Raw genomic sequence first — 271,371 nt, forward strand, 5'->3', positions numbered from 1 at the left:
TGTTTTAAAGTATAAGTAGATCTGGCTTTAATTTTTGGGAAAACTTTTGCTCAACAAGGCCTTTCTTCAATTTAAAGTCTAAACCACAATTTTTGGTTGCTTTTAGATTCAAGCTATTGTGCTCGCACTGTGTAATGAGACAGTTTTTAAAAAAATCCAGGGCATTCTTTAGATTAAAAACAAATTATGACTGCCAGACTAGACAATCTCTCCAGGTCTCTGCCAGCCTTATGGCTCTTTCATTTGTCACCACTCTGGAAAAGTCTCTGCTCTCATTCCTATCCATGCAGTTGCATTGTCTTCATTTTATACAAAGAATCAAAAAAGGGATCTTCAGCATTCCTTCGCCCTCCTTCCCGCTTCCCATCTCCCTCTTACTTCCATCTCTTCACATTCCCATTCACCTGCACGCCTTCCCAGGCCCTGTCACTGCTCCATTCTCCAGGCCAGTGTTCCCATCACTTCCTTCCTTGGTTTTTGGGGTCACAGAAGGAGTGAACATGTGCAGAGGTGGGGAGAAGAACTGGAGACAGCTCTGACTTGTGGGAAGAGAGAACAGCCTGAAGAGGGGGACCCAGGCTGTGCTGGCCTTACCATAAAGCAGAGCCTAAACTGAAGTTTGTGAAAAGTCTCATGGGAGTAATTTAACACAGGATTACTGGGGAATGCCAAGAACGTTTCACACTCCCTCCTCCCTGCCATCAACAGGTACAACATGCCAGTACATGACACACTCACAGCCACGAGACTGCAGAGTTCTCCTCCTTATTTTAATCAAACCTGCAATAACCCTTCGGTATTTGGTTTCCGAAGAAAATGAGGATCATGCAGTCATGCTGTCTGCCTGTTCCTTGTCCCGGTAATGTTTGAACTGGATGGCCAGTTTCAAGAAAAGTTCTTTCCAAGATATTAAGTTTCCACTTTTTTCATGAAAGTGAATGTCTGGACAGAACATGAAAGCTTTTACCGTAAGAAGTCCCTATGCCTTGTAGCAAAGAGGACCTGTGGTTGCCCATCCTGCTCTGAGTTAGACTCAAATGCATCTACATTTTCCTTGGTGAACGATTTTTGAACCTGAATCTGTTCTTGCAAATCTCTAGCACCCCCTGGCAAACCCAGGGCTGTCACCTGAGCCTTTGCCTTCCTCCACACAGAGCGGTGTGGACAGTTTTAGAGAAAGGTAAATCAAGAAGCTTAAAAGGAAAGAGAAAAAGGACATTACTTCTGAGTAAAACCACCAGATATCAGCTCCGTATCCTGAGATAACTGCTTCAAAACACAGCAGCTGTTTACAGAGGCAGCCCCTTTTAAAATCTAAAAGACTATTTGGAGAAACCGGTCCCAATAGTCCCATAAGCACTGATCAAAACACAGTGATGCTGGATGTTGCCAATTTGTTGGTGACAATGCTTTGTGTCACTGCCCTCATCTAGGAACATGAGACGGAGAACACAGTCCTAATACCTACTTATCTCCAGTAGCCTCTGCTCCTTATGGCATTTCATTTTTGGTATAAATCTACTTTACATGCCATATTCTTTTGTGAGAGGCAGGGACCTGGGGCTAAATGTGTATAAATTTCACCAAGATGCATCCTGTAGCCTTGAATCTAAGCGAGGAAGTATTGCTCCATTTTGAAGTGCATCGAGATGAGAGCACACAGCCAAATGCCATCTCCATTAACAGCCCTGCAAAAAGCGTAAGGGTGCACGGAGCACAAAGGCACTCGAGCCTGCAGCGCAGCAACCTCGTGAGCACTTCCAGCTCCGCGGCAGCTCAGCGTGTTGCTAACCTGCACCGTGGCTGCCAGCCCCGGGCTCATCTTGGGAACCCAGCACAGGACAGTCCTCAACAAGCACCAGGGGAATGTGTCCTGGGCAGCTGGGATGAAGCGCGCCAGCTCACAATAAACCTTCCTGCTGCTTGCCAAGGAGCCAACCGCCTCCTCACATGCAAACATTGCGACAACGATGTAAGAAAGACTTTGTTAAACATTTTGGGAAATGGGCTGCCATTTAGAAGTTAATCCCAAAGGTGCGGGGATGCACGTACCATCTGTTCCACCTTGATGATTTTATGCCTGCAAAAAGAGCTGAGAAACTTCCCTTCCCCTCATCCATAGGAGAGAAGTGACAGGTACGAAACAAACCACAGCTGACATTGGGGAAATAAAGACACTGGAAACCAGCTCTACATACGCTTCTTTGGATTCAGATTTTTGTTAAAATCACCTCTTTCTGTCAATAGGTTGGGTTCTTGTTTAAGTGACAGCGATGTCTATTGGGCCAGCAGCTCAGACTGTGGCTCAGCCTCGCTGCGCAAAGCCTTGTCCATCTATTACTGGGTGTTTAAGTGCTCAGGTTTTGAATTCTTGCAGGTCACTCAAGGAAATAAATCTGATTTTGTGTTAAAAAAGTTTTGCTTGTAAGAGACAGACAGATTGCAAACAAAGGGCTGGTTCCTGCTCCTGTTGAAGGCACGGAGTTGAGGCACCACAGTTCATTCCTGACTGCTTTCGGTTTTCATGGACAAAGAATGAAGTAAGAGCCAGCTGTAAGGCTGAAAGCGAGCACTGACTTGCTGTCAGACCCTCGTGATTACCTCTGAGGGGAGAAACGCAGCTTGTAAAAAAAACTGTATGAGGATAACTGCACCTTCTCCTTCATGAAAATGAGCAAATTCCAGAGTGTTTCTTCTGCCTGCTATGCGATTTGTTTCAGCTTCATTTCACATGCTGTCTCACACAATAGCCTCCGGGGATTCTCCGGGAAAAAAATCTAGCTGCCTCACCTTCTATGCCCAGCTTCTGCCTCCCCGCAAGAAAATTATTTGCTGCTTTCCGAAGAAACCAGCTTCAGTTGTCACTGTAGTTAAGGTTATGTCAACACTTCTATTATAAACTCCTCTTGTCAGGAATTTACAAGTCGACTGTAAAAATTCCCTTTGCACTTAATTCTGGCATAGATGAAAAAGCCCCAGGAGCACATTAGAAAAAATCAACATTTACGTATTAGATTTTAACACTTTCCAAGAAATGAAAACTTCAATGTTAATGCAGACACTGTATTGTCAGACAAAGACCTAAAGCAATGGCTCCAGTCAGTGAGTGAATCCTCTACTGAAATAAGTCACCTTGGAGTGCCCGGCACTCCAGTGTTGCAAATAGGGAAATGTCACTGAGCGCTGCCACCAGAATGAGAACAAAAGTCCCCTGAAAAGACCTCATCGACTTCTATTGCAATAATTAAAATGCAAGCCATCCTGTTTATTGAGGGATACATCCTGTTTCTCGGACCAAGGAGTTGAGTTTAATCTACGAAGGTTTCACAGAAGTTGAGGAAGGATTATTTTTATCTGTCTAAAATATTTATCTCACCTTCATCCTCATCTGAGCCCCTCATAATCACCAGCCCATTTAGCTTTTCTGGTGCATTACTGTCGTTTATTTTCATTTCAGAAACAGAACAGTGATATGGAGAGAGGTTAAATGATTTGCCCAAGGTCGCAGAGGACAAGCCTGTGCTGCAGGAAGGGACTCAGGCCCGTGCCTGGGATCCATTCGGCAGATTCTCCATCCCCTCCCGGCTTGCTAAGGAGTAACAGCCATTTATCATCCTTAATGCAGCCCTGAGACTGCAGGTTCTTCTGTCTTCCCTGGCTACTACTTGGCAGGATTTAACAGTTATGAGCTTCAGCCTCCCTCTACACTTCCACCCTTGAGTTTTACGGGTTTAAAAGGAGCTTGAAAAGGTCTGGGTTTGGTCTGGGGAAGTCCAGAGAGCCCATGTACGGGCTTCCCAAGTCCTCTGTGTATCGGAAATTTTGGTGCTCATATATTGAAACAGAGACAGGCCAGGATTTGCTGTGTTAGGCAGACACGTGTGCTTGTATATTTTGCCCGGTCCCATACTGAAACTCGAGGAGTACATGGCACTAAGCTAAACTCTCTGTGTCTTGAGGGAAAAAAAAGGAGAAGGCCAAGAGAAGGAAAAATGAGATACAAAACATGCGTAGGTGTTGTCAAGACAGTCTTAATTCATTTTCAAATTCTACAGGAAACGAACAACTGAAAGAAATTATAACTAATCCAGTCAGAACTAGTGCAGCTTCAATAAGACCACATTTTTTAAAGTATGATTCCAGCTCTGTAAACTCTTCCACATATTTAAAGCATGCAAATATCTATACCCATGTGCATTACCTACCTTTGCAAAGTTATGCTCGTGTTTGCAGCACTGAAAGCCACATTTTAAACAAAGACTCAGATCTCTGTCTTTTGCCTTCCTTTCACTGTACCAGCGGGCACACAAGGAGCTCGGTTTACTCCAGTGACCACTAAGGAGGGCAAGGAGTGACCCTGTGACAGCCCAGGTCCAGTTTGGAGCAAACCATCCTGTAAGTCTGGAAAGAAAAGCACTGAATTCTCTGTAACAGAATCGGACCCAAGAAGCGAAAAAAGGAATTTACAAAGCAAGATTTTCTGTAATATGGTCCATTGGCTTTCGATAATAAAAACCACATTGTAAATGGCCGAGAAATTAATCTTTAAAAGGCAGCTGTAGCCCATGTGTATTAACTATTTTTTCAAAGACATTTCCTCTGGATTTTTTTAACCTTCTTTAATACATGTTTTCCAGCAAGCAGAGATGTTATGCTCTGTGGGCAAAATATAATGTGCATTTTAAAAACATTTATAAATATGTATACACCCTATGGATTCACATGGCACTTTAGGAGCTGTGTTCTGCTCTGCCTTGAAATGAAAGCAGTCTTTAAAAAATAATTACAAATATACTAAGGTGTACGTCCAACACAATGCATGGGGATTTAGCCACACAAATTTCATTAGTGTTAATGAGAGGTGTGCAGCTAAAGCCCTGCATATCAAGACATCATGCATAAAGAAAAGGCTGTCTAATTATGTATTTACTTATTAAACTAGAGCAGCTCTGAAGGGCATGCATGTGTATCTATTTTTATTTATTCCGTTTTGAAAGAAATTAAATGCACGCATGCGTGCATGCACACAGATGTATATTCTGTAGAACACAGAATTTCTAAATTTTGATAAATTAATATATTGAAAAATCAATTAAAATTACTCTTCAGCTATTATTACGTTTTGCAACAGGCAAGATTAAAATGTCCCTTGAGATCACAAACCAGAAACATGCAAATAATGTGACTATGTGGCATGGCACGTTTGTGCTAGAATAAACAGATGTGATAATAAAGGCGTTGGTGGTGTATTTTAGTACAGTTGAGACTGTGACAGGCCGTACTCAGAGCTGGGAAATTCTCAGTTCACCTACCTCATTTTCTCAGCTCTCACTTTCGTCTTTATAAAACTTCCTTCCTTTTCTCAACATTGGGGCACGCAGAGGGCACACAGGCTGTGTTAGGGAAAGCTTTGTGCTTAGTGCATGTATGTGTGGCAGAAACAAGGTATTTTTCATCAGTTTTGTAAATTTCTGGAGATTAATGAATTCATTTTATGCAATTGTTTATTTTCTTCTTTAGATTTCAAGTGGGTTCCTCTGCTGAATAGCTACCACATGCGTTTGCTGCCAAGTTCAGGGTCTGAAGATGTTTCTCCCATGTATCATTTGAACACTTCGATGCCATCTACTAGATCATTGTGTTATGGGGCCAAGTCAGGGCCAGCAGGGTAAAGGCAATTTATAACCCACATAGTGACATCAATCTAACCTAGCAACCTCCCTAGCAACACGGCCAAAGCATCACAATGTGGCCCCTATAGCTCAGATGATATGAAGATAGTGGCATTGTTAGGGTGGGAGGTTGCCACTTTGGCCTAGCAACAAATAACAGCCTGACCTTGGGATCTATTGAAAGCTGAGAAGCCAAGCAGAACAGAGGGAGAACCACCAAATGAAAACCCGCGGGTTCCTGCCTGTTTCTTTTATGTAACCTAAACAGAGAAAAATATGGCAATACTTCCAGACACACTGCATGCATGTATATTCAACATTGCTTTTCCACATGGCTGGTTAAGAGCTGTTTAGCTCTTACACTGTGGTTTGGAAATCATAAAATTTGAGTGCAGAAAATGGACAAATAGAGAAATCACTACAGCCAGCTCAGAGCGGTGACAAACAGGTTGTATGTTCCTACTAAAATGCACGGATACATGAGGGTCCACACTTGCAGGTATCACACATGGTGATCAGGGAGCTGCATGCACACCAGGGCCTGGGTTCACTTGAGAAGTCCAGCTGTAGTCAGCTTAAATCCAGCATTGTGTCGATGAAAATAATGAAATGGACATAAATCACATTCCCCTCTCCCTTCTCTTTCTTCTTGTTACCCATTCAAACAAGGCCCCTATCCGTGCCATTGTGCCAGTTCTCCACGTGCAGCTGCCAAGCAAGGTAGGATTCCTCTCTCCTGTATATACATCAGTGTAGGGCATCCTCTAAAGACACTGGAGCTGTAAGGAGTTGGACCTGACCTGCTTCCTGTTTCCAGTTTATAACGATGATGCCATACTCCTGGTGTTTGCAATTGAATACCACTTACAGCATCTTGACAGCTATAGTGATTCAAAGACAACTGAGAGAAACAAATGGGAAGTATGGAAAAAATTATGCATTTGTTTCTGTACAGGTGGCCCTGAGTCAGTGTGTGGTGCCAGAGGTTACCTGATGCCGAGCTTCCAGTCACCATCCGGTCTTAAAATAACATTTAACAGTATTAGCCCAGCAGTTCCTATGTGAATCATAACACTTGTAATGTCAAAGCTACCCTGTACAGTGACCACTTCTAAAACCAACTGGTGGGGATAATTCACCTCCTGCTCCCTGTTTGCTGGCTTTAAGCTTCCAGCTGGCCAGTGCACAGCAGCTCAACTTGCAGCTGCCTTTGCCCTCTTTAGCATTCAAGATAAACAGCTGACTCTGGTCTGCAGCAACAAAATATTGCATATATATTGTCAAAAATATTTTTTCTTTTGTTAAATGAAGCATGTTTGCACATATGTGTGGTTCTGCATGTGGGCGTGCGTATACACACAAGTATACATAATTACACATTTGAAAGGGGATTTTTAATGTTTTTAATGCCTTCCATTTTGTGCCTTGTTTCCCCCTTGTATAACACTTGGTATCACTTTCCGTTTACAACTTCTCTTGAGAGAGTAGCCACAAGGCACAAGCAGTCAATTGTCTACGTGCAGCAGACTTTAACAAAGGGACCGATAGAGCTGAACTGGAAATGGCATGTCTGTACTGCAGTCACTGCTGCACGAACCACAACCGTCATTTTGGCAACGCAAAGTCGGGGCAGTATCTGTCCATTAGAGCCATTTCTGTTTTCAGCTAAGACCATGACAAATCCAAAGACATTGCGTGAAGTGTGTGAGAGTTCACTCTTTTGCATGTTTCTTAAATTACAAGCTTTAAGTGCACTGAAAAATAGTGAGGATTGGGAGAAACCTCTCAGGTGTTAGTGCCATTTCATCCATTCCATACTTTGTCAAACTGAAACTGGCCAGCTGGATTTTTCTAATGTCTTGAATTTCCCACACAGCCCTTGCTGAAGATGTGTATCCAAATGGCAGAGCAGAAGGGCGCAGCGGTAACCAGAGCAGTATACCTACGTGTCTACGATGCAGATCTGCTGGGATTTCCACAGACATGAAGCAAAATGAAGTTTCAGCTCCCTGAAGGGTTTTGCAGCCACTCTGCTCTGTCTCCTCCTGCTATCCATGCAGCAAGGTCTCCTCAGAGGGTAATTTTCAGATTGTGAAAAAAAGGGAAGAGAATGGGAACATGGATGAATTCTTACAAACTAACCATACGACATTCTCCATTATTTCCTGCTAAGTATCTCGGTAAATGGTGATAATCTTTCTCTAACCCTAATGCTGGCCACAGCTTTCCCCTTGGATCAGTAAGCTGCTCCAGATTGGATCAGATCAGATCAGATCACCCCCTTTTCCATCTCCTTTCCTTCCCCCTTTGAACCACATTTCCTGAAGAAGGGACTGGAGGGGTGTGGAAGTTTCTCCTCCCGGCAGGGCTGCTGGAGAATGAATGGTCACTACTGGCTGTGTTGTCTTTTCCTCGGCACCATATTTAGCCAATCTGTGGCACATAATGTGTGAGATACACTTGTGAAAAATAAGTGAGAAGCAGCTCATTTCCTCCACCTTCCTCATCACTCAGCACCTCAAAACTTCAGCCTGAGCCCTCACCAGTCCCAGCCACAGTGTTTGAAAGTTCCAGCTCCAGCTCTGACTGCCCTCTGCACTCCCACTGCAAATCCAGCCCAGAGTAAGAGCCGGGTGTAATGAGTAACCCGAGGGAGAGGCAACATCAGGAAAACGACTTGATTTCTATGCTTACAAAATTCAGCGTAGTTCATAACTTTCCTAGTTCTGAAACTGAGTAACTGAGACAAATACCAGAGTCGCTCTCAGCTACTTAGAAACAAAACACTTCCATGAATACTTCAAGAACCAGGCAATACTTTTAGATGACAGAGGTTAGGACTTGGAATGTTTGGTTTGTTCCACCTGTTAAAGGGAGGATGACAGATGCAGATTGTGGGATCCAGTTTGTGTAGAGTTCATCTGTATCCAATGTAATTTTGGTGCCACTTTGGTGTAAATCAGAGTAAGCCTCATACACAAGGCTTGGGGAAAACCCAGGCTGACTCAAAATCATTCATTCTTGCACAGGAGAGAAAAAGAAGTGGCCCTGCATTTCTGAGGGGAATGCAGCTATATATAAGGATCTCCAGTGCCTGTGGTTAACGGCAAGGTCAGCTCCAGCTGACACCCGTGCCTGAAGCTGTGAGGGGAGGGAGTGCTGTACTCTGCAGCGAAGCCACAAGATGTCAGGAGTCTGCTGTACTCCTGTGCTGCTGCTGTACTCACTCCTGTGCTGCTGCCCTGCTGCTGTGCTGCTGCGCTGCTGTGCTGCTGCTGCGCTGCTGTGCTGCTGCTGTGCTGCTGCTGCTGTGCTGCTGCGCTGCTGCTGCGCTGCTGCTGCGCCGCTGTGCTGCTGCCGTGCTGCTGTGCTGCTGCCGTGCTGCTGCCGTGCTGCTGTGCTGCTGCTGTGCTGCTGCTGTGCTGCTGCGCTGCTGCTGCGCTGCTGCTGCGCCGCTGTGCTGCTGCCATGCTGCTGCGCTGCTGCCGTGCTGCTGCCGTGCTGCTGTGCTACTGCTGTGCTGCTGCTGCGCTGCCGTGCTGCTGCTGTGCTACTGCTGTGCTGCTGCTGTGCTGCTGTGCTGCTGCTGTGCTGCTGTGCTGCTGCTGCTGTGCTGCTGTGCTGCTGCTGCTGTGCTGCTGCTGTGCTGCTGTGCTGCTGTGCTGCTGTGCTGCTGTGCTGCTGTGCTGCTGCTGTGCTGCTGTGCTGCTGTGCTGCTGTGCTGCTGCCGTGCTGCTGCTGTGCTGCTGCTGTGCTGCTGTGCTGCTGCTGTGCTGCTGTGCTGCTGTGCTGCTGTGCTGCTGCCGTGCTGCTGCTGTGCTGCTGCTGTGCTGCTGTGCTGCTGTGCTGCTGTGCTGCTGTGCTGCTGCTGTGCTGCTGTGCTGCTGTGCTGCTGTGCTGCTGCCGTGCTGCTGCCGTGCTGCTGCTGTGCTGCTGTGCTGCTGCTGCTGTGCTGCTGCTGCTGTGCTGCTGTGCTGCTGCTGCTGTGCTGCTGCCGTGCTGCCGTGCTGCTGCCGTGCTACTGTGCTGCTGCTGCTGTGCTGCTGCCGTGCTGCTGCGCTGCTGCTGTGCTGCTGTGCTGCTGCTGCTGTGCTGCTGCTTTTCTGCTGCGCTGCTGTGCTGCTGCTATGCTGCTGCTGTGTGCTTTGCTGCTGCTGCACAGGGCACTCAGCACCAGGGCCTGGGAGCAGCCTGGAAGCTCCTGCCATCATTTTCCAGCCCAGCTCACTTCCCCCCTGCGCTAACCTATCTCCTTCCCATGCCCCTCTGTTTCTTGGTGAAAAGATGTGAGCAAGAAAAGGAAGCATTCTCTGCCTTTTGATAGCTTTTCCCAAGTCCCTGTTCTACGGCTTGCTAACTCCCTCATCATATACCTACATGCAGCTTCCTCTATTTATATCTCATTTTTTCTGGTTAATTGTGTTCCTATTCTCCACAGGGTTCTTGGCAGTTTCAGCATACTACGAGGTCACTGATTCACCTCCATGCTTTCAGAAACCAGTCTTACAGTCCCCCCATGTAAAACTGAAAACCAGTCATATATGAGAGAACAGCAATTTGCAAGACACTCTTGATAAGAGACTAAACAAGATCCTACACCGAACTGTGCCTGGGTTTGCATCCAAACACACTGTGTTACACCTTTACCAAAAGGGATGTTCATAAGATGCATTTCATTCTCTCTGCATGCACTTGCTAGTGAATGCTCTCATCAGCAGACAGTGTGCTATGCCTGAATCCTGCAGGAACCTGCTGGTGGAATAAATACTCTTCCCATACTTAAAGTACACCCCTGTGCTAGTTTTTGCGTGTCAAGCACAGCTGTGCATAGTTCTAAAGCAGCGATGGCTGTTCCATGTGGTTCAGTTCCAGCAGGTGGTATTTGGGGTGTACATGGTTGCTGGGAAAATTGCACCTGATTACAATTTTTTAAAATATCCCTTCAGATCCAGTTTGGTCCGTAGCCAACATCTATTTGATGGATTGATGGAGTACTGAACAAGTGACTCCCATTTAGTCGCTGCTGTCATATCAAAACCAGGATGGTGTTCCAAGGAAACCTACTGTATCCCTCTCCCACCGACACACTGCCACTTACGTGCTTCTACTTGCAGAATGAAACTATTTTACGAAGAAGTAATTTTTTCCAAGTGCAAAACTGGCATAAGCACAAGTACAAACGAACCCGTGAATTTTGGGGCCCAGTTCTTTACTCTGTTGTTATTTTCATACCCTTGCTTTGGCTGTAAGCCATCACCGGTCTGAACCAGTAAATCTGTGATCCCTCTCTGCTTGCAGGTGTAAATGGAAACACAAGCCACTTACCTGCAGGGAAGAGTCAGTCCCTTATTTTTCCACACTAGAAATTGTAACCCCCATATGGAAAGTGCTGCAAAACCTTAATTGCTTTAAACAACTTCCATCTTAAGATACTTTTCCAGTTTTTGGGTCCTTATGTGAAATGACATGAAAACTACCGAGTTTATGTTCACATAAAAAACCAAAACCCAAACCCAAGCACAGATGGTAGCCCGTCTTTCTGGCAGCATCAACAGGCTGAACAAGGATTAATCAGTAAGAAGGGTGAAACTCAGGCTCTGTGGACGCCACTTGTAGAGTTTTACTGCTAGAACTGATTTCAGCATTATAATGATTCTTCCTGAACACAGAAACTGCCCCGTCCTGTCCCCTACACGCTCTCTCTGTCAGGCTTGAAGCTGCTCAGTGCAGCAGCCCGGGACACTTGCCTTGTCACTCTGCATGTGGCACCTTGTTACTAGAAAATGTCTCTGTTAACGTAGTGACCAGCTGGCAAGTCAGTTATGAAAACGAGTTCTTTTGGAAATACCGTGTGGTGATGAGAGAGAGCAGGGAATTAATGAGTGATGAACACTGAATTCAAGTGAGGAAGGAGGATGTTTACAGGTATGATCGCACAATCCTGTAAATCAAGTTCTCTGTTCAACTTGCTACCGCAACTGTGAATTTTGGGTTGAGCACTGATGTGTGAGAAGGAGCACAAGCTCTGCTGGACAAGGCTGCAAATTCTGAGCTTCTGTGCAATGGCTCTTACCCTGCGTTTGATATCATAATCAAATAATCGTATTTCAATGAAGGAACAGAGCATGCAGATTATTTTTCTTGTGTTATTCTATACTGCTGCAAATTAAAGGAACATTGGGGAAGCAAGAATTACAGCCCTCTGTCTGGTTTAGGAATGGTGCACACTTGCTTAACGTACAGCCTGACTGTTTTGCCACAGCCACTTCATTTGTATGATTTGCTACATAGCCCATGGCTCATAACAAAAAACTGGATGGCATTGGTTTCATCATAGTGACAGCAGACTGGTGAGGAAAACAGTAATGCATCTGGCATTTCAGAGTGAGTGTACATCAGGAAATTATAGGACTCCCATCTTATCTTAACAGTGCATTTCCCAGAACTACATGGAGAGAAGCTGCTAGATACCAACTGACAGTCTCTTGTATTTTAAAAAGATTTCGCAGAAAGTAAAAATAACGCTAACAAGAGTTGCTAGGTACAGTTCTGGAGCACAATCTAATGTGAATTTGTTTTCCATTATAAATTAAGTACTTGATTCTGTAAATACTGAGCCCCATTTCATCATGTCTACTGTCTATATTCTGGGATACATTTTAGCTTCTTCCAACAAAAACTGCTTGCAGCTTGGTAAATGAATGGTTTTTTACAGAGTCAAGGAAGAAAGGTTAAGTCTTAATAATCCTGACAATTAACTAAATCCTTGTATTTTAACTAAGACCTTCCTTCCGCTGGCACATCTCAGGCACCGCAGTCCCTTGTCGTCAGGACTGTCTTCTGCTCACAGAGCTCTTAAAAATGGATTTCAGCTTGAAGCGACATTTCTGGTGAGTAGTAACTACATGGAGATGGTATCTTGTCTGAGCTGAAAACTGAGGGCTGACTACTTGCAGGGCTTCAAGAAGGTAAAAAATTACGATTACTTCAGTGAAGTTTATTTCTCTGTTCAGGATAAGACAAGGGAGAGAGACAACAGATCTGAACACAACTTCCATACAAATATTTGCAATTATTTTCAAGAAAAATATTCCTATCCAGTAATAGCTTGCTGTCATATATGACACTAAACATTTGAATAGGTGAATTTTTGCATGGGGTAGAATGATGTAGCACTTTCTTAATTTCTGGGAAGGTTTTTTAGCCAAACCAGCAGACTCAGGCTGAGTATTGGCATGATGGATCTTTTTGGAAAGAAATGTTAAAGGAACCTGTGTTCCGCAAGTCCAGCCCTTGCACGGGGGAACAAGGCCAGCAATGTGTGAGGAATGCTGCCTGCTGTCGTGTGGTTTTGTGCCTCATGTTGGCGGAAGAAACAAGTCGGGGAATTGATAGTCTCACGGTGCCAGCGGGGGATGGAGGGAATCAGGTGTTGGGCTGCAGCAGCGCCCAGACAAGGACAGCCGGCAAACTTAAGGGCTGTCCTGAACAGCACAGAAAATACTTCATTTCTTGCTCTAAATTAGCAACACTGAAGTTTGGATTTAGACTTCAAAGGCTTACATAGATACCAAAGCAGTATGTTGCTCCGTGGTCCGTTTACATTAAAAAACAAAACAAAACAAAAAGCAACGATGTTAGATTGAAAAGGAAACACAAAGGCAGAGAATTTGCTCTTGCATGGAAAAGAGCACAAGCTCTGGGAGCATTTGCCATGTGACCGACCTTCCCTGCCCGTGGATGTGGATTAGCGCCAGAACTATTTGCACACACGCACGTGACCTCGCAAAAATGTGCACTAGCAAAACTACACTTTTTCTCAAGCCAGAAAGGGAACAACATTTTTCATAAGAGAGACCTAAGCCCTGCTCTTGTGCTTCTGATTGGATTAGGTAATGACTAATTAGATGAGGTCATCACTTTCTATGTCATATATATATATACAGTATTTATGGAGAATTTGCTCATTCTAATTAACAGAGTAGAAATAGCTTTTTGACAAACTTCATTTTCCTGAAACTAAGAGCCTTGAATTTGTTCCACTTTTGATCTGTCTTCGGTGGCTATGTTTGCTTTACATTAAAATAACTTCTAACATTCCCATTAAGGATAATCCCTCCAGCAGCCACAGTATGACATTTCTATATTAATCTTTTAAGCATTTTAGAAAAGCAAGGTTTCATGTTTTAATAATCACAGTGTTTTCCTCCAAGGAGTTGTAAAAATTTATGGGGCCTTTCTATCCTATTTGACTTCTGCATCTTTAGAGTTTGGTGCTAATGGCCCATTCAGCCTGCTTACTCTTTGACTCCTTTTTTATTTCTTTTTCATCTTCTTACAAAAGAAAAATTGCTTCCATGCCTTATGTCGTTGCAAACGCTATTCAAGTAGGAAGTAATTTCAACCCAACCAGCTGAAAAAACCCATGGTTTACTCTCATCGCCGAATCACTTGGGATCTGCACTGCACACGTGCTTACAAACCCTTTAATTCTTAATTAAGAACAAAATAGCCACTTGTTTAAAGCAGGAAAAGCAGCAACAATAACATACATACATGCATTTTTAACAGGTTATCAGTCCATTTAAAAAAATGCTTCTATTTTAATATTTTACCCATTCTTGCTTTTTTACCAGGAATAGATTAACTACTTATCGTTAGTATAATTTTAAGATGGCCCTAAAAGTGGCTCTTCAGTGCTCTGAAGACATTCTTGTCCTGTACTACTCACACTTCGCTCTATGCAGAGCCAGGAAAGCCATTGCAACTAATACCAATCCAGCCAAGCAATCACAGTAACAAAATAAGCAAGTTCCTCCTCTGTTACTGAGACCACTCTCACTGCTCCCGGTTTCACTCTCTGAGAGCCAACAAATCGCAGCCCTTTTGGACAAAGTAATTTCCGAAGGTGGGAGAAAACAATAAGGCCACTTTAGGTCAAGATTGCCTCTGTTGATTTCTGTTGCTGAAATCCCTGCAGAAAGGGAGACACGGCGTCTCAATTAGGCAAGGCTCAAAGCATTTGTGGTTACAGAGTAAAAACCCAATATTCTCAGTTCCAATGCAAGTGGAAGACACTTGGTGGGATCAATTTCTTGTGAGATGCTTCACTCCAGAAATAGATTGACATGATTCACACAAACAGAATTACTGTTAGAAATTGGGTCTTATCCCCTACCGAAGCCACCACAAGTGAAGTCTCACCTGACTGCCCTGTAGAGAACCAAGGGAATCAAAAAGTTTGTCCTATATAGCAACAATAAGCTGTTTCTTGATACAATCTGCTACTGTGGGCCTGCAAAGAGACTGCGACAGAGAAGGTAAAGAACAGACCAGTCAGCAGCACTCCGGAATAACTTTGGTAATGAAGGAGATGGGAGTTTCAGGGCCTGGGAACACTCACCAAGGAAACTGCAGTAACTATAAAGGAGTGGGAAAATGTAGTTTCTGTTGCATATTCAGGACTGTAATCAAAGAGATAAGTGCCAAGAAGATCTGCAGTATCCAGAAATTGTCACGGTTGTCTTGCCACAGCTCACTGATCTTATCCTAAGACAAGTGTTTTATAACAGATTGAATGATAGCTAGAATGCATGCTTAAAAACAGACAAGGAAGAAACAACCCTATTTTGCACCAGAGGGCTCCATGCCCTACTTGAAAATAAAGCAAGAGCATGGTGGCAGCTCAGTCACCACCACCAGAGTCAGCGCTGCCCCCGTGCCCCCAGCAGGGAGATGGGTCTGCCCTCACTACAGCCTCTGATTTACCGCATGCACGTAAAGCCTGAGTAGCGTGAGTGCCTCCTGCATGATGTACAGAGGCGTGGGCTGCTCATCTAAGCAGAGGAGTGGGATGCAGAAATGCCTGTACTCTAACCAGTTTCTGACACGGACTCCTGCGGCCAAAGGCACGTCATGTTGTTTCTCAGCCTCTGGGCAAGTTTCAATTCTTAAAGCAAATCCTGAGCCTTTTTTGATGTGCTGTTAAAGATTCCAGGAGAATGGGAAGAGCTTGCAGAGGTGTCTGGCTGTTCCACTCCAGTCCCCTTCATCCCGTGTATCGAGCTCTCATCTCTTTCAGCAAGTACTGATGAGCCACTTGATATGCAAGAAGGTGCAATGATTTTCTTCAGGAGCCATCCCTTGTCTTCTCTCTCTGAGAGAGCAAGTGCAGAGTATCTGTTGTGCTGGATGAAAAGGGCAGTGGTGTTCATCTGTTTCACAACCGCAAACTTCTGGTCCTTCACTCCAGAATTTTCCTCTGGCCCTTGTTTGCCTGAGCACTTGGAAGGAAGATTTGTCTGTTTCTCTGTTTGTGCAATTATGATCACAAATTTTATTGCTCTGTATCCTTCTCCAGTGTTTGTAAAGCAACTGAAAAATGCAATGTCCTAAATGCTGCTTTTTTATTGACAAGCTACTTTTCAGCAAATATTGTTGATGATATATATTGTCTTGCTCTCTGCACCAAGCTCGATCTGTAGTGCACATTTCGGATAAGCAGACCATTACCTTATTACCTGGTAACTTGTCACACAGTCTGCAAACACTACACCAAGGAGTGGGGCCAGTATCACAACTTATGGCATGGAATTTGTCACCAGAAGTTAAGCAAAAGTTGCACATTTTTTGCTCTGATTCAGCCCAGAGTTCTGCTGGGGACCTCCTCACCTTATGAACACCACGTGGGTGATGCCAGGTGGCCACCAAGGTGTCTTTGGTGTTCCAAGTCAATGATACCTGTAGTTCCCTGTCCCTGCACCATCCTGTCACCACTGTTGGCTAGAGCAGGCTAAAAGCTGCTGTAAATGACGCTTGGCCCAGAGGCAATAGAAGAGCACCAGGAATCTTGTTTTTTTCCAAGTCATGTTGCTTTTTGCATACATTGTCCTTAGGCTAAGACAGTGTGAGAACATTGCCAGAGATTTTCTGCCTCCAGAGAAACAGCAGGAGAAAAACACAACGCCAAGTATTAAAAAGAGGAAGGAGAAGCAAAGGGTCTGTGTTCCCGTGCATAAGCCCTAAACTGGCACTGCTTGTGGACATCTGCAAGCAAGCACCACTCAGCCCTCGCTGCCCGTGTCGAGAACAATGAAACTAAATCGCCCCAAACATTCGTAACCAGTCTTCTGTCTGCTACTGAAAAAAACCCATCTTTTGTTCTTTGTCCGCTGAACTATAGTCACCTTGCATTACACGGTGTGAAATGACTAGCCATTGTCATCAGCGCTAATCACAGAAGATGAATATGAACTGACCAATGGTGCTTATAAACTTGTTTAACAATGTCATGCACTGGGTTGGAGTCTCCTCTCCCATTCACCCATACCCTTTCAGTGGCTGCAGTGCAGTTATTTTGGGTTTACACCAGCGCCAATGAAGTCAGACTCAAATAGAAAAGCACGTTTAGGTAGAAAAAAACAACACTTTTGAAAAATAAGAAGAATGAAAAGTATCAGAACCCAGTGAATTTCTCTGCGTCGCAGCTCAGGTGCACACAAAAGCCACTTTCCATGAAAACAGCAAAGCGTATGCTAGACAAGGAGGCTGGCCTCTGCAGCAGATCCCCTGCCAGCGTAAAGCAAAACATGTTTCACGCTCATATATTTCCACTAGCACATGAAAAATTCCAGTAAATACAGTCCATGTTGGTACCAAACAAATATCTCTCTGCTGGTAGAGAAACTTTTATCTTGGATCACCAGTGCCTTGCTGGCACTGGAACATATTTATTTTTTAGCATTCATTGACCTTTGATACCAGTAAGTACAGAGGGCTGCCCATGGGCTCTTCCATGCCAGTCTTTATCTTTGTACACTGGGCAGCTTGAAAATGAACTCTGCTTGTTTGTGAAGAGGTAGGTAGGACAGGTAGCAAAGCACACAGGAGCTGTGCCCTGCGTGTGTGAGCGTGTGTATGTGCCTGTGTGTGTGACACGGATTCTGAGGCCGTGGATACCCAGTTAACACACACCTACGTATGTGTGCATGTAATCAAGGGACCTGTAGTTTCTTTCTCTTATACAATATAAAAAGTGGTATTTGCAGGGCCATTGGCTTTAAAGGGCAGTTTTCAGCTGGGCTACAACATACCTAATATTCTGGTGTCCACTTTGTATGGAAATGAGCCTTTTTGTTCCCTTTGTATCTTGTGATTATCTTCTCTGCCCCATTAACTAAAAGCACTGCTGTGACCTGACCAAAGCTGGAGCACTCCCTGGGTTTGTCCTTCACCCTGGGCAGTGCCAGCTTTGGGGAGTTTGCACCGTCCGGTTGCCACACAACATACAACAGTCCTGTTTTTTTAGCTAGGTTCCCAGCTGGAGGGGCACATGTTGCCCTGAGCCAGCTGCCCCAGCAACGACAGCACATGGCTCGTGTTCACCTAGATGTAACTAACGCCAAAATGCCAAGTTAGGGAGGGAGGGAAAGGTGGCTTTTAGTTAGACCTCCACCAACTAAATCAAGCTAAAATTACCTATGCCCTTTGCTTAACTGCCACTGCTTGAGAACCAATCTCATTACGTGTGGTAAACACGTCAGCCTGAAAGCATTCAGCTAAAACCAATCCTTCTGCTGTCCCTGGTCACCAACTGGCAACAAAGCTCCACATCGACACCAATCTGGCAACCTGTAGAGTTTGCCCTCTATTGCATTTTGCTTCTATAAGCACAGCTATTATTGGAACTGCTTACTTGACCATATTGTATGCTTTACCTCCATCTGACAATAATTCATTCTTCCAGCTTGCCACATTAATTACTTTTGCACACTGTACATACTGCCACTCAAAGTACCTATACACAAAGAAAGCAAAAAGATTTTATGTACAGCTGAATTTGGTGGGTTTTTTTTCTCATTATTTTTATCTAATGTAAGGACAGGAAGATATTTTTAGGTTACTTATAACTTCAAAAGTCAACACCAGGAATACTCAGAAATGTAGTACATTAACAAATACTGGGTGGCTCTATGGGTTATTACAGACAATACAAAATACAGCTTAGTATCTCTATGCCACCCAATAAGCAACAGAAGCAAAACTTCACTTAAATATATATTTATGGATGGATGTGTGTGTGTACACACATATATATGTACTTATAAGTAAACATTAAAAAATAAAACCAGGATCAAACAAAGCTAATCAAAGTATACACACGCTTTTGATGACCAACACTTTCCTATCTGTAACATTAGAAACACAAGATTGGAAGAGATCCTGGCACCTCAGACATTCCCAGCCTCCACCAGCAACACACCGCACATCTCTCATACCCATGGCAGCATTTGTCTGGAAAGCAGGTGCATTTTTCACCTCTCTGCTCTTGTTGGAAAGCTCGTGGCTGTTACAATGGCCATGGACATCCTGATAGACCAACACCTGTCCCAATACCTGTGATGAGATCCTACACAACAGCAGACATGATGGTCCAGCGGTGCCTTGTGTAATGTCAGCAGTGCCTTCCTATTGCTACTGGAAGAACCTTGTCTAGGATCACATTTGTCATTCCTAGTACCGGTTCACAATCATCCACTGACAAACTAATGCATCCATTTTTTTCCTTTTTTTTTTTAAAGTCAGTTTTCTTCCTTCGAGACAACCTATTTTTCTTCATCCTTCTGCACAGGGTTCTATATAGTCAATAGAGAGATAGACACATCGACAGAGCAGTTCCTTTTATCCTAAATTAAGAAGCCAAGAGGCAGGATAGACCTCCACTCCTGAGGTGTCGTCCTTCACTGCCTGCAGACAAAGCCCTGATGACCAGCTTGAAGATGCTGCCTAATTTTTGCTGGCTAAAGGTGCACATCCCAAATGTACACTGGTTTTGTACAGAACTGCATCCAATTTCCACTGCTCACTGTTTTCGCTGCCTTCCAGCTCACCAGCACTGACCCCCTGCTCCTGTCGGTCACGGTGCCTCTTGGCTGTTTCATCACAAAAGCTCTTCAGCATACTCCAGCTTAAATGGCAATAGATCATTATAGTGAATATTAAACAAGTTCAGTCTTGAATCACTGGTAATCTCTCTATCCCAATGGTAATCTATTGGCATCTCTCCTTCAGACAATTCCTTATGCATTTTACTGTGCTTGTACTAATCCCCATCTTCTCCATCTTAATTAATAACTTCCCATGTGGCATTATATCAAATGCTTGACTAAAATCCATATAGATTAGATCTACTACGTTTCCCCTTGCTTAGAAGATCAGTTATCTCAGCAAAGAAATAGTTCAGGATACTCGACAAAATCAGCATTGGGGTATCATTTTATCCTCTTTATCTTCTCTTTAGCTATTTTTCTTTTTCTTGTTAATTATATTTTTCTTCAAAACTCCTCTGAAAGCCTGAAATAGTCATGAAGTCAATGACTTCAGTGGCTACTTAGATCACTTTCTAATAATTTTAAAAATAAAAATATTTCTAATCCTTGCTACCCATCTGATACTTGTTCCTTTGGAATTCTAGAGTGGAAAATACCTGGTTTCCCTCACTTGAAAATGTTGAGCTCTTTTAGATTTGCTTTCACCTTTACTGTGATAACTTCCATTTTCATGCTCTCACTCCAACCAATCATGCTGGTTTTGCTCCCTTCTTGAACTTCACTGTTTCTCTTCAAAACTATGGCAAAGCTTCCACTCAGATTTTGGGTACAAAAGCATTTTTCTTTTCCTTGTCCACACACTTCACAGTAGCACAAGTTCTTTACCTTTTTGTTTTAATTTCCTTCTGACATCTATTTCAGAGTTCTTTTCAGCAAATCTCACTTTATTCTCAACACACACAGGTAGTAGTTTTGTTCATCAGTTGTTTTCCTTACTTTTTATTGCTCTACCGTAGTCTAGTGAAATTATGCATCACACAGGCTATATTAACTAACAGGGTAGACATAGTTAAATACAGATGTTTTGTAGATAGGTACCAGAGTGAACATATTAGCAACGAAATTCACAGGCCAACAGAAATCAAAGATCTTGTTATAATGGAAGCAATGTTTTTATCTGATTAGAGCCGCAAAAGCCCTTGCATCAGCCCTGCGTATGCCAGAACGCCTAGCAAGAGGCTTCAGCTTGTAGCAATAAAAATACTGTATGTTTCTTCTCTTCCAAGGAAATTAAAACTTTCTATCACTGAGAATGCAACAGAAGCAGAAGTGTACAAAACAGCACCTTGTACAAACACTAAATGACTAGCCTAATTTTTCAAACTGTTACCTCCTGTTTATTTTTTTAAACTGGGTTTCTAACCCCATGATTTTGAACACAACCCTTAAAATGCAAACCAGTGCAGAGCCAAGTGGATCCGTGAGCCACTGCAGCAGAAAACTAGCTCCCAATTGGGGACCTTTGTGGCTATTTCTGATACTAACAATTCAGATCACATTTACGGTTTATGATCTTCCTTGGTTACATATGGTTTTCCTAAATGACTGTATTTTGATTTTCAGTAAAAAGAGGGACAGATATAAGAAATTAAGATAAAGTATCACAAATGAGATGTTCTTTGTGTCCATCCACCAACTGCAGTCAAAAGACCATAGGTAGCAGAGGGGGAACCAACTAATCCAGCTAATTATAAAGAGGCTTTACCAAAGACAGTGTATTCATTAAGGGCATTTGCAGCTAGGAGACAAAAGATCTTCAAAACCCATCTTAGCATAAAATTGGAGTCTCCTCCATGGACACTTTGGCAACTGTTGGAAAAGACTTTCCAGACACACGTCTGACTGTGGAGGTGGACTTCTACTGAGAGGACACAACAAAATAACTTCATTTCATGAGCTATCACTTGCTGTCGTGTTACTATTCCACACAGTTTTCCTGGGTCACTGTGATGCCTCAGAAGATGCTTGTTTCAGCTCCTATCTGATGTTCTGGTCCTCAGCATTTTTAGTGGCACTGTCAGGACTATGCCACTGGAGAGACAACAACTGCAAGCCTCTGCTAAGAAACTATTTTTATAGCTAAATAATTTTTTTATTCCTGATGAGCAGCCCTCGCCTTCACTTTGATACACCGGAATTCTCTGCCCTGTATGTTTCGCTTTGTTCTTTGAATTATAGTTTCTCCCTTTTTGCTTCAACTTTTCCCTCCCAGCTTCACCCATCAGTTCAGCACTGTAAGCAACTGTTCTGCCTGCTAGATGGCACTGGCCATCCACCGGCGCTGGGACCGAAGGCAGGTGGCACTGAAGAGCTGTAAGGGCACATGGCCACCCTTTGGTCATTATTCTATTTACTTTCTGCAATGGCATTTTCTTTGCTCAGATTACTTCATTCCTCACCCACAGCACTCGTTCGCCACTGTAACAATTCTACCCATGTCCTCTTCCATTTTTATGATGAGTTGAAACTTGCCGTTAGCAGAGCTACAAAGGACTGGAGCTGCTTCTGAACCCATCAGTTGGTTGAAAATGACTGAAAACAAACTAAAGCTCTGAAATGCTTCTGTTTTTCAGCCACTGACTTGATTTGAGTCTAAGTATTTTGTAAACACTAAGTTATTTGGGGGGGGGGGTACAGTTAATTAATGTTATCTGTCTGAAAGTAGCATTACAGAGCAATTGTGACTAGATAGATACTGAGGGCTAATATATAAGGATGGAGTGAAATTCTGGATTCTGTTCTGAATTCTTTGTATACTGTCCAGGCAAAAATCTGTTCATCACAGCTGCCTTGGATGCCTTGTATTCAAAATATTCATTAACACACTGAGGAGGAAGTTGCAGCTTTTTGTGTCTGCAGAGCACCCGGCACAACCCGCTGCTGCCATCCTGACTGTGCTCTTTTCAAAATAAATGTTAAAAAGCCCAGAGTCAGACAAAATTTGAAAACAAAGTTAATCACAAGTATCTGGCTGGAAATAGAAGAGCCTCTTCCTTCAAAGCATCCACTAGCCCAAACCATCCTTCAGAACACACTCGTTGCGCCACAGTATTTGTAACCAGAGTGCCACCGCTTCCCTTCCAGTCCGGCCTTTCCCCCCACGCTGTTCTCTGCACCTCAGTAACGCGTTTGCTTTTCACGTACACGGGCACATGTTTCACCCTGTGCCAGATGTGCCCACAGTGGGTGTGATTTCTTGGAACTTGAGGGTGTACCCTCTGTTTGGACGGCAAGTTCTCTGGCTGTGGTTGCTTGGAGACATTACAGGTATCATGGTATCTGCCTTGCATGCCTGTAGATGTTTGCCAGGTAGGTGCGGTCACACTTCTACTCAGCTCATCAGATTCTCCACAGATGTCCGTGGTCCTAGTGACAGCGCCAGGTCTGGCTTTCTCATTAATTCTTTTTCAACCTTATAATTATCATGTAAATATGAAGCTGGATGCAGTGCTGCATCCTACCATATCATTTCTAGGTGCCAGACACGTAATTTCTGTCTTTTTTTTTGTCTCCTCTCCACTGAGAATGTGTCTATCTTTTCATTTCCCTAGGGATGCTCAGACCCGATTGTCCCCAAACCTAGAGAAGATTCAAACACAACTAAAGCTTTCTGCAGACTAAATCTTGCGGTGGCATTTTAGGATGTTTCTCCCCTTCTTTCCAACTTTCGCTCCCAAAAGTTATCACCTGCCTAACAAAGCTGGCAGACAGACTGAAATGCTTGTGCCTCAAGCCATTCATGTGCAAAGCCTTGGCACCTTTGTTCAAAGGTCTGATGAAAGCGGGTTTGAACTCAGATGTTGGTCTGTGAACTGGCAGGGGCACACGGACTGTTCCGCTGTTTCTGGGGTGGTAAGATTCAGCGGAAGGAAGGAAGGAAGAAAGGAAGGTTGAGGGCAGACGGTGGCATTGTTGAGGTCTTGAGATGCCACACAGATTGACGAAGCATGCCTTTCTAAACCCAGATGTCTAAACCCACCTGAAATAACTCCAGGATGCATTTTTCCCCTGTTTAGAGAACATAGCACAAGGACTTCTGTGTATTTGCCTACCAATTCCTCTGGCACAGCATGAAGCAAATGGCTACCTACACCTCCCTGGCTATTTGCAAGGCCACTTAGCTTTAAAATACAGCTAAGAGCAGCATCACCAATCTTAAATTAACTTTCCCGGTGGGGGAAGAGTCTTGAATTGATTCTTATCTACTTCACTGGGTCTTGTGCTGACAGTCAGGTTTGCTGTTCTCACCACTGTTAAAGTGTTCTGCTCTTTACTGAGTGTACTGTGAACAAACCATCAGTCCAGACCTTTCTGATACGGCTGTTGTGATTTGCCTTATCTTTATTTGCTCCTCAAGCCACTTTGGTAGGGCTGAAGAAACCATCTCCTGAAAAAACTTTGAACTCTGGATGAGCAACTAGAAAATATCTTTATTACTAGGGAAAGAGAGCTCAGGCTGCAGCTGGGACCCAGCTGAGGTGCAGGAGAACTGCAGGGACCTGCACAGGAAGTGCCAGAGAGAGTTGCTGGCATTGAGGCTATTAGGGAATTCTTAGAGATGTGTTAAATGGTAGGCTCAGCTTTGCTAATGAATCACTTTGCTCAGGCTACAGAAAGTTTTGGTTATGGGTGGCTCCGAGGGCACAGAAGAAATCTCACATCATCTCACATTTGCAGCTCATGCAGTGATTCCCACATGGGAAAGTGGAAGAACTCCTGTCCATGATCACAATGAAAATGTTTATATGCATTGCTCCTGTTATTACAGATTAATTAGCTACTGAAGGAAGAAAGTGCTACAAAGGTATAATTTAGATTTCTGCAGAGTTGTACTTTGTGGCAATGGTCAGTAAAATGAAGGTAATATCAGTTCACTTAACATTTTACAAAATAATAGTTTGAGCTTGCAGGCTGTGTACATGCTTAGTGTAAGCATCTGAATAGCCCCTGCTTGCTCAGTGTGATTACCGATGTGCTTAAAGTTAAGCAGGCATGAAAGTCTTTGCAGGAACAGGGATGCAAAACACAAATAACTTTTCCCCTCGATATAATTCCTATCAGGAAATGTTAAAAAAAAAAAAGCACAAACCAAAACTTCAGATTTCTATGGATTCTATGGGTGTAAAGGCCATGTCTTCATCTATGTCCTGGATGGTGCAAAACGCACAGTCAGTCCTTAACAAATAGACAGGAGTGATAAAAAGCTAATATGCAAATGGTGTTACAGATGAGGATTTTTTTTTTTAATTTGTGTATAAAGCTCATTTCAGATTCCAATACATGAACAAACTATAATCTATATAATTCCCCTTAACACACACTTGAGACCTCATCAGTGATGGGAGAAATAATCTTAATAAATGCCTTTTTCATTGCTCAAAACCTGTGAGGGAGCAGCAGTATTCGGGTTGCCGGGGGGCAGTGGTCGCGCTGGGTTTCGGGGTGTGGGTGGCAGGGAAGGGGGGCGGTTCGGGCTGGGGGAAGCCCTGGTCCCCCGCTGGGAATTACCCAGCTCCTCGTCCCTCTCCCAGCCCCGCCGCGGCAACATTTATTGCAAAAGCAGGAAATTGCTTATTACTAAAGTAGCTGGCAAGGGAGCGGGAGCTGATGCTGTTCCACACTGGCACAGCACTTGCTTAGCTGCAGCTTTCCCTGCCTCTCCTTGTTCCGCTTTCTTCTTCCCCCTCTTTCTCTCCTCTCTCCCTCTCTCTCTCCTCTTCTTTTTTTCATTTTGGCTTCTATTCAAATGTGGGTCAGGGGTGAGCGGCTCCCAACGTCACAAGCTTGCAAGATGGCGCTGGGAGGAAGGCTGTGAGATGAGGAACAGGCTGGTATAAACCGAGAGGACAGGAGAGGGAGAGGAGGAGGAGGAGGAGAGGGGAAGGGGAAGAAAAGCTGCTGCTCCAGATGCAATAAGAAGGTAACGCGGAGCGGGGCGCGGGCGGGGGCGCGGGGCCGCGCGTCCCGCTCGGGCGGCCGGGCGGGCGCTGCCGGGCTCCGGGTGCAGCCCAGCCCCGCTCCCCCGCTCTTTATTTGCAACCCCGGTTATTTGCCCATCTGCATGGGTCCACCCGGGAGAGTGGCCGGGGTGGCGGCGGTGTCCCCTTGTTCCCTGCCCTGAAGCAGCCGTGCCCGGCACCAGCGGTAGTTCCATTGAAAAAAATACAGATAATTTTCTTGTCCCCCTTGCCCCCTGTCTCCATGCCCCGGGCCCCCTCCCCTCGCCCGCCCGGCGCGCTGCCCCGTTGCTTTGGGGGCCGGGGCGAGCATACGGTGTATTCGCCACCGCGTCTGTCTGGGGGTTGCAAATGTTGGCTATTTGGTTAAAGCGGCTGGAAACTTTCCCCCTCTTCCCGTGCCATTTGTGTGTGTGTGTGCGCACGGGTGTGCGCTGCCCCTTCCCCGGCGGCGGTGGGCTCGGGCCGGGGGGCCGCAGCTGCTGCCCGCCGGGGCCGGCGTGGGGGTGACCGGCGGGGCGGGCAGGCAGCCCCGGAGCTGCAGCCTTCTCCCCATCCCCACTCGCCCACTGCAACTGAGCCGTATTTTATTTTTCTTTCCCCGAAAGGAGGGAGCGGAGCCTCGGGGTGCCGGGGGGCGTGTTTGTGCCGGGGATCCGGCCGCATTGTGGAGGAGAGGGCAGGGAAGGGGCTCCCGGGACTCGCATCGCTTCCTTCTCCCCCGCAGTCCATCCGCGGGGCTGCAAGGCGACGAGCCAGGCCGGCATCCCCCAGCCCCAGCGCCGGCCTCTGCCCCACCGGGCACCCCCTGCCCTACCGGGACCGCGGTGAACTTTTGCCCCGGCTCCCCCCTTCCCCGCCGCTCCCCTCGGCCGTTCGGGATCGCGGAGGGAAGGACCCGCGGGCTCCTACCGCTCTGCCCGTCGCTGCGGGTCTCTGGCTTTTGTTACGGCACCGTCTCGGATGCAATGGACGGAGCGCAGGATCGCGCACCCTCCCGCGGCCGGGGGCTCGCAGGACCCTGCCCGCCCGGCTTTGTGCCCCCGGAGGAAACGCGCGCGCCCCCGGCCCCGCCAGCCAGGCGCAGAGCTGTCCGCCCGGTTGAAAAAAAAACCATTAAATTGTACGTCCAGGCTGGCAATATTGTTGCCGAGGGGCGTAACACTGTAATTCCGGGAGCCAGGAGGGCTGATCGCTGCCCGCGGCTGCCCGGTCCCGGGTGAACGGCGCCGCGGAGCCGGGCCGGGCCCTACATCCCCGGGCTCGCCGGTGCCGGTGCCAGCTGGGCGGCGGGGGGCTTTTTTGTTTTTCTGATTGCATTTAAAAGCAAAGCAGAGCCGGCGGGGAAGTGGGAGTGGGGGGAGGCTGTATGCGCGGCCCCCTGCGCGGTGCGCGCCCCGGGGGAGCCCCGCGGGTGCGCAGGGCGGCCGCGGTGCCCGCAGCGCCCAGCCCGTTCCCCACCCGCTCCCGTTCCCGTTTGTACGGGGCGAGAGCCGGCGGGCGAAGTCAATTATTGACTTGTGGCTGGACCGGCCCCAGGTGGCAGTGGGCACCGCGGCGAGCGGGCGGCTCTCGGTGCGGCCCCCGCGCTCCCCGTTATCGCGGCCGCCAGCCGCGCTCCGCCCGGCGCCCCGCGGCCGCTGGACACCGCGCCCGGCCCCGCCGCGCTGCTCCCGCCGCTCGGCTGAGCGCCTATTTACACACGGGGATTTGGTGACTCGAAACTTTCTGCTGCGAAATCCGCAGCCTTTGAAAACTCGGGCCGGCTCGGCGCTTCGAGAGGCGGGTAACTTGGCGTTCAGTCTCTGCGAGAGGGGCGGGTGTATACCTTTACATCAAATAATGAATTATAGATGAAACCAAGGGTTCTAGCAGACGGTTACCGAAATCATCCTAGATGCTACTGAGCTGTTAGAATAAATCTGAGAGAGCAGCCAGAAACCAGTTAGGAGGAGCATCAAAATGACATTCCGCTAATAAACTGTCCTTTGACCAAAACTGGTTTAAATTTATTGCGGAATGCTGTTTATATTTGAATGGCTCCCATGTTTTTCCACAAATTAAAGGGGAAAACAATATGCAATAGTCACTTTCATTGGAAAATGTCAGAACTATGAGCAGATGTTTGCTGTGCTTGATAAATACAGTGTATAAACAACGAGTATTTCAAGATGACTTATTACTCTTTTTTATGACTCAGAACTATTGTATATACTTCAGCAGCTCTGGAGAGAAAGCTGTAAATGACTCCTTAGGATTTCACAGCAAATCTACATGGAGAAAATGACATATGGAAAGAAAATTGACTTATTTCCACAACTGCAAGTGGCCTCCTTTTTGTGCCTTTTCATTAGCAATCTAATCCTAAAAGCATTAGGAGCAATTATTTGCAGTGGTGCCTGACATTCTAGGTCTCATTATTTAAATCAGTTTAACTTTTGATGGTTGACCCATTAGGTCAAATCTGTGTGCCCTTTGTTATATTTATTAAAAAAAAAAAGAGAGAGAGGGGAGGGGGGTCTTCAAACTTGCCACCTGCTACTGACATATCATTTTAGCTCTGGAGGAGATCAGCATTAAGAATAAGCAACCTCTTACATTTGTTACTTTCCATTCTATCACGGGTAAGGGAACCCTGCATACGTGCCTTGTTCTTTTGCGTCTAAAATCCATCGCTTAATCTCAGCAGACTTGCGTGGCCACAAGGGTGTGAGCAGGAGGAATGGGAGAACCCGAGGATATAGCAGGTTTTTCTTATGTCATGCTTCCTGATCTACGTGAAATGCAGACAAGATCCACATATATGGAAGAGATGATTTTTCAGTGTACGGGGGAAAAGCTTCTTCCAAGAATCTGAGAGAGCTCTAAATCTTTAATGCATAAAGAAGTAGCTCACGTTAGTATTCACATACGTTGCTGGGCGGAATGACTTATGGATGTGTAGATAGTAATAAGTATTGCAAGATGCTCGAAGCACTTGGTCTCACGTGATGCGCTGTGGTGTCAGTGTTGAATTGTTTGGCAGAAGCCAGTGTGTGTCAAGGGGTGGGGGGAGAGAGGAGAGAAAGAGAAGGTGAGAGGCCTTATTCCAGAAGGGTATGTGTTCAATTAATTTTGATTAGTTGTTTAAAACAACTAGAGCACGACCTAATGCTTTTCAGTATGGCTGTGTAATGGGTTGAAACTCCCTAAAATAGCCACCGCAGCCCAAAATTGGTGGTCTCAGCATGAAATTTGAAGTTTTGAACAGCAGATCTTGCAATGGGAGTTCTTGTTTCTTAGCATCTTTACAGCCTATAATAACTAAGAACTGTCAAACATAAACTGTACGTTGTGCATTCCTCTGACTTTCTATAGAAAATAGTACATGGCTATTCTTTGAGCTCCTGCTACCCTATTTGATGATAGATGTAGGGAAATAGGATAATGTTTGAAAACTGAGGTGCATTTGCCCTCATATCAGAACTCCTGTTTGTGCTGACTGCAGCTTTTAACGCTCTCATCCAGTCTGATGAACACATCGTAGTTTGACAGGCAGAGGTACTGGCATGGTGAGGTTGTCATGTTTTCTCTACAGAAAACCCAAGTTTTCCATCCTCTAACCAAATCTGACTGCTAAAGTGTACGAACAACACCGCAGTTTCTGACAACATCCAGGGAAGAACGTTGCCACAAAGCGGCATTTCAGTGCAGCAGCGAACGTGGTCTTGGAGTGGGAAAAAGCAGAATCCCATTTGTGACATCGCCATTATATTGGCTGTATTGTGACAGGCAAAGCTCAATGGGAAGGACCATTTCAGCATCAGCAGACCTGCCCACCCTGCTGGGCTTGGAGAAAAATTAACAGGGCTCAGCTGTGGGATTGCGGTAACAGAGTGTTGACCCAACCATAAGCAGGAGAACATATTTTTAAAAGTAAAGATGACTTCTCCTTTGGTTTGGTGTGGATTGAACATCAGAGATTAAACCACCAGGGCTGCTTAAATTGGTTTTTATCTTGAGGTAATATTGGGAGCAAGAACAATGCATTGCAATGGAGATCTCTGCTCTGCAGCAGCTCATTGGCAAAGCAACTGCATTCGTTTGTTTAGGTCTCTCTTAATCAGCAGTGACAGTGTGCTTACTTCTCTCAAAAGCGGCAGAAACAATGTAAAAAAACCCAAGTGTTCCTGAGAGTTGTATTTTCTTGTTCAGTTAGCATCTCCAGGTTCCAACAGGACACCAGTTTTAAGCTGCGTTTCGTTCCTTGAAGTGTACGCGTATTACAAGCTCGCTGTCCAAACTTGTAACTTACTCACGCTTCTTGCTTGTAATTCCTGGAAAGAAAATTCACCCTCCAGTGCTGGCTCCCACAAAACAAGGAAGAAATGAAACAGTGAGGTCAATCCGGAATTTTAAGCTGATATAAAAGGGGTTGTTACAATAGCTGTAAGGGGAAGACTACAACAGTGCAATAGCTGTACCTGCTGGAAGTGACAGGTGGGAGGAATTTTGTTCTTTTTCATCTGTGTTTGGATGACAGCCCAGTGCTGGCCACAAACTGCAATCCAGGATTAATCCTCACACAGTGTTTTCTTTCTATATATCAGATTTCTCATTTTCTTAATAAGCACAGCCTAGCATGCACTTCAAGTCAGCTGTTCTGGAGTGGAAGCAACAGGGTTTTGCATTATTGAAATGACGGCTCTGGAGCTCGTATTGTTTGACCAGGGCAGGGCGGAGGGTGATCCTTGTAATCACAAATCCTAAACAAGGATTCTAGTTACTGATTTTACTTAATGGAAAGGGGTGGGGAATCTAGTTTATCCAGGATTACACATGTACTGTATCACATTTTCTGATGTGCACACTGCAGATTTGAAGGAGCTAAAGAGTGGTCTTTTAAACTGAAACCCTCAAGCAGGCATTTGGAAACGGATCTATTGTGGGGAACTTCCTTCAGCACTGGTTCTCTTACCAATGTAGAAAAGACAAACTGCTCTGGAGTCTCCTGCAGAAAGTGTCAGAAGACACATACACTGACAACAAAGCTGGGAGAGGAAGGGTCCTGGTCTTCAGCCAGCAGTAAGAGGAGTTTAGAGAAGGGCAGGGAGTTCTGTGCTCAAAACTCTCATCAGGGCTGCTCTCCCAACAAAAACGACCCTGAAAACAGGGTGTACTTCTTGCTTCTGCTGCTAAATGTTCTGAAAGATCTATGTAGGAATCAGGAACAACTCCCTCTTGCTCTTTCAGCTTTAGATACTGGATGGAAAAACTTGCCGATGTTGTGGTCGCCCAGGTTCTGGATGGGAGGTTGAGAGCCTTCCGCATCAGTCTGCTGGCCCGAGGCACTCGCTGGGGGTGGCTTTCATTAATATATCAGTTTGCCCTGTCCACTCCTTTCCTCTGCTGAACCAAACACGATGCAAGATGAAATAGTCTTCAAATCAGTCTTTTGCCCTGAGTTTTGACAGAGATACACAATGGACTGACCAGGGAAGAGGCCTCATATGGTGAACAACCTTCCTCTGCTCCTCATGCTGGGCTGGTCCCACGCGTTCCTGGCCTGGCTGGAGGTGACAGAGGTGTAGGGCAGATTCCCTCCCCTAAACATGGGCTCATTTCCCATTGGATAAAGAACCATTCAGTGTGTGGATTCAGTTTTACACGAGTCACATAAAGACACTGCCACGCAGGACTCCACTTACTGCATTTCCATCTGCTGTCGAGATGCCACCAGCCGGTTTGACAGTTTGGAAATCTTTTCTCTTGTCTGATAAAGAGCAGAATAGAGTAATTTGCATTGCCAATTTTAACCGAGAATTGAAATCAGCCGACAAGAAACCTGATTTTAAAGCTTGCTTGTTTGTCTATGGGTAGTTACTCTGCAGTGGAAAGACTGGATCTCACTGGTTCGTACCTAATAAAACATGTTGATGTGCAACTAAAAATAACTTCGAAGTAAATTTGGTCTTGTTTTATGTTAAGCAGGAGGATGGGGTTTAACACATTCAAGCTATGATTTAATATGCAAATCGGAAACAAAATTAATGTACTATGTTATTGTTTCTGACAAATGTATCAAGCAACTTCCTATATAGCATTAAATTCAATGAAATACTAAACCAAAGTATTTTGAAGTGTTAAATAAAAATATTTGGAAAATATTTTCTCATCAAAATACTTCCTGATGACCTCCTGAGGTTCCCTCCTATGTGACTTAATCTCTGATCTTACTCAGCCCCATTTTAAATGCAAAGCAAAGGAAATGTTCTTGGAGCAAAAAGGAATTGATTATTTTCTAGTTATGCTGCTCTTTAATGAGTTTAGAACTAGATACTAGTCTCCAACAGCTAGTTTTGATTTGGAGGGCAGTAAGCTTTCCGGCCCTTCTGCCCCTCCTCAAATCTCAGTTGCTTTCTCCAGCCTGAAAGAACGGGTTATTGAAATAGAACTGAGAAAAAACATCCTCTCTGTCCCTTTACAAAAGGGTCCCGATGCAAAAGGTTAACTGCCCAGGATTGGATGAAACTATTAATAAAGTAGTGGCTTTCTCTCTTTAGGGCTTGACTTTCCTCAAAACTTCACTAGCAAACACATACAATTGAAGACTGACTTCTTTTTTTAAACAAGACCTATTTAAAAGAAGGTTTGAAATTATGCCAATGTATAGTGAGATTTGAACTTGTGTTGTTTGTGCTTAATGTGCTTTGTTATTCCTAGTTTGTTTACCCTTATAAAGTATTCAGAATGGTTCTCATGTGGAGCTTTTTGCATCACACTTCTCCAGTCCTTGAAAAAGGCTCTTTGTTCATTTTCGAGGCAGTTCAAATATTCTTTGATAATGTGATATTAGTGACATGATTATGCCCAGTCTTCAAAAGAAAATGTGGATGTTCCAGGAACTTGTAGGAAAAATATCTACCAAAGTTGTAGATGGCAGGGAACCCACTAAAAAACATAAATGTGCATGCACATCTATGAAGTGTACATACCCAGAAATGTAGCACCAAAATGCATAATAAATAGAGTTGTCTTGTCTTCAGATGTCATCAGACTGATGCTTGGCTGAAGATGTTTTAAAAGCAATGTAACTTACGACTTGAAATGTTTTACCCAGAAAACTTGGTTGTAAGTACTTGAATTGGTGCAGTAGTTGAATGTATGCACAGATTTACTTCTTCTGGGTGAGTATGTGGTGTAGGGAACTCTGGGTTCAGTTTCTATCACTGATTTAAATTTTCCATGCTATGGTCATGAAGGAAGTTAAGCAACTTAAGTTTTCTTCATCTTTAAAGTATGGAGAATACAATGTCCTTGGTTTGTCTTGTATATTTATCTTATAAATGCTCATCATATTTAAAAGTTTGCACAATGGGACCCTGACCTTAGCAAGGGCCTGTAAATGTTGTCATCATGCACTTAATTCTAATAAAGCTTCAAAATGCTGAAGTTGCCAAAGGACTAACACTTCAGTATTACGCAAAACCCACAGTGGGGAAGGAAGAATAGAGACAATTGCCCTCCAGTCCTTCAGAAATGCTACATTTCTCAGTCTCTGCTGCGCTTTCTCAAACACGGCTTTCAGAATGGTAATGAAAATTGAAATATGCCAGCTATAAAAATTACTCACTTTTTGCTACAGCATTGAAAATATGAATGAGACTAAATGCCCCTGCAGTGAACGCTGGGGTTTTTTGGAAGGTCTGTTTTGCACTGCCAGTCTCTTCCCGGGAATAACTAACTGGCTCTAAATAAGGATGCGCAGAGCAGCAGCTTGTGTTTTCTTGTCTTCCCTCCCGGGCTGCGTGGTGCAGTGCCAGCGTGCCGCATGACGCAACAGCCTTGGAGATTCTTGGAAAAGCACTTCCGTTTGCTCCAGGTAAAAATCGTGTTGGCAGCAAACCTGCCTCTGCTGGCAGCATTCTTAAGCGAACTCCAAGAAAAGCAGTTTAATGTATGCGGTTCTGCATATCCATCCAAGATGCAGAGGTGTTTGAGACTGTTGGGCTGTTATTATGGGTGGTGCCTCTGGAGAAGGAATGTCTTGAGTACTCCCCAAGCCTGGACCTCTTTTAGTAGCTGGAGTCAGCTGGCTTATCCCAGTCATGCTGGGTCTCCCAGTTTCTGGTTGCTACTTGTAAGTGATGGGTTTAATTGCCGTAGTGATATTCCTCAGCTCCCGAGTAAGGGAAAAGTGATCTGAGTGTGGAGAGAGGACTATAAGTCATTATCTTCGTTCTGACAATCTCTATTTTTGTGGCTAAAACAGAGAGGTAGTTGAGTATGAGAATTTGTTTGTCGCCGATTTGTTGTTTGACTCTGGAAAAACAATTTAATCTGTCTGTACCTCTCTATGTCTGCGTAAGGGCATGATATTTTGAAGATGGGCGGAATATCCAAGAGCATTTAATGAACAGTAACTACCAGTAGTAGCTGCTACTGTCAAATATTTCACCCTGTTAATTGTGCAAGAGGATTTCAAGTTGAATGCTGTACTAATAATTCATTGTCTTATAAGTGGAACCAAATGCAGAGAAAACTAGTACATTTGATAGTGCTGTAGTACTAGAAATCATGCTGTTATTTAAAAGCTGCATGGAGGTGTAACGAACAACAGAGGACAGTCATGCAAGTAAAAGATATTTTAAGAGTCCTGCTGGAACAGTGATCACTGGAATATGGAATTAAAATATTTGCCTATCCAGCAAAGAGATCCTTTCTACCCAAGGATCTTAAAATGCTTTCATAATTAGTAATCTGTGATTTATAGCTGTGTCTGGCATCTTCATGTAACCTTTTTTGAGATGTTTATATGACTTTCTGAAAGCTGCACAAGGGTTCTTCCCTAACAGAACAGAAGCCATGGTCAGACAAACCAGCTTCCACTCCCAGCAGACACGAATGACTGATGAAGCACCCCAGTTCCTCTCTTTGACTTGTAGTAAATAAAGAAATCTCCCTCTCCCCTCCAAATTTTGAGAGTCCAAATGAAATGGGACCTGGGCTACTTGACAGCAGCTGCACCTTTTTGAAAGACTTATCAGCAGTTTTCTACCTAATACCCAGAGCATCTAATACCTTATGCCAGAGGTTTGGGATGTTCCCCATCCATGAACTGGTTGAACAAGGCAGAGGGAAAGGAGTCCAGGTGAGTCCAAGCAATTTCCCATTTGCATCTACTTGAACATTATTCTGAATATTTGCCTATTTGTGCTCACTTCCTCTGTGGTTACACACGGGCCCATGCTACCTCTGTGTTTGTTTACAACAGCTTGGCTTGTACCCTCACCAAAAAGTAAAAAAAGACAACAAACCCAAAGTACCCCCCCAAACTTTCTTGGAGCAAAAGCAAAGCACATCCCCTTTTGAGATGGAGGGGAAGCTGCTTCATCACAATGGCTTTGACCATCAGAAGTGGTGAGTGGGAGGGTGTCTGACAGCGTTGGCTCTGGATTGACTGGCTGGGGTCACGTTTTTGTAAGTGAGAAGGTAGCAGCTGTCCTTTGTGGCATGCGGGACGCAGCATTTCAGGGGAACTTGCCGATTTTTTTCCATGGGAGCTGCGGCACGCCGTGCCACGCTGCCGCCCAGCCCTCCTGCGCGCCTGGGGAGGGGAGAGGGGCCGGTGCCCATGGGAATGCTGGCAGGGAAAGCCAGGCTGCCTCTGCCGACCTTACACGCTACTGGGCACTAAACAGTCAAGTTTGTCGCTTTAATTTTGGTTTTGGTTCCCGGTTTTTAAAAACTTCACGGGAAAAAAGGATGGCAGCATCTCCAGTCAAGTCACTGTAATGCCAGGGTGTAGGATTTCCGTAATTCGGGGCCTGTCTTACTATTTTTTTGACAAAATGCTTGAAATTAAAGAAGCAGAGAGGTAGTATGAACATGGTAGTTCTGCAAAAAAATAAAGAAATGAACAGTGCCAACTGGTTGTTGGTCAGATCACAGTCTTAAGGGGACACTGTCTCTAATAGATGTCATTGTAAGGGTAATGCTGCACTTGGCACCAAAAATTAGATGTAATGCCATAAATGGAGATAAAGCACGTTGCAGCTGACAATATGCGTCCAGGCCATGTCCCTGGCTAAAAAGCTTGCAATGCAAGGCACAAATAGGTGCAGTATAGATAACTGACTGGGGGGGGGTCAGATTCTGCAAATGCTTACTCAGGCACTTTGCTTGAACTCAGTGTGACTGCTGGAGTAAGAGCTTGCACAATCCAGCCTGAGGAGTGGGGCTGGAGCCCTATAGCTGTTGGGTAAAACAGAACTGCTCGGGGGTTTTATTTATTTTCCAAGTGCCTGGTGAGGAGCGCTGTAAGTAAAAGACCGCTTCCGACCCTGACTTGCATGCCTGTTTATTTGCTGTAATCACCTGTAACCTAGAATTGCAAAACTCCTGCGGATATACTAATGATGCCTTTGTAAAGTTTCCCTAGCAAAAATTCAACTGGATTTTAAAAGCACATGCTTCTTTCAAAACGCTTAGCTATAAAGTTCAGTCCTGCCAACCTGGTGGGCTGAGAACATTGCAGAAAAAGTCAGAGCGCCACATCAAATACTCTGGGTCCAATTTCCCAAGCTGATTTGTTGCCTGGACTCTTTGAAGAGAGCAGAGCACCTGTAAATCCCCTTCTGGGGATTCCCTTAAAATGTGGGGAAGCCTCCAACAGGTGTGTGGAGCTGGCATGGCCCTGGCCCAAGGTGGGGAGAGGTGTGGCTGGGAGACGTCTGAACCTGCACTTGGGCTGGAGCGAGGAATCGCAGAGGCTGGAAGCGGCGGCTGTTCTCAGCTCCTCTCGCTCCCCAGCGCAGGGACAGGATGCTGCCCTTGGCCAGGCAGAGCTCAGTGAGCTGCTCTCCGCTTTCTGCAGCCCGGTGGGAGGCAGCGGGCAGGGGAGCTGCAGCTGCTTGGCCCCCCTCTGAGAGGCAGCGGGTTGGCTGCCGGGGCAGATGCTGACTAATTGTATCAGGAGAGAAGTGGGAGGCGATAGAGCTGATTCAGACCCTGGTTTAAAAATCCTGAGCCTGGCGGAGTGCGCGTCTGATTAATGTATTTTCTTCTCAGATGCATTTGCTTTGAGGTCACAGTTCAGAGGCTCAAGGGAAAACAGGCAGGACATTAGGAGTCTTGCTGGATGTGTCACACACGCAGTGCCCAGGTGCTCTCCCTGTAAAAGGCTTTACCAGAGTGAAGTCCCAGGCAGACTCTGGTTCCAGAGAAGGCTCTGGCTGGGATGTTGGCTTGGGAGGGGGTTTGAATCTTCCTTTTTCTCAGGAGGCAGTTTGTTGTCTGGCATTCAGAAGTTATTCCTTCTGATGGGTCATTGGGTCCTCTTCATAAGACCTTTCTGGCTTATTTGAAAAACTCAAAGTTAAGGGATAAACAAAGCATTTCTTTTGCTTTAATTGCAAAGAGTATAAGCATTCATATTCATGTGAAGTCAGTCTTTACAGTGAATGACTGAACAAAAAAAGTCCAATTGCAAGAAGACATAAATTCTGCTGAGGGCAACAGACTTTTTCATTCTGTTCAGCCCCAGAAGTCTTAGAGAAAAATATGTTTTCTCCCTCCTGCTTCTTGTCAGAGGATTCGGCAGAAAGAAATCTACCTCCTTCCCAATCTAGTTTTTATAATGTATTTGCTCTTTAAGAACAAGTCAGCACAGTCATCCTGTTTCATGTTAACCGCTATGAAATATGGTGTTAACTTTTTAGCCCTATAGTGGCAGGAAATGGGATTTAAGATTTTTTTTGTTGAGTATAGAAGAGTTTGGGAGCAGGATTAAAAAAAAAAAAATCCTTACAATCCCTTCTCTATTTCCATAGGCTAATCTTTCATTTCATCTCATTTGTCTGTTACGCAGTTTGCTGTATGATTTAACCATGATCGTCTTTAAACGCAAGTTGACATTTCGGATCCCTGTGCTGGCTTCAACTCTTAGGCCCCAGCGTCTGCTTATTTCTATTTATGATTTGGTTGTCTAACCTGTTGGGTTCTTTGCTCCAGAATCCTCAGTTGTATACACACTTGCTTTTTCCAACCATTCCTACATATCTGCATATCACTGTAACCTCTTCATTCTCTGGGCTGTGCCTATTCCCCTCTGTTTTCTCTGTCTCCACACAAACTTTGCACCATGTTTTGGGCTGTGTTTCATAAATGTAACAGTAATTTCTTCATTGTGAGCTGCTCCAGAACTTCAGAGTCACCAAATAGTCTAGGGTTACGCCCATGTACGTGTTGACGTAGCATCTGTTTGTGCATGAAGATGCTCTTTAGAATAAGATCTGTGTTTCAAAACTCTCTGCAAACATCCTTCCTATTACAATACCTGAAGGCCACTTGCCACAAATCTTTTTTTTCCTGATTTGTATGAAACTGATATCCCAGTAGATAAGAAAGTATCATTGCAGAAGCTTTTAGGGGCAGGGAAAATGAGGAACATTTCTTGTGACTTGCAGGAAAAACTTCTGGCTGTTCTACCAATGATGTCCTCTGATTTCCCTTCCGCTTGTGACAGCTGGAGGCTGTCATGGGCACAGTGACCATGACATTCTAGAGTTTCTGATTCTTGGAGAAGGAGGGGGCTCAGCAGAACTGCCACCGTGGAGAGCAGACTTTGGCCTGTTCAGGAGATGGGTTGACAGTCCCTGGGAGGCAGCTCTGAAGGGCAGAAGAGTCCAAGCAGGCTGGTTGCTCTTGAAGAAGTAAATCTTCAAGGCACGGGAACAGGCTGTCCCCATGTGCCGAAAGATGAGCTGGTGAGGAAGAAGACCGGCCTGGCTGAACAGAGAGCTTTGGCTGGAACTCAGGAATAAAAGGAGAATTTATGACCTTTGGAAGAAGGGGCAGGCAACTCAGGAAGACTACAAGGATGCTGTGAAATTATGCAGGGAGAAAATTAAAAGGGCCAAACCCCAACTAGAACTTAGTCTGGCTACTGCTTTAGAAGACAATAAAAAATGGAGAAGAGCAGCTGGAAAGCTGCCCAGCGGAAAAGGATCTGGGCATGTTGGTCATGTTGGGTTTATGGTTGTACTTGATGATCTTAGAGGTCTTTTCAACCTAAATGGTTCTATGACTCTATGATTCTAATGTTCAATTGGACTCTTCTGGAGCAGAAGAGTCATATGATAAAGTTCTAAGGAATATTCCAAAAGAGGCAAACTTGAATGTGTTGCTGCTTTGTTTTGCTAGATACCAGTGGTTAGACTGAAGCTTCTGGTTGTACAATTCCTGCTTATTCTTGATCTCAAACCTCCAGCCTAAGTCAAAGTCTTGCTTCCCAGAACTGCATGCTGTTACGTCTAGGGCAAACTTGTGACCGATGCAAGGTTTGATATCAAGTCCTCTCAAGTCCTATTGGAATCAGTAGGCTGAGGGTGCTCATTGCAAAGATTGGGCCCAGCAGCCAAGATGCAATTTGCAGAGCAGATCCCTTGTGCAGTTGGGTCACAGAGTTTTGGAGAGAAGCAGGAGACAGTCTCATTCCCTGCCATGGACAGTCTTGAGCCTTCTAATTAAATTGATCATTATTTATTATACACATACACATATGCACTCTTTCTCTAATTTAAATATATGTGAATAATACCAGATATGAGCATTCCTGGGTGGAATAACTGAACGCAGTTATGCTTGGTGTTCAATTACAACAGGAAAAAATGGGGTTTGGTACTTAGTGCTGAATAGCAGAGGCCAACTCACTGAGTTTTCCCATTGCAAAAATGCTATGTCTGAATTTCTTAAATAGTGTTTGTCTATAATAGGCCCCGAGACATGACAGCACATGTGGAGCACATGAAGGGGAAGACACAGGACACGAATTTTTCTGCAGGTTTTAACAAAGCCAGAATCTTCTGTGCCCTCTCTGCTCTGCCACACAGACCAAAAGCCCCAGGGGGTTTGCTTCTGAAGTCATCTGAGAGCTGCCAGCACAAAATGAAAGCCCCAAGGGTTTCTCCAGTCACTGAAGGGGCATCCACAGCCTATAAATGTGAAAATGCAATTGAGCTGCACTTTGAAAGTGAGAGGACAGTGGCTTGGCACAGTCACTGGGGAGTCACTGAACAGTCAAGACTGACAAAACGTGGAAATAATGAACTTGTTCTTAAACAAGGTTTTGTTTAACCAGTATGTGACTTACTGCACGCTGGTGGCTGCCGGGCCCATATCACGAGTCTTCCTCTACCGCCTTCCCCGTGTCTGTGCGTAAGTCAGCTCCCCTTTGCGAGGGGAAGGACACTCGATGTGGCACAAAGCCTGCTGGAAAATCCCAGAGTCATGCTTCATTTCAGAGCTGGGCATGGGGGACGCCTGGCTCTAACCAGGAACACGGGTTTTCCTCTGCAGCCCTTTCAGAGGGACCGGACGCCGGGGTCTGTGTGGCCTCTGTGAGAGGCAGCATGAGTCTGCTCCCACTTCTGGCTCCATCACACAGATAAGCAAACCATGGAAACGCGTGATGCTGTTGCTTTCCCAGAGGCCTCAGCTTGTGGCTCAGCTGGGCGAGCGGGGCAGAAGCTCTGCAGGGCCAGCCCGAGGGGCAATGGGGGTTCTTGCTCCAGCCCTTGTCTGGCCAAGGCCCCACAGGCAGAGCTGCTGCATGGCCACCGTCACGGACACTTGCCCCTGATGTGTGGGAGTTATTTGGCACCTTGTGGATGCAGTTCCCCATTGATTTTTGGTGGAATTGATTTATAGAGCTATTTAATGGAATTGATTCTTTTTACAACTTTTTTTCCCCTCTTAAAGACCAATTGTTTTTCTTGAGTGATGGCCACAGGTTTGTGTTTATGTATTAATATGCTCATGCACCCGCACCCCCAACTGTTCTTTCTACTCGCACTGCAAAAGAAATTCTCAATCTCAAATGCCATCTTAAATTTTAATATTATATTTGATGTATGACCTGGAATAAATTAAATGTGCCAGAACTTGCAAGATGAAATCCTAGTGGTGGGTATAACCACAAAGCAGTGTTCTATTAAGCCAAGGACTGTCGAGAATGTCTGTTGTGGTTGTGTCTGGGTTATGAGTGGCTCCCTTTGGTTTAGTGTAGGTGGATATTTTTATTCTGCCTGGCTCACGAACAAGGGGATGAAAATTCAGAATTTACCTATGAGAAGTGTAAGACACTGCTGAGTTTTCCTTTACAAGCCCATAGGTAGGAACCACATTTTTATCCTAAACCAAATATTTTTATTGTACTTAATGTCTTTCATTGATTGTCACTCCAAAGTGGCTTGTATTAAGAAAATACGATATTCTGTACCTGGAGGAATAATATGAGAAACTGTGAATATCAGAATTCTCTGTTATTGTTTTGCACTTTGCAGGTCAGTTCTGTCACTAAGTTTAACTTGGAAATTAGTGTTGTAGCTTTGGGCTTCTTTCTTTTCCTTCCTTTCTGTCTTTCTTCTTTCAAGAAGCACCAAAATAAATTTGGGCAGGATCCTAGCTCTGGGTGGGACTAATGAGCAGATATTCTGCCACCAAAATTTCTAGATCAGAGACCTAAACATGTGTGCTGTGGTCTTACTGCCCAGCTAACAACTGCCTCTCAGGAACCAGCAAAATAAATAACGTCTGAAACAGACAGCACCCAAATCACACAACGTATCAGCAATCCAAAGGGACCTCCCTGAACGGCAATGTGCGACCAACAGGACACCACCATCCAAGTGATTCTGAGTGATCCCTGTCTGAAACTCAGCTAAGCAATTTGCAGTTGTATGTAGTGCTAACTGGAGCTTCCAAGCGGTGGGCTGATGTTGCAGCCCTAAGCATGGGACATTTGGGTAATCTAGTTATCACCAGAGCAGTGACACAGATAGAGCCAGCACTAGTCAACATCCTATTTGAATAGAAAAGCTCTCAACTTCATGACTGCTTATCAAAACTTCCACCCTTGGCCAGCTGTAATCTGTAGCCATCTAAAAACTGTTGAGAATCCAGCAGGGCCCCCTACTGTGCATTTAACTTATATTGTGAGTTTAACAGGATGGCCAAGAATAATATCATTAGTATGCTGAATGTGCAACTGCTGAAGAAGTGGGTTGTACATGTGAACAAAGCTTAGCAGGAAAACTGTAGATGGTACGTGCGTGATGCGAAGCAGATAACAGCAGTTTATCCGGTTGTCTTGTATCTACAACTCTAAATCCCACATAGCATTAATTTTGGAAAAGGACTCCAAATGTAAGCAAATTGCCCTGACCCAGATTTTAAACTGGTAAAGGAACTTGGATTCACATGCAAGACAATATGGGCCCTTTTGCAAAACATGGTATTAAAATGTGGCTTGATTAGAGAGGCTTCCAACAACAATCAACCTTTACTATGTGTCCCAGAAGACAGCAAAGACTTTATTCAACAGCTTAGTGATCCTACATGGCAGTCTTTCAGAGGGAAAACTATATCATTACTTTGTAAATTAAACCTGCAGCAGCTGAATTATACTGCAGTTTTACAGAGGTGTTTTATATACCACAGCCACATTGTAAACTAGATTTTGTTTGCTTGGAATTATACTAGTGATTTGTAGCCTGTCTCTGACAGATGTGTATGTGTCTCTCTCTAACCATCACATGCCCTAAGCAATTATGCGGAGTTAACAAAACCTAGAGAAGGCAACTGCTCTTATCTGTCTTGCCCCATGCCAAGTCTTTGCCTTCCAGTCTCTGCTGGGAAATAGTAGAAATTCCAGGCATTCTTTGGAAGGGAGAGGGTTAAGTTTAAAGAGAAGGGTATCTTGTCTTTCACCACTACTGGGGTGGAAAGATTTTAACTGTGCTGGTTCCCTAGAGGTGCTTCATTAGGGGTGTGATGATATGGCCTTGGCATGTCCTTGTGGGATCGGCTGGACATTAAGGATCTGTGCTGCCAAGGCTCTTCCTTGTCATGTGGTCGGATTCTGGCATCGTGAATCTCAGGACATCAGCAAAAGCGTTTACATGAGAATATGAGATTTCATAGTTGGTGTTATGTAAATTGGTCTATAGCAAAGTCTTTATAAAAATCATTGTTTGGCTTAGGGACCGCAGAGCCCTCGGGCTGTCACTGGGTGCTGTACAAGCACAATCTCTTCCCTGAAGAATGTCACAGTCTAAATGGACAGTGCAGGCAAAAGGTGAGAAAGGCAGCAGAGGCATGAAAAGATGCATTATTTAGCCAAGGTGGTGTGACTGATGGAGACGACTAGAAGAACCTAAACTCCTTCAGCTCCACTTTACTTTGTTACCAGAACAGACTGCTGTTATTATAAGGACTCTTTTTTGCATCCTTACTCTTCCAACTAAATTAACTTTCCTTGCCTCAAGGACCGACACAGTCCCTGTACAGTCTTCTGGTGTATTTTAGCTATTCCAGAGAACTGGAACAACAAGCACACAAATGAGTTACTGCACACTGACTGATCATTGCTTACTCTCTGTATGTGAGGCTTTAGCTCATGGCAGTGAAAGGTAACCAGATGAAACGGCTTTGTGCCCATAACAAAGCCAGCCACACAAGTAGAAGTTGCTTCTGGATGTGCACAGCTACACGTAAGTCTTGCCAGTTCTGGAGAAGCCTACCTTCTGTTCCACCTCTGGTTCCCGGTGCTGCGCACAGACGGGTGCAAGGTTCGGCAGGGCTGACGCCACATCACTGCCCTCGCTCCATTTCGAGCGCGCATGTGCATCTTCCCTGGACCGTGTCTGAGCTGCAGCCAGCTCTCCCTTTAAGTCATAAGGGTGTAAGTTGCTCTTGACTGTGTAACTCAAAAAGAGCAATATCTTATTCAGACCAGACTAACTCTGACCTCTGTCCACCTACCCTCAGAACACAGAATGGACATCTTTTTATGAGTCTCGAGACACAGTGGCAGTAAGAGGAAATAAATGCAGCTTCTTACTGCCCTGTGCTCTGCCCTGGCTCCACAGGATGGTTTTATCAGAAAGCTCCTGTGGTTGCCCCCTCTAATATTGCCAGTGTTTTAAATTCCTTGCCAAACTCCTGCCTTACAAAGAGTTCGAGAGACTGCGTTTCTGCAGTGCTTGGACTTGGAAAGCTACGAGATGGAAATAAATATTCCTGCTCCAGAATGGAGACGGTAAACGGGACCAAACAGTTACTTACTCTTTGTGACTTGCCTTGGTAAATTTAAAGACTTCCATGTATTAAATGATGCAATAGCAAATTCCATACGAAAAATAAAATGCCTGTAATCAGATAATGGTTGCTCTGGTGCTAGTGGTAACATGGCATTGAATATCTCTTGGTTTGGCTTCCACAGTTCAGGGGTGAGGGGAACTGGAATGGTGTTTACTGAGCCAATAAACTTCTCACTAAACATAATTCATGAGCTCTAGCTGGCTAATAACCAGGGCCTCAATGCTCTAACAGTTGGCCCCATACATTTTAAAACAAAGGTTTATTTGAAGTGAAAACTTTAAGAAAAATAAACTTTAGGTTTTAGTGGCCTCTAATATTATCCACCTCCACAGGCCATGAGAGATCTCATAACCAGAGAGTGCATTTTAAAATATTTCTATTGCCGTCTCTTTGACCAATGCTAAAAGCCTGTTTGCTCCAGAGGTTGCCTCAGCATCATTTTTTGTTTGTTGTTTTCAGGCTTACAGGAATCCATACGCTTCTTTTAAAACAGGACTGTGCAGGGATTTTTCTCCCTTTTTATGTTTAAAAGGAGTTTCTGCTGACCATGTGAGTCCTCCAGGCAGCCAGCAATTCTTCAGTTATAAGAATAAGGTGAAGAGCTGAAACAAGGTTTACTCGCTTTAACCTTTCCTAGAGTGCTAGTTTTTCTCTGGAGAGGAGAGATCTTCATCTGAACAGGTTTATTTAAACACTTGCTAGATTATGCAGCGGGATTTCCCTTCCTCTCCTCATGAATGAAGACCTGTGCTTCTGCAGGTTCATTCAAGGAGCACTCCTCCTCGGAGCACTGCAGAACGTCACATTTGGATTGCTTTCAGATCATTTCCCTGTGTGTAGAAGAGTATTCTTGTGCTCCGTGTTTGTTTAGTTTCTCATGAATGAAATTTAAATTCTTAAAGAATCCTTAGCAATTCTCAGAGGGGTGTGGGTGAGGCGTGGCTCTGCTCTCTGCTGCATGTGTAATTTGTATTGGGAGCAAAGTGGTTCATTTTTAAGGACTCAGAATCAGTTAATTTAGATTTTTGGTAATCGTTTTACCTTCTCTAGGAGACTTCGTCACTTTGTGCTTCAGCTTTTTCCTTGGACGGATGGAGAAACAATGCCTGCCTGCCTCCTGTCAGATGCTTTGAAGTCTGTAGATGAAAGATACCATATGAATGCAAAGTACTCGCCAGTTAATGTCACCAAGTCATTTTGCTCATACCTTGACGGAAAAAGCTTTATTGTAGGCTTACAATGAATGGATCTGCATATGCACCAGTAGTTCTTTCCCTTTTACTTAAGTCTTTTGGAGAATTATATTGACTACCTCTCAGAAAGATATAGAGGTTAAATAACAAGCAATAAAAGATTATCAGAGGAAATTTCTTGCCATGTGATACCTTAAAGACAGTAATATTTTGAAAAGGAAGGAAAATAACAACTCTGCACCCAGTCACAAGGGGTTCTTGTTAAATACTATCTCAGTCTCTGTCTTTGAGGGATTATTTTCTGATGCAGAGCTAAGTTTAGTTCCATCAATGCATGAAGAAGTTCTATTATTATACACTGATTTGATAACATAATTAGTGTCTTGGGCCATTGATGCAGACCTCTATTGTCCAAAACCAACATTAGGTTATTGAATCAATCCTCGTATTTGTTACAGTAATAAGTTAAAATAGCATCATTTAGATACCACTTGTCTAAACTTAGGTAAGTCATTCAAGTGTAGGTGTTTGCTTATCCACATTCTTCCATTTTTAAAAAGCAGAATGAATTACTAGGTAGGTGTAGGCTTCGGATTTCCTGGCTTTTATTGTTTGGTGTGGCAAGGTCTCCCTTGCCAGTCATTTGTGTCTCGTGTGTGTGGCTCTGCCTCCCCTGCAGCAGATGGGCAGTGGAAACGAGGGCTGCAGTGGATAAATGCAGCAGCAGCCGCAGCAGCTGCTTTCAGGAAGGGGATCCGTGCTGCAGGTCACAAGCGAGATAGTGTCTGGGCAGCTAATCTGGACAGATATCTACTTGCAATTTCTGCTGACACTCAGATTGGGAGACCTGGAATCGAACGCTAAACTGGCAGAGAGCCAAAGTCAACAAAGAGAAGGATTTTTAGGTAGAAAGGTAGGTCTAAGTTTCCCTAGATTACAGTTGTCTTGGGGAGCTTAGGAGCCTTCTGGCTCCAGCCAAGGAAGAAAGAGGCCTTGCTAAATGCCCATTTCAAGAATAAATGCTGCCCCGAGCCCCTAGTTCATAGGCTGGTACAGGTATTTACTATTCTGCTGAAGTGGGTTGACTCAAAGGTTGCAGAGAATTGTTTTTTTAGGTAAACTTTGATATTTTTTTTAGCCCTAGAAGCACAGATCCTATAGGACAATGACTGATTTAGCCTGATGCTGATGGACCACTGTGTCTAGTGAGATCTGGGTTTTTTTTAAATATTGCAGGTCTGCAGACCACAATTCCAGTCTGTCCCCTGGTTTTGTAACACATTTACTGAATGGGAATATCCTGCTTCTTGCATGGGTGAGGACTTCCAGGGCGAGAGCTGAGCCCTGCTCAGCTTTGTTCCCAAATTCTGCAGTGGAACACAGGACTCTGAGAATGCAAAGGGCCAAGCTGTGCTGCCGTGTGCTCCTGGCATGACTGCGCAGGGCCCAATGGACAGGAAAGGCTATTTAGCGGGGCCATGTGTTACTGGAACTTGCCATCTAACATTCCACGCTTTCCCCAGTGTGTTCTCCCCCTTCCAGGGTGGAATGCAGTAATTGCCATACCAGAAAGAAGCCATGATCTGTCTGTCTAGTCTGGCATCCTTTCTCCAGGAGAGGCAAACACCAGACGCTTGAGGGAAAGGTACAAGAACTCCTAAAACAAACAACTATGGAATAACTTGCCCACAGAGGAAGTTAGTGGTTGGCTTATGCCCTAAGGCGAGAGAGTTTCTAGCCTTTACACGGGTGTTCGGTGTAGCTGAGTGTTGTGCACCATATACAACATACTTACACGTAAGCCATTCTTGCTGACTCCCTGACTCTTCGAACTGGGGGCCAAAGAAGCCCACAGGTCAGCTCCACCGCTGTGCACTGGGTTGGAGTGGTCCCCAGTCTCAAACTTCTGGAGAGACAGGGACAGCAAGGTGTGAGATTGCTTCCTGGTGCATTGCTGATATCGTTGCCTGTAGAGCAGCGATCACTCTGGGCAGCTGTCATTCCTGTTCATTTTGTTTGCTAACTTTGATTGTCTGCTGGCTTTTTTTGATTGCCTGTTGTCAGCAGCCCGTCCCTTGTGCTAAAGGCATAAAGTGTGTTTGCCTGTGTGCTTTGTCTGCAGTGCTCAATTTTGCGTGTCTCACTTTCTGCTCTCAGTTCCTTCTACCTCTGCCTGTACAGGATCTGTCTGCACTGTACATGACTTTGTGCTGTGTCTCACGTTTTCCCTGTGTGTTAGGCCTGATGAATATACTCGATGTTTCTGGTCTTTCAGTAGCTCTTCCTGGAGAAGATCCTGAAATACTGTGTTCCGGGCAGTATTACCAAACGGCAGGATTTACTCTGTTCTCTCAAGTGTGATCTGAGCTCTTCCCTACTCCTGCCTTTTAAACACCAGAGCAGGAGGGTTGGCTCCATGGGTATGCAATCAAGGCCACCAGCAAGGAACCACTGAACCTCTATTGCATGTCAAGATAAGAACTACTATCTAGTTCCCTCCCTCCTGATGTTCTCCAGTGGCTGAATCTTTCATCACAAGCTGCACATATGAACAGTGTGTCCTGATGCACAGGAACAGTGCTGGTAACTGGTGTGAAATAGCCTCCAGCAACCAAAAGCAAGAGAGAAAGAGGCCTGCCTAGAAATAAGAAAGACCTCAAGTGATAGCTTTATCCTCTGGTGCTGATGTAGAAGTCAATATTATGCAGGACCTGTGTTCACCTTGGGGATGAGGAAGGGCAGAGTGCTTTTTCAATTATGTATTGTTAATTTTTCCTAACCAGCCAGGCTGGGATTTCCTTGCATTCTGAAGCAATGCTTTCATCTGTCTCCTGTTTAACAATCTTGACTTGCTTGAGAAGTTGGTTTTCCTTCTTGTGGAAGATTGCACTGGAGCCAGAATGATGTTTATATATATATATATATACACATATAATAAAAATCCTTTATTGTTTTTTCCCTTCCTTTCCTACTCAAAAAGGGGTGGCCTGGAAAGCAGTATGTATTCTGGGCGGAAGACCTTTTGGGTTCAGCCAGTTTAGTGACCACAGTCACCAGACAGCTCTCACTTCAAGCAGCTGGCAGGTCCCCCTTGCGCTGACTGGACCTCTACAGTCAGTGGTTCCGATTTGCCACAAACTCTCCCAGCAGCCCTAGGCAAACTGAAATAGAGAGCTTAAGTCTCTTTTCCTAAATGACAGTTAGAAGTTTACCATTACCAAATCATTTTTGATGAGCCTTCTGATGAACAAATGATGTGTCCATGCAACTGGCTGAATTGCAGTGTTGTATGGCCCTTGAAGATGCTGGAAGGGGTCTGTGCTGCTCAGGTGCGCTGGGAATACACCCAGTTGCTTACAAACAGTGCAATAATCTTGATTCTAAAAGCTGAGCACTGTCCTCTCTGGTAGGTGGTCAGATTGGTAGCTCATGGAAATGGTGGAGGCCAAATCTTGATCCAGGTCCACAAGACGACTGTTGTACAGATGTGGCTGGGATCTGGTGTCTGGCTTTTCTGTATGTGAAGTAACACCACAAATGCCTCATGTGCTGTTGGCTTTTCCCATTTTTAATGATATCAATGTCATTTTTCCTTCTGATATTTTCATTCTTAAAGAACACATATGCTCTGATTGAAACAAAACGTGAATGCAGAGACAGAGGTAGGGTTTTTTTAAGGCAGCTTGAGATTTATAGGCATGGATAATTAGAATAATTGAATTTATAATTTTAGTTATTTTTAAGTGGGGGGTAAACAAACATTCTTTAGCATGAAAGTGGGGAGCCTTCCTATGCCACATTGAACTCCAGCATAGCATGTAACTTCATCCTTTGTTCAACCCACTAATCCCTACACGGGCTCTCTTAGAATTAAAATGCTTTTAATTCAGTAAAATGAGATAGACCAAATTAAACTTCCTTTTAATACTGAATGGGTGTGTCTGTACAAAGATACAATATGGTTTAGCTAATTCACTTTAAATTCACTACTTTAGTTCATCTGAATTAAGCTTCCCCAGTCCTGCGTGTAAAGACCTCTTTATTTAGAAAAAGCTGCTCTTGTGGAAAGAGCACAGGACTCAGCCCTGTCCTGGGGCATTCTGGCAGCTGGCTCTTTTGGAGAGAGAGTTTTTGGGCATTAGCAAATTGTCTACCACATCCTTTTCTTCTCCCAGAACGCCTCTGTGCCACCTCCTAATATTGAGGTTTCTGAGCCATTACTGGGAGTCCCTGCTCTGCTTTTATTTGCTGCTCAGTTGAGGAAACAATGTTTCAGCAACTTGCATCATTTCAGAACAAGGAAAGTCAAACTCATCCTAAATCCAGCCCTGAACACACCCTTCGGTTTGAAAGGCCTGTCCAGTGGATATTCACTGCCCTGGCCAGAGATGGACCAGGAGGCACAACGTGGGATCTCTCTACAATAACTAAGTTTTGTGCAATAAACCCTGACTTGTATTGTGTTTAGCTGGGAAAGCCAAACCATTAGCACAACTAGCTTTTGGGGTCAGAACTTGAGCTCAGAGATTTGCTTCTGGAAATGCGTGCTTTTCTGCTTGGAAATGATCTTGTGGTCACGTTACACTTCTCTTATGAAAGGAGAAACTGGTCACATGGGTCAAGTATAACCATTTAGAACAAACATGGCTTGATGGAACTCGCTGCTCTGCAGATGCAAGGAGTGTTGGACTGTGTGAACTTTGACTGCAAGTTTCACCCAGTTCTGTTTATTGGACTGTTTTCCAACTCTTGCCCTAATGGGAAATTGTTCATAGAATCGTTGTGTTGTCTCATGGGCTGTTGGTTTTGCCAAAAGATCAGCTGGGGAGGTTCAGTTGGCATCCTCTGAAATGTTTCAGGTGGAATTTCCACTATGTTGATCATGGATGTGATGAATAACGGGTAGGAGATAAATGAGTAAAAATTATTGTCTTTCACTCCAGTTTGAGTTGGAGTACAGGAGCTGACAAACACAAGGGACGTGGTTTTCTACGGATGAGTTGATGAATTAATGTTTCTTCCACCTGGCAAAGTCATGCCTGACATGCTGAAGTCTCCAGAAGCCCTGAGAGCATCATGCACTGTGCGTGTGTACTATAAATAAACTCTTAAAAACATAATTTAAAAACACCTCTGGCAAAGCACATGCTTAACTGAAACTTGCCTGGTGAAGGTTGACTCAGGGGTGTAGGAAGGTGATGGGGAAAGAGCAAGTGGGAGGAAATAAATGGAACCTGCTGTCAGAGAAAAGCCACTTACATGTAATTTTCAGGCTGCCCAAGCTCTTGGCATGTCAGCTTTGGGAGGTCCCTAGTGACTTTCTGGATATTTGCCCTTGGCATGCATGTGTGTGCGGCAACTGAGAATTCAAGCATTAGCAAAGCTGTACGAGCAGGTTTAGTCAACCTACTAGAAAAGGATCAGTTGTCTTGAAATTACGGTTGATTCTCCAATTCTAGGCACCCGAATGCCTCCTGCTGACAGTCTCCAATCACTTAGAATAATTTCAACAAGTTGTCTTAATGAATTTCCATGTGTTGAACCTGTAGTTTAGATAGCTGCATCCCTTTATTTTAAATGGACAATACTTGTGATCTGCACAGAACCAGAGGCTCTTTGGGGAGATGGAGCTCTCTCAGGGTAAATTCCCCTACCTGTATCTGTGCAGGTATATAATGTGCACTGCTGCTGTCTCTAAGCAGGGCTGCCTTACTTGCTTTCTTGTTTTTTAAAGATGTATGAAAGCATGATGCATCTTCTAGCAGGAAAAATAAGTCTTCTACACCAAGGCCTTTTTTATGGGCTGCTAAAGGGTTAAACACATTGACCAGTTCTGAGGAAGCTGTTCCAAGGAAGACATTGACTGGAATAAGGTTTTGCTGCAGACACACACGCTGATGTGCTTGCAGCGAAGATTGCAGGCTTATCAGTAAAGATAAACATACAAAGGCTTCCAAAACCATGTGTCTCTGGCACTTGTTTGGGCTCCTTTTTCAGAGACCAAGAGAAAATACAAGATCTTCTCCAAGATAGATGCTACTTCGAGGAGGGCAGCCAGCAGACTTTGTAGAAACAGAGCTCATGTATTACTGTGTGGTTTGGAACAGGTACAGGAGATATTAGTTTACCTGATTCAAAATAGTACTCGAGCCCTTGCAGTATCATGTGGGGTTGGCTCTTTCCCCTCAATCATCAGCCTTTTGCTGAGTGTCCAAACGTTGGACAATGCTGGGTTTTGTTGTCCTCGCTTAGTTACTTGCCATAGCTGATTTCTGCATGTGGCTTTCTGCTGCCATGCAATCTCCAGGCTTTACTAGCCATTTGTTTGCCATTTCCCACAAATACTTTGAATGTTATTTTATTTTAATCTTGGTGCTGAGTGGAGAGGAATGGAGATAATGTTTCTTTAAAAGAATGGGATAAAAATGCACAGGATCAGCTACAGAATATCTGGGCACAGAACAGACCTCTTGAGTTGTCTGCAAAAACATGATAACATTAGGTTTAATTTTGATGCAGCCTTATAAATAATACATTTCTCTTTATTTTTCTCTCTTCCTGCTTCTGTCACCAAACACTGAAAAGCAGGAGATACAGAATCAAGCACTTGGCTTCTTAAGGTCAAATTTCAAAAGTCTGCCTTGAAAAATGCAGAAATTATTTCAGATGAGTGAGGACTGGCACTTTCTTTCTGTCCAGGAAAGTCTGTGCCATTCTGAAATCTCAGCCTGGGTCCCTCTGTTTTGCCACCGAGTCTGATTGACACCTACATGTGTGTGGCCCTTTTATACAGGGGTGGACTTAAGTTTGAAAATCCAGACATTTTTGGACTGTGACAACAGTTGGTATGGTGTTCCAATCTGTATTTTAGTTTGTAAAAATTAAATAGATTATTTAAAAAGGGAGTGTAGCAACTTATTGCAAAAATCAGAGAGGAGAAGAGTTTATAAAACCAATTTAAAAGTTTCTCTCAGTGGAGTGAGTCTTTGACTTTGGAAAGAGGGACTCAGACCATTTAAAAAATTCCCTTGAACTTGCAATATGATAGATAAAGCTAGTTCTGAGAATGTGAAAATGTGGGCTCCATGTGCTAAAGCTATTTGAAAAGAGGTGTGAGTGAAGGGGCTGAGGTTGGTGTGAACGTCAGACTTCCTGCCTTCTGCACTCTCTGTGTCGCAGCTGCAGCACGTTCCTAGTGTGGCACTTCTTTCAAAAGGGACGCTGAACGAACCCAGCCTTTCAGGAGGAGACTGGCTGCAGCCAGAAATTCTGGGCCATCGCGGGATGACAAGAGGAAGAGCTTTGTTACCAGCTTGGGTTTGATCTTAGCTGCTTTTTCTTCTGCTCTCAGTAGCATGCTAATGATACCTGTGGGAGGTGAAAAATGAGTGAATTCCTGCTAGGGTGCGGACAAGTTCGCAGTTTAGTTCTTGTCCTCTTCTTCCCCTCTGGTAAAAATTTTGGGGGCTGTCCCAGATACATAAAAAGGAACTTTTTCACAGAATAATTTTCTGTCTTACATCTGCTAAGGACTCTGAATCAGAAAGGCAGTAATCAGTTGACTCAGTTTGTTTTGTCTCCTCTCCCCCTTTCTTATATTTAAAATTATGAGTATTTATGGGAAATGACTGGCTTGAAAGTCTAGGACAAGTCTGAGCTGCCCATAAGCCATTCCTTTGCTACAGCTGAGTTTTGCCTTGCTTGTTTCAAAGTTTAAAGTTGAAATGCCAAGCACATCCTGAATTTCCATCCTCTTTCAAATGCCAGAGTTGCCAGTTTTCCATTTCTTAGATGTGATTCTCTACATATTACCCCACTCTTGGTATCAGCGAGTCCAGCAACGGCGGGTAAGCTGCACCCTGTGTCAGAAGAACAGGGTGATGGTGAAACAGAAGGGTGCCAAACCTGCAGGCAAACGTGCCCTGGCTTCTGCCGCTGCCCAGGGAGAGGGTCTGCAAGCCTGCGATAAGGAATGGGAAGAGACCAAAAGGGATGGGTGGGCCCCCAAAGGCAGCGATCTGGATGCCAAAATATCTTGCTCCGGCTTTGCAAGGAGCAGCATGCAAGTGCTTGAGAGGGAGGGCTAGCTGTGGTTTGTGGTTTAGAGAGCTGACACAAATAGTCTCTGGACCCTTTTGTACAGGCCCTCCTTGGTGTAGTCCTGTCTTGCTTAGCAGGTTTGAGGCTGTGCTCAGAGCACGCAGTCACGGATGTCTGTCAGAAAGTTTCCTAGCTTAAGAAGTAGAGTTTAGCATCCTACATCGTTTACGCTATGCTAGAGTTGGATTAGGATGGACACGTCTGTAATTAAACACTTGGGTTTGGGTTTCTGTTTTTAAACTACTGTTGTAAACCAGCAGTAAGTACCGTGGCAGGCAACACGTGACACTGTTCCTGTGCTCAGGAACTGTATGGGCTAGGGTATTTTTTTCTTCTTTCAGTAAATGAACTGTGTAACTTTTTTGTGGACAGAAAATACAGAACCGTATGTTGACCTTCCTTGCTGATCAAACTTCAGTTTCACCCAGATATAAATGATAGCAGGTCTTACCTGGATTTACTTTCTCCCAATGCATGTAGCTGGTCACATGAAGGGCAAGTGAAATACTTCAGTAATATATGTGGCACAAATGCCTGGATGGAATAAGAAGAGAGAAAGTGTGTTGGAGAGGAAAATGCACTGCAAAGCTCTCAAATTCAATAAGAAAACATTTCCATAGTTCAAATATTTCATTTTGCATGAAAGGCTGATGCTGAACCTGATAAAAGTCATCCTGATGGAGAGAGATTGCTACCTGGTACTAAAAGACCAGCATTTCTGTTCACCAGTACAGTGCTCTGCATACCTAGCCAAGCACTGGTTACGCTAATCTCCCAGTCTGCTTCCTTTCCAATTAAGAGTTCTTCTATAGGGATGACCAGAGGGAATCTTAGTAACACTATAAAGATGCCTGTTTGCTTAAGAGGGCATACGTACATCTTTTAAAGATCTGGTTGTGTACCTCTTTGTGGGAGGATCCCTGACCTTACACAGAGAGGGACAAGTGCTAATTAACTTAACTCTGGGAACAGGTGGTATGACCTTTTCCAAAGTGACTCTTTTGGGCCAGAGTTTAGAGAGAGGTATTTGTTAGGACTGATGCCTGTTTTTGTTATAAAAACATTATTCATAGAAAGATGTAAAATTCCCTGGTGTGGCCAGGGGAAGAAATGAACCTCCCATTCCTCTGTTTTGGGTTCATGCTTCCTTGCCTAAAAACTGTTGGCCAGAATCATGTTATTTAGTATCAAAACACAGTTATGCTTTCTGTCTTTTAGCACAGAACACAGCAAGTAGATCTAAGTTATTAGACCATTGTTTCAGCCACCACTCACCGTATGTTGTGAACATCCTGTCTTTTACTGGCACCCCAGGAGGAAATTAATTTCTGGGGCTTTTTATTTTTTTTTCTAGCTGTCAAGATGTTGTCTGTCCTGAGCATCTTCCAAATTTCTCCCTTTTTTTCCAAAGAAGCGGTAAGGATTCTTAAAGCCATCTATTTGCTGTACTCCCTCTAAGCAGCTCAGGGACACAATTACAACCATCCTGAATGTGCCTATGCCATTTGATTTTTGTTCTTACTACCAGCACTAAGCAATCAATCCCAGTTGCCCCAGTGTAGACAAAACTGGAGGCAGCTGCAGCACTGCCTTAGCAGCAAGTGCAGAAAGCAGAGCTCATGGGATGTGCCCGAGGTGAGCAGGACAGAGGGCCATGGGTCTGAGTCTGCTGAGGAAACAACACAGTCCCGCCAAGGAGCCAGCTCACTGCGGACTCCCCGGCTGGCCACGTGTCAGGCTCACAAAGCATCTAGGAAGCCCTGGATGTTGGCAGAAATCTGGCCACAGGGTCTTACAGATTGTGAGAGGTAAGGTGGCAGCTGATGAGACTGAGTTTTCCTCAGGGAAAGAAAAATCTTCAGGCCCTGCTCTCTCTTGTCTTTTAATGTGAAAAAAAAAAAACCCTAACAAAGCAAACCTTCCTCCTTCCCCACCACCACCCCCAACAACAAAAAAGCTCAGGGTTGCTGGACCCTAAGAGAAACAAATGCAAGCAGCTCTTTGGAAAACACTCCTGAGGCCTGCGGCCATCCCACATTCCTGAGGAGGCTGTGCAGCCTCCTGCCCAGCACATGCCGGGGGCAGCCGGGGCTCCATGGGGAGCTGGGGCTCCATGAGCAGCTGGGGCTCCACGGGCAGGCAGGGCTCCACGGGCAGCCGGGGCTCCATGAGCAGCCAGGGCTCCACGGGCAGGCAGGGCTCCATGGGTAGCTGGGGCTCCACGGACAGCCGGGGCTCCACGGGCAGCCAGGGCTCCATGGGTAGCTGGGGCTCCATGGGCAGCTGGGGCTTCATGGGCAGCCAGGGCTCCATGGGCAGCTGGGGCTCCATGGGGAGCTGGAGCTCCATGGGCAGCCGGGGCTCCATGGGCAGCCGGGGCTCTGCAGCTCTGGGCTGGGACGCTGCACCCTCGCTGCACCAGCACACCCACCCAGAGCCCTGCTGGGAGCCCCGGCCTATTGAGCCTGTCCAGAGCCAGGTTTTGTGCTGCTCATGCTCAGGAGATGACTGTTCAGGAAAACAGAAGCCGCATCGTTACCATGTGGCGTTTTGTGCTGTATTTATTCAAAGGACAGAGGATGGGGCTGTGTCTGAAGCGATGTCAGGCTGATCTGGCCTGTGAATGCTGCAGAGCAAACAGCTGCCACCTCCTCATCCCATGTCTTGCCAACCCATCCCCAGTACAACAGGAAGTTGTTTGGTAACATAATTAGGTAAGGAGTATTTATTTAGATGAGAATGAGGTGAAAATCCCTATTTCCCAGTTGGTTTGACCCCTATTTAGAAAGACAGGACAGCATGTGTGTAGAAGAAAGATCTACATGAGTGAAAATGTGCCTGGCTAATATGAAAAGGTACACTGTGGAATTTCGCCTAAGGATAAAATGTAATTTTAATTGAAAGCTGCTGTAACTTGATAGGGAATATCCACAACAGTCTTGAGGATCTACTTTAAAATATAGTTAAACACAGAGCCAACTCCCACCACTCTGTCTCTTAGAGCTACATGCTCTCTTTGATCCATCCATGGTGCTTATGATTCCTAAGAGACATGCATACTGCCAGTAGTCAGAGCTCATTAATATTTATATGATAATTTCCATCTGAAGATGTGTGCTTTCCAACTATCAGTTAAAACAATTTCACAAAACCCTAAAATTTAGCTCTATTTCATAGCTTACAAAACTGAGACCTAGAAAGTTTGTGGATCCTTGCATGAGACAGGATGGGATTAGGAATGTGGAAGCTTGCAGGCACGGACTCCTGTTACACTGTATTTCTTCATCTTCCCTTCAGCAGTAACTTCTGAAAAGGCAGCACAGGTTTCCTGTGGCAATAGGATGCACTATGAGTCTGTACTACCCAGGCAATACTGAGAAGGTGAGTGAAGGGAACGTGCTCTTTCATTGTGGTTCTCTACACAGCATTTGCTTGCTTTTTCTTCGAAAGCCTCTTTAAAAATACAACCTGGAAAGGGCTTGTCAGCCCTGCAGAAAAGAGTCTGAATGTGCCTTTACCTGGACATGTTAACCCCTTCCCTAGTATGCTGTATTTCTGCTCCCATGTGAGAGCAGAAGGAAGCGATGGTGGGTTATAATCATGCCAGACATGGGCTGTATCCTCTTGGCCCCTCCTGGTGCGTATGGAATGAAGGAGCTTGACTCAGTGCGAGACTGATAGCGGGAGGGAGGGCTTGCCATGCGATTCGACCAGTTCACCGTAAACACCCAAGTTGCACAAGTGGCTCAAACTTTGATCTTTTTGTTGTGGAAAAGAAATGTGAGACTGTGAAACCTGCCCTCAGTCACAAACAAGGAGGTGGACATTACTCAAACCCAACTGTGGAAATGTAAATACAGATAAATGTGATCAAAATGGAAAAAGCACTTCTGCCATCCCCATCCCTTGCTCTCTGGCCCACAGAGGCTGCTTTTACCAGGGGCTGCTATTGGGACTTGCCTGGCTCTGTTTGTGAGCACAGGCCCCAGTCCCACAGCTGAAACGCCCAAATCCAAATGCTCCCAAGTGCTGTCTGGGAGAAGGTTTAAGCCACAGGTGCAATTAAGCTTTTAAGTGGTAAGCCTATTTGGTTAGGGGCACACCTAGAGCCTGCAACAAGCTGAGGGAAAAGTGATCAGTCTTCCAAAGTGACAGGCGGTTCCTGAAATACTGCTGGAAGGGTTAAGAAGAAGCTACAATATTCGTAATTCTCCTGGTATTTATCGTAACAACTCTCTGAATGAGTTCTCTGTGGATGCATCTGGCTGCCCTACTGAGGTGGGACTTGATTTTAATTACAAATCTGCTAATGGATTATCAAAATAATGATGTTGCTAAGGCTCTGGGCACACTTTTCTTAGTCCCCTCTTCTTTTTCACCACCCCCTCTTTCCCAAATCTGCCCAAGCAAATACCGGAGCAAAAGGAGAAGTTTCACAAGAGTGTAGGCTGTCAGCCTGTGGTCTCTTTTCCTATTGGCATCTGGTGCTTTGATTAGATTTTTAGAGGAAAAATGTCACAGCAGGTTGTCCACTAAAATGTTGGTGAATATTTTAAGATGCAAGTGTTCACAGGCATTCAATGAGCACATGAAAAATGCTGGATGTGAAACTTCAGTGGTTCTGTGACATTCTGGTTTCTTTGTACTGTGCTGTAGCTTTGCTTTTTTCATCATTAGGACAACATCAGAGACCTTTGCTTTGCATAGCCTTGAGTTCTTGGGAAAGGATTTAAAAGTGGAACATTAAGACATCTTAGTGAACATGTCCTAATTAGTCTCTACCTTGGCTAACACATGCTCAGAGGCCAAAAGCCTTACCTACACTATGCCTCTCAAATGCTTTCAACAATATTTTATCCTAGTCTAGACAAAGTCTTAAGGGTTACATTGTCTAGTCAACTAGTCACCCCTTTTAGTGGGAAAACTGCTTTCCTTCAGGATTGTTTCTCTGCCTGCTTCTTCCTCCTTGCTGTCTCTTTTCTCCTCCTTCCCTCTGCATACCTTCCCTGCAGCAACTCCTGTTCCATCTGCTGTAATGTAAGCATTAACTATTTAACTGCTGATTAGGAAAATCTTATCATGTGGGCTTTGGAACAATATTGGAGTGGGAATAGAGGAGTGGGAGGCAGAGGAAGGAGATGTGCGAGTTCCCAGCTCCCTATCCCAGGCTGACCTGGGTGAGCATTAGTCATTCTTGACGCCGTAAGGGTGTTTAATGTATCTTCAATCTAATGGGCAGAATGGTTGAATGGGATTTGGATATAACCAAGTCCTAGTCATCTTTTGCTGCTGAACTTGCTATTTGACCTTGAGTGAGCTAGGCCTGGCCTTTCATCCCTTAGGCGTGTAGAGGGCAAGTACTGTAGCTACGTGCTTTGAGATTCTCAGATGCAGAAAACATGCTCATGCAAAGGACTAGTGGCTTTTCCTGTATAATAAAATACTGTGGGGTTTTAGAATATTTTCTTTATGTTTCTGCACCAAGTTGCAGGGCACGAGATGAGAAGCTGGAGGAGATCTGCAGATCTCCAAGCAGTGAAAGCCCTTTTAGGTCTATGTTCCCAAGCAGCCATCTGGGGCTTTTACCCAAGTGACTGACTCCTTGTGTGACGCAACTTCAGCTGGTGGCCCCTTCCCTCTCCCTGGCACCAGCTATTCTGAGCATTCTCGCGTTATCAGCATTTCAGCTCCTCTTTGCACTTGCAGTACCTAGTTGCTACAGTCAGATGTAGTCTGTAGTATAATACTTGTGAAAATTCGGAAGACTTGTGGGGGACTGTGGGCGATGGGGAGAGAAGGAATGCAGGTGGGCGCTGCAACCCATATAATCAATCGGTCTCTGCCCTGAGGACTTTCGTGGTTAGTCACAGTTGCCAGTTTCTCACTTGGTTCTGCAGGACTCTGAAAGTTGAGTTGGAGATGGGAATTGGACCTTTCCCTTTCTGTCATGAAAGAGAAATGACTGAAATATTTTGATAAAACTAATGAAATTGCCACCATAAGACAAGAAAATGGTATTCTTAGCAATTAGCAAGGGAAAGCATTTTAGTCAGACTGAAACTATCTTCTCATTTGTATGAGGAGTTCATTGTTAGCAGATGTTCAATTTCCATAAGCAATTAATATTTGGAAAGCTTAAGAATTATTTATACACATGTAAAAGCCCCTTGTATTCTACTTTAGTCAGGGAGTAAGTGCTCACACAATGTCTCCTCAAAGACCCCACAAAGACCAGAACTGGTGTTCTTGATACTTTCAAAGAACAGATGGGCATACGTGGAGAAGAGCACAGAGGACAGGGTAAGCGTATATGTGGGCAGGGAAAGGAAATAAAGGAAAATATATCTTTGAAGAAAGGGACAAAAGATGTTAATATACTTCTCATGCAGTCTGCCTTCATCACAAACAACCCCTATCTCCTCTCCCCCATCCCCACCTCAGGGATAAAAACCAATTCCGTTTAGAAGACATCTCTGCAGATCATGTGGCAGCTGGCAAAGGCTGCTGGCCCTTCTGCCAAAGACAGCTTAGACTCCTGAAACAAAGCAAACTAGGTTGAAATTCTAGGCATTAAAAAACTGAAGCAGTTGCCTCCCTGACATCCTGGGTTGGACTCTGATTTCGGTTTCACTTCTGCTAGATTTGGGGTAATGTCATTGCCCCGGTGTAACTGAAATGAGACCTGGGTCTGCTAATCTTGACATTGAGTCACCCACTGGTAATCTGTTTGTTATCTCTGTTACATTTGTGGGAGCACACACACCCACTCCTTTTAGACTGCACTAATTTATTTGGCCTATTTTATTTCTAATGGTCACTTGAAACTGTACCTCTTGCCTGTCAGCAGCTGTAGTTGTTTTGCTAAGTGACTATCTAAAGTGAGACTTCCTTGTGCAAATGTGTATTTTAGACACTGTCACCAGCAATCCAGGGGTTCTCCTCTCTCCCTACGCCTCCCGTCCCCCTCAGCTGTTTAAATTTCAGGACACATGGCTTAAATGAACGCATGCTTGGAGCTTGCAAAAATGGCTTGGATGACAGGAGAAATCGGATCACACAATGAGAGTTCAGAACGCAGCCACCAATTGGTACGACAGGAGCCTGCAACTCCCTTACGCTCGTTATTGTCTCGGCATAACGTCCAGCAATGCGCGTTTCTCACATCCCCCTCTCAAAAAGGGTAACGCAATTGAAAGGAGCAGGCAGAGGAATGTCCCCACCTCCCGCTGCGCGGCCGGGCTGTCAGCTCTGCTGCCTGCGGTACCCCAAGGCCTGCGGGTATCGGGGTGGAGAAGGGCCTGCACACCTTATTGTGCCTTCTTGCTTACGCTGGAGAATCTCCAGCTTATCCTGCCAGTGCAGTGACTGCATGTGGAGGAGGGGGAGAGGCTGTGTTGCAACCTCTGAGAAAATTAGTTGTCTCTATTTTATCTTTTGCAGCTGCAGCACTTTTTTTTTCTCCCCCCTCATCACTCCCCCCGCCCCCCCATGTGAGTGGTATGTCTGAACCATATCCTTCAAAACCAGTTTTCTAAGCAGATTAGATGGGTAGCAGAGACAGCTATGCAATCAAGCAAAAATGTGCACTCAAGCCTTCATTTCGTGCAGTGGCCAGAGCAGTAAGTGTCTACCACCTGGATTCTTTTTTTTTCTTCATTCTCTCCCTTTCCTGTTATTCTGCAGTGCTGTGGTCTGTTGCCATTGTAGCCTGAAATGAAATATTCACTCTAGTCCTTAATTATATAAAAAATGGGGAGGGGAAGTTGGGTTCAATGTTAATACTCATCAACATGAAACATAAAGCATGCTTGCTGGCTGCCATGCTTCACCATGCAAAGTGACATTTGCTCCCTGTGAGTGTGCTGAAGGGTAATCCGGGGATTACCCTCAGGTCCTCTAATACCAGGCCTCTCCTGAGCGGTCTGGAAAACCAGTGTCTAAGTGTACTGCTCCTCTGAATTCAGTATGCTCTGTTGGACTGCCAGTGCCATGTGAATTTGGTCTCTTGCTGCCCTGTATCTTTCACTGCTCCCTACCAGTCTCGTTGCATGTTAGGAATCCGACAATAATGGTCTTCACCTGCTTTGAGATATCATGAGAACTCTCAAGCGTTGGTATGGGTTTCATGCCTGGTCTCTTACAGGGCAACAAGCTGAATTTGGGATTAAGCTCTTTAGACAAGTTTGGAAGCCTTACAACTCGTTCAGTGTGGGTGGAAAACGGGGACAGGTCGGTGGGCGGAGCGGCAGACCTGAGGAAGGGTACGCTTTGGATTGCTGCCAAGAGAGGAAACAGAGCAAAGCGTCCCAGGAGCCATTTGTTGCCGCTTTAAAGGAGAGGAAGGAACCCAGAGCAAGGCAATCCAGAAATGCTTTTTACTGTGAGTCTGGAGAAACATGGTGGATAAGAGAAAGAAGAAAAGAACTTGTTTGATAAAACTAGAGAAGTTGGGGAAGAAGAGGGAAAGAGAGAAAATAAAGTCTTTATTTCCCACATAAGGCAAGGAGAAGGAAAGAAAAGAGAAACTAAACTGAAGACTTTTGTGTGCTTTATGGGGTAAGAAAGAAGCTACTAGAAGCCCAGGCATACAAAGTTAATATTTGAAATATTGATAGAAAACTGTGCTTTAACATGTTGGCATGATGCACTTGATCATCTTCTGCTGATACCTCAAAAGTAAAGAATTACTTTGAGAAGAGGTAAAAATTGCAAACAAAAGCAAGACTCAATATTTCTGGCATAAAGGGGGTGAAAAAGTGGGTGGAAAGCTGGTTAGATGTGTCAACCACAAAAGCAGTGAGATATGATCACAGAGAATTCTGGTTTCAAGACACAAGGAAATCATGCAGAGATATTTTTCACACTGACTTGTAAACAGCATCTTTGGGTATGCAGAATTGCCAAATTTACCCATGTTACAGGGGCAACTTACAGCTAAGTTCCTACCGAAGGCATACACCATCTGTTTGAATTACTTAGAGGAAAGGTTCGTCTCCTTGTTCCCTTTCTATTAGATGTGACAGATTAATGTCTTTGAGGGCAGATCACTGTTAAGCTAAATCTTTCTCTGGTTATGATTTCTTATAACTATAAAACAGTCACAAGGTTATGGGGTTTAAAAGGAGAGGTTTATTGCAGTTTCGAACACTGAAACTACAAGCTAAGTGTCTCTCCTTTTTCTTTTTTTCTTAAGTAAATCAAAACCATACATACACTCTACCTTCTCTCAGATATATGGACCTAGGGTAAGAACTCACATTACAAGAGAAGTATCACAGAGTCTGCAGGAAAACTATTAAAACAGTTGTCTGTGAATACATCCTAATCTTCCCACTGAGCCGTCTCCGCTTGTTTTAAGAGCTGTTTGTTGAGGATGAGTCAGTGGCACCCCTAAAATTTGGGGCAGAACTTGGACCCTTCAGCAGCTCCACCAGCACTTGTTTCTACTCAACTGTCACAAAAGCCGCGTCCGTGCCTCGGCTGGAAGCAGCACGGGATCGACCATCCAGACATCTGTTGCAAAACCTCTTCAGTACCCGTCAGACTCTCTAAACTGGTCGTTATACTGAGCTGATGAACTCAGACACACAGTCCTGGGGTCACAGCAGGAGCTGTGTAGGAGGCAGAGCAGTGCTGATATTGCTATCGTTCAAGTTCCCTGCTGGGGGAATTTCTGGAAGAGTGATCCTCATTCACTGTATTATTTTTGAGATAGTTTGTAAGGATGATGCTGTGGTCAGTAAGAGGCTGATCTGAGTTTTTCTTTGGAGCGGCTCTTTCAGGGGAAAATACAGTTTCTTTAAAATAGAAACTTTTTTTTTTTTTTCCTAGAAAAGCCCAATTCTAAATTTCTGATTACCTGTAAAATCAATAAACCAACTCTTTACCAGAAATACTACGTTCACCTGTCTATACCACCTGAATGGGAATACCCCTTTGCTTTGCTTTTCTTTTCTTTAACTGGTCTGGAATTGGTTCAAAACACCGTGTTCATTCAGAATTGGTTCAAACCACTGTACTGGATTCCGGGCAGTCCTGGGCTGCTCAGAGAGCTGCTGTCTGCTGTACCCGTCCTCCTCTGCTGGGCTCCATGTGCCTTGGCTTTACATGTGGCATTACAGCTCTCCTGGAGACCTTCCTGTGCCATGGGACACCTCGGTGTGTGCGATGGGAACTCCATCCAGCCAGGGAGTCTGGCCGAGAAGCGAGGCCGGGGTTATCAGGCTGCCAAACGGCAGCATCTGAGGCAATGCAACCTTGTGGGAATAAAAGCCGTTCAATGGTGAACTGACTCAGAACAGAATTTCTCAGGTCAGGTCACCAAACCAAAATGAACCAACTTTGGTTTCAGTAATGTAAAAATATTCCATTGCAAGTGACACAAAATGCACTGGTGTTCACAAACACTTTTTTTCCCCTAAACTTGTGAACTTCCGTTCTACAAAGAGTCTCTAATTTCAGTTTTTCTCCTGAATTGGGATGAGAGCGAATGTTGAAATACTGGAATTTCTTCCTTTCTGGGAAGGAGGCAGCTCATGAGTATGAGCAACCAGTTTCAGGGTTAGGGCAGCTGACTATGAAGACCTGTCCAGAGGAGCAGAGCAGGTGATGGTGGGGCAGACAGGTGATGGTGGGGAGGGGAACACACAACAGAAGGAGGGAAGTAGGAGATGGGAATGAGAAGCAGCAACAAGCGCTGGACCAGAAGAGCAAGGAGAGGAGCTGCTACATTTCTGTGCTGTTGGCCGTGCCCAGCTCAGCACCGTCTGCTCTGCTGAGTGACGGGCGGACAGAGAAGCTGGTGCTGCACCGGGAGCCGCTGTTGGAGAGACCTCGCAGCGCTTTGGAGAGGGCAGGGGCTGGGGCTCACACCAGCGCACAACCCGGCGCTGCCGCGGGTTTCACTTCTGCTCACTGAGCGGTTGAGTCCTCGCGTGCTAACTGAATGGGGGTGAATGCAGGATCAAAAGTTGAGCATTTCTCAGTTCCCATCCAGGCTCTGAGCAGGATGCTGCTGCCCTCGCAAGTCAGAGAATCTCCCTGCCACTGTCTTTGTCTGCAAAGCAAAAGCAACAGGAATACTCTTTCCTGGTGTGACTGGGAAGGAGCACTAGCAACTATTCCTAACACGCTGCAGAGTGTTCATTATGCTGATGCATTTCTTATTTAACAAGTTTCTTAACTTTTTTAAAATATACCAAATTGATACACTCCATCCATCAGCAATGCCCTCCAGGAATGAGTAGCTAATTAGAGAGCAGGACTTGTGAAAAGACAAACCCGGGTTATGCACAGAACAGGTTTCTCCAGTATTTATTGCCTACGTTACTGGCCAAGCTTCCTTGTAAGTAATAGTCAAATAATCGGCCTGGGTCCTTTTGTGAATGGTTTGAGTCTGTGTGGTCCTCCTTTGTTAGAGCAGCTCATGGTTTCTGAAAGCTTCTGCACCCCCTGTTCTGCACAGCAGAGCCTGGTGGCACCAGCTGCTTCTGCTGGAACGAGCATTTGCATGTGACATTATAAAAAAAGACAATTTCAAAATATATTTGCTTTTCCTTATCCCCTCATTTTTCAGTCCTTCTTAAAACTCTGGAAATATTTAGAAGATGAATATATTTAGCTTTTGCTACAAACATCTTTTAAACAAGTAAAGCCTAAAGAGGAAAGATTTCAGAAATAAACCAGCAGCCAGCGTTTGGAAATATTTTAACAATAGACCATATGGGAGTCCCAAACTATTAAGCTTTATTATTCAGAAGGCGGAAAATGTGGTTTGATATTCAATTGATATACAGCATAAATGAGAGCCGCAAACTCGTCTCCCTTGAGCTGGGATTCAGATGTTCTCTTGAATATAATAACTAACGCTTTGGCCTACTTCCACAGAATGCATCCAGCCTGCTGAGCACCAGCCAAGAAACTGTTGGCTTTTTTTTCCTCTTTCCCCTCTCCTCTCTTCTCCAAAGTACTTTCCTCTCCTGCCAGCGTGAGCTTTTGGCCTGAATATAAATCTCCTGATATTAGATGCGTATAGAAAATGAGGAGGATGCTAATAGTGCACAGCAGTAGAGCTGCGTGTGTGTCCGTGTGTTTGTTTTTCTTCTGCTTTAACGATAAGGTTTTCCCTTCGTGATGCGCCGTCAGGGGATTATGTTGGTCATCCTAGGTGGGAGCTTCTTTGTTCCTGTTTCACCGTTTGTTTCTTAGTGCTGTGGGAGCAGGTGAACATCTTTTGGGGTTACTGTGAAGTTGTGCCAGCAACCATGAGAGTGTAGAATTTATTGGAGAGAGAGACTGGAAGTGGTTTCAGTTTCTTTTTTTTCTGATTTGACTTGCATGTATTTATAATTACCTTTTCCCCTTTCTATCACATCTCTCTCTCTCTCCTTTGGGGAAGAGAACCCATAAAAGTTGCTTGTGAAATATTACACACATGGACTAAGATTGCCTGCATGCAAAGGGAGACTGATGGTTACACAGATATTGCAATCAAGCAATGGCAGGCTGGATCACCTGCTATTTTTTGACACAGGATCCCTGATTCACTGTGTGTACAGGACAGACCAGCTTTGTCGGTGTGAATGTGGGAGGTGTGGTATGAACAAAGAGCAGCAGGGACACAAGAAATGGTCTTGCAGGTTGGGCAGTTGAAATTTGCCCCAAAATACTGAGTTCTGTGCTATCCCAGAGAGCTCCTTTGGGATGCCAGTTCACCTTTGGAAATGCTCACTGAAGCTTCCTGCCCTGTGCCCCTCGCCACAACACAAGTGCCTGGGCAGAGACCTCAGGCATAGAAACCCTGCAGACGGTGATGTTCAACAGTCAGGTGTACCAAACCATATTCTATAACACATGCAACATGAGGTGGCTTTGTACGTATTTTAAGTTGTAGGTGTTGGAGATTTCTCCCAGATTTTTGCGCTGCAGGACTTGACAAGTGTCTAAGTAACTCTCCTCCCCAGTTTTGCGACAGAGATCCTCAGCTATGTTGGGTCCAATCATTTTTCCAGCCTCTTGGAATCTGTAACCAGCTGATGTCCCTGGAGCGCGCTGGGCAGCTCCAGCACCAAGCTCTCTGGCGTTTTTCTCCAGAAGTGTGATGAGCACAAGGAAAAGATTTTGACTTTGCGTGAAAGTCCAGGAATGCCTGTAGTGCAGAACACTGTAGAGAGTATAAATTATGCACTTTGAATGTGAAGTTCAGTTTTGGCTTCTGTCTTTCTTCCATTTCTCTTTTCAGTTGTTCACGATAGCTGAGATTTTCCATGTTTTTGTCTCAACCCACACACAATTTTTTTCCTTTGGGGAAAACTGGAGCAAAATCAATTTTAGTGTAATTTTTCAAGCCTCTTTGACTTGCACCTACATCTGTTTGGTGTGGGGGAATGGAATTTTATCATAAAACGTTTGATTTATTTAATATATTCAATAAGCATCCAAGATGTGCCAGGTACTTTCTCAGCCATTTTTTGGATGAGAAATCTTGCAAACTAAGAACTTGACACACAAAGAAGCTACAGAACTGAAAGTTTCCCTGCTGTTAAGGTCTCCATATATCTAAGGAATAAACCAAGTTCGAACACAGCAGATCCAGAGACTTGCGAAGTACAAAATGTGACATGCAGCACTGATGAGATCCAACACTATAGGAACAACTATCTTTTTACATATTCCTTGACCTCTGCTCAGTTTACAACAAACTCAGCTGAGATGTGTCCACGCACCAGCTCTACTTTCATTGCAACTGTAAGTCTGCTTTTACTGGTGAAGCCGTTGCTATGACTGTATGATGCTGTACTAAGGGCTCATCTAAACAGGGTCATTGATTCAGATCAAGGTAAGTTACAAATCTGAGCGGAAGAGCTATTCCCAGTTAACTTCATCATCCTAATTAAGGGGTGTCTGGGAATGGTTAATAAGGAATACCTGTTCTGGAATAATCCCTTTTTAAGACAAACCCTTACTCTTTCTATATTGCATTCTAGGGAGCTATTCTGTACTGACTCAGCATGGGATAGAGTGCCTAGAAGACGTTCAGACCAAGCACAGCTAGCGGTGAGTGGGCAACATACACCGGGATGCCCTATTGCAACTATTACGAGTGAGCAGAATAGCAGAACTGGTTGCCTCTGCGTCTCCGTAGAAGGCAACTGAAGGTATTATATCAAAATCACAGTACAAAGGCCTCTCTCTCAGTAGTGATGAAGTATGAGCTGCCTGTTACTGTCTGAGCATTAACTCTGTTACGGACAGAATGCGTGTTTCAACTCGTAACTGATTACAATTTGATTAAATGTTGGGGTGTGGAAAGGACTTCCGTGCTTTTTTCCAGTGTGTATATTTACATTATTATGTGGGAGCAATCAATTTATCAAACTCATCTGATTATTCAATAGTGAAGAAAGACAACTGGTTGGAGGAAAACTTGTATTGAGGTTGACAGAAAAATAGTTTAAAAGAAACTTGCGCAATCTTTTTTTCGAGGAGAACCTACACTAACTAACTAATCACATAAAGGAAAAGCTAATAACTTATAATGCCATGAAAATTTTCCTGCAGCACAAAATGTTATGCTTGACCTTGCCAAGGAGGATTGTCTGGAATAGAGATGATGTCCTTGTGCTTTAATGCATTGCAGTGGCATATAGTTGCTGTTAATTCATAGTCCTCCTGACTTCTGGAATTTGTCCCTTTCCTTAGAAGGGAAGGTGGCAGCTTGGAGTGGAGAAGCTCCAACTGTAGCCCTTTGGATGTTAATCCACCCCGAATTTCTTAAGCCTCCTACTTAAACCATTATCTTAATGAATCACCATTGCTGCTATCTTCAGTGCTACACAGGAACATGCAAATTTTAAGCAGCCTGGAGGAAAGACCTTTTTGTCTGTAAAGAGCTCTGATACTTGCATTTAGATGTTGCCATCATAAGTACCTTGGATACCACTTTCTGCCTGATCCTATGGATAGACCATGGGCTATAGTGTCTCCCCAGTGGAGCACATGAGGTGGCAGGTTGAGAGGAGATGGGTGTGATTCTGCTACTGACTGTAAGAAGCAGCTTTAGCTCAACTGGTTGAGGCCAGATCACGGAGCAGGTTTGTCATTCAACTCCCTGCCTGTTGGCTTTGCTTTTTCTTCAGTTGCAAAGGGACAAGAAGTTAAGGGAGTGACAGCAGGGGGTTCCCCTTCAGCTTCGCAGCTGCCATTATGACTTTGGGGCAAGTTTCTTCACCTCTTCCCTTGAGCTTTTTTCCACAGCACAACGAAATAGGCCACGCAAATGTTAATATATCGACTAAATTTTCTCCCAAGTAGGTATCAAGAAAGTTGATACAGCAGGAAAATCACCAGCTTGCAAAAAAATCTTAAAAACGTTTGTTTGAGGAAAAACTGAACATATTGAACCACTGCAAAGCATTTCCAAGAATTTGAGCATTGTGTTGTCCAAATTTTTCCTTGGAGAGTCAACTTGGCTGGGCATGGAGTTCTGCCCACTTCCACTATCCCAGATGATCACTTGGAAAGTATTTACTTGCGGATGTGTATGGGGAGAGAGCCATGTGTAGCTGTTTCAGACGGCAAATCTTTGTGGTTACTTGCAACATGCACTGAAGGATTTGATTCCTTTATTCATTAAACCAGGAGCTGAGGAAGCTGTTTCATGCAAATGTCCTAGATGATAAGAAATACTCCTCTCAAATTGCAGAGTAAATTCACCCATTGTTTTCTTTCTGTGGCTGAGAGGAAGAGTCCATTCCCTTCCTATGGGTAACCTGTCCTCACCAGCCATAGTTCTGCTTCTGGAACAATGGCAGGATAAGAACAGAAGAGACCAGGTGAACACAGATCCTCTGGTCTCAACTGGGAGAGGACCATATTAATAGAACTGAGCTTAAAACGCATTTCTGCAATAACATTATCATTTGGCAAGACCTGCTGGGAGAGTTCTACCCACAAGAGGCCAGAACATCTATCTTGAGGAGGGCATATTCGTTCTTCTCGGCTAAATCTTCTCTGAAACAGTTGAACTGGAACTAGATGTTTTTAGACTCTTATGCTGAAGCTAAGCACCATGTTCTCAGCTGGTTACCAAAGAAAGGGGATGTTATGTGCTGACTTTTTGCAGCTCAAGGCCTGGACAGGAGTCCAGTGTGAGGCAGGAGACACTACCTGCTCCGTATCTGCACACACCTTCCTGGACAGCAGCAAGTAACTGGCCCAGTGACTCCAACTTGTTTTTCTGCCTGGTGTAGCTGTGAATGGACTGTTGCTTTTTTATAACAGTGTTTAAGACACCTTTTGTAAACTGCCTTACAATGACAACTTTTCTGTTCGCTGTGAGCTGACTGCTGTGTTTTCTGTATTCAAGCTCCTAGTGGGTTCTGATCCCTCGTTGGATGGCGGCAGCATTTTATAACATGGGGCGTAAATTATCTGGGGAAGCCATCTGCTAGATCCAGCACTTCAAGAACAGTCAGAGTAGGGGTTTCAGAAGAAATACCAGAAGTGATTTATGTATGTGTGTGTATAAATACCTGTGTGTGTGTATTGTGTGTATATTTCAAAAGAGAAAATTGAGGTGACTAACATTGGAGGCTGAGTGCAAAACTTAAACACAACTTCTCATTCCAGTTTTGGGAAGTAATGGTGCTGGCTGTGGGCAGGTCTCTGGTTGGCTTTCTGACTTGTCTTTGTCAGAGCTCCAGGGTGAGATTTGGTGGAATTTCTCCTCCTATGGAGTAAAAGTGATGTTCTATCCCGCACTGGTTTTTTTAGGAACTTCTCTGTGTTATTTTTGCAGGCATTGCAAGCAAAATGTTCAGAAAATGAGACATCCAGAAGGAAGGTTTAGATTTCAATGTGCTGCACTGGCTTGCATTATTTGCCTAGCGTTTGCATGCTATCTTATGCTTGTGGGTAGTAGTAGAATTTTGTTGATGTACAAAGTTTGTTATTTTTACAGTTTGCTCATTCAAATTCAGAGGTTTGTAACTCTCGAAGTAAAATGTGTGCTATTATTTTGTTAAGCTGTCTTGAGCTACTTTTGTTAACCGCATGTTCACAGGAGTCTGCGTTTGCTCATATTACCTGCTCAGTTTTCCGGTCAGGTATGCTGAGATGCAGTGTTTCAGCTCCTAACTTTGTTTTGTGTTATCTTTCTCATGGTGTGTTACAGCCACCTCCCAGAAATTCTGAAATTGGGGTCAAAGAAACTGATCTGTTTCTCCCAGCATTCGTTCATTTGGCAGTAGCTGAGCTGCTATTTAGAAGCTCAGAGAAGCTGCAACTGAGCATTGACTGACGGTGCTATTATGAACAAGTGATGTGCATAGCTCTACACAGGTAGATGGATTTTAATCTGCAAGCATATCTATCATTAATTTTAAGGGCTTTTGGAACCATGGCAGTTCAGCTAAGAAGAGGGGAGATAAGCCAAGCAATTATATGCAGCAGCTTTATTTGGTGAAGCAGGTCTCTTGGGATAGGCAGGGGAGTGAACTGTGCATCCCAGTGCCAAGTGTGACGGATCCTTCAGGACAGCCACCCACTATATGGAGATGCCTGGGAAATTTCTTAAGACTGGAACGTTCACTGGGCTACGGTTAATTAAGTTTCCTTCCTTGATCAGTACAGATTTTAATGCAACAATACTTCCCCCTGCTCGTTGGGGAGAACCATGTACTTTCTGGTTCTGGGGCTTGTGGGACTTCTCACCTGGGTGTACAGGTGAGAGACAGTAGCTGTGAGCTTTGAGTGGCTGCAAGCTGCCACGCTTTTGGGAAGACGTTAAGAGGGGGAAATGGCAGGGATTTGAAAGCTGGGAGTTTAACTGGCTTGAATTAGTTAAAAAAAAAATTGAGGTATCTGTGGCAGCGGTTGTTGGGAGATGAAAAAATTCACCTGTGGTCTCAGCAGATTACTTAAGGGCACTATCTGAGGTGAGTCCCCAAAAAGTTCTTGCAGGGAGGCTAATGGCCAACTGGGAGGAAATGCTGCACTCCCTGAAGAATCAACAGACTCTCTGGATGTTTACCCAAGCTGGTAAATGAAACAGAAACCATCAGTATGCTGCTATGTGAATCCACGGCGTGCCAGCGTCTTGCATAGTGTGCAGAACTGATTCCCACCTCTCAGAGACAGTGGAGGGCTAAGGAGGGTCCAGAGAAGACCATCAAAGATGGGTCTCAATCAGTCAATGTGATTTCTCTCTTTGCCATAGAGAAGAGATGACTTATTACAGAAATTGCAGATGTTTTATACTGTCATGTATGCGGAGGGGGGGAAGAGGAGCACGGAGTGATTCTTCATGGTTCTTATGTTAACTAAATTGATTCAAAGCAGGCAAAGAGGAGGCGCTCTGTCAAGCTGCAGTTACCACGTGAAACTCATTGCCAAACCGTATTATGGATAGCAGAAGTCTAAACAGATGGAAAAATCGATGAAGGACAGATAAGTTCTTATTAAAAGTGATGGCCTGGATGCAACCTCTGGATCAGGAGATCTTTAACAGTTGCACAGGGTGTAAGAAGGGAGAAGACTGTCTGTACTCTATTCCACTGCTTTTCCTCCCCCACCCTGCCCAGTGTGCGCTTTATTTTTTTTGGCCCTATTCTGCCTGCTTCTGAAGAACAGACAGAGAGCTGGACCTTTGCTCTTATAATATGGCTATTTTTATAGTTCAAAACTACAAAGGAAACCAGCTACACTGCAGTGCAGGGAACTAGTTTTGCCTTGCAGCCCATGAGTAATGAAAAGCACACTGAAATGAAGACATTTAGGAGCCAAATGTCTCCTAATACCTTAAAAATGTGTATGTTATAAAATGCCTCTGTAGCCTGCTTTCTTCGCTAAAATTCTGACAACAAAGAGCTGAGTTTGGTAATGAAGTTGTGAGTCACTACAACGTTTCTAGTTATTTTTCTCACTTTCTGTGTTCAGTGCTACGGTCGGTCAGGTTGCCCGGTAATGCACTAACGAGCTGGCTCAGGCATTTAACTCAAGTAGTAGTGATACCCTGGGCTGGAAGCTGAGGCCGCTGCCATCCGCAGAAAGGGTTGGGGAGCACAACAGGGAGGGGAGAAGCAACAAGCGGGGAAGAAGGCTGAAGAGGAGGCGAGATATTAAAATCTCTGGTATACGCACAAAAGCAGGGAAGTCTACAGAGCAGGGCTTATAGTTGCAACTGCAGTGGCAATAGACAGTTGGCATTTGGCAAATGAAAAAATCAGTTGTACATTTTGCTGGAGGGTTGTACTGTAATACAGCAGTGCCTCCTGGCAGGGAGAGCAATGTAATGTAAAGCAATACAGCGTGGAGGAGCAGTTGGAGAGCTGTCAGAAGCTGAGTAGCTTGGAATGCTTCCATGTGAACCCGGGAGCAAGCGAGCGCTGCAGCGTGGCGTTCCCCTGCCCCGAGGAGGAGTACGGACTGCAGCACGAGCGGCAATAGCGCACCTCGCAAACTGCGCGGCTCGGCTCTCCGAGGAGGGCTACCAGAGCGTTTTCTAGGCAAAACAGTGAGAGTTTCTTCCTTCTCTCGGGAGATTTCTCTTCCAGCTCTCAGAGCCCTTCTGAGTTCGGATGCCAGGTAGCCCTGGGGCAGATGAGTTGGTACCTGTTGGCTGTCGTTGCCTGGCACACCTGAGTGCTCCAGGGCTCGGGCTGCCAAAGGGGCAGTGAAAGGCTGGAGCTCTCTGAAGCGCAGGCTGCGGGAAAGCTGCTGGGTCTGAGCTGATTTGGAAACAAGGAAGTAATGACTCGGGTTTTTTCTTAGTTTGTATTTCCAGAGGGCTTTGGTGCATGGCATTGGCGCTTATTCCAGTTTTTAGATGTTATGTATACTTAGCAATCTTACTTGTAGTTTTTAACTATCGCCCCTCTCCCTGCCCCCAGCATTTTCCTTCCCTTCAAGTCCTCTGTCTCACTCCATGTATTGCTACTATAAATTGCTTGGGATGATGGGTCCTGCTTCTTACTTGGAGCCTCTGGATGCTATTAACAAGCAATTGCTGGAAAAGCTTGTTTAAACATCAAACCCCTACATTATTTTATAAATTGCCCTTTAAGGTGGCTGAAATGCTGCTGAAAGATTACTTTCCTTTAATACTGGACAAGGAACTTCATTAGGTAAGGGAAATAGTGTTCTTACCAGACTATTTCTGACATATCAAGTCATCTTCCCTTTGAAGAAAGGATGTGTAGTTGTACTTTCCCTGCTTGCTTCTCCCTCCACACCAGTAAAACAACTGTTGTTTGCAGCAAGGAGCAAAGAGGTTTTATTTGCTTTATCCCTCCAATGCATCCTTTTGTTGTTTTTTTTTTCCCCAAACCTGCAGTGATTCATTCTGCACATTTGCCATCTAGCCACAACTTGAACTCCAGCAATACTGGTAAATGATCTAAACAGGTTGTCCAGCATGATGCAGGACCTGGTACTGTGTCTAACACGCTGCTACTTTTCCTGGTTTAGTCACATCGGTCAGGTTACTGGATGAACTTGTGCTCATGGATGAGCTTGAACAGGATCCTCCACCATTCAGAAACCAGTAGCTACACGCATGATGCACCTCTCCAGGTTAAGCCAGTTGTTAGATTGGCTGAAGTGCAACAGGTCTTGCTCAAAATGGAACTGAGGTGTGTTCCGTCAGTGGCAATATGAGTCACCATTAGCCTACTAGCGACCATTGGATAATTGGGTGAAATTTGCATTTGTTTTACATACTGAAAACTGTTAGGCAGACCTCCTCACAGGATGAGAGTCTCCTGACTTGAAGAACAAATGTTTCATTTTGCTTTGACGTTCATGCAGCAAATGTATTGACTTTTTATTCCTTTCTAATCTTCCATGTAAGCAAGCAGGCGCACATATTTGCAAGAAGCAGCATGTGAGCTCATAGCTGTGCCTCATCACTTAATGAGAGGCATTTGCTTTAAAGAAATGACACGGACCTTCTGTGGAGACCGTGGCAGCAGCAGCCGGGCTGCCCAGCTCTGAGCCCCCGCAGGCAAACGCAAAGGTTTCATTTCAGACCTCCTAAGCTTGACAGGCAGCCAGGTTTGTGCTAGCAATTAAAGTGTGAATTTTATAAAAGTGAATGCTACCATGGGAAGGAATAAACAAAAAAGAACTAGTGTGGAAATGGTTTGAGAAATGTCATGGATTGTGAAGACAAACGTGATTTGGAAGTAGCACGGGAGGGTTTCATGGATACCTGTTTCTCCTGCACTTCTCACAGAACATTGTGTCTGATCAGGTGAAGGTCTGTCTAATGTTCCTCTGCCATCTTCCCAACTGCAAATCAAGCTTTATCTTTTTACATTTGGCATGTGCATTAAGATTTCTGGGGGCAAAAAATATTTCTCTCTCATATAAATTGCTAAATAAAATGTGGACAGGCACAATCACAGCATTTCAGTGCAAATGCCGCAGAAAGGGAAGCAGAATGCACACTGTAGGAAACGGAAATATACCTCTTCCTTTCATGGTGTGCCAGTGGTTCTCTTTCCCCATTATTGCTTATTTCAATTCATGTTTTAGTTGACTTTATATTAGGAATTTGTGGGATGTTGAGCAAAAGTCAAGTGCATCATAGATGTAGTGACTAAAAGCCACTGAACTGAACAACCTTTTACATACCTGTTAAAAAAATACTCACTTGAAATTACATTAGCTGCCTTAAACGATTTTCATAGATGTTGGTGAGCTTAGGTCTGTCTCTATTCAAGCACTATTTGTCTTCTGCCAAAGGTTTAAGAAAAGGCAGAACGCTCAACGGCAGAAAGCCTGTCCCTAAGTGTGAGGAACAAGGGCCTAAGAAAGCGCTGGGCTTTTGAAAGCTGGAGCTGCTTCTGCTGGGAGACCCTGAGGCCAGTTTTGCAGATATTTTCTTTTTTCATTTATTTACTGCACTAAAGGATTTCATTGAGAAAACAATGAAAGCCTAAGATATGTAGGAGGCTTGTTTTCCTTTTCTAAGTTGGTGAATAAGAACTACATATCATGGGAGACAAAGATATGCCAGTTCTACAATCTGAAGGACAAGGCAATGAGAATTCAGTTTTAAATCATCAGCTACAGTTTGTTTTAAACGTTAAACATGTTTGGATTGAAATGTTTAGTACACTTGCTAAGAAAACAAAGTCAGAAAACTCCCAATGGATGTTACACTTTGAATTTGCAAGCAGTATGATTCAAAGGAGAAAAATAAAATGTCTAACAAAAGTCATTGGCTGTTTATTGAAATAATGAGGAAAAATGTCAGCTGGATAAACAACTGCAAAATAGAATAAATGTTTCAACTGGAGATAGTGCAGCTCTCTGGGGTTAGCACAAAATAATACCAAATTGTGAGCAGACTATAGTTAGTTGTTAATCAATATGGCTTAGTAGTGACCAGCCACTGGTCATCCTTTGTGAAAATAACTAGAATGTAAATGTAAACCAAGGTTAAAATCGGTAGCTTTAAATTACTTTGATTTAAATCCATCCTTCCTCTACCACTGGATGCTACTTGAATAAATGAATGAGTAAAAGCACATTTAGCTTGGCATTGCCGTGGCTTTTCCTGTATTTGCCACAATGTGATACACAGATAAAGGAAACTCCCTCTGTGTGTTCACATATTAAGTCACTAACGTTACACTTGGTCCCTTTTTTCCTTCCCCTTTCTCTCATCTCCATTACCCTCCCCAAAATTTAAATGGGCATGTGAATTTTGAATTTACCATGTTTTACACACCTCTCAAGGTGTGTGAGCTGCCCCTGAGGATAAGTGCGCCCGGCCTCCTGTTTTCCTGTCTTCTTGTGTTTGATACAAACTGCGAGAGAGCCCTAAAGAGGTTTTTCTTATTTTACTCCTTTGTCACGTTTGCTACCGTAACTTCCAAAAAATAAAATTAATTATGAGCCTAGAAGCAGACAGTCCAAGAGTGAAATAGTTTGTAATCTGAACTCTGAAGTTCCACTGGCTAAAATTGTGTAAGACGTTCTAGTAATCTGTTTATATATTGTTTTAAGAAAACAACATCTTAATTGTGAGTCTGGTTCCTCAATAAAAAAGGATAGTTATCTGGTTAATCATTGCTATGCACTAGATCACTAGTTTTCTTCTTAATGACAGTAGGATTTTTGCCATTTTCTCCCATAAAACTTCTCCAACTGATTGAAGGGGATGCTGTCGAGGATTTTATGCCCCAAGGCAGGCATGTCACCAATAGCTGGAGGTTGGTGAGGAACCTCTGCTGGATTAAACGCTTGCAAGTACTGACAAGAGTGGGAGTTGAGCATTTGGATGGAGGCCTGTACGGAGACTCACGGACAGATCTGTTCTCAGCTACTCCTACTTGAAATGAGTTATTTTTGGTTTGCCCTCACCTAGAAATCCAGACTTTGAGTCTTCAAAGAAAATGCACATGCTGCTGTCTCCCTGTGGGAACACACAGTTCTGTCTGGGGACATGGAGAGGTTGGTTGCCCATAGGAGGACTTGATTTTCCCAAAGTTTGAAATTGTTGTTTGTAGAAAAATGAATGCTTGCACTCCTGTACTAAATATGGGGCTTTTCTTTAAATGACTTCTTAAATAATTGTTTCTGCATCCTGGGAGAGCACATCCTGTATATTGCACAGTTAGGAAACGCAGCTCGGTTTGCCTGTGGGGGACGCAGACCTGCTCTTGTGATTTGGTTTCAAGTTGCTTGAGAAAGACGTGACAGTGTATGTTCAAAGATCTCATGACAAATGCGCAAAGTTCAGTGCTCTGAGCATGCTGGCTGCTAAACTGGCCAGGAAGCCACTAACACTGTGGTTGGCAAAGAATAAAGAAAATGTAAAGATGCCTAAAACTTGGTTATGGGAGACTTCAACATTTAAACTCCTGGTGTCTGAGAACATGGAGTGGCATTTGCAACAGATGTTTGCCTGGTAATCAAAGACCCAGTGTAATAAATAGTTGGTTAAAGAGTTCACCTTGCGGTTAATGCTTATTTTTATGGCTATAGACTGGAGACCTCTGGAAAATGAGAAATGCCAGTAGTGAGAAGTGTACAGAGTTCTAGGAGTAGATGGATCTCAGCACTTTGGGGTCCTGCTCTTTTGTTTGAGAATGAAGTGTCATGGAATGGCCTTATTCTGGATTCATTTGAACAGAGATGGCCAGTGAGATGAACAGATGACTGGGTTGTAGAGTATGATAGAATTTCCCTTTGCTTCCGACTTGCGCTGGACTGATGAGTTGGGTTCACTGAACCCACTGTATCACCCACCCTCGAGAGGTCAATAAAGCAGAGGTGGACTGAAAATGTTCTACCTATGCCACTTCAGAAGAACAGGTAGCCTGGCACTGCCTTCATCCCTGACGGCTGCTCATGATGCCTGGAGATATTTACCGTAGGGATGAGTAGAAAAACCTGATGTGTGCTCATACCTGGAAATCAGAGTTAATTAACCAGTGGAGTAACTTATGGATGTGGTAGATTCCTCATAAATTAGACTTTTCATCATGACTGGTGCACGTATTCTCACTCGTGTGCTCCCTCTCCTAAAAGCTGTTGCCTGAATGCAAGAATTGTTTGCTGGAAAATGAAGGCGCTTGTGCTGTTGAGCAGGGATAAGACAGGAGAGTCCTACAGGACCCTGTGGTCTTCCAGCTCTGAGCCCATGCACGATGGTCAGCAGCTCCTTGCATTCATCAGTGCTCCGCCTTCCTGGTAAGTGCTGCAAGATGCTTTTCCCACGATGGATGGCATGGTGGCAGTTTTTCATGCTGAATATCATCATATCGTGATGCAGAGCTATAGCTCAACCACATAGCTCTTCTCTTTTTATTATCAGTGCCAGTCACGAAGATACAACACAAAAAAAATGCCATTAATGCATTTGCTGCCCTAAAAAATCTTCTTATTGGCTCTTTCAGCTGCTTAGGCCAGCAGTGAGTATTCTCCAAGGCTTACTGAAGAATTAGGTTGAAATTGCCAAGGGGTGTCTCTTCCCGTGCTGACTTAGAGATGTATGAGGCTCGCTCTCCTTCGTCCCTCCTTCATCCTGCACCAGCCATATTTGCCTGGTGCCCTGTCAGCATTTTCTGCTTGGGAATGGCTGAGTGGACCTTGCTCTGTTAGCTGTGCATCTTTTTTTTATTTAAAGGAGAGCTTCAGAGAGTCTATCTAGCACAAATCAGTTGAGAATTTGCTGATAATTGATGCAGAGGAGGGAAAGAAAAGGAAAGCTTGGAGCCCTTCATTCAGTTTCTCTTGGCAGCTCCTTGTTCCTGCTCTTGGAGGAGGTTTTTCGCCTGTCCCCGAATTGATTCGCCCCCAGAGCACAAATGCTCGGAAGCCGCAGTCGCAGGGTCGCTGTCTGTCTGCACGAAGTCATGTGGCGAGGGGCTCCGCACGCCCCGGGGAGCAGGAGAGCAGCTCCCCCCGTGCAAGGAGTTACAGGATACGGCCGGGGGCAGCTACAGCTGGTATGCGCTGGTACTAATATAATCCCACAGGACTGTGTCCATGAGACACAAGTGTGACATGTGAGGTATTTAAGGAGACACACCTGTTCTAGGCACAGGCCTGGGCACCGCGTGCCTGGGAAATGGAAGGGTTGGTGGAGTGGGAAGGACTCTCATTTCATCCACAGGAGGGCTTTGCTTGCTTCTTTCTCCCCAGTTTCACATTATTTTATAATTCCTTAATATTATGCAATGCTACGGCCTGTCAGCACTGGGCTGTTCCAAAGGCCAGCCTGGTGTTTGCATTTTAACTGTTTTTACCTTAGTGTGTGATTCCAGAGCGATTAGCAGGAGGGAACAGCTTCTGGGCTGAGTGATGGTTTGGGTGTAACTGCTCCCAAGAAAGGGCAGAGAATTCAGAGAATGTCATCTATGTGCGGGGTTGGGTTTTTCAGTCCTTTAGATAATTTAGATTTTATGTTGTGTTTACCTTTATTTTTATTATAAGGCCTCTGTCTTGCAATTTGGAGCAGTAAATCACATAAAAATGATATTGTCTTACCAAATTTTGTACAAAAACATTTTGTCCCTTTGGTTTGAAACCTCCAAGTGTGTTTTCCTCTCTTCTTCCCATCTGCCCCCATCCCAGAAATTGGTGTGAAATGGCTGCTTTCCATGCAGAAAAAAAGTGAAGCAAATGCAAAATAAATCTCATGGTTGCATAGTATAAATAAATTAACTTGCTTAGATTTTTATCACTTTAACTTAATCTGAGACTTGTTTGGTACAAGATAACTTTTTTCCCTTGGTCATTGAAAAGGGGATGTATTAAGATGGAGTGAAAAATCGCCAGGTCTGTCAATGACTTGATTCCATCTGTCTTGTCTTCCAAGTAGAATGGAAACTTTCTCTCAAACTTCTTCTTTATGTGCCTTTTTTTGATGTAAATGTGGAATCTCCTAGTTTGCCTTGGTCCCACTCCACACGTCCCTTCTTTTCCATGGATTCCTGCTCTTGGTAAGGTTTGAAGTGATTGTTGGTTTGGCACAGCTTCCAGGATTGGGGCCAAGATCTCTCCTGTACCTGACAGATTGTTGTGTGGAAACAGTCGCAACTGGGCAGTCTCTCCCTCCTGTCTTTATTTTGAAAAGAATTTGCCAATAAACACCCAGTATGCCAATTGTTTGTAGAACTAATAATGCCTGGTAAAAATAAATAAGAGAGGGCAAGAGGCATGTTTTGCTCTAGGACCTGGTTAGTTTGGGCAGTTAGATATTTGGAGGGAAGGTTGTTATTATTCCCTTCTAGAACACTGAATCCTGAGTGGGGTGGACTGGAATAACCAGACCCTGAGGAGAGAGCAGACTGTCCTTCTCAGAAACCAAATGTTGTCAGCAGGGGAGAAGATCCTGAGAATGGAGGCTCCTTGGCCCATGAGAAAGGCTTGCTGTGAGCAGCTCAGTGACTCTTACAGCAAGGGGATATAAACCTGAATCCTGTCAGTCCTCACCTGAAAGGTGGCTGCAGTGTGGCAAGAGCCTCCCCACCTGCACGGGTGAGCAGACATGACCACAACTCGCAGTCCTTTGCAGTTCTGTATACTGGCATCCGCAGTTTGACCACCCCTGAAGCCTCAAATCATTTTTCTTCCTTGTGGCAGATGCATTTTTGTACATAAGAATGAGAAAATACCTTTGATTATGATACTAAGCAGCAAAATATCTCATTGTGAGGGAAGCACCATCCTCAGCTGCAGTGCCTCCCGGGCGAGCTCTTTATCTCTGCATGTCAATGTGTTTTGCTGCCCAGACACAGCCTCATGTCCTTGCTGGTTGGTAACAGGGGTGCTCTCCTCCCCCTGTCCTCGCTGCATTCTCCCAGAGTTAACTGATTTCCAACCGAAAACTGAAGACATTTATTCTGGTGCTGTTTGTTTCGGTGGTGTTGCGTGGTTGTTCTGGTTTGTTTTGTTTTTTGGTAGGGAAGGGTGGTTGGGTTCAGTGGGGTTTTTTTGTTCCTTAACTGCGCCCTGCAAAATGTCCCGGCTGAGTTGTTTCCAAATACTGGCATCTCTAGGGAAGGGGTTATAAATTGCTAATTTAAAGCCTGCAACAGGATAATTAACTAACCAGTTTGATGTAAATGGCTTAATGGGGCTTTACTAGCCCCTTTGAACTTAAAGTAGCACTAAAAAGTAAACTGTAAATACCTTCAAGGAAAGCACTGGCATGCTTGAGTGTGGGGCTGCTTGGCTGTAAGGAGCAAGCCTGCTAGACTTGCCAGGAATCCAGTGGCCTGTGCGATGGCAAATATGTCAAAGGGGTGAGGGGACCAACCAGGCACCCCTTGGGGAAGATTCTGGAACTACCCTTGTTCTTCAGGAAGCACATAAACTCTGATACGTCAGGCTTTCAAACCTGCCCTGCCTGCTTCAGAAAATTTAAATCACAACCTCAGTTTAAATGCAACGGTAATGAATTTCATCAGGATTGAAGGGGGGGGGGAAACAAAACAAAAACCCCAAAACAACAATCCCAAAAAAACTCAACACCCCCAAGAAAACAAACAAAAAAAAACCGTGAGGAGAAGGGAGCCACTGAAGTCCATCCTAATTTTGCTGGAGTTGTATTTGCATTGAGGTCTTTTGGCAAGTCCAGGCAGAAACGCATATTACACTTTGTTTCAGAAGACCTTGTTACCCACTGAATCTGCTGAGACAACCCATTGCAGCCCTGCAGCAGATTCCCCTTTCTTTTGGGAGAACCTCTAAACTTTCATTCTCGCTGGGCTGCTACAAAATTGCAAGGGTCAACAACCGTTAAGCATCTAGAAATTAAGATCATTACAAAGTAGACACGTATTATGTAGTTAGACATTGATCACACTTCTGACTATGCAAACTGGGGTGTCAGAGAGAAGAACTGAAGGCCCATAGGCAGGCAGGAGAATCTCCTCCTGTTGCTCTGTGGGAGAGAGGCTCCTCCTGGTCCAAGTGCTGCTCTGCTCCATCTTCTTACCATGCAGTGCCAACAATTACTCACAAGAACTTTCTTTTCTTCATTGTTCCTCTGTCTCACCGTCATCTTCTCACCTATTCTCAGCAACGTTCTTGGGTACTGGAGGATGTTTTGGAGTTTGAAGCACAATTCTCAGTTGCTACTGTGACCTCTGACACACAGGATGTGGCTTTACAGGCAGCTTTGAGGAGCGTTCCTGGTCCCTGGCTGCGCTTTCCTGCTCTGTCCCTGCAGACACAAGGCTGTAAGGCTGAGCCAGACAAGGGCTGATGCAGGGAGAGGGCAAGACCTGACCTTAGTGGTGGCCCTGATTTGGATGGGCTAAAACAGATCATGATGCCTCATCACACCATCTGTAATGATGGATCTATTTCTCCATGCGTTGGGATTTTGGTTTTGTTGTTTTTGTTTTCTCTGCTGGGAAAACAATGGGAAATAACGTGCCACTGCCAATGTTAACGCTGGTTTTAAAAGAGAAGAAACATAAAAGCACTGAGGTGTGTTGTAGAGGGCAATGATGCAGAAGTGCTACAGCCTATTTTAGAAACCATGTCTGACAGGGGTTTCAGTCCTGCACTCTATTTGTTCAGGTGTCTATGGACCTATTGTATGCAAAGATCAAAATGGCGTATGGTGGCCCTTAGAAGAAGAGGTGACAACGTGGCACTGTGCTCCTACACGTTGACTGAAGCTGGCAGCGTGGCACTGTCTGCGTGTGCGTGTGGGTGGGAGCACAGTACAGAATTTACTTGGGGCTGCCTGTGTTGGCAGGGATCTGTCAGCAGAGCTTGCCCAGCTGCCCGTGCTACACTGGAGCTGTTAATCCTTCACTTTTATGAGCACTAACCTAGATCGCATATTTTTAAAAATTATAAATGGTCGCTGTTAGAGAGAGATCCTTGCAAGCAGAAGAGTTCTGTACACAGGCAGTGTTGACGGCTGGAGCCTCCCTTCAAGGAACACCAGAACACCTTGGTGCGCCAGCTTTGATATCTTGGCATCTGACTGGGAAATGCAAATACTCCATCTTAATCCATCATTCCCACATGCTGACATGTATCCAGGGGGAACTTCTGTGAATGTTGTTGTTATTCCCATATAATTTCAGCTGCTTCTTTGCTTCCCAGCACCACCCCACCACGTGTCCAACTGAGCGCAGTGATTTCCAGGCATTTTACACCAGATCTTTTGGATTTCTTTCTCTCAGGGAGAGGCAAAAGGGCAATAGTGTGTGCGTGTACAGCAGAGGAACAAAGCCTGTGTTTGAAGGGGTGTAGAGCTGTTTTTATGAGGCTTTCCTCTTTCTAACTGCACACCACCCCCCCAAACCCTTCTGCAGATTTGTTAAGATTCCTCACTAAATCCTTCAAATAATATGATCAGTTCAAAACAAAGGAAACGAAAAACCTTTCTCACATTTCCCAGGAAAATAAAAATCAGGTTAAAGAAAAAAGTGGGTTTTAATAATAACCTGATCTTTTCCATAAGAGATGGTCAGAGCTGGGGGTCTTTCTGAAGTTCTGGTGTGTTTTACATATCTTCTAATAACCAGACTCTTGTCTTTTATAATGAAAGTTTTATACAAATAATAATACAAATACATATGAAGAAAGGTAGCATGACTAAGGATTTCTACTGTGCCATTCATCCCACCCAAACTCCTCAGTCAGTTTTGGGCATCTCAGTAAATTCCAGCACAGCTGGAACCTTTGAGTATCTCTCAGTGGCTCAACCTGTTCTGGGGGAAGAAGTAATATTTGCAAGATGGCAAAGCAGAAGTTATTTTCTCAGCAATGTCACTGTTTGTTATGAATTACCGTCTTTAAAAAACCCCATGATAATCCTCCTTCCAATACATCTTTTGTTTTGAAACCCACCAAACCTGACACCCATATTTGATCTGTTGGCTCAAGAATAACAGGGAAAATGCGAGCAGTAAACCCCAGCCCAGCCCACCCCACGGCTACTGCTAGAGAAAGAACAACTTATGCGTAACAGTGCTTTCCTGACCTTTCCTCTGGTTTTAGAAACATGAAAAATTTCATCAGCACTTTTTTCTGGCTATTGGCAATAATAGAAAGTAGTGTGAAAATTAGAACATAATGAAGACAAATTTCAGAGCGGTGTCTGCTGCGGGTCTTGGGTGTGTTCGCTGAATTGCCTCCTGCTTAGAGAGCAGCTGGAAAATCCCAAGTCCTTCCCAACATGTTGAAACCAACTTTTTCAAAGGATGCAGTAGCTGTGCCAAAGCACCTTGCCTGTTTGTACGCAAATGCAGACTATGGGGACTATTTCTGCCTGGGCCAGCGTTCTCACGTGCAGCTGGCTGTATTAAATCAATTTGATGAATTACTATATACTTCAAAATTTTTCTACGTGCAGGTCCCTGCTATTTCTTGCCTGCACAAGATTCAATGGGCTTTTACATTACCTGCCCTGTTTTAAGACTTTAATTGTCTGGAATGGGTCTGTGTGTGCAGTGACTGGTCCTGGAAGGGTCTGGGCATTTGGGATTATTGTCAGGCTTCCTACGCTGAGGCAGCAGAGGAAGAAGGTGCATGAAAGCTGTGTTAGCATCCATGCTGGAGAATACCTTACGATAAGAAGGATGCTGCTTATTCAGGTTCTTTACAAGACTTGACTGTGGTTTAGGTTTTGGGGTGGTTTTCCTGCTGTTAAAACACTTCGTTGAGTGAGGAGCCTGCCAAGAAAATGCCCGAAGAAGGAAGCAGATTAGTCCTAGATGGACTGACTTGATGGGTCAGAGAAAGCTGGATGGCACCAGAGCATCCCTACGGCTGGCAAGAGACACAGCTCTGCTCCGGTTTATGAGCCTCAGGATATGTGTGTCCTGACCAGCTGCACTGTGAAGTAACAATGCCACCATTTCCACAGCCTGTCCCTGTCACAGAGCTGCGCGTGGCTGCGTGATGTGCAGCCGAGGGCCAGGGGCCAAACGCAGCTACATCCCAGATAACAGGTGTAAGAGGATGTACAATGGCAGGAGGGAGATTTTAGCCCAAACATATCCTCACTAAACAGATGTTCTGTATCCTCTGGGAGTCTCTTGATGCTGTTATATGAGTGGGCTCTGCTGGAAGCAGTAAGGATGTAGTACTTTATTTTTTCCTTCCAGTCTAAGGTGTAGCATCAATGTCTGTTGTGGCTGGTAGCGGTGGTTTGTACATGTATGACTCCTTTGGGCAGATTCTGATCCTATTTGTGTAGCTATAAAACTGCTGAGTTGTTCCATCTGTGTAACCGAGGTTTCAGTCCTTCTGGCTGTTTAGGGTTTTCTGTTTTGGTTTTGTTTGTTTTTTGGGTTGTGTGTGTGGTGTCTTGTTTTCTTTAACCACTTTCCTTGCTGTGAGGGGAGAGCTCTATGGGAAGTGATCCAGCAAACTTTCAAAATAGCCTTTTAGTGTGTTTGGATTTATTATTTTTTTTAAATCTTGCTCAAGCTTTTAAATATGTGAATTGTCTCTGAATTCTCATCTGAGTGCCTATGAAACCTGCCAGCCAAGCCTAAACCTCGCAAGAGGTGCAGCCACGGTTGTGTTCTCAGCGCTCTCTGGCACAGGCACCGGGTACACCTGTGTCTCCCAGTTTCAATACTGTCACAACTTCACCCCTCACGCCTGTTTCTCTGGTACCTCCTGTTTTTCCCAAGGTTACCTTCTATAAATAGAATCTGCTCCAGCTTTTCACTCCCCCACACCCATCTTGAGGAGAATAATTACCAATGAGATGGTTTTAATAGTGCTGAAAGGAGGAGGGAGATCCATTCTGCTGCACTCTTTAAGGGTTTTTTCTTCTGACAGGAAATAAAAGCACAACTGGCTTAGCGAATTCCTTAGGTGACAAATGCAAAGTCAGTAGCTTTTGAAATACTTAAGCTCAAGTATTTAAACATTTGATAAACAATGTGTTGTCTGAAGAATAAAATTTTGTTCTTGCACCCATTGAATTCTAGGCAAAGGTCTCAATCTGAGTATAAAATCTAGTAATTTCCTTAATGATGGTTAGACTGATGGAGCTAGCTGTGTTATCTAGTGTTCACCTGTCCAGAAACAAAGACCATGCTCAACCCAGGCTAGCAGAGGCGCTTTGGACAATGCAGCATCTGTCAGCACACGATACAGCAGCCAGAAGACTCACACATGTAGAGCATTCATAAGCTAGAAAACAAAATCAAAAATTTAAGCATATAAGGGTTTCAGGTGATGATACTTGGCTTTACTGTCCTTTAAACTACACCCGCAGTGGCCCAGAGCTTAATGTCGTATAAACCAAGAGAAATCCAAGAGAAGCTGCCACTACAGGGTACATGGTACAACTGGTGAGCGATGGCTCAGATAGCAGGGCGCGCTGTGGGGAGCGAGTGCCTGCATAAAGGAATCACGCAGATACGTGCTGGCAAATTAGACGGTATTTGGTGGAAGGATAAGAATCTGCTACAGCTTTTAAAAATCACCCATGTCATAATCACCTCATGATAAACATTAATTTTTCCAGTGTAAATAAAGGCATAGCACATTTCCCAAATAATCTCTTTAAATAAAAATAGATTGGTGCATAACAGTAAACTAACTCAGAACAACCAGTCAACTTACAGTATTACAAGAGCTCAGAATGAAATGGGAATGACGGTACTTTTTCAGGTTTTACAGCCACTACTTTGCTCTACTTTGACAATTATTTATTACCACTAATATTGTGCTTCGTAAACTTATACAGTGCTTTATGAAGTAAGACGTTTCCTATTTTAAAGATCTTATAATCTCGTGGGCTGATAAAGGGTGCAGATTATCCCTTGGATGTTCATAAATAGCATTAGCACTAAGAGTTTTATTAGTGCTGGGTCCCTTCATGCCTGTGGCTCTTTCTTTTTCTTAACAACACGTTCCTAGTCAAGTGCCAAAATAAAGATTTTGACACCTTGATCTTCTAGGCTGGAACAGTGTGGGCATTCTTTTGTTTTGCTTGCAGTGAAAAAGCCAAACCCAGACAGAGTCCCAGTGCAGTGACTTGCTCTGCATGGGTTTAATCCACTGCCTTTGCTCCGCTCTCTACGAGACAACAAATCTGGAGTTTGGGTGATGGCAGCAGAGAGCAAGCTGGAGAGGTTTGTGTGCGCGAGTGCGTGTGTTTTAAATAAACAAACAATGGAACAGCAACTTCAACAAATTGTGAGTGGTGCTAATTTGTTACAGTGCTGTCTTGCCTTCTGGCGGTGTTGATTTAGGAGAAGCTGAGCAGACTGGAATGGATGCACAGAGCTGCTGGTTCTTTTGCTGTGGGCTGTGTATATAGTTTGGTATAAAAGTGCTTCTAGGGGTCCTGTCTTGAGGAGCTACCAGATTACAGGGTAAAGCACATGCATAGGCTGCCAATTCCCTTTTCAAAACCAAATCAGGGGCAAAAGTACCTTCCCCTCTGCCTCGTTCCTCCCCTTCCACTATTTTAAAATGGAGAGATGCTTTAAGTCTTGATTCACGACAAGAGCCTATAATCTGTGCGTTTTGAGGACTGACAGAAAATCCCTGTCTTGGACAAGAACAGTGTGAAGGGAAGGAAAGGAGGAATATCCTTTGCTTTGGATTGTAGCAAGGTTTTCAACACCCCTGACCTGGCTGAGACACCTTTCGTAACGCACCTGGGGCTGTGATCCCTAAAGCTGAGACACGGTCCCACAGAGAAGGCTGCTCAAATGAGCATGAGGTATCTGCAGCCTTGGACCACAGTCGTGCAGTGCTGCAGGATGGGAACCTTGCTGGGAAGAGGTAGATTTTGGAAGCATATGTAGAGCAATCTCCTAGCAGCCCACAAGCTGAGTTTAAAGAAAGTCTGAAGTGTCAACTGAAGAAGACAGAGGAATAAAACAGTCATAATGTGAAGTAGTGGTTGAGGAGAGGCAGCCAACGAAATGAAGAATTTAAAATTAGTAAACCCTGCTTTCTCCTTGGGTTATCTTCAGCTTGGACAGATTTGGATGCAATGCAGACAGTTTACAAAACTTTGAGTCTGTTAGTTCTTCTGCTTTTAGAGCAATAATGGTTTTCTGGCATCCTCTCATTTCCCAGGCTCAGAGTTACAGAAACACTTTTTGGTGATTGCAAAGAGCCAAATGTATGAGAGAGGGTTCAGGATGATCAGTTAAGCAGTTGATTTGGAGGGACATTTGGCAGGCAGTACAGCCTTGATGTACTGCTAGGACTGACTCTTAAACAGGGGTTTAGTTGAAAGGCTTTACAAGAGTGAAGCTTAGAGACAAAGATGTTTCTGGGAGGTACAGGGCTGAGTACGTGGTCGAGTGTTGGCAAAGAAAGAAAAGGTGGTGGATAAAGTGCAAAAGGTGCTGTATTCAAGGCACTGTTTATTTGTGTTAAGGAGAACTGCTGCTCCTGCATTTGCAGGTATGCATGAGATAAGGGAATGAGATTTGGTGTTGCAGAGAAATGAGAAAGCAAAGTTTGTTCCTGTGCGCACTGGCATCTGGCGCGTGGTTGAGAGAGATGACATTTTGGTCCAAGGCTGTTACTACCCATGTCCTTCCTGCACCCCTCAGCATGCAGCTCAGTGTTCACTATTGCAATAAGTTCACAATATTAGCAGTATTCCGTATGCAGATATTCCTATGCAGACGACTACTGCCTGTAGAAAAGTTTGCTGAGTCCACACAATAAAGCAAAATAAGCAAGCCAATTGGGAAGATCTTTATCAAACTCTCTCCCACTTCTCCCAGTGCTCTGAGGCCTTGTTTGCTCTAACAAACCCGGTAACTAAGGTCTCTGAGTCACAATCACCAGTGGATTTAACACTCCCAGCTGCCTCCCTCATCCCTGTCCTGCAGGTCCCTCCCCCGTTGCAGGGACAGCCGAAAGGGCCATGCATTTGCTCCAGTATTGCTGCATTTCACAACCCAGCTATCAGCTTGTACCTGTGGTGACTCAGAGCCCTAAAGCTGTGCTGCAACTGGGAGGGAGCTGGGAAAAGCTGGAAAAGGGTCACAATGTTCCTTCTTCTCCCCGATGCTGTGTGCTCGTGCCCTCAGAGCAATGCCCAGCATGAAGCTGCCACCCTGTGCCCCCCCTACCAACTCTTGCCCGCCATACTGAAGGACAGCTTTCAAGCTTTTTGGACCAGAAGCATCTTCTCCATGTAATTCGTAGGGTTGTTGATTCTGCCTAACACTCTCTAGGATTAGCTGGGAGGTAGCAACAATTCTTTAGTCATGTCCTAAATTCTTGCATTGTAAAAAGGGAGAATTCTATACATCAAGGCTCAAAGGTAGCTGGGAAACAGAGGAATTTTGCATACCAAAGGGGGCTGAACTGGTGGGTGGGTAGAGGGCATCCTTCCTCCTGTGTGAGCTGAGCTACTCCACTGAATATGTGGGTACTTGAGTGCAATAAGGAGTCGTTAGATTAGCATGGGACATCAGAGCTGCCTTCACCACTGGCAATGCAGGTACACTGGGAGCTGAGCTTGCTCAGTTGTTGCAGGGCTGCAGAAGAGCCCAACGTCTATTGCTGCTCACTGGCTTCTGAGGCCGTACTTGTTTTGTGCCACTGCTGTGTCCCTGAGATCAACTGTGCTCTGCAGATATGCAGGAATTTCTAGTGCCTGGCTTTGCCTGACAAGATCTCCAATGTCCAAGCCTCTTCTCCTCCCACTAAGGGCTTTGGATAGTCTTAAGCTCCTTCATGTCAGCAGTGAAAATAAATACATAATATCCAAGGGGTCTGTTTAGGAATTGGCAGGAAGCTCCATTTCTGACTGCAGCGTGATGTTCTAACAGTAGGAAACACCTCTCTTTGAAGCAGCTCTCTGCTAATCTGCCCTAGAGGTGAAATGCAGCTATGGAGAAGAGCTTCTTGCTTCACACTAGCAAGAAGCAAATTGCTGTAATCTGGGTGTAAATCTGCATTTGGGCTGCTCTCTCGAAACCTGTCCAAGAAATACCTTTATGCAGCATTCAGCTTTTCTTAAGCTGTTGCTGGTATTGCTGGGTGTTCTGCAGAGTCCTGATGCTGGCAGACGTAGTAGTATGTTGTTTGTATGCAGTCTAGAGTGTGTGATCTCTTGGAGAGGGGGGAGCTCCAAATCCCTGGGGCTCTGGCCCATTATGCTTAAAGTCGCATGCTGTGTAAATGCGGGCTGGGCTGCTCATGCTGGCAGTGGTCCCTTCAGACTAGCTCAGCAAACGCTCTTGGCTCAGCAGAGCCCAGGTCGGTAAGCAAACACTCACATTTCACTTCTTCATTGTATTTACAAGATTTAACAATCTTCAGTCTATAGGAGTCAAAATAGGGTGATCTGGATACAAAAGACCTACTAGTTCAGTGTGAAAGGGATTTAGTTACAGAGCGGTGGGGAGAAGAATGCAGGTGGGAATGATGGGAACACTGTCCTGGGCCTGAGCCCAGCAGATGTCCAGGAAGAATGAAGAACTGTCTCCTTACATTCAGTGTCCTTTTCATGAAGACACTTTCTATTTGCCAGGCCAGTGTCCTCTGTTATGTTCTCTCTCATCCAACTATATTAATTACTGTAGGTTGTCTTCATGTTGCCTTTTTTAAGGTTGGAATGATAATGTTTTCTAACTTCTTAAATGTGAGATTTTTATCTCCAGCAGCACAGCTGGAGACATGCAGCCATCAATGCGACAAGAGCTATGCAGAAGTTTCGCTTTGCCATGAGGGTCTATAAACCTATTTTAAATCCCTGTGAGGCTGCAGGCTTAATTCTGTTCTGGTGGGTTTGACTGTGTATTTTTGTTTTCTCTGTGTGTGTGTTTGTTTTTTCCACTGGGGCAGCATCAGCACTTGTGCAGAGGGACCTGTGCTTAGCACCTACCTTAAGACCATCCTAGAAATCCCCACCACAGCTGAGTGCAGGAACTCTGTGGGAAGGAGGATACACACTGCAGAGGATGCCCTAGGCTGCATGTATCTGTGGGATGTGCCTTTCCCTGACATAGAAAATATGATGTTGTTGGTTTTTCCTTTGGGCAGGGAAGGGTGGAATTATAGACCTTAAGTTTTTGCAACTTTTGTACCAGCTACAGTTCCCCATGAATCAACTTGCTCTCCAGTCTCCAAGAACACAGATGAAATTATCAGTGAAGCATCATTATAAATAAGAGAGAGTATGCAGTATTTTCTTTTCCTGTCTTGCACCACAGATGTAACAAAAGCCAAAGGACTCGGCTTGTCTCAATGCCACAACCTCTCTAGAAGAGCAGGATTTCAAAGGCTTGGGAAGAGGGACAGGGAAATGGTGACAAAACAGAGAATCAGCACTTAAGTGTTTCTTCTATTGCTTGCATTGTGTGTAGAACGAGACCGTGAAGCTCTGGTGCCAGGCTTTGCTTGCTGTAGACGCATTTCTAAATGGTGATATTTAGTTGTCTGAATTTCTGGGCAGAGGAAGCTGGTGCAGACATGCTGGGATCTGCTGTTCTTGGATATATACGGACTGGTCCCCAGAAGCTCAGTGCCGTTGGGAGTTCTGGATGGAGGTGGTCAGACAGAGTCACCCAAGATACCTGCAGAAGCCTTCTGCCCTGTTTCCTTGGCAGTTCAGCAGTTCTGGGGAGATGGGTGGAGGGGAGGTTGTTCTAATAGTTACATATTTAAGGCAGGTGGCCATTTTAAAATGTACGTTTCAATTTTGATTGCAGTTTTTTAATTGCATTTAACAGCGTCCCTGCTGGTTCTCCATTCTGCATCCGTGCAGCCACGTTCTATTGATGGCCTGTTGTGATTTCAATGGAACATCATGGGATGTACCTGGCACGTCGGGCAGCACTGGATGGAGGTGCCTTTAGCCCAATGTACCTGGCATGGTAAGCGGCAACCAAGTGGTTAATCTGCATTCTACTGCTCATAGTCTCAGCTTGTATAGCAAGGTGTTCTTGCTTTGCTGCAGCCTTGCACTGACTGGAAATCACTTGCTCTCCTGATGTTAGTGCTTTCACGCACACAGGGCCCCTACCCTTTTCACCCATGGAGATTCTCCTTCCCTGGGCAGTTGGTCACGCAGCAGAGAAGGGACTAGCCATGCTGGGCTCTCCTTGTCCTTCTAGAGCAGGAAAGAGAAGGGACTGGGGAAATCATCTGACTTTTTTCTTCTCTCCTTTTTGGGCCAGGAGCTGGTAGCAGTTGAGCATGTATTGCCCACATACCTAATGTTCAAATGTTGCCGCAGCGAGGTATTGAACAGGTGCTTGTGCCCCTAAGCAAAGCTATACTGTTTCTGCAGGAGTCCCGCAAGAGCTGCTGCAGGGAGCCGGGAGGGCAGTTCTGCCTGGCACTAATTGGAATGTAACAAACTAAACAAGGGCCACTTTAAGTTCGCTGATGTGGTATCTGCTGCAAAACGATCCTCCATTCTCCTCCTTTCCATGTCCACACCTGCAAGATCAGCTGCACATCCTGCTCTGTCCTGCATGTTTTTCTCCCTTCCCCAGCTTTGCAGACCTCCCTGAGTAACCTGACATGTTGGTCTCGCCTATTTTGAAGTGACAGATACTCCTGTGAGAAGAACAGGGGTGCTGCACCCCATTTTCTGCTTGAGCCCACCTTACAGAGCTTTTGCTGCTCCACTGCCAATGATGAAAGTGCATGTTCTTGCCTCTGCTTCTGAGTGCTGCTGTCTGCCTGCTCCCAGGGGCTGGGGATAGGGAACCATTTGGGCTAACCCAGATCCTGCGTTCCTCCCTACGCCTTTGCTGCTCTGGAATGTGAACACCTTTACAAGGCATGGGTAATGTACCTGCCAACTGCAGCTCCTGCGGGGAAGGTCAGTGGCCATGAAAGCCCACGGCACCTCGGGAGGGTCCTGGAAATAGGTTCTGTTGGGATGCAGGGAGAGGAAGATCAGATGAGCCAGTGAGCAACAGGAAAGCTCTCTTCTCAATGGGGTCTTCGACTGCTCTAAAAAAGTTAATTTGTGTGAAACTGAAGGGTGCAGAAGTCATCTGCTTCAGTTTCACCCAGATCCAGCAGCAGCTGGACGCAGCATTTTTAATGTCAGAAGTAAACTGGTGGGAAAGAGCAAGGTAGGAAAAGATGTAGATTTGTCTTGTTCTTTCCCCTGCTCACTGCTGCAGTGTTTGCTCAGCGCAGCACAACTGCTTGGGAAGGTGGAGAAATAAATAAGCGGGCCACAACCTTTTCCTAGGTCTATTATAACATGCACAGCAGGCTAACGCTGTAACAGCATCTAATTTGATGTATCGCATCTAATCTGTTTGTTGGTTTTTATCTGCAGTACTGTTAGCTCACTGTTCAGGTGCTCGGTGTCTAGCCTTCTCATCCATCCACAAATCCTCTACGTGAAATGAGTGATTCCTTAGATCTGTTTTTGATTGATTCTTTGCTTCACTGGTGTTGCTTCTTAAAAGGTAAACAATATTCATGTGCTGCAATCTATAACTCACAGACAAAATCAAATAGCATCTCCTGCCAGAGGTTGCTAAGATAATACATTTAGCATTCATTGAGTAATTATGTTTAGGAAGAGATTTAGTGATATTAAAGAGAATCAAATCTGTAGTGAATATGTAGATTTTATATTATTTAATGGGGTGAGGGGACTCCTCCTGTACTTTGGCAATCTAATTTTCTGTGATGTCCAGAGTCTTTGTGGAAACTGAGAGAAAATCAAGTTTTTCCTGCTGTGTAGTGAGAGCAGCTCAGCTCCTGGAGCAGTCGGCGTGTCCTGAACAATCTCTGTGCCCCGGGGAGCACTGTGCCCCAGGCTGGGCGCAGCAGCCTGCAGTTACCAGCTCCTCAGGCAGTGTTGCTTATGAAGCCGCTATCAGCTCTCAGCTTGCGAAGCTTTGTTTGATGTGTGCATCTGCTTGCAGCATCACTGTATTCTGTGATTTGTGCCCTGTATTCTTCATGTCTTTGCATGTGCTGTGTCTCAGTGTCATGGATATGGGGGAGGTACTGGAGAGCCTCAGTCTTGCTTCATTCCCGACTTGCACAAGAATATTTGAGCAGGTTCATTGCTCTGAAAACAGTGTCTTGAATGACTAGGAAGCAACCTGAGTCTAAAAAAGAGACCATGTCTAGTGCTATTTGTCCAAAGCTTTCTGTGATCCTATTTTAAATGCGAAAGAGTGAAATCTGCACACAAAATTCAATGCTAAAAGACTGTGGCCCTGGTGAGATATCTACATACTCTTGAGATCTGAGGTTTGGTTTTGTTTTTACTAGAAATGCATCTGAGCCTTTTCTGAGCCAGGGCTCCCCTCAACTGGGAGTATGTTTTTTCTATCTTTTTGCAGAAACCAGAAAAGGAAGGGTTCTTACAGATGATACTGAGATACAAGACACATAAACCACTGTGAGTTTTCAGGGCTTTCTGGGGCTTTTGTTGTCATGATTGGTGGTGGAGATGTTATCCAAATGTTCAGGGTCTGTTAAGAGCCAGTCTCTGAAAACTCATGGATAGCAAGGCCTTTGTAAGGCTGCACCTGCCATTTGCTGGGGAAGACCTGCTAAATTTTATACTGGACTTAACCTTGTAGTTGTCTTTGGTCCCACGCTTTCAGATAGAAGTGAAGGTTTAGGAATACCACAGATTAAAGAATAATGCCTGCTTCTCTTTTGCTAACACATTTTCCAACACACTCCTCCCCCCCCACCTCTGAAACCCATCTTTGCTACAGAAGGGTTTGTAACTGGTCAGCTCTGGAAAGTATGTGGAATGAATTTATTTTTGTTCAGGACTGCACAAGATAATCCAACCACGTTGATGCTATAAAGCTCTTGTCACCAAAGGTACGTCAGTCAAAGGTGTGTTCTCTGCCCCATGTTGCTGTCCTGGTAAAAGCCTTTGGTGGGCAATTCCGGTGAAATTTTAAACATGGGGCTCTAAACCTGGCTGAAGGTTGTGCTGCATTGTTCCATCACATTCATTTTGTTGGGGTTGCTAAATCCTTGTTAGACTTCAGCTAACAAATTCAAATTTGATATGCAGTGCTTTAACCTGACCACTGCTTTTAAAATCTACTAAAGGTAATAACCTACCTCATACTTTGTGCTACTGAACATGAATACTTCTGTTAAATTTGGTACGTGAGATAAATACAGGTAATTTAAACAACTTGCACTATGCTAATTCTTATGCCGCAGAACATACTGGGGTTTAATAATATAATAACATTATCTTCCTCCTGAAGGTCAGTATAAAGCAGAACTAGAATTCTGCTTGTTTCCAGGGCTTTCCCTGCAGGCTCATTACCGGGTTTCAATATCATTTAAGCCAGAAAAAAACCCCCAAATCTAAAAACATTTCCCATTAGTAGCTCCAGCAAGCCTGGACTCTTTGCAAAGGCTTACACAAACGTATACAGAGATTTCTAGACCTGCTTCAAATGCCACACAAATGGGAAATAAGCTTACTTGTACTTCAGCAACATACTTTTTAAAAATAAATTGTCTGTTTAGGCAAAAAAAAAAATTGCTGTGCTGTTTCCTTTCTTTTCCCATATTTGTCCTTTATGGAACACTTAATCACATCCAGGGATTTTGTATGTTATATGTATAAAAAAGCACTGTTACGTTTGTAGTGACAATCGCGCAGTAGCAGTAGGCTGTCCCTCGCTATTCTTGAGCAGGATGCACTTATATATGTATATATAGATGCTGTGTTATGTTGCAAGCCATGTTTCTGTCCTTCCCTATCAATCTATATCTCAGTGACCCAGAACTAAGTGTTTTCACTGGCCTGGCTAGATAAAAGTGGGTATTTGGTGCCTCTGTGCTGTTGCTTCTTCCTCTTAATCAGCAATTCTGGAAGCAAGCCACCAGCAGCAGACACGTTGCCTGTGTGCTACAACTCTGATGTAACTAATTAAAGCAAAACTTGTTTTTTAAAGTGCTTAACACTGTTCAGTGGTGGTAATCCCTGTCTCTATCACGTTTTCGTGATGTTGCAGGGTGAGTTTCTACGACAGAAATACTATAGGTGTAGAAGAACTAACTGGCTAGCATCACAGCAAGCTGGTATTTTCTCCTTTCTAAAGCTGCCACCTCTGGGAACAACATTAATGTGCACAAAGGCACAGGGTGAATCCGTTTTCTTGGCCCCCCACCCATTGCTGAAACAATATAGAACAGAAAAGCAGAGCAGCCGTTCTATAGCCATGGCTCAGGGCGATGAGCCACTGAGGTCTGTGTGGATGCTGAATTCGGTGCTGCTGCATTGAACAGGGGCCACAAAATCCTACCGAATGCATAACCAAGTACCAGGCTGATCCGCTAACCAAGCGAGGAAACGTGTCCTGTGGAGGAAGGGAGGCACCTGCTTGGCAGATCTGTTGGTAAAAATATAAGTACCAGGCTAGTCAGGCAGCAGCACTGCAAGCAAAATTACATTTGTTTATTTTCCATAGCTTTTTTTCACAAAGCAAAATCTTTTTGTTTTGCAGAAATGGATGATGTAAATTACCACCTTTCTGCCAAATTATTTTGTTCTATTTATCACCAGTTAATGAGAATCAGGTTTGAGGGAGGTTGTTTTCAATATTGACAGCATCACTCCTCATTTCTTTTTCTTGTGTACACATACTTGACACAGAGGGAAGATAATGCATTCTAATGCCTCATCATTTGAAATCTGATGGGATAGAATGTGGTGATGGGACTTCACAAGCACCGAAAGCATTAACTGATGATGATTTTAAGGGAAAATTTAAACTCTTCATTTCTATGGACTTACGGCCTGCTCCTCTTCAATAAGAGAAACCTCTTTCAATAACATGACGAACTGGGAAAGGAAGGAAGTGGAAGGCAAAAGGTGACTGTTGTACGTTTGGTGTTTAATTCCTACATTTGAACCTCACAAACTATTATAAATCACCTTTAGCAGATAAATGCCCATTACAAGTAGTAGTTGGACTTTAAAACAAAAATACTCAAAAGTTTAAAAATAGATCTTGGATTCCCGAATGCAGTCCCAGATTTATATTCTAGTTTTTGTATATTGTAGTATCTACCAAATGAGCAATTGCAATTAGTTCTGATACGCCTCAAAGTAGGTATTTAATACAGTCCATACTACTGGGAAAGCCAATATCAATATCTAAACTAAAATACACAGCAAATACTGCCTGTGAAATACATGAACTACACAGAGGTAACCATGATTTTCCTCTCTCCTCTGTACTTCAGGGTTGAGAGACTGAGACATGAAATTGGTTACTTGACTCCATCAGTTTAAACAAAGTTCCGTCAAAACTAAAGGCAGGGCAGAATTAACTTAAGAAAACACATTATTGAAGACCTTTGGTGGCATTTAGTGAGCTCAGGATCCTGAGTTTCAGGCAGTTTGGGGTTGATTCTAGCCCTTCATGGTGATGGACTGGGACATGGGCATTGCCACGGCGGTGGTTTTTAAAGCAGCCTTTTGTATTCTTAAGGAGATTTCCCATTCGCACCTCAGTGTGATTAATTCCATCTTCAATGGATTTAGTTGCTACATGTCATTTTCTCAACCCTGCTCTGGGTGCTGTAAGATTTCAACATGTAAGAGCCAAGAAACAAACTACATGTTAAAGCAGGGAAGCTGCAGCTTATGCTAATTATTTTCCATGCTCAGATATGCAAATGGCAGTGAACGAGATGCTTCTTTTTTCTTCTTTTTCCTTGCTCCCCCATCCTCCCCTCAGATTTGTGTCAGGAAAGGGAAACAGCTTGCCCCTGTACCTAACTATTGTTTTCCTGCTGATATCTTCTGAACAGGAATTCCAGCCAATGACAACTCCTTTTGTAAAAAGATACTTACAAATCTGATTTTTGAAAGACTTGAAACAAATCTTAGCACGAGAAATTCTTTTCTCTGTATTCCAAGCAGGATCACAGCTTGCAGGGCTGAACGTACCCAGAGCTCCCTAGTTAGTGTCAAGCCTAACATAGACTGTACCGTGTTAAGCCAGTCTATTAAATGTAGACTCGTTTGAGTGGGAACAGCAGGTTCACACCTCTCATCCTCCTGTTTTGCAGGTGGTAAGGTGAAGGTGAAAGGAAGAGAAGGTGGAGATGGAACTGCCAAATCATGCCAAACAACTGCTACTGCAGCTGAACCAGCAACGAGCCAAAGGTTTCCTCTGTGACGTGATCATTGTGGTAGAAAATGCCCTGTTTCGTGCCCATAAGAACATCCTGGCAGCCAGCAGCATGTATTTCAAATCCCTTGTCCTGCATGACAACCTGATTAACTTAGACACGGACATGGTGAACCCCACTGTGTTCCGGCAGATCTTGGACTTTATTTATACTGGTAAGCTCTTAACGACTGACCAGCCCGGTGAACAGAACTTTAATGCTCTCCTCACCGCAGCAAGCTACCTCCAACTGCACGACCTGGCAGCTCTCTGCAGAAAGAAGCTGAAGCGGAACAGCAAGTCCTTTGCTGGCAAGGCTGGTGGCCTTGGTCTCGGGAGATCTGCCAGGAGTCAGAGACTTTCCACTGCTTCGGTCATCCAAGCTCGCTATTCAGGGTCAAACGAGGGGTTGAAGGGCTCACACTCAAAGGAGCTGTCAAAGGGAAAGCTCTCTGATGACGAGGTCTTCATCAGCAGCTCCAACCAAGAGAACTGTCACTCCTTAAGCAGGGGAACCAGTAAGAACGGCGGTGGGGGCAGCAGCGCAAACGGGAGCACTGGTGACCAGGAGCTAGGCCTCGACCTGTCCAAAAAAAGCCCGTCGCTCCCTATCGCAGCCTCCCACGATGACACGCAGCACAGTGAAAGCCAGCACGGCTCTCCCCAATCTGCCTCAGCCCCCGCAGCCAACAGTGCCTCATCGTTCGAGTCTGGAGTCGGAGCCCCTCACAGCATGGCGGACAGCAGCGACCCCATGGAGATGGACCTGGGGGAAGAGTGCCACCACCCATTGACGGAGAGCAGCCAGCGCAAGGGCCTCCGGCACTCGTCCCGCAAGAAGGAGTGGATCAAGAAAGACAACGCCTTTGACCGAAAGGAGGGGGGCAATGACAGGGACGAGGGCGAAGGGCTGCCCAACGGCATCCTGCTGGGGCCCTTGTCCAAGTCTGTGGAGCGGAGTCTGGCCGGGGCCTACGGCGCAGACCTACCCTACCCGTGTAAGGACGAGGTGGAAAACGGTAAAGAGAACAGCGATGACAGCGGCCAGAGCGAGAGCGAGAGCGGCGGGCATACTAGTGCCAACTACGTCTACCGGCAGGAGGGGTTTGAGCCAGTGGCCTACGGTGACAACCTGTACGTCTGTATCCCCTGCGGCAAAGGCTTCCCCAGCTCCGAGCAGCTCAACGCCCACGTGGAGACGCACACCGAGGAAGACCTTTACATCAAGGAGGAAGGCACGTATGGTGGCAAGGATGAAGCTGAGGATTTGTCGAACCCCAACCAGTCCTACGCCGCAGAGTCGCGGCCCTTCAAGTGTTCGGTGTGTGAGAAGAGCTACAAGGATCCGGCCACGCTGCGGCAGCATGAGAAGACTCACTGGCTGACGCGGCCCTTCCCTTGCAACATCTGCGGCAAGATGTTCACGCAGCGGGGCACCATGACACGGCACATGCGCAGCCACTTAGGGCTCAAGCCCTTTGCTTGCGAGGAATGCGGGATGCGCTTTACCCGGCAGTACCGACTGACAGAGCATATGCGTGTCCACTCAGGAGAAAAACCTTACGAATGTCAACTGTGTGGTGGGAAATTCACCCAGCAGCGCAATCTGATCAGCCACCTGCGAATGCATACCTCTCCCACATAAGCCAAAGACTCCAGAATGAGCTTCGAGCCCATCCGCAGTGATTTACCTTTCTGTAGACTTGCTGCTTAAAAAAAAAAAAAAGAAAAAAGAAAAAAAAATCAAAACGGGGGCAACTCCCCATACTCTGTTCAGTCATGGGAGGCCTAAACAAATGTAGCTTTAACATTTAAAAAAAAAAAGTTCCTTTTTTCCCTTTTTTTAAAAAAAGAAAGGTCCGCAGCCAAGCTGATGCCTTTAGTCCAACTCTCCCTCCAAGTCTTGGTGATCTGGCAAGAAATGCCACTTCTTTCTCTGCACATTGACTTCATTGCCATATTGACTATCTGGAGCAGGTAGGGGCTGTGGGAGCTGTCAGCCTGTGCTGGCTCCCTCTCCCTGCCTCTTTCCTTCGTGTTACTGCCACCCTACTCCCCTCCTCTCTTCAAACCAAACCTCAGTGGGGGCATTTCTTGCCATTAAAAGGAAAATGAAGTACACCTTTTTCAGTGGCCTAAGTAGCTGTGAAATAACAAGCGCAGAAGCTGTGTCTGTGGACCATCTCACAGGGTTGGCAGCCCCTTTGGATACTGTGGGAAAGCCATAGCCGTGGTGGAACCCACCACCCTGCCCCGGGCTGGCGATGGTGGGGAGAGCCGTCTACCTCGGTGTGCACCAGCCCCAGTGCTTCACTTACAGTAATGGCGATGCCTCCTCACCCTCCCTCCTCTCTTGGTTTTGATCTTTATCCTTGGCACACGTAACCACGCGCCACCTTTTCCCACAAAACACGCAAACCTCTTCTGCCTTACCCATGACTGAACAGGGACTGGATGCCCTGGGAATTTCTTTCAGTGAGCAGGGGGTCGTCTTTACTTTTCTAGTAGTTTCGTATGAATATTCTTTGCTTAGAGGTACTTGTTTTATTAAAGGAAAAACCATTGTAACGTTTATGTGAATGTTTGAACTGGAAGGTCTGAGGTTAATTCTAGGGCGGGTGGGTGGGGAGGGGGTTTGATGTAGGCTGGACTTGCTACAAGTTCCTTAGGTACTTTTTTATTATTTTTTTTTAATTTTATTTTTGTGTGTGTGTGTATGTTTTTAGCTTTCCTCCCTCACTAAAGAGCGAGTCTGTGTGGACAGACTTGTTACCTTTGCTACCTCTTGAATTCATGAGAACAATAAGATGGTTAGTGAAAGATTAGGCATTTTTTTCTCTTATTGTAAGTAATTAAATGTATAAAAGTAGAAGCTAAATTAAAGTTAAGGGATTTTTACCACCCTGTCCTTCCATCAAAAGTCAGCTAGAGAAATATTAAAGCAAAGCTCGGCCAAAGACAAAGCAAAAAGTACGTTGAGCCAGAGGCTGCGCTGGCTGCTTGGGCTGGCTCACTCGCCTCTTGGCTGTTTGTAGTCACTTTTAGATAAAAGAAGAAAACTTCTCAGAGCTTTCTGGGCCCTTTCCAGCTTTGTTTATTGAATCTGGATACTATGGGGAGGGGAAAATGTCCCCCTCATCTTCCACTCCCCCGGCACATCTGGGTCAGTCTGTAAACACCTGGCAGGACAGAGGGTGAGGGCATAGCAGCCTATAATTTACTAGAATCCAGAGTGCAATAAGGTGGGGGAGAGGAGGAAAAAGCAAACCAAAGTGTTTCATATCCTCCCTTTTAGACAATTTAACACACGCACACACAAAAAAAAAAAAAAAGAGAAAAAAAGAAAAAAAAAAAGAAACAAAATGTTCTTGCAACATCTGCATAAGACATCACAGCCAACAGCTGCTATTGGTTTAGGAGAGAAGACAGAGAACTTAAACTTAGCCCACCGATTCTTGGCCCTCTTGACTTTGTTGGCGTGACCTTGTGGAAAGCTATGGCTTATTTCAAGCCTCCTGTGACTGTGGTGGTAAAAATTCACAGCCAGTAGAATCATCCCTTCTGAATTGAGTAAGGTTTACACTTGTCTTTTTTCTTTTGTTTCGTTTTGGTTTTTTTCCACTCAAAGCAGTATAGTTTCTACGCGTCAGGTTTACCAAACCTCATGTTTTCTTTTTAAAAAAAACAAACCCAACTTTTTAAAGTTTCGACCAAATAAGAAAAAAGACAAAAAAAGAAAAAAGTGAGCATGTCTGACTAAAACAAAGAAATATAAGCTTCATTTTTCTATTGGGATTTTTTTGTTTGTGTTTGTTGGGGTTTTTTTTTGTTTGTGGTTTTTGTTTGGGTTTTGTTTTTTTTTTTTTTTTAGTAAGGTAGACTAGTCCATAAGAAGGTTTTGGGTCAATTGAATGAGCTGAGGAAACTGGAATCCAGGCTCCAAGCAATAGGCAACCCAAAGGCGCTGAGCCCTGGCCCGGTGTGACACTGCAGGGAACACGCTCGCCTCTCCCCCCGCTCCTCCCAGTGCCATTGCCCACTCCGCTCCCCGCCAGCCGCCCAGGGGGAGAGGGGAGCACGGACTTTTGTGTTATCCTAATTGTGCTGAGATGCGCTGTTTTCTTTTGGGGGGTTAGGTGGGTTTTTAGTGTCTTTAGCACTTCCACATTTTGAATATATATTGAATTATTCTCTCCTTGATTTCTTGCCAACTCTCCTCTGAGAATGTCCCCAAAATAGTCTTTGGGGAGGACAGGGAAGGCCTTGCCATCTAGCTTTTTCTCAGAGCAAGTCCCAGCAGGGCCCAGGGACAGCCGTGCAAGATGAGTTCCTTGGCACTTTCCCCCCGGCTTCCCTCCCCTCAACCACCCAAACCTGCGCTGGATCCCGCGCTGGCTCAGGCCGCACGCAGCCAGGCAGGGCCCCCGCGCTGCCACGGGGCGAGGACCCAGCGACGCCAGAGTTTTCAAACCCAATTTTAGCTCCCCCAGCGAGAAGGGCACGGCCGGGGCTGCTCCCTGTCCCCTGCTGCAGGTTCTGGGTGCGGGTGTCCCCCAGCTGTGGCCCGGCAGTTTGCTGAGATGGCGTTGCCACACAGAGCAGCCCGAGGGGCGAGGAAGCCACCAGCTCCTCAGTGGGCAAATAACCTGCTTCCCCTCACTTAATTCCATTTTCACAAGCATGGGTGTGGGTGATGCAGCCTCTCCCTCCATCCCCAAACCCCCTCTTCATTTGCTTCTTAAGCCTTGAGAATCATGTTGAAGTTTCAGGACCCAATGCTATTTTATTTTTACTTTATCCCCTCCCCAGCACTTAAACAATACGACATAAAGTCTGTGTACAGCAAGAGTATTGTACAAAAGGAAATTTTGTTCTTTTTTTCAAGTAGCTATGTAAAGTTGTGTTCCATAGATTGAGTATAAACAACATTTTCCAAATTGTGACAGTAATAATGAATAACTAATAATACTCAAAACTTCAGGGACTGTTTCAGGCCTGCTTGGGGCCTAAACGCTCAACTGCATTTGTACGACATAGTATTGTATCAAACATTTTTCTGTATTTTAATGAGAAAGCAAAACACTAGTTTCATATTTAAGATTTTAAGAGTTTTAGGGTGGGGGGGGAGGGAGTTGCATTTTTGTTTTGTTTTGTTCTCGGTTTTTTATTTTAATTTTTTTTTAATACACAAAGAGCCTCAAGAGGAATAAAACAATTTAAAAACAAACAAAAAAGAAAAAAAAAAATAAGAGGCCAGGCAGCTTAAGTATATGCTTTAGTCACTTAGTTCCAGAATGTTTTCGGAATAACAGGAAAAAAAAAGAGATAAAATAGCAAAAGTTGTATAAAAGAATAAAGAAGCTCATACCCAAATTCACAAAACTATTTTTTAAACCAAAGCACATTTGAATGAGTATGGAACCTCACTTGGCTCAGAATAGTACTAATATATTTATCTCATTGTTTACATAAACTTTTACAGTTTCAGACCTCAACAGATCTAGGGGCCAGTCAAAATTAATCTTTGCTTTTTCCATTGGTTTGTCTGGGAGGCTGCGCAGCGATCCCTGGGGAGGGGAGATGCGCATCCCAGCCTGCATTCCAGCACTGCTCGGGGGGGCGAGAGGGAGGGCAATTCAAATATGGCACGTAGAAATTGTTTGTTTGTCTTCAACCCATGAGAGATGTTGCTGGGGGTGAGACCCAGGCACCATTGTGGAGGCATCTCAGCCTACCTCTTCCTCAGAGGAGCCCGAGGGCACCAAGAGATGCGAGAAGCTCTAGAGATAGAGAGGGACGTTGGCAGAAGATGGTGGGAGCTGCTGTACCCAGCACATCTCCTTAACATTAGCCACCGGGAGCTGGGCTGAGCTCCTCTCCAATCCTCTACTGCAAAACATCCAAAACCAAATTCCTGGGAAAAAATCCCAAAGCCCAGCTCTGTGCGTTTGGGGGAGTTTGCAGGAGCCACAAAGATCACAGAAGACACCAAAGAGCTATTGACACGCAGCTTCTGGGAGGCTTTGTGGCTGCTGTGGAGGAGCAGGGACAGCCCTGAACGGTGGCCGATCTCCTTGCGGTGACCCCGGTGGCTTTAATGGGCTGGTGAGAGGGTGAGGGATGGGGCACCCCACTGTCCCTCCTGCTCAGAGCTGTGCTGGGGCCTGAGCTGAGCCACCTTTTGATTAAACAGCTGGCCTGACTCACTCCAGACCTCACAGTCACATACAGAGAGCCCAACCAAAACTCCTAAGGCTTTCTAGGTGGAATCCTAAGCTTGATTTGCATGTTAGAACAGTCTAAAGATGACCAATGAAGATGGTTTGCTAAAATACTGCTGAAGCCAAAAAAAAAGAAAATCAAAAAAGCTCCCCATCATTAGTCTTGACCCTCTGTAGCTTTTACCTTCTACACCAAAGCCGCCTCAAACATTTGAGGGGGGGCTGATGGAAAATGAAATATTAATTTTGCCTGGTCTTAATATCTAACAAAGATGGTGCAAACACTATTTGACAGTGTTGTTTTTGTATCAATATGTATGTGCAGTAATGAATGTATTTATTTCTCAGATTCTGTATGCACAGTTTTGCAATGTAATTCAGAAAGTTGCAAATACAAAGATGTGTCCGCAGGGTCTTCTCTACAGGATTTCAAAAAAATGAAAAAAATATATTAAAAAAAAAAAAAAAAAAAGAATCTCAGAGACTCTCAGCATAGCCATAAACCATAACCTGTGAAGACAATACAAAGACTGGACTTTTGTAGCTTTGCATAGAAGAGGAATTTATGTTTTGCTGTATTTAAATGTTTCCATTTACAGTGTCACTCTCTTAAGATTCCTGTTTTGGTTTTTGTTGTTGTTCTCGTTCCGTTGGTTTTTTCCTCTCTCTCGTGTGTGTGGAAAGCATTGTTTTCCAGCAGTGCAGGTTCAAAGTCTGGGTTAGCAGTATTTTACCGTGTCGCTTCAGTTCTGAAAAGCAGGAGTGTGGGTCTTGACCAGGGAAACATCCAGAGCACTCAGCGAAACAAAACGAATTCTGAGGTGACTGCTGGCAAAATCCGGAGAAGGTAAAAGTCACCAGAGGAACGGGTGTGCGCTCCCGATTGCAGCTTGTGACTGAGACAAGTCCCTTGTCCTGCCTGGACAGGACGTGGCTCCTTTACTGAAGTCCCTTTCAGCCCTCGCTTGCTGTTTACTGTGGTAGCAATAAAGATCTCAGAAGCGGGGAGCTGATGCCTAAGACAGGGAGAGGAGGCTTCGTGCCAAACCCAACAGCCTCTGTGCCAGCCCGCCATGGGCCTTGCAAACTATACTTCAGAGTCCCTATGGTGTAAGGTGTTCATAGAGTCCCTATAGCATAAGGTGGTCATGGAGTTCCCAGGAAAAGCTGGGCTTTACAAAGCCTCTTGTTCCAGTCTTGATGGAGTTAGTTAGTAGGTACAGACCTGCTACAGCCTTAAAAATGAGCGTGCAGAAAGGATGCTTGTTGATTTCTGGATATTTGCCAAATTCAGAAACCTCTCCAACCAATCAGATGAGCTGGAGTTTAGGGAAAAGCAAAGCAGAGACAAAATCTCCCTACATTTTAAATGGGTTTGAGAGGCTCTACATAAACATCTAGTTCTCCCCAGACAGCAGAAGTGCTCATCACTGAGATGGCATTTTTGAATAAACATTCATTTAAGCAAGAGTTTAAAATCTAAATGAGCTTGGAGCTGTAGTTCTGGAATAATTAAAACAGACTTCTAGCATTTTTTTCTTTGTTTTTGTTTAAAGATTTGCTCAACATCAACAAAGTCTTTCCATTTATCGCAGAACCTTTTCTTTCCATAAGCTTACTCTTGCACTCCAGAACTGGCCATATTCTTGAAAAAGAAAATTTGGGGGTTGCTTTCAATAGCTGAAAGTAGCTTGTTGCAATGTTTTAAGTCCCACGGTACTTTAACATCCTGATTTTTTGGTCCAGTTGTCTCCTATCATCATTCTCCTCTTCCCCTTCTTCCCCAGTTTTCCTAAGTATTTTGAAGCCCAGTGCTGAAGACACAGGGACCACCAGCTCAGTGTTTTTGAAGGGAGCAGACCCCGAGGGATGCAGTGGGGAAGGTCTAGAACAGAATACCTCACGCTGTATTTGTTGGCCATCGGGGGACACACTTCACAGCGCTTGCTGTCCCTGAGAAGTGGGACGCTTTTTAAGCTTTCTCATTCACAAGTTATCAATTGAAGCACCTCGCACAACCGTTGCTCTAACTTCCACAGGAGTTTTGACCGGCTGGGGATAACTTCTACAAGGAGAGGATCTTGTTCTGGCTGGCTGGATAATTTTCCCCATTTTATTTTAATATTTTAAATACAACTGAAAAAGGGATGTTGCATCTCTCTCTTTTCTTTGTTAATTTTAAGCCTTAACTACCAGTCAGTCTAGAAGCCCTGGATGTTTCCTGGGGAGGGCAAGGAAAAGGCCGACATTCCTGCTGCAATGTTCTGTTCATTTCCTTCAAGAGCTTGAATTCAGGTCAGAGCCACGCAGAGTTGTGGCTTCAACTCAAGTGTCATATAAAAAGATACAGAAATTATAATATGATCTCAGCATTCAGAAATTTGCAGTCTTAATGTACAGTGATGAGAAACTGTTATTTTATGATCTTTTCATTAAAAGCTTGATTGAAAAATTCCTGTTGTTGCTCTAGAGTTCACCTTGTTCCTATAGCTGACTCTGTCCGTGTTTTCTCCTCCCTCATTTATTGTTTCCCAGTGACATGAACCAGCTACTTCACAAAGCAGAACCCCCCACATCCACAGCCTAAAGAGCCACACACAACTTCTCATTTTCTGCACCTCCGCACTTTGCTCATAAGCCAAAATCTGACACTCATTAGAATATAAAAAGGATGAACTGCATGGGCCAGGCTGGCAGACAGTAAGTGTGCAGGCAACGGATGACGGAGGAATCACCATCGCAGCTTTTTTGTTGTGATCCTGAGCAAGTTGAGGCTGTTTTTGAGAAGTTATCCCTGCTTTGTCCCAACCAGAGTTTGAAAGCAGTGTGTGTCAGAGGCCAGAGAGGGACCTGCCGATCCATAAACCCCTCCACTCTCTTTGGGCTGTAACTCTAACTCCCCGGGCACATCTCCGAGGAGGAGAGAAGTAGCTGAGGCAGGAAAGTTTCCTAAAATAAATGATGGTTCTCCATCAGCCTGCGGAGCTGGTCAAAAGGGACAGTGCTCCCTGGGAGATGGCTGTCGTGCCAAAAGCACCCCCTGCAGATTTCAGCCTCTCACATGTTAAGATCCAGACATTCTTCCTTGGGCAGGTTAAGTTTGACCAAACCTGGCAAAATGAATTAACATTTCCTTGTTCTGGGTTTTCTGGTTCCCAGGCCAGTTTTTTTGTCCCTAAGGATCCTTCAATAAAACACCTGTTTAATGGAGACAAACTCAGCATCTTCACCATAACGCAAGAGCCAATCCCAGTATTTTGCAACACTTCCCTTGATCACACTACTCATCACCTCTGTTTGCTGCTTCTCCTGGAGCCTGTTGGATTGCCTTAATATGCAGCACAGTAAACCTGGTGTTGAATTAATATATTTCTTTTTTCTCCCTTTGTTTTTTAAAGCACAATGCTGACTATATTTTAAAGTGACTGACTGAAGGAGCTTCAAGTTTAGTCAGTTTTCTGACAGGTTGCAAAGTCAGCAGCACTGGCAAGAAAATCATTTTTATTTGTCCTTGGAGATGTGTTTTACCCAGCAAGGTTAAAGAGAAGGACAAAAATGAACAGAAAAAAACAGATGAAGAGCTACGGAAAACCAGGGGCTGTTTTTCAACAGCTCAGATGTGGTAATGAGCCTGTACTCTTTTTCCAGCTACCAGTGACTTTTCCTTTATTTCTAATATCTTCTGGAAGTTTTTGCCTCCTAGCACCCATTTCTCCATGGCATAAGTGGTTTCCAGCACAGTTAATAGACTGCATGTTCTATTTTACTTTCTTTGCTGTGGTCAGCTCCTTTCCATCTCATAAGATCCCGTGACAACTATACAAAACTCTTCATATAAAGCTCACAAGTGAAATGCAGCTGCCCCTGCGGTAGAACACTGAAATATGTACAACTGAAGTGCGGAGCGCAGGATGTAAAGGATACCAGATATGTCTGGAATGCCTGGGAATTTGTACATTCTTCCCTCTGCTTCCATTGCCCTCATTTATTGGTAGGACTTCTCCCAAACCCACACTTGCTTTCTCTCCACTACCTTTCTTCCTCTTGGAGAGCTGACAGACATTGGGTCAAACCTTTGAATGATAGGTTGGGTTTTTACTTTTCTGCAGCAAATATAATTTCATCAAAATTGGAACTTTTCTATGGGAACAAAACTTGTGATTTTTTTAAAACGAAATTTTGTTTCAGCCAGAGTTAAGGGCCCGTTTGGGCACTGCTGACCACATACAGACGCAGAATGTTTGTTTCATGACAACTCTGATGGCTGGTATTCATTCAGAAGTCTAACGGAAGGACAGTTTTTTTAAGAAGAATAACTTCACGTCTGTAAAAGCCAAGAGACCAGCACCTCACTTTGCAAATGATTTCTAAAATACGCCTTCATCCTGGTTTGTATTGAAAAATAAACTTTGAAGCACTGGAGGTTTTATCTGCAAGCAATGGCAAATTTTTAGCAGCTCTAAGAATGCTGAAGCTGTTACCAGCTCTTAATTTTGTGTATCTATCTGGGCTTCTTTGGTCTGCATGCAGTACAACGTTGCCCAGGTTTAAGCAGATTGAGCTTTGTGCACTTGTGCAAAATCTGCTGTGTGCCAAGTTTAGCGTGACCTGACTTAAATCAGTAATAGCTAAAGCTAGCGCAAAACTCACAGTCTTGTTCTTTTCTTGTCCAGTGGGAGCCACCTCCTGCTGCCCCCCGAGAATCCAACGGAAGGGGCTCCCACAGCTCCCAGCAGAGCCATTAAGTCCCTCACTCCCTCCATGCGGTCTTCAGCTGGTCTTCAGCTCCCAGCTCAGAACTATGGGGTCCTTTATGGCAAGAAACAAACTACCTAAAGTGCAAGTAATGCAATGGTTCCATCCATTGCCCCTAGACTGCAAATGTAATGCTGCTTTCACCCAGCTCTGCACATTACTGCTTGCCTCAGGTCACCACGTTCTTCTGGTAACACCACTGTTTCTTGCTCTTAATTTAATTACGACTGTGTTCTTCCAGCATCTGAAGCCAACATTCATCCTGCTCCGCACTTTGAGGTACCCGGATTACAAAACCTGGCACAGAGGCCAAAAATACTACTAGATTTACCAAAATTGCTTCCCTCCACAACTGCTCTGGGCACTGCTCTTGCTTCAGTTCTGCAGTTTTCTCCCTCCTGCAGGTCACCACACCACACCTTCCTTCTTTCCCTTCATGGGCTCTGTAGCAGTGATTGGGTTTTGGTTTGGGCTGGGTTTTTTTCCCCTCTGCAGCTGCGCTGTGTCTCAGTGATGAGCACTATTGGAAACTCCTGCAGAGCAAGGTCTGAATCCATATGTTTCAGCTCAGTAGGTTGAGCCAGTTGCAAGAAAGCACGATCTTCCTGCAATTACAGGGCATCCATAGCTCCAACACTATAGAGTGAAAAACATTCATCATACTGTCTTCTGCTGTTCCAGGTGCTAAGAAGAGAGGCCAGTGTAGCTCGTATGTAACAGCCTAGGAGGTGATTGATGGTCCTGCCTACTTCCTTTCCCTTTCTGCCTTCTCACCATTTTGCCCCTTACCTTAGTTTCTTGGTTAGTTACAGAGAGCACTGGGAGAAGAGAGATGTTGCGCGGCTCTCTCAGCAGGAGAGAGTAATTTTTTTGGTAATTTAGCTCTGAAGCAAAAGCATAATTCTCCCTCTATGTTCTTGTCCATTCTCTCCTTATTGCAAACAAGAATTAGGTTTAAAAAAACCAGAGAGAATCCCACACCTCTTGCTTCTGGATTCAGACTCAGCCACCAAGTGAAAGCTACAGGTTCATTTAGTGTTGGTTAGGGATTTTGAATTCTATAAAAAATCAAGAACTCTTCCAGAAGCCTGATTTGAAGCAAGCAGCACCTAGAGCTAGTAAGAACCTGACACAGCCTTCCCTTGATTTCAGAGGACGGCGATGGCAGAACAGACACTAGCTCCAAGGCTTTTTGGTCAGCCTCCCTGCACAGCATGTGTGTGCGCTGCCGAGTTGTTTGGGGTGCACCTACTCCCCAGCATGGGCGCTGAGGATGCAGACGCAGGAACCTGGCCAGACGTCATAACCACATCCCCTGGCTGTGAGCACTGAATGAGCACCAGGCCGGAACTGAGCTCCACACCTGGGCAGATGCTGCTTCTCCGTAACCCTACAGATCTGTGTGGGGTTACAGTAACAGGCCTGGCCATTCAGCACCAAGGGACTGGCCAGACAGATCTGACCACAGGAGAGTGGAGAGGGCAGCATCACCAGATGTCACTTATTAGCCTCTCAGGCAACTGTAAAGCGTGCAGAACTAAGCTCTGGGTTTCTAGCCTTGTCAGCAGAGGCTCTTGCTACCCCAGAGCCTGGCAGCAGCCTCCTGCCAACCCCAGCTGGTCCCCTTGCCACAGCAGCAGCCAAAGGCCAGCCAGAGAAGATTGCACAACCAGGCCTTGATCTGTATTTTCCACTGCTCAGCCAGCAAAACCCTCCTTTTTTCCAGCACAGCTGTTTTCCATCTCTGCTCAGGAAACATGCCCTGTTTTTGATTCCTGGGTCTTGCTTTATGAAGCAATCATGGGCAGGGTGTCTGGGTGGAACGGGTCACAAAGTGGCTGTGGGATAACTCTGGATTCTGAACGCCAGCACAGAACAAAGGGGAGCTTTGCCAAGGCTCAGGTGAGCCTGGGGTCAGCACACAGACAGGCTACTGACGCAAGCACGAACGCAGGGTTTTCTTTCTCTGGGCTGTGGTGTTTGAAATCCCCCCTCCCTTTTCCTCTCCTGCCCACTTGCCACAGCCTTTTCCTTGTTAGATTCACATTTCAGTAACAACGGCGGGTACATAGGCAACGGCGTCACTTTTTTGCTACATCCTACTCATGCCAAACTCCTTGACCAAGGTGGCCATCTCTTCTTAAGCCACCAGCTTCGCGTGGCTAGGTTAATATGCTGCCAATTCATCCCCCTTCTAGGCATTCTGGTTGATGATATCCTGACACGCAGCTACAGCCTGGGAACTTGCAGCCCTGCCATTAGAGACACTCATCTGACGGCGCAAGCAGAGGACAGTGGGGCAGCACACGGTGGGGGGAGGCCCAGGATGAAGCGCAGAGCCAGATGTGCTCCCCTCAGAACACCAGCAGCCGGAAACACCCTGGTATTGTAGTTCTTGGCTCTCTCTCCAAAACACTGGAAATTAGCCAGCTCCCTGGTCATATCAACCTGGAAATTAGCTGGCTTCCTCAAGGGTTAAGGCATTAATGTTAACACCATCTATATTAACTAAAAACAAGATGTGTGCAAAAAGGGCTGAGTTACAGCTGTTACAGGAGTCATACCTTGCCTTTTCTGAGTCCTCTGCACATGAAGCATGGTCCTTTACAGTAAAGGCCTATGGAAGTGTCTTTTAGGCTGGAATGGGTAGAAGGGGTTGTTATGATAAAGAGCCCGGAAGCTCACAAACATGCACTCCAGAGCAGGCTTTGAGACCACCAAGGGCAGGAAAAAAAACAGTGGAAGAGGTTGATCACTTTTTCTCTTTTTTTCCCAGAGGGGCAAAGCTAAAAATCAGCTGGGCACCGTAATCAAACTGCCTGGCTGGGCATCTATTAATAGGTAGAGGCAACAGACAGAAAAAGAGAAGCAAAGCAGAGTTTGGCCTGCTTTTACAAATATACACTTGATCAGTTCCTGGCCACTCTAACTGGTTTAAGAGTGTTCACACAAAAGGACTTACTGCTGTAAGAGGAAGGATTCAGAAAAATCACTTAATTGAATCATTGCTAACATCACACAAGCCACAGCCTGCAGCAGAAATTGCCATGTGGGAAGCAACCAGGGAATCTTATGCTGTAGTTACTACTTCACTTTTAGTGGGAGCCTTTGTTTCAGGGCTGGGGCTGCAATGGGAACTGGAGGACAGGAAGGAAAGCAAGCAGGCCCAGATGTGCAGCGCACTGCAGTCCTGCCCAACAGTCAGATGTTGTCTGTTCGTTCAGTCCGGGGTCCCTCCTGAGCAGAGTGTGCCACTCACACCAGATTGTGCAACAGCAGTTTGGGATGTGTACAAACACTGGCAGCACGGAGAGATGTTGGTCCTTGGTGTAAACTCTGACGTAGCCTGGCTGCTGGCTGATGGCAGGGGTGAGGTGTATATATGCCAGGGCTTGTCACACGTAGTGCACTCTACCCTTCTCGACAAGGCTCCTCCCGTCCTTTGCTTTCTATGTGTACACACAACCCAGTCAATGAGCGCTCCTGTCCTGCCTCTTTCCTTTGAAGGCAGCAAAACTGAAAGGGATCTCCATTATTTTAGAGGCCATTTAGCTTAGTCTCCTGAACTCCTTACTAGAGGAAGTATCTCCCAAACCGCCTGACCACTGTGAATATTTTCTACACAGGCATATTAACTTCCCTTCACTTGTTTGGAGTGCCTGCCTGCTCTCATCACGCTTTTGTCCTGCACAGAGCTGTTTTGCAAACTATTATACTACAGAAGACCTCTGACCACGAAGTCCAGACCAGTTCCTGACCCATAGCAAAACTGTAATACAAGTAAAACAACAATTTTCAGAGAGATCAGCCTTTCTGACAGCATCAGGTAGCCCAACAGTGGCTCATGCACGCTCTGTGGGGCACATCCTCCCAGCAGCATGGCCCCTTCACACCCTAGGAACCAGTGAAGCAACATTCTTGAGCAACAAAGGGAAGCATGACACAGTGGCACATAAAGTGCACTTGTTAAACTTCTCCCACTGCCATGGTCATTCTGCTGGACTCTGATTTAACCTTACTTCCAATGCCAGTACCTTCCTTTTACCTTCATCCCCATTTTGCTAAGTCATTTTTACAGTTTCATTTTCTTTGGTACAAGGCACAGTTAAAGAAGCTTAGGGAAAATAAAGACTTACTTTGCTTTAATGCCAAAGGTAATTTTTTTAAATTCCTTTTTTACCCGTTTCAGTTTTTTTTAGTTGAAACAAGAGATGACATACCTTTTGAGAAGCAGCTTTCCTGGAGTTGCTTGTGCCCTGGAAACACATGCACATTCCAGTGCCTGAGAGAAGTAGCAGAAGATCAGTCCGTAAATGATTTTGTTGCACATGGGGAGCTAGAAGATAGGCTGAATTCCACGCTCAGTGTCTTCAGTCCTCCCTAGAAATGACAATACAGAAAGTGTCAGCACTGAATCATAAGAGCTGACTAAAATATGAGGCTTCTTTCCCTTTAACAAGATCTCTTGAACAGTCTTCCTTGACATTCTGGGTAGAGTTGACTCTACTGAGATATTCAGAAAGGTGATGTTTGACAACGTGATCTCAAATTTTGCAGTATACCAGCACAGGTAAGCGATCTCTTAATACTGCAAGAACAAAAGTGCCAGAAGCACAAAACAAAGCTTCTCCAAGACTTCATAACAAATAGCCCTAGTCCTAAAAGTTTCTATATTGGCTGGTTGTACTGGCCTCATTAAGCCTAGAGAAAGGACAGAATTAAAGTGCATTTCCTTTATAAGAAGCAAAGCCTGGCACTGTCTGCTGCTGGAGAGCACTAAGTTCTTCAGACAGCCTTGAGGTGCTTGAAGGGAGGACCTGTGAACACAGACAAAAACACGTGTGAACAAACTACAAAGCCTGTTACAGAAGCCACAGAGGTTTAAGCTGTGCTGCCTTTCAAAGGAGGCCTGTTCTGAGCAGAATTAGGTCACAACCCATCTAAACTACGACTGCCCATGTCACTTAAGCTGATGGACCTGAACATGCATTAACCATGCAGTGGGAGGGAAAACTCCAGAAAGGGTCCTTTACATCTAACAAGCCTTTGATCACTCATATAGTCTTTAGTTCCTTGGAACCTGCTACAGCTAAAGCACTCCACCAGGCAGCCAAGGGGATGGCTGGTTTAGAAGTGTGCATAGCAAGAAGGAGAGTCAGCAAAGCTATGTCAGGTTGTTCTAGGTCTTATTCAATTGAGTTCTAAAAATCTCCAAAGATGGAACTTTCAAACACTTGCTCTGCAACCTGTTCCAGTGTGTAACCCACTCTCACTGTGCAATCTTTTCCGTATATCCAATTGGATAGGTAATTCAGTGCACGGAGGGGCTTGTCTAAAATGCCAGCATTATACTTTCCTCCCTAACTTGATGTGTGAAGGCTCCAGGCCATCAGGAAAACCACACAATGACAGCACTACAAAGGGAGCTGGCAATGTGATTATGTATGGGCACACAGGCTGGAGGGGCCCAGGGGTCTGGAGATGACAAAAGACCTAGTAGCTGGGACCTGTCTTTGTTTCTCAAGGCCTGTGCCAATCGTGTTGCCAACCATGTGTGCCGTGTACATTTGGTAACGGTCTGGAAAGCTCTAGAGACAAGCTCTGTGTTTGTGGTCTTTGCTGCTATGCAGCCAGCCAGCTTTCCATCCTCCTCCTCAGCTTTGTGAGGGACCACAGAGGATTCAGCCCATGTAAGGGCTGCAAGGAGCCATCATCCTCTTGTTCAACTCTTCAGCTTGTTAAGCACTGGCACTGCGCAATGCTGAAGGCAGAGGCAGGCACAGAGCGAGAGACAACCTGAGGAGATCCATAATGCTGAAAGCAACAGATGCTCCTTGTCCTCTCCCCTAGGCAAGATGAGCTGCAGTGACTTTATGTGCTTTTACAATTTATTTTACAGGGAAACCCATATTTAGAAAGTGACAATAGGAGGAATTTGGCTTATGCCACCATATCTGCATCCACTCTGCTTTAATGAGAACATAAGGCCTCACTTTCCTCTGACAAATGGGTGAAGGGAGAGGCCAGGGACTGGACATGTATTCAGTTTATTCTCCTGGCTTTGAAAGGCTCAGTTATAGCAGGGCTGAGAGCCAAATGTGACTCTCAGCCATCCATTCTCCTCCCCTACCAAAGAATGATCTTTAAGCTCTGGACCCTCATCTCCACCCAAAATGACTGCCCTGATTTATTTCATGCTTTTTTTTGTTGTTTTGTTTAAAATCACTCCTAAGCTAAGCTTTTGTTTGCCAAGTTTTCAGCCTGGAGCAAATTTTTACAGTCGAATTATAACCTCACTTTCTTCCCCTTGAAAAAGAGGTGTTTTTCTGGATATGCTGCTGTCCCACCCATTACTCACCTTGCTGCTGGGAGGCAGGGGAGGTGGCAAGCTTTTTATATAACAGCATCTCAAAGTTCAGTGTCGCAGGAATGGGTACACATCTGGTTAAACCATTTCCCCCATATCTTGGCTCAAAATCCTTGGCTGAGACATCTCCTGGCAGTAGACGTGTCCAGGGAGCTGAGAGAGAGGGAATAAAGGAGACAAAGTGGTTAGGTTTCTCAGAAAGGGAACGGTTGTGGGCTGGAATATAAAGAAATGCCAGGACTGGAGAGTCTGCTCTCTCAGCACGTTACAGGGTTTTGACTCTCCAGGGCAGCGTGACGCCAGCCCACACTTGAGGGGCCCCCTCTAAAGCACAGGCTGCAAAAAGCAGAAGACGGCTGAGCCCAGCACCTTCCACCGAAGGGACAAATGGGAATGGTCTGAAAAGGTACCATGACCTGGAGCCTTGGAGGAACTTGGACACTTCTTTTTCTCAATGATTTCAGTTTCCCCCACTTCGAACCCTGCGAAAGCCTGAAAATCCCCGCTCAGTTGCCAGTGAATTCCCAGCACCAGTTTTGCTGCCAGGAAGGTTCTGGAGAAGACGTTTCAAAATAAGCAGCTTCATGAGCCCAAGTGCTTGCTTTGCGAGTGGTGTCCAGTCCCTCGTGCTTACTCAGAGCATGTCTAAAAACATTATCTGCGGTCTGGGACAGGGCGTGGGAGGGTGCAAATAGGAGGGGAATAAGATTTGTTTAGTTGGGAATTCCCTGTGGATGTGTCAGATCAGGACTGAAAGTCCTTCAATGGATTAGAGATGTTTCTTATACAGGAACTGATGCCCAAATTACTCTGCAGTACAATCTTTTATTATTTTATTAACTTATTTCCCCTCCTCCCATAAGACCAGTTAAGAAGCAGAGGCTGCCTCTCTCACTCCAGGCAGATTGTCTGTCTGTCCACCACACTCCCTCTCCTAAGGAATTGCTCCATGTTAGGAGCCACCATAGTGTATAATGACATTTTTACACAAGCTGACATTAGCAGGAAGTTATATGATTGCCAGGCCTTAAACTTGGCAGTGCGCAGGTCTTCTAGAAAGGCTGTTGACTGGGAAGGAAAACAACCAGCATTTGGCTCAACAAAAAGGCCAATTCTGATACTGAGCTTCTCTGCAAAGAGGGGAGCTGGACCCAGGACTAACTCTGAACTTGGTGACATCATCAGATGTGAAAAGCCACACAAGATGGTGCATCTCATGTGATGAGAAGGTCCAAGGGTAAGAAAACCACAGGGTTGCTTTCCCCTGCGAGTTCAAATCTAATCGAAGGACAGAGTAGCCCCTTCCTATAGGCATGGTTTCAGCTGCCTTTTAACTCCCGCTGTCCAGGGGGTGACGGAAACTGAGGCCAGTAAAGGATTTTCTCATCCATCCATCTGCTTGTTCCAAAGCAAGTCAGCTCAGTCTGCCATCCCTGACTGAAATTTTCATACTCTGTTCTAACTATTGCCTTCACAGATCCCACAGCCACCTGTGCACTTTATTCCAGGGCTTCATTAGTGTTATTGCTATAAAGGTTTGTTCCTAATGTCTTGCTGTAGTTAAAAACCTTGACATTTTGTCCTATGTGTCCTGGATATGGAGAACAAATTATACTCATTCTCCTTGTATCACTTGTATTGTCCCTCCAGCCCTTTACTACTCCATGATCTTATCACCCTTCTTCATTCTTGTTTAAGAGCCTCAGGCTCTCTCAGCTCTCCTCTTCTAGACCTCCTAGATCCTCTTTTTATACCTTAAGGCAAATGCCAAGCTTGTTATCTTAGCAGGGAATGGCATAGCCCTGCACTTTGGGGGCAGGGACTCAAGTGTAACTCAATGCCAAATTACCTCAAATAATCGAGCTGGCTTAAAAATGTCTTCTTTCCACTGGCTTTGCTGTGGTACTACAGTTCACCCCTTCCCCCAGTTGTGATTATCAATGAGTCTGCAGGCTATGTTCCAGTACAGCCTGCAGAAAAACAACTTTAACAAAAAAGTCCAGAGAGCTGTTTTAGCTAGGATATTTTCAGGGATCTGTAAGAACTTCTGAAGCTGGTTTCACCTCCCAAGGCAGCTTATCACAACTACCCTCTAACAGGTATTTTGCAAGTGAATCACACAATCTCTGAGGTTGGAGGCACCTCTAGAGATCATCTAGTCCACCCCCTTGCTCAAGGCAGAGTCAACCATAGCAGGTTGCCCAGGACATGTCCAGTTGGGTTTTGAATCATCTCTGAGGATGGCGACTCCACAATCTCTCCGGGCAACCTGTTCCTAGGTCCAAACACCCTTACAGTAGAAGTCAGTGAGAACTGGCTTTGTCCTCTTTATTCCCTCCCGTCCAGTATTTACACAGATCAGCTAATCACATCCAACTCCAAAAACTTGCTCTTTTCTCTCCTCCACACCTCTATTTCCCATTACTACTTGCTTTGGTCAGTGAAGCAGATTCCAGTTAGAGGGAGCTGCCACAGTGACACACACAGGTAACAACAGCTCAGGTTTGTTTGCTCCTGTTCTGATCATATCTACGTGACCAAACCTTGTTGTACTTCACCGTGACGAAGAAACAAGGATGCAGGCAGCACAGGTATCAAAGCCAGCATCGGCAGACAGGGCTGACGGACTGCTCTACTCTGTATCACAATCTCCACATTCATTTAAAAAAGCCCCTCCCCACCACCACCACATCTAGAAGCCTGCAGGGTGAGAAATACTTAAAAGCCCATGTGGAAGGAATCACGCGATGCCTGCCCGAATCTGCAGGCAGCCTGAGAGGCATGAAGAGCTATCATTTATCTCAACATAAGATAACCAAGAACCACAGTTCTGGAAAGGGTAGGAAAGGATGAGAGCAGCAGCCCAGTATCTTTCCCAAAATACTGGTTTTCTTACCCAGCCTCCAAACTACTATCCCAGTTTTTCCAGGGAAGGAGAACGGCAGGGTGGAGATGGAGAAGGAAACTCTGCTCCTCCCTCTGCTCTCAGTGGTGTGCCAAAGCTCCCAATCGCACTAATGTGACCTTGCAGACTCTTCAAGGAAACAATTACATGGGTCTCTGCCCTTGGGACTTCACATTCAAAGTCTCCAACCCTTCAAAGATGCATGCACTTGCTTGGGTTATAGCTGCTCATATCAACATGATACGCATTAATTATAGGCAAAGAAAAAAGGCTGGGACACGCATACTCTTGCAAGGGTTGTAAGAGAGGAGAAGACAATCACAAACCTTTCCCTCTCCTCCAGGTGAAAAACTTTACAAACTGTGGACACTTGTGATCTTCCCCTTGTCTAAAACCTCATTTTTCCCTGGAATATTTGTCTTTCCTACATTTCCCCTCAGTAATGATCTAATCAAGTAGAATTCTTCTGGTATTAATCAGATGAGCAGGGGAGCACTTTGTGGTTAATATTATCAATGGGGATGTCAGGAAAGCTTTGACAGGATTACCCTCGGAATGTGCCATTTATTAACTAGGCCATTAGCACATGGCCGGGGTGGGGCGGGTTTTGCTTTGCACATGGGAGAAGGCTTGTTTGAGGGTGGGGAAGCTGAGGGTGGTGGAGTTCTGTCTCCATCTGATTCAGAGACCTCGAACAGCTGCCCTGGCAGCCCTGAGATATCTTTCCCCATCTGTGAGTCTTTGCTTTCATCATCTCTTCCCATTATTGGGAAACCAGCACAAATCAGGCTGCAGACCGAGCTAGGAGAGCTTGCACCACCAAGCGTAGGCTTGTGGTCCTGACTTGGGTAGGACAGGAATGAATTCTGGCTGTTCCAGGCTGTTCTGCTGTGGGAGGCCAGAGATAAAGAATCCAACCCCTAGCCCAGGGCACCAGGAAGGAGAACCCAGGTTTAGAAACAGAGGTATGTTAGACTTGCAGAAGCAGCCAGGGTACACAGCAAGCACAGGCAAAAAGTTCAGCCAAGCGAAGAAAACAAAACACAAGCTTTGTTTTCTCTCCTTGAAATTCAGCTTTGCTGTACACCAACATGGGTGGATAAGCATGGTCAGGAAGAAAACAATCAAACATTAAAATGGAAACAAATGTAAAAATATAGCTGCAACACCCTTTCCCTCCAAGCAGGTTTCTATCCCCAGTTCTGGAGGCACTGGGCATCGTGTGTCATGCTCCAGACAGCTCTACACGGGCGACCAACACAGGGAACTTTTGCAAACTTCAGTCTCAATGATCATTGCACCAGAGAAGAGACAGACAGAGGCACCCAGCACCAAAAGTGAAGCAAAGGGCCAAGGAGCGAAAGAAATCCCCCTAACACATTGCAGGATGTCTTACTCATTCCTTATCCGGGCAGGAGCAAGGAAATAAAATAAGACCTCTACTCAGTGCTGTTTTTCTTGGCAGCACACCTCTGGAAAGACGGCAGGGATTCCCTCTGCACTGGTACATCCGAGGGATGAAACCCATGTGACAGCACTGGTTTCCTCGCAGAAAATGGGTCTCTCATCCTTGGGGACAGGAGGAGCACAGGGCTGGAGAGCAGGTTTTGTGGGGAGAGGACAACAGGGGTGAGCAGTGTCTGGGGAGTCCAAGGTGAATGTAGCCCCGACAGGGGCCAGGATGAAAAGCAGCTCTCAAAGTTTGTGCACTGTAGCACCCGTTGCTGCATTCAGACACCCCACAGCATTTATTTATCATTAATAAGTCAGTGGAGTAACTGGGCCCTTGCAGGGTGTTTATCGACAGGGGAAAGAAAAGTTGCTCTTCTTGGATGAAGCACTGAACACTGAAAGGCAAAAAACAACATTTGCTTTTAAATCCCGTCCTGCCTGGTCAGCTAAAGAAAGAATTAGTACTAGAATCCAAAATGCTGCAGGAACAATAGCACATCCAGCGCACAGTGTCTCCTCTGCTTTGACACGCACGGAGGACGTATTTACATAATTCCATCCACTCTCGCTTCAAATGTGGCATTTACGCATAGAAAGGTCTGCAAAAGAAGGCCCTTGAAATCTCAGTTAGATCTGTAAAATGAACGTCCCAGGCCATAAACCAAGATCTTGCACCAGCTCTTTACCATTTATTCAGCAGGAATAGAATTAACTGAAAATTCAACAGCTAGTCCATAACTTCTCACATTGCCTATGGAAAAATCTATCAACTCACGTCTCAAAAGTCCAGGTGTGAAATTCCTATTTCTCAATTTGTTCCAGCAATTGCTGTGATGAGGGAACATCCCAGGAAAGGTACTTCTTCACCAAGTACTTTGCAGAAGTCTGGCTTCTGAGCCCAAATTCCCTATACCAATGTCATCTTCTTTACTTTAAGCAGATCACTTAGTCTGCATTTAGAGAAGGTTAGGGGCTCTCCTTGAGGCAGCCTGCCTGTCCAACCGAAAGATAGTGAAAAGCCAAAAAAAAGTCAACATAAAATAGAGACTGAACCTAGCAAAACTGCTGCTGATATTCGGGAGCAGAAACCACATACCTCTTGACTGAACAATTTCCAAACCATAAATGATGTTTAATGTGGAAAAAGTCATAAATGTACAAAAAGTTACTTCTAAAACCAAAAACACAGAGTTTCTTACTTTCGGCTTTGATGAATGAAGTGTTTTGTACTCTCGCGTCACGCTTGGCACTCTAAAAACCTCTCTGCTAGGTGGAAATTAATGGCACTGCATGTCAGCATGTCCACTGGCTTTGCAGCAGGCTGGAGACTGCCCTTCAGGATCCTAACACAGGCTATTTCTGCTCACTGCTCAATAAGATGGAATATGTTCTCCTTCCACCAGTGATATATCACAAGAAGGGGTTAAACAATGCTAAAAGGACTTTGAATGTTGCTGTCCATTATGTTCTTTCATGGTCTCAGTTTTTACCTGTCTTTCAGCTACCCATTCTCTACTGTCCAATTCAGCAAGAGACACTGCATGAATAAACCAGAAGTGGCTCGCATAAAGCAAAGATTTAGGTATTTCAAAGCTGATTATTATTAAGATATTTTCAAAGCAGATTTAAGGTATTTCAAAATGACACAGGAGTTAAGAAAATGATGCTCTAGTCTCCTCTCCGTTGCTGTTGATTTGTAGACATGTTCAAGTGTTCCAAAACTATATTTAAAATTAAGCTTTTAAAGTAAACAGTTTGCACTGGGTGCCAAGACTAGTTTAATGCCAAAATAGAAAACTCTGTCTGGCACATGCATGACTTTCCAAGCAGGAAATCCAACAAAGCGTTGAATACAACACACATCATTTGATAGTCTCAAATAAGACGCCCACTTGGCACTGGCAGCAACCAGTCTCCCATCAACTGCATCCAAAAATGATGCTTGCCTAACTTGTTATCATGCAAAACATTAATGGGAGTATCTTCCTCTTTTGAACTCTGCTGGAACTGGAAACAGGCTGAAAACTCCTGGTACACAACCCTGCAGAACATCTGAGAACCGCCCTTCCGAGGTGGAAGCAGACAGAACAATACTGGAAAGTGGAGCTTCCCAGCCTTTTCTGTACTGCGAATCACACCATCTCCACACAGTGCTGGGGAACCCCTGCGGGAGCTACAGCCCTGGGGAACACAGGGAAGCAAAGCTAATAACTGTTTTATGTATTTATGTGAGTAGCTGGAAGAAGTCAGCAAGACTGTAGCTGCCCTGTCAGCTCTCCGAAGGCACCAGCGGCCAGTCAGCAGCCCACAGTTCTCAGTGCTGCTACCTGAGCTGTTTGCTATTTCCCCATCACTTTTCACATCATGTAATCCCAAGCTTTTGTACAAGAAGCTTTTCCCCTTCCTGCATCCCTGAGAGGTGTGGGGTCTCCACCTGGTGTGAAAGAGCTATATTAACTCCTTCACTTACAAAAAGCAGTACTGCTAAGAAAAAGCAGTGATGGGTAGTGTAAAAGCTGCTACAAACATGCACTTAGTTTTGCTTGTAAACACAGGTATAACACCAGATCCTCAGGACAAACGCTCCAGCTATCAACACCTGAAGATTCATCGTATTCCTAGGCAAAGGCGGTCTGTTGAAAAAAACTCATAGCTGAAGATATTATATCACTGTATGATTTGTTTAAGTATACTCCTCGGTGGTGTTCTGAAGCCTTGCCTCTGCTACCGAGGGGTCTTTCTGATCAGGTCCTGATCATCGTTTTCATAATTTCCAACAACCAGTGACTCAGTTTTCCTCTTTCCTTCCTGCACCTCACTGAGTGAATTAAACAGGCTGTCAATGACTCAAGGCCGGGTCTGGCCCTCTCACTCTGACACCATGTTTTAATTTTGCTGTTCAGGCACTTCTTCTGGGACAGGTGTCCAGTAAATGCTTTATAAACCAGTATTTACTATTCACAAGAGGAAGAATTTCAGGAAAAATATCATCATAACATCCATGACGGGGTTTATCGCTCTTGTTACAGCCATGCACTTTTGGCATGCCAGCCTTCTCATATGTGCCTCTTTTGGGGTCCAACCCCCTCCAGGTTGCAATTTTCTGTGCACCTGGAGTGAACGCTGCCTTGGGTTTGGTAGCATCCAGATCCACGGCAGTGTTCTCCCTGGGACACTGGGAAGCAGTGATTAACAGTGATTAACAGGCTCCTTAAAGCCAAGTAGTAAGAATGAAAGTATGTCAGAGGAAATATATTCCTTAACTACCACACTGTGGCTTACCTGGTCTTTCCCTAAGGCTGGAACTGGAAAGACCCAAATCCTTTGTGTCTCAGCAGACACCTAATTCCTGAACAGGCAACAGAGTTGAGTTGTTCATCCTAACAGCTCCTGAAGTTCTCTTTCTTTTCCACTGTCAGTGTATTTTGCTATTCGACTTCAAACATGTTTTCTCCCCAACACAAGCAACTTCTACATCATATTAGTGGCTGGTGCAGCAAGGTCAGAGTCTGTACACACAGCTAAGTGTCATATACCAGATGCAGAAGGAATTAGCTTGAGTTCACAGGAATGACAAGACATCCTTCATCAGTGGCAGTTTTGTTCTACTCTCGTGCTCATTATCGAATGCTGCTCCTGCTTCTTACTCATTTGCAATGTCCCTGTGTCTCCACAGCTTCTATAAAGCCCCCAGCAATTCAGGCAGTGCTCCCATGCTCCATCCTGGTGCTTGCTTCTAATTACCTTTCCTGTTTTTCCTGTCCTTTTCCCAAAAGGCTGAGGCATTTTTTCCCCTCTTTGCTTTTTCTCAGCAACCATATGTGTTTTCGTCACATCCATTCAGAACTGGCCACCATAACAATCCAACACGTCACCACTGTCTGTCTTGGAGCAGCCATTCCTGGAGCTGCTACGGAAACACAAGCACAGCTGAAGGAGTTTTCTGGGACACTCGTGGCTCCTCACCCATAGCCTGGGGACATGTCACCTGAACCTGCTGTCACATGGGGACATGCCACCTGAACCTGCTATCACATGGGGACATGCCACCTGAACCTGCTATCACAATGTCCTGTTTCCTTTCTCATTAAGGGCAGAAGGTAAATTGCAATCCCTTATTCCTCAGCATGGAGCACAGAGGCATCCTGGATGCTTGAGTCAACTCCTTTTTCTTTCGGAAACTACTTGCAAACTTGATGAAGAATACAGTGGGCCCCTATTCAAATGGACGAAGATCCTCACAACTGTAATGCTGCACTCTGTTTCTCACCTCAGTTGACTGAGCTTCAGCTTTTAACCACTGAATGCTAACGCTTCAAGTTAGTATTAGACTTCTCAAGTTGGACAACTCCATTATCAAAGTTGTATTCTTTAAACAAGTACCAAGAGATTACAATAAGACCCTTCTTTTCAGTAAATTAAACATATTCTTAAACGGGGTGCTAAAATTGATTCTGAGTTATCAAATGCAGAAGTCTACAGCTCAAAACACATAGACCAATGGACAACATGTGTTGATACAGCTTTGAGTCAATGGAAACACTGGTATTATTTCCATCAGCATTGGTGAGAGCGTTGCCAGGTCATAGTGCATAAAGACTCACTCCAGAACCCCAAATTCCTCTAAAGGAGAAGGTCCTTAGGAAAGGCTTGAAGCTTTCTAGTGAAGAGACACAAAAGTTTGTCCTGTTGCCACACAGACTTTGTTTGGTGACTAAGTACGCCTGAGTATCTTGTTAACATGCCCCACGATCTTGAAAGCTGACCCTTTGCAATAAGAAGTGTGACAAAGAAACAAGCTCTTGAAAGGGGAAAAAAAGGCTGTATACTCCAAGCACTGTAACCTGAATAAAGGTGCCTTCTAAAGGAACAAAGATGCTTGTACACAGGTGCCTGCAACAATTGCCGCTCCTTGAGTCAGTGGTAAAGTGCAAAACGGCAACACTGTTGGGAATTGGGCAGCACGGGAGTCTGAAGCAAAGAGGCCGGTCTGTGTAGCTTCTCGATTTCACAACAGTTCCTGAAAGTTTCTGAGTTCCAGGAGAGCTGCCCGACTTCCTCTGAGCCGCTGCCTCCGAGCTGCATTCGCAACACTGGCGGTCTGTGTATTTCAGGAATGTGAAAAACTGGCACAGTGAGGTCTATGATTCAGCCAGGATGATGTGTTGGGACATGACTGAAGTTAATTAAAAGGAGCTTAAGACAGACAGACAAAAAAAAAAAAAAAAAAAAGGGAGTTTGCAAGACTTCTTAAAGAGCCAATTAATTATTATTTGTGGCTGCACACGCCAGCTGGGCCACAACATGGAACCTCCCCAGCCCTTACCACTCACCTCAGAGCCTTTATACGATGCCAAAGAAAACCCAAGTGCAGGTCACCCTTTGGGAGCTCTGGGCCAAACTCCCTGCACTGGAGCTGGGTAGAACTTTACTAAAATAAGCAGGATAGCATCGCTTATACTCACAAATTTATGCTAGGCGGACACAGAAGCAAGAAATTAACAATATATTGACATGTAAAAAATCACGGGCTACTGCAGAGCCAGATGATTCAGTGACAATGGTCTTTGTGTGCAAAGGAGGGCCTGGCTCCGCCTGGAGTCAGGGTGGGAGAAGAGACAATAAACGTGAATAATTTCGTCCTCTCTGCTGTATGGTAGTGATCATCTTCAGAGCTGCACGAGCCACCCACACTGAAAGCAGCATAGTTTCCCAGAACACAATTCCAGACTAGTTTCCTATAAGGAATTCACTGCCTCCTTAGCAATTCCCTAAGACTAAATCCTGAGTCTATGGCACCAAACCCTTCATCACCTTCTCAGGACAGCAGAGCAATGCTCACCTGTGTGAGCAACCTCTACACATTCAGCCAGCACTGTCCCACAGGGACAGCTGAGGGAGTGGGTCTCACCACAGACCAGCCTGGCTGGGAACGCGGAGCCGCGTCCACTGCAAGACACAGAACCACCCACGGTCTGAGCACCCCGCCTGACCCACGCTTAACAAAATCCGCACTTTTCTGCTCAAGAGGAGCAGACCCTACCACGCCCCGTCAGTAACCGACAAGTATGTTTAACAAGAGGCTGGAAATCTTAACAAAGGAGACTTTTTCCTTTGGCTCCCTGTCATTTCAGTGGCTGATGGCGATTACAGTTGACAAGGCTCCTGTGTGCGTGTGCCTGGCACGGCTGCTCCAGGCCGGGGCGAGGAGCCTCCCACCGCTGCGGGCCCCACACCTGCTCACACAGCCCTGCCTGCACGTACGCCCTGGCAGCCCCTGTGGCATTTGCTGGGGTGGGGGTGGGAAGACCATGGTGTCATTTACACACAGGTTGAGCAAACCAGGTGCAATCAGTTTGGGTTTGGCTGAAGAATCCTCCACCCTTCTCAAGCTATTTAACCCCTGCAGTGCCAAGCCTTTATACTGGCCCAGGGCAATGAGAGCATTACTCTGCAGAGAAGAAATCTTTAGGTCAGCCATCATTTTCAGATTCTCAAAGGCACCACAGGAGGGACAGGTCATATTAAAGATCCATTGCCCAAAGACAGATAGCCAGAGCTCCATTTACTGTACTCAAAAAATTATTTTAACCAAAGCAATGAAAACACATAGTAAATACCATCAAAACACTTGTCATTTGAAAATTGTTTCCTTGCTCTTGTGCTACCTGGCCTTTGACAAGTTAACATGATGCTTGAAAACCCGCATAAGAGCATAGTGTAGAGACCGATGTGCTCCAGGTGCAATGGGTGACAAGATGGCAACCTACCCACTGCTCTGATGAGGCTGCAGCAGCTCTTCTGGTGCTGCCCTGGTGATTGCAGATGGGCAGCCCTAGGAAGGGTTCCCCGCTTCAGCCTTGCGACCCAGTGTTTGGTTAGCAACCATGCATGTTATGGTCACAAAGTGACCTGAAGGGCATCTCTTCTACACTGCTTTGAAAATAAACCACCCACTGCACACAGAAGCATGTACACTGGAGTGTAAGCAAATAAACCATGGCACTTCTGAGCTGTACGTACCGCAACAGCAATTCACACCTAGCTCAGATGACTTACAGTAATGGCACTGGGGTGGCACAGGGCAACCCAGGCTTTCAGCACTGAAAAGCAATGCAGCAGTATCACTGCACCATCCTTGGACACAGAGGCATGATCAAGTCCAGCTCGGACCCATGGTCGAGAAACAAGACCCCTGTGATCCCATGGTCTAAAAATTGCTCCCTGAACACCCACCTTTTGCTCTCCCACCCACTGAGCTCTCTGGTCTGTGGGATATACATATCTTGTGGCTCTCTGACACAGAGAGGTTTTCGTATGCAGTTTGTAGCGGATGGACTATCATCCATCCCTGAGCCCAGGGGTCCATAAAGTCAACTAAGCGCTGCTTACTCCCATTCTGTTATGTTGCTTGAAATTAATACTATCATGACAAAACCTTAAGATGGAAACCCCTATGGGAAATTGCTGACTGCAGATCACTCAGGCTGAGGGGGCCACGTTTGCAGAAAGGTCTGGAACAGCAGATTTTGAGTTTCTATCTCCAGTTGTTCTTCTAACCCTTTTGTAAAGGGCTGAAGAAACCTGGGGAGAGAGACCTGGGGGAAAATCCCGACTGAAAGTAGCTTAACACCTTGCTGGATCCTTGCCCAATGCAGTTTCAAATTAACAACTCCAAACTAGCAGGAAAAATGTTTCTCTCGACCCCTGGGGGTCAGTGCGAGACCCAAGCACAGGAGTAAGGCAGAGCTCAGATGTGACACAAAAAGACAGGGTTGCTCATCTTTCTCGGAGGCTGAAGCATGGAGAAAGGGGCACTGCTTCCAGGAGGGCACAAAGCCTGCAGACGCCACAACAAAGGCCACTTTTCAGCAGCACATAAAGGAAGGAGGGCCTGCCTTTGCCCCTCTAGCCAGACCCCACCCCTCGCAGCGTGGAGGCCTTCGCCCCAGCCAAATCTAATCAAGTCTGACATACAAGACAACAGGGAGAGCCACTTGCCTTAGGCATCCCCCGCCTCCCCTCCTCTCCCACGGGCCTCCCCCCCCCCCGGACCTACATGGGCTTTGCCTTGCTGGAAGAGCTGACGCCAGCCCCATGGCACCATCCCAGCCTCCTAAGGCAGCCTGTCCCCGAGCCCGGCTCCTGGTGTCACCCACTGGCTCCTGGCGTCACCCACTGGCTCCTGGCATCACCCACGGCTGCTCAGGCAGCCAGCAGCCCACAGCCCCAGGGTGAGTGACCCCCCTCCTCCAGCCTGGAGGCCCCGGGACCTTCACTGCCCCAGTGCAATGACTCTGCTCATGTGGGGAAGAGGTGACTGGGGCCCTTCTGCAGTGGGGCTTGAGCCCTTCCCAGCTTGCAGCCACGACCAAGGTTCCCTTTCCCTGACACTCTCCACACCAGCACCCATCAGTGGGTGCCATGTACCTGGGGGAGCCTTTGTCCCCCAGTCCTTACAAGTTAAAGCACAGCCCAGTGTTCATGAGCATACACAGGAACTGAGCTAGATCCCAAACAACACAATTTTCTCTTCAGATAGGAAAGAAAAAAACCAAACAGCTTTAAAAGAGTCCACTTAAGCATTGCTAGGACAAATAAGCAAGTGCTGAAGGTAGAAAGCAACTCAAAGCAGTCAGACCTGTCTTGTAATAGCAGGGAAGGCTGAATATTTCCTAAAATTGCCCCTCCTGGATTACATACTCCACTCCTCAGGTCAGGGCTCAGTATGCTCCAGAGCAGGGCAGAATCTAGCAAGGAAAGCTGAATAAGCATTGCTTGAAAGGGAGGAGGCAGGAATTCACCAAAGTGAGGAGGAGCAGAGAGCACAGGCTGTTTTTAGAAATACTGGCATCGCCTTAGTCTGCAGGGGCCAGGAAACTGGTTGGAAGCCCCAGGACTTAGGCAAGACACCCAGACCTGGGAGCCAGAAGAGGAAGGGACTTGGCAGAAATTCCCCTGCAAAGCAAGAAATCATTTCTGCAGCAGAATATTCAGCTTGGCCTCGCTGCAAACAAACCCTGCCAGATACCTGATCATGCCACCAGTATATTAGCACTCTGCTCCTCTGCTCTACAATGGCCATGAATCTTCTCCATACACTTCAATCTTCCATTTGATCTTTTTTAGCCAACTTCCCTCTAAGCCCAGTCTTCCTGCGCTGCCCTGGGGCCATCACAGTGCTGGCTGCACCAAGAGCAGCCGGTGTCCCATCCCCCTGGCTTCCAGCTGCCCACCCTCATTCCTCCCACACTTGCCCTTTGGGCACTGTCGTCTCACCCTCTCCTCGGAGAGGCTGGGGCTGACAGCACGTGGAAGGGTGAAAACCACAGCTCTGGTCTTCCTAGGGTTAAAGACAAAGAGGCCAAGCATCAAAGAGCCAACTCGGGGAAGTTTTGGCACCATGCAGGAAGCTGAGATAATCTGGCTGATGCATTGCTAAACTCATTGCTTCAGTTTATCTTTACCCCTCTTCACCAGGACTAGCTGTGTGCTGCACACGGCCATGGCACAGTGTGGTGTAAAGCCCAGGGCAGCTGGAATGTGTGCAAGGAAACACAGCAGATAGGGCTATGTTATAGCACCACATTTATTTTCTTACTTGATCGCAACATAGAACGAGAGTGAGCGACTAAGTACGAGGCAGCTGGAGCTCCTGAGACCCCCAATATCACAATGAAGTTTAAATACACCTATCCATACTGCAGAAGTTGTCTGTGTTAAGGGTTGATGGTGACAGCGTAATATGGATAAAGCCTGAGAGGTTTACACCCCTGCCAGCTAGAACGTGAGAAGAGAACGATACCACTCCAAATACATACGGACGCCTAAAAGCTTCAGTGTGCAAATGACAGCCATATCCTTATTTTCAGAATGTATTTGTCCCTTTTGAAATAGTAGAAAATGAAGTAGAACAATTTTAACTGTTAAAGAAGTTTTCAAGGGAACAACACCACACTGAAAAATTTCCCTCATTGTATTCCATAGAAACAAAAATACCCATTTTAGTAAGACTATAATTACTGGTTAGAGCACATGTGTATCTCTCCCCAACAGATACAGAAAAGATAAATCTACACTTGACTTGTAGTCCTGGTTTAATATGTCATCTGAGATGACTGTCAATTCTAGTCTAGCTATGAATACCTGCTCCTAAAGGAATAAAATCCTAGCTTAAAGTTTTGAGCTAAAACATAACTACCCTGGAAACTTCTTCTTACTGAACAAATGACTATGTAAAGCATACACTACCATTCACAACTGTATTTGAATTATCCTCTGTATTGAAAAGAAGCATCAACATGCTCAAGTCCACTTGGAGAATGCTAAAAAATGAGACAGAGAAAGCATAGTTTGCTTTGGACCTGATACTTGCCACACCAGGCTTATAGTTACACAGGAACAGCCCCTCCAGCATCAGTTCTGGTTCCAGAGCTCTTGTCCAATGAATCCAGCTGCAGACGGGACCCCACGCTCTTCCCCTTTGAGAATCAATGCCTGCACAGGGAAGGCCTTGTGCCCACACAGCAAAGTAGGTGATACCAGCAGGCATGGAGGCAAGTACACAAAATGGGTTTGACCATGGCTAAAGGGGATGACTGATAAGCAGAAAAGTACAAATTTTGTTCTTGGTTACTTTAAATTAGAGTAAGTCTGTGTCTTTGGGTCCGTGCCTAGATTTTGCAAGCTAGCTGGATTCCCGTCCTGTCCTTCCTTCCACATGCTCATTCTGGCCATGAGTTTAAGTCTCCTGAAAGGCACCAGATGTTGGGGGGTGGGGGGGATGTTTGTTTGTTTGAACTCCCCTTGCAAAAACAACAATAAAAGAAGGGAAGAAAATGGGATGATTTCATATTAGCTTTCCAGCAGAGTGTGACTAAGGCAGGGAGGTAGTTTGGTAAATACACTCAGGGAGGACTGTGGGGAGGGACAAACAAGTACAGAGAAACTCAACAGAAAAGAAGCAAGAGGGACAGAAGTTTCCAATCATTTCCAGAGTGAAGAAAATGAAGACAAAACAGGTGATAAGGAGAAAGTTTTTGTGGACACAGCGTGGAAGCGGAGAGCCAGGACATTAATCTCCAGGCACAATCTAATATGGAGCCAGCAGAAGTAATAGGTGAGAAAAGTGAGGGTGGGAGACAGACCAGAGAACAGGGCTCACATGGTGATGAGCAGTCCAAACATTGTGCTAGACCCTGTTTTGGTTAGTCCCTGCTGTGTTCCTTGGGATTTCACACCGTCCTTCTAGAAGTTTATAGTATGCAGGAACCTCCTTCTCCAGGAAACCTTGTGCCTGCATCAAACAGTTGCTGTGATCAAGGTGAGGCACAGAGTAGCTATTAGAAAGCATATGAGAAAAGTGTGAGAGGATGAGTATGAGGAAAGAAACTGTCTAAGAAATCCAAACTGATCCTGGTTTGTGGGACAGGGACAATTTGAGGAGGAAAGGATAATGCAGACAAAAGGAAGGCTCTGGAAGGAGAAAACACAAGTTCTTTGAACTGAAATTCTGCTTTACTTTAAAACACACACATTGCAACAGAGATGGGCACATGCACGCACATACACAAACAAGTCAAGTATCCACATGAACACAATTGGTTCTGGATATTCCTTCTTCCTTTAATTGGTCCCAGGTGAGGCATCAACAATCACATCTGGAAATTTTTATACAAATGGCAGGAAAGCCAATGACTTGGGTCACAAATATTTCACGCTCTCTCTTTGCCAGATACACAGGACAAATGTGGTTTACATCTGCCTCCCTATAAATACACACACTCACACTTGCAAGATTCTCTGCTATGGCAAATACTTGTGTGTGTAAAAGCAGAGCTGGTCAGTGTGCTCCCCATCCCACCCAACGCGGACTCGGTCAGAACTGACAAACTGGATGCTGGGTGACACCTGCGGTCGAGGTCAGGCTTATCACTGGGACGAGGATCAAGAGATGGCAAAGTCATCCCTACTGACTGTAGAAGCAAAACACAGAATCAAATTACATGGCTGAACACTTTTAAAAGCTGCTGCAGCCCCAGCCTTCCAGACCCTCTGTGAGACCACAGGAGAGGCTCTGCCAGGCACACCCAGCTTCTGCCTGGCATGCAAACTCAGCTATGCTTTCAAAAGCTCATCTTTCAAGGAAAAAAGCTACCAGTCCTCCTTTAATCCCCTACTCTTCCTGCCTCAGCTGCTAACAGGCTTGCTGAAGAAGTAGCAGTAGGTACCACCTAAGTTTATCCACTCGTAGTCAAGAAGATTGTACTAGTTTCCTGTCTGTCATGCACCGAACTCAAGAGAGCACTGTCTGACTTAACTAGCTCTACCCAGTGTGCACTGGTACTACAAAATGCTATACAAATTCAACAGATCTCAATAGTAAGGACCTATCTCCTGGGCATCAAAGCCTGAACTCAGATCAAGAGCTAAGAGTAGCCCCGCTCAGCTTCATTTTGGGAGTGAGCCTTGGAGAACACAGGATATCCCCAACACTGCTGCTGCATGAGCATTAGAGCTGCAAAAGATGGACACAGCTTCATTACTATCCGTGCCAACAGTGCTCACAGGATTGCAGAGATCTATTTCTCTTCAGCACTAGCTAATTCTCAGAAGAATCGCAAGATCTTTGGTTCTTTGCTCTTCTGAAATGTCCCGCTGGTGCAGATGATGCTGTTGGTTGTCTGCGGTAGACACTGACTTAGAAGAACTGAGAGACCTGCTGGGTGCAATGGAGTGTGCAAGGACAGCAGAGTCAGACAGGAACAGCTTACACACTCCCAATGAACCAGCTCCGATCCTACCTATGGCAACTTCGTGTTGCTCCAGGGGTAAAGAGACTCCAGAGGTGGCTTAACTAGATGTCAGAGGGAACGTCCTAATACCACCCAAGGAATCCACTCATAATGGATAGAAGAGTCAACAGCACCTAGGTACTGCATCTGTTGGATGTGGCTTTTATTTCTTCCCTTCCGTAATCTGTGGCATTTAGCTACAGTACCTGGCCATATTTTCCCTCATCTAAAGCAAACTGGAAAGCTCCGTGTATGTTCAAGAAAGAGCTGGTCACTCAGACAGAGCGGCACAGCAAGATACACGTTGCCCTGAAGTCAATGGCATTCTAAAGGCAAAGCACTATAAATTGCCAAAAGAACATTATTTTTCATTCAATGTTTAATTAACACATCCAGTTTACCTCTAGCCCCACTACTGCAAGAGACAGCTAAATACTTGTGTGATGCTGCTGGTACCTGTCCTATCCTCACAAGTCAAGAACAGGTACTGCCTTACCACGTACCTCGTTAGCCTCATTTGTTTTGGAGTATTCACTGGGAACCCCTACAAGGGTCACTGCTGAAAACAAGATCACTGATCTGACTGAGGAATTTGTCATGGATGGCTCACACCGTTCTCTTCTGGTGCTCTGGGAGCTTTCCTGAAGCGCACACCAGGCCGGAGGTAATAACGGGACTAAGAGAAACCGAACAAAGTAGAAGCACAAATGTCTGGAGTCCTCGTTCTGAGTGCTGACAGACACTGCTGTGCTCTGATTTACTTTCTGTAGCCTTTTTAAGGGCACACACTGAAATGACCTCCCCACGTGTCTCCACCAGCGCTCATCTGGTATGCCACAGGTGTGAGGCTGTTGCTGCTCTTAACCTCTTTTAAATGTTCCACCAGATGAAGAGATGAATTCCCTTTGTTCCTCGGAGATGGCGTTTCTTTCATTTCCTGCATAAGGATGCAGTCCACACTTCTAGGAGAGGGAACAGATGATGTAGGCCTAGAGGGTAAGAGTGCATTTGCATGGGATGGGTTATCAGGTGTTTTTGCACAATTAATCATTTATGCCATTGGGCTCTAACACATCTGGGAACAGCAGCACTTTTCTGAGGGTGTGCTCTGTTTCGCAAGAATTCAATAGAAGAAAACCACCCTTTCAAATCCCTTCGCTCTCAGCCCATGGCCAGAGTCCCCTTAAAACCTGAATGAAAGGACCCTGATTTGGCTTATTTGCATATGTGATTATGTAAATCAACCTACTGCTGCTTATCCCATGGCAGCAGACCTGCCACACCAGGCTGCAGAAGAGCCCCCAGGTCTGTGCCACAGTGGAGAAGAAGATTGGATTATAGAGAGGGACATATGCGTGAAAACAGGTCTGAGCTGCATATTCACAGTTCATCAGCAGGCACATGGGAAAAGGGGGATTTAACCCTTCATTGTCAGTGAGGCAGGGAAGAGGACCACGGTGAAGCAACCATGGGGAATGCCGAGATATAATGCAGCAGCCTTTATTTGAACATGTTTAGAGATAAACAGCAGAAGAATTCTGGGACCATGCAAACAGCAGCCCGCTGTGTGCAAGAGGGTTAATGATCTTAAGCCACCAGAAATCAAGATGGCGAAAGATTTCCAGCCCCAGGATCATCACAGGAACTGTCTCATACGTGTATCACTGTCACCTTGTGATGTGCCCACAATATTTGCTTATTGCTCACCAGCATGCACAGCACCTCCCTCCTGAGATGTATATTCTGCATTACTGCACAGCCACCCTGCATCTCGCTGCTGTCCCAGACTGTCGCCTGTCTCCACACCTCCAGCCTTCCAGCTGCAGCACCCAAACCAACGCTAGCAGCACTGCCCAGGACACACCACAGCCTGACACCTCCTTATGCTTTTATTCTGGATTTCCCTGCCCAGCACCCCACCACCCCCCGGGGTGGCTGCAGCATTAGCCCCTCTGTCAACAAAGCCACTTCTGCTCACTGGGAGGCTCAACAGGACCTGTCAGTGCATCAGCACTGCTGGGGTTAACGCAACCCCAGGCCAGCGTATCTAAGCATCTGTAGGAAGTGGAACGTTTTTAATACTGTGAGGAAACTGCTGCGTGGACAACAGAAGCGAAGAGACCAGGCCTTGTCTCCATCAAGAGGAAATAGAAGCAATGCTCAGGGATGCATGGAAAGTGCTGAGTAGTCACAAGATGCATTTTGCAAGCTCTAAATAATCTCTTACTAGGGCTAATAAGGCAACTCTCACACACACAAAAAAAGCATGGACAGTAACAAAAGGAAAAAGAATTGGCACTTCCGAAGAACATGGCTGATAGGAACCAGCCACTGCCCAAGGTCTGGTTTTAAACGCCTGCAGGAGTAAGTGACAGTAACTTTAGGGTTTCAAGAAACGTCCCAAAGCAAAACTAAATATGCATCTGGTTTTCTCTTTGTTCTGAGAGATGAACTCTGGCTGGTTTTGGCCAAGAGTCTCTCAACTTTTAAAGCCAACTTTACCCAACCTGAAGTTTTCAAACCAGGGCAAATAAATTTGATTTGGTAGAGTTTCCTTTGTAGGGATCTTGCATATGTGACACAAACTTGAAGTAAAATGCATTGGAGGAGGAGGGTTGGTTTTGTTTTGTTAATCCTGCCAAGACTAGGAACACAAGGGGGAATTTTAACAGTACTGTAGGTTGACCCAGACTAGTAACATCTCTTCAAATGATGCCATTTTTACCTACCCTGGGTCAGCCACCCTAATCTACCCTTTGAAAACATGTGGAAAAAAGCACATTGACATGCAGCAGCTGACAACTGGGTAACTCTGTCTCATTTTCCAATTGCAAGCAGGACCCAGGTGAGAACAATGGTCCCAAGTCAAAACCAAACACAGTAAAATGGCAGAGCCCTCACAGTCCCAGGAGACCTTACTTCAGATATCTGCAGTTTGAAATGTAAACGAATAAAATAAACCCTTTTCATTTACAGGATGAAGGAATCCTCATCCCAACCATCAGTTTTGATGCCACTCAAAGGCAATATCAAATGCAGGAGGCTGCAGCATCGGGATTATATCTGTGCTCTAATCCTGCAGTTCAGACGCCAGCCTTCTCTTCTGCTGTGGTGGTCTCTCTGCAGATCATGCTTGGAACCAGGGGAACAACCAACTGTGAGTTTCTTCTCATGGTCTTCAGAATTAAGATGGGGTGTAGCTGTGGGGTTTCTTCCACCCCAGCTGTGCTGCTTTAGCCACAGCACTGTACTGATTCTGCAGTCAGAAGGACGACACCATAGGAGCAACATCCATCTAGCTCCAGCAAAAAATATTCTGGCAACTTGCAAAATAATTACTAAGCTTCCACTCATTTGTGTTTGTTTCCTCACAGTGGAATTCAGGATATGTGGTGGCGGAGCCCAAACAGCCCTAGATGCTTGTACACGACTGCCAGTCACGGTCACTCCAGAGCAGAGAGATAAAGCAGCAGAAAGGAAGGAATCCAGCTGAGGCAATGAACATCTATATGGACAAACCCATCCCACCTAACGTTGCAAAGAAAAGCAGGGTGCTGAGTTCCACGCATCCTTAGGACTCTTCGATGTGCTCAGCAAGGGCCGGATGAGCTAGCTGCTGCCAAGAACTAGCAATGGCAGCATGTGCATGTTATGCTGCACCTTCCACCTTCCTCAACCACCCTCTAGCAGGCTTATCCCGCTCCAGTATCAGCTCACACATGCACGAAACCTCTTCTCTTTGGCCTCTTACAGGTTGAACAGGGACCTGTGCTGTTCCCCGTACCTGACAAGGTCCAGAAGCAGCTCCCTGCAATCCCCCTGATCTCTTGCTGTTATGGAACTAGCAAAAAGGTGGGAATGCAGCTGCACCCTGCAAGGACAGCCTGGTGCGTTTGAGCTGCACCAGCTGGAAAAGTGACTGATGAGTACTGGAAGCTGCATTATCTGTGGGTTAGTCTAAGGCAGCGCTTGTCAAACTGACCAAGAGCTTCATGCCCTAACAGCAGGGTATTTTCTACCCTGCGCTCCTCTGTGTGCCCTTCCCCCAGAGTCCTTTGTCACCAGATAAAACAGCCCAAGGTCAGAGTGTGCTCGGAATGGCAGCTGCGGTGGCACCCACAGTGCCCTGTCCCTGGCCTGAGCGGGAGCATCACTGACATGCGCCACCCAGCCCCAGCCAGCGGAGCGGCTGGACTCCGGCAACGTCTTCCCATTCCCGGCTGGCTGTCTCCCATGTGGCGACGCATAGCACTATTCACCCGACTATTGGCCCAGCCCAGAACTGTTTTTATTAGAAAACACTAAGGCAAACCTTTCCAAGCCTCAGAAGAATCATCTTGTAAAGATCTGGGCTTGAGATGCCAAACGATTGCTGCTTTGGCGGAGTCTGCACATTCATTTTTTATTGGTCACAAACGCTTTCCAGATGCTGGCATGCTGGCTGCAGATTGCAACTCTGGGGACTTGGCTCCCAGCCCCAGTCACTTTGTTAAACTCTTGACCTGCTGTGGGTTAAAAGAAGCTGGGAATAGGACTGAGTCACCATGAGGGCATTGCTGAGAGAGAGTGCGCACTGCACAGCAGAGACCCATTTCAGCAGCTTTCTGTGCTCAGCTGGCATGGAAAACATTTAAGGTGGTCCATAGCAATCCGGCTGAGCTGCCAAAGCTGGTGAGAAGTGCAGTGTAACACCAGCCTGGGGTTTAGGAGCAGGGACAGAGAGGCTGCCCTGCAGCTGGATTTTCCACACTGCAGCCCATATATGCTTTCCATCTTTTTTTCCCTCTGCACAAGTGGATTTCCCATCCCTGCTCCAATACTAAAGCAATCCTTCGAGCCAGAGCCATGTGCAACATCAGACTGAAAGCTGAAGCCAGGAAACCTTTCTCAGGTTCAGGTTTCATGACAAGCCTGAAGCTTGTTTGTCAAGGAGGTGAGCAAACCTTTGGGGAAAAAAGACTTTCTGGACTCTCCATTGTTACAGGACGCCCCAAATAAGGGAAAAAGGAGACGGGAACAAGCAGAGGAAACACAATTTTGATAGAGATACTTGATATTTTTCTGGCTGGAAAAACTGTCCTCTGAAAAACATAGCTGTTAAAAATCACTGGGTTTTTTCTCCCCCTTGGTAGGGGAATTTTTTAAAACTAATATTTTGCACTTTTTGATAGATTCCTCAACTGAAATTTTTCTGCAGTTGACTTTCTTTAACCTCAGTTTTCAAGAAGAAAAACTTCTCTCAAAATCTCAGTGCAAAGAGAACTCTTCGAACTGACATAAAATTTTTCTTTCTCTACTGAAACACGCAGCCAAAAGCAGCATTTCAGAGAAAGTACCTCCATTCAGACCTCATCTCAAGGCTCTCAGCTCCACTCCCCTCGACAAAATGCTGCCCACACCACAGCCCTGACAAGCCCCCAGTCTCTGCTGGGGCAGATGATGAACTATGCTGTGCCAGACACCAGGCACAACTAGGCAGGATGCTGGTGCAAGAACAAAGACAAGGTTGGAGACCCACAGAAATAAGTCAGCTCCTCCAGCACTCACACAATGATGTGGTGGTGACAATGGTTATTAACGCCTGGTCACTTGCCTGCTACTGCTTCAGTGCAGCAATCTGCTAAGTAGAGTTCTGCTTGCTCTCCTCCACCCCAGCAGCTGGGGATGAAGGTTTTTCAGGATGCAGACAGAGGCAGGATGCTGAGCGACAGCTGGGTGCCTCATTGCTCTGGTTGTCAAATTCTAACCTTCCTCCAGACCTCCACAGGAGCTCAGTGTCACCCATGGGCCACTCATTAGAGCAGGCAGCGCCGCAGGGTCTTGAGCAAAAGAAGAGTGAGCCAGCCAGTCCTTCTGCTCAAGCCTTCAACAGCCACCCAAGGAGGAGAAGCCACGGGCAGGAGTTCCAGCAGGTGAGCTGGGACCTGCCTTGTGCTCATCGTGCTCAGCAGAGGTCTGCCCACTGCTCTCCTGCCCACATTTGCAAGCAATGCACCATCTCTTCAGCATTACTTCTGCACACAGAAAGCTCTGCGGTCCTAAAGGAGTACTGGGGGAAGGTTTTATCCCATGGAGCTGGTCCAGTGATGCTAATTAAATCATCACATTATAGCTGAGGGTTTTCTTGAGTAAGTGTTACCACTTGAGCTGAATCGCACCTCAGAGCATGGCCAGGTGTGCTGCCTCAACTGCAGAGAGCCCAGCCAAACTCATTTCACTTGTGATGCTAAGGCCAATTCCAGCACCGTCTCCAGAGATCAATAAAATAGTGGAGCAATTCAGTGTAAACCTGAAACCTTTTAGGTTCAGCCAAGTGGAAATCCAGCCCGAGTTCCCACCCAAAAACAAACAACTGAGAAAAAGAAAGTTTTACATAATAATCTATCCAACGTTGCAGCAGACAGGGTTTCTCCGAGGACATTATGTAATGTCTCGTAAGGGCTTTTAGCTGAATTATCAGGTGACTTTCACAATTACTGAAGAGAAGAACAGAATCACAGATGAGCAGTGGGTGTGAGAATACACATCTGCCTGTTGTACGTTAGCAGCAGCAGAAGTGATTCAAATTCAGCGAGATGTCACTGGAGATAGGCTCATGCTACAACCTCAGATTTGGAGTTGACAGGCTGCAAAGCCCATAGCTGTTTAGATCTCACATTCTGGTCCAGGCCTGTCTTCTCCAGCAGCAGGGAGGACCACTCTGCAGTCCTTTGTAGAGGGATAGAATCCCCAGGGTGAGTTTTCCTGCCTCCTGGTGTCTTCAGGCCTTACACACCAGGAATCAGTTCTGGGAATGATTGTTTGTGCCACAGGGACAAACGAGAGAGCTCTCCCACAGCCCAAGGATGAAAACACTTCAGATGAACTCACACTGCGTCGATGGCTGACATTCACTTAGATGCTATTCTCCTTCAACTCTTTCCGCTCACTGAGAACTGCAGGGGCACAGGATGAAGGACATGTGCAAACACGAACAGTACATCAGATAATATAACCCCTCATGCCAGCTTACTGAGTTCTGTCTTAAATTCAGCTTACAGCAATAATTAAAAACAACAACAACAAAACACAACAACACAAAACCAAGACAAAACAGCAAAAAGCATAATTTTTTGCTGGGATTCTGCTCCAGAGTCTCTCTCCTCTGATGGTTAGAAACCTTCTAATTATCAGCCTAAAGTTACTACTGGCTAGATGACACCCATCTGCTCTTGTGCCAATGGTGCCTTTAGTTTAAGCAGTTGTTCTTCCTCCCTAACATTTACCTCCTCTTTTCTTTCTGTCCTGGTGAATTTATAGAATTTCTCTCCGCCTTCACTTTTTGTGACTGAAGTTGTTCTTGAGAAGAGATTTATGTAATAGGTTCTACATTTGCTTTTGCCACCCATTGGTCTGTAGTTGTCCAGCTTTGAGTGGAGCAGCTTTGCTTTCAGATCAGCACATCACTGAAGAGGTACCTTATAAATCCATCAAATGAATGAATGCTCTATGGCTATGCAGTGTGCTTTGCAACTGAATAAATACTCACAAAAAGACAAATCTACAAAGTACTGTCAACATGGCAGCAATTACTGAAGCAACAGGTAGATTATTAGTCCACAGAACGCAAGAGAAAAAGGTGGATGGTATTGAGAGCTGTTTGATAGAGAAAGGAAAAGGCCCTGGCAGAATGAAGAAAAATTAACTTCCAGACAAGTGGAGAGACCTAGCACTGCTCTTCAGAAAGTCCCAAGGCAGCAAACCAATGATGTGCTGCAGTAGAATTTTTCCTAAAGAAGAGGAAAACGCAAATGTTGCCAAAATTTTTATATTAAAATGTCTTTTCTGTGGACAGTTCTAATAATATCAGTATAATTCTACATATGGAATCATAAAATTATACCACAGGAAACTTAAATCCTTAATCCCCCACTCGCACCATAATCAAATTGCTAGTATCATAACCCTACTGTGGTAAAACCAGCCAGACTAGCAAAGGAGAATAGAATGCCTCTTGGGTGAGTACATGCAAGTTTCACATGATGCTGTGATGAGACAGAAGGTTTTGTCCTGTCTGCTTTTGGGTTCCATAATGCTTTTCAGTGTAGTAATACAGCTTATATGCATACAACACTGTCCTGTGAGTGCAGCCCAGAGATAGATATGTGAATCCAAGCCAGTGCATGCAGCTGGCTTAAATACATCTGTGAAGTGTGTTCCCAGCAGAAATTGCCTTAGACTCCATTTTCTGGCCAAATTATTGCTAACATTTTGAAGCAGTTTCTCCTGGAGACATTTTTCAGGCTAGATTTTGTACATGGGTATAAATCAAACAATTCCTTTGACAGCTGACAGAACTATTCCAGATTTCACCAGGCGGCTGACATAAAATCTCAGCATTTTGTGCCCCTCCCAAACTCCGCTGTGAAGTCTTGTTGGTTAACTAACTTTTGTATTTCACCCAAGAGGCAGCTGCACCACACTAGATAGTGAATAACTCTGAGTTAATCCATTACACTGTGTTGCTTCCTACACAAGAACACAGCCTACTGTAATTGCAGGTAAGTGCAACTGATTAGGTAGAATTCGAAGAGATACAGTCAATCAGTCAGGAAGCTTTAAAACACACTAATCTCACTAATCTCTCTTTCAAATGCATCTAGTTCTACATTTTATAGAGACTTTTACTGACCACTGCTGCAAGTCACCAGCAGCACCTACTGTTTAAATGATGGGTGTTTTACCAACAGCTCTTCTGCTCCCCCTAGCACTTGTTCCTATTATTGCAGATTATTTATAGAATTGCCAATTACTACTAATTTGACAACGTTCTGATTGCAAAGCTAGGTTTCACCCTCCCACATGAAACTTGTGGGAATGGAGGATGGGTGAAAGGAGAGGAATGAGAGGATTCCCCTGAATCAACCTGGGCAGAGCTGGTTTCAGCTCACCCCTACACATACCAGCCCTCACTGCTCCTGCACTCGCAAGGAGTTGCAGAGCTTTGCTTCTCCCAGGGTCCACCGCAGCTCCTTCATTTTGCTCCCATTCTGGAATCACATCCTTGCTGTGTTCTTCTTTGGAGTGGGGAAAGGGTACGGCTCTGGTGTTTGTGTCTGGATTTGTGCTCTCAGACTTACCTACACCTCAATATGAATGCACACACACAACACACAGCAAGAGTATGCAATTCATAGCAGATCTCCCTGAAACTCTTCCACTTTGAACTCTGCTAACATCATCATCACTGTCTTACCAGGTTTGTAGAACATATGACAGGCAGCTAAGTCGCAGACCCAGTGGATCTCAAACCTCACATCTGGTGTTTCTGTACAAATGGACCACAGCTCCCTCGAGCAGCCGCTCTGACAACAAACCTCCCCAGCCCAGGGCCCCTCGGTGTGTGCAGCACACGCTGCCTCCGGCCAGGGCACTGATAACACCGACATCAGCACCTGCATCAGGAGTCTCCTTGCTCACCCATGTCCTCTATGACTCACCGTCTATTCTCACATTTGCATCTGGTTCTTTGTAAGCATTGCATCAATAATAAACAAATATATGTATGGAACCATAATCAAATACCCCAAACCTGTATCTGATGTCATGACACTGACAGGCATCAAGAAAGGGACAGTGGGTTTGGGGGTCCCTTATCAAGGGGCAAAGATTGATGTTGATCCTGATAGCCTCATCCTTATATAATACGACAACAGGCTCTAAGAAGGAGGAAAGATCATCATCTAGGGGGCAATTTTTGAAAAGAAAACTCCAAAATCTCCTACAGACGCAACATTGAGGTTCCTTGGGGTTAAGGCAGTTAAGGGGTTGGTTTTGTTAAGGCACACCGGAACACACCCTGGGGTTAGGGAGATAGCAGTATGACTAATTCTAGTACATCACATCTCCTTCCCTCTGGAAATTAGGGAATAAACACTGACTGTCAGGGAGCAGCAAGCTGTCTGGAACTGGGACTTTGTCTCCAGCAATTTCTTACTCTCCCCTCTTTGCTGACTGGGAAACAAATTTCTCTCTCAAACATTTCCCTCTTTCGTTCTCTATCACTCCCTTCCTCTGAAAGTGTAAAATGAGTCAACTGGATAGCAAATCAAGAAAGAAAGAGAAGATACATTTGTTAGAAGCTGGAGAGAGTAAATATCTATCTTCAGTTGCAGGGATTGGCACGGATTCCTGCCCATAAAGATAAGGCTCCACAGCCAGAGCTCCAGGAGGTTAGATCTTCCTCCAAGCACGATAGGCCCTGATCCAGTGGATGGTACAGAGAGAACAGGGATTTCCCCAATATCGGTGCAGACTATGTTAAGTTCCACCTTCAGGCCATATATAATGGATGAATTATAAACCCTTGAAATCTAGTTTTCTAGTGCAAACATTGGTAGATCCTTGAAGCAGTCTTATAACAATTACACCGGATAGCATTGTTTACTAACGGCAATAGTACACCATAATAAACTACAGTCTGCCTTCATATTATAATGCTGTACTATGATTACAGCTAAAACAAATATTATGCTGAACTGTGTACATGGCACTTGCACATTCTCCTACTCAGCCACACCTCAGGCAAAGGCAATTAATTTAGCATATAGAAAAATCTTAATTTCAAGTTTCACAATTGCAGAAAGTGCCAAACCAAACTGAAGTCCACAGACAGAACAAAAGGAAACAGAAGGTTATATGACCAGCAGCCTTCAAAGAGAAAAAGGGAGAAGACTGGCAAAGGGAATTCACTTTACAAAATTTGAAGGAAAAGGATGCTGGGAAGGTCATAAAACAATATGGTTAAAATGGTCACCAAAATGTTTGATTTCCCTTTCCTATATAGGGTTAACAAAACAAGCAAACTGCAAATGTACAGTGACTAATGATTTGGTCACATTTGTTTAATACATACACATCTAAAGAACACACTAAGCAAACTTCCAAACTAGAACGACACTGCTCTTTCTGCTGTAATAGCAAGAAACACTGTAGCTGTACTACGATCCACAGTGTCCTGCGGATGAACATTCAGACTATTCCACAACCTCTTCTAATGTTCTTTGGACCTTCAAGAAACCTACTGAGGAAGTTTACAGAGCCATGATAAAGCCCCTCACACCGAGGGGTTTTATTTATTTTATTTATCACCCTTCAGGGGCCCTGGCTGACAGTCATTACTGACGGTGCTTCGTAACCATCACTCATTGCATAGTTTTGAAACCATCATGTAGTAGGTATGTTAAAGCTGAAAGATAAATCCATATTCAGGTAGAAATGAAAACATTTCCATTTGCTAACCCTAAAATACATGTGTGTGTGCACACATTTGTGTACACACCCCCTACTCGATCATATTGCCTTCCAAACACGGCATTGCTGCATGGTGCACCATGGCTCTGGGGTGATTGCTCCAAACGTTTTAGGATGAGGATTCTTTCTTCCACTCTCCAACCTAACACAAGCGTAATAATTTTTTGGCTTTTGCCCCTGCCTGATTTTGTTCATTGACAGTCAATTCTGATGTTCGGAATTAGATGCACAGCAGACTTTTCAAAGGGTTGTTGACTTCTTCTGGTAATCTAATAATCGCAGTGAGCAGGCTGGACAGGTCTTCCTGGCCTACAGAAAGGACTCGATATGCCATCTCTGGGTTCATCTAACCTCGTGCTCAACAGCCTTTTCATTTGCTTACTTCAGTGCTGGATCCACCCCATACGTGAGAGCTCTGCACGCCATCATGCAAACTAGCAGAGGTTTGTGCAGGAGCCTTACGTGCAGGCAGAGCTACAGCTAACATGGTTTTGGTTAACCCCACAAAACAAACATCTCCAGCTTCTCAAGAAGCATGATGACTCTTCTTCTACCACCTCACACTGTCATAGTTGAAATGAAAATGTAAATAATTTTCATGCATCCCAGCCTCGACTCATTCAGCACAGATGTATGTAAAACACTGACAGTTCAAGCCATAAGGCTGAAAATCAGGGTGTTCATTTTGGGACTGGTGGGCACATGGACACTTAGCCTGGAGTATCATAAACGCAGCTTGCGCTGAAATTGCCAAATAAGCACTAACACCTGAGTGACCCTCCTGCTGCCACTCAGAGCTCCGTACTACAGGTGTGGAAGTGTCACTGCACCACGACCTCTGCAACCTTCCTTCGGAGTGAGAGGAGCAGAATAGGTCTGCCAATGCTGAGCTTCAAGCTGCTGCAGGTAGATTTCTACCAGCAAAGTGGTTCTGGTATCTCTGCGTTACGTTGTAGTCACTCTAATTTAAGAAGAGAGGAAGGGGAAAAAAAAACCAAGACTGATGTTTTATGAAAGCTGAGATTCTCCCCCTCTGCATGATACCATCTCCCACATCAGAGAAAGCCCAACAGCCGTGGGCTTCCCATCCCGTTCTGGCTCCTGAACAGCAAAGCTGCAAACAAACTCTAAATTAGGCAATGACTTCAGGTAAAAGCAGAATTACCACACATTTGTCAAGCAGCCAATTCAAAGCAGCGATACCTGGAGAGGAGGCTGATAGTTTGATGACTTTGCTGGCTTGATTGGCTGCCACGATGCCCAGGATGACCGATGACACTTTCTTGGGCAGGAGCCATCTCCTGCAGGGCCCACGCCCCGAGCAGGGGCTGCTCCCTTTCGGAGCAGCCGGCTCCTGCAGCGGGTTCACTGCCTACACGTTTGCTCCTTCCCGACTTCTGAAACAGGTCCTACTTGTATGGGGGGTGCTTGGTGTGTCTCTGGTATTTATAATTACACATTTATTGAGCTTGTGCAATCCAAACTCCAGCTTCAGGCCAGAAGTTCATTGCTAGAGGGGTTCAATAAAGAATTTCCTTCTGAGAATGGAGCATTACACCACTTGCCAAGTGTGTCAGGCGGTTTTCCAGCCTCCTGTTGGGTCACACCCATTTTGACTGCTCCAGTGGCTGGATACTGTGTACATGCCTGGCCCTATCCCTCAGCTCCATCGGATTAGTTGTGTCTGCACGCTCCAGACATCAGCAAACTGTGGCAGGTTGTCATACAGCCCTTCCTGCCACAGGCCTAGGACCCCGGACCAGCCGAAGCAAGTAAACACATAAGGACAAAACTGGGTTTCCAAGCAGCAGACAGCCAACTGTTGAATATTTAGCATGTATATCCCTAAATATCAGACCATTCTTTGCAAATCTCATCACACAGGCAAGCCTTGCGGTGGCAATAGTGACATTTTTCTGGCGGAATACTTAATAATCTCAGGGACACGTGGCTTATCATGCTAGAGACAGTGCATACGTTATAAAAAGTGATGGTTTCTGCCCTAAGAAGTTTGCAGTCTCTGTTCAATGTGATATCATGTTCCTTTTGTGTTATTCTTGTAGCATCATGAAGAGCTGAATACTTGACAGTGTATCATCATCTCACACTTAAAGAAATACAAATACTGGTCCTTCCACATGCCATTAGAGGATCATTGCCTACCACTCCATACACAAAGACTCTGAAGCTGAGAAAACAGTTCACCTCTAATGCTATTATGTGATATTGTACCATGCTGCCCTGCCAATTAACAGCATAATCCCAGTGCAAACAAGTAAACCAGAACTCGTACACAGACAATTTTAGTTTAGTATGGAGTGTGATACGACTGTTGGTAGTAAGGCAGGGGAATGAGGCTAATTTTCTTATCAAGGTTCACATGAGTATAAACGCTCCTCCTTAGCCTATATATATAATTTCCCTCAATGACCTTACTGCATTAAGGCTTGCAATGCAATAAACAATTTTGCAGATGGAGAAACTGAGGCAGAAAGTCAGAGGCCTTTCAGGGGATCACGCAGTGGGCGAAAACTGAAGCCGAGAAGAGCTACCTGTTGCTAGTGTGTAAACTCCATTTGCTGACCACAAGGCTACACATCCTCCACCTCAGATGGGGGCACAGGCATATGGGCTGATTATGAGAAGCAAGTTACAGGAAGACGTGGATTTCAGTAGAACAGACTGGAGTGCAGGGATTAACACGATTTAAAGGGTCACTTGGGGAGGAAAAACGGCAAACACAAATACAACCCTATCCAGCGAAATTCAACTAAAAGATAAACCAGGCCTCAATTATAGACAGACACCTATAGTGCTGTAGATACCAGGTCCTCTTCTCCTAAGGAAAGTAACAGCTCTGTGCTCACCAGTCTCAGGGCTCCTGCACTCAAAAAGGAGCAAGGAACATACAGATGTGATTTGGGGATGTACAGACAGCACAGCCCGGTGATTTCTTTTCATGTCAAGGCTGTTGGAATCAGCATAACCTCCCAGCTCCAACCCTGATGCAAGAGAACCCTCAGCTCCCACTGACCAGGGTGGAAACCACAGACACTGAGAACCTTGCAGCGTGAGGCTCTTTGTTAAGGATCACTCCAACACCCAGGCCTTGCAAGGATCCTGTGCTGTTCCCAAGTCCCTGGAGCCAAGAGCCCAGAATAACACAGTTTTATCATTCCCCATGCTACACAACCCGGAGCCAGTCTGGTGACTGGGATAATGGCCAGTGATGTTTCTGAATGTTTTTCAGGTCCTACCAGAGGTTTTGATCTCAGCACAAATATTGACAGGCACATATCTCCTTGTGATTTGAGACTGGCTTACTGCAGCTAAGGCGGGCAGCATTACCTGCCATGTCAGCCCCCTAACACAGGGCACATCAGCCAAGTCAGGCATCCATCTGGTCTAAAGAAAATGAACTCTGAAATGTTTTTCAACCTTTAAACCTAATCACCATGGCACAGCTTAGCTGCACAACCCCCTGAAATCTAAGGTAACATTTTCAGGGACAGGCATATATGCAAACTCAGGAGAAAAGCAGGGGCTGGAAGCAGCCTCCGAACATAAATCACATTGTTGCTGACCAATAACTGTGCCAGACCACCTTAAATGGACACTGTGCCCATCTGCTCTTCCCCTCTCCTCCCCCACACCTCCTCCCTCAGGGTTGTAAACCATCCTGCAATATTTAAAGTAGCATTGTTCACCTCCCTCCTGAAGCCCCTGGACCATTTGAGTGGCTATATATTCTCTCCGTGCTGTTTGTTATTCCTGAGGACATGCACATTGCTGAACATACTAATAAAAATTTCATAAAAGAGGTTGCCAAAGGGTTGTGTATAAGGGGATTTGTAAAGCTCCATCACACACACACACTCATTCTCCATTCACCATTAAAAAAGGGCTGCAGCAGGCAAAAGCAAGTACCTCTGTACAACAAAAAGAAACGGCTCTGGCTCCTGAATGGGATCAGGCAGTCTTAGGTAACAGAGCAAAGATCTGTATCATGCAGTGATACAATATAACCAAGCACAAAAGCACGTTCCTTTGCAATCCCCAGCAAATTAAGCCAAAGGCAGGAGGAACTCGCCAGGAAAGGCCAGTACCGAGCATGGCAGTGTAATGGTGCTGTGTGTGCCTGCTGCTTGCTGCCCGCTTACTCCTCCACAGCCCGCTGGTACCTTTCCTCAGCACAGGTTAAAGGGACAAGGAGTAACACCAACTAGAAATATATCTGGGAAGAGCCTCTGCCCCCCCTTTTAATTTTTTTTATAGCTTTATCTCTGGACTGTTGGCTCCAGAGGCCGCCAGCTCCAGGCGCTGCAGGAACAGCCCCATCTCAGCCATGTGCTGCCATCTCCACGGGATGGATCCACCCACAGCTGCTGGGCACCTCTCTGTGGGTATCTCCTAAGATCGCAAATACCCCTCTGGTCTCTCTGCATATTTTGGGATGTGGAAATCTGAAACCTTCCAGGTTCACTTCCTTCTAGGTGACCAACCACACTGAGGTCTCTGTGGCTTCTTATTGCTAACTACTCTAGCTTAGAATTGTTGCTCTTTCATTTATAAAACTCATTTTCTGCAGCCTGGGACTCGGCAGAGTAGCACTGGGGCTGGTACTTGACTCTACACATGTACAGATTTTACAAAAGAGCTAATTAATAGTTTGAAGCACTGAGCAAAACCATTAGCCTGTCGTGCCTAAAAGCTAAAATCAGAATTAGGTCTCGTATGACTGAACACTCACTTTCAACAACTCTGGATAGTTAGCTCTGATTGTCTAGGCAGTTCATGGGATTTTAAGCATCTCTTAAAAGTCTTTCAACTGGTCTGTGTGCAGTATTCAGCAGATGCTGTGCTCCACCTCTGAGCGACTTCCGTGTTGGTGAAGTCACACGCATTTTATCTGAGCTGTGTCTCTGCCTCCTGGATGGAAAGCACAGTATAAATATATGTCATTATAATCAAATACAACCAGAAAAGAAACAAAAACCCCACACGATCCACAAATCTATGTTTTGACTGTACTAAAGAGGTAGAGCATTTATAGAATTGTAAATAAATGACCTAGGGAAGTCAGGGTCTTTGTTAAGCCAGACATTAGGAAATTATTGCAATGCAGGTTATAGCCCTCACAGCGAGTAACAGCCCGTGTGGAACAGTTATGGCAGAGCATTCAGTTACACATTAGGGATGTTTTTATTATAACACATATTTACGGGCTTCATGATCTGCCTTGTAAATACATATTAAGGAAATGTAAGCGGTCAGCTCTTGGTGCTGGGCCTTAAATATTTGCCAGTTTTACCTCAGATAAATGGAGAAGTCTCCACAGGACAGAGAGCTTTGTTTGTAGTTGCCACAACAGGAAACACCTGGAAAGGACAGCAGGTATTTAAGCAAGCAGCAAGTTTAAAGTTAAAGTTTAAACTGCTTTAACACTTAGGAAAGAGGACTTATGCACAAAAAGATGGATGGTCCAGTGGTGGTGCCTACTCCACTCTCTGAAATACATTTATATAGACGTGGGCAGTTGGGTGGGCTGGTGGTCGGGCGCCTGAACTTCCAAGGATTCTTATGTAACAGCAGGATGCTATTTCTGCTGTTTTCCACCCAGGTCTCACGCACGATCTACTGCTGTACCAGAGCAGCATTAATAATTATTGCACAGGCAAACAGATGCACACTGCATGAAGTGCCTTGGCCACAATTTTACTAATGCACAAGAATATATTCACTGAGAAGAACAAATTCTTTTCCAGATTACAATCTGTATGTGCTGAATATTCCATATCCATTCACCAACCCAACAAGTTCCACGTGTGTATATTTAAACACAGTATGTACAGATGTTCCCTGTAATTTGCCTCACTGAACATCATGTCTATTTAATCCATTTTGAAGGTCAAATATATTTTAATATTTTGGCAAATGCCTTTGGAACCAACTTAATTAAACACCACAGCTAAATCGGGCAGTGAGCTTTCCTCAAAAATGCTTACGACGACTCGTCTGAACAATCACCTCCAGGCTGAGACAGATGCAGCTGGAGAGATGGAGTGGGGTGACTGCTCTGCAGGATCAGCCCGGGTGCCCGCGCTGCACCCCGGCAGCACCCGACACAGCCGGCGACAAGGAGCAGCAGCAGAAGGCCTGAGGCAGAGCATGGCAAAAGCAGCAAAAGCTGGAAAATGTGAAAAGGGAGCCAGCGAGGAAGCTCAGCAATGCTCTAAACCTAAAGGCAGTTCATGTACAAAATGTCAAGAGCATCCACAAGTATTAAGTTAAATCAAGTCTTAGTGCTCCCAGAAAAGGAACAAGAGCCGGGACTAGAACTCAGTTTTTCTTCGAAGATACCGCCTCCATGTGAAGTATATACAATCGAAAAATATATGTTCATCTCATGGTATATACATATATATAACAGTGCAGATGCACTGTGTCGTTACACGAGTGCTGAAGCAAGACACCTTTTGCATGTCAGCAGGAGTTTATGCAGAGTTTTCACGCAAAATGTACATCTTCTTTTCACACATCAGCTCAACAGCGTGCATGAACACCAGATTGCAGGCACATGTGCACATGCATGTGTTCTTGTGAAATACTCTGGCAAGTATGCAAGCTTTAGGAAAATGTTCTGTCAGACATTATGTTGACAGATCTCGATGCAATGCCTCTTCCAGCTTACAGAAACCAGCCCAGACATCATCTTTCCATACACAAAGCCAAAACTGGAGTGTTAAAAATTCAGCATTGACATCACATCCAATTTTTAATTGTTATCACTTGACCCTTTGGTCCATGCTTGTTTGAGGCAGCTTCATTTTTATTAATATCTCAGCACACTGTGTGTCACAACTTGAGTGTGTCCTAATTTAATTTTAATTAGTGCCGACTTTTGCTTTCCTCACTAATGAAACAGTGCTCATTACGAAGTGTAATTGAAGACCCCTAGAGGGAGGGGTGCCTGGAGACCTCATTGTGTTGGTACCCGGCATCCTGCCCAATAAAATTCCCTTCTGAACGAAAGCAGTTTTATCATTAATTCATACTGCAGGGGGGCTAACTAGCTGCCAGCCGCTGAGTTCATACTGCTTGTAGGAAGAGCCCAAAGCCTGTTTGTTTTTTCCAAGGAAACGATCCCAATTTTTTAATGACTAAAATACTTACATCGTAAATCCTTCGCTCTCGTTGTTAAAAGCATCTTTGAACGTTGGCTGTTATGAAAGTATGCCTCTTCATTAGAAGCAGGCTATTCATGAACTTTTTTGTGTGTGCTTTTAATTGAGCTCAAATGATACAAATATTGAGTTGTGGTTAACTCCATTAAAAAATAAAAAAAGAGAGAGAGCACGAAGGAAACACGCTCTGTTTACAAGCACTCTGAGATGACCCCAGCAATCACAGTAAGATACAAATAAAGTCCAAAGAGCAGGCCAGGCAGGTGCTCAACTGAGCATCTTGGGGCGCACACATGGACTGCCACAAGGAACCGTGTCTGTATGCCCAGAGCACCCCCAGACTCTGTTTCTTTGCTCCATAGGTGTGTAATCATGGTAACTACAGAGAAAAATTCTACAGATGATAGCATGTACATTGTCCATGACAGACTCAAGGCTTTTTGTAACGTGGACTTCAAAAATTTCCCCTCGCAGCTACAGGACAGAACATAGGACTGCCATTACACACTCTGAGCAATGACTAATTACAGGGATTTGTTCAGAAACAGTTACTGCATTTTAGATTCACCTTCTGCTTCTTTCCAAGCCAAGGTTGGAGCACCTCAAACCTCTACAACAGGACAGAGCAAAACGAGGCCTCCAAGTTTATCAGAGCGATCACCACATGAAACGCTGGAAATGGTTCTGGCCCCATTGAGGGTCTGGAACCTGGGCAGTCGGCACCATGTCTTGCAATAGCTGAGGGTGCACATGCCAACGGACACAAATCTAGGCAGGAACTGTACAAAACTGACCTAAATTTGTACTAAAACTTCCACTTCACCAGTATGGGATGAGCTTCTACCCATCATGTGCTGGGATTAGAGACACTTAGCTAGTATTCACCCAAGTAGTTTTTGTGTGAGAAAGGCACCTTCTGCAAAGATGATATCTGAGAAACATCCAGCCTTTTTGCCAGCACAGACCGTAAGAAATTGCTGTGATTTTCACCCAGACCAGCAGCAAAAGGGAATGCATCTTACCTAGAGCAGGAGTGACTCAAAGGTCTCTTCCCTTCCTGGTTATAAACACCACCACAGCTTGTATTCTAACAAATAGCCAAAATGATGGCAAAATGACCTCTTTGGTTTCTAACCCTATAATGCTTCTGCAGAGCAAAGGTCTCCCAGTCAAGTCTGGTGAGTGCAATGCTGATTTGTTACACTCCCTGCCATTCCACCCCACGGCAACGATTGCCAACAAATGCGACTGCTTTCCAAATTTGTGCTGCCCGAGTTGTATACACAAGCATCCTCTAGGCTGAAACACAGCTTAATACCACTGAGAACCTGGCCAGAGTGTAGAGTGTGCTCAAAACACGAAGGAAAATGCCCTGTTTACACAAATCCAGTCCATCACCCTAACCTCAAATTAATGATTCTTCATTAACTTTCCTGAGATGATCCTATATAAACCAGAAGCAGAATAAATAAATACATGGACAATCATGCATTCAGATGACTTCCATTTAATTGGAAGCTGAACCACAATTTAATCACATCTCAGAAAAAAAAAATCTCTGTGTTCCTGTATCCTTTATAAGCTTGGGCTTTGGTGATAAAGTTGGAGGAGACCTAAGGAAGGGATTTTGCCTACTGACTCACAGCACCCATCACCAGCAAAATACCATTAGCGAAACTCAGTCCCTTCAATAATGAAGTGTCTGATAGACACCGCTGCCATGGTTCTGCTATTAATCTTGTCCTGACGCTGTTACATTAGGGGATGTAAACTATCTTTTCTCTCTACTCATTATGGAAACTGTGCAATTCACATCCTCCCAGGAGTGCTCCAATTAGCCAAGCCTGCATCACACTCAGCTTTCCATCAACTCTGCGCTGTGCTGCGCTAGAAAAGCCAACCTCCGCATGCAGGCTTGCACAGAAACAGCCTGCGGTACGGTATCGCTGCTGACTCTTCAGATACATTCTCTCTAAAGCTGCAGGTTTTGGTCTCATCAGCAATTCCCGAATACACAAGAAAAGCGAACCCAACAATAAAGTATTTTTAAGTAGCTGAAAGACAGATGTGATTCTTGATTGTAACAGAACTACGGGGGAAGGCAAAGGCTGTGTGTGACCTTAACCAGGCTCCTTTCACCTATTGAGCAAGAATTTGTACTGCCCAGCACTACTACTGAAAGACACACTCTGCAGTCTGGGTAATGCCCTCTTCCTTTCATGCCACAGTCAATTAGCAAATAGTTAACTTGGTGTTTTGTGCCTCTATTGTATTTTGGCAGGTTTTTAGTTCACCTCTTGGCGTTTCCTAACTTGCACTTCAAAGTACACCTACCCCAGTCCTGGTGTTTTATGCGAACAAGTGGGTTCCAAAAAGAGATTAGATTTGCTTTTGCCCTGTTTTGCTTCTTCCTGTTTAAAAGCAAACAATTTCTGCAATGTTTCCGTAATTCATTTAATTTTGGATAGCAAGCACAAAATTGTTGTGGCTCTCTGAGGTGAGATCAAGTAGAGGTTATGGACTTTGCTTCACTATCCTCTCCATGGGAACTAAAGCCTGATTCACCAGAGGATGGTTACAGAGGCCCTAAATGTCTCAGTTTCTGGTCACCCTTCTTGTTCAGTATGCAGCAGCCAAATGACAATGCTCATTCCCTAGCGCAACCTTTGCCACCGCCCTTCTGATCTGCTAGCATAACTACATTTGCAGTTGCTCCCTCACTCAGCAGCTGCTCGTTGAGGAGCTGCCTGGGGTGGGCAGAGTTATCTGTGCTGCTTCCTGCGGCCCAACTGCAGCTACAGCAGGACACGCAAAGGTAACCACAGCTCCTGGTCGCTGCCATCACTTTAGGCCATTTGGGGGACAGCAGAAGGAAGTATACATGGTATTTAAGATTTCAACCTTCAGAAGTTAGTTTCAAGCTCTCCTGAAAGTAGGACAAAACAAATACTCAAGCAAAGCAATGCAGAGTTGTTGGCTATGGGGTCTGCAGCCACACACCCCTTGGCCCCAGCACACGCTGCAGCAGGCCAGGGAAGCAGAAAGGATGCTCGCAGTCTGAGCAGCCACAGACTTTATTCCATATGCGTTCTCTGGTGTGTGTACTCCATAAAGAGAAACAGGGGGTTTTCATTTTATTTTATTTCTAAACAGCCTCCCTGTAACATGTAACTTCTTAAGCAAGTTCTAATCCCAATACCCCTTCATATATCCCAGCCATGCAGCCTTCCCGAATGGTTGGCGATGGAACCCAGGTCTGAGATTTTGAAAAAACGTGTAGGAAACAGCTATTACTAGCACCTTCTAAGCTCTTAGCTCTCCTTTCTCCTTAGTTTGAAATGCAAAGTATGCATATGTGCATTAGCAAAATGGCACATTCCACTGCGTGGGAGTGAACCACTCTGGAGGTGACATTGGGCAGGGGTTACATGTGTATGGAGCAGCCAGCTGATGTGTGAATCCATTACTGTTATCAGCAGTGCATTCAAATGACCTACTTTTTAACACTGTCACAACTGCCCAACAGAAGAATTCAGTAAACTGCTGGCATGAAAATCTCTAGATAGAGTGATAGAATAATAACCCATGCAGATACATAGCAGGTTAATCCTCTTCAGGTATAGCTACATTTTTCTATGCAAAGCTTTCACAGAAAGGTAGAAGCGGCCAAAAAAGACCTTTTTAATCCTCTGAGTGTGTTTTTTTTCCAGCAGGGAGTCACCAGGTCACTGTACAAGATGGTGCTGAAAATGGCAAGTGCCAGAGATCCCAGGTTCTCATAAAAGCAGAGGATGCAGAAACTCATTCAGCAGAACCTAAGTGGCACAGACAGTTTGTCACTGTCCCTCTCCTTTGCTATTCATTGTGTCTTTACATTTCTATGAATGAACTTTCAACGTAAACAGCAACTGTCTTGTTCTCAAGTCAGCACAGCCTGCTGAAAAGCATACTACAGAGCTCCGGTCTTACTAGGAGACATTACTGTTTGTCCTTCTATTCCTTACACGTTCCTATTTGGAACTGAAAGAATGAAGTTGCTTTTTACCCGCAGAAATGTATAAATGAAGCCGCATGCTTTTAAGCATATCTTGACATAATGCCTATAATGCAACTCTCTCATTTTAATTGAGTCCATTTAAAAATATTAGATCATAGATTTTTGTTTTCTTAAAAGTAGAACAATTGTACTGATTATAGAAGGATGATAATAAAACAGTAGTCCTATTCCAAGTGTGTTGCAAATGCAATAAAAATATACTGAAAAGATAACTATAAATCTTTAGCATTTGCCAGAGACAGGGTTAAGTAATGAAGTAACTCAAATGAAACAATACCACCGACTTAGCAGGGCCAAGTTTTCAATCCAGGTCTACTGAGATCAGTCCTGTACTCATCACACACAGCTGAGCCAGAGCTACAGACAATCCTGCGCATCTTCCAGCCACATCTGAAGAAACACGACTCCTGCCTCCTGTTCTAAAGGTACCTGTCACAGAGCGGGGCTGATCCAAGTCACCCTTGGGTCACCAAGGGACCGAGTGTCTGGCACAGATACAGCAGCTCTGGACTGAAGTAAAAAAGGGTATGAAAATACAAGGGAGAGGAGCCAACTCAAAAATCTGCTTCCAGCTTCTCGAAATCAAAATCAGTCTGTTCATTACTCATTTGGGAGCCAGGGCAGGGACACAGACTGCAGCACGCTGGCTGCAATGAATGTGAGACAGCGATTCATTTGCCTTTCCACTCTCCTGAATTCACCGGCTACAAGTAGCACAGATCACAGCCACAGAGAGCTGAGACACCTTTGGCCAATAAGCACTAAACAGAGGGAAAGAAAAAAAAAAAACCAACCACACAACATTTTTCATCTTTAAAGGAAAAAAAAAGAAGATTGAAGCAAGCGTTTCATACGTAGTATGCTGAGAAGTCCTATGTCTTCATACGTCTCTTGAAAGCTGTAGAGAGAAAGGTATCTGTGTGCTACTTACATCAACAGGCATGTTTAATGACATGAAACATGCACAAGAAGCAAATAGAGCTAACAGCAGCAGGAGAAAACAAATGTTTAGCTGTAGCATAATAAATACAAATATTCAAACAGACACAATGAAGACCTTCAAGCATGTTTGTTCACACACATCTTCACTGCCACACACATACCACCCCTCCCATTAACAGCAACCCCTCTCTTCTCCATTTGTCCTTTTCCTATTCTTGCTCTTCTTGGGATTGCAAACATAGCTTAGCAAATGGCCATTTCAGGCCTGAGCAACCCCCCCCAGTGAGGTGTTTTACTCCTTAAAGGTGTTAAAATGTAACACATGCAAGAAGGGGTTCAGCTCACATGGGAACAGGGCACTCACACTTGCAAACGCAGGTGAAGGAGAAAAAGGGACTTCACAGTCCTGCATATATGCCCTCAGTTACAAGCAAAAGGCTGGTAGTGGGGCAAGCTTGTCACTTTGTAATGATGCAACAGGACAGGGCGGTACAACAGAACCAACTTGCTTTCAGTTGCCTATGAGTACGAGAGCCCATTGCTATGCCTGCCATAGAAAAGGAAATCAGCTCGTCAGATTACAGATTACCGTAAGATTAGAAACACCCCTCCCGATTCTTCATCTATCAGACACAGCAGCAGCTTTCTTGTATAACCAGAACATACGAAGTCCCAAATTCTGCAAACCACTTGCACAACATGAAACCTTTGTACGTAGCCTACTAAACACCCTCCTCAACACAGTGAACTCGGACGGTGGTGTCCATGAAGGGTTTTTTCACCCGCACCGGGAGCGGGGACAGGATTTCTCTGCCTTCTGATGCTCAGGCTGGGGCAGCCCAGCCGCTGCCAGCCAGAGCCCCAACACCGGCCACTCCTGACACTTGCTCCTGCTGGACCAAAAGCTGCTACTGCAGGAGAAGGTGGTGGAGATGCCACGTTACTGGCACACATGCTCTCCAAGCTTGCTGGATTCCCTCCCCTGCGTACAAAGGGTCTGTTTTACAGGCTGTTTGTTATCTGCTCCTCCAAACAGCTGGCCACGAACCAAAGTTTGGCAGTCTGTCTTGACTGTGCTCATCAGATCTGAATTAGCAACCTAAGGTTGCAAGGCCAATGACAAAGGGATTTTTCCATAAGGTTTCTTAAAATTAAATCACAAGCAAAAAATGCAGCTTAGTCCTTCAAAAGCTGCAATTTGCTAAGGCCCTGAAGGCATTTTGGCAAACTCCTCACAACTTCGCTCAAATATTATCTGCCTCTCTGTGCTGCCAAATTTCAATAGAAACTGTTTCACAGACCCCTTCATGTCAGTCTGAGCCTGGTAACAAGACTGCAGCCTGCACACCTGCGTCTGCAAACCAGGTCACACAGCTCAGGTTCTCCTCCAAGGCCACTGGCACTGCTGAGGTCAGGGCTGGGAAGAAGATGGAGACTTCTCGTGAGTTGGAGGTGAGTGGAGCTGGGGTGAGTAGGTGCCCAGAGTTTAGTGTTCAAATGACACGAAGTCTGCTCACCTCTCTGAGCTTTGCCATTCCGCCAGGCCTCAGGAAACTCTGGAAACATAATTCTTTACTGTAAAATTCTCATCTCTGGCAATATACATTTTTCCTAAACTTTGTCTTCCCAGAAGCATCACACACTTTCTAGTTTCATGCTACTTCTCCCCAAGTTCTATTGTGCAACCTCTAACTTTTGCAGGTAATCAGGATTCACACAAAATTCATTAATACCTTCACTATTACAAATAACTGTGTAATGCAATGCAGTTTTCCTTTCCAAATCTAATTCTCATTTTAAAATGGGTCATTTAAATTCAATTTCTGTGACATTGCATTCCAAAATACTCATGCCTCTAGTATTATTATCTAATTAACCTGCATTCGTTTTGTACCAAATCCATATAGGAATATGTTAATGAGCTTCACGTACAAGCATTTAGGTTCTGAAATTCCCCTCTGTGTTTCCTTTTGCTTTTATAGTGACTATAATCACTCTACATGAAAAGGAGACTGGAATGGCCAGTTGACACAATGGGACTTGCTCTGGCATGAGCCAGCTGTGGAGATGATACAAGCACAGACCAAGAGACAGCTTTGAAGGTGACATAAAACAGTGAGGCTGTATCTTCTTACTGGTAAATCCCACTCCTTTTTTCTTGATAAATGACGGCTCCTTCTTTCTATGAAATCATCACTGCAAAACAAAACAGTGGCCGAACGGCTGTGAAGCTTCCTCTGGTTATATATACTCTGTAACTTAAGTGTCTCTTTTAAATCAAAGAGGGAGGAGATAAACATATCCAGACCTGTACATTTTCCTTAAACATATTTGTACTGTGCAACTGCAAGACACACATGCACTCACCTAGCACAGCAACATTCAGAGAATGTGTTTATTCTCTCCACAACCTATTTTCCAAATGATGGAAGATTTAAAGTTTCTAATTTTTTTCCTTTCCCTTCATGAAGGATTTTCACTTTCTTAAAACCCTGGGGAGGTAGAGTCACAGGAACAGCAGCAGGGCACTGTAAATCTTTGAAACTAATAATTATTAAACACATAAATCTATTTAATGCATAGCGCTCCCAAACACGCTGACTAGATAACACGAGAGACAGGTCTGCACGCAGCAAAAGGGCCTCACCATCTTTCCAGACACGAGGCTGGAACTGTATTTCAGCGACAAGGTTTCATTTGCCAGAACAGTTCCCGGGCAAGAGCCTTGGGAAACCTTGGGCTTCCAGCTTTTCATTCCACACTACGAGCAGCTCAGCTGGAACTCTGGGCAGGGAGCTGTGAGCAGAAGCTGGAACCAGATCTCCTGAGCTGTTTCAGTGACCACAGCTCCCCATCCATGCCAAGCGTTTGGCAACTTCATGCCCCTGAACGGAAAACAAAGGAACTGCCATGCCCAAGGCGCCAGCACAGACTCCCAGCTGCAAGTTCGGATCAGACGGTGCCAGCGCTGGGCTCGTGCGCTGGTGCTTGCAGGAACTCTCCTCCTCCTCAGCTTCACAGAAACCCCTCTCCATCCCTCAGTACTCAAGAAAAAGCTGTGCTAATCTGCTTGATTTTCTACTAGGCCAAAGTGGGTACTTCTCTCTCACAAAAAAAATGGCCTGGGTACCAAGCATGAGATTTAGGACAGGTGGGTTTGAATTGTCTCCACCAATAGTCTGGGAAGATGGGGAACAAGTGCCGCATCCTCAGTCAGGAAGCAGCTTCTGTGTTCAGTACAACCATGCAGCCAAAGAACAAGCATCTTGCAGCAACCATGGGCGAATTAAAGTCTCCTTCACTGCCGACTCGAGGCTGGGAGGAAAGGTAATGGACCTTTACAGGTTGCATCTTCCCATTCTGCTTTCCCTTCTCAGTCCCAAGCCCACTGCTTCTGCACATTTAGCTACAGTAGCCTTTTGCCAGGGAATGCAGTTGTCTCATTTCTAATTTATCTGTCTTTGCTAGCATTTCTTTGGCCTCCAGCAGGCAGCAACAGATTTCAGCAGCACCTTTTCCTTGCCGTAGTCAAAATGGTATCTGGTGTGATGCAGCAACTGTTTCCTACGCCAGAAAGCCTGGAAGTTGCACATCTGCAGATCTCCTCTTCCTCCACCCCCAAAACAAAGGAAAAAGCAAAAGCCTGCTCACAGAACAACCTTCCTATTATTAATAACTTTGATAGGACACAAATAGATCTGCAAGACTCTTACCTCTTATTGAGGTAAGAAAAAGTCTCACACGAGCCAGTCCAGCACTGGAACACTGGGGGCATCCCCTGCCTGTGACTCAGTATTTCATGTATTTCTCTGCCTGTTCTCAGTTACGAGTAAGGTATTGCCAGCTTCTCATCAGCTCTGTGACCGCCATACTTGCAAAACAACAAACCTCATTACAGACTTCGTTTTTCTCTCTGTACACCAATCTGCACCCACCCCGTTCATGTGCCAGGTACACAAGTTCAGAGCAGAGTCATAATTAAATTAACCTTCTTAAAAGCCAAACATCTTTGTTTCATAAGGAAAAGTCTGGTGTCGTCTTAGAATAAAATCTTTGAATTCTGATTTTACAATAGGAATTACTGGTGAATTTACAAATATATTTTATTATTTGGCCCAGGAAATAAAATGAAGGTTGAGGTGCATGAAGAAATGCGATGTCTGTTTCTATCAGCAGCAGGTTGCAAATGATCCCAGTAAAAAAAAATTCTAATGTGCAAAATCTAGTGTGCCTTAATATTTGTTTAATTTTGACCACAAGCACTATGATCTCTCTATGATAATAACAAATATGTTTCTCTACAAGTTAGAGTTAGATATTTTTGGATGGCTTTCCGTTCCTTCCTTTATTTGGATTCTTTTAAAGTTTTATCTCAATTCTGAATCCGCTGGATACATAATGGACGCTTCTGGAATTATACATATTACTTACATATATTCTCAAATTCAGCTCCACTTTAGCACAGACTTTTCCAGTGATTATGATTCTGAATGTAGATCCAAATTTTGCATCTCTTGCTATTATATTTGCACAAAAGAGAAATATCAAGTATGTAAGATGCTCTAAGCAGAACTGTACTTAGAAGAAAGCTATCCACATGGCTTCGGTAAATCTTAAAAAAAACCCTCAAAATCAAAAAAATAGTGTAGGAATGTAACAGTGAGGTCTAGGATTCCAATTAAAATACATTTAATGAGGAATTTGAGCAGAAGACTGAACAAGATGACCTTCAGTGGTTTCCTCTAACTCAAAGTATTCTATGATTCATGACAACATCTTCTGTTTTGGCCATTAGAGAATTTGTTTCCATCTATTTATTTCCTCCTCTGCCTATCGCTCATCTCATCAGATGGAAACCAATAAGATGTTCCATGTTGCTCTGAATCCCACCACTGGAGAACTTCTAGATGGTGTGGACCAGGCATTCCTCCCGTCTGTAATGGAAACATGCTGACCGCGACCGACGGCACTTTGAACAGGCAGATCAAACGCCGTGAGTGACAGGTTGAGAAAATAAAACAATCATCTCCATATTTTGCTGTAGGATTTTTTTTTTTCCAAGAAAATATGAAAGTGAAATGTGGCGGATAAGTCCAAGGAGACTGAATTTAATCCGCTTTTGAAGTTGTTTGTGGATGGCAAGAAAAAATGTGAAAAGGATTTTTGGACAGATCTCATTCTATTTTGCAAGCTAATGGAATTTGCTGAAACAAGACAACCAGCTGTTTTGCTTACAATAGTTTGCACTAGACTTTGATACATTCATTTCCTTCTAATAGGTGCCAACTCTACTCCATACTGAAGATGGACCTCATCCAGTGCTCCTGATGCAAATATTCCTTTACCCTAATGGTGCTCAAAACTGAAGGTTACATTTTTCACTACGGAAAGTTTGATGAATCAAACCAACCCCTGAAATCAATGACCTCTACATCTGAGTGTGTGCAATGAGGTCTTGATTAGAATTCTGTGACCTGAAATCCTGAAAAATAAGTCATGAATTTCCTAAGAATGGGCAAGATAAGAAAGGCAGTTGATTAAAAAAAAAAAAATTAAAGGCATTTCTAATGTCTATATTTAAGCAAACGTTTATTGGAAGTTTGAAAATGTTCAGATCCTTCTTTCCAAATGATCCATTACTTATCAGCTGGTTTCCTTAGAAAACAAGTCTTATACAATCCTGCTCTATGTGTAAGCACCTTTGTGCAAGTCTCTCCATTAATAATTGCGTGATTTATTAATATTTGTTACGATACCATACGCCACCTATTTTTTATTACTTACAGCTCGCTGGCCAATGTCAACTACGTTTGACAGATACGGAGATCTCAAACACACTCACTTTTCAGCAAAAACTGGTTTTGCTAATTCTGCACAGTTTTGCACATAAATACTCTTTTTTTTTTTTTTTTTTTTACACATCTCTTTTCCGATTCTAGTCAAGACTGCCCATGAACATACCTAGAACTGATGGCTCTGTCAGTCTACTGCTCTGTTGAGCCAGGGAGGCTGGCTAAGTTCTTATGCAAGTGTAGCTTAACTAACCAAAGTTTCAATGTCCATCCTCCTGTTAATGACATTAAATGAGTCTAAGTATCATTTGTTCACTGCTGGAGAGACAACAAAACAAGAGTACTCCCTCACACCAACCACAACAGCAATCCCATTCCAGTGCAGGATCCGGAGCCCAGAGCAAGCGCAAGGCCAATTCAGAAAATGATCCATCATCCTCTTCATTGCCCTCCAGCTTTATACCACAAGCTTCCAATGTTCATCTGACTGTACAGCACAGGGATATCCTGAGAACGTCTGTCAGCCTTCATCTCACATGTCACTGTGTCACAGTTCCACCCTTCCCGGGCTCTAGGATGGTTTCCCAGAAAGCTGTGAGCAAAACCCCCAAGAAATGTGATTGGAGTCTCCATCTGTAACATACAGAAGAAGTAAAGACACAACTTGGGCCTACGGAAACTGAGTTTAGGTTCCAGTTCTGCCATAGCTCCCTTGCAGCACCATAGAATCATCTAAGTTGGAAAAGACCTTTAAGATCATCAAGTCCAACTCATTAACCCAAGTCCCACTAAACCATGTCCCTAAGCACCACATCTACACATCTACATCTTTTAAACGCCTCCAGGGATGGTGACTCAACCCCTTCCCAGGGCAGCCTGCTCCAATGCTTGACAACTCTTCGGGTGAACAAGTTTTTCCTCATATCCAATCTAAACCTCCCCTGGTGCAACTTGAGGCCATACCCATGCCGTAACCGCTCTGTGCTCCAGGCCCCCATCAGGAACCTGGGCACAGGATTTCTTGGTGTGAACAGGTGATGCGAATCAGAACTCACAAACCTCTGGAGAAGCCTTTGGGACTCCCAAAGGGAAAGGGCTCTGTTAATGCTCCAGGACCACGTTTTGCACATCAAGATGCTGCCATCTAACGGCAAGTGAGGACGAGCAGCACCTGGGTAAATCACAGCCTGCCATTTGCAAGCACACAGAGGCCTGGGTTTTCTTTGCAGATGCAGAGATGCCTTGAATTTAGCCAAACTCTGCTGGAAATTCCATTCATTCTCTCCCCACTGCTGCATCTTCTAGTGGGCATGCAGATCCCCAAACAGCATCCACCCCATGCTGTTATTTACTAGTCACACAGTAAGTCATTGTTATAGCCTCCAACTCTCCCTTCCGCACATCCAGGCCAGTAAAACTTCCCCTGCCCTGTCACATACACATTAAATACCCATCCCAGTGATCCACGCATGATCGATCTCTCCATCCCACATTACAGTCATGATTAACCTTCTCCCACTACGTCACATATTCAATACACCTCCTTTGCCTCCTTCACTCAGACAAAATGAATCTCCTTAGTATTGTCAATAATAATTTTCTTTATATCCTGCATAACAACATGAGGCAACCTGACAGAGCACTCAGGCAATAATTCAATCTTAGCTTCCCACCGATGTTCATTAAACTGAATATAACTTCACCAGAGCTGCCACTGAATTATACTCTCATATCCTTGTGGGAATTGTATATTATTCCCAGGGGAATAGCAGCAATGCAGCTGAAGATGAAATAATTCGTTTTAAAAACCCCAGGAATGTATCCGATAGCACATTATTTCTTCATCTCATTACTCACTTTGCATATTAGTAATTAGCGGAGGTTATTTCCTCCATTTCCCCCCCACCTTTTTGTTTCATTTCATGTCTGACAACATTAATCTGTGGGAGATAAGATGCTGCAAGATTTTAATACAGCTGAAATGACCAAGATCTTCACAAGAGGCAGGCAAACCCTAAGAAATTCAAATTCATTTTGACAAAACCCAAAAATCACTCCTCACCACTCCCCCCCGCCCTGTATTTTGGCATCTGTCACTTCCCTTAGAGAACGAGCCTCCCCTGGCCCTGCTGTGCAGCTGGATGGTGCGAAGCTCAGGCAGTCCCTGTGCTGACACTGTGGTGCTGCTCCTACTGCTGCATCTCCAGCCTGAATTTCTCTTGCTTGATTTTGAAGAGTGTTACGATTCGCCCAACCCTAGTGATAAGCACAAGATTTTTCGCAGTCCACAGTGGTTTCTTACAAGGGTTTTGGGAGCTATTCTGTGATGCTGCTGTGCTGGGGGATGGGGAGAATTTCCTATATGTCACAGAGGCTGTGACATAATGAAATCAAAGAATTGCAACTGAAGTTGTCTTCCTGCTTTTTGTTGCTTCCTCCGGTCGCCCTGGCCTTTGGAGAGTTTCCTTTAGCCAGCACATCCAACCACATTTCCTACAATGGGACTGTGGTGCCTTCAGCAAGATGGCCACCAGTCACAAAGCAACTGAGCACCATGCTGACATGCCAGCATCAGCCCCAACCACAAAACCGCTGCCCAATCTCCACCAAAGAAAACGAGGCTAAAGAGCCTGTCCACAGCTCTGCTGGGCTGTGAGCAGCGACTGCCAGGCTCTGTCCTTCGCTTCTTTTTCACAGGCTGTCTGTCCCTGTGGTGTTTGGGGACAGAGCTCAAACATTCCCCCTCATGTCACTCTCCCACTCCTGCACACATTGCCTGCTGTTAAACCTTATCCTGCTGAATACCATGTGTTTGATATTAATTACATGTCCGAGCCCCATGAAAGTCATTGAAATTTAATGAGATGCAGGGATGGAACCACTGAGCCAATGGCATTCATTAAGGGTTGCCATGGAGATGAGTTTGCCAGGCTTGACCCACATTAAGTGCCACTGGTCACCTCCCAAACAGACAAAAACATGAAATTAAAAAAAAAAAAAAAAAAATTGGAGCCAATTCCTGAGGGGTCTGAGCGCTATGGACTCTGACGCCCTTCAGCCAGTGCAGCTGGGGCTCAGAGCTCAGCGCGTGGCCCGTGGGTCTGTCAGGAACAGGGCTCTAACAGAAGTCAGGACGTGCTCCTAAGTGGCATCTGCAGAAAAGAGAAAGGAAAAAAAAAAAACAACAAAACCAAAACCACCCACCACACCAAAACAAAACAAAAACCACACCAACTCACTGACACAAAGAAGCCAGCAAGCTCTTTGCACTTCAAAATTGTGTAGCTGAAAATGGCTGTCACTTGAAACACATTTTGTGCTCTGCTTCCAAAAGGATGCTGTTCCTAGCAGACATTGGTGTTGTGGCTCTGAGTCCAGGGAGATGGGGGGAGAGAGCGAGAGACAGGGGTGCAGAAAGGGGCTGTAACTCAGCATGGAAATAGTAAGATGGAGAAATTTTAAAAGAGAGAGCTTCGATGAGAACCGAGGATGCCCTGTGATACAGACCCTGCACAGGGGCTGGGGAAAGCTGATGCTACTTCATGGCTCGGCCAGAGTCTCTTATTTGCTATCTCTCCCACTCCCCCTCTAAAAAAATCAGGGTCACAATATGTCCTTCTTCCCTACTCTGTTTTACTCAGATAGAAACCAAATCAAAGTAGAAAGCACCCTACCCATGTGGTCTTCTAGTGCCTAGTGAAAGGGGCAGCCTGATCTCAGCTCTTTGTAGTCTCTTAGTATAAATAGTAATAATAAACCAGAATTCATTAACCAGCTCACCAGTGCTTCCCAGCCCACCAGTGTATCTGTAGGAATCAGACTCTGATGCAGCTGCAGAAGTGGCTGGGGGTGGTGGGGGAGCAGGGGAAGGCAGCAGCAGGCCGGCCGTGCAGTGGTACACGTGGTTTTGACACCCAGGCAGCATCTTTATTTCTCAAGTACACCCAGCACCGTTCCAGAGCAGCCCCTTACTAAGAGCTCACTGCTGGTGACAGAGCACGGCGGCAGTAAAGCTGCCTCTGATGCTCAAACAGCTTTTAATACTTTATTCTTCAACCTTAGTCCAAGCACTTACATACCAGCAAACACACACAACTGTCACATCCTAAGTTCTAGAAGGGAAGCTACAAGAACACAACAGTTTAAGCCAGGCTTCAATGAAATGAAAAATGCCGCCATTACAAAGGCAAAAATATAAGTTACAATTTATAAGGCGACTAACCCCTAAGCGCAGAGGCCATCCTTTGAAGCACAACCCAAAACCAGAGAGAAATTGCAACAAACTTATCTGAGTACATCTGGTTCACCTAAGCCATCTGCAGCCCTGGGAAAGAACCCCATTGCCAAAAATGGCTGAAACCTTATCCTTACAGCCTACGGGGGTTCAGATAATTATATCTGACATGAAAACTTGTAGCACATACAAAAAAACTGGAGGGGGAAGAAAAGGTCAACTGTATAAAGATGCAATCACTGTGGAAGGGGCCAAGTTACAGCATGGTGAGCTGTTTAAACAGCCAAGATAAATAAGACACAATTAGGGTTACATTGGCTCACCCTTTTGAGATCCCATATGTGGGTGTATGAACCTTAAAAAAAAAAACGGGCCAAGTTATCAGGACTTGCTGCTTATTTAACTTGGCCCATTTAGAGGTTCAGCCTATTCTAACTTCATCCCATTTTTGCAGCAAACATCCCATTTCCAGTATTTTTGTACTTGTCAAGTGCTTTCTGATCACATCTCTCTTTTTATTGTTTTCATTAGAAAGAGAAAAGTGCTGAGAAAGGGAAGCGCATTGAACTCAGGGCCTCCTACATTAAAGTCAGCAAACCTTATCCCTTTGTGCCAGCCAGCCTAGGGTCTTTGCTCAAAAATGAAAGCACAAGAATTTCCAGCATGTTTAATTACCAACCACAGGGAGCCTGGTACAGCCCCACAAACGGAATAACAACATATTGAAACTGGCAAAGGAAAATCAACTGAAAATATTTTGTGGAAGGGCCACAAAGTTGAAGCCCACTTCTGGAAGGACGCAGAAGTTCATGGGAATGCGATGTTGGCATTCAAAGCCTTGTTCCTGCAGAGCTCCTCAGACTCACGCCTTGGGACCAGCATCCCGCAGCCTCTGCAAAGGTTCAGAGATGAATCTCAGTTTTTTACACAGTTACCATGCTGAAAGTGGCTTGTGTGCAGCAGTAAGATTAATACAGAACACTTGTTATAGCCCTGGGCTCTTTAGTACACTTTATAGACAGTTAGAAACTCTAGTTATATATACAGTTGTTACCAATCAGGGTATTTGAGATGCCTCCTACTATCATAATATCACCATCACTGAATCAGCCAGAGGCTGATTCCATTGCCCCTTTAGCTCCTATATGCTGCTCTACCAATGCATTATGAACCATTTCTGCAAATCTTTGAAGTTTCTTCTTCGTTCACATGTGAAAAAGTACCTGGTTACAGGATGGTGGAAAGACCAGAGTGACAGCCATTTGGGGCACAGATCACAGAGCAGGAGCGAGGCCAGAATGATACAATGCAAACGAGTGAGCTATACCCGAGCCACAGGGAGCAGAGGAAAGAATCAGTGGTGCAAATCTTTTGCTCAGCATCTCGGATTTAACAAGTCTGTTAATGCTGTGCACATAGCAAAGGGATGAGATTTCCTTGCCACACACACGCAGTAATTTTGCCATGAGCACCTCTACAACACCTTTAGCAATAAGCTACTGCGGAGCCCAGGAAGGTATGTAACACTACAGGTGTTCTCATTTCAGTAACTCATATCCACTGAATTGCTCAAGTTCCAATAGCTCTCCAATGTTTTCATACACAACAGGACAGACAAACTAATTGGAAAATGTATTCAAGAGTGGTTCATCTTACTGCGGCACAGAGAGCTATGGGATGTGAGCCCAGACAAGTTCACAGTGTGGCTGGTGCTGAATAAAGCCGAGTCAGCTCACCTGCAGTTTTGCAGCGTGGCTATTTAAAAGAGGCCAAGGAGGATGCTAAGAAAGAAAAAAAAGAAAGCCATTAATTCTGCAGCAAAGACATACTGTAATGGCAGGCTGATCTGTGTGGAACGCTGTGTCCAGAATCACACCACAAATGTGCTGGCCCTGTCACAGCAGTGCTCTGCAGGACTGAACAGCCCCTCTGCAGGCCATGAGCTTGGTAAGCGCCTGCAAATGTTACTGCCAGAATTGGAACCCCAGAACAACAACATTGCTTGATTTTCTGTGCAGGGCTCCAAATTATTAAAACTGGATGAAAGTACTGCTAGATGCACATTTTGTTCATTGAACACTGTCTTTCAGCAAGGTTTATTAGTTTATAAAGATAGCTATGTTTTATGGAAGAGCAGGTTTGCCTCTATCTGTAGCATTCACTGTCACCTGTTCCACTCTGTGGAATCTTGTTCCTTTATCAGGCTTGTGTCTCTGCACCTGATTTCAAGAAGCTGTCTGGTGACTGGGTAGGCACTTTGCCCTGCCTGTAAAAATGTGCTAACACACCATAGCTTTCCTTCTGGCTGAAGGGCAAAATCCTCATCCTCAGTGCACCAATAGAACCCCATAGAAGACAAGTGGGAGTTTGCTCTCGGTAAAGCACAGATACAGACAGGCAAACTGGGAAAGGCTCACAGAGCTCTTTGGAAGAAAAGCATGAGCAAGGCACTGATTGTCATGCTCTTTGTGCCAAGTTCTAAGAGGTCTCAGCCTCACACTAGATACGCACATCTGCTGAACTCCTCTGTACTCCCATGTCTGCCCTAGTGCAGCACAGGGCCAAACCCTTTGCACTTCCCTTGGCCTGGGGGCACCTGCTCACCCAGTTCGTCCCACAGCCCAGCAGGACAAAAGTGCCCATGAGCGTGTAATGGCAGCACCAGGTTCCAGTGGTCCCTTTTACAGCAGATATTGCTCCTTGAGCTGGGAGGACAAAAGCAGAGATAAAGGAGACAGAGAGCAGCATACAATGAGCCAGCCCAGGCTGCTGGAGGCTCTTCAGGGCCATCTGGCCCTAACAGCAGCACCAGCCTCCCCCTCCCTCCCACTGCACGCTCTGCCCCCCTCCTCTGGCAAAAAGGCCGCTTCCTTCCAGCTGTGGGGAGGGGCAACTGCCATATGGGCTTGTGGCTGGGAGGCTGGAGGGACACCAAATACAGCAGATGGATGAAAGTGGAGATAAATCCAAGCATGCCAAGGAAAAACATGTAGCCTCCCCACCTCCTTACCTCCTCTCCCAGATATTTAAGAACTGACATCTCTGTCCTCTTTCATTAAATAAAGAAGACCTACCCTATTGGCAGCTGTCCCTGCCCCATGCTGCAGAGGCATTTTTGTTCTGTTATGGTCCCCACTCCTGCCCAGCACCCCCCAGAGTCACTGGCACAGGGATGCAGCTCAGACCAGCCAGAAGTACCGAGCGGAGGAACCCAGCCATGCAGCCCCTCTTCCCCTCTTCATTCATCACTGTCAAACTGCAATAATTGAACATTTGCATCCCCAATTTCAAACAGTGATCCCTGCAACTCCCTGCATATTATAATAACAGTCCACCTGTATTTACCGGCTGCTAGATAGCTGCTTGTGGTGAAGGTTGCAGAGGGAGGGGGGAACAGAAGAGTGTGATGTTTCCATCCTGTTGGTGCCTGACTAAATGTGTTGGTCCCAAGGCTGCCAGCAATATTGGCCTTCATTCTTTATGTTCCACCAGCCCATTCCACAGGGTAAAACATCCAAATGGTGCTACTGCTGCTGTTGGGAGTTTGTTCTGTTTGTTCGCATCGTTTATACTTTTATCTCCTTTCCCTGTGAGCCCTCATGGAGGTGTCTCCATTTAGTATGCAGGCCTGGTTGGCCAGTTGCCATAGCAATCCATTGCAGTCCTCATAATATTGCAGGAAGCAAGATCAAAAAAGCAGGATTGTAATAAGGAAAGAAAACAAAACCAAAAAAATCAACCAACACACAAACAAGAAGGGGAAAGAAGGAGGAAAGCCGTCTTTCCCACTCTGCTTCAGCCACACCACACACACAGGTACTTTGCAGGAGCACATAGTTTTAGGACTGGAGTGAGAGATGAACCCAGTTTCAACAGTCACGCTGCCAAAAAGCCAGACACCCACATGGAGGAAGACAGGCATCACTCATTTAGAAGCACAACAGCATGCTCGACATGCACACAGCCTCCACTCCCCAGAACACTTTATACACCACTTCTCCCTCTGCTAACTTATATACTGTTTGCCTAGAGACAAAGCTTTCCCGAGCACCCCTTGTCCACAGGGACACAATTCCTTTGCTCTAAGGTCAGCTAATGCCTAAGCAGTATGTTTATTCATACTGTGCACCTCTGCTCAAGAGGGAGCAGCTCACAAAACAGAGTTTGCAAAGGCTGAAGGTGGCCCTCTGTGACTGGAAGCCAAGCACAACAATCTTCTCCCTTTGTTTCCCTACAGCAATCGCATGTGCTGTTTCTCCTGGATGTGCCTGGGATGCTCATTTGAACCAAGTCAATACTCTTATACAAGTAATAACTAACCCAACCCCATTACACAGTGACCTCCAGAGTGGTCCACAGGTATGAGTCAAATCACTGCCATGTAAAGGGAAGTCCCAGACAAACAAGTCTTTGCTGTGAAGGAGTTCAGCACAGCAATGAAACCCCGCCCCGCCCCAACATCCAATTTGACTACAGCTCCAAAACAAAGATTAGTGTGCCTGGCCGTGGGGATGCTGCAGCTGATGCTTATGCCAGCACAAAAGCTGTGTCAGTGCCGTTCGGTGTCTGCTCCGACACGTGCTGCTAACCACACACACTGTGGATTTGTGAGGTTATGAGACACATAAATGAAAGGAGAATGCAGTCAGTGATAGCTAAAAAATAGACCTGGGCTCATCACCAAGACCAGGCTCTCAGCCCTGCCTCCCCTGAGCCCAGAGCCTTCAACCATGTCTTCCTTCACCTTTCTCCTCCATTTTGATTTACCTGCAAAAATATTAAAACAATATCTATTTTTTTTTAATTTCACATTGTATGAGCAGCTTTGGAAAGCAAGTGGAAGACTCCATCCCCAGTGGAGAGCACGTGGCTAACGGGTAGCTTTAATTTATATGAAGCGCACTGCTCTCTCATAAGCCCTGCTTGGCATAATAAACTGGTGTCTTACATCTCCTTCCAGTGCCAGAAATATTCATTTCCCACATCATAAAGACCCATCCATGAATAATAATATTAATAATTAAGCGCCTGACTCTAGGGCTATACTTTGAGCATCATAACACTCTAATCATTTGCTTATCCCATGATAATTACACTCCTCCATCCTTTTTCTATGTTCTGCCTTATTGGTTAACCATTTATTTGCTAGGGTGTTTCTTACAACTCCACCCAAGTTTTTAGACCCCACGTCTCACCTTCCTGGCAAACCGATGAGGTATGTAACTCCAGCTTCAAAATTACTTCTTTTAAAAATGAAAGCTATTTGTGCTACCATGTAAAGGAGGAAGAAATCTAATTATTCCTACTACTTTTTAACCACAGCATAGAAACAGCACTTTGTACGCCTTCCTTAGAGTCTAAGCTGCAGCATTCCGAAACACAGCAGTTCCAAGGTTCTGCTGACAACCGTCATTCTCGCCGGGCTCACAAAGAGCGGTGGATCAGAAATACAGAGCAAGAGGGATGTCCCAGCAACCTGTGTTAGGACAGAAAGAGCCACACTCATTTCAGCGCCTTCCCAGACTCAGGAGAAGTAACCAAGGCAGTGGGAAGGGAGGAGGATGAATCTTTGCCATGTAGAGCCAGGCAGATAATTCCAGCTAAGCTTGCTCAGCACTAGTGAGGAACTAGAAGCAATACAGCTGTGTTAATATGGCATTCTGCCTGGACTAATTAGGTTTTCTGAGAAGCACGGTCCATCTTGCACAGGCTCACCTGAAAAGGTCAGTTGTAAAGGGGTTGCTTAGTTCAGTGTTGTCTTTTTCAAGCCTATTTCTATAAAAATTATGGTCCCAGTTCTGCCATCTTTTCCATTCCACATGTAAGCACACTAGCTACTGCACTGATTTCAACTAAAAATACAGTTACATGCAACTCAGGACAAGAAAAGGCTTACTGACTGTTTTCACACGCACTCCTTTGCTGTGGTACTTACCTCCCATGATTTCCCCACCAAAGCCTGCAACTGCACATGGAAATCCAAGATGTTCAACCATCTCCTTACTCACAGCATTCCTGCACAGCCCAGCCACAGATCTGCCCCACAGAGAAAGAAATCTCTGGACAGGAAAAGATTCCTCATTACATGTAATCTCACAGCCTATAGAGCATCATTTCTGAGAGAAGAAGGTTCATTAAAAGCAAGTGGATAGCAGTCTGCAAGGCCATCAATAAGAAGAAAACAGCAGAGATGCCGGAAGAAATGGGCAATAATAACTAGTACTTCAAAAGCAGAATATATCAAAAAGTTTAGTGTCAGCCAAAAGGGCTTAAAAAATAACATGAAAGCAGCAAGACTACAAAAAAAGTTCTGATAAGACAAACAGGCTGGTGTGTCAGGAAAGATCTCTAATGTTCGAAAAAGCTTCTTTTGTAACTGTTTCCAACTCCACATAACAAACACAAAACCCACAAACATTGGCTCTTATGGCTGATTGGTGGTACAGTTGTTTCTTTTGTCTGTTAAATAAAGTAACAAAAGAAACCTGTTTCTTGCTGATGTTCTCCCAAAACGAGGGAGTAAGAACACTTATTCCAAAGATGATGGGATTCTACATGCTTACTTGGGTAGGACTTGAATTTCTCAGAGTTACTAGTTACATATGGATGAAGACAAGTCAGATCCTGCAAGCTTCAGTGATATAAATAACCTCTTCTGCAAAGTCTGTTGAAATCAAGAACAGCCGAAACAACTGTATGCCAGTGCAGGATGATGCATTTGAATAGACCATGCTTTGGCCAGCAATGAAATGAAGTGAGAAGGGGAAGAAAGGGAAGAAGACATGAAAATGAGAGAGGCCAGCTTTATACAACTGTTACCTATCAGACTCCAAGCACTGACACTAACAGACAAGTATAAGAGCAACTTCTCATCAGATTTCAGTGCCTTGAGGTACTGACATACACAGAGCTGCCTCCCAGAAATGATTAACCCTCTTCACTGGTGTCACATAGAGCACATTAGGTTTTATGAAGGAAGCAAATGCCCATACAGTTTGTGGTTCCCCACATCCCTAAAAGCAAATCACAATGTCAAACAGGAACACAACTGCTCCTGCCTGAAGCTTTCCCTGGGGCTCGGTCTACACTAGAAAGCTGCGCTGCTTTGTTATTCCAAGATACCTACAAACTTCCACAGCCAAGCAGACCTCGTCTTATAAGCATTCTATGCAGATTTTGCTATTCCTACATGGAGAATGGGACAGTCACCTCTCACAGCACTGTCTAGAGCGGGGTGACATGCAGAGGCATGTTACCCTTCCTTCTTTTTTCCTTCTTTGCACAACCACCATGCTTCCCCTCCCCTCTTCTTTTTAGTCCAACAGCTGCACACTAAATGCCTGGCGGGACCTCGCAGGGGCTGCTGTTTCACCCAGAAGCAAACCAGCACCCATCAGCTGCCAGAAGGCAGAGCCCAGGGCCAGGAGCCCGGTGGCTGCTCGCTGGAAGCAGCCGAAAGCTGAATCTTGCCTCCCTGCAAGGCAATTCCCCCTGGCTGCGCTTGAGCTCCGGCAGCATCCTCACTGCCACCTGCCTGCCTTGGAATACAGCCTACTAATAACCTACGTACCACCATACCTGCCTTTGTACTGGTACTTTTTACCAGACCAGCAAAAAAAAATCATATTGCCTAACCACAACTAAATTATTACAATTTCAAGCCAAGTCTAAGCTTTAAAAAAACAAAACACCAACCCAAAGATAGATAGTTCCAATCATTGTTTTAACAGTGTAACGCAGCCTTATCTGGTGGTTTATGCAAACATACTACAGACCACAATACTTGCAATACTTCCTGGAATACTTTACTTATCTGTAATATTTGCTAAAAACTTGCCACAACTGTTGACTTTGAGTGTTCTTTGTTGGAGTTCATTATCTGCCAAGTGTGATTAACTGTCTAGATCATGTTTCTGGATTTGCTGCTTCACTAATATACTTCCCAGAATGAAAAATCAGCATTCACAGTAGCTAATGACTATTTCAACATCAATACTTACGTATGTCCATAGTCAACCGAAGTATCTACAAGAGTTGCCTTTTCCCCATGATCTCTGTGAACTAAACTCTGTTGGTCAGAGTAGCCAGGGGAAGTCCAGAGAGGAAGTCAGAGATATTATGGAAATGATATTTTGATAACTCAAACCAGATTCTGCAACAAAACAGTAACAGGGCAATGAAAACCATCAACTATCCATCAAAGGCCTTTGTCAGCAGCCATTCAGCCCTACCTGACAGAGGACAGTCCCCTCAACAGTTATCTCAGGCTTTTTGTCTCATTCAGGGTGTGCTTTACATTGTTTAAACATAAAACAAAGTGTATATATACTTGGATAAATGATACACAAGCAAGCCCGCCCCATTGTATCGAGGAGAATGCAAATTTGAACAATACCACAAGACCAGCACTTGACAGCCACGAGGACCTGAGGCTAAAACCCAACTGTTGCTTTATAATTTTTATTGTCTGGTAATGTGTGTTCATTGCTTCAGTTTCCTCTCTTGTTGTGCACTCAAGACTGCAGGCGCTTCAGGCTAGAGGCCATCATTTTTTGTGTGTTTATACAGTGCCTTCAACAAGAATACAATAGCAACTGGAAATCAAATAATTAAGTTGTTATAGTAATAATAACAGAGCTGAGAAGCAGTGATTCTGGCTGTGTCAAAGCTGCATAAATCCATTTAACACCCACACAGATCTTCTAACCTCCCTGGCCTACTACAGAGCCTAGCTCTTTAGGGCAGAAAATTGGGAGATAAATGAATGCACGGTGGGCTTGCAGTCCTAGCAGGTCAGGACATAGCTGCTAGTTAGGGTGATATGATGGGACAGTCAAGGAAGCGAATGAGTTCAACTGCTTCAAAATTCCCACCCTGAATGCTGTAGGTTAAATCCCTCTAAGGTACAGCAGGTAGAACTGAGTACAAGATGGATGAATGGGATTTTCTTTTCATGAATGGGGGAAGTGGTAACAGAAGTTTGTCAGACCTGCAAGCTGTCAGCACACTCACCACTGTCATTGCACAACACAACCAGGAAAAAAATAAGTATCTGTTTTCAGGTTTGTCACTGTCATTTTGATAGCTGGTGACCTACGGGAGGACCAAGTTCCCAGGAAGAATCAGCAGTTGATGCAACCCAAAAATCCAAAGAGCAAAAGATCACAAGGCTCAAAGAAAGACTGTCCCAAAGAGGTCAGACACAGGACCTAGTAGCCATCCAGTTAAACTCTGGCAGATGCATTATTTATGGAGTCATTAGTAAGTCAATGGCTGCTGGCCACCCTGGCCTACCCACACAGCAAACAGCCCCCAAGCAGGACACAGCCAGACACACACGACTCATGTGCAGAACCAGCTCTGGGCAGGTGATGAGATCCTGGACCCCGGTTTAGCAGCAGGCTCTGCCCTTTCCTCTGTGAGTCCCAGCCTCCCACGCTGCCAGGGATGGTGCCCACTTCCAAGGCCAAATGAGGCTCTAGTCCCTTGACCCTTCCACTCCATGAGGCAAGGCACAAAGCAGAGCTGCAGAGCAACAGTGGGCAAAGTTTGCTTCCCCTTGTAAGGGCAGGAAAATGTCTGTCCCACTCCCCTGCCATAAGCCTCCCTGCAACTTTTGCTCAGTAAGGGAACCACAATGTCAGGAGGGAGATGTGAGAACAAAATTGCTGTTCTTCCTTAGAGAAACAAGCATCACAATCCTGCAGGCTGCCAAGGTGGCTGCATGTGAAGCTGGCTCACCCCTGCCACTTGGAGCTGTTCTAGCAGCTGTGAATTTAACGAGAGTAGTATTAAAATAACTACATTTATTTATAAAAGCAAGGAGGCTAAGTGACATTTCTATTCTAGAGCACACAGCACTAGGAGATTTCGTGACATGGCAGCAAACTGATGTAACCTGTGTTACGATGCACTATTCTCTCTGCAGCGTGTATGAGATGGCTGTGCTGCACTGGTATAACAGCAAGGTTTGATTCTCCTCCCCCTAGAGCTGGGGGAAGTTTTGTTACAGGCTTTGGTGACAATGAGATCTAATACGAAATCCATGAGTAGCCACTAACGTTACTTGCATTCACATCGCCTGTTCATCTTGTCTAATCAGCATTATATATTTTGTGCATCATGCTGTCTCTGCAACATCCTGCAGCACACTGCTCTTCTTCACAGCTCGGTCTGAAATGAGGGAATTCTCTTCAGAGGATGTTGCATAAAACTGCATTATAACGTCATTTCCATTTTCCACTGAATGGCTGAGATTTTCAGACATTTGAGCAGGGGACCACTGAAGTAAATAGAAGGCTCACGATACAGTTATTTAGACTCCTTCAAAAATGTCAGCAATGTACTGGAATCTTTTCTATCGACCCTCTCTTACCCATTACAAAGCCTGCTGCTGTACAGTATTGTATATATTAACAAACAAAACAAAACAACAAGGTCTGATGCCCTTAATCACACCAGTTAAAATCCAGAGTTACTTTGATAAAATCAATTGGATTATTGATATTTACAGCAGTATACAAGAGAGCAGAATTTGACCCCTAATCTCTATCACATGGGTTGCTGCCCTGCAGCAAACTGCAGGTCCTAGTAGTCCGTTCATATGCCACCAGTGTAATCTGCAACAACTGCTCTGCATCTAGCAAATTAGTATAATGATCAAACACCGAGCATTAAAAGCAATTAATGCGTATTTCCAAGGAATGCACTGTCCTCTGTAGTAATAAACCATAAACAGAACCTCTGCAGTATAGTGCACAAACTAGACGTGCGTGTCAACAGAAGCCTCAAGCTCAAGATACCTTCCCTGCAACATACCATGGGCTTTATTCCGCCTGACTCAACGTCCACTGGGTCAGATTCTGCCCTTCTCATCCAAGGTATGAGCTTGATGGTATACTCACTTCTCCCCAGATGAACAACCAGAGTCGTTTCAGATTGAACTGGTACCCAGGGCTGCTGAATCAGATCTGATACTGTGAATGGAAACTGTGGAATGCATCTTCTACCTTTTGTGCTCTCCTCTATTAATGTTAAGTACTGAGTTTTCTGAAATGCTCCTTGAATGCACACAGGTCTCATCTGTACCAAAACTTGTTTGTTTTTTTTTTTACAATGATATAGATTGTGAAAGATAAACTTTCTTGCCTCGTCCCACAAATAATTTATCAAAAATTCTAGTCACTTTTTCCACTATGACTCAGAGGGAAAAAATTGTAAATCAAAGCCAAAAAGGAAAGAGCACATTCTAATACAGACACCGAGCTCTGCTCCAGATGCCTGTGAATTCTGACTGTGCCCATAACAGTACAAAGATGGCAGCAGCACGTGTTCAATCAGAGCATACTTTAAAGCTATTCTGTGCCATAGTCAAAAGGCATATGTGGTGTAAATAATAATCCCAAAGACTGACACTAAAATTGCCTTAGATGTCTCACAACTGGATATAGCTTAGCTTTTACATATTAATTTGGCTGAAAAAGCCCTGCTTTTCTAGTATTCAAACCGCAAGATGCAGGGTGATGACTTTTAAGCAGATAGGTGGGCTCTTTTTCCATCCTGGACCACTGCTGAGTTAAAGGTTTATAAACCACAGCAAGCTTGCCGCTATCACTATTAGAAAATGATGCTATCTTAAAATAGCACAACGGCAGGTCTCAAAGAAAATAACGTGGTTTTCTTCCAAATAGTTGCCTGTGCATGTGCCATTCTCATGTTACACAGGCGGACAGAACAATCCTACTATAGCATTGCTGTTTATCTACAGATACAAATACTGTACCTAAATGCTGATACTACTTGGCTACAGCACCTTATTTTTAACTGTCTCCTTTTCAGACCTTACTCATCATAAAGTAATGACTTCCTAGATAAGAATATGTTCGTTTAGCTTGTATTTGAGAGGCCTGTGCTTTGAAAGAAACCCTTCTATTCATATAAGGGATTTAGGTACTGCAGAAACAAGAAAAGTTTTCAGATACTCAAGTATTAATCACAAAACCCTACAAACGCACACAAACATTCAATAAAATTCAGAAAAATGATTTCCCCTTGAAGCATGCTCACCTTTTCTTCCCATTCCAAATTGGACACAGGTGAGCGAGCACCAGGTGGGCCGGCCGTGGGCAGCCAGATGAGCGCTTCAGATCATCTGAAATTCTGTCCAATGGTTCAGGATTCCACACACTCTGGGATTTCAGTGCTTCGTAAACTGGAATTTTTTTGGTCATTTTTCTTTTTGTTAAGCAATTGCTTGCAAAGATGTGTATGTGGGGAGCCTCGCAGCAGGCAAATTACAGACCAATCTGCCCAGGGGAAAGCTCCTTCCTAGTGGGTAGAAGTCAGGTTTATGCCTTGACATACATAGTTCTTGTAGCCTTACCATTTTATTTCACCTTATCCTTTTTAATGCAACTCTTGAGGTTTCTCAGCATTTAGAGACAATGAAAGGGTCCCAAGATCGTGGATGCAGGTTCAGCATTCGATTAATTTCCACAAGTAGTTCAATGCTCAGCTTTTTTCTGCCTCAGAAAATTCTCCTCTCTAGTTCTTTGGATCCTGCTGAACTTCTGGCCCAGCTCTACCTTTTGGCAAGATGTTCTGCAGCATGTGACAGAACGTTTTCTTCAGCTGTTTTAAAAATGTTGCCTTTCAAAGTCACCAAACTTCTTCCTCTGCTACTGTAAAAATGCAGAAATGGGAGTTCCTTACCATCATCGTACTAGTCCTCATTTCACATGCTGCTAGGATAACACTCCATTATTACTCCCCTCTCCAACCTAAATAACCTCTTTTTGTGTGGAAGCTGCCTCGTATTTCTAAGAACAATCACTTCTCCCTGAACACTTTATTTTTACAATGCTTTTTTGAACACAGAATGACTGAGAACAAACCCAGAAGCTCAGTTAAAGGCTGAGGAGGAAACGTCCAGATATTAACCAGGAGCAGCTCTGGGTGCTGAGACTGCTGACAATCCAAATCAACAGTTATCAACCTTTTCTAGGTTGCAGATCCTAAAAAATTCCCAGTGGCTGTCCTAGGCTTTGTATAGCAAATCTAAGTACCCTGACAACAGGTTCACTTTCCTTCAGCGCTCTCAGAAGAGCCTCTGGGAGCCTCCAGCCCACAGATTATAAATCACTAAATCAATTGCCTTAAAAAGAGGTGCAAGTTTCTCATTCAGCTCAACAAGGTGTTAACATTACAGGGCAGCAGCAGCAACGTGCGTGTCAGCACTCCCAGCCAGCCTGCCAGAGTGATGACCAACAGAAACATCAGACAATTTTGCAATTGTACAAGGATTTGGGGAATACAGCTGGTGTCAACATCTATATTTTTCAACCCGACCTCTGACACTGGAGTCCTAATTCATAGCAAGGAGTTTAGTGAAATTCTGTTTCTCTTCCTGATTAGCATTAATATATGGAAATTTTTATGCAAATGCCTGACATTTAAAGGTAAAAACTCTGATCTATATAATAATTACATACACTTTTTTTAAAAAGGTTTTTAAAGACCTGCAATTACGAAATATGAGAGAGAGCATATAACTTGTAGATAATGTCCCTACATACGTTAAAATGGGTATTGTAGCTAAGATAAGAAAAGGGTTGTCTTTTAAAGTTCTGATTCTGCAAGATGCTTAAGCATGTGGGTAATTTTAAACAACGCTGGTTGAGAAATATTAGTTGATTTTCTAATGAACATTCTGGGGGAATTTTTAATTTCCACTAAAATATTTAACTATAAACCAGATCTCACAGAAACATGTTCAAAATGGAAAAGTTTTTTTTTCCAAAAAGCTGAATTTCTGTTTTCATTTTTTCCCTTCAAAAGGGAAGAGACAGAGCAGAAACTTTCAGTGAACAAAAATTCAGCACAAAAACCTATTTTTCCATTTTTTACCCTGCAGGCTCTTTCACGAGACTGAAGTTTAACTAGGCTTAAATACTCTGTTGAAACAAAGGCTGGACAGGGTTTTCTCAGCTGGGCACGTCCGGGCTGGTCCCTGCAGTCTCTGTGGTGACACGGCGGGCTGGCGGGCTGGCTGCGGCACAGTGTCCCCACGGCACTGGGTGACGGCTGCAGCCTGGCCCTGAGCTGGGTCCCAGCTGCTGCTCACCTCCAATTCATTCGTGCCTGACCTAACCCGCGCTGTGGCTTGCTCTCCTCGCTGGTGAGCGCCGTGAGCTAATATCCCGTGTTAGATGTCACGCAGATGAATAGGAGGCGGATGAGGGGAGCGTGCTAGGCCCCAGCCCAGCTGTGAATAACTTATATTTGCCTAGACAAATGGGTATATATATGGGTAAAACATCACAATGTCTTAGCAAGAAGAGGATGACAATAAAATGTGCTAAAGGAAACAGAGTGTGACTGGCCTCACTCCCATCGGCCCCCAATGAGCCTCTCTCTTTCCTGGGGTACCACAACCGGGGCACCAGGCGCTCAGAGCTGGCAGGCTGGAGTGGCTTCAACCAGGTCACTTGTCTTCCCATCTACCAGGTTGCTTGACTTTGCTTTGAACTCAAACAGAGAATTAGGCAATCCCCTTCTGAAGAAGCAGCTAGGGTAGGAATACAAAAAATTTACACAAAATTAATCCAGGCCAGTGACAACCTGAGGATGGAGGGGGAGGGAGAAAGATTTATTCATTTTCATGACAATAGCCAGAGAAAAGAAATGCTCTCCTGCCTCTCCCCAGGGACTTGAATTGAATTCCCAGGGCTGCCAATCAGATCAAGAATTTAACAGCATTTATTCTGTGGGGAGGCTGCCTGGAGCCAGCGCATCAGCATCTGGATGTTGCCCTGAGCCTGCACAAGCAGAGCAGCCAGAATCATGAATCTGCCTGGCTTGCCGTGCGATGAGAGTCTGGACGTGTGCACAGAAAAGCAGTTTCTCTCTCATTTATGGCAACGCAAATCTGGAGAGTCAGCGAAGCCTGTATTATTCACTAAAACTCAAATGGTAGGATATGAGCTTCAGACCAGAAATCATTAGTATTTGGACACATGGTGTTGCTGTAGAATCCATTCCCACAAACCACGATCTTGATTCAGACTCTATGACTGGCAACCAACTGGTTTTAGTGGTTCCCATTTGGAACAGCGGTTTTGCACCAATGGAGGCAGGGACAGAGACGCGGCGTGTTATGAGGGCGGCTATTCTGGGACAGCAAGGAGTTAAATTGCAGATTATGTGACTTTTAGCCCACTGCTTGCAAAATTAATTCATGTTTCAGGCTGTAGAGAACACAAACCATTCAGAGTGCCAAAGGGATGATAAGCTCTTAGGGTCAATTACTGCACAGACGTGTCCCAGTTCAGTTGTCACTGATTTTATTAATTATTCCACACATACATTTCTATATATTTAGTCTATGCAGGTTAGCTGCAGAGAACTCTGTCGCGTACAATAGTTTTCTCCTAAACATCCCTGAGTTAGTAGATTTATTACAACAAGTTTGTATGGCTGTTTCTACAGAAACAAACGGGACCATATGGGTATATCTCTCACTAGCAGTTCAGCCTTTCCCTTGCTGAAGTTTCATTTTTTCCACTGTTGTTACATGTTCAACAAGAAAAACCATAGTGCAAAGAATGCCAAGTCTCCCTTTGTTCTTTCCTGGAGCATTTCTAGCAGTGGCATTTTCAGACGTTGCTCGAAGCACAGTACAGTCAATGCAAGACACCATATTCTACTGAAAAGCCTGGAAAGGTTTCCTGCTAGTAAGAGATTGTTTCCAAATTCCTCAGAAACCAGAGAGCTGAAGGAAAGGATCTCCCACTGCAGACAGGAGAACTGGTTTCAGACTGTAGAACATTCCAGTAGGATTTCAGGAGACACTCAGTTACCAAGAACTTGCAAGTACAGCACACAGTGAATTACAAAGAGGTATCGCAAAGGTGTCATTGGCACCATCACTGAACCAGAATATAAGAAGGCTTCATATTCCACCTGATGCAGGAAAATTTTCAGCTACTACCAAGGATGCCAGCGTAGTAGTATTAATGATGATAATGGATGCCATAACTTACTATGTTGTGTATTTCCCTATATTAAGCTCGAATTATTTTAGTAACATCTATAAATGGGTGTGTGCCATCCATTGGAAAGTCTCATCTTTCTCTTTTAAGAAATGTTTCTGTATTAGAAATTAAGAGTTGGGGGAGGAGGGGCAAGGTTTAATTCAGAGCACCATGGAAAAGGTTATGCCAATAACTGCCAGAAAGGCAGGTTGTATTTTAGTGCAACTTACAGACTGATCCAAACTGAGAACTCCATATCATTGTTATTCATCCATTTAAGGTCCTATTTTCACTTCAGTTTCCATAGAAACCTGTTGTCCTAAATCTGCAGCACTTATAGCCTTTTAGTGTCATGGGTTCTTTCTTTACAGCTCTAATTACACCATCATCCACAAGGGGAAATGGCTGGGATGCTTTTCCCACCACAGAAACATTCAGGAAGTGCTGCTCTGTAGACAGAGGGAATATAAAACCTAATCATAAACCTTCAGAAATCGTCCTTTTTGGACAATTCCCTTATGTCACAGCTGTATGTTTTATTGTTCGGGTTTTGAACATGGGCCATGGCAGAAATAAGGATGGAATCTGCAGAGGAAAAAATAATTTTAAGCTTTGGGTTAGCTTTTTCCTTTCCTGTCTTTTCTAGTCTATGGTAAAGAATAATTAAATATGACTGAAGAAACTGGAAAAATACTTGTAAATTAACCACTCTGGTGTCACATGGATATTAAATACATAAGCTTGAACAAGGCTGTCAAGGCATATGGTCCAGAAAGACCTCCCACCGCCAAAGGAATGAAGCTTATGCGCCCTTTTATTCATTTAATTCAGCCCTCAAGTCTGCATACAATTTTCTTCTCAGCATATGAGCGGTTAAAGTTCCCACCTATGCATTCCAGATAGGCTCACTAGGACTTTTTCAGTGTGCTAATACAAAACACACAGAGACCTCTGTCTTCCTACATGCTGGTAAAACGCCTGTTGTGCTATGCAGATTATTATTGTTATTATTGTTTCTGGCACTGTCACTTCTAGCTATGGTGCTTCAAAGCAATGATATTAAAAACATAAAGGCGGGCAGCCCTTTGGAAATGAGGAATTGCAACAGCAATGTCAAGAACTTTTTATAGCACCCCTTATTGAAACATCTGGAGGAAGTATCATCTAATGGTTAGTGAAGATAGTTAAAAAGCCAGGACTCTGATGTTCTGTTTCTAGGTCTGTCACTGCCACTGACTTTACATAACTTTGGGCAGGTACCTTAAGTATATAAATGTGGCTCCTTACACCTACCCTAGTTTGCTTCTTTATGACAGGTAAAGAAGTCATCTAAGATTAGCTGAAATTTTCCTCTACAAGCAATAACAAAAGATGCTTCTACACGCAGACAGTTTTCTGCTATCACTCCAGTAGTAAAAGGGTGTTTAAGGACAAGGCCAGTCATCCTTACCCAGAAGCAGCACTTACCTCCCGCAGCTGCTCCTTACGCCTCCCATCTCTCTTGTCCTTACAGAGGTTGTGTTTACACCCATCTACCAAAGGAACACTTCTTGCTGAGCACTCCCTGATTTTCCTCAGGCAGAGCCATCAGGTTTGCTGTGGCCAACAACTGGAACTGCTTAAGACAAACACTCAGCTTTGCCTGAGGCTCTTTTGGTGATCAGTGCAGAGGGTAACATCAGTTGGTGATGGTAACATCTCTTACCAGCACAGCTGAATCTGGAAGACAATGTTTGCCTCTAATCTGACTGTGATGCAAGTGTTTTCTTTAGGGAAAGAGAATAATGTCAATGAATCAACATCTGCATTTGTTAATATGCCCTTATATCTGCATAACTTTACATAGCCTAGAGGCTGTTGCAGTGCTTTTGACAAAGAACCCCACCCCTTGCCAATATAATTTATGCAGATATGGAAGTGGCATGTAGACCAAGTTTTGAAGCCTGGTATTCCCGTTTTGCGAGTAGACACATGCCTCCTTGCTTCATTCCCAAGAATGCCTAAATTGAGGTCAACTGGACATCCCACAGACAAGCCTCCTCATGGATTAGTCCAAGATGACTGATACAGTGAGACACAAGGCAGTTACTTAAAGTATCACAGTAAATTTTAAAAAGGAGGTGATAAGGAAGAGGAAGAATATTTGAGGTTCTCTTAGCTAGTCTTAAATTAATTTGAAACTGGAAGAAAATATTTAAACTGAATTCTCCCCTTTAACTGAGCTTAAAAACGCAAGCCCTCTCCCTCTCCTTGCAAACCCTGTAAAGTCCTCTTGGTAAACCCCAATTCAATAATAATTCAATAAAACCTCCAACACATCAGTTGCTGTGCAGATAAAGAACTTCCGCTGTGGTCTTTACAAGCAGATCTTTTGACATAATTTACTCTGCATAAAGAGTATCTGATAAAATTAAATGAGAGGCAGAGTCTCTATAGCGCACCTTATCTAGCAGCAGTTTGAACTGCTCTGCCAAACAGCACCACACAGGTCCCGGGGACACCACGAGCCATGGCTGGAGCACTGAAACTCTGCTTTTTTCTTTTATATTTAGGAGGTGCTCCATGCTCTGAGTGTGCCTGCTTCAAGTGAGAAGTGTGTCTTATTAGCAGAGGATGAGAAAAGATGACCTTTGGCTTTCCTGATATCAAAAATAATAGCACGACATATGGGGCAACTATACTGTTGTTTAACGGCTCCATAACAATGAGAAAAATACCTGGATCTCCAAATCTACTTCACCTGGCATTTCAACTAAAATGATTAAAAAAAAAAAAGTTGTTGAGACAATGGTAATCTGGAGGTGGCAGGTGGACACTGAACACACCACTGTCTTTTCGCTATATGCACAACATGGTGTGGGACTCACACCTTAGAGCCTCCCTATCACCGCACAGATCTCAAGCCAAAATAGCAGGAACATAAAAACCATGACATCCTGAGCACACACACATTCCTCAGAGCAAATGTAGCAAAAGAAACATTATTAATATTTATTTGGATATAAGAATCACTCTTTTTGTCACTGCTGTGCTTGTGCCATAATTTCTGTGAATAATGAAGTTTCAAAGATATTTTCCATGATTGTCTGCATCAGCGGCAAGCCACTCGCCTAAGTCTTTGCAGGAACAGATCAACAAAATTAATCCCAGCAAAATCTGCACCATAACTATTTTCAAGGTTAGGGAATGTAAAACATTTGTCATTTAACCACAAACAGTGACCGCGGTTACCAAGTGCAGGCAGTTGTTTAAAAGACAGCTCATGAAAACCCAAAAAGCCCAGAGCCCACCCTCCAAAATGGCACAGAAGTCCAAAAACATTTGAATAATGCACAAATTAAAGAAGAAAATTCCATAAGAAATAAGGTTACATTTGTCAGGCACATTATTTTTTTGTTTGGTATCCTACATCCTGACACTCTCCAGAAGCAAGGAGCTGCCATGATTTACCAATATTCCCTGAACACAATGCGCTCCCAAGCCAAACCAGAGGTCGTGCTAACTCCACCAGCTATAGCTTTTTATCCCCAAGAGCCATGTGCAGTCAGATACAACTTTGCCCTCATCGAACTATTACCTGTTCCAAGTGTTTGCAGATGTTTTCCAGCTGTGCCAGAGGCTGCCATTATGACTTTGTTGTTAACAACACTTGAAAGGTTTCCTTTAAAAATAGTTCAGGCCCACTTAAGCTACAAGTATTGGGGGTGAGGTACAACGCATGCTCAGTGTTCACAGCTCTGCCAGTTGTCACCATACAAAACAAGAGCAGCTCTCACATATGACGAGCAGGATGTGGGAACTAAATCACTGCTTGGGCACTGGCAGCCCTTGCAAAGCTATTTCCAAACTAAGCCCTGGGAGAAAAGGAGGTCAGCAGATTGCTTGTTTTCAACTGGCATATCTTTCAACATTGAAGCAGCCTGTGTCATGGAGTACATGGGGGTACATTATGCAGGGACATGGCACTGGAAACTGCTCAGGAACAAAAGGAGAAAATGTGTGTTCTCAGTGTTGGGAAAAGCAGCAATGCAGCAGTAATCATTAATGCAGGAGAGGTGATACAAAACCAGCCACCACAGATACAGGTATTAGCTCATCCCACAGGGAAAGGGGAAGAGGTGGGGTGGGAACACCTTGCTTCCTGTTGCTGGGATGTCCATTAACAACAACACTGCCCTTCTTGGTGCCAACAAGCCCCTTTTTCACCCACACTTGGTGGGGAGGTTAATTCCAGAACTAGCATAAGCCTGGGAGACTCTCCTCTGCCCCCTCAGCCAACAGCTCTGACTAAGCCTGTGCTCTGCACTCGCAGGAACACTCCAGCATCACAGATCTTTGTACTGCATTCCTTGCCTATGTCCACAAAGGTTCAGTCGTCCTTTTATCTCATCCCATTTCCCGACATGGCAGACTGTGCAGAATGCAGCCATGGAGGCAGGGTGTGCGGGAGCAGCTGGGCTGTGTGTCAGGAGAGTGTGTGAAAACATCAGGTCACAAGAGAAACTCAGCAGCTCAAAGACAGAGTTTTTCCTTCAGCATTCTAGTTAATTATGGCTTACCTCGCTTCTCCCCATCAGAGATCCCCTTTGTCCTTTCCACTACCATGCTATTAAGTGCATCGCACTCAGCACTGACAGGTGACAAATGAAGCGTAAGTTGGTTCACCACACTGACCCTTCTTGGCAGGGTTTACTGGGCTGGGCCTGACCTTTTCTTGAAGGCTAAGCAAATTTCCCTGCTGATATTCTGCTCACAGGGTGCTACTTTGTGGCAGAGCGCAGGAGCTTCTCCCTTCCTACTACAAGGTTGTCTTTTCCTGGCACCTCAGTCAAAATAATCAGGAAAGAGCAGATACAGCAGAACACGAGGAATAGTCTTTTGGTAAGTGAACTATAATGATAAGAATTTTTTTCTAGACACAGCAGAAAGAGGTTGATGGGAAACTGTAGTATTGCTGCAATGCCACTCATCCCCTCCAAGCACAGGTACTGTCTCTCTCATATAATACTGAGCTTTCTGTACAGCTTTCAGCAAACACAAGTTTAAAAAAAAAAAAAATGGTCAGCAATAGCTTGCTTACATGACAACTTGCAAAGAAGGGAGCAGGAGGGGTGATTTGTGCCTGGTACAAAACCAAAACACAAAGACATCCCATATAGCAGACACACACAAAGCTGAGTTCTGCACATCAGAATGCTCCCCAGAGGAGTCAAAGGACCAAAGCAAAGCAGCAATGATACAAACAGCCTGACTCTTCAAACACATCAAATGCCAGAAAACAAGTCCCTCTCAACCCTAGGGACCAAGGCAGAAAAGATCTAATAAAGAATTCAAATGCCATAATCACATAATCCAATAAGCTACAGTTAAACCAAAACACCTCTTTAGCAAATATCTGTGAGTAGGAGAAGAAACGGCTCCATAGTGCAGGGCATGGATGGTTCCCTTCACTTCTCCTGTTAACACATCATTCTCCTGCCGGTGGGACAGATCCAAAGGTTTGGTCTTGGTATCAAATTCCCACATGGGAAAACAGAAAAGGAAGAAGAAACAGCACAGATCGACCAGTCACTGAGAGCTGAGTTGTGCAGAATGCATGCTGGATTCACTTGCTATGGGGGAAGCTGGTTAAGATATCTACGTGGGAAAGATGAGAAAGGATAGCAGCTGGGAAGAAAAAAGAAAAAGAAAAAAAAAAAGGGGAAGAGAATAAAAATGTCCTCTCCTGATCACTGCTAAGGTAAGTCCCTATCTATATCCTCCCATAGTACTCTACCTCCTATTTCCATTTTATTCTGTATATCTTCCTCCCTCTCTTCCAGTCCCACACGATCTCTTCTCCCTTGTTATCCCTGGATCTCTCCCTCTTGTACTATCTGGGGCTTCCTCAGTCATTCCACCCAAGTACCTGCTCCTCCAGGTGCATTTCTTCCATCATCTCCTTGCCAAGTCTGCCAAGCAGAGAAATTACCTTTACTTTGCCATTGTACAGCAGTGGGGGCTGCACAGAGTATTAAAAGTCTGAGGCAGGATGACCCCGATGCTCACATACAGCTGCTTGGTTACATATGCCACAGAAAGATCTCCCTCTGACATTGGTATTGGTATCAGCCAGCAACACTGTCTCTACTTCGACATGCTAGGGAGGACTATCCCCTACTCCTTCCAAGCTCAGACATGTGAACAGGAGCAGACTTTGGGGAAAATTCTGATCTCACCCAAGGAAGACAGATCCAGACTTACAATCCTTCCTTTGACAAAAAGCCCATCCCTGGACTAACCCAAGTAATCAGGGAGAACAAGTTTAACTGACGTATGCATCCCTTTGGTATTTGTTTTTATACCAACTCCTGAGTACAGTCAGTGAGCAGAGAGCAGTAAATCTCTCTGAAACACAGCAGGGGATGATAGCACCAGAAAGGGTCATTTCCTCTTGCTGAGACTAGAGCAGGAAAGTACTGTTCAATGGGTACAAAGGCAGAGGGGCCCTTGGTTCCTCTGATATATTTGTACATACAGATGCTTCTCCAGAATCCTAATATTGTTTAATGAATCTGTGCATAAGTAGTAGAATTAACAAGTGTAACTACATCAAACTTGTGCTGGCAGAATTCCACCCTTCTGACATTCCTTCCTGTGCAGTCTCCCATCACTAGCCCCTCTTCTACTGTACAAGCCATGCACTAATCTCCATTTTCTCTGAGTATAATACTCCCATGACATACCTTGTAAAGTGCTTTGCTGAAATCTAGCTAGATGATGACTGCTGATGACCCCAGATCATCTTCTTATTAAAGAAATACATTAATTTAATTGTATACATGAGGACAGTATAGAACCGGTTGACTCAAATGTTGCTGCAGAGCCTTAGAACAAGACGTATGCTCATGCCAGCAGCAGTTTCAGACCTGATGCCTCAGCTTTCCTAGCAAGTGCAAAGTGCAGGCACTTGTACGAAATGCAGGCAAGGTATGAGGAGGAATGCTGGGGTTCAGTGAAAAAACACTTTTTCTTTTCTGTAAGTAATCATTATAGAGGGGAGCACAGCTCAATGCAGCCATTACAATTCTAAGAGTGAGAATTAACTTATTGGAAAAGGTTGGGCAGTAACCCAGACACATGACCCCCATCTGGAATAAAGCCAGTGAGGGTCATCAACTCTTTTAAACTCCTTGCTTTATGCAATATGAAATCACTTACTGTTGATGCAAAACATGACAGTACTTGCATAGGTTATTCAAGAAAAATCCATTACCTTGATGTGCCATGTACTTCTCTCTGCAGCGGGGCAGTGTGCACGAGCACATTCACACCAACTGCACAGTGACTTTCAGAAAGAAGGATATAGGAGAAATGGGAAGGAAATGGTGAATTGTTGTATATGATCTTTTACATGGTGGATTATCAGTTGATTTATGTAGCAAGAGTCCCACAGAGTTAATTTATTATAAATTCATGAGGTATGTGCTCTTGATCGCACAGTGCTCCTCTCACGTCTTACTGTTCCCAGCTCCGTCTTTATCTGCCTTCTGGAGAAACTATTCTACCTCACATGGTAAAGTGATGCTACAGATAATGCTATAGACAATAAGGCATTGGTTGCCTCTTCTGACATGCCACGTTCTGGAGCGGGGGTCTGGAAAGTCAGAAGTCCAGGAGACAGCAGTGCAAGCAGGCTGATTGGAGGGGTGAAGTCTCTCCTAACATACTCAAGCATGTATATCCACCCGTATGTGCAAGAAAGGGCTAACAGGGACCAGTTCTCCATCAGTTGGACTAAGACAAAGATGCTCTGTACTGCGCATGTGCAACTAAAGCACTCCCAGCTTCACAAGTTGCTTAGCGGATGGATGGCTTTCCCTGCTAAACTGGGCAAGATAAGAACTCTTTCAGGGAAAAGAAAATATGAGAGAAAGAGTGTACAGATTTAAAAGGTGTGTGCTAACCTTGGACATTCTTGCTGGTAGGGATATGTCAACCAAGAGACATTTCCTTACATCAAATACCCATGCACCACCATTTGGTAAAGAAAGGTCCTTTGGTGTTCAGATACTCAGCCCTGATTTAGTGTGCAGTACAAGAACCCCTGTTGCTTTAAACATCCTCAGTAACTGTGGCACTTTGGGAGACACAATAATTAGCATAATTGCCAATTCAGCCTCTAATAATGTACAATGTGCTCATTAACCCAATTAACCCCACGCAGCACAACAACCATCACAAACAACACAACTGATGTGGTGGAGGGGACCGACGCTTGACAGCCCGGCCACAGCCCAGCGTGCGACATGACACTTGCAAGGGCTGAAGGCAACTGCCAGCAGCAGGACCCCCACCCAGCCTGGAGCTGGGGCACACTGCCACCCAAGCCGGCGCATTCGCCACACGCTCAGCTTCCTCCAGCCCTGTCTCAGGGCAACAGAGAAGTTTCTCCTCCCACAAGGTTTTGCCTGGAATGGGCTGGTACATTTAATTAAATGCTATGTATCAACACCCCCCCACGCACACCCCACTACTCCACCCCCATCTCCCTGGAAGAGTCTCAGGTGGGATTCACTTGCCTGCTTTTGCTGCTACTTAATTCAGTCAGGCTGGTAAATAATTCAGCAGGCACTCAGCCAACAAACAAACAGGCAGGCAGCACAAATGGCCAGACAGGGAAATGGAAAAAATGAGAGACAGAAAGAAAAACCAAATGGGTGAGTGACAGTCTTTGCTGGAGCTCCTTTTCTACAGGCAGGTCTCTAAGCAAGAAGCCGTGCCTACTTCTTCATTCCCTACAGTTACACCCTCATGCCCTAAACCAGCAAAAAGTCTGTCTATCTGACACTGCCACAACCTACTGAGAACTCACAGGTTGTGGCTTCACTGAATATCCCCCACATCCTTCTGGTTTACATCTATGGAGAGCTTCAGTGCCCTGCTTAAGTTCTGCAAGTTGGAAATCTCTCCATGATGGGCACCAGCAGCTCTTGGGCTACAGTGGGGCATGTGGGAGACTGCATCATTGATTCAAATCTGCTTAAGCGTCTGTTTTCCCAGCTGTAAAAGAGAAGATGAAAATCCTTCCCTGCCGGGGTCTCAGCAGGCCCAACAAACAGGAGCAATGCTGGGAGCTCGACAGCAATTCTGATGAAATGCCAAGCCTTGGCACTTCCAGTCCAGGGGTCACATAGCAATTTCACTATGGGGCTCTTCACATCACCCAGTGTTACAGACAGGCAAACAGACACAGGCTGTTTTGCTGACCTTCCCAACACAATGCAGCCCATCAAATGACATGGCCAAGAAGAGCTTCTGATTTTGCCAGCTCTGTGCACCACTCACACCACTCAGGTTATCTGCATGAGCAATCTGTGGGAATCACATTCACACTGGAAGTTAACTTTGCAGAAACTAGTTGGAGAGTGGATGCGATATCTGGTGTTAAAACAGGACTAGTGAAATCTGGCTAGCAAAGATGACACTACCTCCTGATTTTAACTGGTGGACCCAGTGCAAGGCCAAGGTGTTACCCACTTTGTTGTCCTGCGTGGGAACAAACAATTGGGCACTGGCAGAACTGAGGGAAGATCATGTTGATTTTCACAAGCGTCTTTCCTCTTCTCCAAACTACAACAGTTCTCTGACACCACATCAGCTTCCTGGACCGCTTCTCTATCACATAGGCACGCAGAGAGCAAGCGGGCAGCAAGCACTAAGTTGTAGACCATCATTTCTCACACAAAATATGCCCTACCCCCAGCCAAACAGAAAGCTACAAGCATTATAGGAATCTGCACCAAAGAGACTTGCTGCAGTGACATTTAATCCTGTTAAACAGTCCCCATTCGGCCTCCCAGACATTTCTCAGGAGAGTCAGCTTTTCAGGTGTCCAGGCCCGTAAGTAGAAGTTAGTCGCAGAATAAATCAGAAATCCACATCTACAAGTGCTGATGATGCTTCAGTAACATTGTTGCTTCCTGCAAGGTGCAAGTTTCTTAATTGTCCAAGGTGTATAGTGCTCCCAGCACAGAGGTTTGGAGTTTCCTCACTCCAGCGCCTGTGCTGGAGGCTGTCACCCCTCCACCCCTGGGGAAAGCTACCTTGAATAGTGCAAGCCTGGCAGAGCAGTGGCAGGGAAGGGCCAAGAGACACAGGAATTCTTCTTTGCCCTGTTCACACTCTGCATATGGCAGTGGAGGAAAAAAGGTTCAGGGTTAGAAGGAACACCAACAGAATGGTCTCAACATTCACAGAGACCACCGCCCATTAATTCTGGAGCAGTCAGAGCTGCAAACGCCCTGGAGGGTGCTTGTGGCAGCTCCACTCATCTCCTCACACATCTGCTCCAGAGGTGCTTTGCAGGCGAACAAAAGAAGTTGTGCTGTAGTAGTGCTGAGTGCTGGATATAGCTCTATCTTCTATCTTTGGACACAGCAAGAAATCTCTGCAGTGTGACACACTGCTCTAGAAGTAGTAATTTTCTCCAAGCAATGAAGGATTTCAATTAAAAAGAAAAAAAAGAAAGAAAAAGCAACGAATTTTGTAATGCTTATCAGGGATGAAAGTTACCTGGCAATCTGCCAGGAGAAGTATTACATGAAACTGACTGAGCTCCTACTTTATTCCCCTTGTGGTAATTCCATGAACACACCTGAACACCATTCCTGCTGTTCCAGACTTGGACAGGAACAACCTGATACAGACAACACATCCATACCACAAATTGGCATTCTAGGCCATGAGTACTCATTTGTTTTACATCTATTACCTACCTATATCTACCTACCCATATCTGTCACCTCCCCTGGTCTACCCTGGTGTTAGTTTTACACACTTGTGGCAGAGAACGTTGTGTTGAACTATCACAGCGTAAAAAGGAAAGAGTTTGCCTTTTATTTCTCCTGCCTAGAGTCCTGCCTAAACCAAACACCACCTAATCACGTGCAGGATCGTAAGAATGAAGTGTCTAAACTGTGAATAAAAATATGCAATCTCTCACTAAAATCAGCTACAGTGTTGCAGCCTTGAAAAGTAACAACTGTACCTGTTTTTCAAAAAGGTCCCCAGGGTTTTCTGGAGAGCTAGAGACTTAAATGCTGAAAGCTGGTAAACTCATTTACACAGGAACTCATTAGGAACAGTGATACTGCTGTTTCATGATGGGCTATGGACAGAGTTTTTCTAGAACTAATTCTTTAGAATTCTCTGACTCTGTCAGTGAATATAGCAAAAGACACACATCATCAAACACCAGAAATATAAATTCCAGCCTTACCTAAAAGCTGGCTTCCACAAAAAACACATTCCAACCAGAGCAAAGCTTCTGGATGATTCAAGAGAAACACTCCACTATTCTGCCTACAAAACAAACAATAAACAAAAACATTCGTAGTGGAGTCTTCTGTAATGCTTAACCTCACAACAGTAATGAAACATTTATGAATTTTATTTTCAAAGAGTTTTCTACACACACAACAATGAATTAGCATAAGATAACTTGTTGTATTAATACAGCTAGTTTGTTTTAGCTACCCATCTGAGCATCCTATGAAAAATCAATGTATGAAGTTGATAACTCGGGAAACTCCCAGGCACTGAGTTTGCCAAAATCAAAATCTCTGAGCACTACTGGGAGCCACAGTGTTACCAAAAAGAGATGTCTCTCAAGCTTCTGGGGTCCCTCTAGGCCACGACTAGTGTGGGACACAGGGACAGCAGGCATTTGGGGGTAGCTTAACACAATGTGTTCATCAGGTGAATGCCCTGCTCTGCGCTGACTCTTGCTACAAGGTATTTAACCAGTTTGCATGGGAGGACTGTCCTGAGGTGTTAGTGGGAAGACATGCATTTCAAAGGAGGTGGCAGCACATCATACAAACACCTCTTAGATTATCAGTTCCCTGAATCTATTATTGGAGCCACATAATTACACGATAGTTGCCAGACTTTAGGATGCAGAAATACGCTTTGCAAGAGCAGAAGGATGCAGCTTGATTTATTAATGTGCTTCATGTGAACATCCTCCAAGTCTCATTGAAACTGACAAAAAAAACCAATGGAAGAGTGCCTTGAGTATGTGTACATACACAGTAATTACAGGACAAATAAGCTTTTTCAGGCTAGGGAATAACTAAGCATTTACTCAGCCAAAAAAAAGAAGAAAGAAGTGACAAGCAACAGCCACTGCTTGATGAACAGCTGCAGGGTGGAAGACTCTGTGTAATTTTTAAAGGTGAGAGCCCAGAAAGACACTCCAGGAGAAGCAGGTTACTTTTGCTGGTGGGTAATGAGTCAGTGGAGCAGAAAGCAAAGCACTCCTGCAGACGAGGCTGCCTGGCAGTAGCTGAGCCACTGTTACACTACGGTGAGCCGGTGGGCTCTGCCGGTGTGGCGGCAGCATGGCAAGGCGCGCTCGCTGGCTTCCTGTCAAGCGTTCAGTTACCTACCACCCACAGTGACAACGGGTTAAAAGGGAAGCGGGGCTATCGCTGACCACGTATGGATACCGCTTTTGGGTTCGTGCCTTGACCCACCTCGGGTGAGCTATGAAGTCACATGAAACCTTCTTACAGCAGTTCACAGCAGGGTCGTGCAAACCCCTTCTGGTTTTGGCTCAGGCGAGGCTCATATTCCCTGAACCTCGGCCTGAGATTTTGTTTCAAACACACACAGGCCCTTCAAGCGTAACCACAGCCAAGATCAGCCTGGTTGCAAGGCAAATGTTCAGATGGTTTCCACCCCAAATCGTAAATCCCACCCCGTCACCTGGAACTGAGCCCATTCTGCTCAAACCTCAGCCTGCATTTGGGGGAAACGTGACCCCGGTTCACTGAAAGGTTTGCAAACCCAGTCCGAGCTCTGAGTTTGTAACAAACCCTCCAAAACAGGCAAAATGCCCTTGGTTTTAGGGTCCATCTGGACCTTGTTACCAGAGTCATGGTGTCATCTAGTGGTGACACCTTGTACGGGCACACACACAGTCCCCACCTCCACTGCCCAAACATCTCCAGTGCAGCACAATTGCAGGTCCAGTGAAAAACTTTCCCCCACAGTACATCAGCTTTTTGAGAGGTAGAACAGTCCCATCATCTCAGCAACAGCCATGCACACCTTGAGGAGAGCTTTTTGCAAAAGTACCCTAATAAAGTGAAGGGCAAGCTTTGCTTTTCCTATCACTTCTATAGAATTAGTAGACACAGTCTCCTGGGAAAAGGGCAAATCACTGTAACTGTGAGGGACAGCAACCGGCAGCAGGTTCAGTTGTAAACAAGTTTTAAATTCGAGAGTCATTCTTAGCATAAAAGTTGCATCTGCTGAAATGTCACTTTTACTGATAGTGTTACCAATAATGTTCAAAAATCTTAGTAATGTATATTACAGGAAAAAGGACTCCAATTTCAGTTTGTACTTTGAGAGCTCCCTTGCACAGGCAGATAAATGTGATCTCAATACATGGCAGCCGATTTTTTGATTCCTCATTTCCATTCTATCAGATTTAAGTTCTCTAAGAACTGAGCAGCCAAAGCAGCTCCCAAATTCAAAGCACATATTTTGGAAGAAATCAAGCTCCCTACATCCCACTTCAAGCATTTCTAAAGCGATTTGGCCCATCATATATTCCCTGTGACAGGGTTATGGCAACACGAATTCCTGCTCCCAGGTGAAGCTGGGAACTGATGTACCTGCTCTTAAGCCTGCTCTGGTTTTAAACAACTTCTGGTGAGATTTAAACTCAGGAGTTTTACCTTTCAGCTGAGACAAAGCAGGAACACAAACATGATTGGTTTTGCAGGCTCAGCTGATGGGCAGGAACTCTCTTACCATCAGCCCTGTTCCCATAGCCTCAGGCACTGCACTGAGTCACTTGTCCCACAAGCCGATAAGACCTACATCTCAAAGGAAAGAAAACTTCAAATTGGAAGAAGGATCACAGCAGAGAGGGAGGGAAAAAACTAACTTCAGCATTGTCCTGGAAACCAACTGGGTTTTCAGGTTCCTGAGGTCTTTCTGAGAATCCAGCTCACATGTTTCCTTTGCAGGTTTGTCTTCTTATCTAGAATTTAATCCCTCCCTCTGATCTAGTCATCCTGTCTGCAAAGTAATGAGCTTGAAATTATGGTATATTTGTGTGCCCCTTTGTTCGAGCTCTGATCTGTGACACAAACACAGCTGTAGCTGGTACTTGCTTCCTTCTGTACTGTCTGGGGTTGCAGCCTAAAGGCCAAACTTGATGTTAAAAAGATTGAAATTCAAATCTCCATTTACACTTGGGGCAAGATGGAGAAAGCACATTTCAGAGCCAAGGTTTCTGTTGGGATCCATCCCTAGACAGTCCTTTTTAATCCTGGTAACAGCACAGACTAAGGCTATCTTCACGGCAGATTTCCAAACATCTGATCCCACCTTTGCCACAGACAGCATGGGGAAGACTATTAAAACTATTACTTGCCTGGACTCAAAGCAACCACAGAAATTACTCATTAGCAACAAGCTCTTTATAGTTGCACCAAAGTGTTTTCTTCTCTTGGACCTGTTTTCTTCCCCCATCTTGCCACCTGTGCTCTGCTTCTTCGGTGACGCTTATAGACTTTGCAGTGCCATCTAACCACTATGTCTGCTGCAAAGTGAAGCCCAAGGCAAACCGCTCAGAGAGAATGTTAAACTACTGTTATGTGGGGAAGTTTTTATTTTTCAATAAGTACTCGTGAGCCTCTGCGTATAGAGTACCTTTCACCCTAAAGCAGCTTTACAAAAATGTACATGCACAGAACCACAGAAATGTAGCCACCTCTGCTGCTGAACACAGCTGCTGCTCATCCAGCACAAGTGCAACAATAACAACGAAAATTACTGCACTGCCCACGACAAACCTGTTTTTTTCATAAATGCACTATGTATTTCTGCATGCTTGCTATACCAGAGGAGGCTCATATATTTAAAGGCTTCACCTAAGACAACAATGCAGAGTCAGCAAAACGCACTTCCTTTATGTCCCTTAGAAGGTCAAAAACCCCCCCAGCAGAACATGCCAGAATACAAACTGCCAGGCTCTTGAGCAATTTCATATCTGATATTCAGGTACTTGCTAGTTCTACCACTCAGTGCCTGCCGTGACAGATATGTCACAACTAAAGGTCATGGCAAGGTTTTCCCTGCCAGACTTGCTCGCCTTACAGGAAAGGCAGATTTGTTTCTCCTCAATTGCTCAGTCCATGTGTCCCAGGCACCACGGCTTGTTTTGGAGTGCCCTCTGCCGCCCAGCCCACAGGGCTGCGAGGCTGTAGTTAACGAGGCCAAGAAAATTAGCGGGATCTCGGTTAAAGTCAGACAGCAGTCAGCACCATGCAGCTCAGAGGCCCCATACTAGAGCTGAGACCTGGGCTCAGGGTCTCGCCGAACTGCCAGAGCTCTAAAGGCAACAGATTTGGACTGTGCTGCCACCAGGGCTGCACAGACACAGGATTTTCAGGTCTGTTTCCTGAGGTAACTGTACCTCAGCACGCTATGCATTCCTCACAAACTCCTGCCCCGTTCTCATTTGGGATCCAGGGCAGAAAAGGCAGCAGATGCCCTTTGCAATGGCAGGGTTGGGATCCCTCATTTGCGGCCATGGCGGCAGCCTTACCCCTCACTTCCACCAGCTCAAGTAATTTGAGCAAAGAGTAACTCCTATCTCCAAAGGAAACAGGAAAGCTGACTTTCATCCCTGTTGCCTGCCTACGTGACTACTGCCATTGCTGATCTGTGTCCCTGTGTCATCCTCCCTGTTCCTGCTCTCCCAGGCAAGCAGCAGAGCCATGCACAAACCTTAATACACGCATGTTCACAATTTGTCACTGCTACAAGAAGCACCGAGGCTAACTGTGGCAGCACTGATCCTGGAGAGGGACATGTTCGAGTAACAGGACTCACAGAAACACTATCACTGCTATTAGGCAACTGATATTGTACCAGAAATAAACACAAAGGCCTCACCTAGAACTACACATCTCTAGTAATAGGGCTGCTGCAGCTGCAATGGCCCATCAGAAAAAGTCCTTTTAGGGAGGCTGTACTGTTTAATAAGCCAGCTGATGCCAGGACTGCACGTTACCAGAGCTCATCTGCTTTTGCCAGCTAAGTAGCTTATCTGATAAATACACTATGTCACCTTCAAATCGTGCTTCTTCGGGATTATAACTCCTGTGACGTCCCCAATGCAGAATCCTTACAAAAGCAGATGAGGCACAAAAATGTCAAACAAACTAACCCACCACTGACATACTGTTGGTAACAGCCTGGGATAGGTCTCCTTTGCGCCACGTCTGGAAACTCCAGCAGCACCCCCAAACGTTATTTCAAGGCGCTTTCAGTAACCAGGTTCTGTCAGAAAGCCTTCACCTAGAAATACCCCCTGTGCGTGCTGCCTCTGAGTGGGCCACGTGCTGCCCAGCAGATTTTAGTTCCTGTTGCATGGGACAAGCAAAAATACCATGTCTTAACAACAAGCAGCACAGGCATAATATTTTTCATAAGGTCAAACAAATATTAATCATGCTTTTAGCTGTATACACATTTTGGAAAAATCCTTTTGTTTACTGTTTGGGGTTTTTTTTTTGACAACGTTCACGCGGAAACAAGGGGAACAGATGGGCATATTTACAGCGAAAAGGAAAAAAAGTCGAGTGTAAACTGTTCTCTTGGCCGCAATCACTTCCCCTTCCACAGCATTTTCCAACGAGGACCCTTCATGTTTGCTCACTGCATTCCCGTTCTCTGCCCACACCAACCCAGATGTTGTGCAGCATGTGCTGGGTGGCCACAGGGGGTCCCGCCACCCCTGTACCAGCCAGAACATGCCACAGGCACACTGCGCTGATGGAGGTGCATTGCTCCGCTTCAGTCTCTAACACACATAATGAGATTAGCATTTGAATAGTGCCGATCAAGTTACCAGTAGCACTGAACCCTGGGTCCATCAGATGCAAATGAATCACTATAAATTTTGCTCCTTTCTTAAGGGGTCTTTATATGCACAGCCAAAAGAGAAAGCACTGCAGTGGGTATAGCCAGGGAAGGCTGTATCTCACCACGACCTGGAAATTCTGAGAGTGGAAAAACCATAGGAGCATCTTTTCTTAAATAAAACTACTTTTTTTTTAAGAGCATTTTTTTTCCCCTCTTTTTGATGCCTCTTTTCTCCCAGGGTTGTGGATGCATCGGGACATAGTCTGACATAATGTTCAGGGACAAAAAAACCTTCAGAATACCTTTGTATACATCTTAATTCTATCTAAAGTACCCGAGCGACTTCTGAAGGTTCTGCCAGCCTTCTTGCGCAAAGGATGTATCCTTCCCTGGTGGGAGGATGAAGGTGAAATAAGTCTATGTCATCTCCAACTGCATTGATTCAGTGTTTCCAAAGTCCTTGCAATATTATGAAGCATCTTAGTATTCTCACCTCCTCAGTCTCCTTGAAGAAAGATACAGAACACATCCCATTTGAGAAAAATCACCTTTAGGGTACTACCTTGCATGATTAAATGTAAACTGCCTAATCCCCTCTGTATCTCAATGGATGCTCAGTTACAGGGGAGTTTTCTCCCACCTCTGTACTGCAGCAGGAATTCTGCGGGGAGGGGAAGAAGGCACAGTCAACTTGTGAAAATTAAATCTGCAGATTTAATTTTAATATACAGGTGAGCTTTGGCACACACCGTCACCAGAAACCACAGTGAGAAACAAAAATGTCACAGGATCTTGTCATTCCTACTAACATGAAATTTTAACGTATTCTCGATGGTTCCATAGACTTCATAGCAGAATAAATTATATAATCAAATGCAATAATCTTATAGTTTTTAAGGACATACTGCAAACCAGCTTGTCCTTGTGATAACACCAGCTGACCTCTACAGGCACCTGGCCCCAGCTCCTTTCATTGCTCTGGACAAACCTGACAGAAGAACTAAGACCACGTCAGTTCTCCAGACAGCCTGACTGAAGCACATAAAATAACCAGGCACTGTGAACAACACTTAAACTCATTCACTTCCTGATAGAATACCCTGGATGGCTCTAATTGTACTCTAGGAAACTCTTGCACTAGAACACACAGAAATTGTTAAGTAGGTTGAGATTCACAAATGGAAGTGACATTCTTAAGTCCAGCATTAGCAGGGCTCCATGTATTATTCCTAATATTATTATTCACCAGCTGATAATCACTTTTAGCCCCAAATATTTCTAACAAAACTACTACAAGCATTTGTTAGAAAGTTTACACCTAATAGCGTTCATTTATCCTGTACTCATTCAAGAGAGCAACTTCTGATGTCACCTCCAGTTATGATAGCACTTAATCGATCTTCTCATTGTAAGGCTGCTTGAGATACTCATTTGGGTTCATTTTACATGGTACATTTATTTTGAGATGCAGGAAAGGAAAACACATGCACATAAGCATTAACTTGAATTAGCAAAATATAACTCCTCACCACCTGTCCTGAGAAGCCTTCACACCTTATCACTCCACCTGCTCCCCGTTAAAGATGTGAGGAATTACACCCCACTTGTAGTGTCAATCAGCTCCTTTTCCTGTGGAAGCTGAATAGGTATGAGTAGCCACAGGCACACAGCACAAAAACTACTCCATGTCCCAGCTGGTTGTATAATAAAGCTAAGTTAAATCAATAATTAAAGCAGTTCTTGCACACTACTTCTCCCTGGTGAACCTCTATTTCTAGAAAAAGCCACTGGCACCTCCATATTTTGTTAATGAAAATAGGGGTGTGGAGCACACCTTGGTGTGAGCCACCCACCATATAACCAACAGACAGCAGCACAACACTCATTTTAAAACTCGTGGCGAAAGCCCAAGCCACTTTTGGATGAAACAGTCTGACTGTAGCCCTGCCCCACACACAGAGACACCAGCTCACTGCCAAACTGCCCTCGATGCCCCTCCTGCCCCTGAGCACAGCAGCGCATCCCCTTGCACCCCCAGGCTGGGCCAACAGCCAGCCTGGTGTTGGGCCAGCTGCCCCTCAGCAGCTCCAGCTGCCCTGGGTCAAGGGGACACCCCGAGGGTCCCCTCAACAAAGCCGAAACTCACCTAGGGAGACTCAAATGCTGGTTGAACAGTGCTCACAAAGGCACACTACCAAGGGGGAAGATGTGTGTGCAGCCACCATGCCCTGTAGGCAGGAGCCCACCCGTCCCCTCACACACCAGGCCCTGCTGCTGCAGCCCCGCTCCCGGGCAGCCCTCAGCCCAGGCTGGGCAACTACAGCCCTGGGCCCTCCCCGGGGACACGCGGCCGCCTTTTAGAGGCCGAAACTCTCGTGTGATCCACAACCTGAGCGCTGCTCACAACTCACCCACCGCTCCCGCACAGGGCCGAACCCACCTCATGGTGCAGCCCTGCCGCAGGGCTGGGTCTCTCGCACGATGCCTCCGCCCACCCCGGAGCTGGGCCCTCGTCATGGCGAAGCGTCTCCTCAGGGCGCAGCCGCCTCAAGGCACGGCGTCCCCGCAGGGCTGTGCTCTGCGCAGGGCTGAGCCCGCAGGGAGCGTTCCCGCCCAGCGCCTCACAGCTGCTCGCGCGGGGGGCCCGCAGGTGCTGCCATCACCTCAGCAGCTGCGCAGGGCCCCGCCGGCGCTCCCCTGCCCTCCCCACCCCGACCCGCAGCGGCAGGAACTGGACAGGGCGAAAAGAAATCCCCTAAAGAGGGACTGGGTTTTCATGAGCACGTTCTAGAACCACAAACACGTAGAAAGGGACAGACTGTCCCAAAGACTCGTGTCCCTGCACGGGGTAGGGCTAAGTGGCACAGGGGGAGCTCTACGTCAGTCCTGTCTTTCACAAAACATCTATGAATAAAAAATGGTATTTGAGACAGATGAGAAGCTGAAGAAGAAACCCAATTTATCCAGTCAAAAGGTCACAATATAGTGAACAGTGCACAACTGCGCAGAATGATGTAGTGTATAAGCTAAAACATTTGCAAGAGACAGAGAGTCTAAGGTCTTTTATTACATTTTATAGATTAAATATATCTTCAGTAGAGTTCTCTCTTTTTAAAACACACAAAAGGAAAAAAATACATTCTTCATGTACAAATAACTGACCACGTAGCAGGGACCATGTACAGTGCAAAGTATGAACACAGCTACATAGACATCACCAGCTTGGATGATTATCAGGCTTTCTATACAGTGGAATTAGAACAAGGTAACATTTCTGCTTCCAAAGAGAAATCCATACCCTTCCCTTCCATGGCATTTTGTGGGATTGTGCAGGAAAGGGGCTTTTTAAATTGTTTTAAAGGTATTATAAAATCCTTGCATGAAAAAAATCTCAAACTCCACCAGCTTTACATCTTTCACACATTCATAATCGTAGTACAATTTTTTGATGCGATTGCAGCCCAACTCCAAAAATCCAGGGAAAACCAGAAATATATATAAACCTGGTAAAGAGAAAGGAATGAATCGGACTGATTGTTGCGATGTCCAGGAAACTCGTACCCACATGCACACACATACACAAAAGATGGAAGATAGTGAGGTGTGACTGAGCATCTCCTATTTATCACAAGCTTGGAGTGAGGGCACGGGATTGATGTTTCACTTGGGCAGTGAATCTCTAGTGTCTCTCAGTATGGGATGTCATTCTGGTAGTACTGGATCATGTCATATGCCCTGCTCCTAGAGAAGAAAAGCAAAGCCAGAGGTAACTAGAAGTTTAAAAAAATACTGCAGCCATTGTCACAGAAAACAAACATCAAGATCTCACAGAAACAAACCACGGGTGAAGGAAATTAGCTGCTAATCAAACCTAGCCCTACGTGCTTTGAAGGCATTGTGAAGGTCCCGTTACTGTTATGAATGGCACAAAACATCCTGCTCTTGTTTAAAATAGGTAAAAAAAAGTATTTCCATGCTTCTCAGTGTGGCAAAAGCAACTTGGATCCTGTGTTTGGATAAGCCAGAAGCACTGCACGTTGCATTGGCAGTTTGTTTTGGGAGAAGGAAATGCATAATGATTGAAGCAAGATCATCAGGGCTGCGTGGAGACAGGATTGTGTGGAAATAAAAGTTATCTTAATGAAGGATAATACTAATAATGAAAATAAAAGGGCAGGGGAAATAATAGCATTAATAGCAGCATCTCTGACGAGTGACCAAACAAACAAATCTAAGCCTTGTTACAGATAACTCAATTATCCACAGGTAGAGCTTATTCAGGTCACAGACTAACCATGCCACAGGTAGACAAGATACCAAACTATTTGTATACTTGAAGGGAAAAAACCTACAGCTGAATGGCTAGCTGGTGATTAAGCTTATTTTTAAATTGCTATTTATCTGATAGAACTGATTATTCCATTAATTATACTGAATAGTAGATAACAAACGTGGCCCAGCTACAAAGACATTAAAAAACCACATTACCAGGTTTCTTGAGGCATTTTCTTTAGCCAATGTTATAAACTAAATAACAAAGTCTAGCAAAATTATTAATACATTAATGTAGCATAAAGACATGAAGAAAAAATTAGTAGAAAGATTAGAACTCATTTTTAGAGAAGAGTCAAATACACTTCTGCACAGAATAGTAGCTTTGAATTTCAGGAGGATATTCAGGCAACTTCATGCCTACATGCAATTATAAAAAATACTTTGAAAAGTCGCTGTAGTTCTGTTTCAGTTTCATTCTCATTCAGACCATGTACACTTTTTTTTAAGAAACCTCCTCTTTACAAAATTAAAGGGAACAACCTTCAAGATCAATCTCTCTTCGTTCTGACCAGAAGGCATGCTATTCCTGTGGCCATTCAATACCATTTACTATTTATCCCTTTATATTTGTAGAGGTGGTCCTACCCTATGTAAAAGGAGATATCACAACTACATACACACAGATGCCCATGCTTTAACATAGGAGCCAAAATGCTTAACTTTTGGGCCAAAGATTCACTGACAGAAAACCTTCTATTCTTTAGACTTGCCAGCTATTTGACCGGCCTGGGCTTAAGCCTTCCTTCCCAGTGTAAAAGGGAGGAGATGCAGCAGGTTCAGAAGCAACGCTGCTGTCCTGCATTATCTAAATATCAGCAATTCAAAAATGTCTGGTATCTGACTGATAAAACTCTACTTTTTAGCTCTGCTCAAAGCTTGATGACCTTCATTTGGAGAAGAAATGCACAGATGCCAAACCTGTTGCTGAGGAAACAATTCTGGATGATCTTGATGATGAAAGTTGCAGCTTCCCGCTCAGTCATGTTGGGGCTGAACCTGTGTCTATACACAGAAAATCACAAAACGCAAGAGTAAATTTAGTGAGGTCTCCTTTGAGCGTGATACAAATGTGTCTTTGCACAAGCTCAGCCAGGTGTTGATTTCATTTGCTCCAATAATCTACTTCTTTTGAGACTGACTACCTGGTACAAATTATGTCATGTTTTAATAAGCACTTGCCGTTAGTCTTACAGTGGAGACAGAGGCTGTGAACGCTTCATCAGTCTAGTGCTAACTCTAGGAACAGCAAGTCTCTCTTTCTAGGCAGCTGCTGCTTTTAAAATATCTATGTATCTAGTAGTGCCCTTGAGCTCCAGCCCATCATAATTTACAAATCGGTGCTTATCTTTAGGAAATTGTAGGAATTTACATGCAGGAAATACTGAGCTACCTCTGCTCCCTCTGGAGCTAAAACTCCAGAAGCATAAGCCTGAAGGGCTGTTTAAAGTGTCACATTAGAATTTGTATTTGCCTAAGCTGTGGAATGATACAACATAGTCCCATCCAGCACTGTATTATCTGTGGAACAAATTTTAAGATGCTGTTCTTTGGAGTCCAACACCATTTCAGAGAACATCAGTCTCAGTAACTCATTACCTCTCAACTAAAGCAGATCTTTACAGTCTTATTTTGCTAGTCCTATGAACTCAAAAGATTATCCACGTACTTGCACAGTCATTGAACAGCTTGAATTTAATTATATGAAAAGTCCTCTGGAATTCCTACTGTCTGAGATATTTCATAAGCAAAACTTACCATTTTTACAATGATAAAGACATTAAAGGTATTTGAGTAGCATGACACCTATACTCACTGCACCAGCTGTGGCAAGCCCACATTCTGTGAAGAACATATGAACATTTTCCATTTCATACATATGCTGACTTACTTCAACAGCTTGATTGTCTGCCCTCGGAAACAAGGCAGCCCCGTATCCAACATTAATGTAACCAGTGAGACAACAGCATCCATATAAGGCCTAAAAAGAGGGGAAAAAGGTTATAGCACTGAAATTTCTGCAGCCTTAGTAGGTAAAGGAGGCAAGCTGAGGAGTTCAACGAGTTGGACCACACCTTTTTCTGTAATTAAATCAACACATTTAATCCTCTTACATTTGCTGGTGGAGCTACACCATTGCTTGCAACCTGTCACTTTAATTAATTTTCACTCCTTTATGTTGGACTACCAGATACTCGGAATGCTGCAAGATGAACAGTCTCAGGGAGGATTATACAAAGCAATGCTTTAGTAAACATTTTTTTGGCATCATAAAGGTGAATCAGTGGACCAAAACCAGGAATACCACAGTAACAGATTGTCTTCTAATTCCTAATTACTCTATGTAATTCTTTACTATAATCGGCCCATCTTCCCTTCTCCTTCCTCTCCTCCCACTCAGAACATTTATTACCTACCAAGCTATTACTCTACTACTCGGGTGACATTTTTGCCTTGACACAAAACCACCTCCAGACTGCTCCCCATCAAGGACCCAAATTGATCTTGACTCCAAGACAGCCCCTTTTGGGGCTACTAGCTGAAGAAACTTTGATTCTGTAAGATAACACCAATAATCCTTTATACTCATGATAGAATGAGCTTTTATTTAGACTCTGTTGCACTGTTCTCCCACCCACATGCAACATCCTATTGATATAGATTTATTAGTCTTCCTGCATGTTAAAGCAAACGTGATGTCACAAATCTTTACTGTGGCTGGCTGGCAATTACAGCTCAAGAGCTGAGCTACCAACACCCCTGCATATTTTACAACAGAAAATTCTAGCACTTTTTCATATCTCCTACCTAATTAACTAGCTGAAAGGGTGATTAAAGTGACTGTCCTGTTTGGGAAAACAAGAAAGATTTTGATTCTCCTGTAGTTTCCTACAGCAAAGCTTTATCAGCATACTAAATCATGTGAGGAAACGTAACATCATATTTATAAATTGGACATAATACAATTTTCAAATATAACATAAGAACACGAAAAAAACATAAAGGCTGTAAAACTGCAGGATTACGAAGCTGTTTCAAAGTTTGTAAGATGCACCAGGACAGTCTGAGAGGCTCAGCCCCCCTACAGACAAATGTTTATTATTATTTATCTTCTCATCTGGTTTTAGGTGTGCAAGCACTTCCACTTCTGAGCAGTTAAGAACCCCTTACCTGACTGCCAGGTAGCCTCTGACACACATCTCCATAAACCACTTGAACGGAGTTGCCTCCATTTTTCCTCCCATTATCATCACCATCTCATCCGTCAGTTTAATGTCAGGCTCCCAGCCCAGATTTCCACCAGGTGAGCTTTCAAACATGAATCCAAAATCTGTGCCAAAAGATAACCTGCCTCATAAACTTGGTTGGTTAATTGAGCACTGCCAAAGCTGGCAGAAGAAAGGAAATGTGAATTTCATATATTCTACCAACATTTCAACTCTGACTGGAAAAAAGCTTGGGTGAAGTGTAAGAACACCAACAAAAGAACCATCACCATGAGATCAGAGTAGATGCAAGAATGATGACATCAGATGAACTCCTTGCTGAAACATCTGCGCAGTTCCAGAAAAACAAAGCTAAAGTAGAGGTTACAGCCTTACAGTTATATAAATTTACTTGTCAAATTTAATTCGTACTCTTTCAGTGATGAAAGGAACCCAAAGATACATTATATTTATGCATATATATAAAAACGCATATATGTATGTATGCATAAGTACATATACATGCATAATCCACACATATGTGTATATACTTTCCTGAAGCTGGTAAAACTTTGCAAAGCTAAATTTACAAAGGAGCAGCCAACATGAATATACATACAATACTGAACAGACATGAAAAAAATCCCATGTATATTTACAAACTGTGAAATCACTATATAGATTGATCTCAAAAGGAAAATGGATTACCATCTTCTATGAGCAATACTTCACAACAGAAGGGAAAAGTAAGTACTGAAATTCAAATGTGGATCTGACTGACCAATATGGATGATGTGTCCCTTTTTGTCCAGCATGATGTTGCCATTATGCCTGTCTTTAATTTGGAGCAGAAACAGGAGCAGACTATACGCAGCCATACTGCGGATGAAATTATAGCGAGCCTGTACAAACAGGAAGTTAAAACAAATCAGAAGAACACAGAGAATTTAATAACTCTCCATCCCAGGAGCAGATACAGCCAAACAAAGCTTTTTTCTTTTTTTTTCCATTCATGATTAGTTTGAAGCAACGTTCAATGATATTCTCCATATATCTACAGCTGCAATAACTTCTTTAGCTAACTCACTCATAGCTAAAAGTGGATTATCAGCATCAGAAACCAGATACAGCATTACGGTAGTCATTATCCAATTATTTGTCATTATTTCTTATAGCTAGAATATTTCTCAGTCAAGATTTTGCTCTGCTTGCCAACTGATATTTTACCTTCTGGAATGCAAGGGTAGACTCATCTCCATACTGCCTTGTAAAGTAATCATACATCCCAAAGTCCGTCTGCCTGCCCAGCTGGTCACGGGATGTGCAGTCAGGAATGCATTCAATAACACCGCACTGAGGGGAAGAAGAGAAACAGGTCTGTAAAGCACGCTCCTAAAATATATTTTGTTCATGGCTCTTGGCAGTCATACAGGTCCTGAGGGAAATGTGGAGAAGCCTAGAGATCACTGAATACAGGCTTTCTAGTTTATGAATAAAAATGTATATCCAGTTTTTTAGGATTGCCATGCAACATAAAACATGCTCTGTGACTTTCCACTGACTTGCACAATGCAGTCCCAAAAATCAAACAACAAACATGAATAACCACAAGGAGAAAAATTTCAGAGCCAAAAGCTTTAGAAAAGCAGGAAGCAGGAGAGGAAAGACTTTTTTGTTGCTGGTACTCCAAATATTTGGCATGAGTGATGTGGGCAGTATTTCCTCACAGTATGGAATTTTTATGTGTGCTGGAAGAGAAAGTATTTTTTAATTAGGAGCTATTTTCTACAGCAGTACAGTTAATTGGCCACTTACTCCAGGAGCTGTGGCCACCACTCTGTATGGAAACACGAAAAGATCCAGGCCTACCAGCTGAAATATGTTCTTGAAGAGATCGATGATTTGTAAAGCCAGCATGTCCTGTTATACAAGAAAAGAAATGCACAAGGATTACAGAGGTTACGGGTCAGAACTTAGATTACAAAAATGATCTGAAGAACTCTGAAGTGAACATTAAGTTACCCCAGCAGGTCTGCAGATGTGTGCTCGTGCATGCACTGGGGCTCTGGGGGGAATCAAAAAGGGAAAAGATAATACTGTTTAAGTGGGTAGCAAGCAACACTGAAGATTTAACTGCTGACCTTAGAACAAACTTTTCCATCACTCTTTGATAAAAAGGCTACCAATAACTCCAGGGATAATAGCCAGCATCCCCTCCTAATCAAAAACAACTGAGCTTCAAGGTACAAGATACCACCTTGAAAACTACTGCTATGTTACCAATAGGTCGATCGAAAAATAAACTCTGAAAAAGAATTTTAACTGATGGGAAACTGTCTGGAAAGAATGGCTTTTTGTTTTCAAGTTAGAACTTCTCTAGGGGTACAACACATTTCTCACTCTCAGCCCAGAACTATTGGAGATTCGCAAAATTCCAAAGAAAAACATTTCTACACTGAAATTATTTTCTTCTTGCGTATTGTCACCTACAAATCTGCCTTCTACAACTGATCACTTTGTACCTGTCTGCAGTCATCGCCCACTTTAAAGATGGCTGCCTGCCAACAGATCTTCCTACTGTCCACCCCTTCTTCTGCACTTTCATCTATGGAATCGGAACGGCAGCGCAGACCTGCAGGAAGAGTATAAAGCGAAACCCAGACACACACTTTCATTAGCAACTTTTTATCATGACAAGCTCTCTGCTCTCAAAACCACAACATTTCACTGCAGGTGCACTACAGATATTTCACCTTGCAAGGTGAATACTCTATTTCCCTTCTTCTACTGGAACTGGAACGTATCAAAATAGTGTTCATGATTTACATGATAAATGCCTGACCTGCATTAAGCTAGACAGCCAGAGCATCCCACAAAAATTTATGAGAAAAAACTGCCAAACCCTGGAGTTCTCTATGGTCTAAAAACCAGGGAAAGGCAATCAATATCTGTTAGTCTAAAGTAACTGTAATTGCAAAAAAAAAGGATTTAAGGCTTCAGACATTTCTTCTCTCTTTCTTTGATTCAGTTTCATTTCTGAGCTGCACCATTGCAGGTAAAGTTCAACATGGAAATAACTTCACTGCAGCAGTACGGGTCACTAAGAGCAAGTGATTTTAAAGGAACTGTCCACTCTTAATTAGTAGTGTAAATGATTAAGATGCAGTTACTAACCTTCTTTTTCAAGCTCACTGACTCCACATCGTTTCACTTTAAATTTGGCCAGGTAGGGCGCTTTTGCTGCACTAAATTGTAATAAAAACAAAGATGATGATGAGTGCAAGTTAGCCAAACAAGAGCTTCTAGAAAAATACCTACATATCAGGAATTAACTTAATGGGAAAATATAACAAGAGCCTGGTACCTCTGCATCGGTGTTCCTGATTTGTAATCAATGTCCAAAACAATAGCTTCAGGATTGCTGGGCAAATAACAGCCTGCAAAATGGAGCAGACAGCTGAGAACAAATCCACCGGCTAGCGTGACAATGACAATCAGAGAATAACTGATGTGCCTAAAACCTTAATTTTGAACTAAATAAAATGCTAGAGATAAACTGGAGACTATAGTCTGTGAGCCAGGAGGGATGCAATGTCTTTTGTATCAGGGAGTGATTGCCAGAAACTAACAGAATACAGTTTTGAACTAATGTAGAATCTGTGCTACAAAAATACACAGATGGGACTTCTCCCTAAGAAGACGTGGCACCATGTCCCAGAGCACTAGAAAGGGCCCTTAGCAACCAACTCATGGCAGGAGAACTCAGACCTGTCAGAGATCAGGAAAAGCTTGATGAAAGCTTCATTTTAAAGAGAAGATTCAGATTGGGAAAACACATGTTTGGGATTTAAAAGGACCTTCGGACAATGACATTTCAAGGGAATGCCTGATGGGAGAAAAAGGAGAACTAAAGGAACTGGACATGCTTCATTCTTGAGATAATGTAACTTCTCAAAAGTGCCTCATCTTTTTACAAAAAAAGTGGTATAAAAAAAAAAGAACTTATTTTCTTCCCTCTTAAGACAGGTATTTATGCTTTTATCCATGATGTGCGTTATCTACCTCGCTCTTGGGCAAGTTTTGATGCACCATATAGAAATTATTGGGTGGATAAAAATATTTGAATTGTTTCAAGACAGAAATAATCCAACTGTAACAGAAGAACAGCCACTGAGAGCTGACGCTTGCAGAGGTTTCCATATTTGCTTGCAGAAAATACAGTACTCGCTCTGAATGGAAAAAGCCCACTTTATCATGTGATTAAATCACTTCTTACCAGGCTGCACTTTCACCTCAGACAGAGCACTCAAACAAGCTTTTTTTCTTTCATCTCCTTTAGGGAAGGGCCTAGAAAGATGAATTATATTTTATTCATCTGCATACTAATTATTACTCTATGTACTGGCTTCAAATTTGTGTCAAACTTACACAAACTTCACTAAAATTGTTTCTTCCTGTAATGATAAAGATCTCTCACTGCACCACCTCTAGAGAACTTCCAGGCTCAATGCCATACCAGAATGTTTCCTATCTTAATGGAGGTTATAGGCTTTGCTTTGTAGATTTAACATTGATTTGACATACAGTTGTTGACAAACCCTAACAGCATAAGAGATGTGAAGGAAATATATGAAGGCTCTTCCTTATACAGAAATTTGAGCATAATTACACCTTTGTAAGCACTCCTACAATTACACCAATATAGTTTTCCCCTGTGGAACTTATTCTAGAACAGGAACACTGCTAACTGGAAAAGGATAAGCCAGCAAAATGCCTGTGCAATTACATGCCTTATTTGTTCACATACTTAGCATGACTGCAGGTGTCAACTGGATAATTGGTAACATGGTTAACGATTAGCACGTACAATTACCCAATTTGCACAGGCATTTGTGTTAACCGTCCATTGAAGTCCGTCACACAATTGCATTCTCACCTGGTGTAGGTGCGTGCAACTGGAAAGTATTACTTATGCTCTAATTTTAAGTGGTACAGCAGCAATATAACACTTAAAATAATGAAATCCTTACAGATGACACATTCAATTCATTTATACCATCTACAAAGCAAACGGCATCTCTTCTATGTTGCATTTACGTTGGAGATGCACAAAACCAGATTCATTTTAAGGCTGGGGTGCAAAATGCAATGCCTGCAAAGCACAATTATCAGTTGCTTAACTGTGACTTCATATTAATAAACAGTGGATTGATTTCATTCTAAATATCAAGATACTCAGATCCTAACTCTCCTTTTAAGTCATCCTACTGGGTGAAAACATCTCAACACGCACAGAGAAGGCAGCTGATACTTGACTGTTTCTGTGATGTGTCCTTTAGCCTGACGCCCTTATACTGGTGGTTTGCAAAGCTTCATTTTAAAGAAGGTATGTCCCAGGACATACATTTTATATGACTTTCAATTACTTTCCTACACCAGAGGATGTTTTCAAAATATGCAATGAAACCACACTTACAGACTTAGAGCTTGTGTGCTGAGCCGCTGCCATCCACTGGCAAGCTTTATAAAAGTTAAATTACATCTTTTACTGCCGTCTCTACAGTCAACAGTGAGAATCTCTCTTTAAGAAGGATGTTCAGTTTTAAGAGATCAACAATCAAATGCTTATAACATGAAGTCTTTCTCCATAACCAAAGTTTAGCAATGAAGGGAAAAGGCTGACATATGCAAAAAGAACAATTGTCTTGGTATTACACTGCACAATGAGATCTCTTTGAGAAGAGGAAAAGACAATTTTGTGGAGTTTTAGCAGTTTGAGCATTTTTGGTTTTGTGGTAGTTTTTTTGTTTGGTTTGGTTTTAAATTCCACACAAAATGTTGGTAAGAAGTTACAATATGCAAAACAATGACAGTCAGTCTGGTAGATCTAAACAGAGAAGTGCTGGTTTTCCTGCCTGACTCATGCTCTGCTTTACTGTTCAGGAGAACACTGGCAGCATATCCACAAAAAAGCAAATGATGCAGACGGGATTTCAACTAAGACAAGACCACCAACTCCATTCCCCTCTCAGTGCACTTTTCTATGGAACCTCATTCCACTATCACAAACCACAATGTCTTTGATAAAATAAGATTAGCAACTGAAGTTCAAGTTCAGAATAATCTGCTTCCAAAGGAAAAAGATACAGCTGTTTCAGACAGACTGCCACCTCAAAGCACTCATCATTTAAGTAAGTAATTCTTTTTTTCCTGAAAAAATGATCCCAATACCCCTATAAAAGCAACTCAGCCTCTTAAGCAGGAAACTGGTAATTAACAGAATAGTGAACCCCAGAAGAGCACAATTCCTGACTGCAATACTTACTTGATAATGGCTGAAACATTGGTGATTTTATTAAAGAAATCAAATTCCCTTTGGTAGAACTCCTTGGCTGGGCCAGACAACGAGCCAGTTATCTCCTCTACTAGCTGCTCCAGAAGTTCTCCAATGTCGGCTGCATGTGAAAAAGGAATCATCTGTGTCAGGAGCTTATTTCAGCAAGGTAAATCATATGGGTGATAGAAATAACTGCCTCTACCTCTACAAATGAAAGAGAGCTTTCTAGCTGAAAGAATTCCTCCTGATAATAGAGGAAGGAGATCGAGTCTGAACAGAGAAAGGGAAAAGAGTCAAGCTAGATTATTTCTAAAGCACTCACGATCTTTTTGGTGTCCTTCTTCATCCATGTAGATATTAGTTTTCATGTTCCAGATGAACTGGTGAGCAAGGAGCTGGGATTTGGAAGCTGCCCATAGGATGTATTCTCTAACGTAACCCATCTGCAACCACATCCAGTGCAGTTAGGAACAAGATTATTACAACTCTATATTACTGCTTCTAACAGCTATTCTTCACATCCCCAAAATATTTAATGGATGAAGACGTCTGCACTCTCATTCACCTTGATAAAAAACCTTTGAAGAATACAGTTTATTGTATTAGGCAGTGAACTGACCTAAACTGTTTTCCACTTTATTACTGATCTATCCCATTATTCTAACCAATGCTCTTCCCACCCTGTGCCATTGTCTATCTGTTCTATTTGGACTTCAGTTCTCTTTGAGCTTAGGGCATCTTCTGGCATGTGTCTTAAGTACAGCACAAAGCACAGTGCAACAAACACCGGCCTTGCTTGGCCTCACTAAATGCTCCTGTAATACCAGAAATCTAAATGGTGTCATATGGATGGCACATTCTGGTGGCAAGAGCTGCATGGGCTGGCACAGGTCCACAGAAATTCTAGACAATAACACTAAACTTACAAAAGAAGTTGAAGTGCACAAGGGAATCCTGCTCCCTTCAGAAACTGCATTCCCTCTCCTCTAGTTGCAACTATTTCTGTAGTTTGTAGATGTTTCTATGCTTGACTGATATTAACAGACAGGTTGTCTGATGTTCATACTCTGCATTGCAGAGGATTCTTACCTACGCAAAGGTTCTCCAAGATTAACTACATGCAGTCACCTGCACTACTGGCTGGGGATGCCTTCACCTGAAAATAATGCACTGATCAGAGTTCTCATACCTCGTGGGCAGATAACAATGATTGGATGCTCATGAACTCTGAACTTGGTTGTCAAGCTTAGCTTCATCTTGCAGAAGCCAGAAGATCTGATTTCATATACACGATGGACCACAAGACACCCCTAGATGTCTTCTCTGGTTAACTCCACAGCAAAATGATCAAAGATAGTGATTTAATTTTGTTACTGCTTGCCTCACGCAGACCTTCAAAAGCTTTATTCACACAGAGTCCTCATCTGCGGTTTCCTATAACAAAATCTCCTTCCTGACAGACAAGCTACCTGCTCTCCAGCTTCTCAAGCTTACCTGTTCATAAAAGAGGTGTAAACAAAGCAAGCCAGCCTCTAGGCACAATAATTTGTCTTCTCTGCATTAGGTACAGCACAATAATAAGCAGCATTAGTTTAAGCTAAAATTTTGTCTGATTTGCAATTTCAAGTCTAAAAACTGTTTTAAAATCTGCTTTGTTCATATGCAGCTGTTTCATATCCTCACCTTGTCATAGCGAAGTGCCTGCACAATCTGTGGAATGTAGAATAAAATGGCATCCTGAAAGAGAAAAGATGGCAGGGTTTTTATCGGTATTGTTTTAGTAGTTGGAAGGGAGGGCAGGTCACACGCAGAGAGAAAAGCTCCCTTTACTTAAGTGATGAACAAAATAGCACTGCCTCTTTATTTTAAGCTATATACAAGCCATCTCCTCAAATTAAAGTACTTTTCTGTCCAGTTACTCCCTTCAGAAACACCATTAATGATAATGTATTTTATAATTCTAATAAAAACCTGACAAGTGTTAAAAATCTAGATTGCTGCTGCTTTAGAAGAAACACCTTTCCAAGAAAAGAAGATTTGAAAGGAACAACGTGAGAAGAGCAGTCTGAAGACTTCAGCTTGGTGTGATTTATGATAAAAAGCTGCAAGTACATGAGCTAGTATTACATGGCACAATTAGCTTTAATTTTTCATCCCAATTTGTTCACACTCCGCAATGTGGTGTGCCCATTTATCACACATGTGTCTCCATGATATTAAAATCAGGCCATAACTTTACTTGGAGTGTTAAGGTTCACTAGGAACTTATCTTACCGGAGGGAAAGATCGCAGGACTTTAACTCCATACTGAGCTGTTAGAGGATGAGGTGGGTACATGCTTGAAAAATAGGAAAGGCCGGTTGGTGGATCCGTTGGTGCCCAGCAGAGAACATGGCTGAGCTCAGGTGCATCAGCATCAATCGTATGCCAGGTAACCAGGTACTGAAAAAGCAGGTCAGACACGTCAGGAGTTTATAGCACCCAATAATGGCGGGGTTGTCTACATCTGACGTCATGCTATAATCCAGCTTCCTATGGCAGGGAAGCTGTGGTGAAACATGGTAAATTTTAACAAAACCACAGCTATTTTATCTAAAGCTTTTTTTTTTCCCCACGGAAACCTATCCATTGGAATCAACTTACCTCCCAGATCACCAGACAGAGTCAGTGAAACCAATAAAAGGACAAGACAGAAGTTCTAGCACAGGGAGAATGAAGAAAGGATGAGCCCTTTTGTAAGAGTCAAAGATGATTCAGTCTTCCTGTCATCTGTTTTACAGGTGACGTACAGAAGACTGTATTTTCCAATACATCTGAATGAAATGGCCATACTAGAGCCCTGTAACAGTACAAATATTCAAAAGTACCTTTATTGCTTCAGGAACATCACTAACAGCTCCTGGGTCCAACCGAACCAGACGGGTCACTTCTGTTCCAATAGCTTCAGTGTTCTTAAATCTAAGTATAACCAGGAATATGATAATATTAGAAAATTTTGACAGCTTCTTCTATTTATGTGAAAATGAGAACAGAAAATGGAAGAAAAGTATATGCTTAATAAACAAATAGTCCAACTATGAAATAATGCACATCGAGGGACCAATATGCTGTGAAAAGGGGATTCAGGAACAACTGGTCCTCATCCAATGCCTTTGTATAAACCACTAGTATTTTAGCCCACCACTGGATTCTTGGCTGAAATACACTGTCTGGGATTCTAGAGAAACCAGCATGCAGAACTCGACTTGGCAAAAACTGTCACTGTTGTAAGGGGGAAAGAATTTCCTCTCCCTGCTGGAGCCAACTATGCTAATTCTCCTGTAATACTTACTAAAGCGCAAGCCAATATATAGCTGGAACACTTCATTCAAAGTTACTTTCAGCACTGTTAAAATGCTGTGCCTGCTAATAGGTTAAATGCTATTTAAAACCAAACATGATTTTTCCTAAACAAAACACTAAGTGTTAGTGAAGAACGCGTGGCAGGAAAGGCAGCTGGACTCCAGCAGAGCCTGAGCCAAGTGAGTATGTTAAGTAATTCAGTTTTTCCCATTTCCAAGGTCCCAACCAGCTGTATAAGTGGCTGTAACAGGAGCAAGTGCCATCAGCACTTACAGTCTAAGTACTCACTCCACTGCTAAGGCAGCAGGAATTACATCAGTTCTTTCTCCTGAAATATCTCACCTGGTAGGCAGCTGTACAGCAAGATGAGGAGAAATGCTCCAAGCCAGATTTACATTATCCTTCCATTGCTTCTCACTAAGACTGACATACTTAGACCTCCAGTTTGCTACACTGCTCTCTCCAGTTTGATCCAACTCAAGCTCAGGGGAAGACAGTGGATTGTACCATGTGATTAAGCGTTCAATCTCAGTAGCCTGAGGGAAACAGAAAAAAAGAGTGCTTTCTGGAAGATGAAAAAAACACTCTCAGTTTCATACTTTAGTTTACGTATCCTGCAACAACAACGTTTCAGAAATTCATACAGATACACTGTTTTTTTTGATGACCCACCAGTAAGGAGAGCAGTAGTGTTCTTCGCTTCATGTAGTACTTGTGTAGCTGCGTACCTCTGTTAGTCTTCTTAGACATTCCTTGAGAAAAGAATAAAAAGTATTCAATGGCTTTTGTTCAGTATGTTAAACAGTGCTTTCGAACTGTCCACACCTGGCAACATTAACACATAAGAATTGAGTAACCATAGGACACTTGTAAATTTAGATCAGAGTGACTTCCATAAGTCAGTACTGCAGCTACTCATCATACGGTTGTTCTCTAAATATATGGGGTACGACAAGCCACAGGGTTATCAATTTAGCCAGTACTGCATTCACTTTGGAAACACAACTGCCCATTAAAAATAAACAGCACGTAGTTTACAACTGTACAGAAACACAACCCACAATGTAATGCCACTCCGCTGCCCCCAGAAAGCACTGGAGCATGTTTGCACAAAGCAATTTTGTTACAGGATTTCAACACATCTTGACCTCCAGTCTTATTTCTTATGCACCACAGAACTGAACATTTTATCAAACAAAACAAGTAATTTCAAAACTTTGCTGCTTGCTATCGGTGAGACTTTTTCTACCCCCTCTCCAAAGTCTGACACCAGTAATCAAATACCCTGCCAGAAGAAGAGTCCAACATTAAAGGTAAATATTGACTTTGAGCAACAACTGTATATAAAATATGCTGTAAAGTGGGTTGCAATGAGCTGGTTTCAATCAAAAAGATACCTGATTTTTTAGATATGGTTGACATGCCACTGGACAAAGGGTAAGTATTTATCCATCCTTGTGTAGCTTGTTGCCGAGATCCAACATTGATATCCAGGTTGCTCCTGGTGTCTTGATTATCTAAGAACAGAGCACAGACCTGATGTAGAATCCAATCAAAGGAACAACAGGCTTGTGAAAAGGCTCATAAAGGAACTCACCAGGCGGCACGAGCTGGCTGGCAGTCAGATACTTCTTGTCTGAGAACATCGCTGTCCAAAACTTGATCAATATGCTGATATCCTCACGAAGCCTCTTTTCCCCTTGCGTAGGGAATTTTGAGGGACAACTTAGAGAAATCACACAAATAATGTGAAGTTAAATGTATTAGAGAAAAAAAAAATACAAACAAATCTAATATAGTCATATTTCTTATTCTAACCAGAATCTGCAAGGATGAGACTGCACATCACTACATTTTATCCTCATTGCTTTATTTTGTCTGACCAAAGAGTAGAAACTTCTGGTCATAATTGAAAATTAAGCAGCAGCCTGTCACCATCTTGGATTCATCTGAAATTTAATATTATGACTGACCTCCTCAAATTCAGACGTTCCTATCAATTCTATTATTTTCTGTCATGCCCATGTCAAATGTTGAAATCATCAGATTCATTGTGGGTGTACTTTCAAAACAGTGGAACTATATTTCAGCCACACATTTTGTAACAGCAATTGTTTAAATCTTATAAATCTATGTACAGTTTTGAGCATTGAATAAACTCCAAAGTAAGAAAGCAAAGAAGAGAAACATTCCTGAAGGTATTACTTTGTAAGCCACACATAAAAACTGGAACTTACATCTAAGCCTCTTTGAAATGTTTTAGGAACTACACAAAAGCATAGAAGTTTCTCTTAAAATGGGCAAAAAAAAGGAAAGGAAGTTAAATCACTAGAAGACAACGATAGCTGCTGCTCTGAACTATCATGGAAGGTTCCAGGAAATCACACACACACTTTCAGTTACGTAGTTGTAAATAAAAAAGTACCTGAAATAATCAAAGGCAGTTGAATAAATCTTTTCTCTCAAAACGTTTCGAATAGTTGCATTTGGAACCACATCAGCATGCAGCAAAGACAACCCCAGAGTCAGTAACCTAATAAAAAATAGTTAGAGAATGAAAATTTTGGCATTCTCAAGATGGTGACCAATGCAACACCATACAAACCACGGTTTCAGCTGTAATTCCATTCAGTTCTTCGAGAAGTGCCTGTCCCAGAGATCTTCTCAAACGGTTTTCATTATCATTGCTCTGTTCCTAAAGCTGTGACTACTGAACCATAGAAAGCTGAAGCTTTAAAGTCACGAAAAGTGAAACACCTTGATGGAGCAAAATTATCCTCAACTGATACACTGACTGGATCCATGATGCGGGCAACTCACTAGATGAAATTATCCCATTAAGTTTTCTGAAGCACCAAAAGTGACTTTCTGCTTTGAAAACAGATCTCAGGCTCCACATCATTCCCACTGTTAAAGGACTTCTCACCACTTGAAGCCAAGGACCAGTTATACAGTTAGCATTTAGGTTTTTCCCTCCCAGTCCTCTACGACCTTATTTCTTTCACCAACGGAAAAAACAAACCAACACTACTCACTTAAATCGGGGTCCAATTGCTGCCACGTGCCGATTCAAACTGCCTTTCGCTCCTCCAATGTTCAATGAAAGAGACCGCTGGAGCAGGCTGGAGAAGATCTCTATTTGGTCAGAACTGCAGTACTTGGCTATTTCAAATCTCTGCACCAAAAACTGAGAAAGAACGAAAGACATGCTTTGCTTCCTTTGACCTTTTTCAACTCAAAAAACACCCCAGTCTTTTCTGTTTCAAACAGAAATTATTAGAGACTCAATTATTAGGGACATGGTTTAGTGCTAGAGTTAGATTATGGTTGGACTCTATGATCTTGAGGGTCTCTTCCAACCAGAATTATTCTATGACTACATTGTGCTCATATAAAAGAGTGTGTATCCTGGCTTTGAGGCAGCGGGACTACACCAGTTGTGATTCCACTCTCTTCCCAAATCATAAGAACAATTAGTGCAGAGTAGCTTAATCACAGCATCACTGCAACACTGCCATAGGTGGGTCGATCAGAAGAAATACAGACCTCTATCCAGATGTAATGTGGGGTCACCTCTGGCGGACAAGGCCTTGGCTGGCTTTCTTCTGAGGCTGCTAATGGATCTGCTTCTTTCTGCTCAGCAGAGAACAGGCCAACTTTCTGCTCTACTGTCATCTGCCAGGCTCCTGCCATTTCCCGCATGAACTGCAAAATGGAAGATCACAGTGTTTCCTCTTTCAAGAGCATCTTCTTATAGGGAAAGCACAATCTTTCACCATGGGGCACGCAAGAATCTAACCCATCAATCAAAATTTGAGGCAATATTAATAGAGAGGCAGAGACCGGTCTATATATCCCACCTGAAATAAAACGTTTCCTTCACATCCTAAATTAAGACGGGAAGAAAGACTCCGTCAGAAGTGCAGCTCCTGACAGAAAGACTAAGGGCAACAGCAGACAAACACTGGATTTTGCTGAGGAGACTGGACTGCTAGATCAGCTGGTGCCATCCACCCGCCCGCGAGATCTACTAAAGTTTGCTGCCTCCAACACCAGGGCAGCAGAGAGAAGCGTGTGCCAGGTTCTCACGTGCTGCGGGACACCGGCTGGCTCAGGAGCACACGCAGCTGGTGATGAGGCACAGAGATGGCACATAATTCACTTTTTCTGAACCTGCTCTGGGGACCAGCATCCTCTGGTAGAAAAGAGACCCAACAACCAAGGTTGCTTATCTGATCTCCTTAAAAAGATACAAACAAATTTCCCAGAAGCCTAAAGAGGGAAAAAATGAAACTGATGCTCAAGAAGTTAAATGCTGAAATATGCATGTAAACTGAGCTAAGTAAATTTAGATTGATGATTATCTCCAGCAAGTGAAACAGTTGGTGCTCATTAACTGGAGCAACTAGCAGAGACAGCTTCCTCAGCTGTGTGCAGGTTGCCACTACACCATGCTCAGTTCCTTTATTGCTATTAGATGCATCCTCACTTCACAAAATACAGCTGTTCTAGCCTGTTATAAGATCAGGACTCTTGCAAGCCTATTTTTTATGCAAGGATGCAATGCCAGATACCAAAGGCTCTAACTGATGAGCAGGGACATTGATTTCTATTTGTTTTAGAACACCATTCTATAAATTGCGGTAGTTCAGAATCTGATTCATGAGCAGCTCAGGCATCTCAGGAGCAAAGCAAATTGTACAGCTGAGATCCTAGCAGATTTCCTTTGCTATATTATTCCTGCTGCTGAGAAAGATTTATTTCCCATAGTTCACTTTGTGAGGGTGCTCAGACTCCAACAATACAGGATCAAAGATTTCCTGGCAGGCTAAAGTGATTAACAAGGCATTTAACATCCTTATTTGACATAGATTCACAATAGCTGTGAATCTCTCAAAATTTTCTTCTCCTTCCCTTGCAGGGGCAGAAGGAGAGTTGTTAAAAGCTTCCTACCGGCACTTCTATTCCATTCTTGGCAGCGAGCAGCCACTCCCAGCAAGCAATTGCTGTTTCCATGCCATGTTCATTGAACATTCGCAGGGGTCCCCAACACAGATGATGAAGGAGCTGGGGATCACAGTCTGAAAACAAACACTCAACTCAGATTTCTTGTACAGAATAAATAAATGCTTTTCACATCAGCATGAACTTGGTGTGCACAGTATGTAATAATCAATTCCTAATAAATAGCTTCTACTTTAAGAAGGCTTTTCCCCAATATAAGACTAATTGAAAAAAAATCAAAACACAGTTTTGCTTCATGTTACAGTGTGCTGAGTTTGTACAGAGTTTTTGTAGTTTACTACTCCTGACGTTCACAGCCAGAAAGCAGAATTCCATCTGTTTTTCATTACCTTTGCTGCTTATTAGCAGTGCAGTCAGCTTAAACATGGCCTGGGTATAGAATTCAGCATGGCCTAATTCAAGAGCATCATTAAGCTCCTTGACCATCAGTTTATTCAGGTCAGATGTTCGTCCTGTAGCATTTGAGAACTGAATCATTCCAGAAACCTGTAAAACATAATGGGTTTTTAAAGACAGAACAGTATTTTTAGGAATCTAGTTTGGTATTGGTCACATGCTGATTAAGGAACTCCACAGAGACATCTTTTGTTACTACTTTGCTAAATCTTCAGCTTTACCTGCAATCTAAGAACTTCCTGAAGGCCAACAATAAAACAATCTGTTTAATAATATAAGAAAATTATACCCTGCATCTTGAAGGAATTTAACTTCACAGTCTGCACTCAAAATAACATAGAACCATACAACAGCTCAGGCTGGAAGGGACATCACCCCCTGGAAAGCCGTGCCAGAGCTCCTGGACACTCCACACGCACGAGAAACCCTGTACTTACCTCTCCTGCGTAGCGGTTGCGCAAGTTAAGAGAAGCCATGAAGTTGGAGTAGTCCTTCTTCACACAAGTAGGTCTTTCAGTTAGCTGGGTCGCCTATGGCCAGACCACATACAGGTGTTTATACTGTTCATATACAACCATTTGTCTTTTTTTCTATTCATACCTTCACATATGTTTTAAGTTTAGTTTTCCTTATGCTTATAATCAGAACCGTATCAGAACTATTAGGTACAACAGTACCAGGACCAATAAAAATTAAATAAGGAACATGTTTCAAAGCTGCTGCTAAAAACCAAGCTGGCTGATGATACAACAGGTTATACTGGGTGCTTCTCCAAGAGATCAGAAATTTCAATCACAAATGAGAAAAAATGAACAGTAAAAAACTGTGTATAACTGCATGAAATGTTCAATGCAAAAGCACGTTTCGAGTGAAGCTACGTCAAACTCAGAGCAAAGAGGTGTCACCCAAAACTCACCTACGTTACTACTCCAGAAAGCAGCTCATTTCAGCCTTACACAAAGATGTTACTTTCAAATAATTAAAAATCAACCATAAAATACTCTTAAACAGCATTAGATACGGTTCTATTTCCTTGCTGGTTACCATCTTACCTTTCTGTATTTTACAGAAAAACGTAATTGGAAGATACTTTGGTTAGCGATGGAAAGAAATAGGGTATCTGAGAAATGTTCACGTGCTATAACAGAGGTGAATTAGAAAATCTGTATTATGTGGCTACACTGAACGTTATAAAATGAATATGACAGCTACACAGGCGCACAAACAAACAAGAATTGTGCCCAATACTCACGCCCAGAGTGGTGTTCTGCCTGTTGTAGCCTGCGAAGTGCAAAACGCTTTCTGTAGCCATGGCCAGTCCTGTGTGCTGGGACAAACCTGACACCCAGTTCTGATGTTTGTTTAGGTACTCCTGACAAACAAAGAAACCAAACACCCAAACAAAAAAATGTGTTTGTTGGAAAACTACTGTGTTTTTCAACACAGGTCACTGGTAAGCAAATGTTGCATCATTACAAACTACCAGGAAACTCACATACCTGACAATAAATAGACTGTCTCTAGTTCCTTTTAGGCATTCATACCCTGGCAATAAGAAATTCTGAACATCCTCCTAAATATATAAAGAGTAAGACTCGTTCCATTTTGCAAAAGATAAAGTGATCAAGATAGATACTTGAAGGCTGAGGTCTGCCTTAAAAACAACCAATTTTCATTAAAAGAATCTTACAAAAGGAAATGCTTTGGACTCCATGGAAGAAGGGAATATAATTAGTTATGCTTTTACATAAGGATAGAACCCCTTGAGTTCTTTTTCAGGGAAGGAAATATGAGCTTCAGGTAGAGTTGCAGTGCCCAAGATCTTGAGCCTCCCCAGAAATTCTGTTACCAGCATCAAGTTAGGCACCTCTAGACAGAATCTGGACTACAGAGTTTCTTCAACTACTCACCAAGAATTAACAGAGACCTGCATTTTCCTATAATAAGACTTTTTATTTACATAAAAGATATTTTATTTATTTTATTAGTACATAATAAAGAGTCTTCTGTAATCTTTGCTTTTGGTCTTGTGACTGCTTTCTACCGAGCTCTGCCATATGTGAGCGTTTTCTACACCCACGCTCAAATTAAAGTCTCTAGTTCACAGCTTTCTCATATATTAGCAGTGTGTCTCTGTATTTAAAAACCACAAAGACAGAAAAAAAAACCTCCTCCAAAGAGGAAAACAAGACAAGTTTTACATCCTAACCATCCATTTCAGTCCTGCTGATATATTCAGCTAATGTGCCAACATTAAACAAACTTGGCTTGGCAGATGATTCTATTACACCAAATTCTGACTTCTTAAGTAAATCCAGGACGATCAACAGTTTGCAAATCTGTTATTTTACAGATACCCAGGTTAGGACTACATCAAAAGTTACACCAAATCAAAAACTCTAATTTTTCTGTCAATGCTTTAAAGAAAATCTCAGAGTAAAAGAAAAAAAATCAAAATTATACTTGGATAGCCTGAGGAAAAAAAACCAAAACCCAAATCACCCCACAATTTAATTCTCAGATCAAATTCTTTCACACAAGCAGGCTCATTACCTGTAGATGAGATTTTGTAACGGAGGGAGCCCATTTCATTGCTTCTTGCAGAATCATTCCACAGCGTGCAGCAAAATCCTTGACTATACTCTAGAATTAGAATGCATCAATACAATCAGGAAAACACAGAACATTTAAGAAGAGGCACCAGTTTTAATGGTGTAATAAGTAACATATGGAGCAAGGCAGGTTGTGGCAACATTATAGAGTAAAACTGTCACACTTCAAGTCAAGTAAAATAATAAGATTTGTAAAAACAGAAATACCAGGTGGCATATTGTATTAGAAAAACCTTACCTAGGGAAGTATCTTTAAGACAAGGACAATTCAGAGTAGCTCACTTATCTCCTTGGCATTAAATAAAAAAACCCAGGCATTATTTTGTTATTTGATAAATTGAGGAGGATCACCTACCTCTCTGGCTTCATGTGTGTCAGGGACAGTTATTCTATACGGAGCATCGGGAATGTCATAGTATGGTTGGTCCTTGTGAATGTCCTAAACAAAAACAATTCTCAATAAGATAAAATTCATCATCACTTAATTTGAACACTACAAGTAGCACTCTCCTCAAACAAGACATTTGATTTACTAAACCTTTGTGCTAATACTTTCAAAATCCATCTGAACAGCTCTAAGAAACACAACCAAAAAAAATCACCAAACTTTTATTTCAAATGAGACAGTTCAACAGCAATGGGTAATCCTGTGGTTTATTCTTGATGCTAAATTTGACTTTCTGAACCACATTTGACAACAACTCTCTAGCACTAGTTTTACTACCTATGAAACAGCAGTGCAAACACGCTCCTTACTTCACAGAACTTAAAATTAAGGTTTTAATGAATCTTAGTGATCATAGCAAAACCAAATTAAGAACTCAAATAAGTATCAAATAAATGCAAAACAAAGCAAAAAAATCTGTTCTATTACAGAAAAAATGGAAATATACATTTTATTTCCCTAATAGCAATACTGAAAAATGGAACTTACTGCACTAAGCGACAGTGACAGTGTCTGCAGAATATCTAGCATAGTCTTCAGCACAGTTCCACTCCACAGCAAGTGAGGAAATCTAGAGCAAGACAGGATTCAGAAATACAATAACCATGGAGAGCTGAGGAAGGAAATTATCTTACCAAAAAACAGAGCTGCTCAAAGAGCTATAGGCACCACCAGGTAAGCTCACACTGGACAAAGTCCCAAAGCTCGCCATGCCTCACAGCAGCCCAGCTCAGTACAGAGGCAAGAGCTCTCAAAGAGCCAGCCAAGTAGAGCTACTTCATAGGAATTGAAACTGCATTTATTTCACGGGCACTTTGCTTTGCTCCATCCACGGGAATACTAAGCAGACACAGATCTCAGTTCCTGAGATCAGCTGATCAGAGGCAGCTTGGCGGGTCCCAGTTAAGCGAAATCTTCAAGGTACAGAGAAGCCTTTTTTTTGGGTGAGGTGTGAGCAGGTGCAAAATCTGCTCTACATGGTTGCGAAGCTTAAGGAGGAGATTGAGATGCTGAGGACCATCAGAGAGTGTGAAAAGGAAATCGACTGGTGGAGTAACTCCCTGGCGTGCCACTCAGAGAGGCTCCAGGGGGATAGCTCCCAAAACGTGATGAAACCCTTGCCCTGTCAGGCAGAGGGAGAAGACCTGTGACAGCCCCTGCCCTGTTGCTCCTTCTCTGGAGACATTCAAACCCGCCTGGATGCCTTCCTGTGTAACCTCGTCTGGCTGTTCCTGCTCCGGCGGGGGAGTTGGACTGGATGAGCTTTCGAGGTCCCTTCCAATCCCTAACATTCTGTGATTCTGTGTTATTTTAAGCAGGGGTTTCAGAGCACAGGTTTAAAATGCTATTAAATGTTATTTTTCAAGGCAGCAGTACCAGCCAAGAAATCCACCGTTGTCATCGATTGCATAAGAGAAGGGGAAACTGAAATCTATACTCACTTGTCTACCAGACCAGATAAGTATTTGTCTGCAACTCTCCTGATCCTCTTGTGAATGTGGTTGAAATTCACCAGCAGGAACTGAGCGTGTCTCTCCAGCTCTTCTTCATTCTCCTTAGTTTTAGGCTAAAAAGCATGCCAAAGAGAAGGATGAAGCTCTTAAGGAAAAAGACAAGTACACTTTCATAAACTGAAATGAGAGCATTTATACAAATTTAAAATTTTAGTTTCCACATAACCTACTTTATCAGCCATCATTGTCAGGAAAGCTTCAAACACCTTATCAGCAACAGCTATCACACACTGCATCATGCCTGAGGAATTGAGAGAAGTGACAGGTTTGATTATTGAGATTACATTTACTTTATAACCCTTGTTTAACAGTTAAAAAGTGTTTATGTTTATTCAGCCAACACTGAACCAAGCTGTCTCAAAACAAAACCAGCCTTCTTGGCAAGAATAAAGCAACAGCAATCTAGTGAACATGATTAATATTGTTATATAGTTGCTTTATTTGTTTTAGTTTTGCATGCCTGGAGGTAACTTCCTAGTAACTCAAGTTGCAAGATAATCTAGACAGGTAATCTTACCAGATTTGTCTTTTTGAATTGCTTTATCCTCAAAATAGCAAAACATGACTTGGAAACGATCTTGGTCAGTTGAACGTAATACCCTAGGAAAAGAATAGTTTTGTGGGCTGGGTTGCTTTAAGTTTTTTTAGTTTTCATTCTCTTTTTAACCATCTTAAGCACAAATCTACGTACTTTAATATCACTGTACACACCACACACATATGGTCTTTGCTCATTTCATGATAATTTAAAGTCTCTAGTACATTCAGATCATAAAATGCCTGTTTGTCACTGAGAGGGTCACATTTCAGGAGAGAGAAACCTGACAATGATACACTTACATAATCACCGCAAACATATAAACATGATACAATCTTTGGTATTTGTACAGGCTTCGCATTTGTTGAATTTCCATAGGATGGAAATACAACTTGTTTAAAAACTGTTTCTAAAATACACCAAGATGTTTCTGGAAACGGTCGTCCCTGTTGTCGGTTATTGTCAAAGTAAAACTGTGACGGAGAAGCTTTTTCCTACTTTCCTCACTGCTAGACCTCCACCTCAGCTTACAGCCATACACTACTTTGAACAGCAGTAATAAAGACATTTTTTTAAGAAAAAACAAACAAACAGTCTGTGAATTCAGCATGTTTGATTAGTACAATCTAATACATAATACTGAGGTGGAGAAAAAGTAGACTACAAAAGAGATTTCTCAGCTCCTACACTATCTTGCAGAATAGCAAGTGTCTGCACTGTCCTTCAGAGGCTCAAGCCCAAGACTGTGCAGAGGATACGTTACACTTTGAAGACATTCCTATGAAGAATCCCTTTTTCCAATCTTCTATCAGTTCTATACAGATGAGACCCCATTTTTTGGGCCCTACTATATCACTCCATCCTTTCTATCTATCCTAAATGCATTTTTCCACAGATGAATTCCCAGTCTTGGAATTGTAACAATAGAGCTAATGTGACTCAAAATACTGATTCTCATTTCTCTGAGTGTCTGGCAATTCTGACCTGAACATACAGAGTTTTTAATAACTTTGTTTTTCAATTCATCAGTGAAAAAAGAATATATATACCTCATATACTCTAGGCGATAAACAGAAAGGAGATAGGTAGACATGGCAAAGTCCAACTTATTGATCAATGCTGATACTTCTGGAGGAGGATCCAAGAGATTTATTATGGTACTCCGCAATTCATTCAGTTCAGCCTAGAGGTAAATACATGAAGTTATCTGAAGTGGGAGTATTATATTAGTCTGTGTTCTGAAAACATTTGCTGTCAGCTATTACTGTTTACTTTTTTAGCTTTGCAAGCAGTATGCTGGGACGCTCCTGTCTGCAGGCTAAGAGCAACCTGCTCTGACTCAGCAAGTCACAATCCTTCAAATACAGAATTAAACAGAAATAAATACTGGAGTCAAGCTCCCTGCTGAAATAACTGCTTGTTTCCATGCAGTCATATCAATGAAGAAACACAATTTCTACACTAAATGCATGTAATATCAATACTGTCCAGTTTCTGAAATTTCATGGGTCTGCTGTGCATTTCTTTGATGTCACATAACTAAAGATCCATGCACAATGCAGATTTCTGTATTACTTGGGAGCCAAAGACATTTCATAAGCTAAAACTCTTCAATTCACTTTACACCACTACCACAAATAGTCCTCAGGTAGAATCTGTCCTGCAAACAAATGGCAGAGAGAAGTAAACCAGTGCCAAGCCAGAGGATAAAAAGGAAAAAAACCTCACTTAATACTTCTTTGAAAGACTGAATGTGTTGTTTCCTTCCAAAGTCTGACAATTTTTTTTAATTGGTGCAAGTTTTGTCAGTCTGATACAAAATCGATGAAAAATTATTAATTGGCTTCCATCTCTACATAGACCTGGTTTCTACACCTAATCAAAACTGAGTAGCTACCAGCCTAAACACTGTACAAACACTCAACAGATTAACTACACCCAAGCCATTGATGCGCACGGCTGTCGTAAGAGTAGCGTGCAACAGCTGTTCTTCACTAATAGGAGGCAGGTTAAGGGGTATTGTGCCATTTCAGTATATCAAGGTTACCACATCATTTATCACTGACAGACATTACGGGAGGAGATAACAGAAGAAATTAATTCTCACAGAAGTCACGGTATCATTCTTCATGGCAGAGTTGTACTGAAGAACAGATCGAAGTGGTTCTTTGCTGGGAAATGTGAGTAATGGAGACTTGGTGGCAATTTCACATACACCTTCATACCATTCTTCTGGCCACAGACCTGGAGCACAAGTATAAAGAAGGCAGGATGAGGGAGAAAAACAATATTAAGATGCACTAAGTTAGCCACCATTATCAAGCTCTGCACTACTTCCTAGGGCCAATTGTTTGTGCACTTAAGCACAAGTGCTCAAAACAAGTAATCCATGTTCCAAACATAATAAACACATTTAGGTAATTCCAAGTGAAGTTTCTCACTGGATAAGAAGTTTCTACCTGATTACCACTGTTCCCCATGTGTCTGATCTTCCATTTCAAGAACCTAGCTATCAAAACTTACACTTAACTAAGTCTATTAACTTACGAAAAAAACCTAAGTTCAAGTTGAACTGTGCTGCATCTCATAGCAAAACAGCAAAGACGTAAAGAAATCCTACCAGAGAACTGTCACGTAAGCTGTTTGCTTTGTAGCATCTTCATACCTGTAATTTTTCTTCAGTCTACTGTGAATGGTTTGCATACAGTTACACTCACCAAGAGCTTAAACATGAGGAGCAATGTTGCTGTCTCAGAATTTACACTACCTGATCCTTCCACCGCAAATCCCATCAGCACTGAGTACAACCAGAAGTCACGGAAGAGCTTTTGCAGCCTGGGCTTGGCCTCCTTGATGGGTGGCAAGCGTCTGGTGAGCTATCGAAGAAATAAAAATGAATATCAGAAAACGGTGGGAGTTAAAATAACTTAATTCCATGCTATAGGATCAACTCATATGACTTCTTTATTATGATTTACAAAAGTAATATTCTTTGTCATCTACAAAAACTAATATTACATTGCTATTGTTACACTGAAGAAAATGAGATGTTGCTAGAATATCTTACAGGCTAACATTCGAGACGCCTGAAGTAATCATTTCCTTTGTTTTACACAGGAATAATACCATGCTGATACAGTAACCTCTGAAGAGAAACACCTAATATTAGTGCACTGCAGAGAGGAAGAGACCACATAGCCCTTTAAAGTGTCTGGAAGACAATGCCGTGAAGCTTTGCTTCAGTGCAAAGGAACTCAAACCCAAATAAATAATAGTCAAACATACTTCTGGTTGCTATTGTTTATTAGCTTTGTGGAAATACATTGAGGCACCAATTGGGGATCTTTTATTGTTTGCACCCACGCACACAATGACATCAGTTCTGGAGAATTTACCGTCTAAACAAGCGAGTAAAAGAGCATTATTAAAATTCTCTGATACTTTTTGCACAAACAGCTGCTACCACCAGAGAATCACACTTTATGCTCCCAGCAAACATGATACATAATTTTCTATGAATTTATATAACAAAGATCATAGTGTGTTATCCTAAAAAGTGTTAGAACCACAAACTTTTTGCAGTTTGACTACAGTATTACTCTAAACTTTGTTAAGAAAATGCCAGATTCTAATCTAACTTGAAGACATTTTCTCTAATTGTACAATGACTCCCTCGAGGTATGAAAGCCAACAGAACTTCAGCGAAACCTTGTATAAAGCCAACTTTGGATATATTTGTACATAATGAGGCAGATTGTTCAATCAAAAGAAAAACAAACGAAACACCAAAACAAACCCAATTCCCTCTATTATAGTAAAATTAATCTGAGTTTAAGCTGGTGAATTGAACTATGGTAAAAAGCTGCTTGTGCAACACAGATGTTTGCTCCAACATAACACTGAGTGAAGCAGCAGCAGCCTGACCATCACAACCACAGCAGCCTCAACCATATTTGCCATAAGGTGCCCCGTAATTCAGCACAAAACAGCAGCGACGTGGCTTTTACTAGTCATTAACAGTCAAGTTTATGTGGGTGCTTGACTTTGAAACTTTACAAACACATCAATTCTTGCTCAAAGATCTTCCGCAAAAGTGACCAAGTACCTGCAAAGCCATAAAAGTAGTTCAACAAACAACATACAATTCAGCAGAGATCACCAGGCAAGGGAGGGATTTTGGCTGACGAAGTCAGTTTAGCAGTGTTTGGTTTAGAGAATGTTTACTTTGGGAGATACACAAAAACTAGCGTCAAAGTTCAGATTTAAACCCTGCCATTCCCCTTACTTGAGCTATTCCACACATCCTTTCCATACAGTGGCTTAAAGGTAAGCTTCATTTTCATCTGCTGTTGTTTCAGGGAGCTCTGACTAAAGACGTACATATATTGCAGAGTGGGGGAATGTTTTGCCTGTGTAAGTACAGCTAAGCAATAACTGAGTGTTAGTGAAGACGAGAATGTAAAGCTGGGAACTACAGACAGCAAATTCTTCTATGCCAAAAGCAGAAAACATTGATCAATGGTTACTGGACGGAATATCTCAGCCCTAAGGGCCTGACTTCTGGGGGCGGGGAAAAAAAGCCATGAATTTAGGGAGAAACAGTAAGAAAAAGACTGACTCAGTCACAGTGTAAAGAATATTTTAAAAGCACCTTCTGTGGATCCTTCCTTGTTGCAAAAGAATTCATTTTTTGTATGAGATAATCGCTTTCAATGCTTTTAGGATTTCAGGCTAATGAGTTCAAGTGAAGAGCTTAGAAAATTAAAGTTAGTTCAGTTACTTCAGTCCTGCTACAACATGTTTGAAAATATTTTCCTTCAAGCACTGGTTTTCTTCAGAGATGTACAGGTATATCTACATATTTTACTTATACAGACCAGCTCTTTGGATTCTTTGTTAAATTGAAAAAAATCATTCTAATGAACATTGCAGCAAGATTTTGTTTTAACAGTGCAGTCCCATTAATGATATTTAGTGCAAATGCACCTCTTTCTCCAGGTTTATTGCTAAATCCCTAGATCTCTTTTATTCCATGAAATTTCAGCTTTGCTCTTCCAAAAAAATACTCCCATAAAAACTCCCATTTTTGTTGTAGCTACGGCATGTGTGTTTTTCAAGTTCTTCAGTACACCTCAGAGCTCTGGTATGCTCCTGGAGGGGATGCCTGCTTCCTCCTCCCACCAAGCTCCAATCTTCACATTTATCTTGGTCATATTTTCAGCACACACTAGTAACACAGTCAGTACACATTTTAAATGTTACATGCTTATAAATAGTCTCACACATCACAGGTAATGAGTTTGATACTGCTGAAATATGCCAATAATGACAATTTCCATGGGAGGAGGTCAACCAATTTTTGGCAGGCTGGAGGTATCATGTAAGTAAAACCAATTACCACTAAAACAGATCTATCCATCTAATTAATCTCTGTTCCACCAATTTAATGCTGTTGAACAGGGTAACCGGAGACCTCCTGCTGTGGCAGAATTCAGCCTGGACCTAAAATTAGGGAAGAGATAACTAAAATTCAATTACTCTATGGTCTCTCAACCATGTTGTTTTCCAGGTTTTGACCTGTCAGAATGAAGTTCTTATTTCAATTGCTTGCCCTTGCTCTCATGATAACATCCACATTTTGTGGAGTCAAGGACTTCACTGAGCATTTTGAAAGCCTTAAAGATGCACAGACACATGAAAATGGGACCTACAATATGCCCAACTTACCACCGGAGTTCCACAGAGAAAACACTATCACCAACGACCTGATTGCAGAAGAGGAGGAGGAAGAGGACTACCTAGATCTTGACAAGATACTGGGTGAAGATGACTACAGCGACATTATTGATGCTGGCCCATACATGGTTTCTGAAATTCAGCAAGGAAATATTCTTGAACTATTCCACGGCAAAACGAGAATCCAGCGCCTCAATATCCTCAATGCAAACTTTGGCTTCAACCTTTACCGCAGCGTGGCAGACAAAGCCAACTCTTCAGAGAACATTCTCATGGCTCCTGTTGGCATCTCCACGGCAATGGCTATGATTTCTCTGGGTCTCAAGGGTCAAACTCAGCAGGAAGTTTTATCTGCTCTTGGCTTTCAAGACTTCATTAATGCCAGCACCAAATACGAGCTCATGACTGTCCATAATCTCTTCCGCAAACTCACTCATCGGCTCTTCAGGCGCAATTTTGGTTATACACTGAGGTCTGTCAATGATCTTTACATTCAGAAGGACTTTTCTATTCTGAACGATTTCAGAAACAATATGAAAACATACTACTTTGCTGACGCCCAACCAGCTGATTTTTCGGATCCTAACTTCATAACTAAAACCAACGAACGCATCTTGAAGCTGACCAAAGGATTAATAAAGGAAGCTCTTGTGAATGTAAACCCTACAACGCTGATGATGATTCTTAATTGTCTTTACTTTAAAGGTAAGAGTCTTATTTCAGTCTTAGCAATTTCTTAGTTTGCAATTCACTGCGTACTTCATTAGAAATCCCAGACTGAACTTAAATCCAGTCTGCAGTTCAAAAAAAGTCTATTGATCCCCCGTTAAGAAGCCCATTTTTGCATGTTTCTGTAGCACAATGATGTTCCAGTCATACCCTGGAGTTAGTGGGTTTTGTAGAAATACAGCAAATGTTTATTGCATCCATAACCTCGTAGTCTAAAAGTGAGACTAAAAGCCAAGACAGGAGTGCAGAAGAGCCTCAGAAAGCATAAGCTTTGTAGGGGTCTCAGGTGGTGATGTATTAGTTCACGTGCAAGTTATGAGTCACATTCAGTCCTGCTTCAAGTTATTGGCTTCATTGAAACGGTACAGGCTGATTTCAGTTAAAACATTTAACATTTCTGGGTATTCAGGATTCACAGGAACGACTATAAAGAATTTCAGCTTAAAGTACGTATTTTTTTATATAATCAGAGCACAATCCTTGTCAACAAGCCTACACAAGGGACTGAAGAGAATAACGAAAACAGTGTTCTTCTACAAGTAAAACCAAACACATTCACTACTTACAATATTTCAGTTAATTCAGCATGAACTGTCTGCTGATACGGGCTCCTACATGTATCACTATAGGCTGAACAGTTAAAGAGGCTTGAAGTAAAGACTGTATAATATATTCTTATTATAAATCCTTATTTTCACTTTTTTTACATTTAAACTAAGATTCTGTGGTGAGATTTTCAACATTAATTATCTGCGTTACATTGAAAGCTGGTTAATTTTTCCACAAACTTTTAAAATGGTATTAAATGAGCAAGAGGTGGGAGCTGCCAAACGGGAACTAAAGACAAAAAAGAAATCTGATGCTGTTTAAAATGAAAATCAGATTGAAGTGACTTAAAACACTGGTAAGCAAATACAGATTAGCACAAAAGGATGACAACGTTTGGAAGTATGCATAATCCTTCCCATACTTTATAAAGGGGTTTCTTTTTCCCAATGATGTTCCTGGTTCCAGGAGACAAATCCTCAAGGGCTCTCTTACACCTGCCTTCTCAGCATTTGATCGTAGGAACTTAAAAGAACCCCACTCCTACAAGTTTATCACTTCCCACTTGCAAGGTATTACTTCCTTGAATAATGCCACTCATCTCTTTACAAGATCCAAAGCAGTCATTAGCATAAGATTTAAATAATTCCCTGTTCTGAAATACCATGCTAAAGGGACTTATTTGTATCCTAAGCACATCTCTGATGATCTTATCATATGAAACACAAGGTTTTATTGTCCATGACACCATCCTAAGGATTATGCAAAGTGAAGAAGACACACAATTTTTTCACAATTTGGTCAAATTTAAAATACCTTTTTGTTTCACTCTGAAATTATTAAATACTTGTGCTATATCAAAGTAACAAGAACACTGCCAAAAATTACACAGCTTTAGTACTGGAACTCTTGAGATCAGAAAGACTTTGGGCTTTTTCTTCTCCTCATGGAGTCCTGTATGTCCAAACTGCCTTGGTGCTGCCTGCTAAGGGCTGCAATTTCTAACCCTCAAAACCAAAAAGATCAACTCTACATTGCTGTCTCCCATTCTTTCACCTTACAGCGACAGTCTCCTGGTAATTCCATTTTAAGTGGAACTGACATTTTTAAAAGCAAGTTCTGTTCCTGGTTTCCTAGTTTCCCCACCAGTCCTAGATATGCTAATTTTTGTCCACGTCTTTCTATTTACAATATTTCCACTGTCTGTGTCATTGCAGACAAACTGTTGAGTCCTCAGAGCTGAGAAACCTATGAGCAATCACAGGTACACAGAGACACTGAGTAATGGGATACTTGCCAAACACCATTAAGTCTCAAGCTCCTTTTATATTAAATACCATCACAAAATTATTGGAAACTATTCGCATTGGTAAGAGGCAAGTTTTATCTTGTATAGGTGTCTGGTCTATCTCCAACTGAGACCTGCCCTCCATTCTGCAGAGGTCTGAAAAATTAGTTACGAGCTTCCTATGAAGTAGGAGCTGGTTATTTTCGCCATGGTAGATCACAGCAGCTTTTGATAACTGACAAATTTTGACAGACTCAAAATTGCTTCTGTGAGATTCTAGTCAGGAACGCAAGAGAGAAGCCAATCAGAGGAGACAACTTCTGCCACCACCGATGGGTCTAAGAGACACCTTGGTGGGACGATACAAGACAGAAAGTCACAAAAGTCAAAGTGCCAAGCGATTTCAGCTGACCCCAGATGACCATGTGCCTCCTCCTGGAGAACAGCGTTTTACCCCAGCACAAACACATCTGCAAAAGTGAATTGAAGAAAAGAGTTCCCCAGCTCCTCCCTTTCCTAGGAAGAGCTGGTACAAGTGTCCCATTCCTCAGGTGATGACGGTGCTGCCAGAGCTCCCCCGACCCACAGCAGCTCCAGGTCTTTAGCCAGCCGGAGTCCTGCGCCCGTGAATTCTGCTCCCTGGGGAACAGCCAGATGTTGGGCTTTCTCAGAACTGAAACTATTTGCTTGGAATTAGCGCAATCCAGTTTATATCCCATTCCCTTCAGAACACTAATCACAGTCTGATCACCTCTCAAACCGCTCCCCATCAGCCCAACATATGAAGAAACTATTAAAATGAAGGTTGGACTTCAGCCTTTTTTTGTTACTTCACAATAAATGCGGCAAATTCATATAAGGATCTCAGAACCACTTGCAACCTTTTAAAAAAAGGTTACCAATTAGGGTTTAATTTGTAGCCTCTCCACACAGTTACAGCCACACTCCCTTGCTTGCCAACAGTGACCTAAAATCCAGAGTTCTAACAGGAAATACCAGTAACACTATTTCCACTATAAAATTCTAGCTCTGTTTGCCCATTAGGGAAACAATGTTTTTTCCAGACCCTCAGTTCTGAAAAGAGTTCAATAGGAACACCACTTTAAAAAAGGAATACTCTTTTACACAGACAATAAATATTTGGGGTACATAAAGAATCTTCAAACCATGATGGCAAAGCCTTCTGGGGTGCAAAATGTGTTGAGTTGTATTCTTTGGGCATAAAGGTGTTAGATGACAGGCTGAAATCACACCAAACTGGGGCACGGAATTCAGAGGTCGACAGGCAAACACTTCAGGATGTCTTAACACAAAGTCGAGTGGCTTGAATGGACTAAGCCAAGGTGATGCCTTCAGCACAGTATCTTTTATGCAAAATGAAAACAGCCATTACTTAGCTTGACATTTCTGATGCCTGAAACAGTCTGGTTTCAAGTATCAGATATCTCAGAAAATACAGCTGTGCCAGTGGTTTTGCTTGGTGCAAATCCTGTCAAGTATTCTGCATCTGTTTGAACTTCATAATTTCCAGGTTCCTTGTAGAAAAAAATAGTACACAAGAGGCCCTTTCACATCTACAGTTTGTGTTTACCTGCTTTTATAACTCAGAACATTCAAATGAGACAAAAGTTAGAAAGAAAGCCAGGAGTTTTAAAGTCACTTTAAACTTGTTGTCTTATTTTGGTTTAACTGAAATGAACTATCTCCTACAGTAATCCCCAATTCACATAAATTAAAGCTTAATGTAAACTGCTATTATGCAAATATTTCATTAAACAAGGATCTTTGGGTGTTTTGTTTTGTTTATCGGCCTCCTGCATTGCATTAACAGGAACTTGGGAGAATAAGTTTCCAGTGGAAATGACAACGAAGAGAAGCTTCCGATTGAACGAGAAGCAGACAATGAAGGTTCCCATGATGCAGACTAAAGGGAACTTCCTGGCGGCCGCCGACCCCGAGCTGGACTGCGGCGTGATCCAGCTCCCGTTCGTGGGGAACATCAGCATGCTGATCGTGCTGCCGCACAAACTCTCGGGCATGAAAGCCCTAGAGAAGCAGATAACACCTCAAGTGGTGGAGAAGTGGCAGAGGAGCATGACCAACAGGTATCTGCTGAAAAGTACATCTTGTTAAAGTCTTAATGTATTTTCTTGATGAGATTGGCAAGGGTGAGTAAAGAGCACAGAGGGTAATATATGATATTTTGGTAAAAAACATTAAACACCCCCAAAGATGGATTTATTCAATCAAAAATCAGGACCAGTGATTTCTCAAAATTTAAATGCCATCAAGAAATCAAGGATGATTGAGATAGAAAATTCTAACAGAGTTCCAAAACCCTTTCTATTAAGTATTTAATGCTGCAAGTTTAAAGAAAAAGTTCTAACTGGTAAAGTTTACAGTGAGGAGGAAAACCAGGAGTACGCTAATAATGTGTTATTTGTGCAGAATAATCTCGATTCTATGGAGAGCAGCCTGTGTTCACTGTCAGCATTATACATTTCACATCTCTCTTGTGCAAAGGCACATTCAGCAACCAACAATGGATGTCACAGTCACGGGACAGATAAAATTATACAGGCCCTCTTGTGCAAGATGACAGACTGGGCGGTATCTGTCTTCAGGCTTCATAAAAAGATCAAGAGTTGATTTGATGTACTATTCAGGAAGCCAACCTATTTCTACTGTATACAATAAGTGACAAATCTCCAATTTAGTACTCCAGAAAACCTGACACTTCATTTATCACCAGCATATCCAACCAGGTACCAAACTGCTCAAAGCCAAATATCTTATATACATAAATAATGTAAATCATCATAAGTGAAATATTAAATTGACTAACTAGAAGTTTTGGGAGAGGAATTAATTTTTTAAAGCACATCTTAAAATTAATGATGCCCAAGATTTGAAAGTACAAGCACAGTGAATACTCCTGCATATTTGTGTCCTGCTTGCTGAAGACAGCAAAAACCACAAACCACAGCAGGTCTGTAAAGCAAAGGAGTCACGCAAATATGTATCTCCTCACTGATTTTTCATTTTTGTTTTTACTAGAACAAGAGAAGTGGTTCTGCCTAAATTTAAGCTGGAGAAGAGTTATAACTTGATTGGTTACCTGAGATCCATGGGAATAGAAGAACTGTTCAATGAAAAAGGCGACTACTCTGGCATATCGGACGAGAAAGTCACCATTGACAGGGTATTTACTCCTCTCCTCTTTTCCTTTCTGATTAAACTATATCACCTGAAAGCATGGCAACACAGTAAGCTAAAATAATATTTTTCAACATCTTTCCTGTGGGACTTAGGAGGGATGTGGGTTTCTCTGCATGTCCTTGTCTATTCAGATAACAAGGAGCACGTTTAATCAGATGTCAGCGGCACCAAAAGCCTCATGGTCAGTCAGGAACAGGCTGATTCACAAACCAAAACCAAAGGATGGCGGCTGCAGAGGAGGGGCCAGCCAGAGTGTCACAGGGAGCCCGGTGCAGGACACGGAGCAGGGAAGGCTGTGAGCACATCGCTTGAGTGTCCTTATGAGATCCTCAATTTCTTCTTTGTGTTTGTTTTCCTTTCCCTGTTTGTTCGAACAGTTCAATCATCAAGGCACAATAACTGTGAATGAGGAAGGCACGGAGGCCGGGGCAATAACCAACGTCGGGTTCATGCCTCTTTCTACTCAGATTCGCTTTATTGTCGACCGTCCCTTTTTGTTTCTGATCTATGAACATCGTACCAGCTGCCTTCTGTTCATGGGTAGAGTTGTCAACCCAGCCAAGTCTTAAAAGCAGAGAAGACCTCCAACACACTGTGATACATGGGCTGTATAATTACATGTTAATATACCAGTATCATAAAGGAAATTTTATTGTCATATTAGCTAATACAAAAGCCACTGGTATCAAAAGAAAATATGTTATCTACATGTAGTTTCACATGAATGGACTCACAGCAGTAGATAATTTGACTACAATTTAAAATGGTTAGTGCCATGTATCGATACAAGTGTATTAAAAAAAAAAATCACAAAGTAACTTACACTTTGTGTTCTACTTCAGTGTATAAAACATAATCAATAAAACATTTAGACTACCTGGATTCTTGAAGTTTAGCTCTAAATTTGTGCCAGGATGCCTATTTACAACAAAAAGGAATAAGGAAATCCTGAATACCTGACCAGTCTTAGAAACCTAAATCTCCCCTGGGTATTTTATATAATCTATCTTGGAAAAAAAAGTAGGTGTCTACATTCTTTTGCTTGTATCATTTAACATTCAGTAGACAGACACAATAAACCTTATGGACTAGTGCACCAAATAAGAGGAGATAAAAATGTCTCAGAGGAACAAAATTCTAAGGGATCCACTGTTTTTTGCCAACCTAACTTGTATAATTTCAATACAGTTCTCTGACCTTCATCAGTGCAAGTGGTATCAAAAAGAGGCCGATCAGGTAAAATACATAAAGATCCTTAGGACACCTTCTCTAGTGAAAGCAGCCACCAAATTGCCCTTTCACTGGCTCAGTATCACTTAATCCTCTCCACAAAAAGTGATTTATAAAATCACGTTTGTTAAGAATTCAAATACACTCTCCGTGCTTGATTCAATGGACAAAACATTTCAAGCCTTAAACTAAGATGAAGACTTTTGGAATCGTTTTGGTAACAACATGTATGCTGTACAAAGCCTGTTTCACATTTGAAGAAGAGAAAATTTACCTGGACTCTGCCTCCTTAGAACACAGAGCAGAGGTCCACCTTACATTCCAGCTATTAAAGCCAACAGACATACCTTTGCATCATACCTTTAAAAAAGTGTCTCACAATCCAGTGAGCGTATTTTTATTATTGGTTGCAGCATCAAATATTGTATCAATCTAAATATATTCATATTATAAATTTGTCATATGTTAGCAAACATCCGAAAATTGAGCTACAAACCAACAGTTGCTTTAAGAATTATGAATTCTCTTAAAAAGATGCTTTCCAATATTAAGTTTAACTTATTGATTTCATTTTGCCATTTGTAATTTTGCATCTACGCTGTGTATGTGTCCCCTACACAAAGCTTTCTAATATGACAGCCAGCAAAATACCAGTATTAGATGATGACAGATGATGAAGAACTGATATTGAATAGAAAGCCCAGATGTTTCTCTATTCATGTCTCACATTGTGCTTGCTTATAAGCCCACCATCTGGGGGACAATTCTCAATATGTCAGGTTCATGACAGAAAATATTAACACTCATATATATCTATTGTTTTATTTATAGTCAAAAAGAAAAGCATATTCAAAAGATTAAATAATCATGCTCCAGATTTAATTAGTTTATCAATGATTTAATGAGCTGGAGCATCTGAAATACGGGGTTTTCGAGACCTAAGTAACAGGAATTATTCAAGGGAAAGAGCTCAAGCAGAGAAGCAAATCAGCTACTACTCAAAACTCATGATCTTCATACATTGTGCAAGAAAGGCAAATATTTGCCTCAACAACTATAATGTAACCATTAACTCTTGTTTCAGATTCTGGCACTATCTGACTTCATTTAAAGGTCACATTGGTTAAGAAAAAATGCAGTTCTCACCAGCTATTCAGAACAAATATATGATCAATAAAAATTTGAAACAGAAAAGTATTTTCATAACTCTTACATTAAGTCCCTAAAGAGCATTTATCTTATCTCAATATGCAAGGAATGATCTTGCTTTCACCCAAATCAGTGTTGGCATTCCTGATGGCTGAAAAACACCACCCACTAGAAGATCTCCCTCCACACAGGAGTAGGTAGTTCATGCAAAAACCCGAGCACCTATCAAATAACAGCGATCCCAGACATCTATAAACACATTTCTGTAAAGCCAGGATCCGGCCCTTGTGATCACTGGTGAATTCAGGAAGAGCTTGTGTTGGAAACTGGTGGGAGAGACAGGGGAAGGAAGGGAACAGCTCTTTGATCTTTATCAGTGCTAATTTTAGGCTCAGCTCTTTGAAAAGTTTCAGTAAAGAGGTTTGTGAAAGCAGAGTATGACATGACCAATTCTTTTTCTGCTCATTAATGGATGTGCAGTATGAGCAAGTTACAAGTAGGTTACAAGTAGGTGACAAGTAGGCATGCTCACCGCAGGTATGTAATACATTTTCCCCTTTTGTCACACCAGCTGTGCAGGAAAAGTTCCACAGAAGAATTCAGCTTCAGGAGGGGAGAAAGTCATATGATGCTCTTTGTCCTCCAGTAAGTTTATGTCTAGGGATCTTTTAGACATGATGTTTTTCTAAAAGCTACAGCAGTTGGGCAACTAGTCCTACTGACTTGGAAACGCAGCGCGAACGTACCCAATTTTCTGTTAGAGATCTAAAATTGTTGTGTACCAATTTTTGGCTGAATTAGTAGTCGTACTTTCATTTAAAAACAAAACAAAACAAAGTACTTCCCCCAAAAGAACTTGTCACCCAAGACCAAAACCAGATATACATCAAAATAAATGAGTCTGGATTGGACATCAGTGCCCTTCCCCATTTCCTAAAATGCTTTCAGCATGACAACCAAATCTAGTTTCAGAAGACACAGGACACTTCCTCCCCTTCCTCTCTTTTTTATTCCTTTTAAGAAGCAGAATTCACAGTGCTGCCAAACTAAAATTTATTTTTAACTCTGTTTCTATTAACCTTTGTTTTTCACTTTTCCTCCTCAGGCCACAGACACACACTGTTTATTACACTGCATGCCAAACACTATTCAAAAAAATATCCCCTGTAGTATTATTTAGCTCATGAAACTCAAATTCACGACTAGCAACAACCTAACCCTGAATCACAAAAGATTTATTATTTTAAGAGGTATGTCATTACTAAACAAATGTTTCCTTCCCTCTTAAAGCAAGAAATATTATTTTCCATTATTATAGTTCTCTCGGATGCTTACTTCTGCACTAATTGTTAATAAAACCATTTGACCATGGAATGGAGTTGATATTTGATATATACGAGAATACTTATTGTTTGCAACAATCCAACCATTGGATACTCACCACAGCAATAACAGGAATCAGCACACCCAGATTCCCTGCACTGCTGGAGGCCTGGAAAAGAAAAAGGAACCTATCAGTTAACCTACAGAAGCATTTCTAAAATACCTCCTACAAGACAGATTTTAAGTATCAAACATTCCTACCGTCTGTGCAAATGAAAACATATTCCCAATAACCACTCTGTATCCTGCAAAAAGATGTGCATGAGGTGGCCAAGAGAGCACCCCAGAAATCCACAGCACTGGGCACATCCCAGAGCCTTCCACAAAAATTTTCAGGTGGCTCCTCAGTTCAGAAATTGAAGGGAATTTTTCCCCCTCCAGCACAGGGTCTTCTGTGTTTGGAAGTCAGGTGTTATACCTTGAGCTGAAGGCGGAGGAAAGAGGAGAGAGAGTGCCAAATAGTCTTCAGATGAGGCAATAATGATACGACCCAACTAAAACACATTTTAGTTATCTTTCCTGTAGCGTCCAAGATAAAGCAAAAACAAGATGGACCCTTAAATATTTCTGAAGGAAATAAAAGATACTTATGTATAATATTATTTATATTTTTAATATATAAATAAAATAAAAATATATAATAAAAACTGCTATCAGTATCTTCATAATAAAGAAACACTGCCTCCTAGCTCAAATCCATGTTAAATCCATGTTTCCCTTTCCAGGCAGCTTTAAGTCAGTGCAGCAGCTTGTCTCCCATAGCGATTCCAAAACTGAAACAGTGGAAAAATATCCCTGAAAGGAAGAGGGTGGATCCTAATTCAGAAGTGCCATCTTAGAGCAATGTTTACAATCTTTTTCACCATTTCAGCTCACTTATCTACTGTTAAAAGAACCTCTGAGACCTATGGAGACATATTTTCCACCATAGACTTCACAAAAAGCAGATTATAGACATGTTCCCTTTAAAGGAGATGGCATCCATGATTGAATGCTGCTTATCTTCAAAGCGAACGGCTTAATTTCATTCTTAGGTTTAAGGAAGCGTGGGTTTGGTTCAAAAGACCCACAGAAGACTATGTTTAATCATGCCATCTGTATAAATGCACAGCTGCACACAACTGAATCTGACCTTCAGTGCTGGTCCTTTCTCACTGGCTCTCTCGCTGGCTCTCTTGCCCTCCAGCCCGAGCTGAACAAACAGCTCCAGCAAGTTCATCAGCAGCTCATCCACAAGGTGTTCTCCTTGGATGTTGGCAGCGATGTTAGCCAGGGCGTTAATGACTGCTAAGGAACAGTGTCTGTGAAGAAAACACAGTTACGAACAAGCAATTACTCCATGTCTCACATTTTCAGTGCTTTCTTCACAATGCTCATAGTAACTATATATCCGGCCTACTCCAACTACCAACAAAGTCAGTGATAATCTTTAATTATAACAGGGACTAAAAAGTGCGCTTACTAAGAAACAAATCGTTAATGGCTTGCGTTGAATCCCTAACGAGTGCTGGAACCATATTTAAAAAACAACACCAACACCCCCCCAAACCAAACACCACCCCAATGGAGCTTCATTAGTTTTTCCAGGCTAAGAGATTAATTACTCTACTTACAGATGACATAAGTCATCAATGTCAATTATCATTTACAAATATTAACTCCTCACAGAGGGGAAAAAAAAATATCTGTACTACCTGTAGGGGAAAACATTTTTAGGAATCTCTCCATTATGAAGTGTTACTAGTTTTAAACTACATATATTACTTTTTAACACCAAAGAGAAAAGAACAGTACTATTTATAACCTTGTTATAAAACTTATACTGGGAAAAAGGGAAAAACCCTGATGTAGCATAAAGGATGTTCAATACAATATTCATACATTCAAGGGGCACAGTCAAGTGTTACCTGTATCCGTGATCCTTATAATCTTTTGTAGCAGAGTAAACAACTGAACTTGCTTTAACACTGATTTGCTGAAACAGATTCCACACCTCCTGGTAAATATATTGCTGTAAAAAAGCCACAATAAACAAACCACTAAGTAGAGCTTATTGAATACAATCTCTCTAAAGAACGACCCTGTAAAATCAAGTATAATGACGTTCTTCAGAGAGGTATCTAATCATCGCCTGACCAACACTTTCAGCTTCCATTAAGCACACAAAGGGAAGTGCTTTCATTAGTATTTTTAATTGTTCAAATTATACAAAATTTTTAAGTTCTTCAACTCCACCTTCCTGATGGAAAACTTCTTCAGGTTTCTGAGTTTTGGCAAATAATTGCTTGCTTGGAGGCACAAATTATATTCAGAAAAAGTCAGTTAATTAGTGTATGACTGAAGAAGACAACCTATACTTTAAAATGTATGGAGCTACAAAGACTTTGAAAGTTAATTACTGATACAAAAAATTATAATGTGCACCTATTCAGGACAGAGGCTAAGTTTATAATCTTATTAACTTTTGAAGACATTGAGTTTGGTGGGGTTTTTATAGGTTTTAATTTTTATTTTAAAAATCCCTTTATTTTCTACAGGGACTAATCTTTACAGGGACAGCATCTTACACATCATTAATTAGCTTTCTTTAGAGACACGAGGACTGTACAAGCACATATCTGTGGTGAAGAAAAGAAAAACCTCAAAAAACTTCGGCAAATGCAGTTTGTAAAATCTGTTTCCTTTTAGCTACAGGAAAGGGATCAGGAACAGTCACTCTCATGGCCAGTTCTCTCCTTACATTTCCGGTGATGACCAAGCAGCCCAGCTGATCAATTATGAGCACATCAAGATGAGAAGGTGGCTGGCAAAACTTCTGCTGTAAGATCTGCAGGATGGGTTCCATCATTTTTGGGGTGTCCCTCAGTGCCACTGCAATGTGCCCTAGTGCACGAATTGTGTGGTCAGGAATCAAATGAGCTTCCCTGTTAGAAAAACAAAAAACCCCAAAACAGTACCTTTAATTGCTCACCAGTTCTCAAGACCTCCAAGCATGGTTACATCACATGTAAGAAACAGTTCAAACACTACATTTAACATCACTAACAGCTTTAAATATTGCCACTCTATACACCCATCTACTCCCAACATGAACATTAGAGATACACTTGCACAAGTTGGTTTTCAAAAGAAAACACAAAAATACACTATCCAAGAAACCCACACTAATCCATGAACAAACTGTTCTGGAAACAACAAAAGGAGGTAAAAGTGATATGCAAAACATTAAGACATGCCAGTCAGACCAGTTACCACAGGTCCTGGCCTTGGAAGTTTCTTGGTTGGCAAGTCTCTTAAAAATGAAGCAACTTCAATGCCACAAGTGGCAAGCTGTGGCAATCCATAAAAGACAGCTGAAGGCTGAAGGATACAGCAGAGAGAGTATCACTCCATCTAGGACTCCACATTGGCTAATACTAGCCAAAAATTTGCTGATTTGATCAGATAAAAACGAAGGAAAAAAAATGCGTTGATGACCAACAACTTACTTATCACTCTCTTGAGAGATGTAGAGACGGTTCGATAAACTGGCAAGAAAGGCCTCAACAATCACTGAATCTATGGTCAAGCCGGCTTTCAAGCACCTGGAATACAAATGAACAGAAAACTTGCAAGAACAGCCAGAAAAAAATGCACAAGTTAAAAATTTCACTTTTTACTACTGTAAATGCACACCAGGTACAAGGAAAATACGTTTATACTGGAGTATAAGAGCTGATTGTCTAGGAACGCTGCAGATGTGTTTAAAAAATCGAGCAGAGTTTCTACTGCTGCTTTCTCCAGCAACAATAAGGATGAGGATATGCAATAAGGTAAATTCAGAATTCACTGCTTTAGAAACTTCAATCCCTTGTCTCTACTTACCAACTATTTGACTTCCCTCCAGCTCCCTGGAGCTGTCTACATGGGAAGAATGACCATTACACTGCCCACATTTGAGTGCGTTACAACCCTTCTGATACAGGAGGCTCACTCAACATGATAATCTAAGTAGAAAATTCATAGGTGTGAAGCAAACCAATGAGACTGAGTTATTACAATTAGGAAATAAACAGAATATAAAGATGTCTGAAGAAAAATGAAGTCACAACCAAAAAAGGCAAAAAGCCTTTACAGTAGCACCTCCTAAACCATTCACAACACTTTTCCACTAGGGAAAGAGAACACAGGTTCCAACATGGTGCAAGTCTCCCTCTTACCTGCAGATGTTGTCTATGGCAATGTCACGCAGCTGCTCATACATGGATGGTTGACTTTTCTTGCCAGGCATTACATTTAGAGTGGACTCCGAATGCTCGTTGGTTACACTGATCTTGATGTCGTTACCACCTACTAAGAACACAGAGTACAGAAATCAACATCTGAAACAGCTCTTTTCCCCCCCGCCACTACGAGGACAATTATGCATTGACTCAGATTGTAGAACCTTTTTCCTTGGAGGTTTCTGGAGGTCCATGTGGACAAAGCCCTAAGCCAACTGCCCTGAACTGGGTGCAGGAGGCTGACGCACATAATACAACCTACAATACTGCAGTATCACACTACGGCTGTTGGTGATCTCACTTGCGACAAAAGTGCTTCAGACAAGACTATCCTGGTTTCAGCAAAAGAGGCACTGCAATATTACTGCTGGGATATAAAATAGTTATACCTATATATACTGCCTGTTCTTAGGTACACTTCCACCAGAATTTGATTCGCATTCCTCCTCTCCACCTCCAAGAAGGAAACAAAATAATAACTAAAAAGATCACAAATGCATTTCCATTTCCCCCTACAGCTGTATCACCACAAAACACCCCAAAGCATCAAAAAGCCATAGAAGTTGGAAAACAATCAGCAGCATATCCTTGTAACACGGTCTTTTTTCCTTTACCTGTGTGATACTGGCTATGGTACTTGTAAAGTTTCACAAGCACTGGGGAAGGTATCACAAGAAAGTCTCTCAAGGATGGATTGACAGAATGAACCACAACAGGGAACCGCTCACACAAACGACCCAGACCCTAAAAAAGGGAATAAAAGAAATTACGTAGCTTTAGAATATAACAGCACAAATCATTTATTTCAACTCTCTTAGATTGTCCCAGAGTGCTGCATGCCAGTCAGGCCTTGCTGCTTTCTTTCTGGGTGATTTCACAGGAGTTACACAACATGAACTGCACTCTCTAAAAATAAAATTAATGGGCAAGTTCCAAAATTTAGAGAATCCTGATAATCTATTTGCTGTGTAATGGAAAGCATATTTGTAAGACTATGAATAAGTGCCCAATAAGAAGATGAAAAATTAGAATAAACCAAGCCTTAGTCTCAAAACTCAGTGATCTGACAGTACCAATATTTTAACTGCTTATGTAATGGACTAAGAGGCTAAATATTTCAGAAATTAAATACTGGTTAGGAAAAACCTCGTCAATATTATTCTTCAAGAAGCAGTTGAGCTAAGAACATTTTCAAAGCACCACTCTACTGCAGCTCTAGCTTCCACACCGGACCTCTAAAATCCAAACGGAGAGCACATTGCTGGAAGTACCAGCAGATAAAGTGTTCTTCTAGCAACCTGTCGAACTCCCCAGGCTCTCACTCACTGATGCAGTAATGTTAAATGCTGTGAAGACAGACCTGCAAACAGCAAATCAGCAGCGGCAAGTGAGCAATGATGACTTTGCTCGAGGTTTTCGACTGCAGTTTCTCTGATAACTTGATGCACAGGTTTTCTGCACCTTAAACAAAAACAGAAAAAAATAAGTTTATCAGATTACTGGAATTCCTAAAACAATGCAGAATACGTATCAGCTTCACTTTTCTCATATCACAATTCCTCAAAGAGATCTAGTCAGAAAGACCTTCCCAGTCCTGTTTTTTCTTTAAAAGAATGGCTGAGAAACATTTAAGTCACTAAGAGCAATAAGTAAAAACAAAATAAACTAGAAAATAAGCAGCTGAATGTAATGCAGCAATTATAGCAACTTTTGTAGATAAGCCAACAGGATGATTCTGTTTCTATGAAGAGATGTCTTACTACCCAGCCAACTACTTTGACAACTTTCTGATGGAAGTTTTCCTCCTGTATTCTAACAGCAAAAAGTATTCCGCTGAAATTTATTTTATATTTCTCTGAGCATCATCTGCTCTCAGAGAACTTGAGTATTTCTACAACTTAAAAGACATTTGAGAGACCAAGGAGCATTTTCTACCTTGCTCATCTTTCACAGCCCACACCATGAGGTCCACGCAGGCAGCATTCGCCTGACAACGCAGTTTTAGAGGACTCAGTTCATTGTGCAGTCGATCCACGTCATGAAGGATTTTCTGGAGTTCTGACTGACTGCTGTTGAATTGCTCTAGCACAAAATCATGGATTTCCTTCACAAATGAATTGGGAAGGTCTAAAGAAATAAAAGGAAATAGCATTATATTAGAAGGATGGGAGTCACTTATCAGAATGATGACATTTATAAAATCCATTGTGATTATAAATGAAATTATTCCATAAAGTTTATCCTTTACCTAAAAGATAAGTTCCATAGCAAAGCCCACCAGTAAACAGACAATAGAAACGTCACCCATTAATCCTTTAAGCAGTGCTCAAAATTCTTTTTCTATATCCATAGCACCTTTCTCACATGGAAACATTTCAAATTACAAATTCTACAGCAATCATGGAGTTTCCAGGAAATGCAACCCCCAATGTTCAAGCACTCAATACAATATAGACAATGCTTTGGGGATCCTAAACATCATGAAGTATAAATTAAAAAGAAAAAACTACAAATTACCTTTCATATAGTATAATGTGTCTCTCAGCATTTTAAACTGAGCAAGATAAAGAGGGTCACTGAATGTTTTATAATAGAGATCTATATTAGCTCCTGTCTGAAAAAGAAAAGCAGCAACCTGTTAGATTCAAAATCAAGTATTTTCCATTATATTGATAAAGAAATCTTTTTATTCCAGTCATGTAACTGTTTTCCTCCACAATGTAAACAAGCATTTAAACCAGGTACCAGAAGTAACTTCACAGCCTTCCCCCCACTTCTATCACAAGACAAAGTACAGCCATGCAGTGCAGTATGTCAGATTCAGTCACTCTTTCCATTTAAAGAGCACATATGTGTTCTCTCTAACCGTGTTGTTAAAAAAAATAATTAAGATTCAAACCTATTATTTTACTGAAACAGCAAAAAAAGAATCTGAAGCTGTCTCCACTTAGGCCTACATTTCATGGCAGCACTCAGAGGAAGGCTGGAGAGAACAGTAAACCATTTCCACACACAACAGAACACACACTCCTTTCCACACAGCTTTACACCCCTGAGGAGATGAGGTTAACTCCAAAAACGTGGTGGAGGCTGTTACAGAACAGCACAGACCTATAGGAACCAGTGTGTTACCTCTGAAAGTAACGGTCCCCAGACCGCAACACCATTAAACTTGTAGAAATGCCACTTAAAAGAGCAGCAGTCATTTCCAAGCCAGAAAAACAATCAACATATTCTAAGTGAAAAAAGACAATGTTACTATAATACGCAACAAAGACCTTAGTGGACAGTAAACCAGTTTGGGGCAACCAGTGCTGTAATTTAGAATAATAGAGGTAAAGTAAGAAAATGGTTCATTTTTTAAGAGAACAACTAGTTCCTTCTATGTGAGTGAAAAACATTCCTCCTCCACCCCTCCCCATTTTTACACAGTCGAAGGCTAGATTTAAACCACTGAAAGAACAGTTCAAACAGGAAATTGTTATTATTTTGCCAAGAAAATGCATACCTTACATAGGTAAAAGTCTAATTTTCCAACTATTAAGACAAAAGATTAAAGTACTCAAGTCACTAGCAAAGGAACATACCTCTGCAACTTCAGCTATAACTGCATCTAAGGTCTTTAGCAGAGAATCCCCAACGATCTGTTTTACCTATGGAATAAAAAAATTGTTTCCTGTTGATGACTCTGGATGCGAAGACGATAAAATTTTGCCCTTGCATAGAAAACACAAGTCATTTGACTGCAAATGTCAGATGAAATTAAGGCTACAAGAATTTCTGGCTGCAACACGAATAAATATAACTGAGCCTCTGTGTGCTGTTCCAAAATAGCTGCTGCAGGGCCAGTAGTTTATGTCACTTGTGTGAATCCCCAGCAACTAAACCCATCCAGAAAAGGGTCCCATTCTCACAGCAAAAAACCCCAATCTTCTATTTCAGCACTAACAGTACATACAACAGCTCAGATCAAGTGGTCTGCAAGAGTCAAACAGGAAGAAGTTGACAAACTTATCTGATTTTGCAAATTCTTCATGGTTCATATGAGAGCTTTCTAGGAATACTATTAAAGCATGACATCAACAGCCATAAAAATAACATTACACAAAGCTTGGGAGTAACCACAGTCTTTTTATTTGCAATTCTAAAAGCTTTAATTTAATCTGTATCTATTTCTATCTCTAGAATGCAATCTCACTGCAGCCCATCACATACCATGTTCAACAGCTGGCGGAGCATTTCCAGTGGGATGTTAAACTCTTTGTTGTTAATGCCATTGAAGAGAGGAGAAACTGAAAAGCTGGAGCTGATCGTAGAGAAGTAATAATCAGGATCCACTGCACTCCCATCAGGAAGATATGAACCTGACCAGAAAATAAAATAACACAAATAAAAGTTTAGTGAGAGAGAGGATATATAAACTGTATTTAATGGTAATGTTCAGTTACAACTAGATTCTTTCCCACATACATAAGTCTCTAACTTGCAATCTATCAAGAGGCACATTTCAGCTAATATACTGGTAAAACACGATAGAAAACTGATTAAATACATTTGTTCATTAGACGTGATTGGAAAATCACAACGGAAGAATTAATTTAAATGACTTGTGTTCATGTCAAAGACACTGCCGACAAGAAGTCTTCCCATACTACTGATGTACCTTTACCTGAAAACATCTGTAAATGCCATCTTGTTCAAAAGCATTAAGATGAGTTTTGTTCTACTACTATAGCCTCTGTCTAACCTGCAGCCCTTTTTTATTTAATTCAAAACACGAAGACTATAAAATTGAAAAGAAGTATAGGTTGGTTCAACAGGGTAGAGAGACAACAAACACTTCTCTTCCTAACTGGAAATTTAAGAATGATATTTGAATTACCCTGCAATCCCATGATATGATTGAGGAAGACAGATGCCTCAACAAATAGGATGAAAGAAAAGACATGGAAGAAATAATTTAGGCCAGGGCTCAAGAGAGCAGAATGACCCAGAAACAGAGAATGCCCAACCTGTTGAAAACCTCAAAGGGCCAAACAAAACTAGAGGCACCAAAATACCTCATATGCAGAACTAGTTCTGAACTTGATTAATGAAGGACAGTTCATTTTTAAGCCCTGCTTTGACACAGAACTCACAGCCAGAGCTCTACCAAAACTCAGCAGTTCAGAATTTGTATATTAATTCATTTTTTTTTTCCACATTTCTGCCTTTTGTAACACACATTAGTGAGCACTCAACTTCAATGTCTCTCCTTTATTTCTCACTTCAGCAAATCACTAGGTCTTACAAAACGACCCACATCCCCTTTACTTCAAATGCAGCAGTTGTTTTAGATTTATACAATGTGCCACAAAGGTTCCAAAATCCCAGGCCAGTTATTCAGTGAAGCACAATGTTAACACTTGTTCCTCAAAGTTACTCAGACTAATCTCCTGAAATATTTTTGGCCTAATTGAATTAATCTCTTCAGCACTAGGCACAGCCTAGCAGTCAGGAAACCACGTCTCTCTCAGCAGCCTGCCAGAAACAACCGGTGTCAATAATATCTTCCTATTGTCTTTAAACCCCCAAATTTCTCCAAATCCTAGCAGGCATGTACCAAAAAATTACTATAAGAACTCTAGAGGGTAAAGAAAGGAGTCAAAAGGATTTTGGTTTCCAATTTTCTATAAATAGCAACAAACCCCCCAAATCACATGTTGTTCCTTTGCAAAACAATTTACCTTCAAAGTAATGAATTGCAGATCCTCCAGGAGAGCTGGGAGGTGGAATTCCACGTTCAGGACTAACCTGAAACAACGCACAAAAGCTGCAATTCAAAAACTATTTATAAAACATGGAAAAGTCTTCCAGAGAATGGTTCATGCACTTTATAATGAAACACAGCTCCAAGAAAAACTAATAGGAACTACATATTGCTGGGCCTAACACCTCAATTCCAACCAAAAATGGGAAGTTAAAAAAAGCTATTTCAGTGCTTTTGACTAAAGCGAAGAGATCAGAATGATGAGTCCTGTGCTGTATGAAACTACGCTAATAATAATCTGTGGTTTCAAAACCAGCATCTGAATTCGTTCTTCCCAGAAGACAACGAACACCCGCAGCTCCTGATGAAACCAGTGAGAGCTCATGTATCCTCTGCACTTCTGCAAACTTCAGCCATTAAGTGCCAGCTTCCCAAACTCGCAAATATACATTACATTTTTTTTTCCATAGGAATAACACAAGGGATAGAACTTGCCAGTTGTTCCATGTGAAGGCAAGCACAGTTGTTAAACAGTCATTTATTATTCTGTAGCTCAGAAACTACAAATTATGAAACCCAGTTGCAGAAGCAAAAAAAAGATCTCTGTATCTGCCTGCACATCCAGGCTTAACGTTGTCTTAACTCCACTATGACCACAAAATCATCCAAGCACTTGCTCTGTGTTGGAGTCAGTCATACAAACCTGTGAGATGCTAGATACACTGCTAGCCTTTCTCTTTAGTGATCCTTCTTGGCAAACAGTGAGTAGAGAACTGGGAAGAATTGATCTGAAATCATTAAAGGATCGTCGGCGAATTCCGTCAAGTTCTTCTGGAACTCTCAGGGAATGTGGTGGAATTTTTGGAAAAAGCTTTGAAAGGAGAGCCTCCTCCGAATTGCTGAAGCGACCAAAGGCTCGAGAAATTCCTATCAGGCAGGGTACTGCATACTTGCATAAATATTCTGGAAAAGAAAAACACATGTAACGGTATATTAACAGTAACTTAGAACTTCCTCTTTACAGTTTTGCTACCACTTCACTGAACTGTTTCAGCCCAATGTGCCTTACAGAGACATATTTGTGTGCAAGCAGAGGAAAAAGTCATGAAAGTATCGCAAATTAATACACTTCTGCTTCCATGTTAACCAGTCAGCAACAAACAGAATAAATATGTGCTAGGGGAAGTAGAAGAAAAAGCTTCTCACTTTTCAGAAGTGATTCTGATAATCAGAAAACACAAGAGAAATTCAAAGGGCAGGAGTTATAAATATAGCAACAATTTTAACAGTACCTTTATCATGCATTTGCGGGGTCTGGCACATTCCCAATAGGAACTGCATTACTTGTAGAATTGCATCCAAAATCTAAAGTAATCAAGACAGACATACAAAAATATATTTTGGTAAAGAAATATCATTATCTTACACTAGATCACTACAACAAATGAAACTTGCAAATATTAACATAAGCACCTCTGGAAACAAGGTTTTTTAAATGCTTTGTGACCAAAAATGTATATTGCCTTGTCTCAGGTCAGAGCTGCTTTTGTGAAGTCTGCAGTTAGCTGGTATGTACTAGCAGAATAAATACGCAGCAGTTCTAATTTCAGTATCACAACCTAAATACTTTGACACCCAGAAGGAACAGCAGACTCATGAGTATCTTCTAGATACTTGAGTATTAATTAACACTGGCAAAATAATGCAACAGTATGCATGTTAAAGCAATCCATCCCTTTGCAAGAAAGGAAGCAGCTGTAGTTTACTCGTTTCTAGATTGTCATTATTCCAGCATTAGAGAACTGGGCACTGCATTAGCACAAACTTTAAATAAACTCTACCTGCTCTCTAAGAGACGCATCCCTGTAAGCAACGTCTGATAACAACGTCACCAAGCAGAAGCTGAAATTTTCTGCAACTGGAAGCAAACCTGCAAAGTAATGGACAGAAAATAAGCCACTTCCGTGTTGTTAGAGAGAATCAACATAGAGCAGATAATAATAAAGCAAGAAGACAGAAGTGATTCCCATGCCATACAGTTCTGAGATAGACTGTAGAAAAATACAGTAAAAAAAATTACAATACTCTTTGGGAAAAAGTATTCTTATGTTAATTTTAAGAGATACTAAGGGAGAAAGAAAGGAAATAGTTTAAATAGCAACTAAGCATCAAAGCTAAAGGTAGAGCATACAAATCTTGTGTTCCACCCTCTTACTCTAACCACTACACAATCTTCTCTCCAGTTTAGTAACCAAATACATTGAGTGTAGGATTATTTGGGAAGTGTAATTTATCACAAAGCAGTCAAGTAAGAAAGCTGGGAGCTATGTGACTTCCTCTTTGCTTCTAAAGAAAATCAATAATAAAGGCTGTTGAGTCAGGAGCTAAGAATGTAGCAGGACCTATCACCTCTCCTGAGTAACCTTTGTTAGTCCTATTTCCGGGCCAGCATCCCACGAGAATGAACAAAAAATCCAAACATCACCTTTGCCTTTCCGTGCATTGCTTTCTTCTATCCATTGGACCTTGGGAAGACCCTTCAGAAGTCGAAGCAGGTAAGGAACCACATTATCTTTGTGCTAAAGTGGAAAAAACTCTATTTTAAAATGGAGAAGAAAAGCTGAATCATATCATCTCAAGATATTTTAGAGATATAGGAAGACTACATTAACCACATACAGAACTTCCTTCTAGTAATTATTCCACAAGCTTCACAAGTACTGCAAAGTTGATTTCAAAGCAGGCAAATGAAAGTAAACTCATTCAGTGCTATAAATCCAACCCTTCCATTTTAGGCAGCAGTTCATTCTCCATAAAAGTTGGAGAAAAAAGTTGCAGAACAGTAAGCCATCCTAAACAATTTATTAGCTTACAGTAAGGTCACAAAATAATTTTAAGGTCGCTAGAAATTCAGTGCCAGTCCCAATTCAGTACATGTGATCCATGGCTCGGCCTTATACAAGGCACTTCAAATATCTGTGCAATGCTGCAGTTTCCTCATCTGCAAATCACAGCACTTTCCCCGCTCATAGAGTTGGATTAATTAATAGTAACTGCTGGCTTTAAAAAATGCTAAGAAACACATATACAGCTGCCTTATTTAAACTTCATACTATAAAAAACACAATGTTAATAACATGCATACATGCTGTATCATAGTAAATAGATATCAAACAGGAGGAATTCAGGCCTCACGCAAACCCTGGGCAGCATTGAACAACTTAAAGTGAGGTCTAATGACTTTGGACCTAGGACGTGGTATATCCCTCCTTTCCTCTTCACAAAACACCACCACGCCCAGAGTTTGAAGGGAAGAAAACCAGTTTGTCAAAGCCAGGCTGACAGACACGAAGAGACGTTCGTACACAACACAGCCTATGTGCACTGTGTGTTTACCCTGGCTAGTGCCAAGCATGAAAAGGCCCATTACAAACCTGATGTTCAGGAGCATGTTGGAACATACTGTCATTCAGAAGCATGTGGGGAAGAACACCCAGTGACACATATGGTTTGAGCAAATCCTCCTGAAAAGCCTTTCCCTTCTCTCCTTACGCTGTGATGATGAAAAAACACGAGAGCAGTTTGGCTGTAGCAGTGCCATGACTACTGATGATCACACCCATCAGTACTGCCCTCGTTTCCTTGTGCTCTCCTGCCTGCATCCATCTGTTACCTCTGATCTTATTTATTTTTATGGATAGCAAATACCAACTTTTCCTTCACTGAACAACCACATTTGAATTAATCCAAAGTCTTACAAGTAAAATAGAGTTAGCATAAGTAAGAAAGATACCTGAAGGTCAGATTCAATTAGAAAGATTCCTAAAGCAATAACAGCATCTCTGCGACGTTCATCTAACTGGAAAATGCCATGGAAATCCACTGGACACATACAGAGCAGTTTTTGTACCTGAAAAACAGCAGACGGAAAGAACAGTTGGAACAAGAAGCTCCCAGCCATCGTGTCCATGCCCTAGACAAGCAACAGCCTGGGCAGCTCTAGTATATCTGCAAATATTTCCACAGCAGAGAAGGAGCTGACAGGCTGTGGTTTCCAAGACTCCTTCAGATCTCCTCTGTTTGAAGTGAACAACAGACTTTCCATCTTCTGGAAGACAAACAGGTGGCCACATGACTCCACTTTAACCACCAATCTTAAAAAGAGCAGCTAAGGGCTTGGAAAGAGTGATGAATAACAGAAAGCAGAAAAAGACAGAAAAATCTCAAATAGGTGTCAAACATTTTTACCACAACACGGGTTGATTTAAAAGCTTTCTTCAACACTTGATCAAGCTGTTTGTTTGTTTTCAGATCTCAAAAGAATTTCTGAAACTGTTCAGAGCATCACATTTACAGAGCTCATTCCTGCATCCCTGGTACAACAAAGCTGTCCTTCCAGGGGCACGGGGCAGCCCCAGCTGAGGGGCTCAGACCCGCCTCCCTCGCATGTCACAGGTCCCCACCCGGTCACCAAACCACCCAAGGCTGCGACTCTCCGCCCTCCCCACCCACGCAGCACAGACACTCCAGAGCCAGGATGTGCAAAAAACATGCAGCAGGCATATGCACATGTATTTATTCCTGTAAACAAAAAATGGGTGAATGCAGCTTGGGTTACAGCTACACCAATGCCTTCTTCATACATAGCACTAAACCATAAACTGTTACCTGGGTAAAACTTTTGCTTAAATCCTTTTAGCACAACAGATTAAGTTACTAGAACTATTATTTTCTCACTGCTTAATTATTACTTCACTCCATATCCAGCAAACACACACCTAAAGAATATATCAAATTTCCCAAGTACTTTGTTTTCCTACAGAACTGTTAAAAAAGGGCCAATGCAACAAGCATGTTGTCTTTTTACAAGTCTCCTTGATGTTAATAAATATTACCTAAAAAGGGCTGTCACAATAACTACCTCTGACCTATGTTTGGATGACAAGTTGCTTCCTATTTAGATAACTCTATAAACACTCCACCTTGAAATTTCTAAACCAGTATTTCCCTAGAGGATTAAAACAATTCGCTGGGTGCCCAGTGGAATTTAAGATTCTTGTCCTTAAGCTGCCAGACCTCCTAATTACAAGATCAGTAACACAACACAATAATTGTCTTGCTCAACACAAAACACAGAGGAAACATAAGCTCTGTAAAATAACTCCTGATGCATGCACCCCATGTCAGGTTAACATTTGTAACGACAAGAGGGAATAACTTCAGCTAGAGAGGAATCGTTAATGTCATTTAAGCCTCTGCAAACTCGAGGGACGTGCAGCCACCGCGAGGATCCACATCCGTGGTGAGGACACGAGGGCTGTTCCGAGGGCGGCGGTTCCTGTCACAACTGTGGTTTTGTTCAGGTCACACGGGGCCGCACGAGTGTCCCACAGGCCCAGCAGCCCCCGCGCACACGCGGTGTGCCGGAGCCCACGGGCACGGGGCAGCCCCAGCTGAGGGGCTCGGACCCACCTCCTTCGCATGTCACAGGTCCCCGCCGTCACCGGGCCACCAAACCACCCAAGGCCGCGACTCTCCGCCCTCCCCACCCACGCAGCACAGACACTTCAGAGCCAGGGCCCCATTCCCGCCACGGCACCGCCCCCTCCACACAGACACCACTCGCGTGACGCGCACACGCACTCCCCGACCACACGACGCCCACACACACGCGGCTCCCACGCCAGACCCCGCACAGCCGCAGCCCCTACGCGTGACACTCCCGCAGTCCCCACACAGGCACCTCCCCACGCGTGACGGCCCCTCTTCACGCACGCACCTTCTCCAGCGGCGCCGGGCTCTGCACGGCCAGTGACCGCGCCAGCGACAGCACCGTGTTGAAGTAGAAGCCGCGCGCGGTGCCCGCGCTGCTCCCCCGCCCGGCGCCCGCGGCGGGAGCCGGAGCCGCCGCCGTAGTCGCTGCGGCCGCCGCCGCTGCCGTCGCAGCAGCAGCTGCTGCCGCCGCTACTGCAGCGGCCGCCATGTTGCGGGGAAGCCAGGGGCTGCCCGCCCCGCCCCGCCCCAGCAGCTCTCACGAGATCACAACACACCAACCACACCATAAACATGGCGGCGCCCGCAGCTACTTCACTGCCGGTGGGCGCCCCGCCCCGGTGCCCGCCCCCGGCGCTGCGCCGCAAATGGGCGTGCCCAGCACGCTCCTCCCCTCTGCTGTGGTGGTTCCTCCCGGCAACCGCCCGTCCCTCAGCTGCGCCCCGCCGCGCTCGTCCCGCCCCGGAGGGGGCGGTCTGGTGGCTCCGTGCGGCAGCGGCCTGTGGGCGGAAGGAACGGAGGAGACTGCGGCCTGAGGCGGCGGCGTAGCAGGACAGGCCTGGCTCGGTCTTCGTGAGGAGCCAGGGCGGGAGCGCTGTCTCCCTGAGGCGCTCACCGCTCCCTTCGCGGCCCGCTGTCGGCGGCACCATGTCGGCCCTCCCGAGGAGCTACAACCCTTTCGCCGAGGAGGACGATGAGGAAACGACGGCCTGGCCGGCGAGGGGCGGCGGGGAGGCGAGCGCAGCAGAACGGCAGCGGTCCCTGCAGCAGGAGATGCTCCGCCGCTCCGCCGCCACCGCCGACAGCACCGCCCGCTCCCTCTCGCTGCTCTACGAGTCCGAGCGCATCGGGGTGGCCGCTTCCGAGGTGGGTCGGGGGTGGAGGGCGGCGAACTGGGGGCGGAACCTTCTCCTTTTCCCCTTGTGCTGGGGGCTGCCCTGCGCCCGCCGCCCCCCGGGAGGGGTGTCTGGATCAAACCTCCTGAGGGGGAGGTTGTTTTCCTTTGTTTTACTGGAAGTCTTTCGAAACGGCTCTTTTTAGAGCTATTGAATGTTTCAAAGACAACGTATTCCTCTGTGTTATTGTGGGCTGCTTTTCTGGGTGCTGAGAGTTTGGTTTTTTGAGGAAAAAAAAATCCCAATTAAACCCTATCTATAAAATACTGAGGCTAGGACTCGACTGTGCTTTCAACTCCTGTTAACAATTTTCACTGTTTTCTTAATGGCCTGTATACCTGTTTTCATCTGACTAAAAAGTTTTTGGCAGTTGTCTTTTTGGCAGGCCCTGTTAGTTGCTTGTGATGTGCTCACTTCACCCCGATTAATCATTTCCTTCATTCTTCTGGCCATGTTTCAGAATATTTACGCTCAGAGCCATGCCTCATAAAGGTCTGTCCCTTGTGTCACCTGCTAATGGGACGTTTCTTTCAATGTCAGTGATGTGATTGCCTCAGTTAACCTGAGAGCACCCACAAGCTGCAGTAGGGGCTTCTGCTCAAGGGTTTTTTTGGTGCTATTTCTGCAAACTTGCAGCCTTGTGACTTGTGTTGTCTAGAAGAGCACAAATGAGCAATCAAGAATTTAGGCTTAACACAGGGCTCATGGTAATCTTGAACTGTATGTGTTTGCTGCTTCACTGAAGGGAAGAGAAGTGTATTCCACTGGAGTTCCCTGAAGTCTAGAGAGAATATGAACATAAGTTATTTGTTTTGCACTAATGTTGGCTGCAGACAACTTTCCTGCTAGAATTAATCTTTGGATTACTTTGGAATAATGTTTGTGCTGCTGAATTAGAAAATAACATGGTAGTACACGTCAGAATTACTAAATCCTGCACTGTTAGTGTCAGCTAAAATATAATTCCTGCAGTATGGGAAAATTCTGTTAGCATTTATTTCCTTTGGTCATTCTCTTTCTAAACTATCAGGATCACGCCATTAAGGTCATAATAGTATCCCTTCCCAATGAAGGTGTTGTTCTCAACTAGAAACAGTTCTGCTTGCTTATTTCCTTGCCATAAACCTTTTCATTTTCAGTACATCACCCATCTGGTGCCCTGCTTGTTCTATCAGGAACAGATGTAAGTGTCAACCTGACAGAAGGCCAGTACAGAAAATTCCTGGGTGCTGTTTGTAGCAGGTGTCAGGAACCTGGCATTGTGTGGTGCTGAGGATTTTACAGCTGGTTAATGCTATGGCTGACTAGCAACTCTTGACTTAAATGCCCTGGAGGAGTGAAAGAGCTGTATGTCTTTATAAGTAATCTATACAGCTGCGGGAGCTGTTATTTTTCTTCAGAGTACCTGTAAAAATGTTTGATGTTTCAGTTTATTTTGGCTTTACTAGCTTTTTTTTTTTCCTGTCCGTATCTGTTAGGAACTTGTACGTCAAGGGGAGGCCCTGAAGCGCACAGAACAGATGGTAGATAAAATGGAACAGGACTTGAAGACTAGTCAAAGGCACATAAATAGCATTAAGAGTGTTTGGGGGGGCTTGGTAAACTACTTCAAAGCCAAACCTCCAGAGAGCAAGCCAGAGCAGAATGGGACCCCTGAATATTATGCTAACAGTAGGTAAGTACAATAAACATTTTACTTTGGACTGATATCCCACAGCATCTCTTGAGATGTCACCAGAAAAACAGAACTTAAAATAAAAGATCTCTTGATTCTGTTAAGGAAACACCTGAGTTGGTGTCTAGCTCCCGTGTTACTTTGAGAAAAATACTTGTGTTTTTAGTGGTAAGAATAACTTTGTATTTGTGGGAAGTTAATGCACAAGTATTATAAATTATCATGCTTACTTCAGTCCTGTCAGGAAATCATGATTTGTAGCATTGACATGGTTCCATGTTATATATTATGTGTGTTTCTCTAGCTTCTCTTAAAAGCTGCGATTACAAATGATTTGCTGTGAAAGTACTGTGTCTTATAGCACTTGTCTTTCTTCAGCTGAGAAATTTATGTAAAGCCTGATAATGCTGCACGGATTGATTTCCTTCCCTCTTGCTGCATCCTCCACTAGAGGACAGCACTAGGTTGCCTCCAAGATGGAAGATAGTTTTGGTTTTGATAACAAAGTTTCCATATGCTGTTTTCAGCACTAAAGCAACCAGTTCTGCTTTCACTGAAGTCAAATGCTTATACTTAATTTTAAAGGAATATTTTGGATTGGATCTAACAAACTTGCTCTTCTGGCATAAATTGTTACCTGTTCTTATTTAACAGATTCAGTATGAAGCCTGTGGTCTATAGGAATGTTTTATTTTTCTTCTCTTTACTACCAGATTAAAGGAAGCAATGATGTCTAGTAAAGAACAAGAGTCAAAATACCAGGAAAGTCATCCAAATTTAAGGAAACTAGATAATTCAGGTTTGTTAACTTTATTTTACACTGAATGTCTGTCATCAACATGGGGTGAACCTGTAGAGTGGTGAAGGCAGAGACCCTTCAGCCTGCCCAGCCGACTACGTTGCTGCCTAACGCTTGGAGACTTGTGTTCCAGCCTTCATGGCTTTGAATTCTAGGGAATTGTTTCCCCTAAAATTCATTATACCCATACTGAAGATGTGAAATATTTTACTTGTTTACAGATTTTATTTAACCCTTCCTGCAGGGGGATTTATGCTGATAATATATCCACTAAAGACTTTAAAAGCACCCAGTGCTTATGTTTGCACAGAGGAGACTATAGCAAAGAATCCACACAGTGTGTAGGCAGCATTGTCCTGTGTTTGCCAAAAGGTTAACTTGTACATGCAGAGGTTTTCCTTTTTAACCATCACTTGTCATAGTTTTCAGATGTTTTCCTTCTTGTTTCAAACATGGACTCTAACCCTTCATGCTGAAGTCATTACTTGATTTGCACAAGGGAGTGTTCAGGGTTTGCTGTTGGTCCTCAGTCTTACAATGTGTCTGTGATGATTTTTGTGTATAATGTGACTGCTCCCTTTTAAAGTGAGGTTCAATTATTTAGTTTAGTAAGAGTGAGAAAGCAGCAGGGTGTCCTTATAGTTGTAGTTCTGTAAGTAAAGAAATACTTTTTGGTAACATTAATTTCTGTTCCACTCCACATAAGATTAGAATTCTGTCCAATAGAGGACAGAAATAACTCTCTGGCGGCTTGACTTGGGGAAGTATTCACTGCTGGTGGAAGTTACCAACCTACCTGCTGTCTTGGTTAAGTGTGGGTTTTTTTCCTCAACTGCTCAGTGAAACTGCAAAAGACAGCCCAGAATAGAATAATTGTAGCTTAATAACTAATCATCTTGAGGGGTACCCTATAGGTAGTGGTGTCAGACTGATTTTAATACTCCTGCTAATGTGTTATGTGATTACATGGCAACTGTGGTCAGAGTAATTCTTAATAGCTGCCTTGCCTTAAACTTTGACACCTTCAAAAACTCTAAAGCCTCTTCTTACTAACTTTTTAATCATTATAATCTGTATTTTATACTCTTAACAGACAATGATTTTGGCAAAGCAGATTTAGTTTCTTCAGTGCAGAGGGATTTGTATCCGAAGAACCAACAACTGCGAGCTTACCACCAGAAAATTGATAACAACTTAGGTGAGTGAGAAAATTGAAGCTGTTTGATGTAATACAATTTCCAACTTCTGGTTCTTAAGCCATAGAAAATTACTAAGTAATATATTGCCAACAAAAAGGGGTTTTTTTTTGTTCACATGGGAAATTTCATCATTTAAAAAAAAATCATCTGCTTGTATTCTGGATTCCAAAACTACCTACATGGCAGAATCACGTTTGATTGAAACATATGCCATTTGTATGGTTGAATGCTGCAGCATGAGGAAATGGTGCTGATGTATCCATAACACTTGCATTCAGGATATGAAACTGTTTCTTTGAATCATCCTGTAAGTTGACTGGAGTATCACTGGGACGAGCAGGCTTATCTATCCCTTCTGAAAAGATTTATTAAACAGGTATTGGTAATATTACTAAGAAGATACTGCTTCAGATTGACATCAAGATTATACCAGTACGGACACTTACTCCCTCTTTGTCTAAATCCTACCACTTACATTGAAAGATGTGTTCAACTTAACTGACAGTTAAACTCAGATGTTAAATTGTACATCAGTTTGGACCCAAAGAATTTACAACTGTGCGCAGCTTTTGAAATAAAAATGTTTTGTAGCAAATAGAAGAACCGAAAGGCACTAAATATTTAATTTGTGAATTTGCTGCATTTTTTAATGACTTCTAAAAATCATTCAGCTGCCTTTCTCTTCCTTTGTTCTGTAGCAGATGTACAAAGTGCCTCTTTGCCTACACGTGTCACTGTTTAGCTGACCTAGAAAGAAGAGATTGGAAAGAAATTGGAAAGCAATAGATCAAAGAGAGAGAGTCAATCATAAGAGTTAGTAGAAGCACATTTGTTACTCCCAAGCTGTGCAAATCCTACTAGCCTCAGGAGCATTTATACCAATCGATCATCCAATAAAATAGTTTTGTTATTGCCGAATTAGAAAATCTGGGAATTGGATTTTTTCATCTATGTTGAATAATTAATGGCTTAAATCTTCAGTGTATTGATGATATCAAATTGAGGTAGTGAGCATATTGTGTGTATTGAGCTGAGAAAATATGTAATATGTACCAAATTTTCTATAATACATTTAAAAAAAAAAAAGTAAAAAGCATGTTATTACAAGGTATGTGATTTTATAAAGATATAATTTGGTTTTAAGCATTTCTAGTTAACTTGTAATGGAAAAAAGAAGGAAGCAACTATTTCTGTTAGTAATGCAGAAGCAGTGTTAAAATATTGGTGCTTCCACTACTAAAGAACACTGACATCTTCTAACCCAGGGTTTTGGAGAAGAGGGAATATTGGTCATGTCTATTTAAACAATATGCATTATACTGCTTTGATACCTTATGGTCCCTCTCTTTATTGACAGATGAGATGTCTTCTGGGTTGAGTCGTCTGAAAAACCTAGCTCTTGGTCTGCAAACAGAAATAGATGAGCAGGACGATATGCTGGATCGGCTAACGAAAAAAGTAGAGACACTGGATATCAATATTAAAAGCACCGATAAAAAAGTCCGGCAACTTTAAAGTATTTTTAGAATTTTTTTTGTCCGGCGTCAGTTCTTCCTTGGGTGTCTTATCTGAACTGATCTCTTAAATCTTGGACAAAGTTGGTTTGTTTTTTCTGATACGCTATTGATTTTGTCATTAAAATTTCATAATCCTAAGTGCAGCATAATACCTTAAGTTTCTTCTTAATGTACATGGGAAAAGTGCATGTTGAGTGAAATCTCTCAGCACTTGGTAAATGCTTTTGTGCTGGATACCCTGCTCGATTGTGTAAGTGTGTCATGTGCGTGGAGGAATTTGCAGTCTACAAAGCTTCAGTGTCCTTGGCCTGGGAGCTGTGATGAGAAAAGTAACTACATTTTGCCTCTGTTTTGAGGAGGGGGCGGGGGGAACAGAGTGTGCTTCTTTGTTCAGAACAAACGTTGCTAATTCTGTTTACCTACAGCTATTTTAAATTCTGAAAAAATGCTGATTTCCAGCTGTAAAAATAATTCTAAGTGACTGTTCTCTGGCATTTCTGGGGCTTAAGGAATGAACTGTTCTATGGACGTTGTGAAATATCAAGGGTGTCATGCAGTAACGATAATATCCTGTGCGTGTTCCCTTTTCTAAGATGACTTTTCTCAAATGCTGGATCCATGAACTGTGGTAGTTGTTTGGGTCACTAAATGCTGTCACCTTTACAATGTTTTCAGTAAAGATCTCTGAGGGTATGTTGTGGTCTGCAAGAAACACTGATTGACAGTGACCCAAAAAGTCTGGGTAACAAAATCAGGACGTAAATTTATATGCTTTTAAAGATTCTTTTGTAGAAATTGTCACCGTCTGTGTTTAAATTTTCTGCTCTTTCTCAGCTTATTCAGTTATTGTGGTTATTTGAAAAAGAGCTTCCATTGTAGAAATGGAGAGTTGGTCTGACACTGCTCAAACAGATCACAGGAGATCATTCTTTAACATTTATTTTGCATGTGATTACGGACTCAGCAGCTGCTGCCTTTTCCTACGTGATGTGACTGGTTTTAAGACACTCAGCTATGGTTCAGATACTTCTGTGTTGGCTTAGTGGGTATGAAGAGTTCCTGCAGATGAAGAAAAACTCAAATGTTGGAGTCTTCCAGACACAAGTTGGGCCTTACAATTTGTTTTGTTCTTTTGTGTGTGTCACTGTAGAACAAAATAATTACAATTCCGTTCCCGCCTTGGGACGTGATAATGAGAACTTGCTGTCTTCAAAACAAGTAATTTGGGTTTGGAGAGGCCAAGGGATGTGTGTCAGTGTTGCAGCGCTCACTATCGCAAATGAGGATGAGTGGCTAATGAGAGACAGTTACGGTTCTGAGTTGGTGCCACATTATCTTATGAACTAAAAGAAAACCTTGATGTTCAGGGCTATCAAGCTTGTATCCTCCAGAAACATCACATTCCTACTGTCCTGATTCCTTTTTTAAAGGGATTTGTTACCTTGAGCTCACTTGCTACAAAGTTCAGCTGATTGTTAAGGAGATAAAAGACAACTTGAACCTTTCTTGATTTGCTGTGTCTGCTGAAAGTTCACTTGCAGAAAAACAAATCACTAGAAAATCCGCAGTTCTTGGGCATAGTATTGTGGAAAAGAAATATTCCTGGGATTACTAGCAAGGTAGAGCTGTGAATTAGATTTAAGGTGAACCTGTTTCCCCTTATGTTACTGATGTCATTAATTTCAGTCCCTAAAAAAAACCCCAGGCATTTTGCAGGGACATAAAACTACAAGAGCTATTGAGTCCCTTTAATTGCCTTTTAATTTGCACTTTGTGTCATGCTCATTTGGAATCTTAAAAACCTCATTAATATCAATGTATTGTCTGTTTGGGTGTATACCATGATTAATTCTCTTTTATTCTGTTAGAATATTTATGAATAATAAGATTTTATGTCTCAAGATGGTTGATATGTTTATTTACTTAATGATACCAATCATTAGTTTTCAAAATGTTAATTACCTCAGTGAAGGAAGGTTGAAATTTTGCTTATACCTGTTTTAGTTCCTTATTTGACTTTATGCTTTTAATGAAAAGGGTGAAAAGAATTGTATTTTTTCTTATCTCAATGCTGTTTAACAGGAGCATTTTCATCTTGAAAAGGATTTAGAAATTCTGAGAGAGAATACTAAAAAATTGCATAGTAGTTAATGATGTGACTTTTAATGTGAAATCTGCCTTCACCTGTATGCAGCTACTTCACAGCTATGTTTTTGCCAAAGTAAGACTTTGGTAACTAGGATGTTATGCTGAGATTTTCTCCACTAGACTATGGTCAATGGAGGAAAAATGTAGCTGGGGATTTAGATGTGTTATGTGTAATAAGTGACGTGGAGCTTGAATCCAAACAACTATGGTTGATTTAAGAGCAAAGTGAAGTTGTATAAGCCTTATGAGATGTGTACTGCATCCTGGATAGCTTTGCCTTTAAAAACACAGGCAGGGAAGGGGGAAAAAAAGTCCCTATTTCAACTTGGAGGCCCTTTGTGATGCAGGCAGACTGGAAAAGCGGGATCTCAGCCATGTGGGAGCTTTGCAGAGGTGTCAAACTTCTCGTGTCTTCTCACAGTCCCACTCACTGGCTCAGTAACGTATGTCTTTGCTTAGGCTTTTCTGCTCTATTTATTGGTGGGTTTTGTTTTTTCCTAATGGCCTTGTTTAAAGGATCACTTCCCACACCTCATGGGTATAAATGAATTTGTTACAAACCGAATTCCCTTCCTCAAGTTAATAGAGATGCTTTATGCTGATAAAGAGCTGAAGTCTGACTGACATGAGGAGACCACACTGTTGTGTAATAGTGTGGTGTGGGGTTTTTTTCTTGCTCGTTGGAATAACTTTCAATTGTGCAGAACAGGGAAATGTAATGGAAAAAACCACATGATTTTTGCCTTTTCAGGAAATGTCATTTTGCATGTGTTATGAAGGATTTAAGTAGCTGTTCTTACTATTTCCTGAGATAAATACGTTTTATTTCTTCTTGGATACTGTTGAAAAACATACTTTGTACAGGGCATAGGACTTTCAGAAGAGATTTAATTTACACTCAAGCACTAACTTGATAAGTTAAATGATTTTGCCTAGATACTCGTGTTGGCATAGGAAATGGGTGTCCTTGCAGCAAAATAGCTCTGGTTTATTTGATTCCTATTGGCATGAGTAGAAGTTTAATATTAAAGTCAGAAGAAGATAGCCCCCAAAAATATATATTTCAAGTCTTCTTTATAAAAGGAAATTTTCTTGCTGCTTAGGAAGTTTGCTAATAAATTTTGAAGAGCTGTCAAACATTGGGAAGCAGCATAGCTTTCCTAACACAGACATAAGACATACTCTAAAAACAGCAAGTGAAAAACAAGTGGGAATAAGCAATATCTGACTACTAGAGTCCCAGGTGTATTAGATTGTAAAATTTCCTGAGCATTGAATGAAATATTGCAACAAGTGATGTGTAGCTGAATTTTAGTCTGTACTACCAAGACTTGTTGGTGGGCAGAACTCTGGCTTAATGGAATTGTTGGGACACTGTATGGTGTCAGAGGTTTTTAATGTGTGACATTCATCTGATATGTTTTGCTGCCTTGTGGTTTTTGTGAAGTGATGTCATTTGTTAAATGGTGAAATAGAAAAGACTTTCACCACTCTGCCTTCTGAACAAACAGATTTTTTGTAGGCATTTTACAAGCATAACGTAATATGGAGGTTATGTGTTAATTTTTACTTTGGAATATATGTGGCTTAATTTTCAAAATCACAGGCAGTGATTTTTTGTGTCTGTGGCTTTTTTTAATAGTACTTTAATTCTCTGCCACCCAGGTATAACAGTTTTTATACAAATCAAATTGAATTATCTTTTTCTTTTATTTAAATGCTAAACTGGACTGTGGTTCAGCAATTCAGGAGATAGAATGAAATGAGTGTTGAATGGTAAAATGGTCAATAAAGGCGCTTATTGTTAATGGAGATTTTTGCATTTATTTCCCGTATTTCTCTGATTACAACATCATTGACACTTATTTTCCACAATAAGACCTGTTAAAATGCTGGACATGCTCTGTTAAGTTTGTGCCAGAACGGAAATAATTTTGCAGCTGGTGGGTTTTCTGGGAATAAAAGGAGGGTATTACATTTCTACTTGACTCTTGAGTACATTCCTTTAGATCCTGAAAGGAATGCAAACAGGCATTTATTGTTGCAAAACTTTAACTTGTGATTATAAAATAAATCAAGATGTTGCTTGAAAAGTAACCTTGATCAGGAGTATCAGAAACTGGATGTATGCATTAAGACAGGTGAACAGGAGGGAGGACTTTACACAAATGTGGTTGTGGCTGGTTGGGAATTTCAACCCTTTTGTGTTTCCTCAAGGACTCCCTTGCTGACACTGCGGTCCCTGCCTTTCTGGGAAATCAGAGGGCAAAGTGGAGGTAAAAGATGCTTGTGCAAGTGTGTAAAACCAGGTAGAGCAGGTGCTGTTGGAAGGAAGGACCCTCACGCTTCTGCCTGCCTTTTGCCCTCTTCCCCACCTCTGCAGAGAGGTTTGGTTTTAGGAGGGAGCTTTACCATTGTTGCTTCATTTTGCTAGGTGGTTGGTTGGTATCTTTGCTTCCAAATAAATCCATTACATATTCCTGAAGTGGGAAAATATGAAGAACTGCATTTGGGCCAGAACTGGGGGCTTGGAAAGGCTCACTTGAAAGAAAGCAGGGAGGTGCCCCACAATAAATAGACTGCCAAATCAGGAAGATCCCTGAGTGCCAGGCAGGGTTTTCTAAATGCAGTGACTTTGGAGCCCTGCCTCAGCTATAAAAAGTCTAGATGAGCTGTGACTTTGCTGTTGGCGAGGCAGAACCTTCTAGAAGATGGGCTCTCAGCTCTAGCAGTGGATATTTTTGGGAAAACAATGGCCCTCCTTGGCATTTTCATTCTAGATGATCCTTTTTCCTCCATGTAAATTGTAAATCTGTTAATGGATAGCAGTCATTTGCCAATGGTGAGCTCTGCCTGCAGATCAGCACTCTGCAAAGCCACTAGAATTTCTCTTGCTTGGAAGAAGAAACCTTTGCCCAGCTCTGGTGTGTCTCAGCTGTCCAAGGTCAGCTGGGACAGCAGGAGGGTGCAGTGTTCCACCAGCACCGTGCTGGATTTAACCCTTCAGTGCAGAAAGCAAGCGATCCATTGGGAATGTGTGTGTCGATTAGCTGGGTGCCTGTCAGCCCTAGAGAGGGGGAGGTGCTGCCTATAAAAATCGATTATTTAAGAGCAGGCATGTTAGAGCTGTGAGGGAAAATTATGTATCTTAATTATTTTCCTTTGGTTTTATTCAAGACCATTTCTTACTGACATTACATGGTTTGTAAAATAGGTAAAGTCAAGCCTCTTGACTCCTCCTGGCTTTTAGTCTCTCCCTACATTCAATCAAGTTATAACCTAACAGTTTATTTTGTCTCGCTGAACATTCCCTGTGTCTTTACCAATTGCTTCCTTTCTCTTTCAACCTTTATATTTGTCCATTCTCCATCCTATGGGAAAGAAATACTGAATGGAAGAACTGTTCTTCATACGCTCTCATTGGTTATTGGTGGACATGAAAAGTTTTTATTTTCCTTAGCCGTATCCCTCAGCAATTTCATGTGCCATCCAAGCAATGCATTTATTACCGAAATGTGTGTGATTTAATAATTTCCTGGCACTATGATTCCAAAACATGTGGGAGGAAAAAATGAAGGATTTTTCCATATCCAGATGTTTATTTTATTGCCTGAATCCTCACCCTTGACCCTTCTGAATGGCTCTTTGAGCTGCATTTTAGCTGCTTGTCCAGCTCAGTGAGTGAGAAAGATGGTGTGGTCAGACCACGGTGGGAAGGAAGATCATTCTTAGGAATCCAATGTACCTCACTGCTCTAGCATTTTTAGCTTTGAATTTCTGGAGCTGTTTTCTTTTCCGCAATCTCCATGAGCTAAATAAACACTTTTTTCAATTGCCTGCTTTACCAATCGGTGTTTGAAATGCAATATTCCGGCCTTACTCCCCGCTCAAGCTAACCTGTGCTGCGCTGGGTTTGCAGAGGCAGCCTGCCAGAAGCCTGGGGGCTTCACCTGTGCCTGAGGGAGGTGAGATGAACAGCACAACCCAAGCTGCTCTTCACCATGGGGAACAGCAGCATGGTACTGGTTTCCATGTATCGTTGGGCTGCAGCAGTCAGTTGTAATGACAGAGCAGTGGGGTTGGGTGCGTTAGAAGGCAAGAACCCTGATCCTTAATTCGAGAATGTACTTAAGAAATAGGTGTGTATTTATGATGAGTGTCACGTTAAAACCGTTAAGCTCCCTTATATCTGCAGTGAGGCACATGTTGATGTCTCGCTGAGTCAGTCTGGCCGTGTTACAGTCTGCGTGAATCCCCAGGGAATGTCTCTGCTTCTGGGGGTCTCTCAGGTGTTGGGGTTATGAAGCCGAGTCCTGTAAGAACAATTTTCATTTGGTATTTGGGAGAACCATTAATTCCAACTTACCCTTCCCCAGACTAGTGGTAAACAATGGAATCGGATAACATTTGTAAAGAGATTTGTTAAGCCTCTACAACCTTGTTACATACCTGCCCAAAAGTACTTAAAATGGACTTAAGGGAGAAAACTTCTGATGATAGCCTCAGGTGCTCTGTTGTTTAATTGTTCAGTCATTTGTAGGCCATGCAGTATAACAGTGTAGTTTCATTTTGACTCTCATCAACTGCTCTGCTGTTTTGGTACTTCTGTCTGTACTATGGAGTGACTGGAAGATTGCCAAGAAAAGTAAAGTCTGTGTGTGAACAGCCGGGAGGGATAATATGTAAATCTGGTGGAAAAAGGCAATTAAAGGCAGCATTGAGATATAATGGAAAATAGACAATATTGAGCCTCCTCAGAAATATCAACATAAACAGCAGCTACTGTACAATGTCTCCAAAGTGAACTTCATTCCTTTAAATAGCTGCATTCTACAGAAAACAGATGGATTATCAAATCTGTGAGTAGGCTCCCAGAAAACAATTTGGTCTTCAGGAACATGTCCATGTTGATGTTCAGCATATCCTTCTCGCACAAGGGCACAAGATGCTGCTTCTCCCTGCTGTTGTATTTACATGTTACAGAGAGGAGCTGGGAAGTTCGATTACATGCAGGCCAAATATAGCTGAAAATAATACCGCATGTCGTATGTAACTATGAATGGAGATGAATAGAGAGGAAGTGATATCTGAGATAAGCAGTATAATAAAAGCTGCTTTGTTGCCTCGTAACCCAACAGCTGAGAAGGTAACACACCAATAAAACAAATCAGGGAGCCTGCTTGTAGCTCGCCAGAATCTTGGGATCACCAGCAAATCCAACTGCAATTTTACAAGAGTGGGTGGACTGGGAAGGGACAGACCATTCCAAAATGTTCAACTTTGCATTACAAACGAGGATGGATTCAGGCTGTGTTTTAATCCTGTGGCCTATATTTGACCATCCTTGTTTTGGAATAATTAATCAAAAAGCTCCAGAGAGTTTCCTGTATTTTACCAGACATTTATATGGCCATTTGTTTGCTTGCTTTGTGAATGAGTATGATCAGTCACAGCCCAGACATAGCAAATCAAGCTCCTGTTTGCAGACACAAGCTTGGCAATGTGCATTAACTTGCATATTCTTGCATCAGGCAACACATCATGTGCTGTCTCAGTCGCGTTCTGAGCTAGAAGAGAAACGTGCAGATATTTAAGGATCTTTGGGACGGCTCATGGGAGTAGATGTTTTTTGACACTGAACTTGTTTCTCTCAGTTCTTCAGTTCTCTTCTTCCAGTATAACCAGAGAAACAAAAGAGCTGCTTATTATTCTGAACAGTTACGTTTCAGTCTTCATGAAATGGATAGAAACACACAAAGATGAGTCACTGCTGATGTGCCCTGGCTACAGAGCCTTACTCGATCCAGTATTTTAAACATGTTCACAATAGACTCTGGT

General features: G+C 43.6%; 4 protein-coding genes and 1 long non-coding RNA gene across 6 annotated transcripts; 3 read left to right on the top strand and 2 right to left on the bottom strand.

Annotated features, from left to right (window-relative positions):
• Positions 1–25,141: 25,141 nt before the first annotated feature.
• On the top strand, positions 25,142–106,204 carry HIC2 (HIC ZBTB transcriptional repressor 2). Its single transcript, XM_071816194.1, has 6 exons — positions 25,142–25,481; positions 91,115–91,258; positions 92,686–92,818; positions 93,710–94,205; positions 96,007–96,225; positions 97,431–106,204. Exon 6 carries the CDS (start codon positions 97,467–97,469, stop codon positions 99,174–99,176), a length of 1,710 nt encoding a protein of 569 aa, XP_071672295.1. The 5' UTR covers positions 25,142–25,481; positions 91,115–91,258; positions 92,686–92,818; positions 93,710–94,205; positions 96,007–96,225; positions 97,431–97,466; the 3' UTR covers positions 99,177–106,204.
• On the bottom strand, positions 32,820–144,718 carry LOC139829295 (uncharacterized). Its single transcript, XR_011741744.1, has 6 exons — positions 144,521–144,718; positions 114,866–115,027; positions 112,728–112,887; positions 53,404–53,486; positions 44,701–44,795; positions 32,820–33,699 (listed from the first exon to the last, which is right to left on the bottom strand). It is a non-coding gene; the product is annotated as an uncharacterized lncRNA (long non-coding RNA).
• A 56,818-nt stretch (positions 144,719–201,536) lies between these two features.
• Positions 201,537–257,525, bottom strand: PI4KA (phosphatidylinositol 4-kinase alpha). Of its 2 annotated transcripts, none has more exons than XM_065851669.2 (55): positions 257,307–257,525; positions 255,321–255,437; positions 254,013–254,106; positions 253,369–253,457; positions 252,820–252,892; positions 252,231–252,490; positions 251,505–251,571; positions 249,994–250,142; positions 249,366–249,431; positions 248,296–248,392; positions 247,714–247,905; positions 247,139–247,239; positions 246,393–246,522; positions 245,716–245,845; positions 245,005–245,100; positions 244,257–244,440; positions 243,424–243,527; positions 242,649–242,817; positions 241,575–241,625; positions 229,004–229,112; positions 228,344–228,480; positions 227,286–227,419; positions 226,216–226,298; positions 225,869–225,939; positions 225,627–225,751; positions 224,674–224,755; positions 224,095–224,178; positions 223,681–223,770; positions 222,380–222,499; positions 221,565–221,657; positions 221,061–221,217; positions 220,660–220,787; positions 219,253–219,411; positions 218,742–218,893; positions 218,132–218,239; positions 217,304–217,431; positions 217,104–217,223; positions 216,379–216,458; positions 216,049–216,242; positions 215,232–215,322; positions 214,639–214,806; positions 214,048–214,101; positions 212,687–212,807; positions 212,353–212,482; positions 210,304–210,374; positions 209,392–209,464; positions 209,202–209,272; positions 208,550–208,659; positions 207,843–207,947; positions 207,255–207,380; positions 206,809–206,929; positions 205,993–206,152; positions 204,713–204,802; positions 203,743–203,826; positions 201,537–202,230 (listed from the first exon to the last, which is right to left on the bottom strand). In XM_065851669.2, the coding sequence occupies exons 1-55, from the start codon at positions 257,508–257,510 to the stop codon at positions 202,179–202,181; spliced, it is 6,354 nt and encodes a 2,117-aa protein (XP_065707741.1). In that variant the 5' UTR covers positions 257,511–257,525; the 3' UTR covers positions 201,537–202,178. The 2 variants fall into 2 exon arrangements, with proteins under 2 accessions (XP_065707741.1, XP_065707740.1); XM_065851668.2 differs by having other exon boundaries at positions 245,716–245,848.
• Positions 230,456–238,636, top strand: SERPIND1 (serpin family D member 1). The gene is made up of 5 exons (XM_065851714.2): positions 230,456–230,562; positions 231,806–232,677; positions 236,367–236,640; positions 237,593–237,737; positions 238,132–238,636. Exons 2-5 carry the CDS (start codon positions 231,822–231,824, stop codon positions 238,321–238,323), a joined length of 1,467 nt encoding a protein of 488 aa, XP_065707786.1. The 5' UTR covers positions 230,456–230,562; positions 231,806–231,821; the 3' UTR covers positions 238,324–238,636.
• A 195-nt stretch (positions 257,526–257,720) lies between the features above and the next one.
• Positions 257,721–267,341, top strand: SNAP29 (synaptosome associated protein 29). The gene is made up of 5 exons (XM_065851670.2): positions 257,721–258,166; positions 259,674–259,870; positions 260,584–260,669; positions 261,763–261,867; positions 263,226–267,341. Exons 1-5 carry the CDS (start codon positions 257,948–257,950, stop codon positions 263,381–263,383), a joined length of 765 nt encoding a protein of 254 aa, XP_065707742.1. The 5' UTR covers positions 257,721–257,947; the 3' UTR covers positions 263,384–267,341.
• Positions 267,342–271,371: the final 4,030 nt, after the last annotated feature.

The sequence above is a fragment of the Patagioenas fasciata genome, chromosome 17 (assembly GCF_037038585.1).
Source record: "Patagioenas fasciata isolate bPatFas1 chromosome 17, bPatFas1.hap1, whole genome shotgun sequence".
Lineage (NCBI taxonomy): Eukaryota > Metazoa > Chordata > Aves > Columbiformes > Columbidae > Patagioenas > Patagioenas fasciata.

What these genes read in the sequence shown, in the direction of transcription:
- SNAP29 (XM_065851670.2), top strand. Translation starts at nt 257,948, where the DNA reads ATGTCGGCCCTCCCGAGGAGCTACAACCCTTTCGCCGAGGAGGACGAT. An exon ending in TCGGGGTGGCCGCTTCCGAG is followed by an intron (nt 258,167 to 259,673) that starts GTGGGTCGGGGG and finishes CGTATCTGTTAG; the next exon opens with GAACTTGTACGTCAAGGGGA. An exon ending in GAATATTATGCTAACAGTAG is followed by an intron (nt 259,871 to 260,583) that starts GTAAGTACAATA and finishes CTTTACTACCAG; the next exon opens with ATTAAAGGAAGCAATGATGT.
- HIC2 (XM_071816194.1), top strand. Translation starts at nt 97,467, where the DNA reads ATGGAACTGCCAAATCATGCCAAACAACTGCTACTGCAGCTGAACCAG.
- SERPIND1 (XM_065851714.2), top strand. Translation starts at nt 231,822, where the DNA reads ATGAAGTTCTTATTTCAATTGCTTGCCCTTGCTCTCATGATAACATCC. An exon ending in CAGAGGAGCATGACCAACAG is followed by an intron (nt 236,641 to 237,592) that starts GTATCTGCTGAA and finishes TGTTTTTACTAG; the next exon opens with AACAAGAGAAGTGGTTCTGC. An exon ending in AGAAAGTCACCATTGACAGG is followed by an intron (nt 237,738 to 238,131) that starts GTATTTACTCCT and finishes TTGTTCGAACAG; the next exon opens with TTCAATCATCAAGGCACAAT.
- PI4KA (XM_065851668.2), bottom strand. Translation starts at nt 257,510, where the DNA reads ATGGCGGCCGCTGCAGTAGCGGCGGCAGCAGCTGCTGCTGCGACGGCA. An exon ending in CCATAGCCAGTATCACACAG is followed by an intron (nt 245,849 to 246,392) that starts GTAAAGGAAAAA and finishes CTGTGTTCTTAG; the next exon opens with TAGGTGGTAACGACATCAAG. An exon ending in CACATTACATCTGGATAGAG is followed by an intron (nt 218,894 to 219,252) that starts GTCTGTATTTCT and finishes GTTCTTTCTCAG; the next exon opens with TTTTTGGTGCAGAGATTTGA.